Source organism: Macrosteles quadrilineatus, unplaced genomic scaffold, assembly GCF_028750875.1.
Source record: "Macrosteles quadrilineatus isolate MER2022 unplaced genomic scaffold, UCM_ALF_1.0 Scaffold_9__3_contigs__length_116548681, whole genome shotgun sequence".
NCBI lineage: Eukaryota > Metazoa > Arthropoda > Insecta > Hemiptera > Cicadellidae > Macrosteles > Macrosteles quadrilineatus.
Genome location: NW_026542602.1, coordinates 96899500 through 97187857, shown reverse-complemented (window position 1 = coordinate 97187857; position 288358 = coordinate 96899500). Strand labels below are relative to the sequence as shown.

The window sequence follows — 288358 nt, the reverse complement described above, 5'->3', positions numbered from 1 at the left end:
ATTTCAAGGACACATCTTATCACCCACCCCAACCCGTTATCTCGCGTCTCCCTACAGACTGTCACCCCCGTATAATTATTCTATTGCTGTTGTAATCAGTTTACATTGTAATAAGCCCGCGGTTTGCAGGGAAGGGAAGGGCGCCCTGGTGATTGTCTCTTCCAGGTTACCGCCTTTGTCACCGCGACAATCATTGCGCCGATTGTTTGTCGTCAGGTTACTCCGGTTGTCGATTGCGGGTGAAATTAATTGGAACAACTCCGAGTCTGTTAGCATACGAGGTGATGTGTTGTCAATTAGGTAGGAGTTGACTCGTAGATTTATGTTTGTATTTTTAAACTAGAATATTTATTTTGTTAGTGTCTACACCAGCGGGATTTTGAGTGTAACTAAAGTTTTCTTTGATATGTAATATGTATTAAAAATTGTTTTAACCAAAGGAAACGATCCAATAACAGGAGCAGAGGCTTAGCGAAGAAGCTTCGCGTCTGGGTTGATAATCAAATGTTAGAACATAAACATAAAATGGGACCTATAACATAAACAATAGACACATTCGGTAGACATCAGCGAGTTCAAAATTCACCAACATTACACAGGAATAGAAGTCTACTCGAACCAAACAATTTAATAGAAGTTTGAGAGAGAAAAATACAGATTGTAAAAAAATTGAAAGGATAATTTGACTTTTACTTTCAGATAATGTTCACCGCCAAAACAACATGGCGTCATGACAACAGGACGAAATCATTATCATTCGCAACAATATTAGTTGAACAACATTAGAACACATAACCTAGACAAATCTGACAACACGAATAACAAAGGCAATGTGACAAAATTGGCAGCATGAAAATATAAGCAACATGCCAACATTGACAGTATTGACCGCATGGACAACTTTGGCTACACTAAGAGTGCTTGAACAACATAATCAACATAATAACAAGGAAAAATTTAGCTACATTGAGAATATGAGCAACATGATAACATGGACAACTTTAGCTACAATGAGAATATGAGCAACATAACAACATGGACAACTTTAGATACATTGATAATATGAACAACATGACGAAATGGACAACTTTAGCTACTTTGAGAATATAAGCAACATGGCTACATGGACATCTTTAGCTACATCGAGAATATGAGCAACATGACAATATGGACAACTTTAGCTACATTGAGAATATAAGCAACATGGCTACATGGACATCTTTAGCTACATCGAGAATATGAGCAACATGACAATATGGACAACTTTAGCTACATTGAGAATATAAGCAACATGGCTACATGGACATCTTTAGCTACATCGAGAATATGAGCAACATGACAATATGGACAACTTAAGCTACATCGAGAATATGAGCAACATGACAATATGGACAACTTTAGCTACATTGAGAATATAAGCAACATGGCTACATGGACATCTTTAGCTACATCGAGAATATGAGCAACATGACAATATGGACAACTTAAGCTACATCGAGAATATGAGCAACATGACAATATGGACAACTTTAGCTACATTGAGAATATGAGCAACATGGCTACATGGACATCTTTAGCTACATTGAGAATATAAGCAACATGACATCATGGAAAACTTGAGCTACATTGCGAATATGAGCAACATGACAAAATAGTCAACTTTGGCCACATTGAGAATGTGAGCAACATAGCAACATGAGAACATCGACGGCGCCAGAACAATAATTGTCACTGTGATTGGTCAACAGCTGCTTCAATTATTGTCCAACTGGACTTAACTGGTTTCAATAGTCTTTCTGGTTTGTACTTGGTAAGATATGGTGTATTGAAAATATTAGCCAGAGAAACCCACGTCTTACTATGCTTATTGTCAAACAATATTTATTTTTCTCTATAATTTTATTACTACCTGTATCTGTATGTTTCACATTTATAAGCCAGAATTTTATTTGGCTAAATATTTGTATTTTAAAGAACAATGTTTTTGCTAAACCTTTTACAGAAAAATATTACAATTAATATTACTGATACATATTACAATAATTAACATACTATGCTGCACTGTGAGTCTTTTATATTTGTGTTAACTACAACATCAGAGATATAAAAAGGTGTTGGATCATATCATTATCGATGATGGATGCTGAAGTAAAAATCATATCTATGGACTTTGTGTAGCAAGTATTCTTTTCTAAAACATAGCATAATTGAATAGGACTCATGTAGTCTGTGAGGAAGTGAGGAAACATAGTGAACGAAGTTAAAACTTTAGAAAACATTTTACTTTGCTCACTTATTTTTCCCACTCCAGATGACAACTGAACAAATAAAAATTTAAGTTTAGTTTATTTTAATTTCATAAGTATACACATGCAAATGACTGTATAAATATTCATTTTCTACATGTACATGTTATTCTTTTGTTATAAGTTATATGTATAACAAAAATAATAAAAATTTTTATGCATAAAAAAACATCAAACTCGAAGTAATTATAAATTCGTTAGTCTCCATTCCTTGGCTAGAACCTGTGACTGGGGTTCGCTTAATGATGAAATGGTGTTGATGGTACTAATACTGGGTTTAAATGATGAGAAACGTAGTGATCGCATGTTGCTAGATCCCGAGATGAATTTAGACAAGGCCATTACAGTAATAAGACATGCAGATAACGTAAAGAAAGAGAAGGCAGATTTATGTGATGAGAAAAGAGTTCAAATTGAAGCAACTACGTCATCGAGTTCAAACCAAAATCAAGGATATAAGTTTCGTCAAAAGAAACAAGAATACCCAGCGCAATGCATCTGGTGTGGTTATAAACCATCCCATCCAAGAAGCACGTGTCCAGCAAAAAGCGCAACATGTAACTTATGCAAAAAGATTGGTCACTTTTCGAAGGTTTGCAGATCTAAAGAAGCACAGGAAGTAACTGACGAAAATGAAGTAAGTGAACTTGGACCTTCAAATAATAAAGTATTCATAGGTACACTTGGGGATGGGTCAAAATGTAAGCCCTGGAAACTAGAATTAGTATTTGAGGGAAAACCACAAACATTTAAAATTGATTCAGGGGCAGATGTAACAGTAATTCCCCCTGGCATAGTTGATCCAAGTAGGATCCAGCCGACTCTAGTTGAGTTGTTTGGGGCTGGTAGAACAAAATTAGAAACTGTAGGTTGTGTTAGAGCTAATATCCAATACAGAGATGTTTACACCATCAGCAAGCATCCTGTCCAATTCATATTTAACCTGTTTGTGGAGTGAGATAGCCACCCTCCTCGGTGACATAACAGCATAAGGTTTTGCATCTTCGTGCAGCCTAATCTTGTATGGATGATTCATTCTACCCATGCCCTCAAACACTTTTGGATATTGACTATGGAGTGATTCACCATCTACAAGATTAACGTTAAACGTAAGTAACTCCAGTTTCAACAATGCATTTCTACTCATTAGAGGTGTACTTTGGGACGGCAAGACATATATCAAAGGCAAACATATTCCTGAACGTATAGTTTTATACCCAGCTGAGTTTTACCCCCAGAACTATTAAGCGGTCAAGTGTTATACATTGTTGGGTGGGGGAGGAAAGGGTAATGGCGGGAACTGGATGAAGTATGACCACGATAACAGTCAGGGCAATTATTGAGCAGGCATTGCTCAAATACCTCAACTGCAACTATAACTGGTGGCACTGGACAAGTATTGAACACAACTCGCAATGCTAGGGATTAGTTTAAACAATATACAAGCATTTATTGTAGTAATTGTATTATCGTTTAGATTATGTTTCAATGAAATCAAAATCATGACATGACGATCAACCATTGTTTAATGTAAGAAACTACCACTTTTTTAGGCGTATGATTTATAAGCTATTGTTTATGCGTTGGTTTGAAGAGTACACACTGTTAAATTTACTTTCAAAAAAAGGGAGGTAAATACCTACGATTCTTTATTTCATCCATACAAAGGAAAATTACAAATAAGTAGGAACCATTGATTGTAAAATGAAGCTGGTTATTATGTGTATTTCATGTTGGTTTTAAGCATTGGTGCAAACATAATGTTCTCTTAATGGGTAGATTTTGTGTGTGTTTTTTTCTATACCATCAGGTAGACATGCGATTGCTTAGAAATAAACCAGTTTAATTTGCTTTTTTTAAGTTGGCTGAATAACAAATAAACTAGGCGAAAATTACGTTAACAGCATCCTTAGCTCAGGCTCAGCCATGGTAAATATAATGGTGTTTGTTAAATCTAAGGTTTAACCTATAATTGTATATTCCCATTAAAGAACTCCCCTTACTTTCATAGCGCCCTTCAACGTCATGATATCCCCTAATTAAATCTCTTAAAGAATTGACACCTCCTTCGAAATGGTCAAACACTTCTAAACAATTTCAACAGAAATCAAACTAAAAATAATCTTATTTGAAATCTTGAAGTGACATTTCGTAATTAATTTACTTTTCCACTCTCACTCGATGAATAAATATCGGTGAGCAAGAAGCAGATGGTTGATATTTTCGCTGTCAGACAAGTGAATGTCTGTCTGTCTGTCTGTATGTCGCTTGTCGCATGTTTGGCCGCGACAGAGACATACTTCCTTACCTCCCGTGTAAATCTACTTTACCATCTGACAGATTTTGACGATGTTTTATTTTTAGCACTTTGAAATTCTTTTCCCACGAAACGTGACTTGAAAATCGGTTGAGTTTTAAATAAATTAATTAAAATGGTGTACTTGTATAACAGTCTATTTTGAATGTCGTGTGAGTTACTGTACTGTTTATGAATATATTATGACAGTATTTGTTGTTGTAAGTTTCATAATTGAAGTAGTATACTTTTTTACTTTGCCAAACTAAAATATACAACTTACTGTAAATAACACTACCTTAAAGGTTTTTTGTGACAAATAAGATCGAAATCGAAATTTGACAGATGCATATACTGGAAAATAAGTCATTAATCTTGTGTTATTTTGTTATTTTAGTGGGGGGAAATGGTACAGCTTGATCATGTAGATGGGGTTACTGGGTGCCTACTATTTGCCCGGCAATTCACTTGGTCGTCAAGCTATTTGGCCGTAAGAGGCAAAAAAGTTTATCAGAATCAATGTGAAATTACTGTAAATTGGCCTGGCGACTAAGTAACTTGTCCGTCAAATAATTACCTACTAGGATGTATACTCTAGTTTGCTTATCTAAAAGTTTTATTATCATAACACCAAAATTAATTAGTAAGCTAATTGTCAAAAAATGTTTTCCCACGATTAAAAATTACTAGAGTCTAAACCGCAATAATTTGAAAAGCGCCGGTTTCCCACACAAGGACGTATATCACTCACGATACGAGCGCACGGTAGTGAGGAGTTGTCGGAAGTAGCGCACCTGCAGGTGGCGCTCTCACGCCAACACACAGCACCTGAGATAATGAGGTATTTGTAAACACACCTGTGACCTGTGATAAACTGATAACACTGGACACTGTGACTCACGTGTTGGACAAGTGTTCTACAAGACTGGACAATGTCTTCGTGCTGGAGGTGATGTACCTGTTAACACTCATGTAATTCATACATTGATGTGTAAGTAGTGTAGTATACAATACATAGTAGTTTATCTCCACTTTCCTACTGTATTAACTAATGTATCACGTTAAAATAATTGGAAAATGTTCTTATTTCAGAGGCGAAGTCAAGTCTAGCAAGTCCTCTCTACCACTTAGCCTACAAAACATAAATAAGCCATTCATTTTGATAAATATTATAAAAATTATAGAACACAAAGTGACATAAACCTATAAACATTATGAAATTAAATGGACTAACCCTAAATAGAATCATTTACACAAGCCGCCAACAACTCGTAATACCAGCGCCAGAAACTATGTATGCTGCTCATAATTTATGGAATTTAGCTCTGCCCCAAACCTTGCACGTTATTCTAGGGCTTTTATATGGTCAGGAAGAGAATTCCTCATTAGAATCGAAGATACCAATAACGATTTAATATAAGCTATTATAACTATTATAAAATGTCACATGATAGTTAAGCCACCAAGATATATGTGATCAATGGACTCTAAATCACATATCTATCATTATGTATGCATATCATTGACTATAATACAAGCATACTCAATGATACGCGTATACACTCAATGGTATGACTAATGTAACAAGGTACTGAAGTATCAAATAATGCACCAACAATGTCCTATTTTTGTGTCCATCTTTTATGTATGACTAAATAATATATCAAGTAATGACTTAAGTCTCCCGTAATGTACCTCCAATGACTATTTCAACGCTAATGTGTCAACAAAGGTACAACTAGTAATGATCCTTTGTTCTATGAATCACTTACTAAAACAGTATATCAACTTATGTACCTCTATGCATCTATTTTATCAAGCAAATGTAGAAGCAATGTAGTAGGCAATGTAATAGGCAAATGTATGACTACTTTACTAACTATGTATGCCTGATTTATCAACTGAGGTACAGTACAATTAATATGTCACCTGATGACTGATCTTCAGTGTTATTACACAGTTCTTTTAAAAGAGTAAAATATATCAACACTTCCTTTAAACATTGTTTAAAATAATATTTCCAACTTAACTTATATGTCAAAACAATCAACAAAAGTGCAAACTTTCAATGGAACTTTCTGCGAAGGATCACGACAAAGAATAAACTCTGGAAAATTCTCCGGTGAAGACATATCGCGGGCAAGACATAGAAAGACTCTCAATTGTGTACGTTTTCGCAAGTGCGTGATACTACGTGTTTGTGTGCACGTGTGCGTGTGTATGTGATGGGTCAGTGCTCATTCCTATTCCGGTGTCGTCTACCCTCCACCCCGCGGCATAACTTTATCCACACACTTTACATGGAATCTAAATAACTATGTTATTTTACCCGACGTTGGGGAAGGGTCGTGCACATATGTATACAAGAGCCTACGAGGCGAATATTGTATATGGGACCTGGTGAAAATGGTGGGATACATTTTTTGTGAGTTGGGAGATTTTTTCGTTTACAGGATTAATTTTTAAATGGGGAAGGTAGTATGCTTTAATGATTGTTTTAGGTGTGGCAGAGCATATACGGTTGAGGTAGAATTTCTATAGGTAGTAACATTTTTTAGGTATAAAAACAACAATTTAGTTTTAATAATCGATATTTTTATTAAAAAAGGAGGGATAACATTGTTCAGAAGATTTTTTTTAAGGCGTTTGGATAAAATTCAAAAGAGTGTCAAGCTACAGTAAAAAAGCTAAATGGTGTTTCGTCAAGTGATCCTTTGTTAATACTTCTTTAGCTCCATACTTCTGACAACTATTTAACAAAACATTTAGGAGCAAGGTAACTTAACATATTTAACTTACGCTCAGTGATCTGTAGGCTATTAAACAATGAAAGTAAAATATAAAAAAATAGATAGTGGGTGTAGGATTATCACCCAAACGTCATATTAGTTTCTGAATCTTCATCGGTATGTAATCTGAATGATTTCCCAGCCTCTCTAAGCCAATGTTAAAATGTTCAGTTGTACTTTTCTATAACTTCTGGTCCATGAACTTAATGTTATTTATATAAAAAGTATGTAAATTAAAAACAGAATCAGCAAACTGACAAATACTTTCTTCTATTAGTTTGACATTAAATTGTCATGGGTAAACGAGGGTAGCTTTCATCTTGTGTGGGAAAAATAAAAAAATTGCAAACACTTTTGAACTGCTATTTCTACAACTTTGGGGGTTGTGCCAATTTGTTCAAATTAAAAGGACTGTAACATACTGAGTTTCAATCAACATTTAAAGAGTCGTTTGTGTTAATCAGATTTTTTTTACTTTATGTGTTTTATGGGAAAATCATCATTAAAATTGTTTCTTATTTCAAAAGCCTCGTACAATAGATCAACGCCCACATAGCAGAGATAATCAAAATCGGACCACAGGTGTAATATGTAGCTCTCTCTATATACATTCACACACGCACATACATAATTTCGACATGCCATTTCGGGTCTATTACTAAAATCTATTTGTAATAATCACGCTCCAGCTCAAGTAGCTCGGCCGCTTAGAAAACGACCTGCGCGCTAATGCTAAACCAATGCTGGAGGAGGTCGTTTTCTAAGCGGCCGAACTATAGTTATCCCATAATCAAATCAAATCAAATGAAAATATCATTTATTTAGCAAAAAACAGACATAACATAATATTATGATCACTGTACAAAAGTATTTACAATATTATTTATTTTCCTAGGTTATATTTAATTTTCTATAAAAGCTTTTTAAATCAAGCGAAATTATCCCCCACAAAGGATAATTTAATCCTGTGAGTGGGAGAGAGTCGTTATATTATTAATAATTCATACATTAACTTTAGGGTTTAGCTATTTAAGTTCTAGATTATCAGGTTTAACCCCCATCAATCACCAATTTGTTATAGAAAGTTAAAGCTTATATAATGCTCCTAATGGCTATATGAGAACTCAGTTTTGAGCCCCGCTGCAGTGCTACCATCTACACAAACAAAGGGACATGTCTCTCAGAGAACTTTCTTTGTATTTGGTGAACTGTATCCAACCAAAGCCATAGATTATTATAACAAACATTTACATAGCGTTCAACCTACCTCAGCAAGTAGGTAAATTGCACCTGATTGCCCTGCTGATGAAAAATTACTCCATGCACTCAACATTCCCGCGAAATTGTAAGCGCAGTTAATAGTGGCGGCAACAGCGCTGTTGGGGATTTATAAATTCTCCACGAGTTGCATGTGTATGAATTCCGTTAAATTGCTAGTCTATTGAACTAGCTGGTTGGTAACTTCAAGCGTACCAGATTGTAATCATGTGAAACTGCACCATTTCATATTCTTATCGGTGATTTCTGGTATATTGACCGCACCAGGTTAGGTTCGATTATAAGTAAGCAAATATATTAAAATTAAAGTAAATGTATTGTTCATACACAAATAAACTAACCTGATTGGTGAGTCGGAGGCTCTCGGTAGCGACATGGACCTCGGGCCCAAGGTGGCGATGTCGTGGGTTCGGATCCTGGTCACTGCCGCAAACATTTTTATCAGTACAGCACAGAGAAGTTTATATTACTTCTCTGTGAGTACAGTTCACCGGTTCACCCCTTGCTTTGCTGGATACGTTCCACGCACATATCTGTATTCTACATGGACGGGCAAATGCAAGGTTAAAAGAGATCGCAACCTCTATAAAAAAAAATAATTGAATAATATAATATCATATACAACAATATACACAATATACACAATATAAACAATATACAACAATATATATATTATATATTATATAATATATAATAATATAATATAAAAATAAAATCTTAACCTAGCCTGGTGTAGTGGATGCAACAAAAAACCCTGGTGTTGTCAATATAACAGAAAAGTACCAATTTGTCGTACTTACGGGCCAGCTAAAAACAGTTTAAGGTTATGTTTATGTTCGGTATATCTATAATTGAATATGGATGCTGAAAACAATCATTCCCCTATCTTGAAATATAAATAAAACGTTTATGCGTTTAGTACACTATTATTACGCTGTGCGCTGATGTTGACTGAAGCCCGTTTCAATTGCCTTGGTTTGCCCATCTCGTCAGGTAGCTTGCTTCAACTTAAGATGCGAATATAAATCGTTCTCTTTTATCATAGAATAGATGTGTAAAGTGTAAAGTGATATTTTCATACTTTGAGGTTTTCTTCTTATTTCACCAACTTTAAAACTATTTCTACCTAACATTATATTTGCATACTATTGCTAAGTGGGTTGACAGCATAAAGGATATGTAGCCTATTGTTGTTATCGTATCAATAGAGCAAAAGACCTTAATTAACTTTCAAATTACACATATTTTTATTCCAGCTGCTGAAGTAATGCTTCCAGATACGTAGCAGTATTTTCGCAGTTGAAAAAGTACCAATTAATGACCCACTAATAGATCACCTCTTCAAACTTTCAATACTAATAATATAATTCATGCATAATTTAAACTTTGAACATGAAAATCAATAATTTTTCAATTAATTGTGTGAATAAGTTCAAGGCACCATGAAAAGTTAATACAATATTTGCATCGATTACTTTCCAGAATAATTTATTACAATTTAAATAATGTTTATATGTTTAATTATTATATTTTCCTCTCTTTACCCTCCAAAACCTTTCCTCGCAGCAAGGGCAAACCGCTGGTGACCGTGGCGAGGGCTGGGTTGTACTAATAACCAAAGAGCGCCAATTATGTGCCATTAATGTTTGCATTATTGATAACATATCAGCTTTGATAGATACATTAGTGGGGAGCTCAAACCGCCCCCCCCTCACCTCCCCCCCCACTGTGTTGTAGAGGGAGGGTAGCCTTTCATCATCAGGCCACAACACACTAAACATTATTTGGTACCAGTGACAAGTGCGATAGGGGTGGAAATGGTGATTGGGGATTGATATTGGTTATGATTGCTTAACAATTAAGATTCATTTTTATGTTAGGTTAGTGTATAATGTATTTTGTAAGGAGAGCATATAGTGTATAATGTATTTTGTAAGGAGTGCATATTTTCAAATCATTTATAAAATAATGTTATCGTATGAGCTTTTCTACTGATTTGTTTTTAAATTAACACTAGCAACCTGACTTCAATTGTTGATTTTGTATGTGTTTTGTTGTTTTGTTTAACTTGTATTAAAGCCTGTTCTATAATTTCGTTTGTTGAATCACCTTGAAGTCTTTTAAATAAAATACAGTGCTTATGATTTTGACCTTTTATGTGTTAAAAATATTGTCTTTTCTCGTACACAAGACACTTTCATGGACGAGTATTGTTAGATTCAGAAACATTTCACTATTCTTATAGTTTTTTGTAAGAGTAAAAGTTTGCACTTCTCTTCAAACTCCAATACTACGAACACAGAAATAAGATTCTCTTTACTGGTCATAAAAAATAAAACACAAACGTACCATCAAAGATGAATTCCAAACAAAGAGTCCTCCGACTTTCTCATGTGATGTAATGTCCGACGGACACATCACGGATTTACGATACGCGGGGACAATTCTCACGGAAACCAACGGTCACTTATAATCTGCGAGTGTCAAAATCGGTCGGACTGTATTGTACAGCCCCTCACCAAACAATCGGTTTTGGAAATCGCGGCCACAAAAGAACCCCAGATGCAAACTCTGATATCAAAAACAACTGGACCGGTTTGCCCCAAACTGTCCCCGTATTTTCCATATTTCCGGAATTATTTTTCCCATGGTCAGTGGCACTCTCCCCTCTAGGTGATCAGCCGTGACCAGCGTCTACCCGCGTCACTGCCGCAGGTCTTCGCCCCACTGGGTCCGGTACAATGAACATGCACCTAGGGTGTAAATCATCCTTGGACACCGGCCAAAACGATAAGTTATTACTCATAAGGGAGAATAACGTCTGGAGAGGTGCACTTGAGGGGATGATTTGGGTTGCTCAAAGGTTTGGTGGTTTTAGTAAGCATGTAGGTGATTTTGTTAAATTATTGGGAATTCGCGTGTGTTTTGCGTTTGAAATTCAATGAAAGTTAAAAAATTAAATTGTACAAACACAATTTAATGTTCTATCAACTTTTTCGTAAATGACGACAATGTACATTGGAACAAAATCACAAACAGCTGATCGTCATTAAAATACATTCGTTAATTATAAAGATTTACAGCGAACAACAGTGTAAACAGCTGATTATTTAATAAAGCATTTGAAAATTATATCAATATATAAAGTGTCTGTGCTACAAACTATTGACTACTATCTTTGATTACATTGGGAATTATTACAAGTTACTGCAATTTATTGGAAATTAATTAATTTATTGCAATTTATTGGAATTACTGCAATAATAAAGTATAACAATACAAACTAGAGATCAAACGTGAACAAAAATGTTTCAACTACTTCCAAACTAAACCTCTGCACTAGTTCTACTTAAGATTGGTCAAAATAAACTCTCTGGACATACGGTAATAAAAAATCTAAATTTTGTTTAAGCTGTCTACAACAACTGTGTACACGCCCTAACATATAAAAAGTTTGAAATATAGCAAACTAAATTTTGCTGTAAATTAATAATATCTAATCATTCGGTAATTAATTGCTTACCCTCACAGATATAATTGAATTTCCTAATAAGATTCTCTTACCTGTAAGGTCAAAAAATAGCTTCTTCAGATCAAACCCAACTTTAAGATGGGTTGAAAGGGCAAAACTCGTAAGCAATAGTCTCAATAATTTGCAAATAAATATTAGGACAATTATTGAAAGATTAAATTGGGGCGGCAAATAACCTCTGCTCAAGAAAGTGAAACCTAATTCGCCGTGTAATCGGTGCCGGTTCACAGTCAACACAGACATACTTTGATGAGCTAGGGTCGCAGGGAGTGCGGACTGTCATTCACTTATGTCAATATTATAATTGCGTGGCTAATTGTGTGCAAATACACCCGCCATCTTGAACTTGTCAACTTCTTGGGACTCCCTTCGTGTTACGTTGCGTCGTCTTCCAGATTGCTGGCGAGGTATGTGAGATTTGGCAGATTAATACACACTTTTTGTGGGTAAAGAAAATCAAAAGCTTTTTCTTTAAAGGATGTTTGCAAAATTTTGAAGTTATTTACAACTGAGAAATCTATAATTTTTTTACATAATCTAAAATTTTTCTATTATTAAAAAAATCGAATTCTATAATTATCAAAAAAGTTCATTTTTTGAAATGAAATGAAGTAAATCCAATATTTATCAAGAGTAAATTTCCAGACATAACCCCTTTAAAACCTAAGATAATGATTCAACATTTACTTTAAATGAAATTACTACGTACATTATTACAGTAATTCAGAAACTCTATTTTTATTTTATTTATCAATTAAGTTCCTACATTTAACCAAAATACTTTTTGTTTGATTGAAAATTGGTTTCTTCTCGACAGTAAAATTTAGAAATTTGGGTGTTTACAAATCCATTATGCGGATTAACCTGTAAAATATCACCAATATCCTTTAGGTTTTTGTTACATTTGTCTTACGTACGTAACAAGGAAAGTAACCAGAACCAAAGTTTTAACACAACACGGTTCACATGTCCAACATCATCTGTCCTCTGTCCTACCCCCGGACATTTGCGTGAGATGGATATCAAGGACCGTTCCAGGACAAGGGTCCCCAGGACCAGGACTTAGGCAAGGATCTTTGCCAAATCCCTTTTATTCAAAGAGAACCTAAGATCGTATCTTAAGCACCAAATAAATCGGCCGGTTCGTTTTTATCCTCTCTTATGAATAACTTAGGCCTGTGGGGTAGTTCGGGCTGGGCAATTTACTCTTACCATAGTTAGAAACATTATTGACAAAATGTCGGTTTGTAATTTTTTTATACTTATTAGAATGAAAACTACAGTATAACTAGAGGGTGTGGAGCTTCATCGGATAGATTTTACCAGATTATTCGGGAGGTAAAAACAAGCAAAAAATGAAATACAAAAATGAAGTTTGTCCCCAGTTGAAGCTGTATTTTATGAATATTTTATACCTTATTCGTCCTAAACGTTATGACTTCATTACTAAAAATAATTATAGTTCCGATAACTGTGTGTTTGGCGAATGCAAATCCTTAAGTTAGTTATTAACATCATTTTTTTTCTTAGCAACCCAAAATTTAACATTTCTACAAGATCAATTTCGATGTCAAAATTTCATTGTTACCTAGGTTATAAGCATAGGCAAATTTTACATATTTTTCCCATCCAAAGAAGTTTGTATCGACATTGAACTTATTAATTAAATGCTCAAATTCATGGCAAAACCCTATGGATGGGAAATTGTTTTCAACGCTCCAGTACTTATATCACCTCACTGATGAAGGATCAACTCCAAAATCGGTGCTATAGGAGTTATCAATTTAGGATTTCTGAGGTAAGACAATTTTAGTATTAGGATGTTTAAATGTTTAGACCCCTTACAGTTGTGGTAAATCAAGGCCACACTAAAAAACAAATGTAAAAAAAAGCTTACAACTAAATTAATAGTAGCATAAAACTAAATAAAAAAAACTTATAGACCTGTGACAGCTCACCCTAAAATTTATAACGTAGCTAATTCATGACACGTTGAATTTTATGAATTTTACCAACAGTTCTTTTGTAACAGTACAACACCGTTACACAAAAGACTAATTTTTAACGAACGCCATTGTTAGTCAAGTGAGCATTACGATATTCGCCTCCAGATTATCACAGTCTCAAAGTTAATTTGCCCGTACTCCACGGGACTGTGGCGATGGCTGATAGAACTGATGGATGGTCGGGGTGATTGACAGCACAATGAGTGCCATTGACGCCCGCGCCAACAGAATTAACACAACAAAACCTGAGAGACCGGTGTCGATAAATCTTCATTGAGCGTTGACCCCGACCGACCACCTGCGACCGGCTAATGGTACTGATTGACCACGAGAGTGATACCGGGGGAGTGATAGTAGAGGCAAGTGGGGAAATACCAGAGGAGAGATAGTGGGGAAGATAAAAACTAGAGGAGGAATAACTAAGGAGAGAAGATATATTCATAGGAGAGTAACTGGAAGAGATATACTAATGATGGGGAAGTAGAGAAGAGATCTCCGGAGGAGAAACTCCATAGGAGATCGATAAAAGGAGATAACTATCAACGGAAGGTGGTGGTGGAGAAGGGATACCCTAGGAGTATTTCCATTGAAGACCAACTGGGGGAGGTAAGATACCAGAGGAGATGAAGAGAGATTAGATACCCAGAGAATAAATTCCATTGGAGACCAATTAGGGGAGATATATACCAGAGGATAGATAGGAGATAAGATACTCGTATATAGAGGAGAAACTCTGTTGGTAAATAATTAGAGGAGATGTGTACCAGAGGATAGGTAGAAGATAAGAGATATCAAGAGGAGAACCTCCACTGGAGGGAAATTAGAGATGTACACCAGAGGAGGTAGCAGTGAAGAAAAGTCATATACATAAATGTCATTAGAAATAACAAGAGTAGTGGAATGAACTACCAAAGAGAAATTTAAAAAATCACATATTGAAAGTGTATTACAGAAAAAAAGTACCATGGCAAAATTACTAAAAGAAGTATTACAATATATATTAGAGTTGAGTTTATATCTTATAGCTAATATCTTACACTCAAAGCTAAACTTATTATATAAGTATCAACAATTGAAATATGGCTAAATCTATAGTACAAAGAAAGATACTTAACTATATAATGCAGACATTAGAATTTCACAGCAGTACATCTTTGAGAGAAAACAGCAATCCACCTCAATGTTATAGCAACAAATAATAACGGACTGAAGTTCTATGTGACGTGACATAACGATAGAAAAATTGAGAGCGGACTACATCACGTAGTACATTTTCAATAAATGCAGTTAAATAAATTAAATTACAATATAAATAAAACTGACCAGTGTAGATACAAATTAGCAATGTCACATTATAAGGAAAATAATAGTCCGACGAATGTTATTACATATCCAAATCCTAAGAACTTTTAACACTTTTGTCTGGAGGAAACATTTTTGAACTGAACTTCAACCAGTGGGGCACCACTGCCGGGTCAGTTTCGTCTAATGTCCCACAGTGCGAGGGGAGGTTACTGTTCCGTTCATTTCCATATGGGACACGGACGGTGCTTTACAGTAAACGTCTGGGATTTACCCTGAAACCTTCCCTTGATCCGGAACAGTTTCGCTTCTCTGCAGCATTAGAACATTTACATACGATCCTGCGTCAGTGACACGGTTACTTTCTATTGGGCGACAATGTGTACAATTTGCATAGATGAATTGGATGCAAATATTTGTGTTACAACATTTAGGTTGGGATTTATTAATTAGTTAAAGAATTGGTCTCTCTGTAAAATATTATTTTAATAAAATAAAAATTCCATCCTCCTAAAAAGTTGAACCCTGTTTTGGTGTTTGTTTCGTAGCTATTTCTTTTATGTCAGCAGTAAATCTAACGTTTCTTATACACTTTGATTAGGTATAATATCAGAGAAAAATCAATAGTTAAAAAATACCGATTTGTTTTGTTAAACTTGGCAATATACCAATCAATAAATGGTAAACTTCGAAACACTCGACAGACAAACATAACATAGGTCAGAAACATAACATAAAATCCGTCGTTATAGAGTAATAATTCAGTAAAATAAGTGTTTTAGGGTGATAGAAAGTTCTTCATAAATTTATGACTAGATGGATGATCTCGATATTATTATATAGTGGTCACTTTGGTGAATCAATCGTTGTTCATTAATTAAAAGGTGAAATTGAGAAGTAAACATTTTCTGCTAGTTTTGTACTGATTTGTCTGTCCAACGGTTAGTTTGCATCGAAATAAATTTAATTAACTCAAACTTAAACTGCGTAGACCTCCTTGAAGTGCATGATTTTTACTTGGTGCAAGTGGATTTTATGGTATCACTGGACAAAACTAACCATGCCCCACTAAGTGCAGAATATGAGATGTAGAGTGTAGACTATATAATATGCCCTGAATACTGGTTTTTATCTTCGGTAAAATAATGATTGCAATACCAGTTGTGCAACCAACAAACCGATAAATACACATTTTTCAAGTGGGAGAGACATTTTAATGATTTCATGGGTTTTTGTCCATCTTCCTACTTGTTATGCAGTGAACGTACTATTTAAGTTTGGTAGAAAATTATAATATTTTAAAAAAGATTTTGTATATAAAAAACTTGTATTGAATTAACTTAATCTAGACTTTGGACCTTTTAATCCATTACCCTTGTGTTACCACCTTAGAGAGTCCGACTTTTTTCACCTTAAATCCCCGCTGCTTTATTTTCGCCTCGCCCACAAATATTCACTCCTCGTCATACATATACAACAGAGCTCGGCCGCTTCATGGACACTCGGCGATAAATCCCCCCCCCCTCTAAGGGGCTCCCCTCCCCACCAGGATGTCTCCTTGTATTTACATAAACACTCGGCCACATACAGATTGGCCAATGGTTTAAGGGTCGTTTCTAACATACAGATTGACCAAAGGTCCTAATGAGCAGGGGCAAAAAATGGGGGAGGAGCTTACAGCAGCGATGTCCCGTGGGGGAGGAGCTTGTCTATTCAATCAAGTGTTTGTTAACTTTTTCTAATCTTACCAGTCACAGAGGTGGCCAAACTCAAGAGACGAATTTTACTTTTTAAAACACTAGTTTTATGTAAACTGTTAATCAGAATTCATTGTCCTACTTCTGGATATTGCTTTAACCTGAAGGCAAGTGAGCGCAGCGAACGAGCTCCAATCTAAAGGTGAGTGAGCGTAGCGAACGAATTTCAACCAGGACGTGATTGAGCCATGCGAACGAGCTCATCTTGAAAATGAACGAGCATTTGACACAAAACCACATTAGGACAGGACGACGTCTGTCGGGCCAGCTAGTAGGCTATAAAATCTAACTAATTGCTAATAAACTCACTATTAATTTTCTTTTTAAGTACACAAAGTACATTTTTTGGGAGGTCGAGTTGGCTACGAAATTGTTAGTTTGTTTGACCTAGTTATAGCAGTAAGGATAATGTTACCATTTAAAAGTCCTGAAGTGTTCTTTCAAGATCCAAGTATAAGCATTCTCGTTTTTATGTGTATACACATTGTTTGAAAATTACCTTGAATATCCACCCGTCTTAGTATTTCGCACACGATGTTCATTTTTAAGTTCACAAAACCAATCTAGCAATATTCATTATAGGAGTAGTATTTTAACAAAAGTTAAAAAAAGGAAAAATATATTCCATTGGAAGTGAAATAACCCGAATATAATGTTCTATCACAGAGTATAAAAATCTACTCACTTATTCAACATTTACGAAAACCAAAAATTAAAATTCTAAACTTCAAATAATTCTTAACATTTTGCCTTAAAATCCTGAAATAAATAATAATTTGTTATTAATATTCAGTCAGCTACATTTTCAGTTGCCGCTAAAAGAAAATAATAACTCCAAATTGGAGGTATTATTCCGTTTGTATGATATCCCGTGAAAGCATATAACCTCGTCATATTAGCTTTTAAAATTGCATAGTTTGTGCTGAATTCTGTTGTCAATAATCTGAACTTTTTCAAGTTTACAAAGAATTTTTGTTTACATCAAAACATATGTCCATGGTACAATTTTGTTTACATCCATACGAAAATTGGGTTATCTGTAAGTCGGTGATGATTAAGTTAAATAAAGAAAATGTTGTATTTTTTGTATAAAATGTAAAGAAGAAAATGGTTTACGTTAGATTTTGTGTTTTCATAGTATGTGTCATTAGTATTATTAATCTTTCTAAGTTGCCTTGAAGAGATCGCGCACGCAATGAAAATAATAGAGATATGATGAGACATCATGTTATCACCCTTAAAAACTACAATATATCGTAGTACTAATATTGTGAAATTTTGTGAATTTGTTCATTTGTTTGATATCCAATCACGCATTAACTACTGGTCGGATCGGGTTGAAATTTGGTATGAAGATAGCTCACATTCCCGATTAACATATCTAGACATATTCTTATCCCAAAAATCATTTCGGGCTCTGCCCCAATGGCTCCATAGTTTCCCATGTTAACCTTATGAGTATTCATATTTAAAATTAATTAAAAAATGTTGTCAGCTTTTTCAACTACACAAGTTGGTTCTACGATATTCAATAGCATTAAAGAGACCACCTCTGTATCTGGTAAGATTAGAAAACGTCAACAAACAGTTTACTTGAATAGACTAGCTCCTCCCCCACACACATCACTGCTGTAAGCTCCTCCCCCATTTTTTGCCCCTGCTCATTAGGACCTTTGGTCAATCTGTATGTTAGAAAAGACCCTCGAACCGTTGGCCAATCTGTACGCGCGCAAACACTCACACTACCCTCGATTGTTTAGCCCCTTTAAGGTGAACGGTTTTTCTTGTTTGCTCTTCGAATTTGTAGCCTCTTCTTGACATGTTTTGTGTTTTGATCTACGACGTTTTTTGGATCAGGGGTAAATGGCATTAGGATGTGGATATTGAAGATTTTATATGATATTGTCGTCGTTATGTCGTCACAGGTGATTTGATTGAATTTATAGTTAACTTGTAGGAATTTACTGTTTTCTGTAGAATGCAGATTCATAATAAACGTTGTTAGGGCATTTACAATATTTTTTAATGTCAATGTTGTATAATATTACAAACATTTTGTTTTTAATAATTTAGGATACGTTTTGTACATTGTAATATTCTTATTTGTTTGATGGAGTATTTATGCTGTCTATAACAGTTGTTAAATACATATTATTTTTCACACATAGTTTACTGGAAGTTCGCCGTTTGTGATGGTGAGCTTAAAATGTTTTTGTAAGGATCAGTAACGAAATTTGTTCAACACTAATCAGTAAAACCATTGATTAATTATTATAAAATTTAAACACACGTTTCATGTTGTTTTGGGATCTGGAATCTGGCCATGTCATCAGTTGGGATTTGGAAATGAATGAATTAGGAGATTAGTCAACAAATAGAAGTGATGAGAAACACATTAACCAAATACTACAAGAAATGCTAAACGCAATCAAATTTAAAAACAACTAAACGAATCCAAACAAATATGTTCTATGTTTATTCTAACCAAAAAATAGTCAGATCCTTCTAATTAAAGAGATAAATTATCCACACAATTCTACACTCACCTTTAGTGTGTACTGTACTAGCTACGGACAACACAGCAATACGGTAGTGATCTGGTCGTCTTTGAGGCCCCGGGTTCAAATCTTGTCAATCACCAAAGGCTTTATTAATAATGATATTAGTAATTTTAAGTATGTTATAAAATGTAAACGTCTTGGCCATCTTGACCTAGCGTGAACTAATGTGTGAAACTGTTCTAGCCTAGAGAATATGAGAGAAGTAGGTCTACAATTAACAAAATATAACATTTCCACAGTACTGTGCCGCACGTTGGCCATGGTTGCGCGTGTGCCCGCGTGTGTGCGGACGTGCTTTACCGTGCGGTCCTGAATGCGGTACAATTTGTCTCCAGACGCATGATTAACCACCGATCCATTGGTGGCGCTTTAAATTCCCGCTGATATTAAGTGTCATCTCGTAGCCCTGTGTTTTGTGTCTGTGGCCTCGCAAGTATTAGAACGATGTTAGAACCCGTCTCGCCCTCGAGAAGAAATTGTAGCTTGGTTACAATGCCTGCATGATGCCAGAAAGAAGTGAATTAAATGTTTTGGGGAAGAAAAATCTAGTTTTATTATTTGTGAATTTCCCATATAGACCAAAATCTTATTAGTCGTAAAATAAGGCTCAATAAGGTGCAACCGGACTAGCTTAGATTTATTTTACATTTTAAAATATTTCGTCTTCAGCAGCAATTTTTCATTGGATTTTTTTAATTAGTGTCAATCAAGAGTCAATTTTCAATGCTAGATTAAAGCTTTTCTGAAGTGTTTAATTAAGTCAGCCATTTTACACTTTATATAGCCGCAATAAAAAAAAATATATTTGTTGATTATTTTTTGCAAACAGTTTATTGCTATGTATTTTTGTCGAATACCAAATTTCATAAAGGAATGTTGAATAGTTTTAGAGATATAAAACTCATATACACATACAAAAAATGGCAGATATCTAGCTAGCGAGGCATTACAAAATGTTATATTCTTGTTATTCATTTGATTTTGACTCATAAAGCATTTCCCCGAGTTTACCTGTTTCCTTACGAGACACTGTGTATGATTCTAGTACATCAAAAGAAGATCAAGCGACGGATATTAAAACTGAAACGTATGGATCATAAACATAAACAACATAAAAACAAGACGTCATTGGCCCGAAAGTAAATATGTTTATATTTTTATTTAAATGTAGCTATCAAAAACGTCCAAACCAACTGTTTAAGTTATTACTATAAGTTTCGGGCCAGTGACATCATTTGTTTGCGATCTATACAGTTTCTGTTCTAATATTCGTGAATCAAGCTTGATACCAACCGTGCAGCTGATGTAATGTACGTGTACAATGTACATCAATCGTTACATTTCTCTGTACAGCTGGGTGTCAATTAAACACGAATATGTTTTAATTTCAACCAGAACGATGCGGGTGGAGGCTTGTCTAGTTGACTGTTTATTATGCGTGATATTTCGTCTCTGTCACTCTAATAAGCCACTGCAATAATGATTGATTCGAAGGATTGTGATAGTGATGGATAACTGTTGTTTAAATAACATTGATTGGTTATTTGACTTAGCTTGAAATCTAAATTGATTACAATTTACCTTCTTCGGTTACGTACAACTGTTAATAGATTCATGAAGTTTATTTGGGGGTTTATTTACTACAAGGTTTGGTTAGTAATTAGGGTATTTGAAAGAATATAATCGATTTATGTTGTAAATGTACTATTTTGTTTTTCTCATTCATGTTGTGTTGAAAATATGTTCCAACATAAGTGGTGAAGAAAAAAGAACTATAAAATAATCTTTTCTTGAATTTTGGTTTATTTTACAGTACTATGCAAGGAAACGTGGTTTGGTTAGTAAAATTAATTGATCAAATGTAATGTTCCAACTACAATTAATTGCTCTAAAATAAAAAATATTCAACATTATTCCACATTTTGGCGAAGAAAAAAAAGCAGCATTCCATCTTAATATGTTCCTAATAAATAAAATTAAAACATAGCACATTTTAAGACCACTGGCCATAATTAGCCTAAATCAGAATATAACACATTTATAATTTAAATTTAAATTAAAAATGCCTTCTTTCTCATATGTTTGTACATAATAACATTGGAACGTACTACATATTAATATCTCGGAAATTATATGACGTGATACCATGATAAAAAAATGTAACGCTTTGTAAATTCAACAAAAAGTTCTCTCTAAAGAACTCAGAAAGAACTGCAGTTATAATATACCAAATCGATCCTTAAAAAATTTAAAACATCAATGTTAAACACATTAAACAATATTAAATAAGCATTTTTGATTGTGTAAGCCCTTTAATAATTAAAAACATAATTATATTGAAATATTTAACCATTCAAATCCGCATATGAGAAAGGCAATTGTCCAAGTAATCATTACCTCTCCAGCTGAGAGTATGGTAAGCTCCATTGTCTAGGGTTATTAGCGTAAAAGGCAGAATAATAAACACAGGGTAAAGAGCCCCAGACACAAAAGATGACTGACCGGTGTCCATGTGGCTTAAGGGGAGGGGGGGGCTTTTCAAAATCTCTGGCTTTTACCATCATTGAGTCTGCGGGATGCTGTGTCTACGGGGATCATGCTGTGAAGGATTTTGGTCTCTGACCAAATGGGAAATGAATTAGTTTTGGGTGGTTTTCATGATTTGGGGATTTTTGAGTTTAATACGTGGTTCTTAGTGTGAATTTCTGTATTTGGAGGTCGTGGATTATTTTAAAGGGGGTTGGTGTTTATTTGATAATTTGAGGACATTTACTAAACTAAAATGTCCCTATGTTTGTCCTAGGGTCAACTATTGCCAAACACCAAGACAATTAGTTTCGTCATAACTTTACCTCTAACTCCACATAACCTCTACGAAAATGTATTTTAATAAAATAGTAAAAAGGTTTCACATGGGTTCACAGTGCTACATGGGGAAATTGTGTAGTTCTTAATCATAATTGCCTCAATTTTTGTCCTAAAGACGTCAGCATGTAGCTCCCTAGTAAGCAGTGGGCTCTATGTGAGTAGGTGTAATTCATTAAATGCATGTAGGACATTTGAATTTGAATTCAATCATGAGACTGATTAATAAACTATTGCCTTTTGCGAGCTCTACTTAGGGGTTGGTTCGACTCCATAACACACTTGAAGAAGCGTTAACGTGGCCTAAAGAGCTATATTTGACTTTGTAAATAATACAAATGTCTCTGCAAGTAGTGGTGGTTTGATTCTTTTGATTTGACTATTTATTATATTTTAAATATTTGACACTGAATACTTAATCACAGTTATTATGAATTAGTTACATTTATTTAATAGCTTATCTGATGTTTAATACATAATAGAGTATTTTAAGGCATGAATAAGTATTAGTTAATTTAGACAGAGAAATATATTTAACTTTTTAAGCAAAATGCCATCAATTAACTTTAATTTTGAAACAACATTGACTCTACTACTCTGTACAAAACAACCAACAAGAACCACTGGGCACTTGGGGCGCTGACCTTGTCTTAATTGAGAGAGTTTGTAATTATTTGGCCACAAGCGGAACTAATACGTTTTAGACGCACGTTCCAAGATCAAACTTTGTTTTCGCTGTGAACTTTTGCTTCATTTCTTCTCCTTTGTTACCTCTTAGATGTTGTCTAATCGTTGACATTTACCAAGAATTTTGTATTATTCTTAGGTGGCGTAATAATTTTGATGGGGAAATGTAAAAGTACATGTTACAATCCATATTGCATTTCATATTGCACTGATATACATTTTGGTTTTTTATAGTATGTATTTTTAAGGAGAGAGTTCCCTCATACACAGAAATTGCTCTGTTCCCATCCCATGAGGTATATGTATTGGTCTGGAGAGGGAAAACCCATAGATTGACGTGAGCTCAGAATCAACAGTTCAGGGCAGCACGTCGCTAAAATTAATTGGTGATTGACTGGAATTGATCCAGCGTTGTCTGAACAGAACCATTAGACCAGCCGAGTCCAAGTGCAAAGTCTAGAGGGGTTAAATTTCAAATATAGAATTCCCTAACTTTGTCACTGGCCAGCTGATAGGCAAACACAGATTTAAAAAATGCAAAGATCAAGTTCTTCAACTGCTAGGTTTTGTTTCAAAAAAAGTCTTCCAAACTTGTCTCAGGCTAAAGATATGACTTTGTCATGTTTGGGTTAAAATACGGACCTAGGTGGCGTCAATTTCTCGTTATGATAATGATAAAAAATTACGTAGGCAATTGCCATAATCACCTACTCATGAAGTCGGAATAGATGATTTTGACAAAATTATGATCGATCCTCTAGACCCAGCTGTATTAAGTCACTTTGCTTTAGTAAATATTTTAAATAAATAAACAGCTGATTTCAGTCAGTAACAAAGCTACACGGACCAACTCTACTTTACACTCACCTACTCACACTGCATTCATATTTAGTGTAAAACAAATATTAGAAGTGGTAGGGCGTAAAGTGATTACATGATAAATAGCAACCATGATAAATTACAAGAGCTAACTTGAACTTTCTAAATTTGTTTAGTTATCTTAACTCATACGAACAATATGTTAGTAATTTAATGTGTATCAATGTAAACCACAGCCTACAATTATTTTTTCATCCAGAATAATAAGTTTTTAATTTTGATTAATTCACAACGAATTTAAACAAATGACTTGACACAGCTTTTTGTAGAACAAATATTCCACACGCAACATTTTAATATTTGAGAAGCCCTTGCAAATTAGGGGTAGCTTTAACATCAAACCCATTAAAATCTTCCGCAATATTAAACGTAGGGAGAATGGTAATCTAAGAATTATTACAGTGACTCCAAGTTCGGCTCAAGACATGAAATACGAAGCCATTAGAATTCGTTCAGGAGACAAAAAGCTTCGCTCTGTCCCAGATGTCGTTAATTACTTTATAATCCGCCAAGCGTTGCCGCGACTTGGAAAAACTTTGTGCAACTTTGTTCCGTCTTAGATACTTAATTTGTAGTGCTTATAAAACACTGTAAGTTTCACAAGTCTTCTCTGTAAGTATCATTTTGTCGGAGACATCATGACGACTTTAATCTTGGACAAGAGCGTTTTTGAATTTGTAGTGCCTAATAATTGTTTTTTGTGTGTAAATAATTGTTTGGTTGAAATAAAGCTAATCAACCGATGATCAAGAAGTTATTTAAAATAAAACGACTACATTGAGTTACAGATTAACTAACTTAAACAAGTTTTACGCAACTCAAGTCACCATGCTCCCATGCCCAAATCCACTTTTCGAAATTTTTTAAATGAAAGGGTGTTTGTCTTTAAAAATTTAGTAACATATAACAGTTAATTCTGAGCATTCTATAAGTACAAAAACTATAATTATTGGTCAAATACTTGTGGATGATTTTAAATAGAGTATTTAGCCAGGATCAAAATAAATATAAAAATTAAATGATTAAGATTTAACAACATTATTATTTTGTTATTTAACTAAATAATAAGTAACTAAATCAAATAAATTATAAATTATGTTACGGAAATTCCATTAATTAAATACAAATCTTATGATGATTTTATATGATTTTTTTCCATCACACATTTATATCTACAATAATTTTACCACACAAACTGCGGATTAGACTAAATACACGTCCTTACGGGCTAGGTCATGGTCAAACCAATTTGAGGCGTTTTTCTGTCCAGTACCCTTGTTGTGGCTTACCACTTCACTAATAAATTTAATGTAGTAAAACATATTCTTGAAAAATAGATAAACACATTTGCGACGACAACGCTCTTACATGTGATTAGATGTGGAAAGCACATGAAAAGGTTTCAAAATGTACAAAAAACAGGCTTACTTACAAAATCGAAAGCAGTTAGTACATGGACTGGATACTATTCAATCCAGGATTTACACAAACAGAAAATTTTTGGTTATGTTTTCTGAAAAAAATATGCTTAAGATTTTTTGGTGAGAAGTCTACTTGCAGAATCGGAAGCCAACGTCACAACAACTTTGGACGCTATTCAACGCCAGATCACACATACAACATGATTTTTCACACATGTTTCCTGAACAGCCCAATAAGATCGTTTCAAGGCCTCTCTTGGTGATTAAAACTGAAAAGAAGCTCTTGTCTTGTTAGTTGCGTTCGGCGAGTTCAAAACATCGAGTCAGCGGCAATTATAGTGTTAATTGTAATTGAGTCGGACAGCCAGACAACGTATTGCAATTAGCACAACTGGTCAACTTCTGTCGGTAACTCGGGCGAGAAACTGGCAAAACACAACGACCGATGCAAAATGTGCGAATTATTTTCATTATTGTTACTTAGGTGTTTCAATTTCAAGGGGGAAATAATTCACTCGGTCTATTTTTCCCAAATCTTGCAATTTGCTATTTTTATGATTAAAGGTGTAGTTCTTCTTTTCCTGAAAGTATTCATTTAATTTGTTTTCTTTGACATATCACAATTGTGAAGTAGTATTTCCTAAATTATTGTGGCTTAAAATTTAGATTTCAATTTATAAAGGGAAAAATCTTCTGTTTTTCCTAAATCTTTCAGTATAGTCTTTTTCTGACCAAATATGTGACTCTTATTTTCCTAAATATTTCCTTCATTTGTTTATTTTAATGTTAAATAATTCCAATTGTGGGATGAGTGAAAAGGTATTTTCTTCTTTTCGTATTCAACTATATCCCTATTATAAGATTGTGATGCTACTAAGGGGCATTTCAAACTCTGAATCGAAGATGAGTGTAAGACGAGTAAGATGATTAGTTACAAATAACAAATCAATGGTAATAAAATAGCTATTGTAGCTTAACTCCTGAACTACCCGCTGTATGTAATATCCATACATAAACGACAAACTAACTCACCCACATAGATAAGATAAAACGGATCAGAGACCAAACAAAACAAACACCAAAGCCTTTTCAACCCTCGGATGCGGTCGCAGCAATCAATCCGAATCAAAAGGACTTCAGCCCTTTCACAGGAGTAAATGAATTTTGACTTGGGACTTCAAAAAGGAACCGCGGCTTATCCGCACTTGATTAAAAATTTAGCGGAATTGATGGGGAAAGGGTGGGCGAGGGGGTCGGATGACAGTATTGTAAGGGTGAACAAAAGCAGTCACCCTTGAAACCCGAGTAAACAGCGGCGCGCCGAGCACAGACCCTTGGATCATCTTCAAATGGTCCAAAGTCGTTTGGTCCACAGTTTATATTGCCGTTCGTTTGGTCCAAAATCGTTTGGTCCAACAGTTAAAAACTCGTTCGTTTGGTCCAAAATCGTTTTATCCAATTTCATTTGGTCCAAAGTCGTTTGGTCCACAGTTTATATTGCCGTTCGTTTGGTCCAAAATCGTTTGGTCCAACAGTTAAAAACTCGTTCGTTTGGTCCAAAATCGTTTGGTCCAACAGTTAAAAACACGTTCGTTTGGTCCAAAATCGTTTGGTCCAAAAGTACAGGCCAAACTAGAAGTAAAATGTTGCATTGTAGAGTAAACTTATGAAATATACTGTACGTTTATATTGCCGTTCATTTGGTCCAAAATCGTTTGGTCCAACAGTTGTAAAACAGTTCGTTTGGTCCAAAATCGTTCGTTCCAACACATTAATACGAGTTCGTTTGGTCCAAAGTATAAACTATTGCGTCCCTCACATTGAAGGCGTTCAAATATCCGCCGTCGTATACAATAATAATATTAATACAATTTTTGCTTTAAACATGTTGACTTTCTATGTTTTTAACGTTAAAGACGCCATGTTTTGTTGTATTCAAACCACTAAAGCGTACATAAACAAACTTAAAGCTCAATAGTGTATCATACGGTTGGAAATCTTATAAATTAACAGTTTTTATCACATTTGGCGACCTTCTAATATACAGAGTGTTCAGTGGACCAACGTGTTTTAAATGTTTATCATACACCTTAATTTGTATTGTTGTACCGGTACCTATTTACAATGGAGTGTTTACTATTGATCATGGTTGTCTATAATTTCATAATCAAAAGGTTAAAATAAAACATGAAAATTACATTAATTAGCCTACTCATATTTTCTGGACGTCCACAATTTCCTGGTAAAAATTTTGTCTTACAGAATTATATATAAGGATCTTATTTTCTTATTTTAAAATTGATGTTCTTCTGTATAATGTCATGTTTAGCAATATAACGTTCCATTACGAACAGTTATATAATCTTAATATTACAGTAACTCTTTCAATCATTTCTTATTGCATTATGTTATATCTATTGTACTGGTTGGTGTCTGCCTTTTTGACTACTTTTGCCGATATTTTGTCTTATTATTCTAGACTGACAGATCATCACGAGATTATTGTTATACATGTGTATTTAATCATTGGACAATTTCCCATTATGTAATACGATACAGAATAATAAAAGTGCAGATGGCTTTTACAGTCTATGAAAATGAATGTTAAATAGGCTACTTTTATTTATCATAGACATATCATTAAGGTACATCAATTATAGGTCTACTCTTTGTGATATGCATAATTGTCTGAGACAAACATTCAGGCACGTTGCCCATATATTTTTTTTAAATCATAGTGGTTTTCAGTTACTGGATTAAATTTTTAATAATTTTATGAATAAATGCATCATAAGTTATAGAAAGTTATTAATCCTAAATTACAGTTTATTACAGACTTTTAAAGAGTTTACTTTGATGTATTAATTCAGCTTAGTGAAAGAATACACAATAGAGCCAATGAATGTTATTCAACTAAAGAAGTGTTGTACATGTTTACTGGCGCTACTCAGCAACAAAAATCATTGATCTCTCTAAGTTACTTACCCAGATGGTGACATAAAACAGGCCCAAACTCCATACTATAAACAGTTTCTCAGGCCAGAGTCAATTTAAAGCGCTTGAATTGTGGCATTTATTAATTCGGCTTATATTTCTCGTAACCAACAGATTGTTCATCTGCAGAAGAAGTTCAGTGTGCTCTTATCGTGTCTAATGACATCCAAACACAGAAACCTTAAATTACAGTAGTACCTATATCTTGACAGATGTTTTGCAGTAGCATGTTACCTTTTGTACGATATTACGGACCGTGGCCCACTTGATTGGCCTTAAGTGGGAATTTTTTTAATAACACTACACCTTAACTGTAAAACAAATTTCACAAAGAGTGATCACCATTTTTTTACCATTTACTGTCATGACAGAAAGGTCATCCTCTTAAAGAAGAATTGAGCGTATCAATGATTAGCATTACACATAGTATAAATAAGTCAACCCTGAATATGTCTTTACATTTTTTTCAAATGCTGAATTTGTGACACAAAAGCTGAATGTTTACAGCTGTTATGTTAAGCAAATTATTTTATGCCAAAAGCTAGTTTAGAATCTTAGCGTCGGCTGCTAGACTTTTTAAAAATTAAAACTTAATTTCTAAAAAACTGGGACCCTAAACTAAAATTATGGCTTCGACATTCCCTAGTTCTCAAAATTATCTTTCTTGCAACACAAAAACCATGAAAATCCGTCGAGTGGTTGATTCAGAATCGTGAAATAAAAAAACACTGTTTCGTTTTAATATTATAGATGGATTAAATAAACCATCTGTTTAACATTAAATGCAAACTCAAAGCAAAGTCAATGTTTATCCACAAATCTAGGGAATTAAAACGCGTTGTTTTAAGATTGACTGGGGATAAAAAGTAAACATTACACAAACACATTATATATAAATAAATATATGTATATGTACGTGTATATAAATGCAAACATATCAATTATTTAGAAACGTAACACAAAACAACAAATAGGCCTCGGAAGGCAGGCGGTTGGGTTGACGACGTGACGGCGATTATTTGAACGCCTTCTATGTGAGGGACGCAATAGTTCATACTTTTGGACCAAACGAACTCGTATTAGAGTTTTGGATAAAACGACCCGATCGAATGGTCCACAGTGAAACGTACAGTCTATTTCATAAGTTTACTCCACAATACACAATTGTAATTCTGGTTTTGCCTGTACTTTTGGACCAAACGATTTTGGACCAAACGAACTGTTTTACAACTTGTGGACCAAACGATTTTGGACCAAACGAACTGTTTAACAACTTGTGGACCAAACGATTTTGGACCAAACGAACTGTTTTACAACTTGTGGACCAAACGATTTTGGACCAAATGAAATACTCCCTAACTGGATGATAAAACGATTTTGGACCAAACGAACTGTTTTACAAGTGTTGGACCAAACGATTTTGGACCAAACGAACTGTTTTACAACTTGTGGACCAAACGATTTTGGACCAAATGAAATACTCCCAGACCCTTGCGGTGTACCATTGTTAACAGCGCCCCTAGCGGCTGACCTGCTCATTAGCGCTGATACTGATACTGGCTGATACCTGTTACCTGCGCCAGCCTTACGTGACGAGGCGCTGACAGCTGTACAATTCAAAGACTCTGAAACAATAGGGATGAAAAGTCTCTTTTTTAAGGTATGAAAAGGACCACTGTCACAGTGGTGGGTGTGGTATCGAATAACATGGGTGATTGGGAGTGTTGTTGGTGTGCAAAGTTTGTGGGTGGCTCCACGTTTTGGTGAAATGTAAATTTAAGATAGGAAAAAACAGTTTAATGATTCAAAGGAATTATTAAATAGTAAACACCCATGTTGCAATAAGATTTCAACGCCAGTTATAAAAAAGTTGGCCAACCATGCATGTTCACAGCAAATGTTGAGGCCCCCTACTATACAAAATAAATCATCGATCCTTTTCTTTTATAACAAAATTGCATAATCAATTAAGATTAAGAGCATTCTACCAAAACCAAACCAGACTGTACCAAAACCTCTCATCAATATTATAACATCACAAAACTGAATTTTCTTAGAATTTACACCAGTAAATTCAATTATTGCAAACTTTATCAATTTAGGTAATAAACTTCATATTTATCACGTAAGCAATGCCGTTTGCATCCCAATTAAATTCAACAACAGGTACAACGGCAACGTTACACTCTAAATAAGCAATTTTGCAGGCACAAAAAGTGAAGGGATGAAATTACAAGGGAGATGCCACCCGGTGTCCAAAGTGAGCCTGGGGCAGCCAGCGTAACTCCATAAACCGGAGTGGAGTGAGTGAAGTAGAGTAAGTGGAGTGGAGTGGAGTGGGTGTGGAGAGGAGCAATTAGGGGATGGCACGTGAAGCAAGGGTGAGATAAGATTATGGTCACGTGGCGCAGCATCTGGTAGGTGACTAACCCTTACATAGGTGTTGGTAACGGAGGCTGTCCTACCCTCTTGCAACACTAGAGATCAGGTGGTTAGGGTGGTTAAATTTGTGCATGCTGTGATTATATAGCTTGGAGAAAAAAGGGAATTGTTTGCAATTGTTATTTTTTGTAAACCATATAGCCATTATAAAGGACCTATATTATGCTCCAATAATTTAGCTAATATTTAAGAGATAAAACTTGTATAACACTTCTGGTACTAGTTTTCTAATCATGACAGAAATCCTTCTATTGAAAGCTGTAGCAAGAACAAATTGCACTTCATTTCAGTGAAAATAAACAAAAAAAACTACTTTTTGAAACTTTTGTATCCGTACAAAAGTTAGGTTTAAATAAATATTCATTTTAATTTATTATATTTCTTTAAATATACATTCATATTTAGTTCAACAAATACACCATTATTGCATTATTTATTTCAAACTTGTACCCATTGCATATATTGTATTAATTTATAATACTCCTCAACCAATTTCGTAACGAATTGCAGCAGTTATTTCTGGAGACATTTGAAAAGGAAATCCGGACATCTATACAGTATAATACAATACAATAACACACGGTACTAATACAATTCAGAATTTCACTGTTACACCCCTTTTCACCCGTCCTACAAACCCGATTTTAAGATTGAGGTGTCGTTTAAAAGATTATGATCTACAAATATACTTACTTGTTCTTGTTACTGTACTTTTTTTTGTAGTAACTAAAAGCTAATTGCAGTTTGGACTTCACCTTCTTGCGTTTGATTATTGTAAAATTCAATTTAAAAGCTGCAGAGAATGTTCAAGGTTTGACATCTACTAAACTGCACAATTTGCGCAAGGGCCTCCTTGTTTTACTTATAGGTTTAACTTTTAAATACTTTTTAGCGAATTTCCCTATAGGGACGTAGGCTAGTTATTAATGTAGAAACATCATGTCGGAGGAAGATTCGCTGTAAACATTATAAGCTACTTTATTTCATATTTGCTCTTGATTAAAAATAATAACTATTCATGACTAAACATTGAGTTTGTTGTAATCAAAATATCTTGCTTCAATTGTAGACAGACGTCCTAATTTTCTCAATTAAGTTGTTTGTACACGAACAGTTTTATGTCTTGATAAATATATAATGTGGCTTTTTATGTGTATTATATTACATTATTATATTGTATCACATACCGTATATCTCTTGGTAAGTTCTAGACACGGGACCGATTACCTTTTTTTCATTTTGATGTGCCCAAAGGTCAAAATCATATTTTTATCGTTAAAACATAAAACCAAATTTAATTAAATCCTTTGTGTAGAATAGAAAGTTCTGTATTTTGAAGCATTGTTTTACAATTGGGGGTTACAGAGAAAATTCAAAAGTACGTTTAGAATGTCCATGTTATTCTTAGGGATGAAAAGAAAACACTTGTAGTTTGCTTCTTCAATGGATATATTTTGCCCAAATTTGGGAAATCTATTTATTCCATCCTATACTATTGACATTTGATCAAAAAACAAATAAAAAAATGATGGTGAAATTTGTTTCGCTTCCCCATAGCAGCAAAACTAACTACTTAATACATCTTATGTTATTTAAATGGACTTATTTTAATAATTTATTTTATCATAAACTATTAAAATAACTCCATTGCTAATGTCAAGTTTATTTTATGTTATTTAAATCGACATTTTAAAGGAAATATTGTTGTAAAAATATAATCAGACAAATTTAAATTAGCTTAGTCTGAAGGTTTGCTGCAGCGTGGGAATTTTTATCACACATGAACGTTGTGGCCGGTCGAAGCTCTTCCAGACTCTTCAAGTAACAAAACATTTTCGACCCCAGCTACTACAATGTCCTATCTGGGTCTTGAACTTCCCAAGTCACGGTCTTGTCCGTCACCTAATCAAATCAATGTCTCCCTCGCCTCAGAGCGGGTTATAACATAGTTTGTGAGTCATCCCGTCACCAATCACACTAATGTATGCGGGCGAGCCTTATTTAAATATGGCGAGGGGTGTAATTGGTGGTTTTATACGGGCACCCCGAATCTGGTGATTTCAATTGTGGGAATCTAATGCGGTTACAATTATTGGCCGACTTTTAAAAGTCGAACCCGTATGCTCAATATGTAAAGATTGGGCCATTGTCAACTCTTCTGGGATTCTAATGGGGTTTAAATGGTGTTTGATAGGGTTAATGGTGGGATAGAGTTTTGGATAACGTTTAGTGGTTGTGAATATAAAGTAATTGATAAAATGTCAGACCCAATAGTTGGGTACATAAATTTTAAATCAAATCTAATACATGCATTTTTGATTTCTCTTTGTTTTTAGATGTACAATAAAATACTTATCCATTTTAATTGTTTATCGAGAACTACTTAAAATCATTTTAAGCAAACTGCAAAATTACTGACAAAACTACTGAGCGAAGGAAGGAAGAGTTCTCAAATACAAATTAGTCAAGTCTCCTAGCCTAAGAGAATTACTTTTACTCCCACCCTATAAGTAGTGTATGGAGAAAGTATTGTTTTCGTACAAATTTCAAATTTGAATTTTGGTTGCAAATCTCTGTTTTGGGCCCCCAAACCCCCAAAAAAGTGTTTTTGGAAGTGATGTACCTATCGTTGTGTGTACAGTTACAGACTTCACCTATGGTCCAATGTGGTTGAAATTTTGTTTTTTTTGTACTAATTCATGCTATACACAGGCATTTTTAATGTTATTGAAGTTTTTATCTTTCTTGCTAATTTTATTAAAAAATAACAGGAGAAAGGGATTTTCATAAAAACAGCATCTATATAATTAATACGCTACATGAAACTTTGTCGGTTGAACTCCTCCGCCATTTTTAAACCGATTTTATCCATTGACGTCTCATTGGAAAGAGCGTGTCGCGTAGATTTGCAAACTGGCCTTACTTTTTTGAAAAAGTCCCTTGGGCTTTGCCCCAGTGGCTGTTAAAGTTCCCATGTTATCCTTATGAAGAACATAATTGTTTACATTTTGATCAGCTGTATAATTTAATTGCTGTTATTTATTTTTCAATCCTATGAAACGCATTGAGTACATTTATTTAATATTTGAGTTTGTGTAAACATAACCCCCAAGACGGATCGTGTTAGTATGGTTGTATCTTAAATTTGTGTATTTATCGTTGTTTTGTGTCGCTATGACGGATCGTGTTAGCATGATTGTTACTTAAATTTGTGCATTTATCGTTGTTTTGTGTAGCTATAATTTGTTTATTTGTTGTTTTTTTTCCTTTTAAATGCCTCCGACGTGACGACAACGAAACTAGACAGGAAGCGCAATCGTGATAACGACCGCAGCTACAGAACGGTGGCGCGTAATAGGTTTTCGTTTTAGGAGTCAGCACCTGACCCTGGACAATCTCAACTATTAGGTTAAAAATGCGCCGGCCCTAATACTACCCCAAAACGACTTTTCGTTCTCAATTGGCCCTCTATCAATGACCTGTGTTGCCTGTACAGCGAGGCATTTTGAGAAGGAGAAAACCGGCCGGAATGCTTTAGGTTTATCAATAACGAAGATAAACATAGTTTGAGTTACACACCGGTGATCTTTGAGTTGACTCTTTAAACTCATTGTAAATATGACTGTTATTCTTTATGAAATAACTCCTGTAATGCTTTAGAATTGCTCGGATTCGAGCAACATGTACACTAGTTAACAATTAATTTGGATTAGAATCTAGTAAGTTATGGTCCTTTTAACTTTTAATAAAGGTCTGTGTTAACCAAATGGTACAACTCTCAATGCTGTAAAAAATTATAGTACAAAATGTTTTTGACAACATTTATGATTTTCCTCAAAAAGTATCGTTGTTCCTCCCACTGTTTAACATGGTTGTAGGAGCCAGATTGTCAGATTGCTAGTACCATTAATTTTGTTTCTACATATATGGATAACAATTTAAAATTGGCTCCGAGCCACCAAGTTGCAGAGTTACCACATATCTAAAACTGATAATTCTCTTCCGTGACTATAGCCTACATCCAATGTTTTACGACGAAGGTCCACCTCACTAACCACTAGGACCATATTATACTCTACAACCCGCAACATTTACATGGGTTTAACAGGACTTGGATTTGTTTCACAATGATTCACGGATTGCAGCTGTTCCCTTGTATATTCATGGTTACAATGGGATGAGCGGGGTAATAATTCAGCCCTAAGTGACCCCACTTACCGTCACGACAAAGCTAGGAATTACGCAGTGACAGTTTCATATGACGGGCTTACCGACCGAGATCAACAACTTTGGCCTCCCACTTTCTATAATTCACCCTCAAAGTTAATTTGATTTATTCTGGTTTTGGCCAAGTATGGTAAGCTGGTTGAAGCGATGCTGGTTCGTAATCGGGGTTAAAGTATATTGTTGTAACGTGTCAAAAAGGAAGAGTGAAAGAAGGAATCGGGTCTATGGTTGTATGAGATTTAAATTTAGTAACTTGTAAGTTATTCTCACTTGTCGTTTGGCAAATATTAATCTTTAAGTCAGGCCAGCAGAGAGTCTTACGATATTGTTTGCATTTCCTCCAATTGCTTTTGTAAAGATCAGCTAACTATATAAAGTTAAAATTGATTACACAAGTGAGAGTGAGGCTAGTCTCAGGTGGATCATTGCTTTTTGGATACTGCAATTAGTATACATCTAAAAAATCTGAAACATGATGTGTTGTGGGTTTCATTTACGATTACATTAGAGTGCGTTGTAGCTAATTTAAGGTTTAATCTTAGGCTATTTTAATATTACAGTAGCCGTTTTACTCATCGGTAACAATACCAACTTCAGTATTAAATTCAAATTCAAATTATTTAAATTATTCAAATAACAAGAAATAAATAGTAAATATTATTTGTGTTTTTAACAACCGTTCTACAAAAAAAAAATCGAGGAAAACTTGAATTAAAATCGTCTTCAGGTGATCCAAAAGTGTAATGAATCTATAAAGGGACTATATGGAATCGTTGGTTGAACAAAAGACAAAAGTCAAGCAAAATAACAATATTGCACTAAAAAAATATCGCAATTCTTGTTTCAGTGTAACAAAAGAACCATAACACAATCACTCGCTCAAGAACTACAATATTAGTCTAAAAATCTAAATTCATATAATTTTTACTTTAACTTGTCCAATCTTATATTTTTACACATTAAATATTTTAACCCCTGTGTAATTTATTATTTAAATATCACGAATAGCATTTAAATAACCATAATTTCTTCTCCATCCCCTTTTACCACATCAGCCCAGTAACTGATCCGATTTTGATTTCTACTTGTGGGCCACCCCAGGGCAAAATTTAAAATCACATTCTATTGTGTTAGGCCGAGATTTGGACCTTGCCCTGAGGCCATGCTAATATCTGTGGGCAGATGGCAGCGGCTCGCATATGGATGAGCTATACCACTATACCACATCCCTCTTTTGACACCACATTACCAATCCCACCCTTACACTTGCACGCCCTTAACTACCGTCCTGTCAAAAACCTCATGAGACTATTGGTGAACTTGTTGAGGAATAATATTTACAAATTGATTGGTAGTATTTACTTTTATGTTTAAACAATTCTATAGATCTATTCTCAACTGTTCAGAAGGTAAAATCCCCTTGAAAATACCATATTATTTTATAATGTTACTGGTAGTCAATAGTTTTACTATGGATTTACAATTGTAAAAGACAGTAACTTGTCACTGTGTATAGATTTTTTAATTATTTTTTCCTTTTATAATTTAGAGCATTAAAATTTAGAGGGTACTGCTTTTGACAATTAGCCTTTAATTCAGGGTAGATTTTTGGAGTTACTATAGGGAAGACTTTACAACTTGTGCTTTATTGTTTGGGTGAAAACCAGAAGCCAAGTTATAGTTCTCGATCATAAAGTGTTATTTCGCTATTACTTCTAAAACAAGTTTAGTGAAAAGAAAAAAATATAAACAACAAAACACACATAAGTAACTTTAAAATTGCCTTCAGCTGAATAATAAGGATGATATTTCTGTTTATGAAGGGTATATTTAATGGAAGGAGTTATTATAGACTTGGTTAGCGATAAGCTTTTTTATTGTGCAGATTATTTTTGGGCTTTAACTGGGAAATTTCTTTTTACATATATATTTACTTCCACCTGTCCACTTAACTTCCTCCCAAAATCCTAAATTACAAGTTTCAGGTCACTAGTTCGGCTGTAATAAAGATGTACAATACCATTAGCTCCTACCTAAAAACTACTGTGAAATTCTTAATTTTTTTGTAAGAAACATTCCCCCACCGATCATCTTCATCTTTACAACCGGGTTTAAAACGTAAACAGTATATCTTGTTTAAATTGCTTGTTTAATACGAGATTTAGAGCGTTATCTTAATAATTAAGTTAATCTATTCATTTTGTAAGTTATGGAATGTATTGTATAATATATATAGTATCAGAATAGTGGATTCAATTTATAAAACCTAATTTCGTGATGAGCTGCAGTAGTTCTTAAACAATATCCAAGAAAAATGTCCACAGTGGTGCAGAGAGGCTGAGAAATTGGGTAAAATCTCTTGAGAAATTATGCTTAAAGGTTCGAATTCGTGCAGGAGGGGGGGGGGTAAGACAACTTGTGGACAACTTTTTTGTAATTTGTTATTAACCTTTTGTTTAAAAAATAGTAAATTAGGCCTACTTGAACTTCATTCATGATCATTCATGTTCATAAAAAAGTGTGGTGATACAACGTAAATGTATGTTACTCATGTTTTATGATTAATAAAATTGTACGTTCGTCAAAATAAAAAATTCACAATTACGAGTATTTATAGCAAAATACGAAAATTGTGTTTACATTAATGTAGGATTACTAAAATCTAATAAATATGAGAAAAAATATACTAATTAAAATGAAACTTCATAACTCAATATTAATTAATTTAATTACAATTAAACTTAAGTACACAAAAGAACCTTACTGTACTATAGGTTTAATGTATGCTTAAAATAAGGATGAAATATATTGTCCTTATGTCCTTTTTATAAAAATATGTGGTTTATATTAATTTAAACAAAGGATGGTACATATAAATTTAATTTAAAAGGAACTGTTAGTTGCATATTTAATAGTTATAGATTGTAAGCAATTTTCTAAACATTTAAAAACTAACACAAAAAGGTTTTAAAACAGTGCCTAAAATAATAGTGTACAAAATGTTAAAAATATTGTTTCTCGAAATGGTTAAAATTCTTTGAAAGTAATTTAAGTTGTACTGTATAGTTTTTATTCTGAATTTTTACCTTACATTTTAAAATGTTAAAATAAATATTAAACATTATTTTTATAATTAAAATTTAAAATAAATTTAATGTTTTATCCAGCATGTAACGTCTACTAGTTTCATAAAAAAGTTACAGTCCAAATATTAAACACCCACCTTTTTTTCTTTTCAAATCCGTATTACCTTAAACAACCGCAATTTTCCGCACCCACCCTAAGTCCTAATTCCAGACCGCATTTCGACCTCAAGGGATGTAGGGGGTAAGATGCAGGAGACAATAATTAGGGGTTATGACGGATAGCGAGGGTGAGCGATTGGCCAGAGCCCGGGGGAAATGCTGGATGACCCTGGGGCACTTGATCTTTTGTCCGGGAGGGGGAGTAGCGGGCAATCATTGATTAAACCACACATGAGATATGGTGATAAATGCTAATGTAGGTGACCAGCTGATGTGGTGTTGGGGTTTATTGGATCAGGAAATGATTCAACGTATTCAAATTGTATCTTAGGTAAGTTTTATATGAGCGTACGTAAAGAAAGTTGTCAATAATGAATATAGTGAAACAAATATTCAGAATAAAATCCCATGTACACGACACCATAGCTCTACAATAATTCTTAAGATAATTATAGGAATAGTTAATCAAGTTATTTAAAAATATTCAATCTCTAGTGAGAGTTAAATGTACTGTCGTATATACTTTTACACAAATAATAGTGAAGAAAACCAAATAACATGTTCCACAATATTAGTTAAAGTTCATTGTTTATGTTTGTAAATAAAGGTTCTTCTATATCTTTCTCTTTGCCTATATCTTTAGCTTTTCACAAATAGAGACTGGTTTACGGTAGACAGAATACTAAATTTAGGCGAGAAAGATTCATATTCACTGGAGCGTTCATGTAAAGTAGAGGTATAATTATTAGTTTGACAAAAAGATTAGTTGATTAAAAATGTATCATCAAATAGCTACCTCATGGTAAAAGGTTAAACGACTTCCTTCTAACAGCTATTTTCGCTGACGAGGGCGCTGGTTTAAGTCGTCTCTTTTTTTTTTGGTTGGACCCATTGAACATTATTACTACTACGATGATAATTCCCGTATGTTAACTACTGCTCGTCCACTTGTAATATGAATCAAGAACATGAATTAACTTACCCTATAGCATACGTGATGGACTACCTACGTAAGATTGATCCTTTTCCTATTTTATATAAAAGAAGCATAACTGTTACATAAATTGTAGACTGTTATCCTTTAAACTTGTCTGACAAAAAATTAATCGTTAGTGTTATTTCTTTTTTACTGACTAGCTAACACTGACACACTTTAAATATCAAAGTAAATTTGCAAAAATGTACTTATCTGGCACAAATTGCATAAGATAACTTATACACAAATTCACAATACCAACCTGAAATCCTGAAAACCACATTTAAACACTAAACAGTAAAATTATCAAATGAATCAGCATTTTAACCTCAGGGGTGAAACGACCTAGCCCACTAAAAATATTCACGGCCGAAAAAGCAACCTGTTACACATAAAAGAAGATTAATGGTGTTGTGAGGGATCCATTGTGTGTTAAGACGGCCAAAAAACGGCGCCTACAATTAACCGAGGGCAGAAGGTATTAAACAATTTTTCACACATTTCGTCTGGAGTCTGGACGCCGGGATGATGAATGGGGGTGAGGAATGCGTCACCCTCCCCCACACACGTGCATGTGATGTCTTGACCTCGACGATCACAGTGAAATATTGGAAGTGGTCTATGCAGAGCTTGTTCAAAGAGGGTGGTATGATGCGGTTTGCTTTTTGGGAAAACATTTCAAATTTGTTAACTCTGTTATGGATTGCTGAAGTTAAAACATAATAAGGTGTAGAAAAATCTGTGAGTTTGATGTTAAGCAACCCTAAAAGCGTTGGATGAGGAAGTGAAGAAATACATTGGAAAGACAGTTTGGATGCTGAGGTGAGCTCTTTTAAATTTGTAAACAATACCGTGAATATCCGAAGAGAATTTGTGACAATCAAGTGAGGGAAATCAAGACTTTGATTAGTTGTTTTGACTAGGAAGGATCTCAGTTGCTCGTCTTTCATTTAAACGACGAAGTGAAGAAAGATATAATATGGTGTGAATTGTGCATGAAAACGTTTTTAATACAGAGGATAAAATTATTTTACCGATTTGATATATAAGTTGGTGTTTATAATGTGAAATTTTGGAAATCATCCATTCAGAACTTGTTCCTTAAAGGGGGTGATACTATGTGGTTTGGGTCGGAAAAATAAATTAAATTGGTAAACTTCAAGTTAGATTTTCGACGTAAAAGCATGATTTCTAAGCTTTGGAAAGTAAATGATAGTCAGATCAAGCCTTAGGAAAACTTAGAAAGCAAAACCATTGAAGCCGTTGGGTGACAAAGTCAAGACAGCCCAGAGAAACAATTTAATTGTATGGAAAACATGATAATTTGCAAACCAAGATTGCTGAAGTATTAACATGATCAAAAAGGTGTGGAAGACCAGGGGGTCGATCTAGGTATTCATTGAAACAACGAAGTGAAGAAAAGCCTGAGAAAGATATTTTGGTTGTTGGGAAACATTTTACACTTGTGAACTGCAAGCCTTTAACTTCAAGCCAGATTTCTGAAGTGACAACATGAACAATGCAGTGCGACAAAACCGGGATTTCGATTACCAAGAAAATCCTGGATACGTTGGACGACAAATTGGTTAATTCAACTCAATTAAATTCAACAAGGTTCTTTTTTTAGCATAAAGCAAGAAAAATTCAAAAAAGTGTTGTATCTAAGGATAAAAAGTACATCGACACTGTCATTAACCTTGGCATTTCACAAATTGGGCAGCTGGGGAAAAATTTTCACCGAGCAAAGCTTGGCCACCAAGTACAGCCGTATTGCGAGTGACATTTCACACGGAAGCCAGCTGTGTGACAGGTGACTGTCTAATTACGCCGGAAGTATATTTTCCAAATCAAACGTCACATCCGGTGTTGACTTGGTGATTGTTTCGGCGTCCCGCAGGGATCCGTGTTGTCAGCCGCATCTTCCAGACACCATCGTATCGTATTCATCACCTCCAGTCCTGTTTAACATATTTATCTGTGTGCTCGGTGACAAATGTACCGTGGCATCTGCCTTAGGAAGTTCTGACCTTAAACGTTAAGGTTGAAAGTCGCCCTGTCGTAAACATTGTGAAATAATACCCGAAGTGAAGTGGACGTTTGTACAGGTGATGTTGGTGTGCCTAATAGTGGCTTGAGTGTTAATGTGACTCCAAGCTCAACGAAGTTTGAAATGTAAATATATTTTAAAAATGGGTGTTTATTTAGTACATGTACATGTTACTTAATTATACAATAGGAAAAGTTTTTTTCAACAAAAGTGTATTTTTATTCAGATCTGTTTTTATTTGTAACAATCCTAATACTAAGCTTGCATTTAGTAATTTTACTTTCGGTTCGTTGCATTCGGCTCATTTAGTCTTTATGTTTACTGAATTCATTTATGTTTCAGAAATTTTCAAGTATTTATTCATGAAATGTTTTTAGCGAATGTCTTATACAGGGAATGAGCTATTACTGGGGATCTCGTTGTAAGACCTAGACTCGGGACAGTTTTCTTTCCCTTTTAATGTCCCCAGACGCTATAAACTCCAACCTCAAATAATTAAATAAAGAAGGAAATAATTGAGTGAAAAGCCCATGAAAACTCCTGATTGGAAAGTCTATAGGTTTGATACGGTGGGGAATTTTTTTATTAATTGGTACTGAGTAATTTTTGGAACATACTTAAACATCACCCTCATTATTATACAATTAATATTTATTTTCAAATTTATATACAATTATTTTAGTTTGAGAATATGACATTACTAACACATACAAACACAACAAATGTTGTTAACATAAACGTATTTTGCCATATAATTTTAATATATACTTATAACACTTTTACACAAATTTTGATTTCAGGGTTCTTAATTTTAAAAACACCTGCTTTAAAAATTAAGGAATTTAAAATATTTACTCAAAACATAACATGGTTTATCTTGTTATTGAACATGGAACTGAAACTTAACCTAGATGTCAAGTCTATAAACAATTCCATAAACTTTTAAATAAATATGTATCACTTTAGCTGAGATACTGTATAAAACATAGAGAATGCAACTTCTATTTCTCTGTGACCGGTATACTAGACCTAGCCAAGGGTTTGGTCTGCCCGCGACGAATTCCCGCGGTTTTTGGCCCCACGAGGGAACAGCCTACATTGTGTTAGCGTAGCAAACACAGTCCCATCAAAATTTAATTAATTTCGAAAAGTTGTAAAGTCCGTGACATTTCGGGTCCGACTAATGGTAGGAATTTGTCGGATGGGCAACTATCGGTCAGTAGGGGCAAACAGCTAACATCTGGCTAATGATCGTGGGTCAGATTTGGGGCCCGCGACGAAATGTTTGGTCTTAAACAGAATCCGTGACCGTTACTTTTATAATAGAGATTATTGACTTAACGTCATAAAAGATGGTTGAAATAATTATGTATATGTATCAATTTTTAGTCGCGTGTTTCTATACAAACTTGTACACATATCACTTTCCAACACATTGAATTATATGTTTATAAAGGATTGATATCTTGATTGGAGTGTAGATAGTTGAACGGTTAGATCACTGGAAAGTAGTTTAAATTTACAAATTGAGACCTGGGCTTAAATTTCGCCAATATTTATCTTATAAGTGATAATGCCAATGGTTTGAGTTGTTTGGAGCCCATCATGAGTTGAATGACTAGCCATCAAAAGAAAGATTTTTTCTCCGAAACCATTATGAGACTTGTTGCCGTTGCAAGTTGGGTTTCAGCTTTGACTATTAATACAACGGTTTCAGTGCCTTAGAGACATGTTCTCTGTTACAGGTTGAGTTTCAGTGCATTAAAGACATGTTCTCTGTTACAGTTTGAGTGTCAGTGCAGTAGAGAAGTGTTCTACGTTACAAATTGAGTTTCAGTGCAGTAGAGACACGTTCTCTGTTACAGATTGAGTTTCAGTGCAGTAGAGAAGTGTTCTACGTTACAGTTTCAGTTTCAGTGCAGTACAGACATGTTCTCTGTTACAGGTTGAGTTTCACTGCATTAAAGACATGTTCTCTGTTACAGTTTGAGTTTCAGTGCAGTAGATAAGTGTTCTACGTTACAGTTTGAGTTTCAGTGCAGTACAGACATGTTCTCTGTTACAGATTGAGTTGTTGTGCAGTAGAGAAGTGTTCTACGTTACAGTTTGAGTTTCAGTGCAGTACAGACATGTTCTCTGTTACAGTTTGAGTTTCAGTGCAGTAAAGAAAAAGTCGTGCTCCCTAACACAGAGTTTGGGTTTAGTGCAGTTCCGAGGGCTGGCGGCGAGTTATCGTAGCGCTTAGATAGCCTTTCCAAGGTTCACCAATAAATAACCGTTCAAAGGCCGTAATCTTTATCGCGTTAGATAAGCCACACATGTTAAGCTAAATCCAAAACTGCTTCAAAACTAAACCTATAATAAGAAATTATTGCGTTTTAATAATAAGGAAATTACCTTGCAAGATTCAAATGAAAAAATGGCAGTATTGCCAAACACTTTTTATGGTTATTTATGTTTAAGTAATATTTTTCTTATTCACTGATAATTATGACAGAAAGTTGATTTATGAAACTTCACTGTAGGCCTACTATTCATTGTCTATCAGGATTAATATTCAACTGTAATTTCTCCTGTACGGAAATAATTAACTTTGAAAGAGTTTGGTCAAAACTACTCAATCTTGACTATACCACATGGTAAAAATATGAAAATAATACGTAACGAACTACATACAGATTAATCGTTACATTTTATATCTATATTAACTGATAATAGCTGTTAATTAAATAATAACTTCAAAACTGTCGCGAGTAACTGGCATTAGAGCAATTAAACGTAACCGGACATTTAATAGATTAAAACTTCCTATAGATTTTACAATTGGACAAGAAGTCAACTTGCATCATATACACAGTCAATGCTCACCACTATAAAGGTTTACAAAGCTGATTCAAACTTGTGTACAGATAATTAACATTTTACAATATAATAACTCCTTGGGGTATTCAAAGTTAATGTCACATACAACAACAGTGTGTAGTGTGTTACAACTTCAATAGTTGTTTTAAATATTATACATATATTACACAGGAAGTTTTGCAGATATTTGCAATTTTGATAAACCCTTTTGCGATTTTCGATCAGGGTGAGATGTCTAATTGCACCATCCAATTGTATTGATATTGTCCTTAAAGCAACATTTAATTGTTAATAGCATACAGATTTTACGTTTATAAAATCATTTAAACTATCATGGGTATTAAGTATTCAGATTTATTCAGTTATTTAATATTCAGACTATTCAGATTTTACTGTGGATAAATAAAAATGCCTTAAGTACAGTGATAACCTTAATATGAATAATACAAATTTACTAACTCATTACCCTTGCATTACTTTGATGCAGAGGCCAATCATGTAGTCATAAAACCTTACACCAATTTAAATAAACTCTACTCAACGACAAAGTTAACATTCCTTTCCCATAGAAATTCCTAATAAATTCCACCTCAATAATGACCAACTCGGATTATCCACCGGATCTTCCAGTAAACAAACCTGCCGACCCTTACCTGCGAGCCGTCATATTAATCACCTTCCGGTGACTTCCGGCCGCGTGAGAAACTAAGGGTCTTCCCTTTGTGGCCGTTGGAAGGACACTGGTCACCCTAGTGTCTGGCCTAGAGTAAAGAGGACGGGGCCTAGAGTAGCACCTTGCGGGGCACCAGTACCACACCTACCTAGGATTACCTGGCTTGACGTCCTTTGTGGATTAGGTTTATATGTTTGTTCCGAGTCTACAGACCTGCTTGGTACTTACTGTAGTCCGTTAAAACCCGAGGAATGGACTGGCAAAATAAACGATCTATTAGTTGTGAACTTAGGAAAGGGATTTCAAAATATTTGTTTATATTACGTACTAAATTCAAAATAATTTACATAAACGTTTGAAGAAGGTGTTTAACTTGGAGACTCCGTTGAAATTCGTCAGTTTCAACTACAGGAGAGCTCTGATAGAAAAAATTATATTGATATATTACATCCGGCATTGGCTATTTGAAATTAAAAAATTACGCTTGATAATTATTTTTGCATTACTTTTTAATCTATTCGAATACTTCATTGCACTTATTTTAGAGTATCCTAAAATATCTCTGCCCCCCAATGAATAGGATTGAAATCTAGAATGTGGGAACTTGTTGATGTTACCTTGTTCTGTGATGGAGTCAGGTTAAAATGCTTGTTAAAATACTTCAGGTTCTTGGCAGTTTTTAAAAAGTTGGAAAATATCGTAGATTTACTTGGTAACAATCACCGGTAACATCATACAAAATCTGTATTATAAGCTAGCAATACCATGCTTGTTAAGAGTACCTGTTTGATCATTTCCGGTTATTCGGTCATTCTTCAAAAAATAAAAAAGGGATTTACTGTACATTTTAGGTTTTAAAATATTTCTTAGACTAATAGTGCAAACGCTAATAATAATCGTGTATCTAAATATATAAAAGGCAAAGCCCTCACTGACACACTCACTCACTCACTCATCACTAATTCTCCCACTTCCCATTTACCTAGGAGGCTGAAATTCGGTACACCGATTCTTTGGGCATTAAATAGGAAAACTAAGTAGTTTTTATTCTGATCGGGCTTTCGGGCTCCGCCCCAGTGGCTCTGGAGTTTCCCATGTTAACCTTATAATTTGTCATATTAGAAAGGAATTAATGAATCTTACCAGCTGTTTCAATTAAACAAGTTGGTTCTGTTCGATGATGTTCAATAGCATTAAATTTACAAGGATTACCAACACTGCAGCACTATTTTTTTAATTTTTATTTATGACAACAGCTAATTTGCAACCAAAAGGTGTGTGAGTGTAGCGAACGAACTTCAACGTGGAGGCGAGTTAGCGTAGCGAACGAGGTAACCTGAAGGCAAGTGAGCGCAGCGAACGAGCTCCAACCTAAAGGTGAGTGAGCGTAGCGAACGAACTTCAACCAGGACGTGATTGAGCCATGCGAACGAACTTCAACCAGGACGTGATTGAGCCATGCGAACGAGCTCATCTTGAAAATTAAGAAGCTAAACAGGGCAAAGCCCGCGAGTACAGCTAGTTTAAAATACAATCGTTCTTAATATTCCTATTTTTTTAATGACCCTTCAACTGGCAGAGCTACTGTTTTATTAAGTCCTGTAGTATATTTCGTAATCAAATTTCAGAGCAACGTTCCTGTTATTTATCTTAAGAATGATGCACTGTATTAATAGTGTCGATAACAAATTGAATCGTAAAAAAACCTATAGTTTGTTTTTGTACCTTTAATTATATTTTTAATGTACAATAAACTCTATAAAACCTTCATCACAAAATGATTTGGAAAAAATAAAATAAATATTTAAATCGCTGAACCACCTTAAACAATCAAAGAATTCATAAAATAAAAATACCTTACGAATGGTAAATTAAGGGAAGTCATATTTAAATTCAAGTTAAAAACATGAAATACATTCAATTATATTTAAAATGAGAATACAATTATTAAATTTTAATGTAGCCCTCTTAATCTTTTTAAACATTCAACATCAAAAAAGGATTGATATGAATGTTTTTAACACCAGTTTTCAAAATGGGGTTTACAGGCCACAAATTAAATACACTTTTTTTAAATATTTAAAACAAGAAGCGATTTTTAAAGTTACATCCCAAACCTTTCAAATCATACAAATATGACAACAAACTATTTTTTTCAGTCTGGGCGAACGCGATAGCCACATTTCGCCGCCCTTTGCGAAAAAATCAAAGAGTCTGGAGGGAAAAGGGAGAAAAAAATCAAAACACATGTGGAGCCCGGAGCATCTGGTAATTCCGAGGTGACGCCGCTCGGGGGGTTTTAATCATGCGGATCCCAAAGAATTGTGACTGGCCGAGGGGGGGGGGGTGTTTGTCCTCAGTCAATATTGGGGCAAAAGGAGCCCGACACTTGGAAAAAGTGAATTAAACCCCGAACAAACACAACACACTCGCTTCGATATGTGAGCTTCATCGATTTGTCGATGAGAATGAGTTGACAAGTGTGTTACAATGTTTGATTTTAAAAAGATTAAAAATCTTAATTGGGTTTGTAAAATCTATTTGAGGAAGAAAATTTCATATTTTTAACACAATTCAATGCTGTTTTTTTAACTTGCAAAATTACACTGCAAAATATTCGCTATACCTTTTATGTGGTGTATAAACACATAGTTCAAGAGGGCTCAAAAGACTTTTAAACTTTCATTGGTCCTCATCAATCATTTCAATCTCATCTTTCACTCATTGAATAGAGGTAAAGTAAATAGTAAAGAACAGTAAAAATAAGGATGAGTACGAACGGAATAATTTTCCCACTAAAATGAAGGTTTAAGAAGTGGCCATTAATTCCTGAGTACGTATTGAACATCTTTTTCAGTCAGAAAGCGAGGGTGGCAAGTGGAAACGATCACAAATGCTAGCGTCCAATTGAATTAATCTCTTGGTCAACATTATCATTGGATTCTCAATTAAAATGACACTGATGTCACAAATACAGCTAGTCATGGTGTACGTCTACACAGATCATTTCACTCTATTCTTCACTTAACTTCCATTCATATCAAAAACTATCCATGGTGCCTTGCTGTCTCTAAAGAAGCGATAATTATAATTCAATGCAGCCATAAGTAGTCCATTACGTACTCAGGGAAAGTCAATTGTTGGCTAAATGATACAAAACTAAAGAATAGACCAGGTTTTAGACAGTTCTTTTAATAAAATCGGGTTATCATATGAAGCGTATTTAACATTGTATTTCAACCCTAATGAACTATGAGTCATCGTACGAACTCAATAGTACATGTATTACAATATAATCAGCTACTGCCAGTGTTGTGTTTGGTTGGCACGTTTCTATGGCACTTCCCCGGTGCCAATACCTGTGGCAGGTGCGGACTGCCAACTGATTCCAAACGAGTATATAGCTCAATGAGGAATCCGAATGTAAATAGCCTGAGGCCTCTCCACCTCTGGCCTTAGGCCGGTCTGGCCTCACCCCGGGCTTGACACGGCGGAAAGTAAAGGTTGTTTAACAGGTTTAATTGTTTGTTTAAATCATAAACATTACAAAGAATTTCTTTCAACATATAACAGAGTAAGGGTGTTGAACCACAGTATATTTTCTGTGGTTGAACGAATAAACATGTAGCTCAAATATTAACATAATTAATTAATATCATCATCATCCTTTTTATTGATTTTCCCTCAAGGGTTACATAAAAAAAATACATTTACAAAATACAATTACATGCAAAATAACCAAGGTTGGTAAGTTTTACTTTAATTAATGAATATATGGTTTTATAAAAGCAATCACGAAAACATAATAGTATATTTCATTACCAGTGCCCAAAATGGCTCTTTTCGATACGATCTCAAGTCAGACATAATGCCGAGGCTGAAAAATAGGAAAAACGAAAAAGATATTTTGGGCCTGCGCGATTTACAAGCCAACGACCACACATAACGCAAATGCTGTATATTGTTTACTTCTTAGTTACTTTCCAGAATTGGGTACTTTCTGTTTTGCTATCTACGCTAAGCAATACGGGGGTGCCCCTGTAATATTGTTATTGCTTTTGTACAGTTTTACAGCAATCTCCAAGATAATAATCTATATAATAAAACAAAATATAATGTAGTCGCTGTAGTAACTAAGGTCGGAACTTGGGTAATTTATTTATAAAATCTAAATACATTTAAAGCAATGAGTAAATACACTATTAATTTATAACAATAAATCAATTCCTATATAGAAAGTACTAATAGCAGTAATTTAATAAATAATTATTTAAAACTAACTAACATGTTTATATGATATGATGTTTATAGTTAATATAATGTATATAATTAATATTTTTTTATATTTAAATTGTGTTCAGGGGTGCCAATTGTTAAGGGGAAAGTAACAAATTTAATCGGCTTTTTTGTTTGTGTCGTTTCAAGAAAATTAAATATACCCCTTTACCTATATAATCGTAGATTTATATTAACTGAATTATAATTCATTAGAATGACTGATTATTGGCGTTTTAACTTTCTACAACCCATCAGTAAGTTGAACATTTTATTTACAATATAAGTTTTCAAATTTCTTACATAAATCCCGTTTCGAGCTTTTAGTTTATATTATAACTTCTTATAACTATTATTTCTGTAAAAATATACATTATGCAGTTGTCAAAACGTATTTTCCAAGAACTTAAAGTAAGCATCAAGTAAACCTTTTTTTTATACACTGTACTTATAAATTAACCTTACAACCACCTTTATTAGATATAAAAAAAAAAACAATTGAAATTTAAAATTCTTCTGTTCGATTATGGCTAAATTTACGCATAAACTTGTTGTGAATGTTTAGAGACAAGCCAGTAACTTGAGCTCTAGGTCAATATTATGAAGCCGTGGGAAAGTCACTTGAAGTAGCCGTTGTTGTAGAACGCATACCACACAATACTAAGAATATTTTCGTAACAAAATATAGTATTTGTATCTCATAACTTTATTTACGTTCCAATTTCCGTAATCATTTTACTTTTTAAAATTATTATTTCTTAAAAAAACGTAGGTTAGTCCATTTAATTCAGTATACTTCTGATTGTTTATAGCCTGCTTGTTGACATTATTGTGTAAAAAAATAAGATTACTGTATGTCTTTTTTGTCATTAACTCTCTGCCAAAATATGGTATCAACTGAATTACTTAAAAAAGGACCTGGTTACTTATAAAAATTATATTTCATACAAAACTATTTCTTGCTGTAATTTACTGTAATAACCTAAAGCGCCAGATTTACCTAGAAGGGCCAAGTAAGGGGTTATTACGTTTTCTTCAAAAGCTTAAAACAGACAAGATTACATTTGAAAGAGCTACACATTCCCAAATGTATTGACAGCTTATTCACCATTCAAAATAAAAATAATTCAAAAACAAGGAATGAATCTCCAGTTTTATCTCGGGTTATTCCCATCTTAAAAGATTTAAAAATCAGATCTGAGATATTTTTAATACGTCATAAAAAGGGTTAGTTTAGTTTTACACGTAGTAAAAAAAAACTATTAAATAAAATTCACAAAATTAAAATTAAAACAAAAATACATCCCCTAATTTTACCCTAAACTTGACCAAAACAAAATCTCGACTCAATAAATGTAGTTTTTAAAAATAACAAATAAGACATTAGCAATTATTTATTTTTCACATAAAATATTTTTGGTTAAATAAAAAAATTGACCCTCGAAACTCACAAAAAATAACACCCCCACAACTGGGTCAGCTAGCGCCGGGGATGGAGCCATAAAGTTGAGTTACGTAACACGCTGTACGTGTGTGACTGTAGTCGATAGCTGCCGCCCTCAGCGGCCTCCGAGCCCTATTGGCCCGCCGCCCCCAGCGTCTTAAGTTGGCGCCCTGCCCCCGCGACATCTCGCACTCTATTTATACTCTCCCCCAACCCCTAACCTAACCTCCCAACCTTCTACTTCTCATCTAAATGTTTGCCCGAATACAGTTTTGCTCGAGATATTTACGGGATGCATTCCATGTGTTAGTTTGAGATACTGTACTAGAATAAGTTTTTAAATTTTAAGTTGTCGAGTGATATTTATAGCACAATTTTATATTTGGAGAACTGATAAGGAATTTAATTTTTTTCTCAGTAAAATGGTTTTATCTAGAATAAATAATATTTGTATGTTTTTAAACATTAATACAAATTGTCATGTACCCCCATAAAAGTCTTTAATATAAGTTTCATAAAACAATCAATAATATATATTTATATATATCATTTTGAAATAGTTGAATTTTAAATTGAATTTAGGAGTGTTAGATATAAACGTCTAATAATTAGAACGCTAGAAAGAAGAATTTGTTATAATTTTAATAAGCAATATACATAAACTTTTTGGAGTTTCACATTTACCATAACTAACTTATTCATTGATTAATTTATCAATTTAATATTCTGACCGCCAAAGTTATATTTATTACATTTTCTAACTCTCATAAACGTGATACAATAAAAATTGAAATAGTGCTAAATTAAGAAAACATTAATGGGTGTTTGGTAATATTGACTTAAAAAATTTCTATTAACCATTTTAGTTTACGTATGCTGAAATTCTTGGCATATTAGTAGAATTGAAAGGCATAATTTTTACAGAGTGACAAAACCTTTTTCACTAACACTTAAATTACACTTCAGATGTTTTAAGGATTGGGCGATTTGTTACGTGACGTGAAATGTAAACTGTAAAATTTAAAAACACTACATTTTTTCAAAATAACAAAAAGGCAGCGATTTACCCATGGAACTATGCGTCTACTAATTAATCGTTGAATTAATCAATTTGGTCCGGTATATATTATTATTGGAAAACTATTTTTTTCACTATTGTATGGAAACTAAAAAAGTAAGTTAGCAAATAATTTTCCTACCGCAAAACAAGTAGAGACAGTGCTAGTACAAGGTAGTCAAAGTGCGTTGTTCTATGTATAAATAGCAGCTGGCGGCGGTCGCGGGGTGGACAGTATGTAGATAGATAGCCTATTGACACCTCTCACTATAGACATAAGTAGACATTATAGACTCTTGAACGCCCAATAGACAACAATCGCTCTATATATCACTTGTTTATTGTCAACCAATATAGCATCGAAACTATTAAGCGAACAGATTTATTTTTGATGCAGAAATGTTGTATTGGATGATTCAGGTTTTTTATAGATGATAAACAGAGGACAGTTTATTTTTATTTTATTTAAGTAATCCAATGGATTAATTTGTTTAAAAAATAGTATCAAATACCTATTCGAGTAGGACTGTAACGAATCAGAATTAAATTTTTATGCAGTCATGTTTTAGTAGATAAAAATAATTGGAAAGAAGTTGTAGTAAAATAAATCGTCTACAAATGTAACCGTCCGGATGGAAGCAATTGGACTTGTTTTGAATGCGCAAATGTTTGCTGGGCTAAAATAATGTTAAAGATTGACAGTTTTCATTTATTTTAATTGTATAAAAATTTATAGTTTTGTGCGATACTTTTTATCCAAAGGATTGATTTTTTAGCAAAATTGGTTTGGATCTAAGTAATCTTGATCAAATTATACCAGGTCCCAAAACATCCCTCGCTTTACTTAAAGCATTACACAATTTGAAACATCATCTATGAAACTGATCAAATCTTTTGAAGGGTCTACCTATTACCTAAGGAGCGTAGGCATATACATAATACATATGTACATTATTGATAAATTACACCCATTCTACACGAATATTAAAGATAATATTTTTCAATAAGCTGTCCAAACGAAATCAGAAAAGTTAAAACAAAATCATTCACAGACATCTAAAGAAATCATGTGAATATTGAAAACGTCGTTTAAAGTATTTCTTTGGTAGCTAGAAGAACTAATATTTTTAGTTTTAGGGAGTATTTACAATATTTACATTTGAACAATAAAAACAAACATCTTATTTCTTCCGAATACCAAACATAAATGAACTCTATTTTTAGGAAAGAATACGCGAACAAGCGTTAGTATTTAAATTACTAATCTACTAATCCAACCATTAAAAGTAAAATATACCAAGGTAGTTTAGGAACTATAAAGAAAAAATACTAAATTACGGGAAATGGAAATGTTCAAAATACAAGACGGTTGACATAAAATTAAACACATTTCCCTTCAAAGTCCTTTTCGTCTCAAAACAACAGTTGAACAACCCATTATTACGTAAACATTCACATTTGTGACAAAGAAGCTATAAACATGCTTACATTCATTAATTATTCACATTATCTACACATAATGAGGCCGCTTCATTTCTTGTTCTTGATTGTGTTGTTCTTTATGTTCGAGGTTATCTCACGACCGTTGGTCTCTGTTACAAGGGTCACCTTGATAATTCATCGATATTTTTGATTGTTATACTGTTTTGTTGTAAAAGCAAGATTGGTTGCAGTTTGAACAATCGTATGCTTTGCAACTGCGTATTTAAAGCAATTGTTTCTGCAAACTTCTCTACATTTTGCAAAAGGTAGACAAATTGTCAAACTGGACTAAACTGCTAATTTTAGCACATATTGGAATAGCTTTTTAGGGATGATGAAAGTATTGCACTTGCATTCAAACTTAAATAACTAGTCTAAGGTTGATGAGAATGTAACATAAAAAATAATACAACTTATTGAATGGCTTTAGGGAGTTCTCAAGTACAGATACAGTTTTTACTTTGACACCTTATTTACACACACCTTATTTATTTGTTTAGTTTTTACTTTGAGTTTTTATTTGTTTCTAGACACATTATGCAGGCCTACAGCCTAAAGATTCTTCAAATAAGCCGATAAAAGCCTTTTGGAATTCTCTGGATGTGAACCGTATCCCGTATCCCAATGTGACAATAGAGATAATTTAATATGTCTTTGTGCTATCAATTAGACAATGATTGATGACAATGACTATTAAGTCATTAGTGATTTCTAACATTATATTTACGCTATAAAGTTAAATGATGAAGGTGTTGGACTTTGCCCTAAAAATAAAATGCGATTGTAAAATACGAATATGTTTATACTCGAACTAGTTTTTACAGCATCTCAATCAATTAAAATATGAAAGTAAGCCCGGTATAACTTTTAATTAAAACGTAAGTTGAGCAAACAAACACATGCAATGCCATGTATTTTTTCATTGATTCAACATTTAAAGCGAAGGGGAATCCAAAGTGTTAAAGAAAATTGATGATCCATGTTGGAAACCGGATTCTGTTGGCAGTTTCTCCCAGTTTCTCCATGTTTTATAGATTTTGTCTTCTGTGGTCGGCTATCTTTTATTTCTAGACAGTAAACCCTCTGTTCAGCTGTTTATAGCCTTTTAATGTCCTGTATCGTGTAATTATACTTGGAGGCTGCCATAAAACGTTACACAGGTACTTTAAAACACGTATAGATGAATATTTCTTTTTTGGGTATTAAAGGGGTTTCAGTAGCTTTTCACTGTAGCTTTTATACGCATTATTTGAAGACATTGTTTTGAAATGTCGATTTATGTAAGTTTTATTCAAATATGTTTAAATTAAATATTGCGGACATTTTACATTATTGATTTGTAAAACACAAGTTTTAAAGTTTGTTGTCTTATCCGAACGAACTTATAACATAAGAAAATTAGATCATAAGCAGGACAGCGGCGTCTCTCACAATGTTTAATCAAATCAAATCAAAATCTGTTTTATTTCAAAAAATTGTTTGTTTAGAATATATACATACAAAATACGAAAAAATATACCCGCAGGCCGTACAAGACCTGTGCGCGGGACGAGCTCTTGTACAAATTTGAAATTAATATTAATTTTAAGACTAGCGTATTTAATTCTTCTGGCAAGATCACATTCCGGACCTCGGGAGTTATGAGTAATGTAAACATAATTAGACTACCAATTATCAATAAAAATGAAACTGCGCTACAACATTGAGAGGGACTAGAAAAAAAACACTTAAATAAATATGAAACCTTTTACTCTGTTTTAGCAAATTAATTTTATGAGCAAATATTAATATATTTAAAACCAAGTGAACTACTCAGAAGAAAATATGTTTATTGATTATATTTATTTATTTATTTATTATAAATAAATAATTTGATTTATTGAGCTAGATTTTGATCTAGTCAACAACTAAAAATCACCACAACTAGAAATATTACGAAAATTGTTAATGTCTTTTGATTGTTTATGGATTGTTAAAAATTGACTGGTAACTATAGTCGAGTGATTATAGTGCATTCAAATTTAAAAGTCGGCATCAATTAGTACATGTAATTAGGAGCAAGATCCTATGTTATTGATTGGCATCACGAATCACACAATACAATACATTACAAGAATACAATACACTTGAATAGGTTACAAACTATGTTTAGCATTATTGCGGGAAACATATTGAACGTAATTTTAGTAAGTAGGGTATACGTGTAATGAAATTTTCGAAGTCGTATAAAAGTGTGTTACTTCATTTTGATAACACGTTTCGTTGTTGATGAAGTAACAATTATGTATTTAGAACAACCGTTAGTACAACTTTAATTTCGTAAAATTTAGAATATATTCTGTAATTATATACAACTATTAATAGTTTTACAAAATATGTTCTTAGTTTTTCCCTCGAAGTGCAAATTAAACCATACAGCATTTTACAAACTACTACATGCAAATACAAGAGTTGAAAAATTAATTAAATTGTTTAGTAGATAAATAAATATTTATATATTTTCAGTACTGGTATAAAATTCTAATAAATACTTGGGATGGTTAAATGTACAAATGACACTATGCTATCTCTATTAGTCAGATCTCGCAAGATTACAGTTGTACACTTGTAATCTCAACACTAAACTACGAGTGACCAAAACTTAACTTGGACATAATTCACATTCAGCACACAATGCCCCGAAGCCCCCGTGGCATGATCCCATTAGAGGTTATGTAAAAACCCTTCAAACCGCTTAGGAGGTCGAGACGTCCTAATGAACAATTAGCGCGAACATAAAACTCCGCGGTTTCGGCGGCAACCGAGGTGGCGGGGTCCGGGCCAATGGGAGTCGCAGGCCAAGTCGTTGCTACGCGACGGGGCGGAGGGGGGGTCAGAGATCGAGACCCCAGTTCAGTCGATCGCGGACTGCCGACCCGACCGGTCAGGTTAGGTCGGAGGTTACTGTCTATTACGTACTTGTTATCTGTGATCGGGTTTACCTTATGGATTTGTATGTGTGAGTGTATTGGTAGTGTGACTTAAGGGATGATTTTCGACCTAGGACTCTAGGCAGTTTCGTTGTTTCCTCGGGAGGCGCACCTCCCTTCCTCCGCCACCATTATTCTTCCTCACAACGCCCTCACGGTCTGCAGGCCGGGGGTCCTCTGTCCCGGGCCAACCCCCGAGTCTCTGGACCTCGGCTTCCCCCGGAGCATGACCCTGGTGGCACCCCCGTGGCGGGAGCCTCCTCCCGTCCTTGGACATCACGTGGTCACCCCCGCAGTCCCGGACGACTCCCTGGTCCCGGGGTCCGGTCTGAGAGAACTCCAAGTGTCTACGACCCCTGGCACTAACTCTACCCAGAGTGGCGGGTCTTCCCAGGGGGTGGACAAGAACCAAAACATAGAGTGTGTCGTCTGCGGAGACAAGAGTAGTGGGAAACACTACGGACAGTTCACCTGTGAAGGTAAGTCAGGGGTGGGTGAGGGTAAGGGTCGAGTCAGAGGTTGAGGTTAGGTCGGGGCACCGCCCCCGTGGCCGACACAAATAAGTCAACAGGTTAAATTTTATCATCCTTGAAGTTGCCGCTACAAAGTCTGCGAGTGATTAACACGGTTCGTATTGTGGTTTTCCCTTTTTATAATTTTGTTTTTTGTAAAATATACATACTAATCAACCCTAAAGTATTTACTATGAATTACTGTACAATCAGAATGTACAGTACCAGTATAATACCAAAACTACGTAAAACTTTCTAAATGATTTTTTCCTTATCTATTTTTTTGTAGGTAAACCTTATTAGACAAACCCAGATTAACAAATTGGATTGAAATAGCTTACGCCAGTTTAAATTTTTGGTTGGAAAATATTTTGCGTATTTTCATTAGCGTATCAAAATTCAAAGATATTACATGTGAAACTAATTTGGTACCAAAGTAAATATATTATAATGTACAATATCTATAAATGTTTGCATATTTACGGTGAAAAATCCCTAATTTTATAAATTTTACATTAACAACTCCAATGTATGGAACAAAATTTAAAAATGAAAGTTCTGAAAATTCTCTTAACTTGACCAATCTAAATAGTTTCCACATTGAATGACGAAATAGTCCATTGTATCTGATAACGAAATTGACCAGATAAAGTAAATCACAAATTATACGCTGATGGGAAATAACTTTGATTTATATTCATCAATAGTGCTAGACGATATTTTTGTAAATATTTAGAGTGAACAGTGTTACAGAGGAAGCGAGAATTATTTCCGTATTTCAAGTTGGTATTTAATTTAATTGTCATCATAATAATCTGTTCTAAAATTACATTGTCATATCCTAAAAGACACTAACATACTATAGGCGTGCATATAAGTCAATTTGTAAACATTAGCAACACCAATAAATAAAAATTGTAGTAAAGTGTATTTAAAATAATGAAGTCTATAATTTAAGTTTAAAACGAAATGCAGTACATAATATCCAGATTTGTATGTGTTCAAATATTAAGCTACAACAACCTACAACTAAACAGGTTGTGGTTTTTGGTGAGTTACAACTTATATAGCAAGTAACACATTTTTAACAGCATCTTGAAATTTAAAATACACTTTTTGATTTCTATCGAATGTACAGCAGATTCCCAATAAAATATTTTCACTTGCTAATGTTACAATCTAGAAAACTTACAAGATAATATTTTACTTTTCCAAATATCCAGTTAAAATAATTTTAAATGGATAGTTTAAAATAGTCATATCGAGGACGATAAGCTTATTATTTAGTGCATAAAATAACTCAACTATCATATTTTTTGTGCTACTGTATTCTAATACGAGCATAGAAAGTTGAACAAAACGCGTTATATTTATTCTATGGATACAACTTTGAAAAAGTCAAGAAAAATGTTAATAATAAATGGATATTTCAAATCCATTTATATTTCTAGAAGACATAACTTACTATAGGCCTACAGAAGAAAAATAAAATTACATTTTGATCAGCATTTTACGTGTTGGTAGGCCTACTATAGTATTTGTAGTACTGTACATCTTTAACATTTAAACACAATTTATAATGAAGTGTTACAAAACTTATATTTAATCGGAGAAAAAAAACATCATATTTAGTTTTTTTATTCTGTGATTTAAATATCCATCGAGTCATGATATGTGTCTGTATGTCATCCGTGGCTTGCGACCACCCCTGCATTAGGGGTGTTTTTATTACAAGGGCGGCAAGTGGTTTCCTTATAGCACCCTAACCTCTTTACGGGGCCGTCATATTGTTCGATACAATATTTTATTTTATCATCACTTAAATGTCGAGTTAGAATAAAATTGAGCAATAAAAGTTGTGAACACAATTTAAAAATATAAATATACTCAACGTGTTTATCTACAGTTTCAGGAGTTTATAAAACGATTAAAAGTTTTGCGAGCTGTTGTACATTTTGTCGGAGTAATGTTTAAATTACAATTTGAAATCATATATGAAGTTGGGGCATTTAATTATTCTAATAGGCTAAATATATAGGCTACGTAGATTTTTAACTTGTAACTCAATTGTAGCAAATACGTTGATATAAGGTAGTTGTACGATTAATTAACGTTACCATAACTTTTTTAAGGGTCTAACAGTATAAAAATATAGCTACTAACAAGTTTATTATATTTTTATAAAATAAATTTTTTAAGTTTATTCTAAACTTTAAACATTATATAATATATTCAAAAAACGTTTAGCTTAAATATTATAATTAGTATTGTTATATTTCTAAAATTGGCACTATCATTTCACAAGAAAAATATAACATTGATGAATGAATAGCTTTGTATGCAATATAAATGGAAATAAAATGTGTAGACATAAAATACTGTTTATTAAGCTTATTATAAATAAATTCATAATAGTATCTTCTTACATATAAAATTGCTTCAGTTACTATTTAGATCATGAACAACTATTTCTCCAAATTAGCCTACTTAAAAACGCATTTATATGTTAATAATACTCCACCATACAATTCGTAAAACTATATAGGAACGTCAATTATAAGATACATTAAAGAAAATATTCCATTACTTACATCAGGTAAGCAAATTTAACAGGATTATTTATGTGAATATAATTTAAAAATATATTCTAACAGTTTACTTTGGAATAACCAAATTAAAAAGTACTCGAGGGTATTTGTATTTCTCCACAACGGTAGTTGCCGGTACTGAAATTTACCAATTCTTTCCATAAACGGGACAGTTGAAAAACACATTTATACAGGGTGAGTTTTAATTGTCCCCCCCCCCCAACTTTTTTCTACATTTTTTCAAATATCAATCCCAGACCACTTCCAAGCATTGTTGGGTAGTAAGTACTTCATTTTGACAAGGTGGTCATTTCCGGTCGCCATCTTGGATCCGCCATATTGGATGCAACATTTTTTTTTCAAATGTAAAGGTGGGGTTGTGACCCATTATTTCGAACTACATTTTTACCCTGATTACAATGCCGCAAACCTTTTTTAAAAATCTTGATTCATTCTAAAGTTACAAGGGCTTTTTAAAACTTTATTTTTAGCCCATTTTAACATTGTGTATTTACAAACTAAGACCATAATCCCAAAATAGTGCTAGATAATGATAAGTATACACTACTAGTAATTGTCCACCTATTTTCACTTGGTTATGACTGATGTATTTTTTTCGGCCGCCATCTTGGATCCGCCATTTTGAAATGTGATCAATAATTTTAAATATGAAGGGGGTGTTGTGACCCATCATTTTGAACTACTTTTTTAAGCTAAACTCAATGCCGCAATCCATTTTTTTTATCAAGTTTTATTTATGAAATATTGAAATTTTTTTGTTAAAAATGTCAATATTTCAAAATCAAAAAATGAAAATGAAAAACGGATTATGGAATTAAGTTCAGCTTTAAAAAGTAGTTCGAAATGATGGGTCACAACACCCCATTCATATTTAAAATAATTTATCACATTTCAAAATGGCGGATCCAAGATGGCGGCCGAAAAAAATACATCAGTCATAACCAAGTGAAAATAGGTGGACAATTACTGGTAGTGTATACTTATCATTATCTAGCACTATTTTGGGATTATGGTCTTAGTTTGTAAATGCACAATGTTAAAATGGGCTAAAAATAAAGTTTTAAAAAGCCATCGTAACTTTAGAATGAATCAAGATTTTTAAAAAAGGTTTGCGGCATTGGAATCAAGGTAAAAATGTAGTTCGAAATAATGGGTCACAACCCCACCTTTACATTTGAAAAAAAATTTTGCATCTAATATGGCGGATCCAAGATGGCGGCCGGAAATGACCACCTTGTCAAAATGAAGTACTTACTACCCAACAATGTTTGGAAGTGGTCTGGGATTGATATTTGAAAAAATGTAGAAAAAAGTTGGGGGGGGGGGACAATTAAAACTCACCCTGTAGAAGTAAAATCTAAGAAAATATTTATACAAAAATATTCGTTAATATAGCTTCAGTTAACAAAGCAATAACCCGCTGCACAGTCGTGAAAGACGTTTTCGAAAATATTGGCTGAACATTTTGAAACGATGCAAAAATAAAATTAAGTGCTTATCCCAGCGAGGGAGAACTGAGGTTTGTCACATTTTGTATTAGCATATTGAGCACTGAGCAGCCACATGGCATATCACCGAGCCTGCCGTGACGACCGAGCCCAGATTGAGGAAGGGACGTAAAAAATTAACCGCTTGGGGGCGGCCTGCACGGTGTAATGCGGTTTTAAAAATGTACCCGCGTCAAAGAAGCTTAACAACCCCTTTTACAAATTGTCGATGTCCCTTTTTTATTATCCTGTTTCACGCGTTTAATTTTTATGCTCACTTGGAGACCTTTTTAACAATCTAATTTTACTGGCACGGTGGACGTTTTTTGTTGTGGTGAATTTATGTTTTGTATGTACCGGTATTGTATTTGAACAATAAAAATAGTTTTAACAGTAGCATTGATTTAAGACGAATATGTTATTTATCGATTAACATTCAATAATAACTTAAAATTATACGTAAAATGATAATTTTATTTTCCCAAACTCTGGTTTACGATCAAAAATCAACTTTATCGTAGTACCTCACGTGTTGCAATTTTGCTATAAATATATTGTTAACTTTTTGCTCAATTACTAGTCTATAATTTTTTTGTTTTCTACCATACAAGTTTATATTTTTCACCAAATGTACGAATATTCCATATACTGTAGTACAATATTTACTAATGCAGATTCTCAGGAAATGTAGATAACGAAACTTTGAATAGGCATAGGAAAATCTTAGTTTTTACTAAACTTTCAGGGAAAACATCGATTTATAAATTGTAGCTTGAGTCGACTACTGTATTTAAGTTGTTCATCACATAGTGAAAATTGTGATTTTTTTGTGGTGTGTATCTAAAGTTAATGTAAAAATAATTTTATTTATTATGCCTAGCAGCTTAAAATGTTGTGCTATATTTAGTTTATAATGCGTGGTTTAAATAAATATTATAATGGTAGGCCTAGAAGATATTGTTCAATTTTCACATAGTCTAAATAGAATATAACTATTGTAGTTTAGAATGATACACTGAAGATTTGTTTATTCTGGCTTACATTAAACCAACTACGTTCATTCACTGTGATTGATTAATCTGATTAGATTGGCCGAAGTTCTCATGTATAAATTATGTCCACATATTTCTTGCAGATAAGTGCATTAGACTATAGTTTAGTAATATACTTGCGCAATTTCGCAGTGTATTAGTTACTGTGCGTCCTTTAAAAATTAACTTAACTTAAATTTGTTTACATTTTTTAAGTATATTATGCTTTACTAACCCGATTGAGAATCATACAACGAAATATGTACAATAATTAAACATGAAATAGTGCAACTAAAGTTCTCATCCTAAGATAGAAGTTATGTGCGTGTATGTGCGTTGCACGTTGGTCAAGATGGATAATTGATACTTTATTTCCAAATAGGATATATGATTCATAATTTGTGCTTTCATTTATGATGCCACCCAATAAACAGTGGTTTACAAAATAGATTGTTATGTTTATTTTAAATAGATTTTAATATGGTTAAATAAGAAGAAAAACAACAAATATCCTCTACCCGAAAACACCTAACCTTTGGCTGATGAATTTAGGCGATTGGAGGGATATTTAGTACTTTTCGTTGGAAGTAGTTAGTCATTGAGTTCACATACATACAAAACAGGTCCATAAATCATTTTTGTTTGAAAGTGAACATCGGTGGGCCCAATGCTCTACCCTGCGGTACGCCACGATCATTCTACTGTCCGCGCGGGGTTCAGATAGCGGCTCGCCACAGGAATGCGAGGCCGAGCCGCTCTTAAATCTCTCTGTAATTGATTTTATTTCTTGATTTGCCCGCGGGGACTGAGCTATTGGTTATTTGTCTTCCGTACTGCACATACATGTACACGGATGTTTCATTGGGCGTGGTTTAGGTTGTGTAATACGTGTCGCTAGGAGCGTCAATGTGCTTACTCACAATCTTTAATGGGTTAATGAAAAATATCTTTGGCGATATGCTCTCTTAAAGTTGACATCCTATTTGCATGTAAAAGTTGCAATCAGTTTTATAATGTAGGCAATGAAACATTGCTTAATTAATTCGAAACCAAAATGTTGACCTACACAGCAACTATCAGTTCTTGTTATTGTAGCGGAACAAAAAAAAAAAAAAACAAATTACTTCACTGCAATTGTCATAGCACCGTTTGCTGAGTTGAGAAATTACAAATTTTCTTGCGATGCTTATTGATTATTTTGATATCGTCAAACAACATGTTTAAGATTTCCAAATAATGAAAAAAGGCAAGTTCAAGAGCACAAAATTATTTTAACAATATTTCAAGAAATTAAAATAATTATAATAGTTATTGAGGGTACAGTAACTTTATATTGAAGTAAAAACCCGTAGAACCCAGAATATTTACACCACTATTTTTTTTAAAACAAAGTATAAAACATTTCCAAGTACTTGACTTCCTGTTAACATAGATGCACGCGGTAAGGGTAACCAGGTGACAACTATTACTGATAACAATCGGACCACAAACAATAGCCAGTCTACAGCTGATTAATATTGATAAGGGAAACTACTCAAGGTCACGTTGTTAACCGGTGATAACCTCAACTGATATGACTACCACCGCCATGGCGGCAAATTTGAAAACGCGTCCCTTTAGTACATTCACCTACATATGATAAACTTATTTGATAATAATACTGGAAATCCTAAAAGCAGGCTTAATCATGATAGGCGAATAGATTAGTGTTTTACTAGCATGGTTAATAACTTAAAATGTCGCAATTAGGCATGAGTGTAACGGGTTCGATGCCCTGCATTTCAAAACATTGAGAGTTTCCACAGCTGAACCGTAAAAGAGACACATTCTTAGTTCTTTCATGTAACATGCCTTGTCTAATACCTATAATTTGTTGTACCGGTACTATAAAAAGTATAAGTAGTAGAACTCTAATAAGTAGTAGTAAGTAAGTAGAATTAGCATTAGTATGAACAAACTAAAGGTACAATAGTCGAAAATTTTGTTAATAATTTTATAATCCAGGATTTGGAATTGCACACCCAATTATATAGCTAGCCTATATATATTTCATTTTTATGACAAAATATTAGTATCTCGGTAAATACCAAGCAGGGGGCTTTTACTTAGGAGAAACCTACTTTCTAGTATAAACAAATTGCATTACATATTGTTCTTCGAATTATTAGTTGATTGTCATTTAAGCATTCTGATTTTCTTTGCACCACGTAAAACCACGTGTAAATTTGGACATTGCTGGTTCTATAGCGATTTCTTGCGCTCTCTTATTACAGCGTTCACCAGTGGTTTGCGATGATTTGACCTTGTGGTCAATACATATAAACAAATGATTGTCCTTTAATAGTATAGCTCTTTCTAGTGGGTTGCAAATAGTGCTTTGGATTTGACTTTATAACGGGGAGATCCGTTATCTTAGATTTCCTTAGATAAATTAATGGATTTTATTTGATAATTAAGATTCATGCCATAGATCATGTTAATAATCCCTACAGCAAGTTGAGAAATCAAAAAGATACATGCAATCAACCTACAACAAAAAAGGTTTACATGCAAAACGCATTGAGTATAAATTAGGTTACATTGCTTAAATAATACAGGCAAGCTTACTTAATTATACATTCACTAGAAATTACAGTATAAAATAAGTTTAATCACAGTATGTGGCAAATTTGAATAAATAATACAGGCTAGCTTATAGGACGAGCCATTGGACTGTAATTTTTATTCAGTTTGTTACCTTTTCGGCCGAAGAAGCCGTACGATATACCTGACTAGACAATTTAACATAGGATACATCCAAGCTGTGATTGTAACATCGGAAGACTTTATAGTCAGACACAACCCCTCGGCTCACGTCATCCCTTTGTTATTTTAATAACATATCCTGCGGAGAAGGGCAAGGACGATGTGTTGATACTTCACCCTTTCGCGCCTCGCCCGTGACCAGACCACCCTTGAAACATTAGGGTAAGTGTAGTCCGGTTTGGTAAACAAACGAAGCGTTTGACGAGGTTTGGACATGTGACGATAGAGAATCAGCTGTTTATATTGTTGCATTGTTTATCATGTGTTTAGGTTGTAAATTTTCTCGCTGTAAGAAAGGTTGAACCTGAATTTTGAAATCGTTTGAGCCTAGATTTTTTAATTGTTGGTAGATTTAAAAAAACAACAAAGGGTTTAAGTATTATTTTTACGATTATTATTTAGCTAAATTTATGGCAGTACAATAAAATCATCGATTAGCAACACAGAAGTGTCGCTGGGAAATCTCTACTGGGTTATAAAAGCATAGATAAAAGGAGTATAGGTAATAGGCTACTTAAAATGTTAATTGTAAACGTATTTATTTTGGTTCAGTGCTTCAGTGCTAATATTAGGTTAAGTGTGGTATCGTAATCTTGCCTTACGTTAATCTACAATTCACCTATGAAAGTAGTTTCTTGTATTACAATCTTACCAAAGTTTTAAAATTCATTATTAGCCGCATCACAAAACGAATACGAAATAAACAGTTGCAGAATTCATTTGTACATATTTTTCACGAAGCGAAAATCAAAATATGTTTTACACTGTTAAAATCGTAAAAAGTTACTATTATTTATTTCTAAAACCACATTAAAATTTCAATTGAAAACACAAATTATAATTTAAATTAAACATTATAACCAACACAATGACCAATTCTACACACATCCCAGCCGTCACCAACTAACTAACTTCTGCATATTTCACATCCATAAACATTTCTATCGGACCAACAAAACATTCCGAAATAACTTTTGCCAACACCGCAATTAATATGACAGGATGCGCAGTTGTAAATTTTCACCCCCCCCCCCCCGCGGGCCCGAAATCGACAGTCCGGTTAACGGGATTAGTCAAAACTGTGATGCCTGTGTACAAACGAACGCGATGGTGTCAATGCTCGGATGGGTGGTTTTATTTAAACACTCCATGTTTTTGCCACTGTTCGTTAGAGCCGAATATTCATGTATGGAAATGCCCGACCCCTGACACCCTCGTGGACTTATCAGGGCAAAGTTAGCCCCTTTGATGTTGTTATCAGGCGACACCTTGTTTAATGGCTTTTTCGTAGGGAGTTTAAGGGGATTTCTTTCAAGTTGCATGGTAGTAAGTTTGTAGTAGTTTTGTCCATGATTCGCAACATGTATCCATAGAATAGAAAAGGTTAGTTGTTTGTAGAAAAAGTTGCAGTATCAATACTAATTAGAACACATCGTAGTTACTATCAGTAATCTGACACATGACACGTATAAACGCACTTTGTATACTTCCATAGATGCAAACACATTTGGATTATTTGATACATTATTTAATTAGAACACATCGTAGTTACTATCAGTAATCTGACACATGACACGTATAAACGCACTTTGTATACTTCCATAGATGCAAACACATTTGGATTATTTGATACATTATTTATTAATCCAATGAAATAAAGAAAGAAATTAAATATTATCTAAAATTAGAAAAAAAACATTTACTCTTTAAGCATTTTAAGGTCTTTGGCCTAGGGATACTCCAAATACTGTATAAACAAATAGATTTAGTATGAATTGCTAAACTAGAACTTTTACCCACCAAAAAAACCACTATGGCTAAAAGAAGTAAAAGCATAGATGAACGATTACATTAGTTCATCTATGGTATTTAAACTTTAGTAGAAGTTTCGTGAGGACTCTATTATTTATAGGCTAAAAACATGGTCAAACATTTGAACAACTAAACAGCTGATCACACATTATTGAAAATAATCTTATTGAATTTATTTCATTTATCTTATTATCTAATTTATTTTATCATAATATTACCTTTACATGAGGAAAAAATCAACGTATCGTATACCTCCTTATCGAATTGAAAGGTGAACTAACAATACCGTGCACTTTTAAAAACATAATATTGGTTGATTATTGTTAATTCAAGGACAGTTTTGACCTTGTAGTCCACACAGCACTGCAGTTATCAATAAGTGGAGTTTGATAACATCTATGTCCTTTCCAGGGCCAAGCCTGGGTGCACGAAATTGTTGAAACCAACAATGAAAAACGTGACACAAAGTAAAATACCCCTTTTGCAGCAAACCCACATAGCGAATGTCCAGTAATCCATTGAATTTTTGTTCTAACAGGTATTTAATGAATGTTATCCGTGGACATAAGTTTGGTATTATTAACAAAATGTTCAATGTGTACTTAACTTAGGTTTGGTGCAGTGAGGAACGATAATAGTTTTTTTTATTACGTTTTTAAACGTTTACCATGTCACCAAGAAATTGGTTTACCCCGATGCAGCACCTCTGCATATTAATGAAATTTCAATTCGTTTGGGGTTTCCCCCCAGAGAGGTTTGTTATAAACATGTACAATAGACCTACGTTTAATAAATAATTATGTTATGTTATATTTTTATTAGATTTAGCAGAAAGAGGAAAGCGGATGATAATTTGTCTGGTTACATTTTAAAAGCCTACCATAATAATTAGTTTTCAACAAAATGATTTGGTTTTTTCCTGTTAGGCTACTTTGAATTCTTCGGTAACGTGAGTGAATTACTAACTAAACTAACGTTATAGCTTTAATTTATTTATTGAATTAATAAAACATTTTTTAAATTTGAAATGTGTTGGTAAAGAACCAAACACACAGTTAGCTATGGTCATGTTTTTTTCTTTCAAAAGAGTTCTGGAATTCAGTCCAGTAGCAACGAGCTTCAAACAACATTTTGATTTGATACAGAATTCCTTATCAGCATCGTTGAACTTCAGCGTGTAATGATTAGCATAATGACTATGTTACGTTATCAAGATACCAGAGCCATCTCGTCTCCGTGTCTTAGCTTGCGGTGACTTTGCTTTCTTAAAGTTCAAAATGTAGAAGATTTACTGTACAATAAGTGACTTCACAAAACAAGCTGAGGTCAAAGAACGCTGCTATGTAGTACAAGTAAATGAATACTTTTAAATACATATAAAAACATTAAATAATAAATCTTAACAACTTGATTTCGAACGTACATTTGGAAATTGTTGTGAACTGCTCGTATTCTTTTTCGTTTTACTAGTTGAAATATGCACCAAAACAGTTATCATTTAGCAGTTATTACATACAATTTTCAAGCTTATGCATGGATCAGCTGGTTTCTGTGGGATTTTTGTAGGACGTATTTGCATGCTTACTATTTATTTCTTATCGATTCACGAACATAACAACGGCTATTTAATTTGAACCTAAGGAACAACTACTTTATCAAGTTTAACTATTTATTTAACATTACAACTACGTTACATTGCATCAAGTGTATACCTTTTAAGCAGCTGGTTCATAAAACACTACAGTATAAATCCAATATATAATCATTCAAATTTAAATAAATCTTTTTCACTATGTAACAGAAGCATGGCATCTACAAGCTTACACAACTTGTCGGCGAGGCCCAACCGATTTTTGTAAACACTTTAAATTTTTTTTTGTAAAAAAAAGTTTAAATTTGAACATTAAAGTAGTGAACTAAGGTGGTTGGTGCTGTTAGTGGCAAGAACTTATCATAAAACCAAGTAATAATAACAAAACTCCATAAATACGTAAACTGCAGTAAATAATTCTTAAAACGTTTTCAAAATTCACTCTCACCCATGAACGTGAAGGCGTGAGAACCTGAAATAAAAACAGAGGCAGTAATAACAAGGGGCTATAAAGAGTAGCAGAAACCACCTGTTTGGGGCAAAAACTCGGCCCGGGGCGACTCGTATTTCATTGGGCTTTAAACTGACCCTCGTAGTGTTTGGGCTCACCAATTAGCTCAGATCTTATCAATGGGCAAACACAGTGATTGTAGGGTAACATTGATACACGTGGTAAATAATCTGCTGCGAATTTGGAGGCCGTTGAATGTTTTGTTGGTCTCTGGAACACTGGGAAAGTCGTGGGACAAGCGTTTGTCGTATGGATGTTTTTGGAAGGATTTTGTAATACAGAGGATGTTATATTTTTCTTTCCTGTATATCTATCTAGAGAACGAAATCTAATAAAAAGTTACCTCAAGTCTTGGGCTATACCGACTTATACAGATCGCTTAACACTATCTTTACTTTGTAGTAATCACTTGTTTAAGTACTATACTGTCAGACTACCACATACAATCAATCCGGGACGGGCAGTTGAAGTTTCATCCATAATAAACCGATTTTTTTTTATCCTAGCAGACCAGCTTAAGACAGTTTACGGTTTGTTAATGTCAATCTTGAGTGCATTTTGATATTCAACAACTGTATAACCTATTTTACCTAATAAAATAGTCAATTAACATAGGATGCTAACATAAGATAGAATTTATTATGACCTCTATTAGTGACATAGATATAATAAGAAATGTTATCCTAAAGAGGAAAATATATACTCAGCATAATCAAACTTCCGAAACTTGCAATAGTTGAACAATGTAATTGTTGTTTTCTAGCATCGTGATGGAAAATGTCCGCAATAAACCTTTGAACAACAGTGTAATTGAAGTATACAATCTAAAGGTACCGCTGATTATGATATATTCCTAGATCGCAAAAATGTTTATTAATTGTTCCAAACACGTTAAACCATAACGAAAAGTAGTTGATGGTCTAAAGGTTGCAACAATGACAGTTGTAAAAGTGTTACAGTTGTATAGTTTGAAATGCTTTAACTTACTCAACATCTCTAGTAGTCCTAAACCTGGATTATATATACTGTAGCACGACAATTTAAAACTCTAAAATATTCTCCTTATTACGAATTTTATCAACTACGAATACCCAATGTCTGACAACAATTTCCAGACACACTATTAAGTTTACGACCCCACCGTGTTTATAGTTGTTAATTATAGTTGACCAAACTGTCGAAGACTTCTGGGAAGCTGAGACCAACGTTACGACAGTCTGTGACAGATTTAGAGTCACCAGTCTAATGAATCGTTCAGGGAACTGCACAGCTTCATGGCACAACCACGAGCCTGGCGCGCCGCGCCGCTGTGTCTTCATTATGACGAATTGATATCGATTGAACCAATCAAATCGTTTATAATTCCACTTGTCTGTGCAGCTGGCATTCCACTGGTAAACATCGAGTGACGTCTTCAAATCAGCTGGATAAAGGGATTGAATTGTTTAATCCACGGACTGATGAGCTCGTTATTCACATGATTGAATGTCTTGGATTTTTTCTTCTGGTTTGTACTGTTTATATAATCTACAGATTGTTAAGGTAATAATACGTTAGCAAGTTACGTTAGTAAGTGCGTTAGCCTTTAACAAGTTTAAAATCCATGTAAGTTCAGATTGAGTTAGGTTAGTTAAATAATTTTTTGAATAGTTAACATAAAAAAAACATAACCTCACCCTACTTTTTTAAGGATTTTAGACAGCAAACTCATTACTATCCTACTTCATTCTTACCTTTTGGAAGGGACTAGTAAAAAAATCAACATAAATTATAAACAAATAATCTTATCCATAAACCTCAAAATTCTTTTAGTTAGACAGAAACAACAATTGACCAAAATTCAAATAATCAAAAGGTGCTATGAAAATGATATGTCCACAAAAAACCAAATCGATTACCTAGAGCAGAAAACACTTTATTCAGAAAAAAATTTTTGATGCAGTACAATTAAAATTCGTTGAGTAACACAGCACTTAAAGAAAAATTCTTGGGATTCATTAGGATTTATTAATATGCCTATTAAAATATCTATAGTTGATTCCAACGCATTTCCCCCCAAAATAGACAAACATATTAAATCAAATAGAAAGGACCTTATGAAGATAAAAAAGGTTATAAACAAATAATAAATTGATCTCAATTTATAGTTACCTTTACTGATTGGTGCACTCAAATCACATAGTTTATGGAATAACCGTTACACAGCTATTTACAAAAAATCCAAACTCAATCCAAACCAATTAACTTTTACCTTCAAACCACCTCTTTTCAAGACTAGAAAAACGCTACAGAACTGTTTATCTTCGGTAATTACATATCGGAGCCGGAGGGGTTACTCTATCCGGTGAATTAATATCGCGGGATTTAGTGAGGGAGGTTTTTGTGAGCAGGTAGGCGGTTCAATCAAAGTGGCTAACATATTAGAGCCCACGTGGTCCAACAAATCTCCCATGGAGGGGTGAAGTGGGGGGGGGGGGGGGGTCTGTAATAGGATCATCTTGTAGTGACTTGCAGTGTTGGGAGTAGAGGATTGTGGCGAAAAATATAAAATCTTTACTTTGATATGGGTAAAAAAATAAAAACGTTAAATTCCAATTAAAACCGTTTTAAAAGCTAAGAAAACATATGCTAGACCAATCTAGCAGTCTATGATAATTATTTCGTCCTCCTTTTGGACTACACTGGAGACATAGTACTGAATTAAACAATTTATATATCTTCAGAACCAATAGGCTGAAATATGTACGACTGCTTCCTGATATCTCTCATTATCTATATCAGCCAACTGAACACAGATCGTACCGTAGGATGGTCAGTGTAGGCACCGTGGGACCCAAGCTGTTATCTTCCTGATTAGTTATCTGTATCAGCCAAAATGAACACAGAACCTGTGTTCTGCAGACTTGTATACTGGATACTGGACAGTGTAGGCACAGTTGTTATCTTCCTGATATCTTGTTATCTATATCAGCCAACTGAACACAAAACGGACTGTATACCGGAAAGTGTTGGCACAGTTTTTATCTTCCTGATATCTTGTTATCTATATCAACCAACTGAACACAGTAGGACTGTAGTTTGGCCAGTGCAGTCACCGTGTGACCGGGTATGTTCTTATCTTCCTGATATCTCGTTATCTATATCAGCCAACCGATCACAGAACGTACTGTAGTACGGCCAGTGTATGCACCGTGTATGTTGTTATCTTCCTGATATCTTGTTATCTATATCAGCCAACTGAACACACAACGGACTGTATACTGGACAGTGTAGGCACAATTGTTATATTCATGATATCTTGTTACCTATATCAGCCAACTGAACACAGTACTACTGCAGTATGGCCAGTGTATACACCGTGTGACCGGGTATGTTCTTATATTCCTGATATCTCGTTATCTATATCAGACAACCGATCACAGAACGTACTGTAGTACGGCCAGTGTAGGCACCGTGTGACCCGAGTGGCCCTAATTAGACACACTAGCGCCAATTAGAGGAGCAGGCGTGCGTGGCGCCGCGTGCGTAGCAACGTACCCTCACCTGACCACGACCACGACCACGACCGTGGACCATGGGTGCGAGGCTATGGGTCTACAGAACAGATCTTAGTTTGGAGTACTCATACTGCACCATTGGCACGACTTGATCGTAGATTGTATAAGTCCATATTCATAGACATATAGGTACTTTTAGATTCCACAAAATTCTACATTCCGGTTTCTAAGAAGATTTGAATTTTTTCTGTTATAAACATTTTTAATTATATTTTTGGCAAAATTGGTTGAAAATTTCATAAATATTGACTCTTTCATGTAGAAGATGGAGTCAACGACGCTTCTACGCAAATTAGAACAGTTGTAGGCCTACAGTGGATACAACCACCATAGATTAGAAGTAGTAAGATATTTGTATTTCGTTTGAAAAGCAATATGAATAGTTTCTCAGCATAGTTCAGTCTTACGACCCTGGATTTGTTTCAATCTGTGGTTTCAATTTAAAAACGGATTACTGTAAGCTATTCCGATTAAATAGTCCACTTGGTAAATTTCTTTAACACAACAATTTCTTAACTATTAATTTATTCCACTAATTCGCATACTTTTGAACATTCATAATATAACATTTAAACATATATAACATATAAGTACTCTTATTGATCACATACAATTATAAAATTATATTGACTACTTAATCCTAATTTAATCATGTAGTAAATTATGACTTAAATTAAAATAGTATCAAATTTTCTCTTAATACATCCAAAGATTTTACACCAAACCGTAATATAGATAATCCCGCGTCTTACATTGTACAGCGTTCAGGAATAGCAGGGGACCCTCGTGCAGATAGTAAACGTGATTTCCATTATTCATTACTAAACGCAAGTCAGTGATTCATTGGGAACCGGTTGTTGGAAGTCCTGCTGACCGGGCGACACATTCTGCCTTCGCGGCGCAATACCGCTTCAGGATCTCCCTTCGCCGCCACGCCGCGCCGCTCGTCAGGCGCTACATGGTGTATAGAAATAGACATAAAAAATATATTTTTTATACAAATAGATTTTGGTGATTGGACATATATTAAATAAAGGACTTTGAAGCAGAAGCCTACTTAGTTAGGGTGAATGGTATTTCTCAACAACTGTTGAATGGCGATAAATGTTACTTTGGCAATTACATACCCATCGGTGTACTATTAAAATTTTCAAAAGTGTCACGTAAACAGTCGAAAGGTGATAAATGTGTTTTGGAAAATACAGAACCATCAAATTACCATAGTTTCATAAGCCAATATTCGTCCAACTGTTCATATAAGTTATCAAAACCTACTTTAAAATACATTTTTAAATTGCGATAACATACAGCTCTCCAATCTGCACTCCAAATAATGTAAGGAGTTTGATTTCTAAAAGATACTTTGTGTCTAAAAACACTGTGCTTGTACATAAGGTCAATAATGTGGAGAATGTTAAAAACTATACTTAAATCTGCCGGAACACTTACCTCTATCTACTCAACAATATTTTATTCGTTATTCTGAATTTTTTGCTCGGGTATCAAAGGAAATTATAAGTGTCAAAATTTGTCTTAATGATCGCAATCAGATCTCATTAACCGGATGATCGAACCGGTTTAAGATGTCCGGACGCGGCTCACTTCCAATAGCTTCCGGACGTACTCCGCTTCCCGTCCGAGCTTTCCAGGATACGGTAATTGTGTGGTGTAATCACTGGCGCATGTCAACGGCTGTTAATTACTGTCCGGTGAAGACCTTCGGCCACTGTGAATGGAGGAGTGATCTTCCAGCATTCACAGGTCTTGAGATATTCAAAGCTTTCGGGTTCTTTGAGTCAATTTACGCCGTAGGGCAGAAATTCGCAATTATTAAGTTTTCGTGGTTTGCTTTGTGAAATGAAAGTAAATTTTCTGTTAAAAATACTAGGTATTGCAAGTTAGAGGTTATTGATCTGAGAAACGTCATAACAACGTCATAATAACACCGTAGCTTCTTTCAACTAACGTCGGACGATTTTAACGGAGGAGATATTACAGGCCTAGAGGTCCAGAGCTTTCGGCTACATTGAACATACATTTACGTTTTGGTAGCGGAATTGAAAAGTGTTTGGAGTCTTTGGGGATTGTTTTACAAAAGAAAGAGGGTATTTAGAGTACCCTGCTAAGAAAATGCTGGGTGTGCAATTCAATGGTCATTGTTCTAAAGGACAAGTTTCATTACAAGTACCTTATTTCGACCGACGTGTACATGAACGAAAACCTGACCGACCACATGGGGCCAGAATGACTTTGACACATGAGATGGTGTAAACACCGCTATTGGATCCGATTCCCAGGATTCTCCAGATTCCCCCGCCGCATTCCCCACGTTCTTTCGGGACGTCCACTCACAATTACCCGCTAATCGTCGCGGGTCGTGTTCCCCCGCCACCCACGACTCTACCTGCCTCTACTTTCTCCAACGCCGTCCGTCCGTCCGCCATTTTAATTGATCCCACTCTTACTCCCGACCGTATCCTATTATTAGCAATAATTGCCTTTCTCCACGGAACAATGCCAACTTGTCGAAGATTATAGGAATCCGGCGAAGATGGTCAGATAGCTCCTCGTGGTTAACTCCTCCTAGTCACGTGGGACGTCCTCGCGCGGCGCCGCGGGAAAAGCCGCTAAGAAACTGGCGGGTGCGACGACGGCCACCCGCTGCATGGCGAAAGTCATGAAACAAATCGAATATGAAATTGGATGCTCGTGGTGAATGTTGATTGGTACAACTCGCCAAGCAATGATTCAAAAGTGTTAAGGGCAACTGTCGGGGTTCAATATAGAAATGTCAGCTTGAACGAAAAATAACAGGTACTTCATTTAATATTTAATCAAATCAATGATTGACTGTGCTTTAGAAAATTGTTGATAACTTTTTTTCAAAGTCCTAACCTTACCAATACTTATAACCCAGAGGCTATAGTTGGATTCTCGTTGCGAGGCTCATTGATTCGATCCTCGACATATCCACAAGACTTTGAGAAGTTTGGACCACTAAGGAGGTAGTGAGCCGCGTCCGGTGAAGTAGAGTGGTCCGGGTAATGAGATATGAGATAAAAGAAACACGATGTGATGTGAGACTGCGATGATCGAAACCAATGTTGACACCTATAACTCCCTTTGGGCCATAATAATACTCAGAATCGCGAAGAGTTATTTTTGGGAGGTACAGGTACAATCAATCAAATGTATATTTATTTGCACTTAGGTACATACTTCCCTATAACATGTGTGTATAACTATAAAGTAGTAAAAACAACTAAAAATACCAACCAATAAATGTGATAATTTGATTACAAAATACGTCCTCTTAGTAAACCCACATTAAACGCCAGAGTCAGTAAACGAAGTCACAAGAGTTGAGTCACACTGCGACGGCATAAATTAACACCTGCACGGCCAATAAAAACTAAACAAAAGCGGCCCGAGAACGGAGCCTTGAGGCACGCCGCATCCATTATCGAGTTATGAGCCCTTGAGACAAAAGGGCGCGTGCCTGACAAAAGGACACAAAACCCTTCATAAACACGAGCCATGCTGATACGGCGGTCCTAAACCCTTTAAGGACTTGTGTCGGTAAACAATGCAGCGTCAAGCGTGACATCGTCCTGTCAAAGCTCTCTACTACAGTTTCCTCTAGTGATACTTCCTCCTCGTCCTGCGTGTTTAAGGATAATTAACCTGGGTTTTGGAATATCGATGTTTCATTAGAAACTGTCATTTGTTTCGTTAAAAGTTGTTGTATGTTTTATTTCAAAAGCATCCTTATTGGTTTTTAAAATAACTTTTCTTTTTATGAATTACGATTTTTCTAACAAAAACTCTTATCATACATGAAGCAAAAATGAAGCTATACTTTTGTGTTTGTATTTTAGATCTTTATACATTCAGCTTTACGCTTACAATTTTGTTTGTATAGGATACGTTTTTTTTTGTTTTAAGGAGTAAACAATAAAAAAAAAGATTTGTCTAAAGGGAACTACATGACGTTTTACTGTATAACTATTAGGTATTCTCACGTAATTTTACCTTAATCATTAATTAAATGAGAGATACACAAAATTGATACATATAGTGTTGCATCATTTTATAAAACATATAGATGAATAATAGTATATAGAAAGGTTTTTTTAATGAAAGTAGACAAAATATACGTCACATTATCAAAGATACTACAATTCTTACACTCCCTTCAAGACCAATATGGCACCAACATTTTGATATAGTTCTCTCAACAAATGTTTCCTTAATTATTGAGAAATACACAGACTTTATGTAGTACTTGTAGTATATTATTATATACCGTGTATGTACTAAGTTGTTTATACCAAACAAAAGCAAATTTTAATAGACATTCTTAAAAGGCCAGAGTAAAACCAAATCTTTGACCTAGTTCCCACAAACAAGTGAGGCCCCAACCAAGACCCTTGTGGAGCTCCAGAGCGTGGCGTGCCGACTTGTCGCGTGTCGCCACCACCCGCTTCAACACGAGAGTAAAAACTGGACCAACCGTGGCAACCGGTTCGGTATTAATACCACTAATGGGTGTCGATTTAAAACGCGTGTAAACCCGATCGTATTACGATCTAATAACCCGCGCGATAATTCGGCCCACTGACCGGTGCCGAATTAATTAAATTTAACCGCGGTGGTTCCGTTGTTTTAATTACCGGCGTAATTAATCGGTCGCGAAACCGGATCTGACCTTTCGGACGACCTTTCGGAATCAATCGGCCCGGACCTGTTCTGTTTGGAAGTTATCGGTAATAAATTGGAATTTCTCTCGGATCGCAGCCACTTTTCTTCGGGTTTATTGCGCCGTCGTTGGTGGCGAGCTCGCCGAGCTTTTTATTGGAGAAGAGTCGATCGCCGAGGAGAATTTCCACGCAAAACACCCCGGTGCTATTCACCTTTGCATTGTGAAAGGCTGTAAAAGCTAAACTGGTTATCGGGTTGGACGTGGCAGAAACCGAAGATTGAAACTGTGATAGGCAATAAAAGTAGCGGCGAAAATGTATTATATTCCTATTACCATTTATGTACTGTACCGGTGATTCTCGCATCGTTACTACAAGATCGGAGGAATAGTTATGGTGTAGCGTTAATCGAAAAACTTCTAATATGTGTATGACTCCTCTAATCTCCAACTACTGTAGATACTCCAAATACAAAAGATATGGTGCGCTGATGGAGAAGAACCATGAGAACCAGTGAACTATAACAAGTCTAGGAATCCTGACGAAGTCATGTACTCACACGTATACCCGACAGAGCTTGAGGAAAACAAGGCTAACCGTCTTACAGTACCATTAAGTCTTTGACTTGAAACGAAGGAAAGTCAGGAATGTCGTGAAGAAGGACAGCAGATCCGATCTTCTCAGCCAATGACACAGAACTCCCACTTTCCTCAGCACGCTAGCAGTTCTTGTCCGCAGTTTCTCCCATCGTCCAGTCGTAAACCGGCAGTCACGGCATCTTCCCTCTCTCTCACTCCCGCGGCAGATGGCTATCTTCCTCTCTCTCCCTCTCATTACACGATGGCAATCAGAGACCACGAGTTTTATTGATTTGTAGTCAGTCGCTAGCGGCAAGGTCTCGGATCTGCTCCAGTGACTCGCATCTCTTCTTTCACTTCCGCGCTTCGACTGGTCAATAAAGGGTCAAGGGGCTCACCTGGGCGGTGCTTGTTTCATCAACATAGTATTTCCAATCTATGAAACCAAAAGTTATAAATCTTGAATATTTTCTATCCACAGTTGACAAAAGAGAGAGATTGTGTTTTGACATAGAAATCATTGAGGATTTTCAAACATCAATGCCACTTCTTAGAATTTTAAGATTTATAAAGTGGAGTTACAATTAGTTAAACTTTGAGAATCCGATACTTAAACAATGAGGTGATTGATGTGGGTAACATTCTAATCTATCACGTGAAGAAAGTTAAGACATTTAAAGTTGTACACCTGGAAGAAGAAATGCCAGAAGCTATCAACACAAGAAATGGGTATTACCATTTATATTACAATCACGGTTGACCTTTAACCTTTGAACCTTTATGCTATCTTCGGACCAATTAAAACCACACAATTAACAATAACCCTTGGACAAACCTATAATTGCAACACTACGATGCAATGGAAAACGGTGTAATATTTAAACATTCAAATTTCGGCATGATCTCGATACATACCCAGAACTCCCTTAACATCATATCACTCGTATAACGAGCACCTGATGTAGCTAGAGACGCGATCACAGACGACACAACTGTTGCTGTACGTACATTCCCGATGTGCATCGCGTTTACATACAAATGTTGCTGCGTAATTGATGATAATGTCCCACTGGCATTCAGCCAACCATCTGCTTTCTTCCTTCAATCTCCGGTGTAATTTAATCCTTTGTATGTTTCACCGATTTGTTTATCGATCAGGAAGAACTCTACCTCTTTCACTGTAAATGCAAATCGATTTAATGCACAGTTTAGGCAGCATGACAAGTTCTGAATAAAAGTGTAAATATTGACCAATGTTTTGCAAGAGGATATATTAAGGGTCTTCCGTGAATGGCCTTTTTGTTTTTTTAAAGAACTCAATAATTGAACTTCATGCGGAGGTGAGGTACAATCTGTCCACAAGATGAGCCGAACTGTATCGTGCTGACATTCCCTCACGTTCGTCGACAATTTGCTGTAAGTGGCCTGGGGCGTTAGACTCGCGAACTACGTCTGGGACATGGCACGAAGATAGCTGAGGAATCATGATGCACCTCCAGGGCTTGACGTAGGTACTACACAACTCTAGGTTCTTGCAGTCGTTGCTTTGCAAGAGAACGACTAGATGTCTTTTCGCTCAAAGTAAAAACCCATCTACTATGCACTGCGAATGTGTCCAGGTTGGGTAAAATCGTACCAACCTAAATCACAGAAAACATACTATAGTAGTATGTTTTCTGTACCTAAATCCAGCTACGAGTTTAGGTTTGGAATTGTGATAAGCACCGATTGACTATTCATATTACGGCCTGTTTATACACGGTTGATTTTACTTCTCGTCGTCCAATACTCTTTTTGTGAATCTTACTTCGATAAAAACAAATTATTTTGAGAAATATTCCTTAATTCATAAGTTTTTTAACCTCAGCTTAGCCACTGAAGACGCTTTTCTACAATTAGGATGACCTTTCTGACAGTAAATACTGTTTGGAATCGTGGTTGACGTAAAAAGGATCGATGGATTCATTTCCGATATTGCTGAAAACTCGGATCAAACGTCTAACTTCTAGCAGAGATTTGATCCAATAACGCAGTTGGCACCAAAAAAGTCAATGGATTAATTTACAATAAAGCAAAAAACGTTCGAAACTTAGAAGCTCTAAGACTTTTATCTAATCTGACTTACTTTTCTAATTTATTCTTGCGACAAGTTGAGTTTCATACGAATTTCTGTATTTTAATTAAATGAGTAACCCCTAACGTTTTTTTTTAGAAATAAATTTGACACGAGCTTTGTTTAGAAGATAGTAATAAAATAACAAACTCGTATTTTAACAAGACGCTAGATTCTTGCGTGGCCCAACAGCGTATTGTTGTCAAGCAAGATTGTCACTCAGAGACAGCAAGTACGTGTTTAGATGAACGTGGTCGTTAACAACAATCACTTGTCTTGAACACCAACCTTTCCGAGGATGAACTTTTGAAACACATCATGAGAACACACACGTGATGTAAACAACATCTTTGCCTTTTTTATGTTTTCTTATGTATCGCCTATTCATAGGTCCTTACTGAATCTTTTGCTGCATTCTTCTAGACCTCTTATTTACCCTTCTTTCTTTTTCAGGCTGCAAGAGCTTCTTCAAGCGCAGTGTCAGGAGAAACCTCACCTACTCGTGTCGGGGCAGTAGAAATTGCCCCATAGACCAACACCATAGAAACCAGTGCCAGTTTTGCCGGCTGAAAAAGTGCCTCAAGATGGGCATGCGGAGAGAAGGTAAGATTGCAATTTTGTGTTGGATGTTAGATAAGATAACCTTCACCTACTGCTGATAATGAAACATATTTTTTCCATTGACCTCTTTTCGCTAGTCCTCCTTAATTGTGGCGAAATGCTGGATTATCCTTTTAAATAAATAAATTGTTTAAAGTCTCTAAAGGCTTAAACATTATTTTAACGTCAGTGGTAGTATATTTGTCTGAAAAGACTGCCTCTTTGTAGAAAAATACGAGTCAATACTAACAACTGCAATTGGTACAGTAATAATATTCTTCAATGTAACAAAGCAAATCTTTAAATTTCATCATACGCAGCCCAAAGGCCACTTATCCTATCACGTTTCCCATGTTTGAAAAAGCTTATGCCTATTTCATTGAGATTGCGGATTGTTATATAGATTATCTCGACTTTTCTGACAATACAGTACATATCTCTACCTGCCCTAAACGTTACTGGAGGAGAATGAAATTTGCACTAGCCAACTTGCAGTGCTGTGAAGGCCCCGTCATCCAGCGGATTCCCGCGTAACCGCGAACTCTCAGCTGTTACTGTGGTCGGCGGCTTGTAAGATGAGTAGAGGATTCTGATTGGTCGGCGACCTGGAGGCGGGAACCATCCGTCATGTGTACATGTGACGTGTGGTATATTGATCATGAGCATTAGCCTCGCCACTTCACTGAGTCGCTGCCTTCTTGATATCGCTGAGGAATAGTTCACGCTTCGTTTATACTATATAAAATCATATTTATGATTGTGAATTTTGCATTTGTGGTTTTAATGGGTTGTAATCGTAATATAGCTTCTCATCCATTCTAATAAAAGTACTAGGTTATTCCGTTTTAAAAGCTTGAATTTATCACCATTAAAATACGCCTTGGATACCAAACCAGCACTTGCAAGATATCATTTTGGTGGTTCGAAAAATGAATTGGTTTCGAGCCAGTGATAGAAACAAAAGGTGGAAATGCGCTCCTTTCACCTCTATATGCATTTAACTTTTTCATTTGTCCTATTAACCTAGTAAAAATCTATGCGTGTTGATGTATGTCCAAATAGCTAGTAGATCTTCGATTTGAATGTTAGTCGTTAAAGTACTTAAACAAATTAGGACGAAGCTATCATACATCACCCTTTTGAGGATTGTATGTTTTAAAGGTCTGTAAACGCATAATTACATTTCTCTTTCCATCTCAACCCACAACCAACTTTGTAAACAGCTACCAAAATTATATTATTCATCCTCTCACTTAACACTCAGACAATTACTGAGTTGAGTCAACTAAATCCTAAACATCAAACTTACACAAAACATAGGATATACGCAAAACTTTCCACGAATATCGTCAGACCATTCTAGCATTTGACCAGTAATGTTTTTGGAACGAATAGTACTCACGGCCGAGCGCCCAAGATCCCATATTATGACGATGAAGAATGAAACAAGAAGAAGACGCGTCTCACGGACCATAATGCCCCACGCCGCCAAGCAACAATTAACTTCCAATTCCGTAACCTTTGTTCCCTTGAAGCATTAACACTCAATTCTCCACGCTGTTTATTAAGCGTTCCTTTATATGAGGGTAAACACCTGTGATTTTACACTAAACCGTAACGTTATGTTACATGGGTGTTTAAGTTTTGTGTCCATGTGTGTCTTCTTTTCCCTAACTTCTGTGTGATCTCACCATCTCACTATTACAGAATTAAAATGAAAAGATTTTAGACTTGTGTTCTATAGTGACGCATAGTACTAAGGTTAGTAAAAGCACCACGGTACCAAGTTAGTAAAGTAGTGACCTCATAGAAAACTCACTGAAAATTCTGGGGTGTCCAACTCATTTCTTATGAAGACTATTTACATGAAAACTAGGGTTAAACGCTGGTTCGGACAGTTACCTTACAACGTAAAAATACCATACAGTTGTGTCAACAAAACACACCACAATCTCGAGATTGAAATGTTTAAGTAAATTTAATTTTCAGTTACATTCAAGATGTTCATATTCTTCAGGAAATATTCAGAGACAGTCTTTGTACATATTTCTAACCCCGCAAACGTTGGCTTCTGCTCGTGATCTCTTCCTCCCTATGCAAGAACGCACATATACATACATTATCCTATGCACAGTTTCATTCTCAGTTCATTATAGTTAATTGCGAGTTGCTGTTGCGCTTTCCTGACTTTTGCTGACTAATTCCGCGTTATTACTCTTCGAAGTGCGTATATTATGTTGTTATGCAAATCAGTGCTGTAGTGGTGCTGTAAAATCCTTGAACGGTAAATAATTAGTAATGGTTGATTGGTTTGCCAGGATTAAACTATAAAAATTAAATATTCGGTTATCTTTCGGTACTATCGTTGACTTTGTATACTGAACATAGAGTTATCATACAGTTGTAAATATAATGTTTGTTTTCATGCGTGTTTCACGTTTGGTAGCGTTTGAGAGCGTTAAAATCGACTAATAGCTGGGTAGTTTAACTTTAACTTTTTGGGTTGAAGTGCTCACAAAACAAGAGGTCGGTTGGATCCTAAGACGTGTTAGTAGCTTTTGATGACTTAAAACTAGAACCAGCAGTCCTTTATAATTGGTGTATTAGTAAGTAGACCCTAATCCTGAAAAAATATTAAAGTGGGTAATATATAGTAACAAATCTACACGGATAATCTAGCCACATTATTTACAATCAGCTAACAATCAAACTCTGTTCAATCATGAATGAGAAAATCACTGCGTTGTCTTGGTAAAGTTGTAAATGATAACTAAATAACTGAATGTTTGATCTTTTTAGGGGTAGTTTCAAAATATTCTATCTATACGAGAGTGCATCCGGTATCTAGCTTTTATTATTAGATCGTTCTACTGTTGTAATTTGATGAAATAACAATGGTATAATTGTTAACATGATAACGGTATCAACATAACCATACAGAAACCTAACTTTTTGTCAGGATATCTAAATGACTGACAAATCTTTGAGGAGCTGTACTCTTCTTTGTATCTTTGAGACAATTAGCTTGGTTAGCTTGGATTAAGCTTAATAGAAGAGTATACATATTTGTGTTCTTTAACTGTTTGAAACACAGTTTAATTCTATTTAAATAAACCCATGTAATTACTAATTATGGTTCGTTGAATTTTCTTTATTTATAAAACCAAGAGTACCAATAAAACTTTTTCGTAAAATCCATCACAATGAAACATTTCAAAATGTTAGTTAAAAATCGCATTAAGTACGTTCCACTTTGGAAAAATCTGTTACCCAACTATCCGGTTACCGATTTCACTATCCACTAAACCTTTCCCATGACCTCACCCAAAGATTGTTTTAGGAACTGGTCCTGTCCCGCGAAACGAGTTGAAAAATCGGTGCGGCCCGCGACCGCCGGGCGACGTCCCGTATGGGAATATCGAAACTTGATTGGAACAGGATTAGAACAAAACACTCTACTGGAGCCGTGGGTCCCAAAACTGGATTGCTATGAGTTGTCACAGGTGAACCCCGCGGACCGGTCACTCAAGAAATGTTTCGGTATGAAAAGATAGTTAAGGTTAACTGCTACAATAGGCAGTAAAGATAAATGGGCATAATCTCGTTTGGGAGCCGTTTGTTGGGAGTGTAAAATTTCTATGGCCATTCTCTAGAATGGAAATAACAATATTAGTTCCCATGTTATGTTGATGTAATTTAAACAAATCAGAGTCGCAGGTGAACTTATTCGTTAAAACCTCGTGGTCTTACTGGTGTTTGGGTATGGGACCTAAGGCCCCGGCCACACGAGGCGGTTTAACCGCGCGAAGTTAAGCCGCGCGAAGTTAAGGGCTTCGACAACACATTGGATTAAATGAGAGTGGCCACACGAGGCGAAGTTTAGCCGCATGTGCGGTTGAGCCGCAACATGTCGTCCCTGGACCGCGCGAAGTTAAGCCGCGTTGGAGGGGATGACACATGCAGTCTTATGAGAGTGGCCACACGATACGGTTCGACCGCGCGGCAGCCGCGCTTATTGGAGATATTCTTCGGACATTTCCAGTGGTTTTTGAGTTTGTTTTGTGTGTTTTTACCGGTTGTGTGGTGTTCAAACAATGTTTGATACATATGAACTCCGAACTATGGTTTCGCATGTGCTCGTAAAAGGTTTGGAACACAAAAAATTGTTTTTCCGTTACGAAGGGATGGACCCAATGATTTATGTTAACGTTCCAGATCACGACACGCTTTTAATGCACAAACTAACATAAGTGTTTCGCCCATGACTAAAAAGAGTGAACTGGAACTGAACTATGTTTTATAGAGTACTGATACTGGGAAAACCCAACAGGAAGCGGTTCATCCGCCCCGTGTGGCCACGCACTTCGCGCGGCTTAACTTCGCGCGAAGATAAGCCGCGCGGCTTAAATTCGTCTCGTGTGGCCGGGGCCTAAGAGAAGTGTTTTGTATGAAAATACTGTTAACTGCTACAGCAGCCAGTAAAAATAGATGGTTTGAATATTATTATAGACAAGGGAATACTTATTTCCTTTTTTGTAATACTATCTTGTTTGGAGCCGGTGGTTGGGAGGGGCATATCCCAACTCCGCGCAGTGGTCAGAAATCTGTCAAAACCGACTGTCCAACTCCGCGCAGTGGTCACTTCGGATCCCTCGCGGCACATGTCCAACTCCGCGCAGTGGTAAATTTTGGCTCTCTCAGCCCTGACGGCTGAGAGTTGGTGTTGAACTTTGAAATTGTGTTACACCTTATATTATGCTTATAATTTATGGGAAAGTAAAGAGATAAGATATACCTAAAACAGGAGATGAAGCTTAAAAACCACTAATATGAGAAGTTTTAAAAAGTCCGTGAGAAAGAGTGACTGTGAATTCATACGTTCCAAATTCTACAATACTCACTCATTCATATTACTGGGCTTATGAGCTCTCTGAACTTTAGTACCAAGTTCAAAAATATTAGTTTTGTATACAACCGCAGATTGCTATAACAAATTAGCTATAATCTCTGTTTCATACAACAGTTAGCTTCACACCTCAAATTGCAAAAAAAGAGATTACAGCAAATTTGCAGTATATTGCTGTATAAAAAGGTAAAATCCGTGATCGCAGCACACAAGTGTAACGTAAAGCTCATGAAATCATTAATAAAATGTATTAGCATATTAAATAATTGTGAACTGTGAATTTCAGAAACTTTCATACGTATCCACTCTTCGCACGGACTTTTTGAACTTCTTACATAGTGGTTTTTAAGTTTCACCTCCAGTTGTGAATCTATAATTTTGCTTGTATAATAAGCTAAAATATTTCTTTTACGTCTTATTAAATGGCGAATTTGACGTCTATGAAAAGGATTTTCATTGAAGCCAGACCCAGACCAACGTTTTAGCGAATTTCCCATATAGGGAATAAGTTATTACCGTAGGTATTATGGTAAGACCTGGACCCACTGATTTAATTTTTCGTTTTTATGTCCCAAAGGCCGAAAACACCATCCGTTAGAATTCATATAAATATGTATATGTCCGTTAGCACGATAATTCGAGCAAAAATGATCCAATTTTGATTAAATTTTAAATGAACGTTAAACCTACATTTATTCGAACGAGTTCACGAACCAGCACGATCACCATGGAAACTGGGGTTTATGGGGAAAAATCGAATTTCCCAATTTTGACCTTAAAAGCGTACATTTTTGCAATTTCTTTTGAAAGCAATTTGTAGAGCTTAAAGACAAATAATTTAGTATATCGAAGTGTTATTATGCGCCATAATGGTTACAGAAAAAATGCCAACAAATTTTAATTTTATAATTCCCATGTTATTCTTATGGAGAATAAGTAAATTGTTGTAATTTCCTGTAAAAGGAGCGTATTTTGATTAGATTTGGATATTAGGAGTGACTTGACACTAAAAGTGCCCACCGCGCGGAGTTGGGCTGAACCCTTCGGGGGCCATAAAACTTTTCCTCGGATTAAAATTGACCACTGCGCGGAGTTGGGCAATCCCCGTTGGGAGTGTAAAATGTCTATGGCAATTTTCCAGTATGAAACGATCAATTTCCAAGATTGTTAATATTATTGTGATTAAAAACATCAAAAGGTTTACTAGTTTAAAAATTTACCGAAGAGGCCCTTGACTGATATCGAGGAAGGAACGACCTAAAGGAATCCTTGGTACTAGAACATTTGCTAAAAACCTATGCTAATTTTGTCCAGTGCATCCAATATATATTTTTATTGAAAAAATATGGATAGACACCTTAATGACTATTAGTCTTTATTGTAGATTAATTAAATATTACATTTGTTTTCATGGACGCTTAAGTAGCAGGTAGTAGTTGGCAGTTTTGATATCCTAAAGCAATTCTGGGCACTTAAATCTTAGTGCACATCTCTAGTTAACTTGGTCTTTGAGTGATTGAAATACATGCGAAAAGACAAAGACAGCTAGGTTAGTTATAAATGTAGTGCTTGGCTTCAAATCGAAATACCACCGGTTCAGTTCCAAAAGAGATTGATTCTGGTCTCAGTTCTCTTATTTCATCGGTCTTTTAATTAATGATGCTACCTAACAAAATATTATGAAAAAAACACTTTTGCAGTGACATATTCATCAAACATCAAAATCGATTTCAATGATTCTCTGAAAGGAGGCGGCAGTAAAGTCCTCACTGGCGTATTCAGTGCGGTACGTAAGCACGTATCTCCATCTAAATTGAATCTGCCCCCGGAGAGCTTGGGATGCGGCAATTATTTACAGCTACAATTAATGTCTGCATATCACCTAGATAACATCTGGTCTAATTGTGGCCACGGTCCGTAAACGCATTGTACGTTACACTCAGTACTTAGGTCTGGGCTACCTTTCTGCTGACGGAGAAATTTGTCTGCGAGCTTTCATATATCACTTATCAGTAGTTGTTTATAGTAGATAAAAACATGCATAGGGATGCAAAATAGGGACCACTCCAATAAAATGGCTTTTAAGTTAAATTTAAGTAACGAATTATTAATTAGAAACCTGTAAATACGTACTTTCTATCCGGGCATTAATTTGACAATAGTTTGTGAAAATTATCAACTGGTAAACTAGGGAAGAGCTGCAGATGGTGAAATTCTTCTGCAAACTTTCAGTGATGGCTTAAGAAATTCAGGGATTCAAAAGTAGGTCTGTAAACCCTAATTAATCTGAATCCCTTAAATAAAGACTCAGATACTATCCGGATATACATCAGTTTGTAGAAGTTACAAGTTTTATTAAAATTAAGAATTTTTTTTTTAGTGGAAGTTCACTTAAAATTATTCAGTTTAGTCGCACAGATTGCAATGATTCAGTGGTTTATTATTTTGAAATGAGGAATACACGGATCTATTTGCTTATTCAGCAAAACAATTTCATATGCACGAATGGTTGGTAACTCGAAGGTCTTAAATTTTACTTTACCTTGAGTTTACTGTGTACAGTTTTTGGTTGGCACTGATTACATTTTTACTTATTTTTTTTTTTGCTGCACTTGAAGAAAATAGTGTAGTGTTTTTGTTATCATAAGTTTCATTAGGCAATTTTTAATGGATTTTCATTTCTAAAGAAGTTTTGTTATGTTCTACTCTAAAATTGTTAAAAGCTGCTATTTTTAATATATTTTCCTAATCTAAACTAATCTTTTCAAATATATTTTCCTAGTGTAAAATAATCTTAGGTCGATCTACAATCACCGTAATTACTCCAAAGTGCAAAAAAGGTGGTTTAAACATATTTAGTTTTTCACCAAAAAACTTTTTAATCAGAATGCGATCAGCAAACAAATGTCACTGATTCTCAGATCAACTTCTAAATCTTATAATCACTTCTTTTGTCGGATATACTTGCTCAAATCAAAGATTTCATTAAGCCTTACTCCAATAAATCAAAATGTTTTTCGTAAATATTTCAGCTAATTACACATCAGTCTCTTATCGTTATAATGTATATCATTAGTAAACTAACTAGACGTCATCTCTTCTCGACCAACCCCTAAGTCTGTCCCTTCTAAGGTGGAAGGGGTTCAAATAAAGCCATTAAACCTTAGACAAAGCCTGGCAGTTTCATGCTCTAGTTTATGGTCTGATAAGGCGCCTCCTCAACCCTTCCAGTCAGATAAATTACAAAGCAGAAACACATAAACTGATAATGTCTACGTGTATACTGTAGGACAGTTCATGGTTTGACAAAAATTTATTTTATTAAATTAATTTTAGCATCCTGTCATTGCTTGTCTCATGTTTACGGTTGTAAAAAGCACCACAATACTTGACTTACAATATTGACCACACTATTGAAGGTTTAATTATGATATTTTAAAGTTTTCCAACTACATCAAGGGAACATGGCTTGTGAATATATGAACAGTTTTTTCTTTTTAAGTAGGCTAATATATGACATCAAGGAGACTTATATAGATTATTAGATGTACTACAGTCAAATAGTCACTCCTATTTTTATGTTTTAGAAAAATAACTGTATAATTTATTAAAATTAATAACAATATAAATAAGTGAAACTAAGCCACAGATAATTTGGCAATCAGCACACCCAATCGGAGGTTGGTTCAATACGTTAATTTTAATTCTAAACCTGGCTACAACCTAACATGGAAATGCAATATCCAGTTTTATCAATAGATAACGCAACATTCAGAAATATCGACGACCGTTCGATTGAACTATTTCAGGTCCTACGGTTCGCTATTTACAAACGGACACAAACATCCTGATTTCCCATCTTCGACCAAGATCCACAATCCCTGTGCTCCAAGTAATCAGAAGGATGCGGTCGAAAGTATAGGGCGGGCAAATTGGTTGGTGTTTACCGTTGAGGAATTCTCGAAATCGTTCCCGAACAATAGAAAAAACGTCATCAAACCCTTTGGTTTAGTGGCCGAAATTAATCGTGACGGTGGTGTGCGATTACAAGTCGTGAGAACGTTAGGATCCTCCCCCTTCCTCCTCCAGGATGGGCTGGGTAGCTGGGTGTTGTGGGATGATATTGGGACGTAGAAGGTCATAGATCAAAAGTGTTAGTTATAAACATAAACAACCAAACATATACATGCATAGGTTAAATTGTTGTACATACATAGGTAAATTGTTTTAGGTTAATTGTAGTTTATTAACGCAGAATAAAGATTATGTCCATCACTGATGGAAGTAGAGGCAATATGGCAAAGAGACATCACTTCCGGCATTTTTTGGCCCATTTTTAGAGGGTATGGAGACGTTTATAGGGGCACTGGAGACGTTTTAGAGGCTATATGTTGGCATTTTTGCATTTTTTTACGAGAAAAATTGAGGATCATTTTTTGGCCACTAAAACCAAAAATCCTGATCTTTGCCTAAATATCCCTATATAATTGTCAAACCTTATTTCTTACTTATTCCCCATAAATATATTCGATATTAAGCTAAAAAAGCTATTTCTTATATTTATTGACCCTTACAAGTGTAAATGTAGAGTAGTGGTGAACCCAGAATATGACCCCACTTTCGGCGTTTTAGAGGCACTTTTAGGGCACTTTTTATAGGGGAAAAATGAGAAAAAAATGGAAGAGCTTTTTTTGGCCACTTTTTTTAAAGACCCAGCTCTCGACCTATACACCCCTATATAAATTGTCTACTTTTTTAATACTGAAAAACATGTCTGGAAATGGTGAGCTTTTTTTAGCCACTAATTCCAAAAATCCTGCTCTCGACCAATACAAGCCTATATTAATGTTCAATACCATTGTACAACTACATTACTATTTCAAACCCACATCCATTCGCATGTATATTCACAAAATCATCAACTTAACAGTGTGAGGTTTGTACGCGAAATCGGCTCATGGCATGCTCCCGGTCATGCTCCCGACCTATGGTCAGGCTTCTCGCTCCCGACTCATGGTCAGTTTTCTCGTCTCTAGTGGTAGCTCTTGATTAAGCCTTGGGTGGGTGACCTCCTGTTGAAGTAATTTCTAGTTAAATTGTTTAAATTTTTTAAATTTCTAGCTAAAAATTTTGAAAATTTCACAATTTCTGGTTAAAATTTTTTTAAATTTTCGAAAAATCTATAAATAGAAGTGACATTCGGGTGATATTTCATTCTGGACCATGAGGCCCACCTGTCAACACTGCTCCGTGTCGCTCTCCACCAAAAGTAACCTCATTCGCCACTACAAGGTAATTCATCAAATGAAGGTGAAACTGTGTAAAGTTTGCAATTTAATCTGTGATAATAACGTGGCTTTAAAATCACATATATTACAAAATCACAAGACTTGTAATTTCTGTAAAACGAATGTTGTTGGACATTTTAAAAGACACGCCAATTCTTGTATCAAATGTCCATATACAATGATTAAATTTGTCGGTGAATCGATTAGAGCTGACCTTAAAAATACTCTTCAGTCTTGTCCTCTGCCGATAAAATGGACTTTAGTAAGGAGAATCAAATTTATAAAATATTCAATGGATCAAAATGGACAATTAGTCAATGAAAAAGAATGTATTGCAGATTTTAGAAGCCTTACTACCTTAACTATTGAGAAGAGAGATTTAAAGCCTCAAATTGAAAATGCACTTTTAAAGATTGACGCTTCCATGCACAAATATCAAGCGGAAGGTAGTGGATGGATATATGACCATACTAAATATTGGCAGTTACATGTTTACAAGTATAAGCCCCTAACTCCAAAGTCATATATACCTACACCAGAGAGTATTAAATCGAAACATGCAGTTTTAAATATAAAAAATGATGATAATAAATGCTTTCTTTGGTCGGTATTAGCAGCTTTATATCCAAGGAACTCTAATGAAAATGCTAATAGAGTCTCCAATTATGTACCACATGAAAGTCAGCTGAATATGTCAAACATAAAGTATCCTGTGAAATTAGCTGATATAGATAAATTTGAAAAACAAAATAATATAAGTGTTAATGTATTTGGGGTTGAAGATGATACATGTATATATCCATTAAAAACAACTAAACTGAATAGTAATACTCATGTAGATTTATTATTATTACAAGAAGGTCGTAAATCACATTATTGTTTAATTCGTGATTTTAATAGGTTAATGCTGCGGTCTACAAAACACGACCATAAGAAGCATTTTTGTAAGCTGTGTTTACAACATTTTTACACTAATGATAAATTGGAGCGTCATATAACATATTGTAAAAACTTTGATGCCCAACGAGTGGAAATGTCTAAACAAGATACATTACAATTTAAAAACTATAAATATCAACTTAAAGCCCCATTTGTGATTTATGCAGATTTTGAATGTTTTATAAACTCAAACAATCATACTCCATCTGGATTTGCATTTGTTGTAGTGAGAGATTCTAAGATTATTTCTGAAGAGTTATACAGTGGCGAAAATGTTATGGACGTGTTTTTCAAAAGGTTGTTTGAGACTTATGACTTCATTAAAAGTCAAATGGCGATATATATTCCTCTTGTAATGACTCCTGAGCAAGAGGCATCTTTCCAAAACTCAACACATTGTCATATTTGTGAAAAGCCTCTATATTTTGATAGGGTACGTGATCATTGTCATTCATCTGGCCGATACCGTGGAGCTGCCCATAATGATTGTAATTTAAACTATAAAATAACAAAGAAAATACCAGTATTCTTCCATAACTTGAAAAATTATGATGGACATTTAATAATGCAACACTTGGGAAAGTTTAATCGTAAATTAAATTGCATAGCCAAGGATATGGAAAAGTACATTTCATTTTCAGTTGATGATTTAGTATTTTTGGATTCCTATAACTTTCTGCCCCTTCCATTATACAAATTAGCTTCAAATTTAAATACATTTAGATTCATAGACAATCCACTACTACAACGTAAAGGCGTATTTCCCTATGAATACATGACGGGACCAGATAAGTTTGCAGAGTCTCTACCTCCAATTGAAAAATTTTACAGTACTCTAACTAAAGAACATATCTCTCCCATTGAATATGAACATGCTAAAAATGTCTGGACCCATTTTAATATAAATAATTTACAAGAATATCATGATTTATATCTTAAAACAGATGTATTGCTACTGGCTGATGTCTTTGAGACTTTTAGAGACCTATGCTTAAAAGATTATAAACTGGACCCCGTACATATGTATTCACTTCCAGGACTAACATGGGAAGCCTGTCTTAGAATGACTGGTATAAAATTACAATTATTTCAAGATATTGACATGCATTTGTTCATAGAAAGTGCGATTAGAGGAGGAGTCAGTATGATTTCTACACGTTACGCTAAAGCCAATAATAGATATATGGGCGAACACTATGATCCCAATCAAGAAAGTGTGTATTTAATATATTTAGATTGTAACTCGCTATACTCTACAGCTATGTGTGAGACACTACCCGTGGATGGATTTCGTTGGACGAATGAGATAGACTACAAATACAATCAAAATGATGAGTTTGGATACATTTTAGAAGTTGATTTAAAATATGATAAAAACTTACATGATTTACATAATGACTATCCATTAGCACCTGAGAAAATGAATGGCAAATTAATACCTAATTTAAATGACAAAACTAAATATATTTTACATTATAAAGCATTACAAAAATATGAGGAATTGGGTTTGGTTGCTACAAAATACTATAGAATTTTAAAATTTAGACAATCAAAATGGCTTGCACCCTATATTAATTTTAATATTGAAAAACGCAAATGTGCTAAAAATGATTTTGAAAAAGACTTTTACAAATTGTTAAATAATAGTCTCTTTGGTCGAACAATTATGAACCAACGCAAGTTTCGTGATATATATCTCAAGGATGAGTCACTATTAACAAAATATGTCACTAATCCAAGGTTTGACTGTAGCAAAAAGTTCGATAACAATTTACATGCTATACATTTAAATAAATTAGTTGTAAAGTTTAATAAACCTATATATTTAGGAATGACCATTTTGGATATTAGTAAAGTAATAATGTATGATTTCCACTATAATTATATGTCAAAATTTAAGAACAAAAGATTTCTTATGACTGATACAGATTCTTTAATGTATTCTATAGTTACAGAGGACTTTTACAAGGAAATAGAAAGTGACTTGCACTATTTTGATACCTCTGGATATAGTAAAGACCATTTCTTATACTCTGATAAAAATAAAAAAGTCACAGGCAAGTTCAAAGACGAATTAGATGGTCATATTATGTATGAATATTGTGGTTTAAGACCAAAGTTATATTCTTATATTCCTCTAAAATGGTTATATGAAGAAGACAAGCAAGCTTTAGAGGTGAAGAAAGCTAAAGGAGCTGATGGTGCTACAGTTAAACATCTCCTTAGACATCAACATTATTTGAACTGTCTTGCAACTGGGCAAGATTACTATGAGAATGTGACAAGAATTAAATCTACAAATCATCATCTTCAAACCTTAACCATGAACAAGAAAGTACTATCGTTTGACGATGACAAGAGGTTTATTCTGGAAGATGGCATCAATACTCTTGCGCTTGGTCACTATAAAATTGATCAAACATAGCCAGGACTGCCAAGACATAGAACCCAGGATTAATTGTATATATAAACCTGTAGAATATAGAATAATGAATAAATGTAAATGTTAAAACTTCAGTCTTTTATTTATTTACCCTTACCACCCTTTTAGTCGTTATAAAATTGATCAAAAATAAATCAATATCTATATTATATACAGCTATATTTCGTTTTATCCCTGCATTGGTGACAGCGATTGTTTTAAATTGGTCAAATGACAAGTCATTACCAACATGATTGTTATACATGTTTTAAATTTAAATCGCTCTGTTTGGATATTATTCGGAAATTTATGTTATCATGATACAATCACAGTTCAGTCTCAATTGCACCCGTAACTTATCAATCAACCTGCAAATCAATTGGTTGCAGTCAGTTTTCCAACTCTTTATTTACTGATGTTACATTTAATTTTTTTAATTAAAAAGGAAAATTCTATCAAATGTTCGTCGTCCATTTTTGTTGATTATATACAAACACTCACGTTGTCATCAAGCAGGTGTTTAAGAAATCCAAAAATATCGTTGAAAAGAAACCAGCTGTTGTATTTGACAACATAAAAGTCGATTCACACATAACACATCACAGTTCAATCACATCAGTCACGACACAGTGTATACAACAACTGACTGTGACTGTGATGTGAATTTCTGTGTACTTCTTCACACAGATTTTACACAAATTTCACACAATTTTCACACATTTCACACAAATATGATATTTGTGTGAAATGTGTGAAAATTGTGTGAAATTTGTGTAAAATCTGTGTGAAGAAGTACACAGAAATTCACATCACAGTCACAGTCAGTTGTTGTATACACTGTGTCGTGACTGATGTGATTGAACTGTGATGTGTTATGTGTGAATCGACTTTTATGTTGTCAAATACAACAGCTGGTTTCTTTTCAACGATATTTTTGGATTTCTTAAACACCTGCTTGATGACAACGTGAGTGTTTGTATATAATCAACAAAAATGGACGACGAACATTTGATAGAATTTTCCTTTTTAATTAAAAAAATTAAATGTAACATCAGTAAATAAAGAGTTGGAAAACTGACTGCAACCAATTGATTTGCAGGTTGATTGATAAGTTACGGGTGCAATTGAGACTGAACTGTGATTGTATCATGATAACATAAATTTCCGAATAATATCCAAACAGAGCGATTTAAATTTAAAACATGTATAACAATCATGTTGGTAATGACTTGTCATTTGACCAATTTAAAACAATCGCTGTCACCAATGCAGGGATAAAACGAAATATAGCTGTATATAATATAGATATTGATTTATTTTTGATCAATTTTATAACGACTAAAAGGGTGGTAAGGGTAAATAAATAAAAGACTGAAGTTTTAACATTTACATTTATTCATTATTCTATATTCTACAGGTTTATATATACAATTAATCCTGGGTTCTATGTCTTGGCAGTCCTGGCTATGTTTGATCAATTTTATAGTGACCAAGCGCAAGAGTATTGATGCCATCTTCCAGAATAAACCTCTTGTCATCGTCAAACGATAGTACTTTCTTGTTCATGGTTAAGGTTTGAAGATGATGATTTGTAGATTTAATTCTTGTCACATTCTCATAGTAATCTTGCCCAGTTGCAAGACAGTTCAAATAATGTTGATGTCTAAGGAGATGTTTAACTGTAGCACCATCAGCTCCTTTAGCTTTCTTCACCTCTAAAGCTTGCTTGTCTTCTTCATATAACCATTTTAGAGGAATATAAGAATATAACTTTGGTCTTAAACCACAATATTCATACATAATATGACCATCTAATTCGTCTTTGAACTTGCCTGTGACTTTTTTATTTTTATCAGAGTATAAGAAATGGTCTTTACTATATCCAGAGGTATCAAAATAGTGCAAGTCACTTTCTATTTCCTTGTAAAAGTCCTCTGTAACTATAGAATACATTAAAGAATCTGTATCAGTCATAAGAAATCTTTTGTTCTTAAATTTTGACATATAATTATAGTGGAAATCATACATTATTACTTTACTAATATCCAAAATGGTCATTCCTAAATATATAGGTTTATTAAACTTTACAACTAATTTATTTAAATGTATAGCATGTAAATTGTTATCGAACTTTTTGCTACAGTCAAACCTTGGATTAGTGACATATTTTGTTAATAGTGACTCATCCTTGAGATATATATCACGAAACTTGCGTTGGTTCATAATTGTTCGACCAAAGAGACTATTATTTAACAATTTGTAAAAGTCTTTTTCAAAATCATTTTTAGCACATTTGCGTTTTTCAATATTAAAATTAATATAGGGTGCAAGCCATTTTGATTGTCTAAATTTTAAAATTCTATAGTATTTTGTAGCAACCAAACCTAATTCCTCATATTTTTGTAATGCTTTATAATGTAAAATATATTTAGTTTTGTCATTTAAATTAGGTATTAATTTGCCATTCATTTTCTCAGGTGCTAATGGATAGTCATTATGTAAATCATGTAAGCTTTTATCATATTTTAAATCAACTTCTAAAATGTATCCAAACTTATCATTTTGATTGTATTTGTAGTCTATCTCATTAGTCCAACGAAATCCATCCACAGGCAGTGTCTCACACATTGCTGTAGAGTATAGTGAGTTACAGTCTAAATATATTAAATACACACTCTCTTGATTGGGGTCATAGTGTTCACCCATATATCTATTATTGGCTTTAGCGTAACGTGTGGAAATCATACTGACTCCTCCTCTAATCGCACTTTCTATGAACAAATGCATGTCAATATCTTGAAATAATTGTAATTTTATACCAGTCATTCTAAGACAGGCTTCCCATGTTAGTCCTGGAAGTGAATACATATGTACGGGGTCCAGTTTATAATCTTTTAAGCATAGGTCTCTAAAAGTCTCAAAGACATCAGCCAGTAGCAATACATCTGTTTTAAGATATAAATCATGATATTCTTGTAAATTATTTATATTAAAATGGGTCCAGACATTTTTAGCATGTTCATATTCAATGGGAGAGATATGTTCTTTAGTTAGAGTACTGTAAAATTTTTCAATTGGAGGTAGAGACTCTGCAAACTTATCTGGTCCCGTCATGTATTCATAGGGAAATACGCCTTTACGTTGTAGTAGTGGATTGTCTATGAATCTAAATGTATTTAAATTTGAAGCTAATTTGTATAATGGAAGGGGCAGAAAGTTATAGGAATCCAAAAATACTAAATCATCAACTGAAAATGAAATGTACTTTTCCATATCCTTGGCTATGCAATTTAATTTACGATTAAACTTTCCCAAGTGTTGCATTATTAAATGTCCATCATAATTTTTCAAGTTATGGAAGAATACTGGTATTTTCTTTGTTATTTTATAGTTTAAATTACAATCATTATGGGCAGCTCCACGGTATCGGCCAGATGAATGACAATGATCACGTACCCTATCAAAATATAGAGGCTTTTCACAAATATGACAATGTGTTGAGTTTTGGAAAGATGCCTCTTGCTCAGGAGTCATTACAAGAGGAATATATATCGCCATTTGACTTTTAATGAAGTCATAAGTCTCAAACAACCTTTTGAAAAACACGTCCATAACATTTTCGCCACTGTATAACTCTTCAGAAATAATCTTAGAATCTCTCACTACAACAAATGCAAATCCAGATGGAGTATGATTGTTTGAGTTTATAAAACATTCAAAATCTGCATAAATCACAAATGGGGCTTTAAGTTGATATTTATAGTTTTTAAATTGTAATGTATCTTGTTTAGACATTTCCACTCGTTGGGCATCAAAGTTTTTACAATATGTTATATGACGCTCCAATTTATCATTAGTGTAAAAATGTTGTAAACACAGCTTACAAAAATGCTTCTTATGGTCGTGTTTTGTAGACCGCAGCATTAACCTATTAAAATCACGAATTAAACAATAATGTGATTTACGACCTTCTTGTAATAATAATAAATCTACATGAGTATTACTATTCAGTTTAGTTGTTTTTAATGGATATATACATGTATCATCTTCAACCCCAAATACATTAACACTTATATTATTTTGTTTTTCAAATTTATCTATATCAGCTAATTTCACAGGATACTTTATGTTTGACATATTCAGCTGACTTTCATGTGGTACATAATTGGAGACTCTATTAGCATTTTCATTAGAGTTCCTTGGATATAAAGCTGCTAATACCGACCAAAGAAAGCATTTATTATCATCATTTTTTATATTTAAAACTGCATGTTTCGATTTAATACTCTCTGGTGTAGGTATATATGACTTTGGAGTTAGGGGCTTATACTTGTAAACATGTAACTGCCAATATTTAGTATGGTCATATATCCATCCACTACCTTCCGCTTGATATTTGTGCATGGAAGCGTCAATCTTTAAAAGTGCATTTTCAATTTGAGGCTTTAAATCTCTCTTCTCAATAGTTAAGGTAGTAAGGCTTCTAAAATCTGCAATACATTCTTTTTCATTGACTAATTGTCCATTTTGATCCATTGAATATTTTATAAATTTGATTCTCCTTACTAAAGTCCATTTTATCGGCAGAGGACAAGACTGAAGAGTATTTTTAAGGTCAGCTCTAATCGATTCACCGACAAATTTAATCATTGTATATGGACATTTGATACAAGAATTGGCGTGTCTTTTAAAATGTCCAACAACATTCGTTTTACAGAAATTACAAGTCTTGTGATTTTGTAATATATGTGATTTTAAAGCCACGTTATTATCACAGATTAAATTGCAAACTTTACACAGTTTCACCTTCATTTGATGAATTACCTTGTAGTGGCGAATGAGGTTACTTTTGGTGGAGAGCGACACGGAGCAGTGTTGACAGGTGGGCCTCATGGTCCAGAATGAAATATCACCCGAATGTCACTTCTATTTATAGATTTTTCGAAAATTTAAAAAAATTTTAACCAGAAATTGTGAAATTTTCAAAATTTTTAGCTAGAAATTTAAAAAATTTAAACAATTTAACTAGAAATTACTTCAACAGGAGGTCACCCACCCAAGGCTTAATCAAGAGCTACCACTAGAGACGAGAAAACTGACCATGAGTCGGGAGCGAGAAGCCTGACCATAGGTCGGGAGCATGACCGGGAGCATGCCATGAGCCGATTTCGCGTACAAACCTCACACTGTTAAGTTGATGATTTTGTGAATATACATGCGAATGGATGTGGGTTTGAAATAGTAATGTAGTTGTACAATGGTATTGAACATTAATATAGGCTTGTATTGGTCGAGAGCAGGATTTTTGGAATTAGTGGCTAAAAAAAGCTCACCATTTCCAGACATGTTTTTCAGTATTAAAAAAGTAGACAATTTATATAGGGGTGTATAGGTCGAGAGCTGGGTCTTTAAAAAAAGTGGCCAAAAAAAACTCTTCCATTTTTTTCTCATTTTTCCCCTATAAAAAGTGCCCTAAAAGTGCCTCTAAAACGCCGAAAGTGGGGTCATATTCTGGGTTCACCACTACTCTACATTTACACTTGTAAGGGTCAATAAATATAAGAAATAGCTTTTTTAGCTTAATATCGAATATATTTATGGGGAATAAGTAAGAAATAAGGTTTGACAATTATATAGGGATATTTAGGCAAAGATCAGGATTTTTGGTTTTAGTGGCCAAAAAATGATCCTCAATTTTTCTCGTAAAAAAATGCAAAAATGCCAACATATAGCCTCTAAAACGTCTCCAGTGCCCCTATAAACATCTCCATACCCTCTAAAAATGGGCCAAAAAATGCCGGAAGTGATGTCTCTTTGCCATATTGCCTCTACTGATGGACTTTGGTACTGAAGTAATCATAACATCTGAATGAACCGTCAATTATGCATGAAAGAAATCACGTATGGACCTTCTCTTTGTCATCTAGGTATATCGTGTTTGATTATCTTATCCATCTATCTATCAACCTAAATTTTCGTCATCATCAAACACGTCTAATTTACATTCACTCACTATTCAAAAACATCCCAACTATGGAACTCAAATTTCTGATCAAAACACACAATTTGTATTGACATCTAGTATAATTAAATATTCTCTTTTTTGCCAAAGATATTTCTTTTGTATGAACCTTTTCTTTTCCATTAGGGACATACAATTCATATGGAATTTAGCCCTTTTCATAATTTATTTACGTAGACCTTCTCTTCTTCATTAATTATATCCCATCAAAATGAATATTATTGTTTTCATTAAAGCCATCCCATACAGGCTATTGAAATGATTCTCCTCTTTCCTATCAAAGACATCCTATCTATATGAGAAGAATCCCGACCTTTCTTACTAATCAAAGGCATATGATTAGTAACGCTCTTTCGTATCAAAGACATCCCATCTATATGCACCTTTCCTTTCCCCAAGACCTTTCTTATCTATATGAATATTCTTTTCCTCATTAATAAAAATCATATTGTTGATAGTGAATCTCCTCTTTCGTATCAAAGGCATCCGATATATAAATTTTCTTTCTCAATAAATCTTTTTGACCCATCCAAAGTAAGAGAATTCATAAATATTTCCAAATTTAGGACCAATTTAATCGTTGCAATCCAGTTGTCATTTAGTTCTAATACAACATAATTTTGATGCTAATGTTTTAACTAGCTTTATAGTTGGATGAAACCAGCGACCACAGAATTAGAATTTTAGTTCTGTGGTCGCTGGATGAAACGTGTTTTAAGTGCTATTGATACCTCAAAAGTAAGATAGTTTTAAATCGATACAGTACAGAACCACAAATTTTCTTCAGTGTTTCCTCTTGTTTGATTGCTAATTAATATGCTTTGGTTCTTTTTCCCTTATGTTTTGCATGAAAAGAAGAAAGATCATCCAAATCTTCCAAGGAATAGAAGGTAATTACAAATTATAAGTGTAATTTACTTAAGATATTATCAGTTTATTATTGTTTGCGGTTCGAAGCAGTCAACCCCATGTAAATGTTACCAATATATTGGAACCAAATATACAACAGTTAAAAACATTTACGACGAAACAAAAATTAAAACATTCTATTCCTCTCAAAACGGCCATTTACATCTCGCACCATATTTCGTGTTGCTCTCATAACAATACGAGTTCCGAAGGACCCGTCGGTTGACCTATTGTCCTGGGACCTTGCGGCAAGGATTTGGCAGGATTCTAACCCGAAGGTGATCCACATTCCGCCTATGATCGAATGTAATGTCGACCGGTGCCGTGTAAGATATGTATCGCGCGCATTAACTCCAACGACGCACTAATTTGCGCACGCGCAGTTATAACGCAGGTCCTAAACTCCGTTAACTTTCACCGGCCCTGAGTCGATCCCGAGAGTTATAGAACTCTTTGTGAACTTCCTAGTCGTTCGTTAGTGAAATTTAAATTTTATAGTTCCTATCAATATTCTTGAATATTAATACTCGGAGTTATGGTTGTGGTACGTTGCGACGTAGAGCGGATATTGTGTAAAGTTTAATTTTGGAGCAATACTGAAGTTTTTTATTGTTTCGATTTGACATTTAAAAACTCAATGTTTACAGCATCCTTCAGGTTGATCTGAATTGGCTTTATGTGTCTGGCTTAGTTCTATTATCAATGATAAAATGTAGGGGGGATGATTTTGACTCACTGAGTGTACTCTAAAAACGACTTATTTACTTGCAACAAGCTTCAGCTTAGATTCTATGCTAAACACATACAAACGCCTGGTTAATAATTACATTTTTGGGTAATCTACAATATAGTCATCTCCCGTAAATAACTCTTGAAGTTCTCGAGAATTTTTAGGTTAGTTCATTCATTGGTTGACTTCTAAACATTTTCTGAAATTCTCAAATCAATATTATCTACATTCACATCACTGTGTTACCCGCGTACCTCTTTGATTCTAATTACAAGCCTCATTATTATTTCAGTTTTTTAGGTTAGCTGGTACACTGATCAACCCTCATAAACAGATATTGAAAAAAGTTTGCATCAACTTGGTTATATACTTACAAACCTCATCATCATTCTATTTTTAGGATGGATAGCAGGTCGGATGTATCTTATTGACACCCATTACAACACTGTCTTCCGAAACTCTTAGGTTCTTTACTGAACAACCGACAGTTTTTTTGACATTAACATTTTTAGGTTAGCTAGTTCAGTACATTGACCATCTCCTGTAAAATATATCTCGAAATGTACGTGTATCAAACTAATTAACTTCTATCACTTCGCGTGTTATCTTCTTCTTCACTCCCTCACAAGTCTGTCTTTCTTTACTCAGGTACAAGCACAAAACGTATTACATCCAATTACACACGGTACGAAGGTCAGAGGTGGGGATGACAGAAGGAATGCTGGACTGGACCACGGTACAGTTCCAGCGACCCGATGTTTTGAGAACGGGTAATGGAGAGGTCACGACGGCAGTAGCGGGGTCGCCATGTTTGTAGGACGGGTAGTACAGGGGTCACGAGTGCCCAGGGCTTGTGGGCGGTGGATGGCCAAGGTCAAATCATATCCACCTGTTGACTTCCTAAACCTATACATACAATTCATTCACACCTTGTTATCCCAAAAGTTAACCTACAACTGGATAAGTGAGTGTAGAATTAGTTTTCGTCAAAAAGTTGTTCACTTTTTCATAGCACTTGTAACCTGTTAACCCGCGTTTTGCACCAGAGTTTACAGACAAATGTTTAAGGTGTTGTGGAACCCGGTTTAAACGTGGCTTATTAAACCTTGGACAATTTACAAGAGGCCCTATGCCCAGAGGACAGCTGTGTCCAGTTTTGAATAATCAAAATCCTATGGTCTTTTCTCAGGATCAAACCAGCGTCCTCTATTTTTTTAGCAAACACTATAACTACTCACCAACATTTGCTCTTTGGCTGCAATACTACAGGGCAAGAGTTAGTATACAAATACATCTTTGGTGAAAATTTTGTTCAAAGGTAAATAAAGCACTTGAGTAAAAACTAAATCATTAAAATTATGAAGTTTTATCGTCTTATCGTTTTTACCTTGTAGTAATTGTACCTTTGATAAAATATACTATTTAAATTAGAGTATGTATATTTGATTGATGATAGAATTTAGCAGGAAAGCTCCTCGTATCGACAATATACATAAGACAATATACCTTACGTCATCAATTCTAAAATTAGTCATGAGCCCAAGGGTAAATTTATTATTGATTACGGGTATGTACCTAAAGGTACTATGTATTAAGATATGTACCTATTTATACTGTCAAAAATCCATTCTCGAGACAATGATGAGTAAATACTCGTATCGATTCCTTGTTGGATACAAAGTGAATTTTAAAGATCGCAAAGGACCAGTACCAAAAGATTTAATCGTGTTCAAATCACGAAGTCGGATAAATCAATAACGCATCTCATTGCAGATTCCTCATTACTACACTGTCTTAAGGAGAAAACATCCCATGAATAATCTCACAGACGATACATCACTTTGAAAAGTAAATTAATGGAGACTGGACAACTGGTTGCCAAGCTTGCTTTCTCCAGAGATAAGTGCGTATACAAATCGCGTATTCATCCAACGTATAGCGGATGGCGTATGGGCAGCTAATGTGCCATTCACTAAACGTGGTCCATATGCCAACCCACTTAATGGGGACCTCCTGGATCTGTATGGTGTTTACTGCTTGATTGTTGTACACATGCCTTATTTGAAGAAACTATATTATCAGGATATAATGGTCTTGAGCAAATAAAAAGCTGGTACTAGTAAGATAGATAGGTAATCTCACTCCATTCTACTATTTGTATCTATTTTTATATTTATTTTTAGTATTAAAATACGAGTAGTAAGTAAATTATTGTTTCGATAATGTGATTAAGTAAAACCCTGCCACCAAGAGAATAAGTTCGTGTATTTCAAACTATTATCCAAATACAGCACATTTTTTATAACAACGAAGCAGAAATTTCAGAAATTAAGTTCTGAAGTTCTAAGTTAACTGATCCTAAATTAAATACCTGCACTCAAGCGCTTTGTTGGTCTATTTCAACCAAGTGTGTATGAGAGCAAAGTGATGTATCTCTGGTTTACGCAAAGTTTTTGAAACGAAAGCGAAAAGTGAATCTTTGTACATTAGTATTTTCCAAATTAATAATACGTCTTCAAGGTAAAATAAATACTGCACTGCTAATTACAGTTTTTGCCATTAATGTAAAGCTTAAAAGCCCTATATTGAAGAACTTCTACTCATTGGTTCTTCCCAAATTACAAACTTGCCGAAAACCCTCTTAGGTATAGTATTTTGGCCATCGATTTATAAACTTAAGGGGCTAAAAACAAGCCACATTATATTTCTTCACACATTATAAATCCTAATTTATAGCAAAAATAAACAATGTTTTCCTACTTTTAGAACTATGTTTGAGGAAGAATAATAAGGAGAAATAATAATAATACTATAGTAAAGTAGGAAATGTTCATGCAAATTCAAACACATAAAGTGTTTCAAAATTACAAACCCGCCTTTAAACGATTCAAAAGAATCCTAAAAAATAAGGAAAAAGAAGGACTTCAACACATTTCTTCTTCCTAAACCCACTCACAAGCTAAAAAAGAAACCGTTTCAGCATACAGTATTTCAAACTACTGTTGTATTTACCTCCAAAAAATGAAGAGGAACTTCCGCCTACTTCTTCCTACGTTACAACGACACCCTAATGATCTAATGTCTCAATTTCTGCGACCTCCGCTGTAGTTGGTTGATGGTCTAGTGAGGCCTGAGGTATGTGGTCCGAACCGAGGTTGAACTTGGGGCGAAGGTAAGGTCACACCCAAGGCTGGGGATTGTTAAACGATGTTTTCAGCACCTAGAGGGTCTATTAATAGTGAAGCTGTTGTCGAAGCTTCCTGATCCTTTATTGATATAATTGATAAATCTGTCTTAAAACCGGGTCAATTTTGCCGGCTTGTTAGTTTATTGAAGAGATAATGGAGTTTTTGTGTGGGCGTAAGATTAAAGTTTGTTTACCATCACATAAATTAAAAATATATGTTAGCCTAGAGAAAATAAAAATAGTTGAATAAAGCAATTCATACGTTTCCAAATTTAAATTCTGTACTGTATTTCGACTGTTGTATTCCATTATTAGTGCGTAGCCTACTGGAAGATTAGTACTGTGGTCATATTTTTAGTTTTATTACAAAGTAACTGAAGGTAAATGTATGCATATATTTCCCAACGTTAAAACTGTAAATTATATTGATCGTTGGAATAATGTTGATAATATTTATAAAATATCTAAATGTTATAACAGTTATACAACTGGCATAACTATAGTCAATTTTCTTATTGTTTGATGCGAGAGACTTGAACGAGTGGTTTGACCGAAGCGCGGAGTATATAGGAAAGTTTATTTTGCGTAGACTGCTGGATAAATACAATGACAAACTTTGGGATATAAATAGAAAATCGTGGGATGATGTGAAATGTGACAGTAAACTCTGAGGTAACTGACACATAAATGGTGAAGTGTATGTTATAAATTGTAAACAATGCTATTATGTGGGACTCAAATTATAAAGAGTTGTATACAAATCGTAAACTGTTGGATTGAGTGGGATATAATAGATATACCATGGAGATTTACCGGGGGGTTTTAGTATTATAGGAGGTTTAGTCTCGTTGATATAAACAATTGTGCAGTAGCTGAGACGTACCCTTGACTACAGACTCATCATTGCCAAGGTCCCCTCGAGGTTAGTTGGGATCCTGGGCTACTGAGCGTGTGCTATCCTCGGGTACTTTGGCTGTCGGTGTCGTGACATGGTAACAGCTACATGACCAATAAATTTTACATTGATGCAGTCATTCGGAACTCCGTTTGATTTCTTTGGGATGGTAACAGCTACATGACCAATAAATGTTACATTGATGCAGTCATTCGGAACTCCGTTTGATTTATTTGGGATGGTAACAGCTACATGACCAATAAATTTTACATCGATGCAGTCATTCGGAACTCCGTTTAATTTCTTTCAAACAGAATAAACATTCCATTGATTAGTTGAATTTACGTGTTTTGTCTTAAACGATAAAAAAATGTTAAGTTTTCTAATGGGGTATCACAATCTGAGCATATAGGAAAAAGTGCATATTTTTTCATCATTATGTATCCTTAAACGACCGATGCGTTGTATTAAGCGATGAAATCTGAATTCTGCTTTCACTGCGTTACCATTTAAAATATTATATCATTCATCTTCCTATTATTACAAATTTATAATCCATATAGACTCAAAATGTTACAGATTATGTAAATTCCAAAACGTTTGGTCAAATAGTTTCACTGAGAATCGCGGCTAGTAAAGTATTTACAGAGCGAGACTTCTGTACTGAACTCCTGGGTTCGAATCTCGTTATTCACCAATGACTTGTTATAATATCATGACCCAGTGGTTCAAAGCCCATCTTAAACTCAACTACCTACAAAAACAAACTCGGGTTGGTCTCTAAGGTGAAAAGGACATTCTCCTTACTGAACTCTGTCTCCTAAAAGCCATACGATTATCAGTTATTGTAATTAGTTTCACGGGATTGACGACTACACTAGGTACTGTGTTGTGATTGTGGTGACAATATTGTATATACATTACAGAAGTCGTGGCTCTGTTTCAGAGTCTGGCCGGTCCTCCTTCTCTTTTGACCGTCCTTCCATGCAAAGTAAGCGCTATATTTACTAGGATCGTGGTAGAAATAAAATTTATCTTTTGACCATAAGATTTCCCCAAACTGCCATTGGTTTTGAAAATTGTGTATCCATATGTGTCATAGCTGTCACGATTTATATGGTAGGTTTCCACATACTCAAACGACTTTTGAGAAAATCGCTTCTTGTCATGAATTGCTAACCTACAATAAATTGTAAAAAAACCTCTCTATTTATTCTGATATAATTGTAAATTTACAGATAACTATTTGTGAGGCGTGCTTATGTCTCTTGTATCGTATTTTATTTAGGATAATCAGTAACTACCTACCAACCAACTGGGTTGTAAACATTAGTATCCACAACTTATGCTATTGCAGTTATGCCCCAGTGGACCATGCTTGCGCCTCTTATGGCTCAGTTGCGAACATTAGCATGTCACCAGCCAACTGTTTGGGTTGCAAACAGTAGTAGCCACAATGCTATTGCGGTTATGCCCCAGTGGGGTCACCAGCCAACTATTTGAGACGCACACAGTATTGTCCACAAGCTAATGTCGTATGCCCCAGTTGGCCATGCTTGCGTCTCTTATCGCTCAGTTGCTTAAGAACATCAGCATGTCTGAGATAATCCTGATGTTCTTAGCCAACTGTTTGAGTAGCACTCAGTAGTAACCACATCTTATGCTAATGTTGTATGCCCCAGTTGGCCATGCTTGCGTCTCTTATCGCTCAGTTGCAGTCGCTTGACGATGAAGCTATTTAATAAACCTTATCTCCAGCCGTCCGTTACAGACACGCGGAGCGCTTCCTACTCCCTAATTGCTTGTATAAAGCGAATGATTCACACGGATTATTGATTAGAACGCTGACCAAAAAGGCAACCAGTAAGCAAGGCCTAGAGTTTCGCTGTGAGGAAGCTAACTCATGTTCATTACAAGATTTTGTTTATAACTGTAATTAACTTTTATTTAGTTCTTATCTCGTATTTAGCTTTAAATGCACACTATTGCGTCGCCATCCCAATGAAATGATAAACGATAAAAAATATGATCTATACTGTACTCCCAATAGTATTTAAATTCTCAGGTCGTCTCAGTGGATATGTAGACTTTCTCCAGTTAACCCTGTTCAGGTAGATTTATTCTCTAGCCTGTGTTGTAGTTTGCTGGAGAGCGCTTTACCGCGAAGACGGTACGGTACAACAACGACCCCCAGTTACCTTACCTTACCTATAATTACGGACCGCCCAACCCAATTACGCTGGCTAGCTGACGTGAGAACTCGGCACCAATCACAACCTCTGCCGCCAAATTATAATCAGCTGTTGCGTATTCCGTACTGACCGCGGAAAGCTCGTGCTTGTGGCCGAGCGGAGGATCATAATCCGAAAACCTGCACCCAAATCAGCTGATTTCCCCAAGATCTTGTAATTCAAGGTATTGTTTTCATGTGGGTCAGAATTAAGAATATTTTAATTTCGAGTTGGATATATAGTTCTACTTCAGACACTCTATAATCAAAGGAACTTTATAAAATAAACACCAATATGGTTTCTGAAGGAAGTAAACAAAATTATATTTAAATGTCGTATTCGACTAAATTACTTCTTTTATAGCCGTCTGTCTGGATGTTTCACAAATGTTTTAATATCTCTCCAGAAGTTATTGACTTGTCTTATCGAAACTATACCTTTTAAGTATTTGTATATAATATCTTATATAATTAATTTAAGTGGGTGAACGCAATGTAATCTAACAAATACACTACTGTGACAAAACAAGACATATTATCTAGGTTTATTCATATCAAGAACAATTCATTTTCATAGAAAAATGCAAACGACCGTTTCATTATCCGAAATAAGCGGGTTATACAATTTAATTTTTACAATTGTGCAGTCACAAGTCTGTAAGATATGTCTGTGTTATATATAGCTATGAGACAACCATTTCACCTCATATCATTATGACATCATGTGATAATAAAATCTTTACGACAATTTAAGACACAACCGGTCCCGTACATGCCAGATTTCTCCCCAATTCGAGAAATGCCGAAATAGTCGCACAATATACACGTCAGCCGGACCAACTTAATGGCTTGTAAGTTCTACAAAAACACGAATGTGTTTCCATTTCAGGGACGGCATGTAAGGTAATATACCCCGGGTACAAAACTCGTAGTCGCTCTCTAGAATAAGTCAGTGGAACAATGGGAAGATATTTAATACGGAGGCATATCGCGGTACGATAAAGAGAAGAGGTCCCAGTGTGAACCCCTGAGGGACACCAAGTCCTCGGCTTGATAAATTCTGTGAATGATGCCGACACAACTGAATGAATATTTTAATGTGAAGATGAATGAGTGTAAAAAGAATGAGTGTTGCATGCAAACATAGTTTTTACTTATTAAAAATAACTGGTTCTTTAATCAGGATTATTTATTAAGCTTACCATTTTTCTCAAGATCGTCTTGGCTACTTTAGATTGCTAGGTGAGCACTATGCCCACTCAACTTAGCTATATTATACGGAGGCATATCGTATGATAAAGAAAATGGGTGCCAGTATGGAACCCTGAGGGACGCCAAGTGTTGTTGATACATTTCGTGAACAGCAGATGTAAAACTTAAACCGTGTAAGCATTCAAGACAAATAGCCACGAGTGGAGAGGAGTGCAGAGTCATGTAGTTCTCCAGATAGCTTCACAATAACCTGCCCCATAAAACTTTACTGGTCAGAGGCGAATGGCGCGTGCGCATTTTCCAAATGAGCGCCGCTCTCGTTTGCCCACTTTGCATGCCGCGAAATCTGGAGCTATTTGTTAAGTTGAGAATTAACCAGCGAATCACGACACTTCTCTTGTTTGTTTGTAATTTTTGATGTTCTATTAAGCTTTAAAGTACTGTACAGCTAACTTTTTATAAGGTTACTTTAGTTACACTTTCTCTTTAGTATTGAATTGTGTTGTCCTCACAGATGGTAATTACTGTAGATTACATGCAAATATGAGAGTTTTGATTTATTTAGTAACTTCCTGAGTGCAATTTTCTTGTTAATGTCTTTAAGACATGGTTTGAATACTATTACAGATGGACTATTGGAGTCGAGCACAAATTATTTTATGCAGGTATTTTCAAAATTCTTTGTATAGGCCTACACATTATTTATACGGTTTTTGGTTCTTCATACGGTCAATCCAGAGGCTTTTCCTATAAAAAAATTGACATAATTACATAAGTTAATTTTACTTTTGAAACTGGGATTCATCTTATTTCGATGCGGTTGTGTTTGAAACGTTAAATCCAATCTTCTGATTTCAGTGTAATGTTCAAGTGATAGTGTGGTAATAATCGTATGTAAAACGTTTTTTTAAACTACAGCTAAATGGACTGTGTTGATTGAAACTTGTTATTTAGTACTAATATAGGAGTAATAACACAAATTAATATTTTTAAGTGGTTTCAACTCTCTCTATTCGTAATTATAGTTTTACTATCAGTAACTTATTTTTACACAGCAGTTTAGCGTTAGAAAGTATCAACGTTTTCAAATAGTTAGGGCCTACTGTGTATCATTTAGTAAGTTAATACTGTAGCATTGACTATATATACCTACAGGTATATATCGTCAATGATTGTAGTAAAAACCAAAGTGAGCATCACTCGAAGATACAGTACCCGTCTTCGCTAAGGGCCAGATTAGAGGGGCGGGCTAGAACGTTTGATCATCTAATCACCTGATTGGCTCAACAGCTGGTCTATTATTAAATCAGCAGGTCCTTTATTAATCAGCTGATTCAGAATTTATCATGTGTTTGTCATCGGTTTTCTTGCCCTTGTGAGTGCTGATGGTTGTAAGTTCAACATTTTTTATTACTGTATTTTGGTTTTGTCATGCTATAGCTACGTAACTGTGACAATATTTTCCCTTACTGGATTAATACATTAACATTTCAGAGCCAAAATTATTACTTTAACGTGTAATTTTTAAATTCCTACTGGTGTTTTATTACAAAAAATCAAGTCGTTAAGCAAAGTGAATTATTGTCGTGTGATATCTGTCACATTAAACCTATAATTCGGCACCAGTTCATTGGACATCTGAAATTTCAATCATTTTACTTGAAACAAATTTTTCTGAGAAAAAAATTACCATTAGTATATTAAATATTTAAATTAACCTCAAGAGCTTAAAATTCATAAGCTATATTGATTTGCAAACGCATTTGAAATCTTAATACCTACTGCAATCATCGTAAAAGAATGATTGCCGGTGGTAAACGTAATTCAACGACAGGAAGAATAAAAACCAAGGGCTTAATGTCATCAATTTCTTTAATGCATCAAGGCTGGATTCAATCAGCGGGTTTAGCCAAATTAGAAGCATGAAGGTTGTTTGAGGAGAAAGCGGAGCCGATTAATAGATTTAGGGAATTAAAAGTAAGCGAAGTCTCAACGGAAGCGAGCGATTGCTCGTTTGGTAGCAATCACTTGCGGAAATCTGTTAAAGAGTTGCTTGCTGATTACCGTGCAATCAGAGAATCTGCAATATTCCGTTTGAATCTGCGATATTGGTTTTGTGGCCCTGGAACTGAATCTTAGTTGATTGAGATAAGCAAGTCAATGTTGTAGATTAGGATTATAATTCTTAAAGATGTTTGATTGATAAATTAATGGACAGATAGGTTAATTCGATTTTATTCCATCTTGTTTTACCTAATGGATGACACCCTGAACACTTGGAACAGTTTTTTTTTTACTCCATAAAATATGATAAAATAATTCAATCAAATTCATGTATTACATTTTATATCATAATACTAAGTGCAAGACACAACCTACCCATTTGTTGTCAAACCGTTGCGTCATACCGTTTGCAAACATAACCTGTGGCAAAATATTTTTACTTTTAGACATTTTCTGATTTAATCCTTTTAAGGTTTTTACTAAAAGTTACCTACATAAACATATTTTCCGACTCTGTTGTTTTGCGAAGCTACATCGTGGGCAGGTAAATACAGTGGTATGCTACAAGGAAAATATGGATGCGGAAATCGTCGTATTGTTCGATGACGTATATAAAACCTAATTTTGTCCACAGTACACTTCTTGGTGAAGTATGAGTGAAACCAGATAGTAATTCTCTCGTTCCATTTTTGGCGTGAAAAAAATCCTCCATGTTCTGGTTGCAAAATGATATTTATATCTTTCGCGCTATTATAATTGTTACACTTTATAGATCTTTTCTAAGGACCTGATAATTCAATTTAGCAACACGAATATTATATTAGCAAGTATCAAACAATTATGTTTCACTTTTTACATTGCTTTTCATATTTAGTCCATACTCGTTTGAAACCTGTGCATTCAAACATTTTATATTTTCCTATCTCCAATCATTGAGGATAACGATATTAGCCCATACATCAGATTATAATGGTTACATCGTAGACTGTCGTGCATGATTGGTAGTAAAAACAGATGATTATAGTGATGCAGTAATACCAACCTTGATGAACAGTTGTCACACAACCTCGACTTCAAGTTGGTACTCCTGCTAAGCTTACGTCATGATTTGGTAAGGCCGAGAGAATTGCAGCCAACCAAATATTTATAAAATATTGTTTATATGTTCATACGTGTACATTAATTTTACAAATATATGACACAAAATTGTAACAGTCAAAAAATTTTTCAAGAAGGATTTGATAACAATTTATCAACCTTGTAAAATACATTGTTACTGTAGTATATTTTATGTACAAATTAGCTCATATAACTTTTGTTAAATGTGAACACATTACGCGCTTGTCTGGCAGATGAAAGTTGATAAGACAATAGTCTCGTTACTGACTAAAATCGGGTGTTCATTGAGCTAATGACTTTTCTCAAAATCGAATCGGCGACGTTTTGATTTATCAACGAGCACTTTAATCACTGTTGCAACTTTGATTATAAACTACCCAACTCGAACCTTTAACGTTGTGATGGTTAACCAATAAATCCACTCAACCCAACTATAATTTGATAATTATCAAACGCTTATTCCGCGTATAACTATGTTAGTTGACATTTTATATTAATTTTCTTCTCCGTTGCTGCCAGAGGTTGCGTCGTCTGCAACGGCTGCATCTGTCTGCGGCTGCGCTGTGTCTGCGCATGCGTTCACTCTGCGGCTGCGCTCTGTCTGAGTATGCCCTCTCTACGCCAGTGACTGCGCTACACGGAAGCTATTTGACCTTCGCTGCCGTCATGATTGTCGTCGCCCACTATTATATACTCATTTATATACATACAGCCACTGATGAGGCACCGGCTAGTCATTTGTTAAATACGCAAAAACTATTAAAGCGTAGCGGATTCATGATTATGTCGGCCTCTCATTTCCTGACTCAATCCCGGTGTCTCCTCTTTTTGCACAGCTTACTCGTAATTTGCTGCTCTCCATGAGATTTCAATTCCAGCCACTTCTTTTGTTGGTTATGTTTTGTTGTGGCCATTTGAGCTGACCGCATCAGTTGAGTTGAGTAGTGGAGGAAAATAAACTTACAACACTAATGTTATATTGGGTCAAGAATTGTAATAACATAATTTACTTCGTTCGGCGTAAAAATGGTGTATTAGTAGAATTACCAACAAACTACCCACTAAGTATCTTAGATTTTTAACTACTTTAGAAAGCAATCTATATAATTTGTTACTGTTGAATATGCATTCCATATTTATACCACTTTCATATATGTTCCGTTGAAATTTTTTTACTGTTATTCGTGTGTTTTTCAGTGGTACCATACCGTTCTTATTTTGATTTGAATACAAAACAACAAAAGTACTACTCTAATTTGTACAACAGAAGAAACTAATTGTTGATTCAAGACTCCCCCTTTGACTCAACAGGGAACGTAGACGCTATACTGTGATTCTGTGCTTCATCGATGATAAACTCGCGTAATTGTGACAGTGGTAATATACAAAATTACTTTATGGTTGGACAATATTCAACCACTGATCTTCAATCTTCTGAACCATCACGTTTGTTTCATACTTTCATCGTCTCTATCCATGCAACAACAACTTTAAAGTCATCAACCGACAATCACAGCAACAATGACAATTCCAAGTGAAGGCGTCGATCTATCAAAGATGGAATCAGCATCGCCGATTAATTAACAATGGGCCGCTGCGATGCAAAGTGGGAACCGACTAAAAAGATAACAAACGAGCGGCCAAGCAATTTTAGCGGGAGGCTGCATGCTGAGCCCATTATGTGAGGGTTGATTGATTGATTGATCGGCAACCATTGTTCCTTGATCACTTCTATGTGGCAACGCTTGACCTCTGGCTCGGCGATGGCAAATAAGGCCTTTCCCTGACGTGTATCGGTTGTCACCGTGTACCTCGGCGACGTTCTGGTCAATGTTGATTTCAAATGGAGTTTTGCCTAGGCAAAATCCATGTTTTGTTCATAAATTGATAGAAGACTGTGGAAGATACCTTTCCAGGAAAAGCTGAATTTGCAGAAGTGTACAACGGTTTAGTTACCATCTTCAGACACAAAACGTAAAAGATAGCCTATTAGAAACGGAGAAAATCACGAATACAACTCGATAAACCCTACTTAATACAGTATTAAGAATTAAAGTTAGACTTGACAGGTAAGCATTGATGTAGCCCGAGAAGCTACCTGACTAAAGATGTTACGTCCGTTGGTCCGTCCATTAAAATTGTAAGCCGTTTTAATTATTTTTGCTATCTACGTGTTTTAATTTAGTCATATGACATATCTTCTTGTACGAGTCCATTGTTTCTGGGGAAGAGTTTTTTCTCTCAATGTAACAGAATTATATCGACACTGGTAGCAGATATTGTTTTTTTTTTTATCAGAAGATTACATGTTCTTGGTGATATAGGAGTAGAATGCTTCCAGAAATATACTAGCTGTTGAACCCTGTCAAAAGTATTTTTTCTTTAGGTGTTGAAGGTAAAGCCAGGTTACTAACCTATTCCTTTATATCGTCAGAGCCAAGTCTGTAGGCACCACAAATCCCTATCAAATGCGATGTCAAATATTGTAATGCAATTCCACACTACGTGGTCTTCCTCAAACGTGGCTGCTTAACAAACCAGCATCGCAAACGGTTTCGGTCCACGAGCGTTTCCGTGATCACAGAGCTCAGCGCATTTACATCGATCCAGGCGTAGTAATCTCGAGCGCTCACGGCGTGAAGAAAATTGCCGATATTATTCAAGATGACATCTTGTTCCACAGGTGTAGCCAGCTAGAGGGCCATCCAACGAGCTCGCGGGCTGTAAAGTAAATTAAGTGACGTTTTAGGAGAGATTTTCACCAATTAAACCCATTGGAAGGTGCGGGGTCAGGCGGTGGTCAGCGGGGTTATGTCTTCGGGCGACTCTAAGGAAACCGGATCCGCAAAGACGAAGGTCACTATCGGGTGAGTGGGTCAACCCCCCCCCCCCTTGGAGCCCCCTGCTGAGATAAACCCTGCGGCGTCATTTCTCTCGATTGGGGAATTCTCACGTTGGCTACCTCCCACGTTTGTGTTTTTAAATGTAATTGGGTGACGTCAGGCGTGGGAGTGGCCCATCAGTCATTTTCGGTGATTACCTAGGATGGTAATGAGTTGGTTTTAGCAGAGTTATAAGAATGATTGGTTTTTGGTGCGATATTTTTGTTTGTAATACAAATTGGAGTAGCTAGTTACTTTATGTTGATATTTCATGACAATAAGAATTTAATAATAGTTTAACGATGATTGATGGAAAGTGATTTCCCTATATAGTAATTTATTTGTTTTTGTATACTTTCCAGAATTGGAACTAATTTTTAGATCAGCACAAGCTATACTGTCTGTGCTGCACTTCGGGCCTTTAATGCTAAATATATTTTGAATTTAATTCAACAATGGCTTGAAGTCTTTGGTTGAAATATTCTGTGGATTTTTACAGCCATTTTATGGCACGAACAACTTATTTATGATCAATAGTTTTCTTAGTCTGTGGTGTTACTGATTTGTCTGATTTTGTATTCACTGTTTAAAGGTCACAAAATATTCTACATATTCTAATCGTGCACCTAAAGACGAATTCAAATCCCCAAACATTGGATCAAAATTGAAATCTGTATACGTATTTATGTGTTGAGAAAACTAGCTAAAATGTTTTCCACTCGTCTCTAAAATTTTCGCATAGTTGTCAATCCCTTTTTCAAAACCAACTACTTTCCACGATGGGACTTAAATATAAAGAAGTAAAATTTGCAGGAACAAACTGTCAGTTGAAGCATATGTTTCGCAAATGTCACCATATTCCAACAAGGTTCACGCGCGGTCGCGCAGACTCGCACACTCAATGCCGCCTAATACGGCATTCAGAAAGCATAGAGTAGATTCTCGTTAAAAGCGAGTAACGAGGAACGATAGGATCTCGTCGTTAGATCATGACTTTCTCCCGCCATTTCTCCGGTTTACGCGCCAGCCCGCGCTTCTACGTTGCGAGAGGTTCTAATCCTAACGTCCACCCTCACAATCGTTGAAATTCTTCTGCTCAATGATTTGAGAACTGGAACAAGACGTTAGGTAGTAGCTAAAGAAATTGTAAGCTTGTGTTGTTGTTATACATGATACGTTAAGTTGTCTAGAAGGACATTGAAATGTATTTCAAGCACTATATTAGATTTGAGTGAACACCAACCGATAAAAAGGGAACATTTACGTTCCCGCCAAGAAGTTCCATTATACTCGTACTACACCAAAAATTAATTTTCATTCAAAGATGCACCAATTTAAGTTGTAAGATTCTCCAGGTTATTGGTTTATCAAAGATTAATCTACTTTATCAAACCTAAACTGACCACAGCTTAGACAGCAAGTTACGAATGAGTAGAGGTGATGTAGAATGGAGTGGATGGAACGGAAATGTGTATGCTGTACTGACCGAGACCAGCTGTTTTATCTATGACCATTTATTAAGATCCCAATGATCACGAAGAGCTGCTGCTAGGTCAGATTTTACCAAGCTAATCTACTTGCTCAAATACCCTTACACAATTGATGCACCATCAAATCCTTTGTACCTGGGTGGAAAAACGTGACCGACAAAATTACAAACATAATCACACAACAAAAGTACGCTGGACAACCGTTACCCGCATGATGACAGCCGGGGGATCTGCATTTGCTGTCTCCGCTGCAGAGTTGGAGATTGCAGTGATCCAAAGTGTCCCCGTAATTGCGGTCCCTGAGGTTCTGAAGGTGTGTTTTGTTGCAGCGGTGCAGAGAGAGCGAGTCCCTGCGGCGGCTCTTCCTTGGTACCCTGGCGGTCAGTTCTCCTCCCTCACCAATGGCGAGCTTGACGAAGGTATTGTCTAGAATAACTCTAACATTAGCAGCTTAAGTGCTTCCACTTCCCGTGATTCCCTAGAGTGCCGTCGTGCACATGGATTGGTTTCGGGTTGCCGGATTTTCTGAATACCAAAGATGGGTGGGGGTGTAAACTGTCAACCGATTCATGATTGGTACCTGGTACACTTCTCTAGTGTTCCTTTTTCACTACCGGAGGGCAACCAAACATGTGGACTAATGAAGATTTTCCAGAGTCCATAGTCAAAAAACTAGTTTCCAAACAAATCTTGAGGCATTTTCATAATGAACAATTCAGCAGTATTACCATTTAACAAAAACAAATCCTAACACGACTGATCAATCGCGACTATAACGTTATATCCCATGATACAACTAAGGAATCACGGCAAGTGGTCAAATATCTAACAAACTGTTGCTTTATCAAGTGAATCCATGTGCACGCCGCGGTTCGTCACGGGGAGTTGATAAACTGCGGTTGCTAATAGGGTTTATACTAGGCAACACCTTAAGTATTTTTTTGAGATTTTAATGAAAATTGAAGAAAGAACATTATCGTGGTATACATAATCGACTATAGAATTTTACAAAGTTATGTCTCTCATAGTCCTTTTTTAGACAAGCCAACACAAATTTCCATTCAAACTCTGCCCTCCATCACTAACTTCAAAGGTCACCTTATAGGTTATGCGCACACACATCAAAATGAATACAGTTCGAATCCGATAACGGTTGTCACTGGCTGGTATTTGATTATCTGTGTCAATAACAACACCATGAAGTTGTCCAAGTTGCAGCCAAGTGCAGATAGTCAAGGCTGGTGGATTTATTGTCAATGACCCTGCTTGCCGATGCAAATGCTCCTAGGCCTCAGGCTTACTTATGATTGACCTCCTGCATCAGTCATCTCGGCTTTCACTGGCGAACGTCCAATGCTTGTAACTTTCGGTTAAGCGAAGATATCAAATTTTAATGATCACTTGCAAGAACGTGCCTAGAATGCTTTTCAGTTTTAATGGCTTTGGTAGCTTTCTGGGTCGTTTGTCACTAGTTGCTTAGCGCTGGCGTTTTTAATAATTTTTCAGGATGAAGTTACCGTTGAAGTTTAGATCGTCAATAACAAAGGAGTTATGATGTTACAGGAGGAATTATTTAATTGGAATCTCTTCGGTAAAACTAGGCTATGTAACATCTTCTTAGCAGAAGTTACATAACCTTTAGCCAACTTAATAACACTTATGTCATGGTCGGATTTGGTAACCGAGGGTCGTAACCGGGATAGTATACAATAAATAATTATAGCGTGAGAGGTAAACAATTATAATATTTTAAAATATTAAAACTAATAAAACACAATGAATCTGAGTAAAATGGTTATCATATACAATGAATGTATATGCTTAATAAAATGATTAATTCCTTCCACTATATAATATGTAAATTAAATTTAAACTACGCACAAGGTCCTATCACTCAATTACTGTAATGAAATCAAACTCTCCAGGAAGCTGTAATCTAGTACTCCAAAAAATGATAATTTAATACCACTTTCATATCTTTTCCTTCAATTTGCATAATAGTATAAGGGCTTCATTTACATTATTTCTCTTGCTGTTGTTGAGTAAACAATACTAAGCAAGTTCTTCGGTTTCAGCTGTCCAGAGAGGGCGAGTACCACCCTCCCAAGCCCCCGGTTTGCCCGGGCAGTTCTCGCTGACCAACGGCGAGTCCGCTGCTGCCGCTGCCGCCGCGGCTGCTGCTGCTGGTCTCAACGGACATTCCTACCTCAGCAGTTACATCAGCCTGTTACTGCGTGCTGAGCCCTACCCAACATCACGGTACGGCCAGTGTATGCAGCCTAACAACATCATGGGCATCGACAACATCTGTGAACTCGCTGCCAGGCTGCTCTTCTCGGCTGTGGAGTGGGCTCGAAACATACCTTTCTTTCCGGACCTCCAAGTAAGTTTTGTATCTCCTATGGCACCTTAAATACTTAGGGTTATTTCACTTCGGTAAGAGTTTAAGATATCATTATAGAATCATCCTTGTAAACTAGACGATTGATTTAATTGCATCTTTTCAAGTCAAAAATGAATATGGGTATCATGACACTTAGGCTTGAAGCTTTAGTCAGCTACTTAGACTGAACCAGGGCGCGCAAAAGATAGTGTTTAGAGGATGAGCCTAGATGTTGTATTGATTTTGAAATAAACCAGAATTACTATGACTTACATCAGGTAATGTACACAAGTAAATACATAACATCTTTGCTGAAGAAACTAGAAGAAGCTAGATCTTACTGGGTATTTCAAAGTCTCTTGTCAACTAAAACTCCTTTTATCCAACTTGTATTTAGAATGTTTTGCAACATTTTCACACCATATACCAATCTTGATTCAGCTGTTGAATTGATTATTTAAATGATTCATTCTATTTCTCGAAGTTTTGGGAGCATTATCCGAGTTGAACATCGATCAGTTTACTAGAGGTGTTTAGAAAGTTTAACTACTATTTAGAATTAACATAAGCTGTATATGTAAGATGCTGTACATGCAGGATCGCTTACCGTTGGACATCATCCTGTCATGCAAATGTTGTGCAATTTACGACGACTTGTTGGTGGCATCTAGCCAACCGTGTGTCGGTCTCTGTGCTTTCTTCCTAGAGCCTTCACTTCGTTGTCTTATGTATATGTCCAACCCGTTCACACGTTTGTCAATAATCAGTAATCAAATCACCACCAAACCATGCCCTATCATCAACGGCATTCATTGATGATTTCTACCTCCACGCATTCTTATGCGGACGTTGTGTACTATAATAGTTGTTGTCCTAGTTGTGACTACCTTGCCAGCCCTAATCTCAAGCGTTGCTAAAAATTCTCTAAGTTGTTCTTCTAGTGTATGCATTAAATACAAGTGTTTTAACCTAGTTCTATGCATGTGGTTTAGCATTATCTTTGCTTCTTGGTTTCGCAAGTAAATATTCACCAGAAAATTCAATTGTTGTTCCCTACTGGCCCTCCTTTGCTTTGGTTTGCTGGATACGTTCCACAGGCCTGATGTTCATGTATGCTGGCAAATCAAAGCAAAAGAAGACCAAAATCTTTAAAAATTATATTAGGTTGGCAATAGTAAGACTATTTAAGAGATGTAATCTGCTTCTGTGGCACTGGCATTTCATCTGAGCTTTGAATCATATGTTTCAGATTCGCCATATTCTTTCTAGGATGCATTACCCCAGCTGCTTGTTAATTTACACATTTTCCTCTTTGCAGGTGACGGACCAAGTGGCCTTGCTGAGACTGGTGTGGAGCGAGCTCTTCGTACTCAACGCCTCGCAGTGTTCCATGCCTCTACATGTCGCCCCGTTGCTGGCTGCCGCGGGTCTTCATGCCTCCCCGATGGCAGCGGACCGTGTCGTAGCCTTCATGGACCACATACGGATATTCCAGGAACAAGTGGAGAAGCTGAAGGCGTTACATGTCGACTCGGCGGAATACAGCTGTCTCAAAGCAATCGTCCTCTTTACCACAGGTATGTTGAGTTTAGAACGTATAAAAAATTCTTCTGACGAACACGTACGTGAACGTGTGTTACAAACGGTGATAAATTGTCTGTTGGTCACTTTAGGTGAGTAGATTGTAAAGACGGACAGTGGGGGAAATGCCAAAGATTAATTTACCTAAAAGCCTTCTCTTCTTGACAGAAAAATCACGTGGTATCATTCTAAGCTTACCAAGACATCTCTTTCTTTATCTTTTACAATATAATTGGTCGCAAGTATTCCGGCGTCATAAACTTATTCCTCCTTCATAGAACGTATGATCCCCCACGGTCCAGCGGCCCAGCACCCCCATAACTTCCCACCGCTCCCTCGGTGACAGCCCTACAACGGCTACCGTGATATTATCCTCTAGCGTACTGCCGACCGGCCCTATAAACCAAGCGGCTGTTGTTTTCGTGGAGGTAGCTTATGGGGCACGGATTTGCACACAATGGCCAGCGATGTTCACCTTATCAGCTGCGCGCATCTCCAGATCGCACTGAGCACGTCGCATGAATAACTTTATAATATATAGCCGCGCGCACGGCGACTTTATGGGATGCGCCAGTCGCAATTACTCCCGGCAATAATTGAGTCCCTTCACGAGTGTTCTTGTTACTCACGATAGCATCGCGCCTGCGAAATTCCACCCACGTATCGTCAATGTTCGCGGGGTTTCCCTTGTCTAGCCGACAAAGAAGTGGGCTACTGAATTTGCATGCAGAGGATAGAGGTTGGTAAAAAAGTAAAACGCTTCGTGAGTCTTGACCATGGATAAGACAAGAAACCTTGGTCATTTGCAAATAGTAGGGTCCATGACCCTTGAAGGATTTGACTGGTTGACACTTTGGGGGATTGGAACAGTTAACTTAATTATTTTTTCATTATTACAGACATTAAGGTATAATTATCCGGAGATTATAGGTAATTTAACCATTGGCTTTAGCTTGACAGGAATCTTTTTTCAGGTAAAAAAAAAACATTAGTGTTTGTGAAAAAGGAATGCAAGGTTCTCTTGCCCAACAATTGTTTTGGTGGTTGCAATTTTCGGTTTGACCAATTCATTACAGGGAATATATAAGGACCTTGTTATGTTAACCATCTCTGCTACAGTACTAAAGCTTTTTAAAGAACCCCCACAAGGGAATACATCAAGAAAGATACATAAATACAACTCACCAAAGAAACAAGTTTCCAGTATATTTTAGCACACAAATCATTCTCAAACTTATAATTACCTGGAAGTCCTTTCTTAAACAAATCAAGCTTATATCTGTCCCTTCTTACTTCAGCTTAATGTATCACACCAACTTTATTTTTCTTTCAGTTTTTTTGTAATTTTTTTTTAATAACCTAAATTAGAGCAGAGCTCATGTATAAAAACGAAAAGTATTAAACTCAATGGATGGAAGGAAAAGGGGTTGGCGGAGTTGAAAGACGAAAGTGACATCTTGCTCTCTGCGGTATTCATGATATTCGGTGACAAGAATCAGCAAACAAGATGTCCGGCAGTGGACAGTAGCTTACAATCTGCCGGACACGTCTTTCAACGCTATCTCCCCACACTGCAGTAACTCTTAACTCTAACTCCCCATTACTGGGCGTGCCTCATTACTTGTCTTGGCTTCTGTCTTTGTCACTGTCTGCGGCACCGACAGCCAAACCTACTTACCCTACCTGTTCCTTGTTCTATTTATTTACTTCAGATGTTAGCACTTAAAAACATTGGATTTTTAATAGTCTGCTGCTTTTGGATGATCCTGAACGACGCTTTGTGACAATCCACGTTTTTTGAAAGCAAAAAAACTATTGATAGAAGAAAACTAACGTTCCATCGTGTTTTGTGTTTTTCTGCGCCATTGGAAGTTTTGACACATTTTGAGAGGGGACGATCTAATTCTGGTTTTGTTAACATCTAAAGATGTCTTTTTGTTGGTTTGCGCCATTAATTGTTCAACATATAGCCAAATGATGGCATTAGGATCCATCAATTCCGTAGAATGAATCCACCAATCTTCAGATTTTAAGGTGAGCACTTCCAATCGGTGACCCAGACCAGTGGTAGCTGTTACCTCTGTTGGTTTCTAAATTATATGTTTTTTGTTGTTGTTTTTTCGGGGGGGGGGGGGACAAGTAAGATAATGCGTTGTCAGACCGAAAACTAAAGTATGGGAATACAGTAGGGTATTTAGTTCTTTATGCTCATTAGGTAGAAATACCTGAACCGAAGTAAATGTAGTCTTCTCATCTTTTGATTCTTCAACTGCACGATATGTCATTGCGTTATCTTTCAAGTAGGAGCTTTAAATACCTGTCATAGATAACCATAGATAAACACCTGATTTATAATGCTACAGACACCCAGTAAGTAAAAAATAGCACAGCTGGATCATAGCCTTAGCGATTCATATCTGGCCGATGATTAAATTTCTCACGGCAAATGTTTGATTTACACCGTCAGAAGGATCTAGTTAGGCAAGTTTCCCAACCTGTAAAAGTAAATCGTGAAACATCGCCCATCGGGGGTATAATTTCACCGAATCTACCGGTAATGGCCGAAGCGGACTCTACAATCTACAAATTCCAGATAATTTTACGGTTTCCTCAAAACTCTGATTGTTATTGGGTGATTTGTGCTCAGTACTAAACAGCGGACCACCGATCGACCCTTCGATCATTTTCTACCGAGTACGATTACCATAAATCGCGAGCTTGGAGGCTAACAAGACCAACGGTATCCGATCGAAAATTGAATTTCGCAGTGCGAATGAGTTTGTGATTCCACGAGTCTGAAAAACAACCGGTCACGAGGCGAGAAGTTAAACCGGGTCAACGATTCGACCAAACAAACCGAGTGATTAATATCTCCACACAAACACACACACGTAGAAACACACACTAGTGGGTGGGTAGGGTAGTTGCCACACACTGAAGCTTTATCAGATAGGCCTAGCGAGTAGATTACCCAACAGTGATCTGGTTCCGCTATTGTCCGCGTGCAATATGGCGCCTCAGGCTGTAGGCTACGGAGGCTAAACGACAAGTTGTTGGGAAACATAGACTTTTCTTGTTATGGGAGGGTTAGTTTAGAGTCTAGAAGTTCTGTAACATTTTCTGGGTCAGAACCCGTTAGATGGCTCCAATTGGGTCGTGTTAGGTTAATTCATTTGTATGGTATATGGTCTGGGCCTATGTATTTGGGATACGAGACATATTATCTATTGTGCATGATGCAATTGTAATAACAGTCCTAAACTAAGCTTAACATTTAACTGATGTGGGTACAGCTAGCGGATTGTGAATACAGATATTGTCTAGTGGTTGATCACAAAAATGTATATTATTCAGCCATGCTTCCATGTGAACCTTGATGAAAGGAAGATCGAATTGTCTTCTAAATTTGCTCTAGAACTAAATTTAAGTTTCAAAATAGGATTGGCTGCAATACCTATTGATTGTATATAAAGGCAGACAAATCATCTATGCCAATCAAACATCCATCACAATCTGTTTTCAGTAGCAAATCTTTAGAATTACATATTTTGTGTCCAATCTCTAACCTACTTTACTTACTACAGCATCTACGTATTTCTCAGATCCATATCAGGCTCCAAGCAGGATTTAATTCCAAATTAATTTCTCGCTGGAATATTTTAACATTTTCTTTCAAATAGAATTGCAGAGTGGCCATATTAGTGCTTCCAAAAGGAACAATCTAAAAGATGAAGAATAACCTTAGAGAAAATACTTTCCAAGTAGGGCCTAGTAATAGTGAAAATTGAATTATCTTGGTGGCAACAATCAGAAACACCACTATTTCTTTTACCCAAACATCATAGTCAGGATGACACTTGAAGTTTGTTAAAATATTTAAAATATGTAAACAATTTGCAATATCTTATAAATTTCAATTTATTTCTTACAAACTTGTCTGTAATCAGTACAATGCCTACTCGACGATTACTATTTGTATTGAAGTTCATGGGTCTTTCTGCATATCTAGCAATACTTGCTTCATCGAAGGAACCAATTTTCTTCAAGAAAGCTCCCAGCCAAAGCATGGAGAACGTGCGAGTGACATCAGTATATAGAGGGGGGAGGGGGTCACGACTTGTCTTGGAGTGGTGCCCATTGTGTTACTCATACATCCACTTTATTAATGGCTCCCCCTTTAATTTGTTATTTATCACAGCCTTTTATTTCCTCGAGTTATTTATGCGCCATCTCTCTCTTGGACATTCTGACATTCCTTAAATGTTCTTGTAGAACTCCATGTGTTTGTACATTCCTGGTAATGTCACATGATCTCGCAGTTTGTTGTAGGTTAGGTTCTGCTATATAGGTCATGGTTCGCGTGGTAACCGTTATCCATATGTCTCTTTCTGTCATAGCAATGATTTGCAATAGATTTTTCAACTTTTGATGTATGGTTATTGAGTTTAATCCTGTTAGTCTCTTCCGTGTTCGTGATGTAAGATGGGGCGCGGCCAGTCTAGTGGTTTTAGAGTGAAACTTCAGTCCTGGAGTCACATGTTCAAATCCCGCCAATTACATTGAGCTTTATGATAATCAAGTGATAAAGTACTGTGATTCTAGCTCACTTTTTGATCAATTATCAATTATCAATTAGTTAAGATAGGGACGCCACTATGTGCGTATTTGAACCCAAATATGAGTGAAGGATGAGTGTAGGATGAGTGGCGCGATCTTGTAGTCTTGTTAGTGACTAAGGCCGACATGTTCCTTAGACACAGCTGTTAATTAATAGCCCATACAGCTAATGGCAACTAAGGGACCTACAGTTTATAGTGGAATCCGAACCACATTTTTCCTTGTAATTTACGAATTGGTCTAATTATCAGGATAGTACTGCGGATAGTCGTAGTACTCACTAGTGCGGACGTTAATCCACACCAGGGAGCATCGCATCCACAGTGCATCCCTATAAATATCCACAATGATTATGTATCATTACCCAGGACATAATAGAGGATTCAGAAAATGGGAATATATGAAAACCTCGTTTAGAGTGGAAAATGGTAGGAGGCCTTCCACGGAAAACCTATACAAAATTGACAGGCATAGCAATAAAAACACAGCAGTACAATCCCTTCTCACTTACCCATTATAACAACAGGCTATTTATGTTTTCATTATTCATATCTGAAAAATAAGACCACCTGAGTAGAGGAAACTATTTTCAAAATTTTCGTGATCCAGGGCGGTTTAGTGCCCCGAATGCCGTGACATTTGCAGTACACCTGACTGCAAATGTCACAACAATCTGCAACTTAATGATATAAGTCTTTAAACCCGTATAGTGCGGTAACCTTGTAAGATAATACCTTATAAGATGACCTTATAAGATGTAAGATTTCTTTAACAACCCACATGCCATTTGTCAATGATACAACAAGATTGTTCGGATCTTTCCTCTATAAAACCTCAAGAAATCCAAATTATGTAGATTGTTGAACACCTCTTCAGAACCTCTTAAAAACCATGATAATAATTTTTTTATGAAGTTATGACATTTTTCAATTTTTTTGCACGGGTGATGTTTTTCAAATAATTACATCATAAATCACATAACACAGCCAATGTTTGCAGTCTGGCTAGTAGCACGCATTAGCCATTAGTGGCAGCCATTTCCAGTGATCCACGACATAATTTATCCCGTCAGATAATCTCGGTTGTCATCGTAGGCGACTGGATCACACTTTTTTACCCTCCTGAGTTCTGAATACATCAGATCCGATCTGACCTTAGCTGCCGCTGCCGAGAGGGCTTCCTTTCCGATATATCGGTTTCATTTCCTTTCGACCCATCGCATCTTGACACTTCCGAATGTTTGAATACAAATGTTACGTCAATTTCGAGTCTCGAGGGGTAAAATATTGTTGCGGCTTAGTAACGGTATTTGATTTTTAAGTCTGTGAACATTTTTGAGAAGAATGATTATTTGTATCACACCAACTTTTCTAGTGTTTTGTTTGTCCGTAATATGTTGATATACTTTGTTTGAAGGTTAACTGTCTGAAAGGATTACGAGGTTCTAATCACTTCAGTTAGGAAGAATTTCAATTCATTTACTTTTTTCCTTTAAATAAGTCTTACAGTACTTAATACAAGCTTAAAAAAATCAAATTTAACATTTAAAATTAAAGTTAAGAGACCACTTACAGTATATTCTAATCATAAAATTTGCAAAATTAAGTGTATGAAGTAATCATTTATGATCTTCACTTCGTCGTAAACTTGCAACAGAAGATTTGTTTATATAGGCTATATTTTTATTTCTTTTAAATTAAGAATTAGAAGCCTTGTTTCAGTTATTACGAAACTCGTACAGTAATCCTTTACACAAGCAATTTTTAATAATCAAAAATCGTACCAAACAGAGCGGTATAGATATTTAAACATACTGAATATTAATTACTGAGTTTTCAATAAAAAAACGAGAAAATATAAATAAATTGTATTAGTTTAATTTAATATACACATTTAAAATGTTCGCCTATTATAGGAAGCAATTTATGGTTCTTTTCTTCGTCTAAAAATCTAGGTAGTTTAGCCAACTTGTTTGATTTAAAAGCCATATGCCCTAATTACAAACTACAACATCTACTAAACATCTTGCGCATCGCCTATTCTAAATTAACACATTTCTTAAATCATTCCCAAACCATAGAGCAATAAAGATTTCAACCTTATTTATTACTCCGTGACGCAAACAAACAGAGACCAATAAAGAACAAGGCAATCAGCTGACTGGAACAGCTGATCGACGGTTTATTATAGGTTATGTTTCCCATTGTGGCGCGCGTACAATCGACCATTGTTGTTGACCAGGTATACCAACACAAGAACAACTATTACACTAACAAGCTGCTCCTTGCTCTTCTAGACTCCAGTCTTAATTAAAACCACTTTAACTCTTAATTGTGGCCACAATTAGAGATGATAAAGACGAGGCAGAGCTGATATGGGTCACTTGCGTTCTCCCTCCGTTCTTCACACTAGCTATTTTTTCTTAGAAGGGAGCGAAATTCACCCCATCAACCAGTTAGGCTTGTTAAGCGTTGTTGTGGTGAACTTTTTACACTCATTTGCCTTCTGATGATTACAGTTGTTATGGTTTTTTTATCTTTTCCTTAGTAATTATTAGTAACAATAATAACTTAATAGTAACAATCGCACAAGGGCTTCTTGTGCACGTCCATACCAAGAGGCATTTAATTCCATTCTCAACTCATTCCTCAATCATATTTGGTTTAAAATAAGAAACGATGGTTCTGACCGATCGTATAATACACCCAGGCTAAGGGGTTACAGACTTGTGGATGTCACAAGATGACATCACAGTTGCAGTTGCAGTTGTCGTATAATTAAAAAAAAAATTAATTATCTAGAAGTAACACTGAAACTTTATATATAAACCTTAGCTTACTCCCGTAAACGGTGAGAATTCATAATCACCTTTACAATTACCGCACGATCGTTTCTTTCACAAAGATAATCGAACTTATTCTGCAACCTTGTACGCCCCCGAGACACCCACAACACTATATAAGTGCAACACAGTAAGCCAAGCTGCAGTAGTCGTAGTCAATTATCCGATTGCCCCACGTGGCCCTGAACCTCCGCGCTACAGTTGCTGTCCAGGTGATAAGTCAGCTTCGACACCTAGGCAGAACTACAACACATTGCCAAGTCAGATAAACGGTCAACTAACGGCTAAGTGACATTTCTACAGGTCAGCCTTGATTATTTAATCTCGGTGACGTCATCGGAGTATAAGTTTACCGGTGTTTATTACCACAGTGTTGGGATAGGCTATGTTGATGTGTAAAGGCGACTTGTTAGTGGATTAAGTAGATTGAAAAGAAATTGAGTAAGTAAATAGAAGCAAATAAGAAAACAGGGAAACAAACATCAATACAAATTAATCTTTGTTTATTAAACCTTCTACTTTAAGTTAATTTAAGTTATCCACTTTCAGATATTTTATCCTCACTAATAGTGAAATTTTTATGAACGCCAACCCAAATCAATAAGATATATAAATTCAATTTACATTAGTAACTGTTGGTTAAAAAACGTTACAATACAAAATGAAAAATAATAACATACAAAATCAAAATTCATACCAAATGCATCAACGTTTATAGCTCTGAGTAGGTAATGAGTATGTTTTATCTATGTAGGCTAATAACTATTTTGAACACATAATCTTTGACACATTCTTCCTTTTGAGAACAAACGTCTCACAAGCTTATTTTCTGCCATTAATATTCATAATTCTTATTGATGATTCAAAAACATTTTAAGGGATGTGCCTGTTGGTCATATATTTTATATATCTTTACTTACTTCTAGATAATTAACTAGTTTTTTTTAAATTTTTCAAAAAGCCATCGATATACTATTGATTGTCCTATTATTATAACGTAATTGTAACACTGAAAGACTAGATTTACTCCAAACTAAGCGAAAACATTAAGTTTTGTTTTAATCGTACTGAAAAACCTCTTGCAGTATCGTAGTCAAGAGATTCAGGTAAAATACGCCTTAATTTCATACGTGTATTAAATATCGATTCAAAATCAATCTAAAATTAAAACCAAATCCAAGGACGTACACACGATTTTGTTCAATAAAAACCTTCAGCGACAAAAGATCGGACCTTGACTCGCCGGACTATTTATAAGTGCGGTTCTAAGAGGTGTAAATAGAGTGATTTGTCGCATTCCGATGAGATTGTTGCGACCGATCGAGCCGTAACTCGTGGAGAAGCGACGCGAGACGACGCGACTGGACGCAGATTTACACCGACCTAAATCCGACGATCCGGCCCCATTGTATTGTCTTGTAGAACTGTTTCATTTTTGTAAACTTTTATGATTGCCTTTGATCTTTGTGTTATATGGCAATAGCATACCTTTTCGGTAAACTCAATAGAGTGAAGGAATTGTACTAATACATTTATTCGTCAAGGTGCCCTAAATCTGACGATCCTGCGCGAAGGACCATTTTTTTGTCTTGTAGAACATTTTTATTTAATTCAACCTATGTACCTTTGATCTTTATTTTATATGGCATTAGCCTACCTTTTCGGTAAAATCGATAGAGTGAAGGAATTATACAAATACATTTATTCGTCAAGGTGGCCTAAATCTGACGATCCGTCACGAAGGACCATTGTATTGTCTTGTAAAGAAGTTTCAAGTGGCAGTAGCCTTTCATATGGTTTATTCTATGTATCTCTGGTATCCAAGTGTTCTACACATCGTTTGAATGCTAAGAATATACAAATAAATCGATACGTCAAAGTGATCTTTTGTCATTCAATTTCAATAAATTTACGTAGCATCCACACGTTTGTTTTCTCTTTGCAATAAATGTATTTCTATTTCAATCCTAACCCTGAACTTTGCCTCCATAATGCACCAGTCAACAGCTACACTAAAGTGCAGTTGTCTGTAATCCTTGTATTATTGCTTAACCAGTGGTTTTAATTTCTCAGTAACACGCAAAGCGAATAGTTAATGGCATTTAATATCTTGGCTGTGTACTTACAGAAAGGGTATGCGACTTTATTTGTAAAGTTTTATATAAGTGAATATTGAACTGGCTCGATTAAAATATCCAATCAGTATGTTAAAACATTAGTCAAATGTATTTTTTTTTTAAGAAATTATTTTAGCACCGAACAAATCTTTCAAATATTTGCTATCTATACTAATTTTACATTTATAAATTGTTCTTACAAGGTCTAATGCATGGCTAAAGTATCCGTATTGTAGGATTACAATGGTAATCCTAAACATTTTTGCTTGAGTGTAGGAGTCCCGGCCACTGGTCCTAAATTCAGGGGCCATATTTATATAATCTAACTTAACATAACCTAACCAAACTGCTATATGCGGATTAGGACCAGAGGTGGCCGGTTCGACGTTTCCCCTTTGCTTCTAACAAAAATTAATTTACAAGCTTGCAAACCAATAACCGAACCATAGCCAATCAAACTGTTTTATACATTCTCCGTGGCATTATTGCTCTGTGGTCAACTGACGAACGGTACTTTTCCCGCCACAGCCACTTCTTCTTCTCTGCATATTCCCGCGTTCCCACGGGGAAAGCGGAAGCGGACTGGTGGAAAGTGTCGCGCCTTCGGGCTCCCATATCACAGGTTCCCGCGCTTATCAAAGTGTCTCCCGCCATGGTCCGAATTAGCGATTCAGGATCGCGCGGAACTGTTATGCATACTGATTGTGTTTCTTGTACGACAATATGCGATATGCTTCCCGGTTTGTTTGCGCTTGTCCTAGAGTTTCTCCTGTTGAAAATTCATTTCTGAACCCATACGATTCGATTTTTATGGGTAAATAGTAATTGAATGCTAAGTCGTCTATGAGTGTCCTTTTTTAAAGTTGTACTAGTGAATTTTACTTTTTACGTAGTTTAAAACTTGTTGATATTATTTTTCTCTCTCAAACTCATGTACTAAAAATATGATATTAAATTTAATATAATCTATAGCCTGAAGAAGTCGGTTATTGTTATATCAGTCAAAAGGAATCGTATAAAATTTAAAACCCAAATTTTATGGGGGGATTCATCCAATTATAGAAAGTCTCTTAAGAATAGTCTTTTACTTGAAAAACCGTGAATTACATTTTGGATGATAGGCCTACGGCATAAGTTACTTCAAAAAAATCCTGTCAAGACTTTTCTTAACTGATAAAACCATCCAATTGTGGGATTTGAACCCAGACCTTCAAGCCCGAGAGTCGCTCTTACTGAGCCAGCAGCGCTCCCATAGCAAAGAAAATTAAACCTTAAAAATGTTGTGAATAAAAAAGGGAAGTATCTTGCAAACACACTTCTAGTCCATGAACTGGTCTTGTGTCAAATTCTCTTTGTGTAACTTAAAAAACATGTTTACAACAATCTAACTCTAAATTTTAAATTAGCTTGGCAACAAGCTGTATCGGTTATTTGTGTTAAGCATTTTTTCCACCTTTTATTCAGCTCACGCCTCACATGTTGTAAGATTTTGATCCATATCGCTCAATAGACATGTCTAATGAAGCAGAACGGAATGCGAGTATATTAATTAGTATTACAAGTAATTGGCTTAGGTGATTTAAATGGAAGTAATCAATATTAGATAGGATCTTGTAATTAATGTGGAAAACTGGAAATATTGGTTGGATAATCGCACAGGTTACAATATTTTGCTTTATTGGCTATTAGACATATTGTAATGGATTTGGTAAAAACGTAGACCCCTAGTTATACACAAACAAGAAAGAAGTTTTGTTTATCAATTGAGTCGCTCCACATTCAGTTGATAATTTAGATCGTGTCATATTCGCGTGATGACGTGATCAACAATTCAATACAACTCATGAAACATACACAAATGCCACAATGTAATGTCACGTCATCATGAACCAATAAATGTTGACCTGTTGTTCACTTCGATCGAGCCAGAAGACCAATCGTGCTCAACATTTCCAAAAGTTGGCACTCTTTTCCAGAAGCTCTACTGATAAATAATAATTGGTATATTTCCAATATCTACTTCGTCTAGTTCAGTGTTAACTTTAGGACTGTTTCTTTTCGGAAGAACGTTGGTAAAAATATTATAAAATATACAGAAACAGTACCTATAGTTGTTTGTTTAGAACAAGTTTTTTTTCTAATTACATTGCTAACGGTAAACCTTTGTTGTTAATTTAGTTGAATAACGATTTTATTTGCTTTGACCTGGACGAAAGGGTTAAAATCTTACCAAAAACCAATGGCTATTTTCACCTTGTGAAAATGCCGTGAGGTGGTTCCGAGTCCACGTTAGCTCTATGTTCATCCATTTAGAAAACAAAAGAATATAGGTTTCTCAATGAGGAAAGATTTATGTTTAGAATTACCTGCAAAATGCTGGTTGTTGTCACGGCATTTAGAACGTCCCTTTGGGGTAGGGACTGTAGTATAAACAGTTTGCGTAAGTTAAGTTGAGTGGTGCTAAAGATAAATCAACTTTAAATAAATCCCTACCCACTTAACTGAAAATATGTATGGCAAAAACAAAAAAACCTAACCTGTTGTAAAATACCAAATCCTATTCAAATATTAGAATTATGTTCAAATTTACGCCCTATATTTTTGAGAAATTTATAAATCATTCAACTTTATCCAAATCCGATTCAAAAGACCGCGTCGGGTTTCAAAGCAATTTTTTACTCTCCTAACCGTTGTGAAACGCATCCCACCTCCTCTGGTGTAATTTTCTAAACAAAAGAGTATAAATTAGCTCTCAATTTGAGCGTAGGCGTATTACCTTAAATCATCGCTGACTGGAGCTTTGTAATGATAAGGCGATAGCAGGTTCAATTAAGATGGCTGATAACGGTGGAGGGCGAACCACCCACCGTTATCAGCCGATCTTGCGGACGCGCCGTTGCTGATAACATCGATAACGCTGTAACTTCGCGAACGGCGCTAAACGTGAATAATTAGTCGTATTGGGATTTGCTGTTGCAGAAAGGCTACGTGTAGTGAATTCTTCGGGTGCTGAAGATATAAGAGAGAAGGTTAGGAGGAAGGTTGGGTTGTTCTGTAAGTATGTGGGAATGCAGCATACCTTTTAAACACCTTGGACCAAGAACACTTTTATATTGGTAAATACAATGAAATTAGGGTATCAATATGGGGTTGTGGGTCTCTGAAACATGAGGCTAATCAAAGAATATGCCGGGAAGTGAGCATGGAGCGTAGTGAGTAAGTTGTTCCCCTGAATCAAAATTATTACACCAGTTACAAGGTAACTAAATAAAAGATTTGGCTAAATTGTCTTTCTCAAATTTAAGTTTTTCACACCCTCGTCGAATGGCTTTCCTTGCCATAAAACATTCTTCGTTGACAACACTCTTGGATGTCAACTGTGGTATTTGTTTTACTATTTTTATATGAAAATAAGGGATTTCAACGATTCCTATTTTCTTTTTTCAAAGACTTTGTGTTTTTTTTTGACGAAAACGTTTTGTTTTGATTAAACGACCCACATTAGAGGAAAGCAAATAGAAATCAAATCCAATACAAACCTTATAGCCATCTTCTTATCAATCATCGAAGTGGGGCGAGAATAACTCAACAAAGAAATTAACAAACTTTACGGTGCGAAGGTGGGGCTTGATGGTGTTTTAATGTTCCGATCCGGTCAAGATACGTGGCCCAGCTGGCCGTTGCATAAGATAACGAGCTTCAGTTGATCGGTATATCACATCAGCTGATCAGCCCGCGGCACATAACCTCACTTTCCTCCAAATTGGCGGGTACGATCAACAGCCGCAACAAATACTTGACAGTCGCTAATGCTTGTAATTATGAAAAACCAGATTGGACATTACACGAAATGAACGGGTATCGTCAGTAATGGTGTAATAACCGTGTAATGTAATATGTATCAGTGATGTTATAGGCTAATGAACGAGTTTTGAGATGGTTGTAAAAACGTAACATGTAGCACACGGAATTGGCGGGTATTAAATTATGTGGACGTTGTTAAAGCAAGGCTTCAGGTGGATGAGGGGATCGGTGGTTTTGTCCTCGATGTATGAAATCGATGGAGACCAAATTTTACAGAATGAAATATCTACGTAAAAATAAATACTCTTGGACGACAATCTCCTAAGTTATCCAATCAAACAAAATACGACCAGACCACATAGCTCAATGTGGGTTAGTCAACATCGACCTAATTCATGAAATGCACATTAATGTGGTGTGTTGTGGACTAAAACTGAATTCATCTTCAACCACATACTGCAACTACAGGATCAATTAATTGCAAAAATTTTATTTAAGAAATGATTGTGGACATTTGTTATTTAAAAAGAACAATGTTCACTAGGTTTTGGTATCTGGAATCTGATCCCATCCTCAAGTAAAAAAATGTGTACACAATTCCAGCCAAAGCTGAAAAATCACAATATAAATCCACACATAGAACTGTACAGTAATAAAAATCTGTTGTATAAACAAGAAAAACTGCTTCTTATTTTAACCACAAACATAATATGATTAATCATCTGCCACCAAAAACTTCACTCAAAGCATTACTCCATCACAAATTAATCACACACTTTAGCAAATACACTTCAACACTTGTCACACAACAGCGTTAAAAACCGTAAAATCGGGTCTGACATCAAAAACTAACCACAAACATGCATTGTTGCCGGAGTCAATGGTGAATCTCCCCTCCGATTGTCTAAAGATTGGCTTTGATAAGGGAAGCTAAAAAAATTCATCCCCAGTAATAACGGGGGTGATAGTCATGGAGGGTATGACTCAGACCCACCCTTGTCTAGTTATTATCAATCTGTGGCGTTGAATGTTGAATGCTGAATGCTGAATGCCCCCTGACCGCCACCGCACTGTCGACGCGAAATGTCACAACCCTTCTTAGACCGCCGCGGGTCAAAGCGGCTCTAATTTCCCTCTTTTTTGCCCCTTCTTTAATTCTGACTCAGCTGCTTTGGTGGTTTTCATTATCACGCGCTCTGATTTGTCTGACGTCAAAGCCCTTTCGCTGAATCAGTTCATGTTATTTTGTTGAAGAGAGCATGAATTTTGTATGTTTTAGGATTAGTATAACGTTTTAGTGTTATTTTGTTGCTGTTTATTAATCATAAATATTTGTTTATTAACGATTTATTGTTTGTTTGCAGGTAAGAATCCTTCAGGTGTACGTACATTGTAAGTAATGCACACTAATTAACAGTTTTAATTTACTGCAGAATTGTGTAAAACAGTATTGGTGTTTTGTTAACATGACTTCTGAACTAACATATTAAAATTAACTGCTGGTTAAATAATTGTACCGGTTTATTCAATTGTTTCACGAATTCCCGTTTATGTCGACTATAAGCCTATTACAGTGCACATATATATAGGGGGAATTCCTTCTGGACAACTAAAAATGTCTTAATTCGCCCTGTAGAGTCATGGATTGAAATTTCCCCAAGGTGAAAATTATTTTGTAGACCTATGCTAAACAAATAGGTTACTTACACCTACTAATTGACTTTACAACAAAAATACTTATTGCTACATTTTCGGCAAGCTGCTGAGAAAGAAGTTATGATCAAGTTTTGGAAAGTTATCACATCACACGTGGATATGGATGTACGTACGACCATCGTATAAATGTTGTAGGATTTAATTAGAGGTCTTTGATGTTCATTTATTAAAATTTCACTAGGGTTAACACAAAGAAAACAGTTAAACGAGCTAGTTTATTGGTAGAGCGTGTGGTTTTGGTTCCCCAGGTACCGGGTATCGAGTTCAAGTCCAGTCAATCACAATTGTGACCCTTTAGGTCTAGCCCGAAGTAAGGTTTTTTCTGAGCTACAACCTAGCATTCAAAAATGAGAAGGAAGTTCAAGAAAATATGCACAAAATACAAAGAAGACTATTCTAAATCCGAACACCGCATCAAGCCAGCTGCCTCTATCATTTCTCTAGTACCTATGCACTGTATCTGCCTGCTGTGCTAATGGTACTCATCTGAAGGGTCCTTGGCTGAACACCCGATGCCCTGATGGGTGATATACCACTTGCTGCCTACTACGAGCGGGAACAGTTTGTTCAGCCGGTGAAATGGAAGGAAGAAGGGAGATTTTGCGTGAGAAGGCATTGCGAACTATCGCAATTCAGTGTGTAAAGGTGTAAAATATTTTTGTGAATGTTGCTGCCAAGAGATGTATTGACATAACTGTAAACATTTTAAACACATAAATTAAACACACTTCGAGTAGAAAAGTGTGGTAGCAGTTTGTTAGTTCTTAGAGCGTTGCATCTCTTTGCTTGGGGTTCTGGTTAAAATCCTGAAAATCCCCAATGGATGGCTTGTAGCTATGTGTGTAGTGTTTCTTGCAATTCTTTAACCCTATGGGTTAATGCAGGTCCAAAAAAGGTATGTGTTTGGATTATGAAAAGCTTTCTTGTATTGTAGAATCTGTACTAAAAGTCATACGAAATTATAACAATAATAGTACCTAGCTAAATAATCTCCTACCTTCCATCCAATGTCTTGATTTGCGGACTCTGTCCAGTACACAGGCCAGCCCCTTTAATGTTTATCGTAGGCAGCGTGCCAAACACACATTTACTTAACGCTGAGTTCACCTACGTATAAAACAAAAAAGATTCCTTAAGTTCCTTAAACAATGATAATTTTTTTTATATTAGAGTACTCCCTCTAAAACCATTCGATATTTATTATAAATTTAAATAAATCGTTACAATTGATAATACATGATTTTGCAAGTTACAGACAGGAAATGAGTCTCTTTATTGTTGTCATTCATTATAAGGAGAATTTATAAAGAAAATAAAACTAATTTTACTATAAGAAGACAAACGAAAATCGCAAGGTTTAAGTGTTGATATCGTATTTCTTTCAAAATTAACCTATCAATTAATAATTAACTAAAATAAATGACACACTCAGCTGCATGGTTTGTGTGAGCCTATTGTAATATTTTGTTCGAGTAAATTCACGGGTGACTTTAGGGTTGAAAGGGTTGGGGTTATCTTTCCACCCTGGCGACTTTGGGGCGGACTTGCCCTTGTTTGGGTCATCTCTACGTTCAACTGATCCTTGTAATGCCATTCAAATCCAAACCCTTGAAACCGATATCGCTTACCCAGTTAAACTAGCTTTTAAACATTTAAATCTCACTTAAACACACTTAAATCTCTTGACAGACAAGATCATGGCCATGCATCTAACCTCTCCACTGTGTCTTTGTAAATATTTATGTATAATCAGTGTTCATATTTGTAAATATTCTATTCAACCGACAATATCTCAAGTAAGAGATGAAACACAAAAAGTTTAGCTTAGCCTAGGACTGACGATAACGCTCCGGCGTAGAAACCTAGGTCTCCACAATAAATTAATTGGATCGTAAGGTAAGCCTTAGATTATAATAATTTAAATCTCACCAAATTTCGGATGTATATCTCATTGAAAATTGTCTGTATTTGTAAATAGTTTTTGTTCTGTAATAAAGTTACGTTATACATCAGTTGTACCCGGTACATTTATATGATTTATATTCCATTTTAATACTTAAACCTTAAAAAAAACCATTAGGAGTAAAACTTAACGAAGTGTATTCACATAAACGATGAATTTATTTAAGATGAAAGAACGTGATATTTTATGAGTTTTTTTTACTTGAATTTAAACCCTATTTTTTATTGAAATGAAGTCGATATCGTAGATATTTTGAATTCCTAGGAGTAGTAAACACTAAGTACTAAACAAGTTTCGTATGAACAAGTTTATTATCTTAAAAAGTTTAAATATATGTGTAAAATGAAAATGCATTATCTCAAACGAGATCTAGATTACTTTCTGTGAGTTTTTATAAAAGTTCCCTCGGCTGAAACCTTCATAGTTCGACTCATTCATAGTTATATGTAATATAATGATTTTCTAAGGGAACTGGTTATTTTTCTAAGGGGCTGATTAAATCAATTTGCATTACCATATTATCCACCCCGCAAGAATACACAAATTCTATAATAACTAAAAATACAACAGAAATCAGCAGTTTTCAATATATCCATTCATGATTTGGGTGTTTATAACGACAAAACTCACAATACAAATATCTGTATCAGACTTTCATTTCGTAACTGAAACAGTATATCACGATTCAAAAGCGTAATACAGAAGTATAAAGCATACCGCCCAGCCTAGTATAGAGGGGGGGAGGGGATAAATTTAAATACCCAGACTCTAATACCGCCACAAACCCATATGTAACGTAACCGGCTGTAAGATCGTGACCGAATTCGGCGCAGCAATCGTATTAAATTACAGTCGGAAACGCAACCGAAATAATTACGATATCGTATATTGGCCGGACAACCGCACAATAAGTATTGCGCTCCGAAACACCACATAAAGTAAGCGCGCCCTAATGGCCCTTGCCAACACCGATTAGATCTCGAACGATGCCGAAACTCGACGGGGAAAGCCGAACTCCTACGCGGGGTCCCTCAGGGTTCTGTGATAGGACCGCCACTATTTTATTTAGTAGAGCTTCATTAGATATTAGCCGTGGGTGCAATATGGAAGTGAAATATGGACCGGAGTAAATTAAATCGACGCAAATATTTTATTAGGTAGTAAATCAATGAAACTTTGCTCTTGCAACGTTCGCCAAACAATGGCTCTTATCTAAGTTGATAACAGCTGTTGTAACCGAATTTAAGGCGTACATTGTCTAAAGGGCGTTTCAAGGTTGTCGCTGATGGTATCGCTTAATTGAAACGTTTTAATTTCGAAACAAGATGAAATCGTTATTCAAATGCCAATTCACGATTTGACTTGAACCAATGTGATGATGCTATTGACTTTCAATACTTACACTTATACTGTAAAAACATAATACGATAAATATGTACTACTAGTAACTTAGTAACTGAATGACTCTAGTGCTCGCCTATGGTTAGAATTTGATGATATCATGACAGAAGCTGTATGTATGATAGTTCAAAATTTGATTATTGATCTTTAAAAAAAAACGCACTGGTTACAGAAACAACGATCTTAGTTGGTGACAATGATGTCACTTCATTATTTATTCATTCTTTACTTATTTGGTTACCCCATCTTAAATTTTAACACGATATCATTATTAATAAAATGAATAACGTAATCGAATTAGATACTTAAATCCCAGATCTTTCAGACTCAACAGATAAATTCCAAATTAAAATCCGAGAAAATATCAACTCATCAAACAATTGAAGTCTAATTGTGACGGCGACTTGATGAATTACAATTACTCGACAATTAAGAGAGGCGAAAACGAATATCCAAATTCGATTGTGGCCGAGATATTGCGGGGATAACGTGGTAACGTGATTTCAGGGGTTGGCTAACGAGGGGGTCGCAGGTTTGCTGACCTGGCTCCTTATCTGGGATATTTACATGGGTAGACGAGACATTCAGACGGTGTTTACAGAGGTAAACTCCCTTAGTGACCGTTAATGTTAACGTGCTACTGTATAACACCTTACTGTCTCAGCCTGTGTATTAGTTGTGTCTGTTTGATTTAGTTTATGTCGTTATGGTAATCGTGTGATTTGTGGATGTGTGTAAAAGATTTTATGGTTAAGCCTATACAATTTTGAAATTCTTAAAATTTACAATACGTTTTTTTAGTTTGAGAATATTTTACATTTAGTGGTATAAGTTTGATTTTTTACTTAATTTTGTATGGAAATAAGTCTTATACATACATTTCTTTGCGCAATAGATTTATCAATCATTTTAACAGATTTTTCCGGATTGATAAAAAGAAAATTAAATAAATCAGTAATTGAAAATAATGTAAAGTAATGTCTCAGTAAATAGAAAAAATTAAACTTTGACACCAACCAAAATAATCTGCCAGACGGCGATAGGGAGTGAGTTCACATACAAATTAATTTTCAACTTTATTCCATCAACAAAATTAATAATAAATAAAAACATTCATACATAGCACGAAAACGAGTGTATTTGTAGATGACAAATAATGTAGATAATTGATGGGTTTGTTTCAGATTGATACGTTGCGTTTTAAATCTGGATCTAAAAATGTTATAGTACTATCTATAAATCTTAACTTCTAAGTTGTAAATTCTGTTTTAATTTATCTTTTGGGCAATGGTGACATAAATGACAAATTACAACGTTGTAACACGACCAAGTGTTAAGATGATGATGATGTATGATAATGATTTAGGAAGTTTGTTAATTCGAGTCAAGGACTATGGTAATAATAAAATATACGACCCCCAAAATGTACGTAAAAAATCATATGGTTTTTTCTGCTTTCCCCTATAATACTGATCGTACCGAGAAATTATTGTACCGGTAGCAGGTCCCTTAACTCACTCCACTACAGACCACAAGTTTCCAAGTCTAATGGTTTAGTTATCTCAGTTCGCTCCGTTTGGATCTAATACATTCTTGTTTCGACTCCAGTTAAGATAACACTATCACCACGACAGCCATCTTGTTCAATCGATCTTTGTTTGATTATAAGTGAGAGCGTTCACAACCAATCCTTTCATCAAAATGTTGGATAGAAGTCTATGTAGTCATGCAATCGGCAATATGTGGTTAATACTTGGCAAAGAAAATATGGAAAATGTTTTAGCTGGCTTTAATATTTTTCAGGTATTTTGGAGGTCTATTGACATCATTTTATAGGTTATTGTATAGGTTCCATGAACGAATAGTTTAGTTAGGTTATTCGAGGCTTTGTTATAAGGGGATGGCCATGTTGCTTTTGTAGACATTGCGAGATGCAATTGGTAAAATAAGCTGTGAAACACTTTTTAAGTAGTTGCAGGTATTGACTTTAAATAGTGTAAGTTGTCTTATCATTCTATTGCGAAAATTTGAAGCTTGTCTTGACGTGTACAACTTTATTAACGTTGTAACGTTTGAGTGTAGTATTGTTAACTAAATAACTCTTACTTATTCGACGGCAAATTTTTCAATTCGTGTTTTTCTATTTGGTTACGACACCAGAGGGTTGAGACTAGTTTACAAATGTATTGTTTTATTTAGTTTTACATTTGGTGTGGATAGCAATAAGAATAAATAATAAGCATTATACAAAAATGTCCTTTTGGCCAGAGATTTGAACACATTTTATATGATCAATGAAAAAGGTAAGAGTGGAAATAAAAATTCCAAAACAATTTTTAAGAAAGGATCCAACTGTGGTTGGTAAAACTATGCACCAGGAAATTATTCCTAAAAAATGTATGGTCCCATCCAAAATAAACAAACTAAAAATGCGGACGATTTTTTATAAAAGTTAAATTCCTATACAATCCAACAGCAGCTGATCAATCTTCTCCAGAAATGTTTTCATCATAATCGTAATTTTTTCCCAATCCAAAGTAAACTAAACAAGAAAAAACTGAAAATGTGTTTAACAATAAGGATCGCATAAAATGTGTTCTAGCACAGGCATACTATTAATCCCATCACATGTAATTTATCTTCATAATTTATTAAGACAAATTATTTCTACATTCAGTCGCCAGAGAATGATCGCCAACAATTAAACAAGGAATTATGACGCCATTTCGTACCCGACTGGGGAAGAAACTTGTTTTATATCTGGACAAGAATAAATTGCCGCGGCTCAGAGCTTGTAAATCTGTTAACACCAAATTTGGCGGGCTGGACACAGTCTTGGCGGGTGTTTTGGGGTTTAGTAAGATTGATTTGGGAAATCATCATTTAGCTACAGCCAACTAACTTTAAGGTGATTGAGCTAACTGTGTTTTATGTTGAATTTAATTTAACTACCTTTTCTTAATTTATATTCACATGTTTTTTCTGTAAGCTCTTGTTACTGCCTTTAATGTATTTATTGTTCCACTCTCCCTTATTTTCTTGTAATTTCTAGTTGTTGTTTTATTTTAATTTTAGCTTTTGTTATCATTCATATTTGTTTTGCACTATACAAAACAAATACGATCGTATTTGATTTATTTACTGTACAATATCATTCTTCTGTAATTTCTTGAATCTTTTATATTCTAAATCATACTAAACTGATTTAAAATTAAAAAAATATAGGATAACTCATCATCTCAACACCTTTTATAATTGTAGAAATCTACTGTTAATCTCACCAAACCCACTCACAGCAGTAAAACTTGGCCATAAAATGAAGCACGATGTAAGTGTTAAATGCACGTGAATGTGAAGACAGTAAATGGTACTACAACTGACCATCCACTAATAATGAATTCCGCAGCGCAAATTTCTACTTTCTACCCAGATCCGGTCCTCGCCAACCGGTCGTTAATGCTTAGATTTTCAAAGAGAGGACTTAATTATACTTTTCTCCAAGTTTTGACATTCTTGTTCCGACCTTTGACTCTGGTTTTTGACCAAATTTGAATTAGAAGTGTAGGCTTTGATAAAGAGAGATTCGACCACTTTAGGGAATTTATGACAACAGGTTTTTCAAGTCTAGATCCTGAAATGGACTAATGAATTTTGGTTTTGTGTTTTGATTATAACTTCTTCCAGTGTTTTATAATGTATTCGCGCATTGTTATGCATTCCAAAACAGTTTCTTTCAATTCCGTTCCTTATTTAGTTCTAGTTTACAACAAATTGCTTAGTTTTTGTTGGACAGAGCCCTTTTGTGTTTTTTTAAATAAATCTGGCTTGATTTCACTATTTATCAATGCCTATGAATATATTAATAATATGTCTCTCTCTAGTTTCATTCTTTATTACTTATTCCTTACAGTAGTTTGAATGATTTTAATTTTAAAAACTCTACTACAATTGTTTCATCTATGAACATAGAAGTACAAAAGTAGGAATAGAAATGAGGAATAGGAATTAAATACGAAGATTTGTACACCTCTGTATTATACAATTTTTATATTAAATTTATCTCTTATGAAACGTATCAAAGATTTTTATAGCCGCAATTACAAAAAAAACTTTGTTGCACACAAATTAAAAAAAAAAATAACTGAAAAAGTTTATTAAAATTCTAAAATGGATTTTTTTATTAAATACGAACGAAATAGTACAACAAATATTGTAGAAAATTAATTTTAAAAACTGGACTAAACATGTGCACAGTATTGTATCCGAAATTAAAACAATTAACCTCCTGAAACATTCTCATATCAAAGCAGTACTACCAACCCCACTTTAAATGTTCTCATATCCATGCAGGGTCGCCAACCCCTACCCTATGTCAACCCCTGGTTTTTACCTTAGGTCCCCATTTACATACTAATCTGATACTCCTTGCGAACACTGAATATTAACAGTGTCGTGAACATTTACGTTTTCATGAAGATTTTATCAAGGGGAAAATTAGTCGTTTTTATTTGTTGAATTAATTTAAAGGGGGGTTTCAAAGTATTTAATTTCCTAGAATGGTTGTTTTTGTTTGTTTTTTTAGTGTGGAGTATAAGTTGTTTTCACTTTTTAATAATTGCACAGTCAAATGTTTTATTTTATTTCAAATTATACTTTGTTTGACTGTGTATGTTGAAAAAAATTAGTTGTTTGCTGTTGAAAGAATTCACTGTTGAGTATTTTATACTTACATCAATATTTAATATTTAACGTTCTTCGATTGTAAACTAAAAGAATACATATGCAGCATGTGATTGTGGGCAAGAATAGTTCTAATCGTTTATCAAAATGGCTTTATAAAACCTTAACATCATAACAGTTTTATTAAGTTTTGTATCGCACGGCTGTTTTATTTTATTATCTTTGATGATTTACGATCATATGGTCTATTGCCAGAGGTGAGCAATTGGTGTTTATTGCTAGATACGTAGGACTTACGGTTATAGACGGATTCCAAACCCCTCTGTTGCGTCTAAACAGTTCTAAATGCCATTAGAGATTAGCTCAATTTGAACCTTTACCTAAATCGCCAGGACAGAGTACAACGATTGTAACCACAAGGTCATACACAACATTATTCGATCGGTTATTACGCTAGTTTTTCCACCATACTACATAGACAATTCAATTAGCCAGTTCCGATTTTCCCTCATAACAGCTGTTGAGTCACTCACATAACTGACCAATCATAGCTAGGTTGTCATAGCAACGACACAACATTTGTGCGTGCGTGTCTCAAAATGGCGGCGGGTCATCAGCTGATTAGTGAGGTTATCCATGATTTCTGTTATAATGACGTCCCTTATCTCCCTCTTTGTCTGACCAATCAGCGCACTCTCGCACAAACATATGTTACGCAAGGAGTAAGGACTTTAGTAGAAAAGACTGTTGTAGGTGCAACGACTGACTAATATCAATACACAGTACTAACCAACACAGACGTATCATCTCATTATACATTTTAAAGCTAGTTTTCCGTGTCTTGTGCTGTGATACCGATCGCTAGTGTTGACGAAATTTTGTTTCTATTATTTAAATTATATTTATTTCATTAAGTAAAAACGTAAATAACAATACGTTAGTTCTAAAACTTATATAATTCTCAAACAGGTTCATCGAATTAGGATTAAATACCAAACAGAAAGATGGAATGATAACAAAAATGGATAATTCACTTTGTCCCTTGACAATGTGTGGCCTGGGAGCCTTTTCCCGCCATAATTATCCTGTTATCACTGATAACGCGTCGTCGCCGAATAAATGGCGGGAAATGAGTGTTATCTGGACAAAGATAACCTGTTTTACCGCAAACTGATGTTCTTTAGACCCCCGGGGCCGGCTGGGTGAATGTTTGGGGAGAATAAGGTTATTATTTCTTGAAACAGAGGGAAATGAGATTCACCTTCCGTGTTTTGTTATCTTGTGTCGCTTGAGTAAACATAAATTCTTTCGGCTTAAGCATTTTATTCATAAAATATTTTGTGTTAGGAACTATTTAAAATAAACTGTTTAAAAAAGTAACAGTATTAGGATTTTTACCTATACTGCTGGTAATAACATACCTACGTTCTTTTGAAAATACAAGAACATTAAACGAGAACATCATCTTTGTGTAGAAACATTTTAATTAATAAGGATTAATTTAAAGATTATTTTGATGTAATGAAAGTTAGAATCTGTGTTCACATTTAATTTATTTCCGAAGTACTGTAGGCTACAGTAGTTATGTCATTTTTAATAGTTAAAAGACATTTTCACCAATCAAGTCATCGATATCTATCAAATAAGAGTTTACTGTAGTATTATTTACTAAGGTCACTGTAAGTAAATTTCTCATGATATTGTAAAATCAAAAGCTTGTTTTATGTATTTCAGTCTAGTATGTTAACCGATGCTGTCAACACAATATTTCTCTTTCATTTTATTGTACATTTCAGAATCGTGCTTTAAGGTTTAATTATAATTCCAAGAACACACTATTGCTTATAACGATATTCTTGTAAATGGCAAACAACTTTTGAGAACTGATGGAATTAACCTTAAAAATAACCAAGCTGGACCATATAACAGTTTTTTTTAGATATAAATTAAAGAAATAAAGATAAGATAATTAATAAAGATAAGATAATAAAGATAAGAATTAAAGAGCTATAAATTAATCAGTATGCTTAACCATTGGCCAACCTCTGAACCACAATAGGTATGGACTTCGTCGTGTATGAACATTACAAAATTGTGAACCCCATTTAGCGGATCCCAGTCCGATATTTAATAACACCACCGCCATTGTCCGTAATGCTATGTAATGTAGATGGTCGGTGGCCGATTACTCGACCAATTGTTCCTAGTTCCCTCGCTATCTGGCCATTGAGACCAAACAATTATAACGACCAAACGACCTCCCTTGTTATGTTATTGATCTCCCAGATTTATTATGTAAAACTTCAGAAATGATGTAAATAAGGAGAATCTCTTAAAACTTTGGGAGAAAAGCTTACTATTATTTCAGACCCTCAAAGTACAAAGACCAGTCAACTTTGCATTCAGCATAACTTAAGAATAAATAAACATAGAAAATGTGCTAAAATAACCTTTCATATGTATCTAGGAATCGCTAGCTATAAGTACTGTAATTGAATTTTTATATTTTTATTTTTCTATTGCTAAAAATTACCTATTTATTCATCTAAGGTTACAAAAATTCAAAATGCTTTAGAAAGGTTTTGAGGATTATAGCGATTACTTATATATTATTCTCAATCAATAATGAATTATAAAATTATAATAATAAATTGTATTTCCTATTAAAACTCTTTAGAAAATGTTTCATCCTCTAAGGATTTTCTAATATAATATAACCTGAGTCTTTCGCGTAAAATAGTTACTCAATCCATTATATTGTACAATTACTTAGTAATTTTTTATCTCGAAGAACGCCTCTTAAGCTAATCCATTTGTGTCCCAAGTAAATCTTCTTTCTTTGAAAGGTGTGACCGTTAGACCAGGTGACTCCATGTCCAGGGGTTCTAGGGGTGTTTTTGTGTTTACTTTGGCTTGTTTAGTCGCTAATGCGCCCAAAACACGACCAACACCTTGTTCACAGTCCATTGGCTCCTTTCTCATCCGATGTCTTCTGTTGGACACATGTTTGGACACTGTTTACCCAACAATGTGTGAATTAGTGTTTTGAAATGTTTACAAGCTTTGGTAGTGAACTTTAGATTTATCGTAGATTCCGTTGAGTGTTGTGTTTGTATATATTATGTTTTGGGGTCTTATTTTAACTAATGACGTTGTGCTTTTTACAGGTAATACACCGGAAATGTTAGTGTCATATCGTGAGTAAATAGTTGTTTTTTTAGTTTGTTTACTTATAAAATTATTATATTTTAGGTTTTGGTACATAACGGATAGTTATTCTAGTACATTGTTATGTATTTAGTACGTTTTGGCTTACACTTTATATCTGTATTTTTCTATTCTATAAAATAAACGGTACTTCTTCTTTCAACGAATGCAATTCAAATAAAGTTTTATTTCTTAAAATCTTGTATACACACTGCATTATTGCTGTCATATCAATACTGTATTTCCATTGGTATTAGTATTTTATCAAATAAAACTTTGGCAACATTCTGTTTATCTTTATGTTTGTGTTGGTGTCGTAGAATGGAAAAATCATATTCAGGATTTTACGCAAAATACTATATTACACTCTACTTTATCATATTGAGGCTGCATAATAGCATCAGCCTGTCTGCCTGTTAGACATTCTCATACACATAAAGTAATCTAGATTCCTGCCTGACCCCTACACAAAATCTATAGACTCCTACCTACATACACAAAACTACACAGGCCTGTCTACACAGGTCTGGAGGTACACATCACCTATATCAACCAGCCTATACAGTACACACATCTAGACGCCTGCATATAGAACAAACTATCTATGCCTGCCTATACACACAACCTATAGACCTGCCTACAGCAGCCAGCACGGTGGCAGTCCAAGCGAAATGACCTTTCCATCTGATGACCTTTCCCTCACAAAGACTATTGATTTCTCTGCTTTGTTACACATTCGTTTCAGCTTGCGACATTAATATCTGCCTTCCACAAAACCGCGGGAAAACGAAGGCGACCTTTCCTTAACTTGCCTAACGTGGAAATGTGTTTTATTAGCTCCCTCTTGCGCGTTTTGTGGACCTTTAGTTAAATGCTAGGCCTAAATGGAAAGTCTCTTATACAAGTAAAAGAGTGAGTTAGAGCCTACAGCATCAAGTAAACACTATATAAAATTTATATTTAGATAATTAGTTTTAAAGTTAACTTTTGCATATTTCTAATTAATCTTACGATACTATAGTATACATGTTAATCCGGTGTATATGGATTTTTATTGCGTTGGGCCCTGATTAAAATAAAGTGTAAAATTTTGAGTGGATAACTAAAGAAAACATTTCAATTCAGTATAGAGGAAATATTTGGTGATGGAAAAATACAATAATGACCACCATACTTAGTCTACTACTCTTCAGAGATTCCAAGCAAAAAAGAACAGAAACTTAACTGACTCCAGTCACAGAAAACGTACTACTATAACCCAGAATGCCAACCGCATGGTAAAAAGCATTAAGCGGTTTGAGAGAGCTTTGCCTGTCAATCCGTAGGCAGCGCCACCAGCGTTGCCATGCAATAGCATAGCAACGCTGGTGGCGCTGCCTACGGATTGACAGGCAAAGCTCTCTCAAACCGCTTAATGCTTTTTACCATGCGGTTGGCATTCTGGGTTATAGTAGTACGTTTTCTGTGCTCCAGTTGACCTATACAATACGATACTTCTGACACATCTATAAGAGCGTGTTATCAATTCATAATGGAATATTCAACCAAATACACACTTATACAAAAATGACAAAACTAAATTTATTCCCGATTGTTTATACCAAAATAATACGCTTGGAGGATGGGTGAAGAAATTTATTTGCTAGATGTGGGTCAAGATAGTCGCGGATCGTGCTGTATTAATTACTCACACACACGTGCACGAGTACACCTTCACACGCACACACACAAACACACGTGTAACACTTATACCTTGCTTGTAACCTGTACCTATCTGAATAACAGACGCGCATTAATTGTTAGACTCCCGCTGGTCTGTTTTGCCGTTCATTCATTTCTATAAACTCAACTTGAATATGATAATTCTTCCTTGTCAGCGTGGCATGGAAAATAATAAAGTTAATTTTGAATCTATGCATAAATTGCGAAAGAAAGTATCTTGTAAGGATCCGATTTGCATGCATTAAATATGAATTTCCACAAATACATGAGAGTTAAATTTGATGGTGTTATTAATAGAGTTTTGCCTTTTTTTTGCTATTGCTTAAGTTTTACAGCGTAATTCCATTAAAATAAGATTCCATATTAGAGAATTAACACAGTTTGAAAAATAAATCGTTCTAGGTCGCAATCGCCTAATTTAGGTGTAATAACTAAAGATAAATTAAAAATATTATCAGGGACTCTAATTACCTACAGCATGATATTTTTTAAAAGCTGATCCCTATATAGTGTCGACAAATCCTACTGTTTCTAAATGTTTTTTCCAATTTTTAAATGTTATACTTTTTAAAGATACATTTTCTATACATTATCACCAGGAGACCTAAATAGATATACAGTATGTTTATACGAGCCCAAGCCTCGCCCCCCAAAATTTTACCCTGTTCTGCAATAATTACAAAAGGGGCAAACAATGAACACCTTACTTTTGATTTTTTATCTAAGTATTTTTTTTCTTATTTCATTGTGCTCGAGAAAATTAATTTTATTTAAATTTTAACTGTGCTCTTCCAATATACAACGAATTGAAACTAATAGTACTTTCTCCTCGCTTAAACATTTTCAAAACAATTTTACTTACCCTTGAACATATCCAACGCGACTCACGATTAACCATTTCGATTGTTTGGCATTAAACAATCTTAAACCGGTTTACAAGTGGAACAAGGTGCATTGTTGCCGAAGACACACGAACAAATCCGAAGGCCTCCGAAGACGGTCGAAGATTGCCGAAGGACTGAACGTTTTCGTAGCGCACCGCGATGATGGCAATTACGATTGCGTGGGTGTGCGTGTGTGTGCGTGTTCACGCGTGCGGGCGTGTGAGAACCACATTCTTGTTCGCTGACGCCACTTATATAGTTCCCATGCATGTGAGGTGTCTAAGAGTATACCGGTTCGTCAGCTTTTCCATGAAGCATGGCATCAGCCGATGCACTGACTTTCTAAAGGCGATTTCATCAGGGAAATTACAAGTAATCTTTCAATTGGCAAGGCAAATTGGTGTGAAAAGTCATTATTCGCCTAATTTTGGAAGATAAATCTGTATGATATCAGTATAGTAATACCAGCTGATATGTTGAATGCGTTTTTCACTGCATAATTATATAATAATTGTGAATGGTAATGGCTTCAGGAACACGAAGAAAAGATGAATTTTTAACTTAACACAATAACTGATGGGGAATTTATGTTGTAAACAAATTATATAATTAAAATATATAATTGCTTATTTTTGTTATGCTTGATCGATTAAAGAGCAATTGGATAATTTTGGTGAAAAATTTAGCAATTGCTAATGAAAGTTAAAAATCTACCTCTGAGTCTATATTATGACGTATTGTAGGCGTGTGCTCCCGCTATCTCCGCGTACCGAAATCTCCGAGCCCAAATCTGTCCCGCTATCTCCGAATTCTTGAGTGACCCTTATAATCCCCTGTCACTGCCTGCGTTGGTAGCTGTCATTGCATCCACGGCTGCGAAGCCCCGCCTCCTTATTACCTCCCCTCCCCCCTTGAAAAATGATAATTCCGTGTGCGGCTCAATAAGTACCACAAGCTTTGTCTGCGACTCCTGGTAATAAAAAAAACAAAGTTATAATAGCTTTAAACCGTAATATTTACAGCAATGGGGGTTACACTATTATGTTTACAATAATATGGACGATAAAAGCTGATTTTAATCAGAACAAGCCTTTTTGACAAATCCTATTTTCTGTTGTTTTAAGTTACAATCACTTTTCAACGGTAATTTTATAGCAATGAGAGTTGTACCCATTTTATTCAGAATTCAAAGGAATACGACCTGTTGGCCCCTCCTAATCGAGTAGTCCACTAAAACTGTATATAGTTTATCAATATTTCTATTCCTAATCCAAGCAAATAGTTTAAGCAGTTCAAAATGTATTGTAAAGAAAACGCTTTCAAGACAATATGGTAACGGAGAAAATTAAAGAAATTGTAAATTTAAAATTCCCATGTTATTCTTATGGAGAATATTGTAAAATGTTGTAGTTTGCTTGTTTATGGATTTATTTTGATAAAACTTGGCAATTTTATTTACTTTTTACTAAGCTATCAATAATTTTCTAAAAAACACACTTTATTAGTTTCCTTGTAGCAGCAAACCTAGGTACTCGTTAAACCTAATGTTGTTTAAATATATTTAATTGAAAATCAATTCAGACAAATGGAAAGTCGCTTAGTCGGCAGGTTTGCTGCGGTGGGGGTATTTATCCAAATGCTGAATATGTGTAAAAAACGCTGAATGTTTACAGCTGCTACGTTAAGCAAATGGTATTATAGCAAAAGCTTTAGTCTAGAATGTTAGCGTCGGCTGCTTAAAAAAATTAAAACTTAATTTGTAAAAAACAAACTAACATTATTGCTTCGACATTCCCTAGTTCTCAAAATGATCTTTCTTTCAACACAAAACTCGTGAAAATCCGTTGTGGTTATTCAGAATCATGAAATAAAAAATTTAAAAAAACCCTGTCACGTTTTAATATATATGATGTTATACTAAATTTCTATTACAATCGTTCTGTGAATAACCTTAACGTCTATTCTTAGGAAATACTTTTGGAATAAAGTTGAAATGGATTCATACTGGCAATCTATATTTTTTCATTAAGTAATTACTATGATGAGTTCGAATTGGCGGAAAAATATTATTGTTTGGAGGAGATTTCAACCAGTTACTATCTGGTAATCCAAGGAAAAATGGTTCAAATAATATCTAACATGCATAGTTTGGATAGTAAAGGGTAAAGGGTGCATCCACTTAATAATACTCTAGAGGTAGCTTACGTTTAGCGAACTATATATGACGATATAAAATAACTGTAATATTATTTTTATAGTTTATTCATTTGTGAGTTATATCATTTACCCATTGCCCATATCCTATAACCAACGACACAAAAGAGGGTGGCATTGGAATATTAGATCTTTTGGTTTTTCTCAATATATGTAAATGCAATTTTTTGTTTGTTTGTTTTATTATGATTTTTTCCCTTTGTACTGGTGTTATTTTAGACATATTTGAATATTATTACACTTTCGATTTAAATAAAAAAAGATACCAAACTAAAAGGTTCATTTTTACGTTTTAAAATATTAGAGTACTAGTTGTTCTAAAGAATGATTTAGAGAATATGTGGGTCTCGAAATCTATTCTAAAAACAGTTACACACACTTACCATGCGAATTATACAGGCAGATCTCAATCGTACTTATTGATTTTTATGAAAACTCTTCTATAGCCTATTTGCTATAAATTATTTGGCAGGATCAAAATATAAACTCAGAGAAAAAGTAAACAAACTATAAATTAAAACTTAAGTTATTTCAAAATCTCTGACATTGGTTATCACGAAATCGATGGTGTATAAACCTACTCCATACACGAAAATACAGTGATCAAACTTTTCTGGTATATTATACCATAGTTAAACAATTGTAATCAAACCAAAATGATAAATGAATGTGCATTGAGCATTTAGTAATAAGATTCAATATGTTGCTACAGAGTTGTGTTTACAAACCTTATAAGTCTTTTAGTAATGAAAATTATTGTTATGAAATTCTATATGTATATCTAGCGTCTCAGTTTTTACTGCCTAACAATATACAAACAAGCCGACTCCTCTTTTTACTTATAAAAATACCAATATTGGGTTAACGAATTGACTATACACTTCTTAAATGTTTAACCATAGACTAACCAATACAAGTATACTTCCCATCTCATTGTAAATTTTGAAGCTCGTTTTTCGTGTCTAGTTCATGTAATGCGACACTGGTGGCTAGTGTCGACGAAATTGTGTTTCTATTATTTTAGAGTGAATTTCATGGTTTGTGCTTTACTGTTTGGCCATATACCAGAGTATGAGTTATTGTTAAACGGGGTTTTAAATGACTAAAATAACAAGAAACAAATTGTAAACAAAACACAACATCTACATTACACCGGACAGAACTAACGTTAACATTGTCTTCAGCTGTTCCACAAGGATGGGAAATCTACTAAGGGAGTATGTTTTATCCATGGTTTAACTTATGAATGAAGGGGTGTATGACAATGGTATCAGGTAGTGGCTAAGAAGGGGTGGTGGTGGGCGGGGTTTAAGGGAGTCGGGGCTTCGCCCTCGCGGAAAGTCTTAACGCAGGTAGTGACCGAGGATTATAAAGGGTCACTCTGAAATTCGGAGATGACGGGACACGGAGATATCGGTACGCGGAGATAGCGGGAGGTAACCATTGTAGGTTAGGCCGGTTTACCAGTTTCCTACTTATTTGCAATGATATGAGCAGTAACTAGAGGGATGCCAATGCTGACTTCGTGGAGCACACAACATTTGCCACAGTGGTCTGATGGTAGTTCAGAGCTGTAGATTTAACCATTTTATTTAAAACAATGTTTCTTACCCTTGGAGAAACGGTAATGTAGGAATATAAACCACGGAAATCAATTTTATTTTTAGTTGACGGTCCGAATCCTGGTCTTGTTATAATCTAACGCCGAATAAGCATATTCATACAAGCTACTGTAAATTCTCTAACATTTCCATATTGAATCCCAAAGACCTTAAATGCGAAGGAACAATTCAGTAGCTCATCGACGTAAGGGTCTAATTGTCAAGCCACGAGGGGGAGGGGGGGGTTGACATTTTGGCTGACATTTCACATTTCACCCCGACTCTGACACCGATGCCAAGTGCCAACTCACCTGCTACCTGCTAACTGCCTGGCTTCTGCATTACATACTCCACATACTGTCCCTACCCAAGATTAAACCTACACAGTCTGTTGGGACTTATAGGTCTTGCAAATAAAGTTAAAATATAATTTGTAGATTGAAACTTAAGGAAATTTTCTAATTGGTTCATGATTTACATTTAATTATTATTACTTAACTATTCTTAAAAGTACATACAGTATTGTAAATCATGATATAGAATATGTTATGAAATATATTGGGGTCGATAAAATTTACTACAATCTACAATGATCTACCACCATAGACAATGGTACTGTAGAACGCAACTAAAATACACTCAAGAGAAACAATCATTCATTAGAGGACTTTTTCCAAATTTACCGAATTCGATATGTAACCTTGGTATAATATTCTCATAATTAACTCCAGTTTCCTCTAGTCAATTGGTTAGAACAATATACTTCAGTTCAGAGGGTGCAGGTTCAAATGACGTCAGCCACAAATAGCTCTAACATGTGATCGTGCCGGGACTCAGTGGTTTAGAAAACATTACCTATGAAGAAAAATAGATTTTTCAAGAGAGGTCTCTGTAAACACATTTTTCCAATAAAATTATATGCAAATTATAATCAATTTACAACTCTTTTAAAATGTTAAGGTTACACATTTATTTGCCTATATTTTTAGCTTCAAGACGTTACAATTTAACAAATTCAAAATCACACTCGTAACAATTACAAAAAAAATTAATAAAACTATTTTTAAACGGGACAAATATACATCGTAATCACCTCGCAACTTTGTATCCGTTCTCTCTTGCAGCGGGTGTCTATCGCCTCATTAAATAGTTAACTTGCAAATGTACGTGTACCCGCGGTCTACGATACTGTAGTCGTAGAGTTTGTGCGTGTGAGTGTCGGTGCGTGTGTAGGCGCGTGTAGACGTCGTGAGAAACAGAAAGTGTGCTAGACTAGACTTTATGGCTAGTGCGTCTGCGCGCGCCGTCGAGATGTTCACATACGCAACGCGCAACGGTTAGATATAACGGTTATTAACGGGTTTGTGCCATTGAACTTATAATAAAATGTTTAAAAAAAATATTGATATTGATATTGCGGGAAATAATCAGTAAAACTCCTACTATGAGCGTTTGCAGCTAAAAAATGCCAGTCAGCGCTCGTGACCAAAAACTCCATTTTCTACCTTTTTTTTGTTGCTGGCCAAGTTGATGTGTCATAACAGTTGCTATAGCTCACAATAAGTCATTCCATTAGTTTGAATTCATAAAAAAGATTGTGTGTTCGACAGAAATCAGTAATTTCGATCAGCGCAATCTGTCGGTGGCTCACATCAACTACGATGATTTTGGTAAAAAAAAAGAAAACTGGATAATAATTTTACATGGGGATGGAATGTCTATTCGTATTAATAGTCAAAGATATTACTTAATTATTTTGGTAATAAGCCTTAAACCCGCATAAGATGATTCAGGAAAAACTGTAAGATATCTCTCTGATTTTTTTTTTAGATTAGGTTACGTTTCTTATATTGGCTTCTGTTTGGAGAAATTCTAGCGACCGTGGCACTATATTCGCCCGAAAACCCGACATACGAGTAGTTCTGACCCTATGCGTTAACCGGTGTAAGGTTTAACATGCAATCCCCTCTGTTACTCATGTACTAACAAATTCAAACTTATCAAGCCAATTTAGTGAAATACTGTACTGTCTTATTCCACTTAGTCAGGGACTCATTGGAATTTTTATTTCGTTGGGATCGGATTGAAATTTTTCTTATAAACATAGCATAGGAAATTATTTATTTAATTACGAGTCGAATTCCTTACAAGCATTTACTGGTAAAACATTCTTGGTGACCCAATAAAAGCATCATATACCTGGTGTATGATGGTGCTTGGTGCTTGGTGCCCCTGGTGCCCGGTGACCTGGGCGACCTCAGGACGCTGACCTCTGACCTCCTGCTAAATACTCTCCTCTGCCTCAACCTAGACCTTCATCTTGCTTTATCCGGATCTGCAGACGATCACTGTGAAATATTATAAGAATACTGTTTTGAATATATTACAACTAACCATCTTTGTGGTTATTCTTTGCTACACAGTTTTGCAATAATTAATCTGTATTAATTTTTAACATAAACATAAAATATTATTCAAATCTGGTTGAAAACTGAAAATTCGAGTTGAAAACGCAAGATTAAAATTAGGATCCGAGTTCAAGGATAACTATAAAACTACTATAGTACGTAAATATTTTATGAATTACCAAAAACCATTTAAATTAAAAATCTCTCTCTAAACTGTTGCATAACCAATACTTTTGTATGACTTAAATTTGCATCATGCATTACATTTTATGTTAGAATTACCTTATACTTCAACAATCTAAAATTTGTTTTTAAATTAGTAAAATATATACTTATAAGATACATTTTAGTGAGGAAAATATATCTTTGTCCTGAGGGCGTCAGATCAAATCTTGCCAGTACCAATCAATTAGCTACGTAATAATTATGCAACCCATTTGTCGGAAGCCCATTTTAAGCTGTGGGTTTATATATTTAGAAACAAAGATATAACTTTTCGTGAGGATATTTATTTTTTATTTGAAAATTTTCACTTTCAAAAGTCAAAAATTACAAGGAATACTTTTACCCCTGTTATTATATAATTTACAACATAACCCCTTGTCATTAACAACTACCATTCAAGTTTTATTTCCGATTTATGTAAAACACAATATTTAGACAATATCCGTTGAAAGTGTTATTTTGGAAAAACCTCGACAAAACACTCATCCAAACGGCGCTTAACACTTTGCGTCCCAAATTGTGTTGAATTTTTAATCCCACGGACGAACGGTTTCCCTAATTTATTGTGTTATCGCCCTTTGTCGTGTATATTTTTTAAAACGCCATCAGGATTTTGTCGATGTGCAGGAAGCAAACAAAAGCATCGATGGCTTTGCTTTTGAAAGAAGTGAAAACTTCAAAAAGTGTAACACCGTCCAGTACTAATAGTAGTTATAGGTGTTGGTTAAAACTCATACATTTGTGAAAACATTTTGTTGAGACTGAATACGTATAGTGTATTAAATAAGTTGAAGGCACAGCTGGTTAGTGTTTGGATAGTGAAACTTCTCTTATGAATCCATGGTTCAAATCCAGCCAATCGCCAATAGTTTTTTTTGGCGACGTGATAATGTCGTGGTACCCAATGGTTTAATTTCTCTATATAAAAAAATCTTAATCTAAAATCCACTCAACATTTATTTATTGTAAACTTCACAATTATAAGGAATTCCACGAAAATCTTGCCTAAAACAGATTAACATATCAATTGTAAACCCCAAACAGCAAATTTTAGTATAACTTTAATGACAATCACATTAAAATTTTCTTTATGAAAACGAAACCAAAATTAATTTTGGCAGTACAAAAAGCCCTTCTAACATGACACACTGTAAGGACGCCACAAGTGTAGACTAAAGCCAAATCCCTCAAAGTCCAGGGCAGATGACCACCTGGGTAGGATTACTTTAATCTACGACGGCGCAGGCATTTTAATTAGCATGGAGCCTTTGGGTTACAATCGATATGTCCATGTAGTACACCTTTTGCAGCACGCTCTTGGCGGTCTCTGCCAAAATTATATCTCTGAGATTGTTCTAAATATCTAAATTCCCCTCAACAAAATTTATAAAATATTTACCCCACAATACGGTGTATTGTATCAACTAAATAATTTGCTCAGAACAATTTTGACAAATATTTATTCCATGATTTGTTTTATTCCAATCAATGTCAAAAGATACATAAAAATATGATAGTGTCCTACAATTTGTCTTAATCAATCTTATAAAAAAACTTTAAATCAAGAACAGTTTTTCTTGAATGTCTCAATAACCTCAAAACAATTATCGGTATAAAAATATGTATGTATCCTACGGTTTGTCGAGAACATCTAAATATATCTCACAACACAGGCATTCAAATATGAATATGAAATTTGAATCTCTTTATCGTAAGAGTATCACACAGCAAAGCTTAACGTATGAATTTGTCCGACCGTTTCCGTTAAAAGTCAATACATATCGCATCGGAAGTTATTTCTGGAACGACAAATTCCCACAATTGGAACAAAAAATCCCATATCAAAAGAAAACCCGGCTTTCTCCTTTACCGCACTCCACATTTTCATATACCAAGACTCGCGCCCTTAACTGATTCAGTTTTTCTCCCCTTTCATTTTTTATAAAGAACGTGTTTATTGCCCATTTACCCTCCCCCCTTACCCACTTACCCTGTTGCTCTCGAATGTTTATGTATAAGCCTTTTTAAATCGCTTTTATAAATTTCTAAACGTGTAAAGGGTGTTTTATTATTAAGGATGTTTTACGCGGGGTCTTCCTTATTTAGCTTGTTCAATTATTTAAAATAAAATATTGGCCTTAACTTAGTTAAACTTTATTACTTCAGTATTCAGTTGTCAGTACATTCGAAATGTTATCAGGCGTAAAACAAAATCTTTGACGGAAAATAACTATAATTAATGAATAATCATTACAATATTGAAAAACTGAGGAATATAAATACACGTAAAAAGATAATTGATTTTAAAATTATGACCGAAGTTAACCTCATTTACGCTGCCATACTTTAATACCTAAGGTACTTTTTAAGCTGCTGAAGTTTAGTAATCCACAATGAAATATTTGCTTACCTTATTCGATGCAGTTCTACTGTATTTGGAATTCCTACTAGAAGTAAATTCTTAGATGTTTTCCTCCAAACTTAATTTTTCCAATTCATCACTAGGGGAAAATGAAAAATCGCCACGAAGATTAGGAAGTTATCAAACACTTTGAAAAATTTCTTAGGTTACGATGGATATTGATGTGGATAAATTTACATAAATATTATTGCCAGGCACTTCACTGCATTCACTTAATTGCATTCATTGCTAAAACCGAATTTTATAGATGAATCTAGCAGTTTGAGTTTAAATATTTTATCCAAATCCCGCCAATCACCAATTTTGGTATAAAAACTTCAACCTGGTGGTTCGAGCCCATATACTTGTTCACATGTCAAGTAAAAGTTAGCGGTTTATTACAAACCGTTTTTCCCGGATTCAAGACTTACTTCCATAAGCCATACGATAATATTGATGGTAACTGCCAAATAATTTCCGAACCCTCTCTCCTCTCTCATCCCCAATGTCTTGAAGCGGACTCTGTCCAGTCCAGTACACGGGTCAGCCCCTTCAATGTTTCTCGTAGGCAATGCTCCAAACACGCCTATCTGCCATTAACATCTCACTAACTGCAGGCGCTGGACTACGAGAACAATGAATGTACGCTCTGTGTTTACTTTCATTTAAATTTTGTTTATAACTTGTTTATAGTGTCCCACTACAGTGACTAAAAAATGAATCAGTTAATATTGGTGGTGCTCTTAAATACATGCCTCTTAGAGATTTGTCATCCTTATGGTTATCTGAAGACATTTTTTAGTTTTTTTTTACATTCGTGATTTGTTGTTATTTTACTTGCCTTAAACTAACTATTACCATATACTACCAAGTACATATTTATCGTAGGAACTGTGCTGTTTTTACGTATGTGTTTTGACTGTATGTAAGGTGGGCTGGACACGAATCTGCTTGTCAAAACACACTGCAAAATTTTATTAAAAAACTTAGTTGTTAAAGAACATGAAACAATCGTTAAACTATTCCCTCGACTTTTAATGATAAGTTGTATACTTATATTGTTTAAAGCCAACTATTTTAATTTTGTCAAGGTAGGAAAACATATGAACAAAATAATTACATTCATATAAGTAAGTTTGACAATTAATGACGTATGTATGAGAATGGTACGAAACAATTTCAACGCGAAACAAAATTATTCATAGGACAAATAACTTGTGTTGGTAAATTTTAAAAAATCGTAAAATAAATCATGTGATTTACAAATGTATTATTGGAATATTCCACCTAATTAAGGCAAATTGTGATTTTATGATTTTAGACATGCCCTAATGCTTAACCCATTTTTAAATATTCGCTGTTTAAACAACATTACAGTGAAAAGGGACCGTAAGAAACATTTAAATTGAAAGAATCCCATAAGTTTTTCCGAAAGTCAAGTAGAATCAAATAAATTACAGTACCCTACACAAACAGCTGTTTCTATTAGAGTTGCAAATATTTCCCAGGCTCCCCGGACACTGTGATGAATAGACCGGAATTTTCAACTAGGCACAGACTAAGAGAAAACTTTTACCGGGGAAAGTCGATACGACACTAATGCGGTTAATATATAATAATGTGAAGTAGGCGGAATGAAGACGAATGCTGCTCTGTGGAACACCCTGTAATGTGTAATGTATCTACTAGTGCGATAGAGATATACCGCCTCTGACCTCTCTATTTTTCTCTCTCTCTATCTCTCTCTAGCTAGTTTGTGTAATGGCGTTATAGTTGTATTCCAAGAAGTAGGTACAATTGTTAAGTAAGTTAAGTATGATAACTTAATTGTTAAGTATGAGCATAGATCAATAATACATTATTTTCTCTTATGGGTCAGCTAAATACAATTTTAAGGATGGTATCCGTCTGTGAAGATATCGTTGTGATGTTTTAAATTTAATTATTTTTGTTACTGTTATTTAAACGATTTCCACCAATTAAAAACGTCATCTTTTTTCATTTTCACTTTCACTTTTATTAAAATCAATCCTCAAATCATAAAATAACATGTAATCGATATAAACTCCACATTATCTACTTATTCTCTCTCCAAAAATTCAATTGTATGGTTACCTTTATAAAATTACAAGCCAAAATAGTATATGAAATCAAAAGAAATCTGCTGAAGGACCATTTTAGTCGCAAATACGTAATAAAACTTTTGTCTACTTCTTCACCCGAAATACATTATATTGTTTCCTAAACTTTATGATTTTACAAGTAACAATTTTTTTTTAGCTGTAGCTAAGCTCAACTGTGAAATGAACTCTAGAACTTACTAAACAACATTATTTGAACCCAAAGCTGTCGAAGAATATTTCGGGTGCGAACACGCTTGAAACTTTTGAGTGATAAGAATAAAATTGGATTGTGGGCGCCCTAGTGTTGATTGTATGCGCGTGTGTAAGTTAAGGGTAGCACCCTCCGTGACACATCGCCCCCCTCTCAAAAAACGTATCATTGTAAGTATAGAAACTTTTACACACTCGTCACTTATGATCGTCTCACATTGTACATTCCAAGACTCTCGGCGCCTGACAGAAATGACACTGGTTAAGCAAACAGCTGATTTACATCGTCATTAAACATTTGATTCGACGATCAGCTGAGTACCATTGTTGTCTTCCCGATTGTCTTCGCGTTATGACTTATTCATCTTTTCCTGTCGCCATGGAATTAAGTGATCTGGCCACTCATAGAAATCAGCTGTTAATTGGATAATCAGCTGTACACATCAATCTCTGTCATTTCGGAGCAGCTGGTTTTTCAAATTTTGGCATTTAATAATATGTTTCATGAATACTAAACATCTTTAAATTTAGATAGTGAATACTAAATGCTGAGTATTCTGTTCTAAACGTCTAAACAGTTTCTGATTCGTTGTGTAGCAAAACGTTGGATTATGATAAGGAATATTTAAAAACTGGATGAGTTCCTTACCTCCCGAAACGTATGTACGTAGTAAAACACTTAGGAATAGGAAAAGTCCACGTGTTTACCTTAATATTGAAACACTCATTCTTCCCAATAAAGAACATAAAAGCAGAAATCTAAATCCTAGCATATTTTCCTAAATAAACTCGAAACTATAACTTCTTCATTTACCCCGCCCATTCTAGGATCAAAGAATATCAATTCGATTACAATATATAACACATTGTTTCATTACACAATACTTACACGGAAACATCAGTTATCCAACAAGCTTATTAAGGTTATGTTTGGGCCGTGCCATTTCGGCACAATCAGCAACACCTATCTGTTCTATCAGCTGTTCCATGTTCGATCAGCTGTTTGGCAACTTCGTCAGCTGATTAGGTTGAGCAGCTGATAAGCCACCTCCCGCCGCGAACAGACGTAAATAAAGGCGGGAGTGAGCGAATGGCATTTAGAGGCCCAATCATACAGCTTTCTCTAGACGATTGGTTGATTTAAGCCCCAAATTGCCAAATCTTCCTGTAACCATGAACCACGGGGACAAATTGGAAGTAAACATGGGGAAAGTTTCTTTTTGTTATCTCATTGTAATGTTTGAGAATTGATTGAGGGTTTTACGCGTTGAAACAGTGTAATGCACCCACGAAGGTAATTTGGTATACTGACTGTGTATGATATAGGGAGAGTTGGTTTAAACGAACGTTGAGATTTGTATTTCGTAAAAAAAGCTTGATCTTTGTTGGTTGTGTCAATTATAAAAATCAAAAAGGAATGTATTCAATTAAGTTTTCCAGCACGCAAGTGAATGGGTTCGTAGTATACATATTCACAGACCACAGCCAAAACTCAACAAGAATTGCGTGTAAGAACTTTCCACGACAGGAGTATTTACAATCAACTCTCCATTATGCACTGTAAGCTTTTAGAGAATTAAGAAACATTGTGTTGTTATGTCTGCTAAAGAAATGGTTGTAGGTAAACATTGCAAACTTAAGTAGGTAAACTAGTAGTGTAAACGGACGAAAGACAAAAATGATAGCTTATGAACAATTGAAAGATAAAATCTAACCAACTATTTAAAAAAATCAAAGGGATAATTAGCTATATTACAATCTCCAGTAGATACCATCTTACAAAATAAAGTAAATAAACTAATGATGATCCAAGAAATAGTCTACAGCATCACAAACTGAAGGAGTAAAACTAGTAATCTGATTAAGATCAAGGGAATAGTTTGCTTCATTACCATTTATAACTCAAGAGAATGAACTGATGAAGATCCAACAGAATTATTTTGCGTATAAATATGACAGAACCATAAGACAGATCTGCACTCCTCTCAACTAATAAGGGGTTGTCACGATGCTGATGTAATTATTTTTGGGCCCATGTGGCCAAAATGAGCGGGGCTGAAACCTGGGGTAGGAACTGGGGCGTTTGGATTACTCAGAAAATAATTACTTAGATGACCAAAACGTGAAAATGTTATCCGAATCGTAGCATTGATTGTGGAATACACTGCCACACGTCAATATACACAATTTTCATGTGTGTCTTTCCATTGAACAAAAACACTTTTGATCCAATTATTTGACATTTTGCACAAAGTTAATGTACTGAAGATATATTTATTTTCTCCACACAATATTTTTACACTTCCAACGCTTAGTTATACACTTAGTTAGTAATAGAACACTATGGAGTTATCTTTGTCATAGGCGATACCATCAATTAAAGAGACTTATATAAGTTTACTGTTTCTTTGTTTTTTTAGGATCATTGGAGAAATTATTTTTACAGTTGTGAACCATGGTTGAAGCTACATGTAATAAAAAAAAGCTTTTTTCACCCAAACGCAGTAAAATCCAATAACAAATAATCAGTCATTCTCAAATTACAAATCTTCTTCTTGACTTTCGTTTCTTGCTATCTGAGTTGTTTAAAATCCGAACCCTACAGATATTAATCTACTTAGAGGGTCTTGAAAGGGATTTTATAAAAGAATAGAAGGGTTAGAGAATCGATGTAAGAGTGACACTGGGTCTGCGAGGGCTCAAAATCGGCTTGAGAGATCAATCGAAGAAGAGGAAATCGATGGAAGGTTAAAGAGAACGATTGCGTTTCAAAAATACTACAGTGGGACTTTGTCATTCAGGAAATCGTTATACTAAGCTGGTAAATTGGTTGAAAATGTAGAAAATTAGCTTGAAAATTTTTTCTCCAATAGAAAGAAAGTTCTCAGTTAGATAGGTTGGTATTATATTGTAGCTAAATAACGACTAGATCAGGCATTCTCAGGTCAAAATAGTTATATTATTGATGGTAAGCTGTAGACTTGATTTAAATGAACCTTTATGATACTTATAAAGAGGAATTAATTTGTAGTCAATTCGTAATTTGTTTACTCAAAACTGAAAATGTTGCTCAATTAATTGCATAGAGTTCGCATAATTCTTTGCGCGCAATTGGATTATTCTAAATATCTATACTTGTTTCAATATAAAATTAATCTAAACCTAATTGTAACTAAAATAGAGAAATTATTTCAGTAAAAATAAAAAAAGTTATTGAATTGGAGTTCATCACAATAGAAGGTTCAATTTCTTAATTGAATGCATCCAAAATTTAGTTGAGATTTTTACATGGGCTCTCATGACTAAATAAACAATTTTAACGAAACTTCACGTGGACTTTCCAAAATCATACATCAATGAATCTATTTTAATTTCTTTTTAACGCAACTTTAGTAGCATACTTACGGAATTGCCAATAAAGCGTGCCACTTTATGTTTTCGGCGCAAATCATAATCGCATCCAAGTCAAGATTTCACTTAGCGTCCATAGCATTATGTAGCCGATTTTACGACAAGTGTTTGCGTTTGTATGAAGGCTCCAAAAAGCAGACCCTTGTTAGTGAAAGTGTCAAAACACAGGATATCGCCTAAAACAACCTCCAAAAGTGAGCATCAATTGCCTAAACATTTATGTCCGTTCGTTTTAAAGATTACATAGCCAAGGTTTACGATTTTATGCTTTTATCATTCTCTTGTCTGCGTTTCGTCTTAACTTTTGATGCATTTTCGTTTTGAAAAAAGTGCAGTGGCTTACATAACTGGCTTCGGTATCGGGAGGATGCAATTCAAACAGGTTTTCTCGACAGGCGCTTTTCGTTTTTTCCTCAAAGGTGAACATTTATGCTTGACGTGGGCTCCGAACCACCGGGTTATGGAATTATTTGCGTGACTAAAACCATTGGGGAATAGTAGGATTTGAACCAGAAGTCCTGTGATAGACTAGGAAAATGATGGATCACAAAAGGTTGCAAAATGTCTGGTAGGTCATCAAATGCAATGAATCCAAGGTTATGTTAAGACCTTCTTCTTAAGAAGGTAGTTCAGAAATTCTTATTATTATAAGTTGCGATAGATTACGACGTAATCTATTTGCATTTTATAAATCCTAACATTTATTCAAACTAAACTTTAAAATTGGACCTAAACTATATGTAAACCTAACATAGCTTAACCTTTACTCTAAACGATAGAACCTCACTAGCAAGTATTCACGGGGCTTATTAAATAAAACTTGTTATCAAGGTTGACTTCTTATCGAGGTTTGCAATAATTTTTGATGAGGGCAACTTATTCTTTGTATCAAGAGTGCATGCTATTGAGGGCATTTTGTTATAATTAAGGTTAAAACCCAACCTAAATGAACCTAACATTTATTCCTACGAGAATAAACACGACGCAAGCAAGATCATGAGGTTTTTATTGTTCTCTTCCCAACAATTGACCCGCAAGTAACTTCATGCCATTGTTTGTCCCTTGTTTGAGAAGCCCTTCCAGAGTCAATGAGCCCTGAGATAAGACTTTGTATTACCTTCCTCCAGGGCTTCCTAGATCCGCTTCCGCTCTGGCACTTGTACAGATTGTCTTGGATCTTCTTGACCAATGATTTGTGTTGCATAATTGTCGATCAAATGGAACTCCTAGAGCTTGAAAGATATATAAAAGGAAAAATCACCTTTGGTGATTGAGCGTCTGACAAAGATGTCAGAAACGAAATCATGAAACGAACTTATCGATGACTTAATTTAGATAGAAGAGAGTATTGAGGAATAAACGAAGGAACCCATTACGCATGTTTACTTATTGAACCATCAGGAATGCCTTTGAAAATAATTAACTTTATTATATCATTGTAATTTGAGCTATTATTGTGGAAATTTTGCTTTTCAACAATACCTTATTCTGTCCCCAAGTAATAAAAAGCCTAAACATTACAACATTTGTATTTAATCTCGGATTGGGTTCCAGATCCCGACCCGTCGTGAAAACCTGTTTACTACTAATCGTAAAAAGAAGATTGCAACAAGCTCTCAAATAATACCATCACTAAAACACATTTCAAACAAGAAATTATAGGACTACTAGCAGAGTACCCGTCCTTCGTACGGGCATAGATGAAGTAATATGATGGCGTTTATTTATACTATGGTATAAAGTTAGATCATGCTTCCCTCGATAATTCACAAAAGTAAACAATGACCTATAAAACGTATGATAAATGTTAGGATAGGTTAGGTAAGATGAAGGTAGGTTGAGCCTAACGAAATTAAACCATAGCCTATTTACGATGACAAGGGGAGAAGCAGAATGATAAATCTTATTTGTTTCCAAAGAGAAGTCCTTGCAACTAAAAATTTCAATTTCCAAACAACAGTTCCACTCCCAACATCACACATACAGCTTATTCATAATACGACCCTACCCAGTGGCACCGCTAATACAATTTGCGACTTCCCCCAAAAACATCCCTTCTCCTCTCCCCTCCCAGACGCGATTCATTTCCTGATGTTTTATCTCCCTCGATTTGTGGTCTTCCTCACCGCACGACGACAATAAACAGATTTAACAAGCTCTTCTTTTTATTTTCGCTCCGCGCTCCTTTTTTCAAAGGTGACAGTCTGCAGATTTGTTTGTTAAACAGTTCAAGATGTTCAGATGTTGACTTGTTTTGTTTGTCTGGGATCAGGTTATTTGACAACGAATGGAAATATCTCATGCTTGGTGTTGAACTTTGAGGTGGCACTTTGGGTTGTGACGAAAATAAAATAAAACTATTTGATTGAAAGGATTCACCTTTTAATTTGTTTCTTTGCTTCACCAACCACTCTTGACATTAAACTTAGAATCTAAGAACTGACCTTTATCAAACTCCCTGCTTTTAGGTCATTTTTTTTTTAATTTGTTTATGTATTTTGATCTTGGGCTTGGGGGGGGGCTTGTGATTTTACGTGTATCATGTCAAGAAAAGCAATGGATTATCCGATACCATTTAAAATTAGTACGTTTTATCCTTACGTGTGCTTACTCAATCACCTGAAATCATGGGAGAGAAAATAAACTCAAGTGGAACAGATGGATGTCAATTTAGCATTTTTCTAATCAATCAGATTTTTACAAATTTTAATTTTCGCTCAAAGAAGTTTCAAGAATTGCATATGTATTTTTATGACTATACCACGTATATCATGCATACTATACAAACATTAAGTTTATTTAGTCAATGGAATTATGCTGAACAGAGAACTGTTTCACGGCTATTTTAATGAGGTTATGTTAGGGTTATATAAATTACTTGGTTAACAAATAAATTAGCCTGCAGAATTAAATGACTAACTTTAGTGGAATAGTAATTAGTATCTCACTCTATATTCTGTGCTTACACAGCCGAAAATATGATGCTAATTTAATTTGTCAAGTATCTACTCGTCCAATACAGCATCCTCGTGAGTCATTGCCCGGGTGTTGGCACCTCCGATTACACCCCCGGCGGGCCCGGAACAATCCCGCCAAAAGTTCGCCCCGGGTCACGTGATCTCTGGGAAATATGATTGCGCGGGAAAGTAATTTTCCCGCCGAGGCGCTGCCATTGGGCCAATCTGCATCACATTTGCGATTCGCGACGCCGATAAGCGACGAATCGCCTGTTTCGCGACAGACTCCATCTTCGCGCGACATCCGAGGTGAAACAAGGCTGTAATTTGGCTATACTGGGCTATAACTTGAGTGTATTGGGTAGTAGATTGGGTATACTGGGCTGTAATTGGGATATACTGGGTTGTTAATTGGGTATGAAGGGCTGCAAGTAGGATATACTGGGTTGTAAATTGGATATAATGGATTGTAAGCTGCTTAAACTGGGTTGTTAATGGGGTATACTGTGTTGTAAGTTTATGCGAAACCGAATTCTAATGGATTTCCAGAAGAGCTTAACTTAACATAACATTTTAACGTACAGTATCATATTAATAAATGGTCATGGCTAAAGAGTAAAGAATTAGCTGACGTTAGGCAGTAACGAAGCTACGCTACACAGATCATCAAACTTCCATACTTTCTGCATTCATATTTTGTCTGCGTCATTGTCTCACGGTAATGGCAATCTTCCAACAAGCGTTTGTAAAGCAAGGTTTTAAAAACTGAAAACTGCCTACATATCTCACAACCAATACACATAAATACTCAACAAGTTCGCCACCGAATTTCAAATCCAAACGAACTCATCACTCGGTTATCATTTTCAATTTGACAATGCAACAACAATCGTCACACTCGTTTCCACCGATTTTGAGAGTTGAATTGGAATTGCGGAAAACCGAGGTGAAACCCCGCAAAAAGCGACGAGCAAATGTAGATCACAAAAATGCAATCGGTCAGGTGATTGGACCGGAGGGCTAATAAAGCCCAGTTTTGCAACAATTTGACGCCTCCCCCCACGCTCTGCTTTGCCCTCTTTATTATTAAAAACCACAGCTTGCGTTGATTTATAACAGCGACATGTCTTTTGTCGGGCATGTGACCTTTATTAGGGGTGGAAATTAATTATAAGGGAGGGTCGTGATAATTAGGATGAGGGAGGCTAGTTTTTGACGGAGTTCGGATCTTGTTGCCAATATGGTTTATGTTTCTTGTTCTGTACTTATTTGTATATTTAGTACCTTTTGGATTAATTTTTGATACTTAAAGATACGTATGACCAGTCTTCACTCAAGTATAACGTCAATCTAGTTGAATAAACATTTCATAGAGTGTGTTGTTGAAATGCTATACACTTTTGGGTAGCCAGTAGTGTGTTTTATTAAAGTTTTCAATATTTTAAACTAAATTATTCAACAACATTAACTTACTTACATGTTATAATTATTACTGTTGTTATTTATAGAGGTTATGGTATCGTACAGAGTTCAACGGGAAATAGAAATATACTCGTTTTGTAGTTACGATGGGCAATATAAGTCAATACCGGCTCATAGTAGGCCTAGTGTCCAAGAGACAGATTTAAAAGAACGGAAACATGATGTAATTTGTTTTGTAGATTTTCCAATCGGTGTTATCAATGTTATCTCTAGAGTTCAAGCTCTATTCGAACCATCCTTCCCTTTTATTATAAAAAAGCTTAGTCGTTGTACTTTCAGCGAAAACGAATATAAATAAAACCTCTACGTCATATTATCTTGGTAAATTGTTAACTGTAATGTTTTTGCGTTAAAATTGCACGTGTTATATGTATGAATATTCTTGCCTTCTGTTTCATTTAGCTAATCGATGTGTGCATTAGTTTTTGCATTTGTTACAAATTACCATACATAAAAGCGTAGTTAGTCCATTTCCACGTAAACATAACACATAGCTAATATATTCTGTCAGTTTCTATTAGGGGTGACCAGTGAATTTTAACCCAGTGCATACCCTAACTCTTTTTTTGCTGTCGTATACATGTACAAAAACCACCAAAGTGATTATAGGCGTAATCACTTAAGATTAAAGGTGGATTTTAGAAGAATAGATTAAAGGTGTAATCAAACTTTACTATCCAAGTAACTTTTCCTCTTGTTTGCTAATTACAAAACTTTCCACTCTTTGGTGGTTTTTTTGCAACAATGACAAATTATATAGACAGCTGATTAAAGAAGCGAAATGTTTAATTCAACAATCAAACTTTACCTGAGACAAATGAATTCACAAAAACATCGCGGATTGTGGAAAGGGTTTTGAGATTATTAAAATAATAAGTCTTGATCGAGTTTTGAGCGAGAGTTGAGTAAGAACTTTGTTGAGACTGATTTGGTTTGTTGATTCTCAAGTCTTTGTAATTTTGTAACTTGGTGGAAATTACTTTTAAAAGTAATGAGGGTACAAATTTTGTTTGGTCTGGGATTCAAGTGTACATTTTTAATATGCATGACTCTTCTTAGGTTTGGTGCTCGAAGCGTTAGTTTGAGAAAAGATCTTGTTTAAAAATTTTCACCTAAAAGTTTGATTTGTATTTATGTTTCATCGATTGTGTTTGCAATTAAATTTTTTAAACTAAAATCAGTTACAGTATGGTGGATTTGTTTGAGTGTGGACATCTTTGTCTGTAGTGTGACTAACATCAGTTTAAATATTATCATAGGGGTCGTTCTTTCAATTTATATTCAACCACAGTTCCTAAAATAATCCATGGAGCATGGAGTATTCGTACCAAGCTTTGCAATGTGTTGGTCTAATTTTTACTTTAAAATTGAATCAGTCTTTAAAGTATTTTCAAATTTATATTGCACACTGTAAAATTTAATCAAAGAGAAACATTTAACTAGCCATTAGCACAATCGATCGTAACAGAACTTGCAAAATAGAAGAATCATTCAAATACAAATAAAGCTTATAAGATAGATAAAAATGTTTTTAACCAACATTGCCTATTGGATGTCATTGGAAACCCCTATTTACATTACTTTACTGATACATCCTCGGACATGAGTATTCCATTGAATGTAACCATAGTCAAATCTATAACCCTTACTATGCATACACTACTGTTTGACATGAGCACGAATAGTAAACATATTATTTATCACCAAAGACACTCTTACAGTATTACATACTCGTAGCCTACTCTAACATTTAAAGAGTATACATATCAATGCACACCCATACACCGAACAAGCTTCAGATTTTATAATGCGAGTACTTGTATCCAAATTCAATGGTTCTTCATCTGCATGCGATCTCATTACAAATTACATTTCACGCCAGATGCATTGTGGGTCACTGATGCGCCCAGACGCCAGAGGAACGTCGCCGTCGTGACGAGGACCTTGGGGGCGGAGGTCGCTCAAGATGCACATTCGGTTTTTACAGCATTCCAGCAATAATATCTAGTGAGGCTCGACAGAGCATGAACTATTGTCACGGACCGAGCAGAATCTGTTGAAAATGCTAAAGATTCCCAATCGGATTCCTCAGTAATGGCTGATCGCGAGGAATGCCACAAGGTTGTTGGTTCGCTCCGCTGCTCTTTCGGTTAGTTTTGTCAAGTGCGAGGTCTCGGGTTACATTCTAATTTTGGTGTTACAGTACTTTGTTTTAGCATTCTTCTTCTAAAAGTAGAAATTTACTCATATGCGTAAACTGAATTATGTCAATTCAGCAATGTCTCATTGGGCTTACTCTACTTTAGACTAAGATGTTTTTAACATACATAAATTGGACTTCGTTCAAAATAGACCCAAGTATTTTACCAACTAATGGGAACCATTTTTTTTTTTTTACTGTAGGATCTGTTTAAGGTGGTTTTAACTGTTAGAAAGAATGTTACGATAAAATAATCCTAAACATAAAGGATAGGATTTGTGAAGTAAATCCAAAATGCACAACCCTTCATTATATCGTGGCAATTAAATCATACAATTGTTTAAAGAAATTAAATGCAAATATTTATTTATCTAGACAAACTTAGAAAAGCTTTGCATTTTCTTACAGTTGATCTCTACACAATTCGAATAAAACATTTTCGACTTATCTAACAAAGCTTGTACATATAACAAGTGTCCTCCATCCTACCTCTCGTACGTCTTAGCATTTACTACGTACAGTATACTAGTCAAAAATACTAGTACTTGTACATTAGTTGAGTTGTGACAACTATTATTGCAAACTAGACAGTTACAATTATTTTTCGAAACATACAACTTTATTTGGGTTTAAAGCATTACAAGTGGCTTTTATCATTATCATTATCCGATGGGACGCAACGTTGGTGCGTATTTTAACCCAAATATAAGTGTAGAATGTCGTGAGATGACCTGTGTAGCTTTGTTACCGACTAAGAACAGCTGTTTTATCTGTCAGGATCATTTATTTTAAGCCCAATGATGACTTCCAATCTCAGGCCCAGGAAGTTCCTGGGTATAAATCGGTCCAACCCGAATCCAAGGGATGTTAAGCGTGGTGCGTTTTTCAACTTTGTTTACGATATTACTTTGTTCCTTCGGCGACTCGAGGAGTAACATCGGGCCTCGGTTGTGAAAGCTGACGGCGTAATTATCGATTCGAAGGTATATCGTCGGAATATTCATATCTCACCGATTGGAAAGCCTCCGGCACGAAGCCGCAACTTTCTATTTGAATTTGCTGCCTCCGCCGTTCCTCTCCGGCCGAAGGCACCTGTGCGGCAGACGAAAATTACCTTCCTTGATCCACAATGTAGCTTGGACGATATAATGATTAGTTCATACGTCCTTAGTGATGTTTCGTTTACTATAACTCAGTTAAAGATTATTTGAGCTAAAATTATCTTTAGTAGATTGTTGGCTTCTTTCAAAATTCCATTGGCCTTTGCATACTTAAGAATCAAGTAAAACATACATGCAGTATAAGAATGTACTCTATTTAAAACGTTAAGTTAAAAGGGGTGGGATCTGGATGCGAATTTCATGACTGCCTCTGTTTTACAGTTATTTGTGCTATCAACTGAGCCACTCACCTAAATTGTTTTCATTTCAATCAATAATACACTATGTAAATAACTACTTCAACGAACCAACAACGATTTATTTGCCTTATATATTTTTGTTATACGTCACCCAATTTCAGTTAGCGAATAACTATTGTTTTGTAATTGAATATTTTGTGACTCCAAATTATATTTCTAAAATATACTTATATGATACCAAATTGATAAAGGGTTCATAACTTGTAGGTTGGTGATTTCGAGTTGCCAAATATTTAAAGTCTCACATGGTCCATATTATAGATTTTTAATTGTTTAAGCTCCGTCCAAATAAACTTACTCGTGTAGTGGCTTTATTTGCTACCTCTTTAAATAGTGGCATATTTTATGTGACACCTTATTTGTGAATACTAATAAATGAATAATATAGAACCATATACTGCGAGTATTCTTATGTCTACAACTAGTACCTCTGGACCTTTGAGAGTTTAAACACGTTCCTCAACATCGGACGACTCCCATCAATTCATACGAAATTTCAACATACAGCACTTTTACACCTACTACAAAAATTCCCTCTTGTTCCAGATGCTTGCGGTCTCTCGGACGTCTCGCACATAGAAAGCCTTCAGGAGAAGTCCCAGTGCGCCCTGGAAGAATACTGTAGGACACAGTACCCCAACCAGCCCATCAGGTTCGGAAAACTGCTGTTGCGCCTGCCTTCGCTGCGGACAGTCAGCAGCCAGGTGATCGAACAGCTGTTCTTCGTGCGACTAGTCGGAAAAACGCCTATAGAGACGCTGATACGAGACATGCTCTTAAGTGGTAGCAGCTTCAGCTGGCCTTACATGAACTCGATGTGACACAACTTCTGGCGCCAGCTCGCCACCACTTGATAGACTGAGACTTTCGATCGGAAGGACAGTTGACCGCCAGGGCAGTTGTCCGATTGGACAGTTGATCGAAAGTCCAGTTGTCCAAATGTCAGTTGATCGCTCGACACTTCAACGCACTGTTTTGTGCGGGTTGTTGAGACTAACGTTCAACTTGAGATCCACACTCGGCTTCCACAGTACTTATCTCGTACTTAATGAACGGGTATGACATTGTTATTAATGTATAACATTGTTGCTTCAATAAAGTATACAATAAACTACCTAATTTCATAATGATAAACAGTCTAATAATTCGATGTACATTACGATCTATTTTAACTGATTGAATACACAATATTACTACTGTATTTAAGTTTGATTTGAAAATTTACGATGTGGATTTTCGGAAGCCGAATTTTATACCAACGTTTTGTTGAGATCCGATGTAGGTAATGTTTTAACAGATGTGATAGTTTTAGACGATAACTAGGCCTAAGTGTCTGTCTACCATGTACATAGCACTGTATATATGTACTTTAGAGGCAGTGTACGCTAGACCGAATCTGCATTTTCTTTAGTTACTTGTTTAGTTTACAAGTTCTTCTTCTCTGTGCTCTATTTGTTTTCTTTTTGTAGCTTTGTTTTTTCCAAATTTTTGAATTTTTGTGTTAAGAACTCATGTTAGTGCTTACTTGCGTTTGAATAAAATTTAATTTAATATTCATCAATAAAGTCTGATCTGCCAAGAAGTTAAATTTTGGGATAAACATTACATTTAAAATACTTTTGATTCAGAATTAAATTACAGCAGTTTAATACAAAGTTTATATTTGCATTGAAACATGACCACTGCACAATGTTAAGTGACAAAGTTGAGAACATAGATATTATTGTTTGTCGACGTTTGTAATTAAAAAAAAAAAAAAATTGCAAAGACCAGAGCTACAATCAGAGTTCGTATAAAATCGAACTGTTTTGTACATTGCATTATATCTTTGGCTTTATTGTAGTTGTTATTTTTTATTTATTGCTCAACTATTGTGAATAGCAATAATATTAAGTCCACTGTCTGACAGATTCCAAAGCAGTTTTTCTCAATGTGGCGTTTGATATGTGTTTATACTTTTTTTACAGGGGACTTTACTCCTAGACATGAAATTAGCTATGAATTTGAATTATCTAATGCAATAATGTATAATTGTTATTATTCAATGATTTAAATATTTATTATATTAGTATTTTTATAAAAACACAAAAGCAGTGCTGTTTTACTTATTACTCTTGTGGAAGCATAAGTACGTTTAAATTTTTATGGCAGATACTTTGGATTTTAGTCGAAATGATTTATACAATGCCTTAAATTATTCAAGTTTATTTACCAAACGAATGCATTATGAAATAATATGAAAAACATACACTATGTAATAGTTTATTATTTTTGTAATGTAGTTCAGTCTGAAAATATTGTAGCAAAAGTTCAAGCTTTCATAATAGGTTAATAGTATTTGTATCACTGTGTTTTAACAGTCCCTCGTTTAGAGAATTTGTACAATTAAACTGCTCGTTAAAGCAAGCAGGTAAATACAACGAAATAGTTTTGTTACGGTTATCGACCAATGCTGTTTATATTTTAACTAAATATAAAGTCTTGAGTTTATAATTTTGTTTTCAAATGACCACATTGATTGAACAAAGTTGTTGTATAATTGTGAAATCTTAGTGTATAGAGTATTATATACTGTATATTGTATAGTTAAAATTTCTTTTATAAACCACCGAATTTTCTTTGACGAAATATGTTTGTAAATTCGACAAATGTATTTCCTATGTACAGATCATTGAATCGAAAACTGTGTAAAATAATTTCTATGAAAGCCATTCGTTTTATTCATTGTGTCACCCAAATTCTTTCTAGTATATAAGGTATTTTTATTCAAACTAGAGGTCGTCCAGTGGTCGAAAACTTGGCCTAAAATGTGTAATGTACATACTTCTCTATTTTCACCCCACGCTGTAAATAAAACATGGAATTTCTTCGATTTGTTTTGATTTTCTGTTTATATTTTGTTGTTTTTGTCATCATCATGGTGACTCCCTAAGGCCCAGGTAAATCTTTTAAAATTTCAAATTCGTTTTTCGTGATTATTTTTTAGTTTATTTTAATTTATAAAGGGATTCTGCACACCTAAAGGAAAATATCTATCTAACAAACAGTATGCGTAGATTTTCCCTGCTATGCACACGAGCTGAGGAAAAAGGTTTTAAAGAATCCTGTTTGCCTATTAATATATAGACTAGAGGTCGTCCAGTGGTCGACCAAAACTCGAGGTCAAAACTCGACCAAACATTTTTAATGTACAGACTTCTCTATTTTCACCCTGCACTGTAAATGAAATAAGTAATTGGAATTTCTTCCATTTGTTTTGGTTTTCTGTTTACATTGAGTTGTTATTTCGTCACCAGCATGGCAACCCATAAGGGCCATGTTAATTTTTTAAAGTTTAAATTAATTTTTCATCACTCCATAACAAAAGTAACTATTTTCGAAAACAGCTGACATCAATGAAAGTAGTCGTTTCACAAGCTCTAATTTAGGGCGAGGGAAAATCGATCAGCTGATTTTCCCTCGCTCTAAATTTAATTTCCCTCGCTCTCGATTAGTTCTTCCTAATATTTAATTATAATAAATATTTAATTTTTGGAACGTTTATTTTTGAAATTTCATAATTTTTGGTAATGCCTTTCTTCGTGCCCTCCAAGTCAAGGGCCCATCTATCTAGGACAAGAATATGAAGAGGGGTGGAAACGCAACGGATCAACCCACAAACAAATATTCTTCCTGTGGTCAATAAATTAGTTGATTAGAGAATCTGAATAAACAAGAGAACAGCTCTGAACAAACGTAGATCACTCAAATCTGAGTTGTCATTGGAACAAGCCAATCATCTCAGATATGGAAAGCAAACAGGTCTTCATTTGCTAATTCAGTCAACAGAGTTTTCAAAAGTATTTCTGATCGTATCGAAGGTTTACTAGATTTAAATTCTACAGTCACAGGTTTAGATTTAAAGGTGAACAAAATATCATCCGGCGATTCTTGATTTTGTGACGGACCAATGGTTTTGAATGAAAAGGTATATTTCCAGTTTTGTACCAAATAGAGTTACAATTGGTGCCTTTACAGGTTGGTCATATCGTCAAAAATATACATGTAACATCACAAGAAGACTAGAACACGAAAACATTTAACACACATTTTTGGTTAATTAATACTAAGATGACAGACAAGTGGTGTGATCGGCAAATAGTGAGTTGTAACGGAAATTGTATCCATCATAGATAGCTTAGTAGTTACAGCACTCTCATAGTATGTAGTCAGAAGTCGTCAATTCAACCTTGAGAAAAATGAGTAGATTTTTGATGGTTTGTTGTACCTGGCCCTTGTTCAATATGCCTCAGTTATTTGAGAAACCGCATAAGTATTTTTTTTTGTTACTTTGCATTAGCATTGTTTTTGGATTCGTTCCAGGTTACGACATTGTGATGATGTGGTGTAGTATGTGTGTAAATGAAGATACCTGGGCCCTATATATCTTCCTCTAACCACCGCCAAATGCCATCTCGTACAAAAAGTCATGTACTGATTTATTCCTACGGAAATTCCCTCAATACAATCAACAGTATTTAATACAACCATAATGTAGATGTTAAAAAAAACAATTTTGTATATTGAATTGTTGGAATGTTGTAAAATTAAACGTTACGGACTAAAAAAAACACATAAGATTCTCATGATATTCTTATGGAGAAAAAGAAAACTGTTGTTTGCTTGCATATGGATGTGAGTTGATTAAACTTGGCAAATTTACTTATTTCATTTTATACTATTACCATTTGGACAAACCCCCACTTTTTAACTTCCCTGAAGCAGCAAACCTAGGTATTTATTAAATATAATGTTATTTAAATGGGGAATAAACATGTATTGTTTATGGAAATGTTTTAGTAGAAATCCAATCAGACGGATTGCAATTCGCTTAGTCTGCAGGTTTGCTGCAGCGGGAAATGTATAAAGCCGAATGAGACGCTCAAAGATTGTGCTTCAGTCTAAAATTACATTTTAAACCGTAGTTTTTGCTACTGATATAGCGAGATGTGGCATAAAAGATGCTGTAGTTGGTAGTTCACAGTCCATATAGTATGCTGTAATCGTCCATTCACTTTTAATTAGTTCAATACAAAAAACCTGGAAACTGTATTTTTAACTGAAAGACAATATGTTTGAATTATTTGTTGAAGTTAACAATTGGTGGTGTTACGCATATGTTATCATTACAGAAATTTTCCGTAAGGATTTGTAAAAATAAAGTTTGTAAGACGTTTCGGGATAAGGAATTTTATCCCGTCCTCGAGTAAAACAACAGGTAAGAAAGTAAAACATGACGAGATTATGAAATAAAATATGAAAAGAAAGACCTACAAAGATATATAACTGTACATTAGCCAAGACAAGAAACAAAAATCTTGAAAGAAAACTATGATTAGTACAAGTAGTTGAGATGTTAATACTGTAGTTGTAATGGGTTTCTTTGGAATAATACTACTGTAGTTCTTGAAACAACTTTTAAATTTTAACTTACTGCATGCACAAACTTCCGATTCAAAGCTAACATGTCATATTTAGAAATTCACTAACCTTTCCGTGCGATTCGCACTGAGTACTTCTAAAATTCCACTTATTGAGGTACAAAACATACATATAGTTAATTATGCGTAGTAAGTACATCGTTGATTTAAGTATGGGTCCCTAATTCAGAAATATTTTCGGGAATGTTGTGGTTCTACATTTTAGATAGTTAAACTTACTATTGCGTAGTATAACAGTTTGACCGGAGTCTGCCAACTTCGCTTTCATAGTGCCCTAAGTGAACTACAACCAATGTTGGATAATGCTTAGGTTTCTCATCAACATGATGATAAGAGTTCTTTAGCACGGGTTTATGAAGTAACTAACCTAAAGGGTTTAGGGAAACACGAATGCATACAACAGAGCGTTGTATAAACCAGTTGGTTTTGTTTCTTGTCGGTAACAAAATCAACACAACAAAAACCAATTCATTGAAACCGTAAAGAAAATATAAGACGTGATATTTGAGGATAGCATTTTTAAATATACATAGAACGGTTGGTAGGTATGTCAAAATGAAGGCCATGACGCAAATAAAGAAATAAAATCTAAAGAATGCGGTACTTACTTTTGACTTGTTCTTGTTTAGACTTATTTAATGTGAATAATATGATTTCATCTACGGAGTTATTGATCGTAGAAGACACACACCAAATATGTTGGTCACCATTGATGCAGTAAAAACAATTCAATCGGATTTGAGAAGTAAATATTCGTTTGTGTTGATTAATTTCATTCATAATAGTTTCAGCTGATCGAATAACGCAAATAAACATTTCAACTTTAAATTACTTGCAGAATGATATCTATACTATTACAGTATATAAAAATCTAATGGTGTCTGTCTGTATGTGTGTTACTAATAGGTGCAAAAACTACTGAACCAACTGGGCTTAAATTTTACAAAAATATAGCTACCATACCAAGGACCATTATAGGACTATTCACATTTCGATACTGACCGTAGGCTTTGCCCCTTTGGCTTTAAAAGTTCTAAGGTGAACATTTTAAAAGTAAATATTGATTGGTCTCCAAGGCTGCGATGAGAACACTAACAATGTTTATTTACATTTTCTTTGACATTTAAATGTAAACAAGAAGAACTGCTAAACTGCATATTTCACAATTTCAGACAGCTGATACAAAGAAATTAAATATAATCTTTTCCATAACTATGAAGTAGCTTTATTTTAATCTAACCTTTTATCATGGATTATTTATTCTAAAACTATGTCAATGATTATAGAAAAAAAAGATTCTATAACCGTTGCTGTATCAAATCCGGCTCTGCTTTGGATTTTTTAAAGCATCTAAGTTATGAAAATAATGTTATTGATATGTTTTCATGGAAACGGTATGAAAATTACAATGTATACATGTTTTGTATGAATTTGGAGGCTACTTTAAATAAATTCTAACTGCTCAACATGTGTTTGATTAACTTAACATAACTTGCAAATCACATTGTTTTTTATATGTATATTTAAATATATTAAGTTATTGTGTTTTGCTAAACCTATGCTTAAATTAAACTAAAGAATATCACCAATAACTAAATTGAACGTCGTTGATTTTTGTTTTCTAAAATCTGATGTATATGTGTAAACTATATTTAATTATCAAATGGTAATACAAAATACTCTTATTTTATCTTAACATAGCTTTCAGTTCACATTTACTTTATTTGATAACATACATTTATTATTTGTGTTTTGCCACATCACTGATTAAATTAAACCAAGGAAAATATAATAAAACTAAGCAACACACAGTGTTCTTTTGTTTCTAAAATCATTGAAATATCTGTTACTATGTTTACTTAATGGTAAGTGTGAAAATGTAAAGGCAATGGACGATAGAACTGATTAAACGAACTGGTTTGTATATTGAGTTGTTTGTTGATATTTTTGTAGAGTAGAATCAGAGATTCAATTAAACATATACTGTATTTGCTATTACATATTTTAGTCCTTGATGCTTTGATAATCATATTAGTTTTGTCTGCTGTCTTTAATGCTAAATTATTTGTAAAAAATTTTTTACAGCAATATTAAAGAAACTATATATATTTCTTTAATATTTCAAAAGACTGTATTGATAAGGCACAGCAATATTTCTAAAGTTTATAACAGCTGACTTAGTTTTGCTAATGATTTATTGTGAGTGAAGAAATTGAAGATGGAAGGATTTGTGATGTAATATAAAGAAGAGTGAAATAATAAAAATGTTCATTTAAGTTTAATAATAATTAGTATTTTTGCAACTTCAAAATTGAAATTTTAAAGGTCAATAATACATGAAAAGATATGTAACTAAGGGAGATGAAGGTAAATAATGTATCTCAAAGTTTTATTCGAAGATTTGGTCAGTTTTTCTCATATCAGCCTACAGAAGATTTAAAATTAATCAAAACCAAAATGGTGGTATCCACTACTTACCAGATTTAAAAGTCATAACTTAAACGTTTCTATTAAGGCTATAAAAGTTGAATTTTGTTTCTGAAAGCGATTGCGGATGTGTAACTATTATATGCAACAGATGTAAAGATTAAAATGTTTCTATTTTGTGTCCTCTTGCCGTTGCAAAGCACAACACAACAGGTAGTAATAGATAGTTTTTACGAAAAACTACTGAAAAATGAGTGATTTTTATATTTTCCCCGGGTGAGTAAAAGACATGGTGGAAGGACTTCCACCATGAGTAAAAGAAGCTTTAAAACGACACCTTATTTATGAAAATTAGTGAATAAATTAAGGAGGTCATGGTGTACCGAAAAAAAAAAATACTTACGAATTTATAATATTATTTATAGATTAGTTATATAAGTTTTATACATTCCTTAAAAAACCAATTTTTGGATGCGAAACTAACCTTTAATCGTGTTCTAAAGGTTTAAACCACAAAACCGCTATATTCCAGCTGTTGAGAAGACTTATTTAATGCGGACCGTAGTAAATAGCGTTTCTAGATGGACCAGAAACCGAGCACAGACCCCGCGGTGACCAGGTTAACTCAAATTGAAAACGCTTCGTTTAATGCGACCCCATTAGTGTGTATTCTATTACTCTGGATGAACGAAACAGCTTAGTATTCAGGAAAATACTGTCCCTTTAAGTTCTAATGGTAGGTATTTTAAAACAGAGGGAATAAATTTGTAAAACCACATATTCAATTTTTAGTCTGAGTTACCTTGTTTGAATTTTTTAATCTTGTATGAGTACTATGTCAATTTATTTATGTACAATTCGTACAAAACAAATCTCTTCGAAGCCCCGGTTTCTTTTATATAGTTTCAGTTTTCGTAAGTTAATTCAGAAATGATTTCTGGGTTATGTTCCTCACTACTGTAACACTTAAAGCACAGACATTATACTAAAAGCATTTTAAATTTTTAAATGTTGACTAGCCTATAACCATTAAAAAAAACTACAAAAGAATAAAATATATCTAGGCCTAGTTTAAATATAAAATTCTCATCAAGCTAAACATTTAAAGACCCCAATTCGAGTTTTTCCAAACAAAGGATTGTTACTTTTATGTTTGTATACATCAACAAAATGCTACAAAAATATAACTTTAAAATACGACAAGTTCTCGTTCCGCGATCCACACGATTGGCCAAGTGGCAAGTAAATGTCTAAAACACGTCGATTATTGTCGAATGTAAAGGTTTTAGCCGAGAGAAGATTGCGAGTGACAATGGCTCTAATGGGATGAGCGGCGGATCCAAGTTGTAGCCGTAAACAGCTCTTGTACACCCTTTGGAGTGGAATGGAGCGAGAAGTACAATGCTGCCAACCCACTGCGTGAGAGGTTCTTAACTCTTCCTTGTCTAACAATAAAAGTACAACACCCCAGTCCAGATCGTTATAGGCATAAAATGAGTATGTTGTATAGTAAAAATGAAAATTTATTATTGAATTACCAGAGCAACGGTACAGTATGCATACAGTAATATATACCATTTAATTTTAATTTTTTGTCCAAATACTTTTAGCGAATTTCCCTATAGGGAAGTAGCTATTACCGTAGGTCTCATGGTAAGACTTAGGCCCGGGACCGATTCACTTTTTCATTTTAATGTCCCCAGAGGCCAAAAACACCATTCGTTCAAATTTTTATATATGTATATATATATATATATATATAGGTATATATATATATATATAGATTTATATATATATATATGTGTCCGTGAACACGATAACTTGAGTAATTTTTATCCGATTTTGATGAAATTTGGTTTGAAGGTGTAAGGCGGGATAAACTTGAATGAGTTCGCGATCCAGCATGATCGGACCATGGGAACAGGGTTTTATGGGGGGTTTTATGGGGTAAAAATTGGTTTTTCTCACTTTTTACCCTCAAAACACAAAATTTCCCAATTTTTCTCTAAACCTTCTTAAAGAGCTTAAAAAAACAAACAATTCAGTATATCAAAGTGTTTTTGTACGGTTATTGGTTACGGAGAAAACTAAAAAAATGGGAAATTTAAAATTCCCATGTTATTTTTATGGAGAATATTGTAAAATGTTGTAGTTTGCTTGTTTATGGATGTATTTTGATCAAACTTGGCAAATTTATTTATTGTATAGTAAGCTATCAATATTTTACTAAAAACACACTACTTTATTAGTTTCCTTGTAGCAGCAAACCTAGGTACTCGTTAAACCTAATAATGTTATTTAAATAGATCAATTGAAAATCAATTCGGCCAACTGGAAATTCGCTTAGACGGCAGGTTTGCTGCGGCGGGGGTATTTTTTCTATAGTATATTTGTAGCTTTTGATGTAATTCATTTCACTGCACACATGGAAACCTGACTAAATGGAAAGCAATTTCATCGTTAACGTTTTCTATCAATCACGCACATGACAACTTAACCTAACATGGCAACTTTTCTGTAAATGACAATTTCATCGTAAACTGTTACTGGACAGTACATATTATTACTGCACTTGTCCATTTCTGGCAGATGTTTCACCCCCCAAACCGCAGGGGTTGTGGTCGAGTATAGGGGTAATCAGAGTCGGTATCTTGACTTCAACTTGCGGCTTGCATACGAAACCAGCACCTCACATCTCAATAGCTCGACCATAGGGGCAGTATTGACGAGTGGATATGGTAGGCCTACTTTGATTTGTACTTTTAGCTTTTGTTACACGAAATAGTTTTAAGTGGTAAGAAATCCAGCTTAGCTTGTTCGATAAAAAATCTATAACTTTTTATTACTTTTGTGAAAGTAACGTACTATTGACTTTGGCGTACTGGAGTGTAGACGATAGACGTCCCATCTATGTGGACACTTCATACCTTCTAAATAACCAGAATGTCGCTGGGTCAATCCTGATAAAGCTCTACTCTGTATTGATTGTCTAGTCGGTAAATACAGTAAATTGTTAAATGTTGTAAATTACTATAAGAACCTTTAGGAGGATTAAAAGACATTTACTATTCGAATATAAAAGGGTAAGTAAAGCAATATCTTTCAAAAGCAAGGAATTGGTTGATTTATACAGTCAGTGGTTTCAAATCTATTTATTTGTGCCTGAATTCATAAAGAGGTAATTTGATGGGCTGAACATTTCAACAACTTATCAAATAATAACTTGTATTTCAACCAAATAAAATAAATTGTCTGTAAATTGTTGCTTCTTATAGTCAAGAGTAGATTGTGCCCTGTAAAACAACGTGACCAAATAAATAAGAAACAAATAATATTCGACGTGGACACTCGCACAAAACCAGTTATGGAATACATAACAAAACCTACTTCAAATTTTACAATAGAACAAAACCGTATATTTTATTTTCCAAAATCAACGATTAAACATAATATGTAAAAGAAAGACAATATAATGTTATGGATTACAGTACAAATAATAAACCAATGTTTGCCAATACGGATCACATTCATTCTATTGAAGGAACAATGTTTCGTACAGTGTAGCAGGTACTTATTGAGTAGTACTGAACCGAAATAATGTTATGGATTACAGTACAAATAATAAACCAAACCAATGTTTGCCAATACAGATCACATTCATGGCCAATTCATTCTATTGAAGGAACAATGTTTCGTACAATGTACCAGGTACCATAGATTAAACATACCCCCTTAGGGAGTATGTTTAATCTATGCAGGTACTTATTGAGTAGCACCGGTACCTTAATAGCGTGGTACTACCATTGTACTACGCTGTTTTTAATTTGTCCTAGTTCTCTCTTTCTCCGCAAAGCGCTCGCGTGCAGACCACGAGGATGCAAGTCGTGTTGGAAAAGCAGTTTGCAAGCTGTGTCGATAACGCAGTTTGCAAGTAGTGTCAATAACGCAGTTAGCAAGTAGTGTCGATAACGCAGTTTGCAAGTAGGGTCGGTATAGTTGATTGTATTAACTTGAAAAAGTACCAAGAATGGAAATTTGAATAACCCAATTATAATTTACTTTAAATTTCAAGACTTTTTTATGTTTATGTAGGTAAAAAAGTTAGCCTTATAAGAATTTGCTGAAAAACTATTATAGTTTTCAATAAATAGAATTATTTAAACTAGTGGTCGAAAACTGACCAAAAATATATGTAATGTACAGGCTTCTCTATTTTCACCCCTTACTACAAATAAAACATGTGATTGTAATTTCTTCCATTTGTTTTGATTTTCTGTTTATTTTTGTTGTAATTTTGTCACCCCATAAGGCCCATATGTTACTTTTTTTAAATTTCAAATTCATTTTTTGTGTTTATTTTTTAGCCTATATTTTTTGTAGCCTATTTTAAGTTATAAAGGGACTGCATATCTACAGGAAATCATCTTTCTAACAGTATACATAGATTTTACCTGTCATGCACACAAGCTGAGAAAAAATGTTAGAAAGAACATGCTTGCCTATTAATATACAGTGCGTAAAAACAAATCTGTATTTTTAAAACCGAAATAGAAGATAGAAATATTCTGTTTGTGGCAATAATTGTTAACAGAGGTTTTGCAATTTTTTACACCAAAAATATTTTTTACCCCCCCTAACAGCGTAGGGGGTGACTTATTTTTTTCAAATAGCAACCCCTATTGAGTGACCACTCATTTTGAAGGGTTTGTCTAAAGAAACACAATGAGTTGAATATCTCACCCTAGCCAAAATGGTGGGTATTCCGAAATGGGTGCTTTTTCACATAAATTAAATTTTGGAAAACCTGCCATTTAGGCTAGGGATGAAATATCCACCACGGGTTTGCGTCATTGTTTTTATTTTAACAAACCCTTCAAAATGAGGGGTTACTCAATAGGGGTTTTAAGTCACCCCCATCCCCTACCCTGTTAAAAGGGTTGAAAAAATATTGTTGATGTAAACAATTGTGGAATCTATGTTAACAATCAATTCTACAAACAGAATATTTCTATCTATGTCGGTTTCAAAAATACAGATTTGTTTCCATTATTTGTGAAATTGGTGCTTTTTCACATACAGATACAGTAAATCAAATTTTGGAATACCTACCATTTTGGCTAGGGGTGAGATATCCACCTCTCGGGTATACTTCATTGTGTTTCTTTTGACAAATCCTTCAAAATGAGGGGTCACTCAATAGAAGTTCCTATTTGAAAAAAAATAATTCACTCCCTACCCCCTCCCCTGTTAGGGGGGGGGGGGGTAAAAATATTTTTGATGTAAAAAATTGTGGGAACCTTTGTTAACAATTATTGCCACAAACAGAATATTTCTATCTATTTAGGTTTTAAAAATACAGATTTGTTTCAAAACTTAATTTACACACTGTATATATTTTCCATACTGCACATTTTTACTTTCTCCCCCTATACCATAGTATATGGAGAAAGTATTGTTTTCATCAAAATTTTCGAGTTTGAGTTTTGAGTGGATATATTTGTTTTGGGTCCCCCTGGACCCAAAAAAGTGGTTTTCGAAGTGATGTCTGTGTGTGTGGGTGTGTGTGTGTGTGTGTGTCTGTGTGTCTGGATGTGTACAGAGCTAGAGACCACACCTGTGGTCCGATTTCGATGAAATTTGGTATGTAGGTTCTAATCCATGGTATCTCCAGGCGTTTTTTTCATTTTTTTGAAATTTTTATTTTTAATGGGGATTTTCCCATAAAAACCCATAAAAAACCGGAAAAATCGGATTTTCTCGAAAATGGCCCGAACGATTTTAATAAAAATTTAGTATGTTGTAGCCCTTTAAATTCGGAATAAAATGGTACAAATCCCATATCTGTAAAAATTACGGTTCAAAAGTTATGGTCAAATATGTTATTTTCCCATAAAACCCCATAAAATAACAAAAAATAGGATTTTTGAAAAAAATCCGGTTTTGATTTAACATAGTATGTATTTATGTATTTACAGTTTTGATAGTTTTTTTTAATTTTTTAGAAATTTTTATTTTTAATGGGGATTTTCCCATAAAACCTCATAAAATAACGGAAAAATATGATTTTCCCAAAAATGGCCCAAACGATTTTGATAAAAAATTAGTATGTTATAGTCCTTTATATTCTGAACAAAATGGTACAAATCCCATTTCTGTAAAAGCTACGGTTCAAAAGTTATTGTAAATTATGTAATTTCCCCATAAAATAACAGAAAAATCAGATTTTCCAAAAAATGGCCCAACGATTTTGATAAAAATTTAGCATGTTATAGTCCTTTAAATTGTGAACAAAATTGTACAAATCCCATTTGCGTATATTTACTCTCACCACTTACATATGATAAAGGTTTTTGACAAACTTATGGGAGAAAGTATGTGTCAGAATGCTGATACCGTTTATTACTACTGTATAAGGAATTAGTTGAATTGACTTCTGAGTGTGTCATCTATTATGGAGAATACATTTTCAGGTACCTGTAGTATGATGTTGTTTTATTTGGATGGAAGGGAAATAACGCTTAATTTATATTAAACCTAATAAGAGTCCTTGTTGACTTAGAGCTGGCCTCAAATTTAAGGATTGTTGGTTCTATCTGCAGAGTATTAATTTAAAGGCTGATTTTTTGTTTTGCCCTCTAGCACTGGGGTTAGACATTAGAAACAGTAAGAAAACTAGAATATTAAAAATGAAATAAATTAAATAGTGGACAAGCATCTTGTTTGTGAAATCTTAGAGAAATTCAACTAGCGCGCAGGTCGTTTTCTAAGCGGCCGAACTATAGTAGATATTTAATGCAAGAGGAATTGGAAACATTTAAAAGAAAATTAGCTAAAAGTGAGGTGAGCAATGTAATGGAAGGAAAGAAGTAATTTGGAATTCATCAAACCAAAAGTTTCGTATTTAGAAACATTCAGAAGTAAAGCCTACAGTGGTATTTTCTTCACTAACATCTGAATGAAAATGGGGGATGAAAGACATTAAAGTAAATACTAATTTACTTTGGCAACAAGTAAACAAGCAAATAGTTTGGTTTAAAAAATGTTCGATGTTACTTATTTTAATCAGCTTTATATAGTCAATGGTATAATTAACAGAAAATGAGAAATAATAGGCCTAAACAAATCTAAGTAAACATTATTAATTTTCTTTTTGTCGTCAGAGAAACTAATCTATATTGAAAATGTAAAAAATTATCTCATAATTAAAAACAAGAGTGAAAATATTGTAATTTTCATCCATTCCTATGAAAACCAATCAATAACAATATGAGCCTAACTAAGTAACTTTAACATCATAATTGCGGGTCGACATGAAACATTAAACATGGAAGCTGCATTTATTTCAATGTTGTTATTCCCTGTCATATCAACACTCAAACGAGCAATTCTGTGTTCAAAGATCATAATGAGACAGAAACAGCACCATATTGGTGTGGAACTATAATATTCCTCTAAGTTGCATTGCTGGTCCATGAACCATGAAGAATAAAGATAAATGTACAAACATACGATTAAGTTCATATATTAAAATTGAAACAACTCGATATAATGTTTCAGTGGGATTAATTTGCAATATTTATCTAGCACTTGAGCTCTCCACCAATATAATATTCTTGTTTGTTTATCATACACTCAATATACTGACATAGGAGTTTGAAATAAACTGAATCGATATTAAAAGTAGACTATGTTATTAAATACCAGTACATCAGATAATGAACGTGTTTTTATTGTACAAGTTTAAAAAAAACTCTCAGCAGTCTTGTTTTCAAGAATACTAACATTCATTGTAATTGGATTGAACACTCAATAGCACCTTATTTTGTGAGTTTTGGACGTCTCAATTGTTGTTGGTGTTTAAGTTGTGTTCATTCAAAGCATTTTTTGTCAGCGAATACTTCCGAGGGTCACTTGGTTCAACACTAAAACAAGAATGTAGCTTGTTGGTTATTCCGTTATTCAAAACTAGATATAGATGTCCTTGATAGTTTGGATCCTGACTAAAGACACATCTCTTGACAAAGCTACAAGAACCATCTCTCTCTTAATCACCCTGCATTCAATTTTTTTTTTAATATTTACTCTAAGTGTGTCGCTAGCTGTGATAAGTGATCAATGAACAGTTTTTATTCAACCAATGTTATGTAATACAGTAGGTTGTTGTGTAGGTTGTACAGGTAGTTTACTTGGTTTGAGATATTACTTTATTTTTCAAAATGAAAGAAAATTAACTAGAATAAGGAAGAGCATCAAGTGAGGAATTGAAGATAAGGAGTAAACAGTAGAAGAGAAATAGATTGGATTGGAAGTGTATGCTAGAACTGCAGTACACATTTTCACTCCTATTAAGGAGGATAGAGTAAAAAAAGAGATTAAAAATGGAATCGATACAAGTCTTAATGATTCCAGTATCCAAAGCAATAAGGTAAATTGCCTGAATTATTTAGTGCATCTTTCTTTGCTAGATAGCAACTACAAGTTCAAACCAATAATTTACTAGACCAATCCAGGATAGTGTTATTCACCAACAAACATGATACCCTTCACATCCTTTGTCACGGTATTAGACAATCTACCCATTTCTGTCACGAAAATCGGAGGGGGTTCTAAAAGCAAATTTGAGAAATGGTTTTTCAAATTATGTCTTACTTGTTCTGCAATAGCCTTGTTCGAGTCTTATCTGGTGTTGGACATAATCTCCTTTGTGAGTATGGTTTCAAGTATTATCGGGATGTTAGCAAGGTTATGTTCCTTGAAGTATGTCTCAAAAGAGGAAAATCGTGTGACCCTAATAGACATTGGTCGGATTGATGAAATGTTTTTGGGTTTCCAACCTAAAACCGACTACAAAGCTTTTATTTCTGCAATGTTTTACATGTGGTTGGCACTGCAGAATTTCTTCATTTGCTTCTTCATCATCGGATTTGAGGTAAAAGTTGTAGAAGATTGTTTTTGTACAGTTCTAGCTTACAGTCTAATCTACCAACTGGCAGTGCTAAAATGCTTTGTGGCTAAAAGACTTGATTGTGTTAAAATCAAAGCGAGTTCAGAGTCGATTAACATCTCCTATTTTCATAGGTTGCTCGAAATAAATGAAAAAATGGACAATTTCTACTCTTTGATCGTAACAGTGGTGATGATTAAAAACTTCATTGATGTTTCAAAGTTCATGGCTCATATCTGGCAGGACTTGGGACTCCGATCAAACATGTTCAGATCTGGCCTAGAAATCTGCATTATGCTTCATGTCGCGATAGAAAACATGGGTTTCCTTTGGGTAGTGCACTGTTGTTCGTCTGTGAACGAGAAAATGGAATATATAAAGACTGAACTTGATCGAGAGATAAGTTGTTCACGCTTACCACTATCACAGAAACAACAAATGCAGGTCTTTATGCAGGAATTAGACCTCATGCCACAAACCTTTGACTGTTATGGATTATTTGACTTTGACTGTAGTTCGGTAACTGAGATGTTTGTTTTGTTTGTAACAGTTGGAATGGTATTCATCCAGTTTATGCGATTTAACGCCAGTGTGTTAAGTGATATATTGGAACCTCAATAACAATGCCCTTAATGATAGTCATTATCAAAAATCCTGGATTTAATATAACTCTTAATTACATGTTATTGTAACCCCTCATAGAAAGTCAACCTTATAGCAAGTATTACATTTTGATAATCCCCATGAGAGAATTGTTATTAAAGTTGCGCTGTATAAGACATTAAATCTGTTTAGTGGAAAAGATAAAAATTTTAACATGTTTTTAAAACTTGTCTGTATATATAAGAGGATTTAAAAATGAAGCCTAGTCCTCTATCAGACACAAACTGAATCCTACAGTGAAGAGTTAGCGTTGAAGGCAGAGTTCTATAGGTAGGGATAGAGTTGGAGATAGAGATAAGGGTTAGAGTTGGAGGGAGAGATAGGGGAAGAGTTGGAGGAGGTAGAAGTAAGGGTTAAAGTTGAAGGTAGAGTTTGAGGTAGGGATAGGGGTAGAGGTAAAGGTTAGCATTGGAGGTAGGGATAGAGGTAGATGTATGTGTATAATGCTTATAAAAACTGAGTAAGATGAACCAGGAGTACAAATAAATAAAACATAGGGTTTTAGAAAACATATTTATATACATGTTGAAAACAAAATTTGCTTACATAAAATAATGGACTCAAGAAACAGGGAAGTCCCTAAGGATACAAAATTATTATTTCTTGATTTCTTGTAAAAATTTGACATTGACTCCTAGCTTTGCTAATAAAATATTTCAAGCCCCAACTTAAATCATAAATAATATGTTTGATAAAAAACTAAACTTTGCTGGAGTTTCAAAATCAATATAATTAGGAAAAGATACTAGGCAATAATGGTAATAAAAAATAATTTAAGATAAGATAAAAAATTTAAATTTCATGGTATGCTATGGAGAGATATCAACTTATTGGCTCTATTAAAATGAGTTCATGAAAGTATTAATTTAACTACTCCCTGATGATATTTTGGAGTTTGTTTGAAACTTTATTTAGAATTTTGTTTGTTTATGGATTTACTTCAAATGCAGCAGGGACTATTATACCTTGTTAATTAACCCCCATATAAATCAATTTCCGGCTTAACAATGTAGTTCATTTGGTTTATATGTAATCATTTTCCTCAATAGCAATAAAGTTGATAGAAAGTTCAAGAACTTCTTTCAATCGGTAATTAATTTGTATAAGTTAAAATTGGTCCGTACACATCAATCTAAATAAAACACAGAGAAATAAGATACAGAGGAAACATTCAATGGTACAATAAGGTGGTGTCTAGCGCTAGTGCTCGTATCTAAGGCCTCATGACCTCATGAACTCCCTCTATCCCCCTTGCCATCATGTACTAAATGCTCACGATGGAGGAAGACCCTGTGTCCTGTGTGATAGGCATTTCTGCAAAGTGCTCACCGTTCAGGCTCTTCCTTGATTGTCACAAGTATATTTCCGCCCCAACATATCATAGCTGAAAGCGCACAGTTATACCATTAGCTTGCATCGTCTGAACCTTTTTTCTCTGTGATGAATACTAATTTCTATTTTATATAAATGCAAATCTCCCATCTAACATAAATTTTAGAACAGTAAAAACAACTTAGTTTGGAGCCAACTAGTTCTTCATCTTTTTATCTGGATAAGACTTTTGATTCCATTACTTGTTAAAAAGGAAAAAAAGTTAAGTTTCTTATTTACAAAAACCGCCAAGTTTCTTGAACAAAGAAGATAATTTCATCAAAGGTGAACCGCTACAGTATTCACTCTGGCATTCATCATGTTCTTCTCTTGGCGTTTCTTTTCTTCCTTGAATGCGCTACTGTTGATCTTTCTTTCTATTCTTCGCTCCTGTGAACAATGAAAACAGTTTTGAAAGATTGTAAATTATTAAGAACAAGTAGTCCCTGTGTTTTGTAACAGAGCATAAGCCTAGAAGTTCTTTTACCAATAGTAGATTCCAGCATACATTCTTTAGAGCTAATGTAATCATAAAACATATTAACGTAGGGCTTGAGACCACAAAAGATCTTACTATTCAGTTTTGGGCCAAAATGAGACTCATTTTGGTAAAGTGGAGTAGTTTTACAAGATACAAGTGTAATTTTAACAAATTGATACAATAACTACACGAGCTGAGAAAAAAGGTTTAAAAGAAACATGCTTGCCTATTAGTAGATGTTCCTGACAAATGATTAACAGCTGATCTTAATCTGTAACAAAGCTACACAGTTCATCTCACACCATTGTACATCACCTTGCATTGATGTTCAGCATAAAACACTCAATCTAGTGTGGGTTGCTGTCTCAAATAATTGTTAGTTGTTTTACCGTACTGTCCAATATTCACTGCAGACACTGACCTTTCGGTACTGTTTAAGCGCAGTTTTCCTCTGTTTCTTCTCCTCTGGAGTCTCGTCCTTGTTGCGTATGGAGAGTGTAGACAGTGCCGAGATGACAGACCCCGGACCACTTTTACCCCCCTCTCCCCCCAGTCTGGCTAGGTTCTTGGCTGTCAGTCTGTCGTCTGCTACAGGCATCCCTGTGCGGCTGCTGATCTTTATTTTACTAACCTGAAAGAAAATTGGAAAGTTAATGCTTACCATCAATTTTCCAATCTAGAACAAGAAAATTCATCCCAATGACAAACTTGTATTTGGTTTAAGAATAAAAACTTTTAGTTAAATTCAACTGCCAACAGAGTGTGCTGATGTCATTCATTTGACTGATTTCTGTTAATTACGGGAACTGCTTAACCAAGTTAACTGACAGGAAACTTGTTGATAAATTTAACTTTTTTTGTCACATATAAACTCCACTTGTTTGATCTTTTAGTAAGGGGTGGACATCTTATGGATGGTTTGGTATGTTTATCACAGTTAGTATAAAAAAGGAGTTAAAAGTGAATCTTCTTAAACAGAAGCGCACTCTGTAAATGGCTCACTCAAATTCAAATATGTCCTTTTTAAATAATAAAATTGGTTACGCCTACAATTTAGAAGGGATGTCTGATTCAGTATTTAAAAGTAAATGGTTCATCAGAAATAAGCATTGTGCCTAATGACGAATAAGCAAAAACATTATGCCACACCCATGTCTTTCTAATGTAACGTCTCAAACAGCAAACAGCAAAAAAATTGTAAGCCTATTTTAATGATGGATCCAATCTAAATCTCGATTCTCAACTCCACCATATCTAGAGAAAAGATTCAAGTTTAAGATTTAATGGATTTTGATGGGAATCACTGCAATAGCGGTAAGAAATGTGGTTGTCGCAATGGCATGAGATGATCAAAACATTGCTAGGGTTATACTTCAAGATTTAAAATTGATTCAAAATGAAGTATAAATAGCAGAGACAGAAACCTACAAGGAAATTTTGACCATATCATATAAAAATTGTACTTGAATTAGAGATTCAAGACAAAATTGTTAAGATTTCGGTTTTGACATAGTATTCTTGAATCATACTACCACTAAAGCTTATGAATGAACGTACTCACTTTAGGCTCAGTAATGAGTTTAGGATGATTATAGATGTTTGAGTATGTTGAGAGGATTGACTCACAGTCCCATTTCTCTTTCTCTTCTATCAGAACGAATCTTTCATCCTCTAGGCTAGACGTATCTGAATCTGACAAGAGTACGTTGTTACCTTCTGGATCTGGTACCTGAAATGAACAATGACAAGACATTCTGTTAAGTAAAATCATAGCAAATAAATTTTATTGGAGAGTACACCATTATGGTCTATTTAACACCTTGGGTCAAAATATCATTTGTAAAACTATAGTTCGTGTCAATCAGGATAGAAAGTGGGAAGGACGAGAGAAAGGCTCTTCACAACAAGAGAGTCACAACACTGCTCACTGCTGTAGTTGACACAATCTTTAACCAATGGTAATCCCCCTAACTCAGTGGTAAGATCAAATACTTGACATACAGTCGGGACCACGTAAGTTTGTAGTTGATGGAGGAGCCTATTTACCATATGGTTTTGGATGAACCAATGAGAACCGTGCGGTGTTGCCAAATCTAATAATACCAGCTGATTTGAAAATATTGCTTAGTATATTTTAATTAGTGTTGTCAACGGGCGATGTGGCAACGTCGCACTAGCCTTGCCTTGTGATTGGCTGCCACCAACTGCAAACTTACGTGGTCCCGACTTTAGGTCCAACCTTCAATCTTTAATAGGATTTCAATTCCCATCCTAAGCCAAGGCACAATATCCAAGGAATGTACAATAAAAATGAGGGTTGTCTGTAAATTAAGGTTTGCATCAAACTCTCGTTGCAACTAAGCAAGCTGGTTCAAATCCAACCACTGCATGCTGTGTGACGCTGTGGGACCCAGTCCCACCTCCCCTTGTCGAACAGTTAATCTCTTCATAGTAGTCTAGTGAGGGAAACAAAACCACGATTCCATCAAGTGTGAATCATCTTCTGTGATTAGGTCTCAGTGGGAAGGGTCTACTTACGGATAATAATAATTGCCAGTAATCATACATATTTTAGAAAGTCGTAAACATTGTACGAGGATGGTGTGGTAGCGAATGTTCATTCATTTTAGTATTTGGTGTCTGCGAGCCAGTACTTTTTGCTTCAGGTCAGGTGGGGGTCAGGTTTAAATAAAAATTCAGCTAATATAATTAACTTTTTTAGTAGGGCTCACCATAAATTTAAAATTGTATTAGGTAACTTTTATTACTTTTTATAAGAAATTATTTGTGGTATTACAATTGATCTTGAAACAATATTGCATCCCCTATATCGCAATAGACTTGAATGTCTTTGAAGGTCACAACGAATTCGAGAACATCTTCTATAACATTGGCAAAATCGTGAACGTCTAACATAATTATGACAAATCGTAAACCATTTTGACTCCTAGAAGTGGTCCATAAAAATCAGTTTTCGTAACATCGTTTACGTGGATGTTAAACTTTAACCAGGTAATTGGACCTATATATTTAGTTTTAAGTGTATACGGTAACTATATTACCATATTAAAGTTTAGATCTTTCTGAAGAGATTGGTTTTTATTTTAATGTTCTATGATTAGTAGGTATTTAATATAATGCACAGCTCTGAAATAGCTGAATACGGGCATTCGACTAACAAAAAAATGGCCGCCATACAGTAGAAAAATAAAATAATTATGTTTTTGTACTTCTAATAATGTGTACTTTCAACTCAAGGAAAAAAATATCAAAAAATTTTAAAGTCTTGAAGCAACCATCTTTAGACCACTTGAAATGGATTGACCCTTGGAGGAACTTGTGGTCACGGTGAATCTGAGAACATCTTCTACGTTCACAGCAAGATCGTAAACATCTTCTGCAGTCATCCATAAAGTAAGAACATATTCACGGTAGAACTATTAAAATTTGTTGCAGTCACTATGAAAAAAAAAACCGAGAACATCTTCTAGTCTCGGCAAAATATTCTGCAGTTAGAGTGAAATGAAGAACATCCAAGGGGCCAATTGTAAATAAATCTGTGAGATTACGGCAACATAATTTTTTTTTTACTCCCATGAACATGACAAACCAGTGAACATCACCCACAATCAGGACAAAATCATAATTTTATATCGCACATCTTTGCAGACGCTTTCTCTGAGGCAAAAATATAAACTTGACTTTATTGACCTAACCTAACCTTGGCCAGACAATATTTTCCATCCCGAACTGAAGCCTCACCTGAAACAAAAATATCAGGGACCCACAGACCCTTAATAGTGATTTAAAACTTTGCTTGCTAACCAAAAAGTGTAAGGGGTTTTAGTTTTACAGTCCTCGATAGTCTTAGCGACGTCTCTTTGTCAGTTATCTCTTCCTCAGTCACACCAAAGCCCGCACAAAAAAAACTATTTATTGTCACTGACTCAATTAAATCTGAAGTATAGTCGCAGCTTATATATACACTGTGCTAGACATTCTAAGAATATTTACAATTAGGCCTACCTCCTAACTCTCCATCCACCCATTAGCCACATTAACTACGTTCACAAATATGTCTCTATTCATGTTCCTCAACTGGAAATGGATTTCAATAGGGATTGATGCCTTGGACCATAGAAATATCAGTGATGGCAACATACTTCGTGTTGGACGGTGCATTCATATTCTCTCACATTGTTATTGGCTACTATTTTATACTATTCGTTGGCAAAGGGGTCGGGTCTGCTTAGAATAGTAGAGGGAGAGGTAAAAACAACGGCTCTGGTGTCAAGATTTGAAATAGCTCACATGAGTGTGGCTGGAAGTCATTGGATACCTCAATTTATGCACAGCCTTCATAGTAACAGTTCAAGTCTCCTTGCTTGGGTTGACCTTATAAGCCATGTGTGACTAGAAGTAGTAGATTACTTGAAGAAATTAGGTTAAATTTGGGAATTTAGCAAATTTCCCTATAGTGATGAAGCTATTATTACTGTGGTTACAGTAAAACCTACAACTCACAAAGTCTGTTGGAACAGGTTTGCTGCAACAGGGTTATTATGATAAGGTATTGATTGAACACTGCATTGATCTTACTTTAGAACGTGTGTCAAACTCTTCTTCAGCCAGCCGCAGCACCATGTCATCAGCTGGATTTATTTCACCTTCGATCTCTTCACAGTCCAAAGCTCCTATCTCATTTTCATCATACTCAGCAAACATCTGAAACATTTTAACTCATTAGTTGTTATGTCAGTTTTAGTCTTGCTACATCTACTGTACTGCAATTTTTTTCTTATGATTAAAAATACAAGAATAAACTTTGTTGGGGAAAAGATTTTTAAACAGAGTGGTGGCATTAAAAATAACATGGGGTTTCAAAATTATGTTTATGGTTTGGAATGGTATAGCATTTTTTTTTGTGAGGGGATCAGAGGCAAAAACCCCATGGTTTTTTTTTATTAATAAGGCATCCAAAATATAGCCTACAATTAGTTGTAGGCCTACATGAGTAGTTGTTATTTATTTGCCAATTTGTAACACCCTCTCTGACCAGTGACAGGAATTCTGTATATCCTTCTTCTGGAGCGTAAATATGTGTAGATTTATTATTTTGGGAACGATTGCTGAGATAAGGTTTAAGGTGAGAAAACAATCACACATTACTGTCACTCAACCACTTACACATTTTTTATATTTTTCTGTGAAAGGAGCTAGACCAAGTCTTACTGGCATACACATTTCATGCAATGTTGTCAGTATGATTTAGGTTTTCATCTATGTGTAGCCCTAAAAACTTCAAATTTGTTTACAGGACACAACAACAACAATTTGTCAATCTAAACGTCCTATTGTTTAGAGCAGTATTCCACCATTATTCCTGATATAGCCTACAACACCACAAGAAAAACATAATTATTTTTTTTATACGGTACCACTTTGTCACTATTAAGTAGAATTTGAAAAAAAATATTATGAAGGTCATATGCTATTTTGTTAACTCTGGTATTAACAAAGAATTCAGAAACTTGAATATAATTAGATATAAATATGCTTATAATCATGTACGAGCCTTGATAATTTCTGAAAAATGGCAGCAAGCTTTCCTTGGAGGGATATTTATTCAATTTAGCACCAGATGCAAGACTTTTTTGCTCATCTATACTTATTTAATACGCAAGCAGGTTTTTTGTGACAATTACTCCTCCGAAACTACTGAACCGATTGAGATGTTTTTGGTGTCATTGGAAAGAGCGTAACGTGAAGTTGTGCAGGAAACTTTCTTTTTAGGGAAATAATTAGAGAGTGAGGCCCTGGAGCCCTTTAAAGTTTTGTATTTCTCCATAAGATTAACATGGGAACCACAATTGTTATGAAACTCCAGCTGTTGTCAGAAATTAAAAGTGAGAAGAAGAACATATGTTAATTGTACACAGTCAATAAGTTTGCTAATTTAACAGTTATTTGCTTCAAACATTTACTTGGTTGAAATTAAATAGTTACTATTTGAATTAGGGATGGACGGGTCCCGAAATTTCGGGAATTTTTCGGGAAAAAAATATTCCCGATTATCGGGACGGGATTACATTTGATTCGGGAATTTTTCGGGACGGGATTTGGTCCGATCGTCGGCGATTTTACCGCTTCGCGAGTGCCGATGACGCCGCTATTGCGAGCGATAGGTCCGCGAACGCAGGAGACGAAGTCATTTCGACAATCGCGCCGTGACCACGGAGTCCTACCGACGATCGCGCCGTGACCACGAGTCATACCGACGATCGCGCCGTGACCGCGAGTCATACCGACGATCACGCCATGACCGCGAGTCATCCCGACGATCGTGCCGTGACCGCGGAGTCCTACCGACGATCGCGCCATGACCGCGGAGTCCTACCGACGATCGCGCCGTGACCGCGGAGTCATGCCAACGATCGCACCGTGACCGTGAGTCATACTGTCGATCATGCCGTGACTGCGAGTCATACCGACGATCGCGCCGTGACAGCGGAGTCATGCCGACGATCGCGCCGTGACCGTGGAGTCATGCCGACGATCGCGCCGTGACCGAGGAGTCATGCCGACGATCGCGCCGTGACCACGAGTCATACCGACGATCGCGCCGTGACCGCGAGTCATACCGACGATCACGCCATGACCGCGAGTCATCCCGACGATCGTGCCGTGACCGCGGAGTCCTACCGACGATCGCGCCATGACCGCGGAGTCCTACCGACGATCGCGCCGTGACCGCGGAGTCATGCCAACGATCGCACCGTGACCGTGAGTCATACTGTCGATCATGCCGTGACTGCGAGTCATACCGACGATCGCGCCGTGACAGCGGAGTCATGCCGACGATCGCGCCGTGACCGTGGAGTCATGCCGACGATCGCGCCGTGACCGAGGAGTCATGCCGACGATCGCGCCGTGACCGTGGAGTCATGCCGACGATCGCGCCGTGACCGAGGAGTCATGCCGACGATCGCACCGTGACCGTGGAGTCATGCCGACGATCGCACCGTGACCGTGGAGTCATGCCGACGATCGCGCCGTGACCGCGGAGTCATGCCGACGATCGCGCCGTGACCGCGGAGTCATGCCGACGATCGCGCCGTGACCGCGAGTCATACTGTCGATCATGCCGTGACCGCGAGTCATACCGACGATCATCCCGTGACCGCGAGTCATACCGACGATCGCACCGTGACCGTGAGTCACAAGTTTCTATAGGTACCTGTATATTGTTACCCATTTTTTTGGTTTTTTATAGATCAGTACCACAAACGGTAAAAATTGATTTTGTATGTCTTTTTTTGGTAACTGCAATACTCAAGACTTTCTTTTTATGCACAGAAAAAATCCCGTCCCGTCCCGTCCCGAAAATCGGGAAGGAAATAAAAATCCCGTCCCGTCCCGTCCCGAACTAAAAATTCAATCCCGTCCATCTCTAATTTGAATTTGGGTTGGCGTAAATATTACAATGGAAAAAAAACGAGATAGCCTGGATAAATTATATTTTAAAAGATATTTACAAGAAATTTTGATTATATCGGTCTGTTATACATCTTCAGTATTTCCATAATATTTGAGTCGAATCTTATAAAGTCATAAGAAATTATGACTGTTATTCGTTTTAAAATAACTACTTAGCAATTGCTCGAATTCGAGCAACATGGACACTAGTATAAATTTAAAGTGCTAAGTAAGTTACTATGTTAAACTAATGAAATTACTTTTTCTTCGATCATGCGTCTTTATTATTTTACACAGTTGTCATTAACTATTACAACCAAACAATCCTAAAATGTAATACTCATACTTATGTCGTCATCATGTACCACCACAATGGTTTAAGCATACTACAGGTTGGGAAACATTGGCTTAGAGGAAGAAGATTAGTTCAGGTCAACCAACCTTCTCGAACCGATCGTCCAGCAGTGTAAGTTGGTCGTTACGAGGCACGACTGAACTGGACATAGAAAACTCGGTAAACCTTGACTTGGTCTCTTCTTGGCGGAAGGAGCCGAGAGTATCGTCCGACTCTTTACTGCGACCTCCCACCGTACTGACGCTACCTTCATCTTCACTGAGGTCGTCGGAGTCTATGTACTCATCATCATCTCCTTCATCCTCAGAACTGAAAAAAGTGTGCGAGTTAAATAACACTTAATTATAATCAGTAAAAAGAAGGAGTAACTATGGGGTTTTATGGGGCTAATCCCAAAAACATGCATAGCTGTTGAACTGGAATTTTTACAGCACTGTGGATTGTGCCATGTTGTTCGGAGTTAAAAGTACAACAACATAATAAGTTTTCATTAAAAAGTTTAAGAGGTCTTTGTAAAAATATGTTTTTTGGGGTTTTTATTAAGCGATCCACATAAAAAAATTAAAAATTTCATGTTTTTGGCCTCTGGACAAAAATTGATTTAACATTAACATACCTTCATCAAACACAATTAAAATTGCACAATTTTTGGCTTATATGTTTTGTTGCAAAGACAACATTTTCAAAGCTTGCAACTTGTCCAAACAAAATTAAAAGGAACACAAGATGAATATAAAAACGGTATGAATACACAAACATTTTGATAGCGCTGTCACTGAATCGCTCGGCGCAGGGTTGGTAGCAGACTGGAGGACATCATATTGTCATCTCCTCTCCATCCCTTATCATTGATGTTATCACAGCTTCGGTCAGCTGATTTTAATATAGAATTGTATTGAAGATCGAGGGAGAACGGAACGGTAGCTTTTTTTTTTGTTGATGGTGTGGGGCTTACTCTATTCATCATTGTAAATTTTATAAATCCCAAACACCTCAAGGCGTGTGAGCTAGCTATCTTTCCAATAGACGTGTAAAATTTCTTAACTATCGTCTATTGTGGTAGCTCATTGACTGATTTAAGTGAACCAGGTTAAGGCAATGGCTGATTCCCGATTAGAAATTTTTGGAGTTGGTCTATGTTTCATGTAACGGGTTTCAAATGCCCGGCCTTTCGGCCTATATATTTGCGTGGACAATCTAGACAATTAAAAATCTTGCAAACACCAGTCTTGTTTATTTTATTTTTGGTTCCTCTATTGTTAGTTGTGCAAAATATTTCTAGTGTGGTTGGTTGTTCGGAACGTAAAATTTATGCCTTAGTTATTTAATTCTTTTATTTTAATCCGAGTTGCAAGCTTTGAAAATTTTGTCTTCGCAACAAACATATAAGCTATTAAGCAATTCTAATTGTTGGACTATTAATTAGATGGAGGAACGTAAAACATATATTTAACTAGACTAGTGATCGTCCTGTGGTCGAAACTCGACCAAAAATATAATGTACAGACTTCTCTATTTTCTCCCCACACTGTAAATAAAACATGTGATTGGAATTTCTTCCATTTGTTTTGATTTTCTGTTTACATTTTGTTGTTATTTCGTCACCATCATGGCAACCCATATGGTCCATGTTAATTTTTTGAAGTTTTCAAATTAATTTTTTGTGCTTATTTGTTAGCCTACTTTAACTTTTAAAGGCATTCTGCACATATACAGGAAAATATCTTTCCAACAGTATGCGTAGATTTTCCCTGCGATGCACACGAGCTGAGAAAAAAGGTTTTAAAGAAACATGCTTGCCTATTAATATATAGATAGATAAGAATACTAAAAAAAATATTAAAAAAGGAGGCCTGGAGGTATTTGTTTAGTTCCTACTTAGTTACCAAATTTCATCAAAACGGATCACAAGTGTAGCCTGTAGTTTTGTACACATCCATACACATATATCACTTAAAACAAATAAGGGTTAGGGCAGGGCGGCCCAAAACAAAATTTTTTCACCTAAAACTGCAACTAAAAAAATGTTGACAAAAACAATACTTTCTCCATATATACTATGTATAGGCGGAGAAAGTAAAAATTTATACTGAATTTGGACCGGAGTGTCTGTCAAGCAATTTACACTTGGCCTAAATGAATATTCCTGTTCATCCAGCACTGTACAGATGCTGTACAAATTTATTGTTCAGTATGAAACAATAATTAAATAGTTTTCCACTTCACTTGGAACAAGTTTTATAGTAACATATTCATTAGTTTTAGTAGGCTATAAACTTTTGACTGTTTGTGCATTTTTATAACCTGGACAAGAGTCCAATCATAGGGGTGTCTTTAAAGAGAGGAGCCTATGGTAATAAAAATCAAATTATATAAAAAAATAATTAAATACCTATTACAAATTGTTTTACTTTTTAGTTACCATATTTTACTGAAAAATTTCTATGGGGACAATTTAAGATTAAATGACTATAGGCCTACATTTATCAAGTTTTAGGGAAAAGGACTTAGGCCTAGTTACTTTTTTATGTCATCAAAACATACACAAAGTGTGTAAAAACTTAAAAGAAAAATTTGTAATCCTTAATTAAAACTTACTACTCATCTCCAGAGGCATTTGCTTTTAAAATAAAGTCATCTTCCAGTTGGTTTTCAGGGTCCTCAAAGTCAAAATCTTCGTCCATTGCAGCAACTATGTCGGGGTCTAAATCCAAACGGAGTCCTGAAAACGTTTTGAGTCAATTAAGAATGAAGGGCTACGATTAGCCTATTTCTTTGCCCAGAAACATTTATCAAGAGCTCAATAACAGCTGGGTCCAGTTTTGAACCGTGAAGCCCTAACAAACTTTCCAAAACTATCAACCTTCTGTTTATCACGTAAGCATTAAGTATCAATCAGCATAAAGTAAATCACTCAGTTACATTCATAAACAATAAAAAGGGTTTTTTATTAATTTACGCCAAGACAAAGATATGTTAAATTGATTACCTGATTGAGGTGCTGCTTTGTTTAGTAGTCCTACATCTTCTTGTACCTCGGAAGCAAAAACTGATGATGGCAATTTGATTTTGTTTTCCTGAAATGAGTGAGAAATCAATCGCTATGAGTGACTGTAAAAGAACGTTGAGATTTTGATAATCTACACACACAAAAATCCAATTTGATCTTTGCACCTTATGTCTAACACTTGAGCCCCAGGAGTGATTCAATGATTGGTACAGTAGGACCTCAATAACTTGAACCTTGATACAGTAAAACCCCTTATCCGGCCTACATGGGACTAAGCCCCTGGCTGGATAAAATTTTAGCTGGATTAACCAACCTATTATTAAAACAATAATTTGTATCTAATGACAACTTGTGATCGGTTAAAAGTAGTGTTTGAGTCTCTTTTAGCGAATTTCCCATATAGGGAATAAGCTATTACCATAGTACTCATGGTAAGACCTGGACGCGGGACCGATTTTTTTTTTCGTTTTGAGGTCCCAAGAGGCCAAAAACACCATCCGTTAAAATTCATATATATATATATTTATATATTTATACATATATATATATTATATATATATATGTGTGTCCGTTAGCACGATAACTCGAGCAAAAATGATCCGATTTTGATGAAATTTGGTACAAACGTGTAAACGTACGTTTATTAGAACGAGTTCGCGATCCAGCATGATCGGACCATGGGAACGGGGGTTTACGGGGGGTTTTATGGGGTAAAAATAGGTTTTTCCCATTTTTGACCCAAAAAACATAAAATTTAGCAATTTCTTTCCAAATCATTTTGTAGAGCTTAAAAAAACAAATAATTTAGTATATTCAAGCGTTATTATACGCCTAATGATTACGGAGAAAATTCCAAAAAATTGTAAATTTAAAATTCCAATGTTATTCTTATGGAGAATAAGTAAACTGCTGTAGTTTGCTTGTTTATGAACATATTTTGATCAAATTTGGAAAATGTTTTTATTTCTTACTAACTATTAACATTTTACAAAAAAAAAAACAGTTTTACCCTCCCTGATGCAGCAAACCTAAGTACTTGTTAAACTAATTCTATTTAAATAGGGAATAAATGTTATATTTTTAAGTAGACATTTCAGTGTAAATCTAATCAGTCAAATGGAAATTCGCTTAGTCTGCAGGTTTGCTGCGGCGGGGGTATTTTAAATCTACTAGCTCAACTGAGTAGTGAACCCGCTAAAAATGTATATTAACAGGAAACAGATAAACTGTGAGAACGTTCAAATCATGAAGACTACGTGTACAGCAGTGGGAAATATATTTGGCATTGATTCCGGGAAGTGGCTGGATAAACCGAGGATCAGAAATTCGAGGGCCGGTTGTTAGGGGTTCTAGGATCTCGAATTCCTTGATATCTCAAATTGTTCACACCTTGACATCCCCATTAATCACAATGTAAAAAGTACCTCTATAAGTTGAAGGTTTTAAATGTTGAAACCCAAAAAGTAGAATTTTTACGGAATGAACCTCTATAACTCGACGATGTTCCATTATAAGTCAATGTTCACAGGATGTGCCTCAATAGCTTGAAGTTTTGCCGTACAGTGCAAGTCAGCTGTGTTTTGATTCCTGGCAAGACATGAAAATCCAAATTCATTTGTTTGTTTGGCAATGACTTTTGGCTAGTAATGAAGTCTACCAGTCAAAAGAAGAAATGTAATTATAGTGGACAATGGTTTAACGTAAAAAGGTTAAATCACCAGGGAATTTGAAATTCCACTAACACTTTATTGATGATTTTGAAAAACTGGGGAAAGCAAGAGGATGAAGCTGGATTGATCAATATGAAAAGATATGTAAGAACGGTGAGTTTAAAGATGTGGACATGTTTAACGTGGTTTTATAATTGTCGATAACAACATTCCGAAGTCAAAGCTGACTTAGCAAGAGAAGGTAATTCAGCACCGGTATGCCATTTGTGTGCATGATAATTTTATTTAGCTATAGCTTGAGCTCGATTTATTAAGGTTATGAGGCTTGAAACAGAAAAGATAGGCGCAATGTATGGAACAACTAACTCACAGAAAATCCACCCAGTTAACTTAAACTTATGTTCAATTTAAGGTAATAAACCGTTAAGCCATCATTTTAGGTACGGTAGGTTTTTTGTATTGAGCAAACCCCTTAAGAGTTACCACCAAACCTAATCCAGACAAGATTCTAACTCTTGATACACGGTGCTGTCAACTAAATGTGTGTGTGTTGAGGCTAGGGAGTCATCACCACAGACCAAGCCATTTTTAGACACAATGATCCGCGATAACAATAGGCCAAGGCATCTACAGATAAACACAAAGCACAATTGTGGTATCGAGATTTCCAGCCGTGTTTGTTGGGTTAGCCCAACTTACTCATATAATATAGGCCTAGGTAGCCTACTGGCAGATTTTTGTAAATGTTTGGTCAGATCTATGAACGATATAGCAGTCTTTGGGGCTTCAAGGATTAAAAACTCTGTTTTACATCTCATTAAAAAAATGCAAAAAGAATGGAAGTAAAAATATATTCAAAACAATCAAGCCTAGATTATTTTGGTCTTAGGTGGGCCTATATTTTTATTTGACATCATTCCAGGAAACAGGAATTGCTCTTTCCGATATGATTTTTTTATGAGCACTTTCAAGCTTTTATGGTCCAGCCTATAAAAGCCTAATTGTAATTAAATTGCTCCTGGCCAAATCAAAAAACAACAATTTTAGGCTTTTAATCAATTAAAGGGATCTTATAAAATAGGAAAAAGAAGTTAATTTAATTGGATTTCAGCCTCCTGGTCATATTTTAGTTGATACCTTCTAGTTTGCCTTATGCATAAAAAAATATTCATACAGATTTTTAGAAGGATAGGGCTAAAAGGTATGTTGTTTAATGGTCTTACCTTTTGTGGCTTTTCTCTTTCTGGTGTTTCTTCCCAATGTGCAACCATTGAGTCGTTCTCCCGCAAGTGTTGGAGGTAGTCATAATCATCGTCAAAATAGATTCCATACTTCATCTCTTCCTCTTTTTGTTTTTTCGATTTACTCTAAAATCAAAATTGTTTGTAATGAAAACTTTAGTTAGTTAAAAAAAATTTGTTAAGTAAAAATGCAACAATTTTAATGTTTATCAACTGAAAAGATAAGTCCCAATTAAGCTAGCATTTCTAAAATTTAAGAGTGGAAATGGCCTCACAAAGTCATATTAAGCTATTGTTTCATGGATAAAAATAGCTAAAAAATTTTCCATCATAATAGTTTAAGGGAGAAATGATCACAAAAGAATATACAGAAAATGGCCTGATGCTAAAAAAATGACAACAACAACAAGAAGAGAAAAAATGTTTTAGTGCACAACATCCCTGAGAAAATGCGTCCTGATAAAGAATCAAGAATTTCTCATCACAAGGACTTGGGGAGAAAACTTATTTAGACAGTACCTAACTGGACATTGAAAGCAATTAATGATATTGTCTTCCCTATAGCCTTTGTGGTATTAAGCTTCTAAGGCTGGGCAAACCAAACAAAACCAGGCTGTGACCTATTATTAAAGTCATAGGCTACTCTGCACGCAATATCCTAACTAATGAAACAGCTGCAGGCCCGTTTTTGACTCTGCCACTGCCAGCTCCCTAGGCACAACTAATAGTAGCACCCTTTTGCAATATATAACAGGGTGTCCACCAACCGGGAAAACCAGGAGCTATGTGTAAGTTTTTAACACGTTGACTGCGCGCGCCGACAAAAGTCGGCACCAGACCAACAGAAATATATTGAGTCAGTGTGAGCTTAACCTCAGACGTTATAATCGTTGCCAGCCTGCCAGCTTAGAATGCGAGCTTTACTTTGGTGTAGGTTGGTACTAAAATTTCCCGTAAAAGCCTGTCTGGCAATGCTTTTGTCCCGGTTTCGGGGATTTTTTCTCTTCAACTTTATACTTTATACTTTCTTATGAAATGGCGACCATACAATGTAGGTATTTTAAGCCAAGTATGAATGGAGATGAGTGTAAGATGAGTGGCGCGATCTTGTAGTCTTGTTAGTGACTATGGCCGACATTCCTTAGACACAGCTCACATTACAAAGACACTGGATACGGATCCGTGCAGTGCTGCTACCTTTGGGTGTTTCAGTGAACTACATCCACTCTCGGGGTAACGCAGAACAGTCACCACTGCTCTTTTGTGATTCGTCAGACTGAAATATTTGAATGCCAATTGCGTTCGCTGATTCAGTTGCGCGCCGGGGCTTCGCCCACCACTGGGGAGCGCCTGTATAGTCGGCGCGCGCAGTCAACATGTTAAACTGGGAAATATTGGTGAATTTTGTATGTCTGCCTAGAATTTTCAATTTACCGCGATCTCGCATGACAACAGTGACGTTTCCATGACCACAGGAGACGATAATACACTTGAGTCCTGCTAATCCAAACGTCCGCTTAATCCTAACACAAAAAGTGTTTGTGATACTTAAGCTTCAGCCTCATATTTGGGTTAAAATACACACCTAGACCTAGGGGGCGTCTCCGTCTCAATAATTGATGGTTGAATTGCTTAAATTCACTGAGCCATTTTCTTCTAAGTTAAGTTAGTCGTCAATGCTGACATTGCATTCAAAGATGACAACAGAAGGTAAAGGGAAAGGACTCCCTATGCGATCTGGAAGGGTCTCAATGGTCGTACCAAGAAGGGCAAGAAGAATCTTACTAAACTTACAACATATTGAAATAATGCTGTAAAATATCCCAGGCTAGAACCTATGGCATCCTAAAATGTGAGAGGTAACTAAGGATGTTTTATAAAATTGCGAATCCCCTACTGGCTTTTTATTCTGACACTATCTACATTTGGAAAAATTAGAGACCCGCTGATACCTGTTCTAGCCACAACCTTGTTATTGTAGCCTACATAATAAGCCATATTTTTTCACTCTCATAACTTACCTGAGAGGAAGGTGCAGCCAAAAGTACTCTTTGAGGTGCACTGTCATCAGCAGCCAACGGATCTTGTTGACTGCGGTGAACCAGGTGAAACGTAACAGCATTCTTCTTGTCAATCCACTTCTTCTTGGTTTTCGGCTGTGGAAAATATGTTAAGTTTCATTAATTCTAATGGACGATAATTGGGCAAAAGCCTAAACTTTTTAGTAAGTTAGGCTACTATGCATGGTGGAATAGTTAACTTCAACATGATATTTAAGTTAGATAAACTTTTTTCTGCAAACAATTTAAGATCAAGTTAATGCAACAATTAGTAGGCTATGCCTAGAATTGGACAGTATATGCATTGGCATTACTTATTTGGTAATATCAAACTATTTTTTTTAATAACTTCATGATGGCAAAATAAAAAGTAAACTCATATTATTATTCCCTATTTTTGATTGCAGTCCTAACCTCAAACTAAACGTGGTTGTTGTAGCCCACTAATCTATACTTTTATTTCTAGCTCCATCATGTACGTTAACCAATAACTATAATAATACAGAATTACTGACCATTGTACTTGAAGTGATATATAAAAAATTAAGACGAAATAAACTGAGTCAGGCACGAGAAAAGGAGGGATAGAGTAGAGAATAAGGGAAGAGGGATTCACTTGGACTTCTCGACTTCTGACTTGACACTTGGACTTGACTTTTGTTTTGACTTGACTGACTGCTGAGTGCTGACACTGACTCCAGTCCACTTCTCCACTACTGACAGTCGTTCGTAGTTATACTTCTTTTCTTTCTTTATCGAAAAAAAAACATTCGTTCACCGTTCAGTGCTCTTCGCAGTGATTACGACCGGGCCCATCTATATAAATAAAATTAGAGTTTTGTCTGTACATTGCTCAGAATTATATATTTTTAGGTTATTTTTACGTCTTATACATTAAATAAGCAGAAACGAGTCTTATCTCAATTTCTGTCTGTCTGTCTGTCTGTCTATCTGTCTGTCTTTCCCTTTGTCTGTAACACTCAAGATGGCATTTTACGCTATCTTCTCCTGGAAAACGAGAGTACCTATCAAGATCCAAGTCATTTTAATGTATTCACTGGATTTTCGAGATTGCCTTTAGCCCTTAAAATATGGCCTCACTACTTTGTAAATAATATTACGAACGTTCAAAAATGTAGTTTTGTGCGATTTATGTCAAGTTTTCGTCCAATTTTTATTGCATAATCATCTATGAAATAACGAACAGCTGTTCGGATCAAGATTATTTTTCCTAGCTGTCACTGATATGTTTACAAATGTTGTTTACAAATACCGCAACCTTTTTCAATCACGTTTTGAATGTAAATCCCAAGTGATTAAAAACGTTTTTCTTACATAACGGATTTAATTAATCGAAAGTGCAATAATATAGTGTAATAGTGTAACCGTGTAAATGAAATTAAATAACTAGGCATCATCCAGTTCAGGAACCAGAGATTCTTTGTGTATAAATTGTTCTTGAGTTTTGATAACCAGAAAGAAGACCTTGAATCAGTGTTGTATACGGCTGGGAAACTTTAAATTTAATAATGATCGTCGCCAATGGCTTAGAAATATGGTTTCCACTCATTGACACGGCGCTTCAATGGCGGTTGTGTAAAGTGGTAAGTAAAAAATCACAACTGCAGTGGTTGATTGTAACAGAGGTTTACGGATGATGCTAAACTCGCTTTTCTAATGTGTTATTTTCTGTTCCTACCATTGACTATATATATATATAGTCAATAGTACCTACTCACCGTGTGATGCAATCGCTGGACCATACAGCCATGCTCTTGGGTACGTACGCCTACCCAATTATTCATAACGATAACAAACTGTTCGACGACGATCCTTGATACCGGTACTTTTCCCTAGAATACACGGCCTACCTACTTAAGAAATAAAATTACAAACGTCCAAAAACCCAACGTTGTGTGATTTTTGTCACATTTCCTTCTAAGATAGCCTTTACCAATCATTTTTTAGAAAATAGGTACGTAGGGCCTAATCTATTAAATAACAAAAAGTTGTTTGTAGGCCTATGAGGTTGTTTTTTTTTTTAAACTGACACCGATAAGTTTACATTAAAAGTTGTTTACAAATAAAGCAATTATTGGGAAATAACTTTGATTGCCGTTTTAAAACGTTTTACGAGAAAATCAAAAACCAAGAGATCAATAACCTCGGGACTTGATTAACTCATATAATTGGTCGGCTGTGAACGTTGGTTTTTGGTACCGGTTCTATTCCTTAGAACCGTTGGTACTGTTGGTAGTAGCAAGAATCATTTTTAAGTACCAACACATCACTGTACTTTACAAATTAGTTATCGTTGGTGTTGCACCTTATTTATTATTACAGGCGTATTCAATTTAATTGATGTCTTAACTGTACAATTTTTGCTTTTTCTTTCTTGATTCCAAAATGTTAGTTTATGCTAAGAAAACGATAACGCACTTTAGTAAAACATTTATTCAGCTAACCATAATGAATTGTTTAAACGTTTTACGTTGTTTCTGTATCAATAGTTCGTGGCCTATTTTGGTAATATTTACTATAAATTACCAATCGTCTATACCAGGGTGGCTGGACCACCCTGGACCAGTCGTCTTCATTTCATATAGTAAGCCGTCATTTCGGGTCATCATCGGTCCAAGCAAATATACATTGTTATGATAAAATTTGATGACATTAACAAAATATTTTAGATACTAATTTTACAAGTACTTTGTTATGCTTAAATAAGCGTAGCAAACCCCCCCAATTAAGTTCTGTATTTTTGTGTGTATATCTGTTAGTAAAGCATTAATGTCCTTATTTCTCAGTGTTTCATGGAAAGGACAAAAGTACCTTTATAATGAAAATGTCAACACGAATAAAGTGTTAAATTGGGAGGTTGAAGTAGTACCTTAAATACTTTTAACCATTGTGGAAGGTAACTTTCAATTATAGGCCTACATTAGGGCTATGCCTCATAGATCTATAAAGCATTTTTTAGTTTAATCATTGGATTTAACATATGGACCAACACGACCCAGGTTACATTTAATTTCGAAGCATTTGTTTTGGCTTGAAACTGTCAGATACTGTATTTGCGAAGGTTTATATACTGTATAATAGTTTTGCCAGCATATCTGAAAATATGCAAACCAAATTCTGTTCTTAATAAAAAGGTTTCAATAACTGACTACAATTTAAGATCCCCGTGCGTAGAACGGGCACACAGCTAGTTTCATAATAAACTACAAGTTACAACTTGTAACTTGTAATTTCCATTAGATTTGCATTGGGCAATCAGCTGATTTACTAATAATATTAGTTTGTACTTTATTATGAAATGGGCCCCATCTCGCCCAGTAATAAATCCTATTTCTTTTTGAACTGCAAATTTTGCGTAAAGTGTTGCTCTGTGGAACAGATTGGATGGAACCGTTCCTGATAAAAAAAAAACGAACTGTGTTGATTCCCAGGGGCACTGGATCAAGAGCAGTCTTTACAAGGAGATACCAGCCGACTATTAACCACGGCATCTCTAGACTCCTGAGAACCAGCGACGTGTCTTCTCGTCTTGACTTCTTCGGGCCATCACCACTCACCAGCTTCATTCAAGCGTGACGTCCGGAGGCTACTCCACTAAAGTGACCTCGCTACAGTGTTCTGGGGCCCTATTTTTGAAATGGTTGACTGTTGAGTTGAGTGTCGAGTCATTCTATTTCCAATCGTTTCGTATTTTTGAAACGGTTGACGGTGGACTTATACAACCAAAACTACTCAACACCTATCGAGCTGTTGAGTGGAGGTTGACTGCACTTTCTTCTTCCTCTCTTTCGGCAAAAAATTACTCTTTTTGAGACGACGCCATATTGTTTTGTTATTGCTTTAATTTACTAATTGCGATTTAGAGGTTATGTATTTGTTGTCAATGTATTAGCACCCAATTATGCAATTGTTTTCTGTAGAATAATCGCATTTTAATTTTATTTACTGTGTCAATACTAGACTATTTAATCAAGGGTTTTATTCTTGTTGGAATGTTTGAAATAGACTAGGCATACTAATTGAACTTATTATAAGATAATTATTGTTATTAGACCTATGATTTAAGGTATTAAAGATTGTGGTAGAGAGAAACAATATCATAGTTTGTTTCAATACCATTCACCTAATAAAGGGATCGAATTGATTTAAGTTACGATATGCTTCCAGTGCAATGGCAAATAGCCGCTTTAACCTAAATAAAAACCAATTAAAAATAACATAAAACAAACCGACGAAGGAAACTAAAATAAGGTGATGTGTTCCGAAATAGAGACGAAGAAAGCAAATAATAATGTATTTAGGATGAGTGTAGGACCTAAAGTAAAGTGCAGCCTATGCCTAAACTTATAATTAGCTACACCCTAAAACAAACATCCATAGTAAATTTTATTTTTTATACTTAAGTTTATTAGGCTACTTTATTTAGTTTACTTTAGTTTATTACTTAAGTTAAGGTACTTTGCAATCACTAAGATTAAGCAAGACATAACCTCAATCTCAATTCAATCTCTCAAGAACGGAGTTGACAGTTTACCTCAGTGTCTCGAAATATGGCAGATTGAGATTTAGCTGCCAGATTTTAGAATAAGAATTAAGAGGTTAAATCGAAGTCCGCAAGAACTCTGCATTGTGATTGGTTCAAAATGACGTCATCTGAATTTTTGACGGTCGTATGCTCTACATTTCCACCACGAGTCTCTCAACTAGTGATTCCCAACTCGCTTCCCAACTGTTGGGTTTCAAAAATACCAAATCATGTTGTTGGTTGAGTTGAGTGCTGACGATTGACTCAACTGTCAACCATTTCAAAAATAGGGCCCCTGGTCATGAAACAGTGTTGTGTTTTGTTATTGGTGGCGCCTCTAAAGGGTCACAACCACATTGTGGGGCGGGGGGGTTGTTTCGATTTATCTGCTGTTTGCATCAAAGTCTAACTTTTGTTATCTTTTTTATAAATTGTATCACTGTTGCCTACTTCATTCATCATCACTTTTATCTATTTCTAGTCTGTTATTGTTATCACTATTACTCATTTCCGTATTGCATGTATCACCACTGTCAGTATTGTTGCCAATTATTATTGTTAACTAGTTATAGATTATTTATCGCCAAGCATGTTATATATTTTATTTGTTATTGTTACCTATAGTCATATTCTGTTATTCGCTGAGCATGTTACTTAATTATTATGATTACCTAGTTAATTCAACTTTCACTCTTCAATTGTTATCACAACTGCATGTCATTTTCATTGAACATGTTTTTCATCTTTTCATTTTAATCTTTGCATGTATCACTGATGTATCTGTACAACATTTATCAGCATAAGCATCTTGTCACATGTATCACAATGTAAAACGATTGTAAAAATGGTGTTTGCCGTAAAAATGTTTGACGACTGGGACGGGTGGTGTCGTCCTGTAATCCAGCTACTAGGAGGTCACGAATTGTGGATAATTATAGGGATGCACTGTGGATGCGATGCTACCTGGTGTGGATTAACGTCCGCACTAGTGAGTACTACGACTATCCGCAGTACTATCCTAATAATTAGACCAATTCGTCAATTACGAGGAAAAAATGTGGTTCGGATTCCACAATAAACTGTAGTGCATATTTTTTGACTACTACCCTCTGTAGTGTATTCCAACTTAGGTTGGGCGTTTGTGTATTGTTAGTTGTAATGTGTTAGTTAAGTTTTTTTCACCTGAGGACGGGATCAGATTCCAGATCCCGAAACGTTGTGTATTGTTTTAGCGAATTTCCCTATAGGGAAGTAGCTATTACCGTAGGTCTCATGGTAAGACCTAGGCCCGGGACCGATTTACTTTTTCATTTTTATGTCCCCAGAGACCAAAAACACCATTCGTTCAAATTTTTATATAGCTATATATATATATATATATGTGTGTGTGTGTGTGTGTGTGTGTGTGTCCATCCGCACGATAACTTGAGTATTCTTTTCCGATTTTGATAAAATTTGGTTTGAAGGTGTAAGGCGGGATAAACTTGAATGAGTTCGCGAACCAGCATGATCGAACTATGGGAACGGGGGTTTATGGGAGGTTTTTATGGGGTAAAAATAGGTTTTTCCCATTTTTGACCCTAAAAACACAAAATGTCACAATTTTTTTCTAAACCATTTTGTAGAGCTTAAAAAAACAAATAATTTAGTATATTAGTATATTGGAGCGCTGTTGTATGCCTAACGGTCACGGAGAAAATGCAAAAATAGTGTAATTTAAAATTACCATGTTATTCTTGTGGAGAAAATGAAAACTGTTGTAGTTTGCTTGTTTATGAGCATATTTTAATCAAATTTGGAAAATGCATTTATTTCATACTAAACTATTACATTTAAAAAAAAAAAATACCTTTTTAACCTCCCTGTTGCAGCAAACCTAAGTACTCGTTAAACTAATTCTGTTTAAATAGGGAACAAATGTGATATTTTTAAGGAGACATTTTAGTGTAAATCAGGCAAATGGAAATTCGCTAAGTCTGCAGGTTTGCTGCGGCGGGGGTATTTTACATTCGTGATGGAAAATGTCCGCAATAAACCTTTGAACAAACAAACAGTAGTAGTAGTTTAACAAGACAAGGGCCGTATTGTATTACGACTAAAGAATGCTTCTTGTTGTAACTGTTACATTTATTCAGTTCCTTTTGACTAGAATGAGAGAGTAGTAGCACGGCCTCCTGGCAGTAGTCTGTTAGAGACCCTAGGAACATGTTCCTTAAAAGTAGGATTTATTTCTACTACTAAGCGGTCGTTCTCCATCAATCGCCATACATCCATTCGTTATTATGAGCCTCCGTAGAGGCTGCCAAAAATTGCCGATGTGGGCTATATTTCAAGCCCCCATGGCGGGGTATTGGTAAAAGTTTTCAATTAGCAATAATCGCACCTCAGTTAAACTTCATTGGTTACGATATTGCCACTGCGCAAAGTTGTCTAAATGGGGAAATTCAAGGTACCCAACCAAACATGGATGCTGTTTTCAAAGCGAGAGCCAATCGGTAAATTACAATATTGTTGTCTTAAACAAATTACTATTACTTTAAAAGTTATTTAAACCTATTTAATACATATTACTAGCCCCTTTCTGAGGATAGTATTTATCGAAAAGTGTCTGTAATTCTTTTAATTTATTAGGAAACACAACTTTCGTTTGTTGAAATCGCTGAATCGCTCTAGCGGCTACACACTCTGTACTATTTCTGCTGCTGTACGTAGTTTCGTTTTGCACCGCTAGAGTGCTGTTAGTAAAACAGCTAGCGCTTCGAACTAGGAAGTAGGAAGTTGCCGCATTCAGTTTCAGTTAGCGCTGCTAGGATCGCTAGCTGCAAACGGGTAAGGTACCGGGTGATTGATTATAAATGAATATCGGGGTTTTAACAGTTTATAACTTTTATACTATTAAATTTACCGCTATAAATAACGCATCAGATGGAAAAGCAACTCAAAGAGTTTATGCCCTACAACCAAAAAGACATATCATTTAACAAAATCGATCCAGTATTAGAACTGTAGATTTAATTGTACAAGTAAAAAGAAATCTCTAACTTTTTTCACCAGTATATGTTCGGAGTTTGTTTAATGTTTTTGCAAATAGCTTTTAAATTGTGAGGAAATCGACCAAAGTAATAATCCGAAAGAATAACATTTCCTACAATTTTATTAAGCATTTCTTGAAAATACTCAATAAAGGTAGCCAAATATTGCCTTAAAATGAAAAAAAAAAAAAAAACGGAAATCCCCGTCTGTAAGGTGGACAATAGAAATAGCAAACATTAAATTTCATAAAGTAGGTATAGGGGGAGAAAGTAAAATTAACTTTTTTACTGGGCCCAGCTGTCCTTGATCATTGGGCTATTGATCCTGGCTAAACCATCTGGTCTTAAATAACAAAGATGTCACTCATCCAACAATCATCGTCCATTAATTTTCGAATTTAAATACGCAACCTTTTCAGAGTCATACAAATCTACCTAATCTAGCCTATAAAAGTGAGTAAATTAATTGTCATTGCATTTTATTTTCAGAGACCTTTCACAGTAAAATAATAACCACGAAAAAATCAACCGCACCTTAGTTTAAAAACATAAAAAACCTTTTTCTATTTCAATGGGTTATAATGTTGAGAATTGTATTACTGTGTTTTCCACAGTGAGAAAGAAAGACATTTTAGTCCAAGAAAACTACAGTTAATACATCTTTTCCCGTGGAAAAATTACAACAGAAGCTTTTTAGTGTGTAGCCTATTTTACTGACAAATTACTGCTTTATAACATCCAAAATCAGACAAAATCCGCCCTCCAATTGGTAGTTTTTTTAGTCTATCAGAGAGGTCGACAGCTGTTTTTAACCATGCAAATGCGAAGTTAACTTTACTATAAGCTTCCGGAAGTATAACCCTAATAGATTATTAGTATAATCGTTGTATTAATAGTCAAAGGTATAAAGGATTACCGGGAGTAACAATATTAAAATAAAAACAATACATAGTGTGAAAAATCCTGAAATGCAGTATTTAAGTTGCTATCCACAACATTTAGCTTCCATACACACGGTTATTAAGTTAATATAAGGTACATAATCTAACTAACTAAGGTCATGGTGGAACTATTGTAGGACAACCATAGATTAAACATACTATGTTTAATCTATGGTACAACCTAGATTTCCTATAGTCATGGAACAGCTGAAGCCAATTTTATCGTTGGTTCTATCCGGTGCACTGTAGAGGTCGTGTTTTGTTTACAATTTGTTTCTTGTTATTTTAGTAATTTAAAACCCCGTTTAACCAAATAAAACTATTTAATTATAAACAATAACTCATATACTAGTTATACAACCAAACAGTACAGCACAAATCATGAAATTAACTCTTAAATAATAGAAACAAAATTTCGTCGACACTAGCAACCAGGGTCACCGGAGATGAACTAGACACGAAAAGCGAGATTCAAAATTTACAATGGGATGGGAAGTCTACTTGTGTTAGTCTATGGTACAGCGAACAACTAATCTATGGTTTAACATAATTCAAACCCAATGCATCTTTGGATATCTGATCTGACGAAAGTATTATTTTATTTTTCTACAATTTAAATTGTTAAAATGTTAAATATATTCCTATTTCAGCCTAGAGATAAAATAAATTTATGCTTTTGTATATTTTACCTGCAAATTTTCTGAATGTTCATACCGATTTTCCTTCTCCTGCGAATATTTTTTTTGTAATCTAATAGGTTAGCATTTTTTATGTCGTACATATTTATTTGTATGCACTGGACGTTTCAATTTTGGCTTAAAAACAGGACCACTAAGGAGGCTCTAAAAACGAAGGTGTAGGATATGTGCTGCTCCATATAACTTGTGGAGATATCTCTGTCCATCAAGAATACTCCCAAGCCCAAAAATAATAAAATCAGCGATTGAAACACAAACGCTATGGTCACATTTTAAAGCTGATTGGTAAAATAATATTTTACGTTCTTAGAAAAGTAGAAACATAAACTACATATTATGTACAGTGTCAACAGAGTGTGGCTCCGCTGTTCAGGGTAAACGCATAGATGAAGTAATATAATATCCATGTATTAGGAGTTCTAGACATTTCTCAAAACTAAACCGTAGATATAATTCGATCGAATGCCATAAACATTAAAATAGATTTATTACTTATGGACTCACAGGGCAATGTTGTATTTAAATAACTGTAAGTACATCACTGGTTAAAAATAACGCCACCTTTGCCGATGAATAGCACCATAGATTAACACTATTCGTGCTATCGACATGTTTGAACATAAAAGTTGCATTTATTTCAATGTTAAGCAATTGCGGGAATTCCCGTCATCAGCACCCAACGTGTTAAAGGAGTGTATATACTGTATAGCACTGAACACAGCTATAAACCAGGGTCAAAGGGAATTTTTCAATCGCACGCCACATTTATTTCGAAAATGTCAAAAGGAAAACACTTTATGTCCTCTCTGGGTCACACGCTGAAGGTGTCAAACCATATTTCATTCTGTCGCAGTCACAAACTGTCAAGACAAAAACACTGTCACAAGTTAAAAAGCTACATGCATTTCTAGAGGAGCAACAAATTAAATCATTTAATGTTATACCCCATTTATATCAGCTTGATTATAAATGGTCTTTTAAATCTTAACACTAATTGGTTGGTTGGTTATTGGTGCAGTAAAATAATTAATCATTACAAATATTGAAATATCCTCACAACAAGGATGTTATTTTTGACGAGTAAATACATATTTTCCTCAATATAATACAGGTACATTACTCATATTATCTGGGGTTTGGTAGGACACACGTTGCTTTAACTTTCTCTCGTATTTCCCTTGGGGGTTGTTGTGTGTCTTCTGCCTTGTAGAGCCGAGTCCAATAATACGTCACTCAGGTTTTTGCGACCTTTTTCCATTTCTATCATTACTGATAGGATAAAGATTTATTGCAGTAATTGAAGGGAAAACACTCAACCAGATTTGTAAAAAAATTGCTTATTTGGGTGAAATTCTATATTAAAGAATATCTTCTCCTCGTCCATGAGGCTAATACTTTTTGTTTTCTAGATATATGGATTCCAATCCTCCGGGTCTCATTATTATCAGGTTGTAAATATCCATTGATGCTAATAGGGTATGTGAGCAGAGGGGCCTCCAAGGCAATCCCGATTCCCAGTGTTAGTTCCAGGGGGGGGGGGGCAATAGAGGCTAAAGCCCCCCATTTGACCCTGGAAATACATAGTGTACATAATGTCCCGCACTAGGGTCTTCTTTCAAAAGACCTTTCATTTGATGTGCAACCTATGCTTATATTTAAGAATTCTTCCTGACTCCTTCTGGGACGACCCATGATATGACAGAAAACTGATAGTTCCATAAAAGTGTATTTTTAGGTGTCATGTTGATGTACCAAATCGTATTAATTTATCTTTTATCGTTTACATATCGAACCCGTGCAGGATTTTATGTATACCCTGTAAAAATTTAAACAGAAATTTTGTAATAAAAATGTTACGGAGGTTTTTGACCGACACAGTTCTAAACGTTAAACATGCTTAAAGAAAAATCACCAAACCACTTCAAAAGCGGCATTTTTTCCGCGGGGTGGACCCTAATACCTACTTAAATATACCTACTTAATACCTACTTAAATATTAAATAATATTTAACAGCTTGGGTGACGTTTATTGAGTGTTTATTTTACAAAAGATGTATTAAAACCCATATTTACAACATTTAAAAGGTAGTGGCACTGTAAGGAAAACAAAGTATAAAAATGTTTGTGCCTATAAAAGCTGGTTTTAAATAGCTAATGAATTCAAATTTAGTTTGTTTATTTGCCCTTAGAATCCTGGCAATATCTCAACTTACAACCTCATGAATCATAAATAAAAATGTGTTTTAAGTAGTCAAGTACAGTAAACCTAAAAACGAATAACTATGCATGTTACTAACGTTCAATATTTCTAACGTATCTTATTAAAAGAAGTTTCAGGATTTTTGTGTGCAGCAAATCGACCACTAAATATTTATATTTATAGGCATATTCGGTATCAATTTAAAGCTTTTATCCTCTAGATGTGCCTTTTGCAGGTTTGGATGATATCCCGTGAAAGCCCTTCGTCCGATGGGCCTTTAAAATTGTATAGTTTGTGCTGAGTTCTGTTGTCATTTATCTAAACTTTTTCAAGTTTACATCAAAACAGATGACCATGATTCAGTTTTGTTAACATGAATAGGTGCGAAAATGGGGTTATATGTAGTTGGTGATGTTTCAGTGAATTCAAGTAAAATATTGTAATGTTATTTGTATAAAATGTAAAGAAGAAAATTACCTGCGTTAGATTTTCTACTTTCATTGCATGTTTCATTGGTATTTATAATTTTTCTAAGATGCCTCAAAGAGATCGCGCACGCAATGAAAATAATAGGACTCGCAATGCAAGTAATAGGGATATGATGAGACATAATATTTTTCACCCTTATCAACTATATATAAAACATTTCGCGGATTTTAAAGTCACGAAGTGACGCAGGCTTTTATTTTTTTATTTATCTATATTTTTGAAACATTGTATAAACTCAAACAATAATGATGATTGGGTTTGTTAGTAGTAGCCTAGTGGTTAGGACTTCGGTGTGGGAAGCACGGGTTCGATTCCTCTGGCACATCCACAAAGCTATAATGCGTTTTGGACCACTTACCATTAAAGCCTTTGAAATACCTTTATCTTTACTTATCACCCAATTTTTAAATGTAGGCCTACGAATTCGTGCAATAATTATTAATCCCAATAGTTGTATTATTGATTGAAAATATATTAACCAAATACATAATTTTCTCCTGGATGTTTGATACTTAGGAATAGTTTTTATACGTAAACTCCCTTACTTGTGAACTGTGAGTTTAGGGTTGAGTTCAGTTCTGGGTTTCATCGCATATTCATTGCCTTGTTAACATCTTTAAACCTTTGTCAATGCATCTCTGAGTATCTGTCAAGAACAGAATTGTCTATTTCAATCCCAGTAGAACTTTTAGGTGTTTTGGATTTGAAAGTAAATTAAGTCGATTCTTTTCTTTTAAACTTAGTTTAACGGAAATGAAAAGACATAAATTCAAAGTTAGAGTTCCATGACCCTTTCTGCGCTTAACCTGTGGTTCAAAAATAATTTCAAATGTTCTGTATGCAAATATGACAGTATAATGATATAACATCAACATAATACATTATATGCATAAAGAAAATAGATTGAGTTTGTAAAAATAGTTGAATAGGTCTACGTTGTATATAACTGTTTTATATAACAACATTACAAATAATTTGAACGACATATTTTTTTATACAATTAATGTTAGAGTAAAAATGTGTGCGTTTTAATAGAATAAATTATGGTGCTAAAATAGGTAGACCTGTTAGAATTAGTATAATGTTATTATATAATAAAATAAAACAATCACAAACAACCAATCTTCTCTGAACCTAAGAATACGAGTATGTTTATCGGTTGTTTAAATTAAACAAAACATATTCCCATTGCGATGTATGTACAAAGGTTATTCAGATCACTGACGATTACCTTAAAACAATCTCCCTAAAATAACAATGAACAACAATTTCCAGTATAACAATTTACTTAAATCGAGGTTTCATCGATTAAAAAAATGTCATGCAGTATTCTATTGCTATCTTTACTGTTGGTATTGCTGCTTAAGTTTCGATTTTGGCCTCGTTTCGTCCGTTAAACTTATATTTAAAAAAAATCACAAAGTTTTAATAATTTTCGTAAGGAGTTTTAATGTTTGTTTTTCTTACGAAAACAAACCGTTCTCTTCTCTTGATGTATTAAAAGCTTATCAACCATTTTGAATGTTTTTTACAAAACGTCCATTTTGTTTATTACGTTTTAAAAATTTAAATATTCTTTTGTCTAATGTTTATTGATGGTTATTTCTACACTCAAATATCCGCTGTTCTCCATCACAACCAGTTGTGACAGGTTGTGTTGAAGTAGGTTAGGTACCTCTTACATCCATCACTCCAGTCCACCTGTCACCAACAATACAGGGTGTTCTAGAGGGGTTACTGAGAGGTTCGTTGTGTCATTGAGTACATTAGGATTTAGAGAGGCTTGATGCATAAACAAGCTATTGAGATTTCATAGAATACTTTTAAGTTTTCGCTGTTTTACGTGTAATATTAGTGATATAAATAAGGGTAGATTAGTGTTTATAGTGGTCGCCTGGTGATTTCCATTCGATAGGGCTATTATGAAAAGGGTAGCTTTTTAATGGTTATAATCTGGGCCTGGATGTCCAAGGTCATTGGGTTCTTAAAAATTAATCCTCACTAATACCTAGGTCAGTAACAAAGCTAAAAAAGGCATGTAACTCAATTTAATACTCACTATTTGTTCATATTGGGCAAAGATACTCCTGGCTGTTTCCTCATCTTGAATTATTGTCAGCCTAATAATGACATTTCAAAATAATGCTAACTGGAACTCTTGAATTTTGGCACTTCATGTAGACTTATCATCACATTGAAAAAAACCCCCGCAGCAGCAAACCTTCCGTCTAAGCGAATTTCCATTTGCCTGAAATGATTTTCACCAAATTTTATTTATTATTATTTTTTTTATTAATCCATTTAAATAACATTAGGTTTAACGAGTACCTAGGTTTGCTGCTACAAGGAAACTAATAAAGTGTGTTTTTAAGTAGAATAGTTATAGCTTAGTATAAAATCAATAAATTTGCCTAGTTTGATCAAAATATATCCATAAACAAGCAAACTACAACATTTTACAATATTCTCCATAAGAATACCATGGGAATCTTTCATTTACAATGTTTTTAGTTTCCTCCATAACCCATTACCGTTCAAAAACAGATTTATATACTGAATTATTTGTTGTTTAAGCTCTTTAAGATGGTTTAGAGAGAAATTGGGAAATTTTATCTTATGAGGGTCAAAAATGGGAAAAATAAAATTTTGCCTCATATAACCCCCTTTAATACCCGTTCCCATGGTCCGATCATGCTGGTTCGCGAACTCATTCGGTTTATCCCGCCTTACACCTTCAAACCAAATTTCATCAACATCGGACAAAAATTACTCAAGTTATCGCGTTCACGGACATATATATATACAAATTTGAACGAATAGTGTTTTTGGCCTCTGGGGACATTAAAATGAAAAAAGTAAATCGGCCCCGGGCCTAATCTTACCGTGCCACCTACGGTAAAAGCTACTTCCCTATAGGGAAATTCCCTAAAAGTTTTATCTTGGTCTAGATAATCACCAAAAATATACGTTCCATTTGATTATAACGTCAGAGGCCAAGAAATAATATATATATTTATTTGTTTAAATTATTTTTAAGTGAAATATGTAGACATAAATAAACGTAAAAACTCTCTCTACTTATAACAGGCATTACAAATTATAAACTAATTTCAGCTGATCTATAAGGAGGATAAATTTTCAAAGGAGTATGGTTTTTTATGATAAAATAAATTCTCATATAAACCATATGATTATACAAAGCTATTGTGTTTAAATTTGTTTGACAAATAAATCAAACTTTGTGGAGTACCTGTTCACGTCTAAAGCAAGGGGTAATTAAACAAGGTAATTAAATTACTTTCTACTCAGTCATTACCTTTCAATAATAGACTGGCAATAGTGGTTAGCACCTTCCATTTACCCCAATCTATACATCAATGGGTTTTAAATCAAATTATCCACCTAGTCTGTGTCCCATTTAACTCTCATCATGGTTAGTGCTTAGGGTACAAGCATTCTCTGTCGTAAAGGAAACGTTGGTTGTTAGAAATTAGCTGATTATATTGTTGTACTTTGTATGTGACTATGACATGAGAATATTTTTACTTTAACCATACTATTTACCCTTAACCGCGCGCGCGGGGGGTATGACACAATACATATTTTTGGTCGAGTTTTTGACCACGGAGCTACCACCGGGTATTGATAAATACTTCGTCGCTTATTTCATTTGGTTTAAAATGTTGTTATTTGAACCAGTTCGTAAATATCTGTATTCCTCTTCATATCTTTTCCGTGATTTATTTGTTGGAAAGTGTTTTTGTCTCTGAAGCTTTTTCATCAAATCATCACAGCTGCCAAAACACAGCAAAACAAACTAATGCCTGTTTCTGTATATATTTAGATTATGCAACAATGAAAACAGCTTATTTAAATAAAAAAACCGTAATAAAACACTAGCTTGCGTAGTGGAAAAATATATAAGTAATTGAGAGCGAGGGTAAATAAATGTAGAGCATGAGAAAATCTGTTGATAGTTATTCCCTCGCTCTAAATTAGAGCTTAGGAAACAACTACTTTCTTTTATATCAGCTGTTATCGAAAATATTTACTCTCGGTACGGAGTAATGAAAATACACTTTTTGTCTGTGCGATGAACTATATTTTTCGTTTCGTCATATTTCACCATTATTTGAACAAACTACGTTACAAAACTATAATAGTTTTTATTTAAAGATAACCTCTCAAAACTACTTCTTACTTGTTTTCAACTAAATTTGCTGATTAACCAACTAGATAAAAATATTCACTAAACCAATCAAGTTTTTTTACCAGTTGTCTTCTTTATGGAAATATTTTAGGAAGCGTAATACCACTATGTACATCCCAGAAGTTCGACCTATAAAATACCTGTAGGACGTGAGCCAGGTAAGCTAAAGCAACTTTGCATATTGTATTATTCTAGGTCGAACACCCGTTAATCTTCTTATGGCTTTCTTATAAGATGCTTATCCCTTCTCGGGATATGTTAAACTTTGTTGCTACGTGTCAAGAAACTTACTTAAAATCTTCCAAAGGTGCTTAGCTTTTCTTATGGAACTCAATAAAACTCTTTGTCCAAGTTGTTTGAAGTTTGATCCAAGATCAATGTTTTCAACTTCTGATACCCTCAATGTGATTTAAAATAATCAATTTGATCTAATTCATGAACTTTGATTTGTAATGAATGAAGTTGAAGAGAAAATCTTATGTCCAAGAGAAAGATTTACTGGAAAAAATTAGCATGAGTTTGTTTAAATGATAAATTATGAAGATATATGAGTGCATGAATGATGAATATATATTGTGTAAATTTAATCGTTTTGTAAAAAGTTTTTAACCATTTTTCCGTATAAGACTACAAAAGCAATTTATCGGCCCCCTTAAGTAATGCAGCAAATTTATTACTTAGACCTGTATACTATATACTATTTATGCAAGAATAACTCAATAATATCCCCCCCACAGCCAACCTGCAACCTAAGCGAAATTCCATTTGCCTGATTTGATTTTCAATTAACTCTATTTCAATAATCTTGGGTTTAACGAGTACCTAGGTTTGCTGTTATAGGGAGGGTAATAAAGTGGGGGTTTTAGTAAAATATTAATAGCTTAGTATAAAATAAATACATTAGTCAAGTTTGATCAAAATACATCCATAAACAAGAAAACTTAAACCGTTTACTTATTCTCCATAAAATAACAGGGGAATTTAAAATATAAAATTGTTTGAATTTTCTACGTAACCAATAACCATACAAAAACACTTCAATCTACTAAGTTATTTGTATTTTTCAGGCTCTTCAAAATGGTTTGAAGAGAAGTTGGGAAATGTTATGTTTTGAGGGTCAAAAATGAGAAAACCCTATTTTTACCTCATAAATACCCCATAAACCCTGCCCCCCTCTGGGGACATCAAAACGAATAAGTAGATCGGTCCCGGGGCCAGGTCTTACCATGAGACCTACGGTAATAGCTCATTCCCTAATGGGAAATTTGCTAAAACGGTTAGAAACTTTACTTTGCATGTTTTTTAGGCAAAAACAACTCTATGCTACTTAGATCTACAGGATGTGGGTCTACTACAACTTAAAGAAATTGATATTCCTTCGTAAAATGAGGGAAAATGCTCAGTTGTATATAAGACATAATTCACGTGGTTTTAAGGGTTATTTAAAAAAAAAAACAAATATTTAAAATAAAAGCAATGGCTAAACAATAACTTAACGATTATTAGTGATAGCCATCTACTCATTTTCTTAAGTGAATCCCCTTACTGTTTTAACTTCGCAAATACTGGATACAGAATCTTACGTTTACTTCAGAATCTTACGATGGAAACAATATCCATCCTAACAAAAGAAGAACAAAGGAAATTGTGATTGGTTACTCGGATGCCTTACAACTTTTCGTTTACAAGAGAACAAAATACTAGGCCTAATAATATTTACTCAGTTCACTGATTAATACACGTCGAAACACACATTCTTATTCATTAAAACATATTTTCTAGCTAGATTAGTACTTAATATTGTCAGAATACTGTTCAGAAATACTGTAAGCTCTAAAAATAATTAAGACCTGTGGAATGAACTAACTCAATGTCATCCACAATTGTTATTTTTATACGTGTTTTATTTATTGATCGTTAATTATTTACACTCTGAATCCTCCAACTGAATCAAATATAATTTTTTTGTGTGAATTTTTACTTTGTTGTACATAAGCACAAAATGCGAAACACATAATGCGAGGTCTCACTCTCCTCATCAATCAGTCTCTACCATCAAACACAGAATCACACAGCTCACAGCTTTGACAGTCAGAATCAGTTTGGCTTGAACACGTTGTTTTATAAAACTTAGACTTATCTAAATAAAAAATACTTCATAAATAATACGTTTTGCAATCACCAGCTAAAATAAGATTCAAGTTTTAAACAAACTAAAGTATAAAGATGTAAATATACCTAGTAACGTGGGAAGACACAATTTATTTTATTCGCATTAACTTCTGTGAAGAAAAGATAAATTTATAAGATATAAATTGAACAAATAAACATGAGGAACGTGAATTGTTGCAATTGATAACCTGGAAGAATTCATAAAATCAACTACTTCCGGTTTTAGATACCGGAAGTTTTATCAAATATATCGGCGGAAGTATACAGTAAGTAACCTAGTTTTATAAACTAGGTTTTATTTACTCCTTCAAAATTTATAACTTGAGTGTAATTTGTGTTTAGGTTGTGTTTTTCATTGAAAATCGTTATTAAATGGAAATTTACTATACATTGTTTTATTAAAGTATTCTTATAATTTTGTGTATACAAGCTTAGTTGTTACTTGAAGGATGATGCCATGAGGAAGAACGAACAAATTTAAAATATTTAGTATGTTTGCTTCTTTCCTAGTGCAAAAGTATTTGTAATGTTATGAGATTATGGAAAAGTTAATGATCAAAATTATATTTGTATTGGAATTCCAATGTATAAAATCTCTACTAATGTTTCTTCGCAGAAAAATAAACATGTCAAATGTAAAAAAGATAGCACATTAATATGCAATATAGATAGAAAACTGCAGTAGAAAACATATAAATAATTTAATTCAAAAATAAGTAAAGTAATCCCTTTATTACAATTGATTTGCTTATTGTTAAACATAAATAAACACCAGTAACATTGTTGACTGCAAGGTGGGAGCTTTTTTTCGTGTTAACCTTACATATCCTTTGTATATAACCTTGATACAGTAACACAGTTGTTTTTATTTAACCTTCTTTTAGAGAACCTTCTAATTCAGTTTCCTTCTCCCTTTGCTGAACTAGAGCTGAATACAAAAACTTTAATTTTGAGATTCTGTTATCAACCTTTGCAGTTTCCGGGCGTTCCTTTACTTAAAAATGATTGGAAAACGAATTATGTGTTAGGAACGCTTCAATATCCTAAGCTAAGCGGGGGTTTTTTAATGCGATATCATTTTGAGTGAGCAATGGATTTTCTTAAAAATGGAGATAAATATATCTTTCAAATGTCGTTTTGATAGCAAAATTGTAGAGCCGACTAGCATACACATAATTAAAATTGTAACAATTAATGTTTTCATTCTGTGGTCGCTGGAACCGATAACGATATAGTTACACATTCTGTTACGTAAGGTACGTTAGTAAAATAATTTTCATAATAATTTTGGAAAAAAAGATTTGATCAAATAATTGAAATGAATGAATATAATCACATTGAGTTAGATCATTTCAAATTTATCAACAAGAGGATATTGTTTATGTGACCTAAACATATTGGTTGTTATCTCTATAGAAAGGTGAGGGGGATGGACTCCAAGATTTATGAGGTTATAAATCCATAGGAAGATCTAATCGTTGAGGTTTATGTTCTACAACATTTCGTCTGTTTACAAAATTATAGACACATTGAATTAGTTTGAATTAAATCGATTACATAGCCCAGACACTAATAAATCTAATTTATTTGAGTAATACTATGATAATTGTATTGTACACCAGTTTAAATCAATCCAGCTGTACACAAATATTATGGCCAATATATTTGATCGTGTCAACTATTACAACGTAAAAACATTATGCCTGTACTTCAAGATGATTGATTTTATCATAAAACCTTATGATTTTGAACAGCAAATGCATTTTAGAATTTAAAAGTTTAAATAGTTAAATGGTATAATAATTGGGAAGGGAGCTGTTATAGTGGTTAGAGCGCGGGACTTCGGTCTCTGAGGTCCGGGGTTTAAGTCTCACCAAATCACCAATGGATTTGATCTAAGTGATAATGCCAAATCCCATAGGTCTAGCCTGAAGTAATGTGAAAAACAATCCCGGGCTTGTGCCTAGTATCTTAGGGGAAAAAATCACAAAAAACACACAAAAAAACAAACAATGGTATGATAATTTTTATGAGGTAATAAAATTTATCTTTGTGGCTGACCTTACTTGGAAACAAATATTTCATCGACTAGTCCTTCCTCGTGGGTGCTTATTACAGCAATAGTATTCATTAAATAATACTTTGTAAAGGAAAAGTCCTGCCATGGCACACAGTATAGATAAGAATAATGTAATTCAATAATTATAATACTCACACTAATCATTTTTAAACATTAATTCATAATTTGTTCATTCATTTGGTAACATATCTCTTGTCTAAGTAATGATCTTTTAATTTAATTACATTAATGTAATTTAATCTTTTAACTATACGGAAATCTTTAAATTTACTAGTAGACGCTTAAATAAATGTATTGTGATATTTTTTAGTACAATTCCAATACAATACCCATTACACAATACAATAAGCACAATACAATGTTGAAGGCGATGAAATTGTTGAGGTCGGATTGAGCTTTGCTGTATCCAATTTTCCAGATCATTCCTGGAATTACAGACGTGGACTAGAATATAAAATGCACCATTTGGAGTACTATGGTGTTTTTTCATGTTATTTTACACCATTCGTATATATATCGATGTTTTAAACTAACCTTTCTACCATACAAATTGAGTTGTAGACTGCAGTTTACTTATAACATAGTTAATGTAAAAGAGTGATCCCTTATGTTAGAATAACTGTCGTCAATGTGTGATTTTGCATAAAAAGAAACATGCTATCTAATTACTTGCGTTGAAATATTTTGTCTAGTGAATTATTTAGATTGACGTCGTCAATGTAATTCAAATACTACTAAGTTACATACTAATGGAAAAAAAACCTTAAAATTCCACATATACTCTTATAAAACTTTGTTGCGTATGTGTCCATGTTTTCTAACTACGCAATAACCAACGGACCAAATCAGCAGAAACGACGACGACAATAATAAATCAACCTCCTCTACTCAAAATTACAATCGGAATATTCACGTACCATTATAGTCGTACAATTATCAACTTTAAATGCCATTCTGCATATGTATCGTAATTGAACAGGAACAGAAACGCTCGAGGAAATAACATCGATATTCACTCAAGGGTGTTTAGTTAAGGTTGCATCAATTGAATCTTTTATACAGATTACATTTTCTATTCTAGAGGATACAGCGGGCAAACTAAAATTAAATTTGTTTCGAAACGTTTGGTATAATATAAAATCATTCCCCAACATGAGTAGATGTTATCAATATTGTACATGAGTACAGTATTAATGTGAAGGTATTGCTTTTATCAGTAGTATATGTATAGATTAATCTAAACCTCCAGACGTGTCTAATACAGTCTACTGGAGATGAAAGATACAAACAACCCCGAGGGTATACGTGATCCTCCCCAGACCCTTCTCATGAGGGATGATATGACAGTTTTGCAATTACTTTTATATTTTGTTTATAAGTTAATTTATGTGAGCATTACCCAGTCAATTCTTTGAAATATTTGGAGACACCTAGGCCCGGTGTCCCCAAAATGGTGTAAACTACGTTTATAATAAACTAGTTTTTTTTTTAACTCCGTTTAAAATGTGTGTTCGGTTTCTCAAACATTTTACTGGCTTCGTTTAAGATAAGAAACGGCAATTTGAGCGGCAACCAATAAGGCCAATGTTATATTTTAATGTTCAAATGGGTTGTGTAGCGAAATACGAATTTTCTTGAAATATAATCAGTTGCCAATCACGTTTATGCTGCAATGGCATAATAAAAAAAATAGTCAAAATCCTTCGGCTGGATTTCAAGATATATATTACAGACAGATAGCCGGAAAAATAGATATAGCTCGTATTAGAGTATAGGATTATTCCACAAATATGAATGAATTCGGCAATGGTTGTATTAAATGGACTTATTGTCACAAAAACAAAACTTTACTGGATTTTCTGATATGCATAAACGGATATACGAGGAAATAACATTATAAAATACACAGAACATTCACGGTAGGAATGTTCTGTGCAATAGTTTGTTAGTGTACGGATTTGTAAACACCTGTTATTCACGGTGGACGACAAATATAATATAATCAGTATAAACAGACAATGGCATGAATGGAGTGGATAGGTATTTATTTATATTTGTTAATATTGTTGTTTATATTTATATTTGTTAACAATTAAACAACTAACAGCTGTTGTCCTAAATGTTGTAGCGTACACTAGATTATCTACTTACAACAGATGTTGCCAAACATTACAAAATTAACTACAGTATCAAATAATATCTATCTATATATTAATAGGCAAGCATGTTACTTTGAAACCTTTTTTCTCAGCTCGTGTGCATCGCTGGGAAAATCTACGCATACTGTTGGAAATATATTTTTCTGTAGATGTGCAGAATGCTTTTAAAAATTAAAATAGGCTAACAAATAAGAACAAAAAGTGATTTTGAAAACTTCAAAAAATTAACATGGACCATATGGGTTGCCATGATGGTGACGAAATAACAACAAAATGTAAACAGAAAATCAAAACAAATGGAAGAAATTCCAATCACATGTTTTTTTACAGTGTGGGGAGAAAATAGAGAAGTCTGTACTTTAATTATTTTTGGTCGAGTTTTGACCACAGGACGACCACTAGTCTATCTATATACTTATTTAATACGCAAGCAGGTTTTTTGTGACAATTACTCCTCAGAAACTACTGAACCGATTGACATGTTTTTGGTGTCGTTGGAAAAAGCGTAACGTGAAGTTGTGCAGGAAACTTTCACTTTAGGGAAATAATTAGAGAGTGAGGCCCTGGGGCCCTTTAAAGTTTTGTATTTCTCCATAAGATTAGCAAGGGAAACAAAAATTATTATAAAACTCCAGCTGTTGTTAGAAATTAAAAGTGAGAAGAAGAACATATGTAAATTGTAAACAGTCAATAAGTTTGCTAATTTAACAGTTTACTACAAACATTTACTGACTTGGTAGAAATGAAATATTCACTATTTGAATTTGGGTTGGCGTAAATATTACAATAGAAGGAAGCTAGAGAGCCTGGATGAATTGATATACTAAAAAGAAAACTCAATTAACACTGTGCTGCATTTCTTAGTAATCATTGAAAGAGCCGATTTGCAAACTATGGTAACATAGGAAAGTCATAGAACACCACCAAGAAGAAGAAATGGAAATCATGTTTTTTTAGAATTTATAATCGTTATTATGGACAACCTAATGTGGCTAAGAGTAAGGCTATTTGTAGAAAACACTAAAAAACAAGATCAGCTTTTGAAAAATGATAATATATTTGCAAGAAATGTTGATTATATCGATCTGTTAGGTACATCTTGAGTATTTCCATAATCTTTGAGTCGAATCTTTTAAAGTCATCAGACATTATGACTGTTATTCGTTTTAAAATAACTAACGCCTGTAATACTTAGCAATTGCTCGAATTCGAGCAACAGGGACACTAGTTACTTATTTAATACGCAAACAGGTTTTTTGTGACAATTACTCCTCCGAAACTACTGAACCGATTGACATGTTTTTGGTATCATTGGAAAGAGCGTAACGTGAAGTTGTGCAGGAAACTTTCTTTTTATGGAAATAATTAGAGAGTGAGGCCCTGGGGCCCTTTAAAGTTTCGTATTTCTCCATAAGATTAACATGGGAAACAAAAATTGTTATGAAACTCCAGCTGTTGACAGAAATTAAAAGTGAGAAGAACATATGTTAATTGAAAAACAGTCAATAAGTTTGCTACAAACATTTGCTGACTTGGTTGAAATGAAATATTATTGAATTTGGGTTGGCGTAAATATTACAATGGAAAAAAGCGAGAGAGCCTAGATAAAGTGATATAATCTGTTATGTACATCTTGAGTATTTCCATAATCTTTGAGTGGAATCTTTTTAAGTCATCAGAAATTATGACTGTTATTCGTTTTAAAATAACACCTGTAGTACTTAGCAATTGCTCGAAATCGAGCAACAGGGACACTAGTACTTATTTAATACGCAAGCAGGATTTTTGTGACAATTACTCCTCCGAAACTACTGAACCGATTGACATGTTCTTGGTGTCATTGGAAAGAGCGTAACGTTAAGTTGTGCAGGAAACTTTCTTTTTAGGTAAATAATTAGAGAGTGAGGCCCTGGGGCCCTTTAAAGTTTCGTATTTCTCCATAAGATTAACATGGGAAACAAACATTGTTTTGAAACTCCAGCCGTTCTCAGAAATTAAATGTTAATAATTAATAATTGGTCTCCATGGAAGCATGAGAAAATTCACAATGTTTACATTTGCTTTGCCATTTAAATGTAAACAACCAGAACTGTCAAATGTCTATTTCACAATTTCAGACAGCTGATCCAAAAAAATAAAAACTACGTGATAGGTTTGGTTTATTTAATCTTAATCTTTATGGTCGATTATTTATTATAAATCTATTTCAATGATTATGAAACCGATTTTTCCCGTTACGAAGCAAAAATTAATAGTTAGAAAAAGAACATACCTATGTTAATTGTAAACAGTCAATGTGTAAATTATCTATGTTGTATTGAAAATGTGTATAGTTTTGGATGTTGGTTTGTGTTAATAAGTTATTAGTTATTGAATTTTTATTTTAAGGATTTGGTATGAGTAAGCCTATGATAAATAACACTATTTCAGGGTTCTGCCAGTTTTGGCCTAACTCTGTTCTGTAGAGTTTAAAGTAGCCTACACGTTATTGTCTACAAATTGGCTAAATAACTTAGGTACGATACTTTATAAAAGCTGACAGCCTTTTTTCGTTGACTTAAATTTTAAGCTTACCTTTTCCCGTCCATGGGCAGTTTGATTGTTAAAAATTAACCCTTTAAACTGGAATAGGACTGTTATGTAAATTGTGAGTATTTCCATTAGTTAATAATCTTTTAGTTGACTCTTTTAAAATCATCGGAAATTATGACTGTTATTAGTTTTTAAACACGTTATTTGTTTATAAATAACTCATTTACTTCTTTGCAATTGCTCGATTTCGAACAACATGTACACTAGTACTTATTTAATACGCAAGCAGGTTTTTTGTGACAATTTCTCCTCCGAAACTACTGAACAGATTGACATGTTTTTGGTGTAATTGGAAAGAGCGTAACGTGAAGTTGTGCAGGAAACTTTCTTTTCACGAAAATAATTAGAGAGTGAGGCCCTGGGGCCCTTTAAAGTTTCGTATTTCACCATAAGATTAACATGGGAAACAAATATTGTTATGAAACTCCAGCTGTTGTCAGAAATTAAAAGTGAGAAGAAGAAAATGTAAAATTGTGACAGAGAGGTTATGCAGAAAATCAGGTAGTTAATGGTTATTTGGTGCTATTAAAAAAGACTGAAATTTGTAAACGTACTGGCGATAATGGGTGATACCATGCAGACAACATTATCGTTGACAAAGAACAACATGGACAACCTATTGCGGCTATAAGTGAGGAACATTTCTACAATACACTAAAAGCCAGATCAGCGTTTGAAAAAGGTTAAATTTTTTACAAGAAATTTTGATTATATTGTTGGCCCTAAGTAAGTACTGTACATTGTTAAGTACAATGTTAAGTATATTGTGAGTATTATCATTTGTTAGGTTTTTTTTTAATCTTTGAGTTGACTCTTTTAAACTCATTGGAATCCATGACTTTTATTTGTTCTTAAATAAGTTATTTGTTTTAAAATAACTCCTTTACTTCTTTGCGATTGCTCGATTTCGAGCAACATGTACACTAGTTAAACATTACTCGCCTTGCAGAAGTGTCTCTTGGCTATTAAATTAATTAATTATTGATTCAAAGAACCAATTCTCTTCCCTTGTCTATGGGGTTGTTATGAGGGAGAATTGGTTTTACTACCTAAGGATAATGTTTGGCATAAAATTGATACAGTGAACAAATATATACATATAATTGTGTTTTATCCTTTTTTTGCTCTATCACAAGCAAGTTGCTAAACACAAAGGATAACAAATAACAATTTAGATTTAACCAAAGAAAGAAAAAACTAAATACAATTACACAATAATAAGTTTAGTATGAAATTCGTTTTAAATGTAAAGTTTTTTAACGATTCTAGGCCTATACTGAATATGTTTAATAATTATGTAGTTACTCTATGAATGCTGCTGATGATGAGCTGTAACGACTCGAAACATGTTCAGCCTAAACAATGACTTCGTTTTACACCTGGCATAACTACGTAAATGTTCATCAATAATTGTATACATGTCAAGGCTGTTCACTCTCTGCCAGTTCTAATAAATAACTTATGAGTATTTTTACCTTTTTGGTAGCCTAAGGTGTCCAAAATTCTTATCTCCTGCGAGACGCGTTTCGCATTAATTACAATGCATCTTCAGTCGCTGTCATTGTCAGGTCTCAACATTGCCCACACAAGTGGTTGTCACAATTTACAAAACATATAACACAGTTCACGAAACACATGACAATGACAGCGACTGAAGATGCATTGTAATTAATGCGAAACGCGTCTCGCAGGAGATAAGGATTTTGGACACCTTAGGCTACCAAAAAGGTAAAAATACTCATAATAGATAGGTGTCTAGGCTAATATCTACAAACATAAATAACTGTTTTCTAAACTACTGTACACTGTTACCTTTATTGATTAGAATATAAATATAAGCTGTTCGTATGATTTGAAAATCAAAAAGTAAAGAGATATCTAAAATTATTTACCAAGAGTAGAATAACCTTTTAGTTTAAACAACCTCATTCCAAACAGACCTCACTTATCATAAACATAAAATATAAAACCTTTCAGGGCACAATATCGTCTATACGTGTTGGGAAATGGGACCACCAATATATTGTAATAAAATGTTTCTATTGACTTTTTCTTGCGAAGACTGAACATCTTTCTTTAGTTTATTTTGCTTGGAACTTAATAAGTCATTAGTCACCTTCTTAAACCATGTGAGTGTTTAAGTTTTTTTCCCCTAAATCTTTGAAAGCCATAGTAAAATTATGTGTACACATATTATATAACGACAAATACCGAACATTTGTTAAAAGGGAATAATAAACCACAATGCTTTGGTTTTAATAGTATATTTAAGCCCTACACAGTGATAGCGATTCCCGATATAAGTAAATACCAAACATTAGTAACTTACACGGTATTTTTCTAGTATTCGTGGTAACTTCTGCACTGAACACCTAGCACCACTGCCTCCGATATCCTTTTCAAATGTAGGCTGTATTTCACAAAGAAGATAAGGTAGTGTTGAGCTTTAGGTATATGAAGCTATGAATCATAGTAAAGTTATGTAGAAGATCGTTACAGAATACAAGGACTTATGTATTTTGTTTTTGCATTTTGCATCATGGTAATTGTTTATATGTCAAAAGAGTGTAAAGACAATTTCATATTGCAAATTATTGACCGTCTTCCAAAACGTTATTAAACATCTTGAAACTGGCCCACTATCTAAGGAAAGTATTTCCATGATTAAAACCCTATTTTATATTTGCACGTGAAATCGTGGAAAAATTGCCAATTGTTATAAAATAATGCTTAAAATTCATATTAAGTTGGATTTACTTCTTCCTCTTCTCATAAACCACTTCCTACCCAGCACAACTCTCTAAATAATCTATTAAATTTGACTATATTAATTGACGGTATTCTCCTTTAGGTTTTCGATGACATGTTTGACAACACCACTGATAATTCTGAATATTTCATAGTCTGAATAAAACACTGCCTTTAATAATACTGTAAATACCTCTCACCTCAACAAACCTGCAAACTAAGAGAATAAAAAATACCCTCGATCCAGCAAACCTACAGACTATTCGAATTTCCGTTTGCCTGATTGTATTTTCAATTAAATCTATTTGAATAGCATTAGTTTTAACAAGCACATACGTTTTCTGCAACAGAAAGAGCAATGAAGTTTATTTTTGGTAAAATAATAATACCTTAGTATAAAATAAATAAATTTACTAAGCTTGATAAATATATATCCATAAACAGCCCAATTTCAACAGTTTACCTATTCTCCACAAAAATAGCATGGGTATTTTTAATTTAAATTTTTTTCCGTTACCTTCCGTCTGTACACTTCATTATACAGTACTAAATTATTTGTTTATTGATAACTTTAAAATGGTTGAAGAAAGTTGAGGAGTTTTATGTTTTGAGGATCGAAAATTAGAAAAACTAATTTTTACCCCATAAAACCCCGTTCCCATATTCCAATCGTGTAGGTTCGTGAACTCATTCAAGTTTATCTCGCCCCACATTTCGACCCAAATTTTATCAAAATCAGAAAAAAATTACTCAAGTTATCGCGTTTACGGACGTATATACACAAATTTTAACGAATAGTATTTTTGTCTTCTAGGACATTAAAATGAAAAATATATATATATATATCGGTCCCGGATCTAGGGTTTACCGTGCCACCTACGAACGAACGAAAGGTAAGAGGGTGCAGGAAGATTAGCTAGCACAACACTAAAATGGTTAATTGTGGAAACATAAGCCTTGTTTCATTGAATGTCCGTGTATAACCACATACAATAGACCATTTAATTGGTTCTACAGTCTGTGGTCTAACCAGCTTGTTAGGAAATTTCAGTTTGATCCATGCTTTCTGACGGATCAAGCCCGACTCGCAAACTCTAACTGCTTTATGCGGATGAATCGGAAGGAATTAGAATATGGTCAAACTCTTGAGGTGAATTGTATTGTACATTTATAAAATGTTCGCTTTGCAAAGTAGGTATTATTCACTTTCGTGGAGTATGATTTTCATTAGAGCCTGTTACATCCAAATTACTGTTGTAGTTGGCCCAAAAAACTACAAACAAAACAATATACTGATGTTACAGTCCTCAGGGAAATTTGTTATAAAAACGTGGCTTTTCTTCGCTAAATACAAAGAATTTCAAATTATGTCGTCTAACATTATGTTTAGTGAATTTCCAGTCTACAGTGCAGTATATTGATTTGTCTTTATTCTCCATGTTGACTAACTCTCTATGTTATTCTTATGGAGAATAAGTAAAATGTTTCTTGTTTATAAAACTCATTTTGATCAAATCTGGAAAACTTTATTATTTCATAATCAACTTCATAAATATTACATTACTACTTTTTACATTTTTTTTAACACTTTAATACCTTTTCTGTAGCAGCAAACATAAGTAATCGTTGAACTAATGCTATTTAAATATCGAATAAATATGACATTTTTAGGTAGATATTGTAGTGAAAATCTAATCAGGCAAATGGGAATTTCCTTAGTCTTCAGGTTTGCTGCGGTGGAAGTATTATTTATATTTTATATATCTAACTTATTTTTATGTTAAAACTCTTATTATGTTTACTAGTTGAGTTGTTTGTGATGAAATACAACACTATGAATTTTCATTGTATATTTTAGAGGGTTAATTTAAATGTAAAATAGTATTCAAATACATTATATACCACGGTTAGAATTATTTTATACCAATCGTTGGATTTATAAAACCAAAATAAGCTATTTTAGTATAATTCAGCCCTTGAAAATAAGTTGTACAGCAATAATGTAGATTTTAAACAGTCAACGTTTGTGTTAGTTTTCTAGAATATTGGGAAATATGAAGTGCAAGATCCACATAGCTGGCCACTGTGGTTTCGAAGGGCTAGAACAAATAATATGCTCCATGTTACACTGGTTCCAACTTTTATATTCAAACAGCTGAAATGTTTGGTTTGTTTTACGAACATGTAATAAAGAAGACATTTGGAGCACATTACAAGCTTACTCTTGTACACGTATGATTTTTAATAATTTGAATATGTATGGCAAGTTTGACAAATTAGGCCTTTGTAAGACGATTTATTTTTTTAAGAATGCAAAAAAAAATAAACCAGTTCTTTAGGAGTGGATGTACACTTTGGTGTAAAGTTCCCAGAGACCGAGCTTTTATCGTCAGCATACACGATCACTTTCATAGTCTAGTGTGCAGTTTTCTAGTCTGCATTGCCTTTTCATTAGTTCCCACTGTCTAGTCTTCTAGTCTGCATTGTCTAGTCTTCTAGTCTCCATTGTCTAGTCTTCTAGTCTCCATTGTCTAGTCTTCTAGTTTCCATTGTCTAGTCTTCTAGTCTCCATTGTCTAGTCTTCTAGTTTCCATTGTCTAGTCTTCTAGTCTCCATTGTCTAGTCTTCTAGTCTCCATTGTCTATTCTTTTAGTTTCTATTGCCTAGTCTTCTAGTCTCCATTGTCTGGTCTTCTAGTCTCCATTGTCTATTCTTCTAGTTCCCATTGTCTATTCTTCTAGTCTCCATTGTCTAGTCTTATAGTCTCCATTGTATATTCTTCTAGTTTCCATTGTCTTGACTTCTAGTCTCCATTGACTAGTCTTCTAGTCTCCATTGTCTAGTCTTATAGTCTCCATTGTCTATTCTTCTAGTTCCCATTGTCTAGTCTTCTAGTCTCCATTGTCTAGTCTTTTAGTCTTCCGATGTGTCTTTTTAGAATGATTAGTTTCAAATTTTTGATTTGTTAGCGGTAAATCTGTACTATGTACTTATCTGAATACAAAATTGTAAAACAATACTTATTCGTATTTTTTTTATTTGGTGAATCGAAGGCTCAGTAGGTAGAAGAATGGCAGAGATAACTTATAAGTACAGTTTATTTTCGTATTGTTCCCGTGTTGTTCCCGTATTGTGTTTGTATTGTTGTATCTGATATTGTTCAAATTAGCTAGCAAGCTCAAACCCACATCCAATATTGTGTATTTTTTTAAAATTTAAATTAAACTAAAACTTCCTTCTTCAACTTTTTCAGCTCCAATGAGACCTGACAAGTAAGGCTCACTCATACGTCATAATCAGTCATATGTCAACTACACGTCCGCGTCAGGTTGTCATGGAAACACAACGATACGTCTTGTAACGAAACTGTAGGGTCGTTGTAAAATACATGTTTCGAACAAAATGGCATGGAGTGACTTTTTTAACGGTGGGCTAGCTAGGTTACTTACAGTTAACTTCTGGTAAATGATGTGACATATTTCTGGCCTAACATTCAAACAATTGTAATTGACCCATGATTTGAAATACAGATCATCGTAACAGTCGGTAAAGGGCGAGTGAAATCATACCACACCCATCGGTTTATTAGTATTTGTGTGATTATATCGTTTAAAATTTCTCAAATTGAAAGACAGTAATGTTGTATGGTTTATTTATTCTAAATCTTTGACATAGATTATTTATTCTAAAACTATGTAATTGATTATGGGAATAAAAGAAAACATGCTATAACCGTTGCTGTATCAACCCAGGTTCTGCTGTTCATTTATTAAAGTGTCTAAATTAATGTTATTGATATATTTTCTTGTAAACAGTTGGACGATTACAATGTAGATGTTACTTTTTGTATAAATTTTGTGGATTTGTGTTTATAAATTTGAACTACTTAACAAGTATTCAGATTAGGCGGTATAGTACATCTTCCCGTTGAGAAGCACGGGTAAAACAGCTAGTATTTTAAAATATCGTTATATATTTGTGTTGCATTACACAGTCACCATGACTAAACGATTAAAGTTCTTAAAAACCTACGAAGGTAAATTTGTTGGATTAATTAGGTTAGATAGATTCGGTTGGCAGATGGCAGATGTATTTCTTTTCTGTTCCATTTGTTCTACTAATCTGTCAGGAGATGCTGTATGTGACAGAAGAGAGACTGATGAGTAGAGAGCAAGAGAAACTGAAACTTTATAAATCATTCAAAGAAGAAGATTCTTTACTTGACATTCGCTGCTGCTTTCAATTCAAAATAATGAAAATGCTTACACATTCTGTGTGGTAATGCTTAAAGTGCATGGTTGAAATAAGGTTATCAACATTAAGGGCACTCTGACCTGAAATTTTTAATTGTTTTAATTTTTTTTTATTGATGATTATTATTCTAAATTAAATCCTCTTTCTAACGATATAATACATAAGGTATGGAAAAAAACATTTCCATCTGTAAAAAAATTAAAATGATTCACATTACTTGGAGGAACGAGTTCCTTTTTACATGTACTACGCTTAGTTGCCTGGCATTTCGGCCGTCCCCCGAAAATTGTTAATTTTTAACTTATATTACACTTTACTCAAAAACTATTACACATATCTCAACCAAATTTTTACCACATGTTTATAGTAACAATATCTAGTTCCTTACACAAGACTTTAAAATTACCTCTAAAAATAACAATAATAAAAAATATTCAAATAAATATTTTTAAAACAATTTTTATATATAAAAAAAAAAATAAAAATTCTCGGCAAATCCTTGTTATTTTTTAAAACCCTTGCATAAGGAACTAAAACAAGGACAAATTTACACTAGAAACAAAAATTAGATCTCTAGTCCTTATTAAACTTTATTAATGTGTATTATAGCTACCATTGAGTTTAAATAGGAATCGGAGTGCTTTTAAGTATTACATTAAGTAACTACATTATTTCAGTCCTTTTAGTTTTTTTTACACACATCCTACAGAACAGATAAGGCAGGGGTATCTATTACTGTAGTGTGTGTTCAACTATATCACTGTACGAAATATAGTAGAGTCTATGAAAATACTATGAAAAGTCTCTGAATATTTCCCTGGCCATAGAGGAACTAATCGAAGAAATTTATACCTCTGAGCCCTTTCCTGGCCAGGACTATATAGGAAATAATTGAATTCACTGAGTCTCGTCTTATAGATAGGTTGTGTGCAAGTACAACTACAAGCTACTTGTAGTAAACAATGAGCGTTGTAACAGATGTGCAGTAGTGATTCAGCCTCTATTCTTCGCACTTACTTCCTTTGTCAGGTCGGAAACAATTGTCAGTAAGCGTTGTCACATGTGTTCTATCTTGCTTCTTGGCAACGTTTCATCAGTCAATATTGTTGAAAAAGTTCATAATAAAGTGTAGTTCGTAATCCTTTTAGTGATCAAGAAAATATCAAAACATGTCATGGAAATTTTATTAAAGCGCATTTCACAATTTACACTATACAGTATTTATAACTATTTATAACTATATATAACTACTTAATAATAGTAGAACGATACTAGTAGTACTAAATTTGCAGTGGATTTACCCTGCCTGTTATGGATTCCCGTTTTGCTTCACTATTTAATGAATAAATTCAGAATTCATTCATTTTCATTCATTTTTTTCAGAATTCTGAATGAATTTTTCAGTGGTTAAAATTGACATGTTTTATAGACATTAAACACTGATTAGTTTTCTAAAAAAAATTGAAACTACCAAAGTAGAAATATTAAAAAACGTCAAGGTTAATTAATTTTCATGACTATCAAACTACTTAGTACAAAGGGAAGGGGTTTCTCTGTTTCATATTTTCCAACCGTCCTACTTAACCGATTTTTACGATAAAGATATCATATTAAGGCTCGTCTAAAACTATTTAAATGTGATGATGATCTCCTTTGGATGATTTAAGAAGTTATGCAGGCTTATGACCTAGTATTTTGCTTATGCAAAGTTGTTTTATTCAACCTAGTTCACGTCCTGCTGATGTTTTATAGGACAAACTTTGAACTCTAAGCTAATCAGAAATCGCTTAGCCGTCTTAATATGACTAATTAAAAAACCCTTTTTTTATTGTTAGTTTTTTATTTTTACTCATTATGTATGTAACTCTTACCATCGAGTATATACGTATTTACTCAATGATCTTACACTGTAATCTAAAATAAATAATCGTTGATTTTGTGGTAGGTCACAATGATGAAACGATACAATTTTCATTTGTAACCTATGTATATTTTTCAAAGACTATGGGCACAATGGGTCTGCTGTTAGTTTGTGCTAAACTAAGTTAAGAAGATTTTATTTATTTACTTTTTAAACCCTCCTTTAATTAATATGACTATTGCTTTGTACAAAAGTAGTGAAAATAGTTGACGTAAAGCCAATCAAACTCTACATGTCATGAAGGTAATGAAACAATTAACCCATAAAAATTAGATGTATTGAATACATACTGTGACTGGCCGGTAGTTAATAAGTGACAGAGAGGATTTAAACTTGCAAAAACACAGAAATAATTAATGTAAACAAGAGCTCCAGAAAGTGAAAACTCATCAGTTAGTATTTAAACCTTATCCTAGTAATCTAATAGTTTTAAAACTAGTTAGAACAAAATTGAACGAAAATGCAACATGCTGATGCCTAAATTATTATACATTAGGTCTCGGTAAACATAATGTAAACATACATTCTATGAATGAAAATAGTACCCGAATGATTCGACTGGAATGAAAATAGGACTGGACAGTTTTTAAATATAATGTTTAAATATATTGTATAATGTATAACATTCGAACTTTGATATGTTAATAGTTCTCGGAAGTAAACTACAGTACCATGTCATAAGAATATTCTACGCACATGCATCTTACATAAGCAACGCATGTAAATAATCATTTATTTAGAATTAAACAAGAAAGTTAACGTTTTAAATCTTTATTCAAACACACATGTCATCGCGATTAGAACAACAACAACGAAACTAAACAATACCTATTTGGTTAATATTTGGTCTAAGTCCAAACTAATATTTCAAACTAAAAGAAATTAATTCGGATTGAAATTATAATCGTTTGAAATCCACTAAATAAAATAGGTGGTTTAAAATAAGTACAATTAAATCATTAGGGCCTAAAGAGTTTTTTTTCTATATGAACTCAACTTAAATTAGCAAGGCGAAACCTTTGTTGGAAAACAATCGAGCGATAAAATTACTCCTTGTCCTTAGTCCATGTTGTGAACAATATTTTTGACACACTGGAATTATTCTTTAAGGTAAATAACTAAGTAACGTAAATTTAGTACATTCTTTACCTTTAAAATTTAGGACAAAAAGTATACTTCTAGGTTTTTCTCTAATAGAAACTTATTTTACTAATGTGAAATATATGTACTAACATATATGGCTAATGGTTATACGTTACAATGCAGCTTTAATTTTTACTTTTTTATATTTTCCTAATTTTTATACTTATATTTTTTGAATAGAAATAACTGGAACAATTCTCAAGATTTATTTTGATAACTACAGGCATTATTTTAGAAACAGTATTCAATAAACAAATTATTATAACTATTATTTTATATATTAGAGAATTCTGTAAGATATAAATTAATAATATGATTATACTGAATAGACAAATTAGGAAAATACTACATTCTGGGACTAATATAAAGCAAGTATAGGTTATAGGGTATAGGTTATACATTTTCTGATCAATAAACTTATTCAAAACTTTATAATATTTTGCTTGGATCACACAAACATTTCATATTTTAGAATTCGGCTTGACTTGATATCAACTTGGCTGCTTTATAAAGATACAAGTTGACCTATCCATAAACCCATAAATATCCTCAATACAGGGTGTTCAAAAAAGGTGGGGACATATTTTACCTAGTGATTCCTTGGGCCAAAATAAAGAGAAAATCAAGTAAATAAACATTTTTCCAAAATCGCTTCGTTAACCAGATATCCGCCATCTTGTATTTTTTACATAAACATTTTTATCTTTGGAATTTTTCAACATATCTTTATAAAACTTGGTACGTATGTTAAGATAAAAGACACCCATGTTAGAAAAAAACTCATCTTGATTCAACTTAAAATTTCAAAATGGCAGCCATTTTAATTTTTTAAGCTTAAACTACTAAAAAAAACGGCTGATTTTATGAACAAACGTATAGATACTTTTATTTAGCATTTGTAATTCCCTATCATTCTATACCAAGTTCAAAAAGATCGAATAAGAAATAGCTGAAATATTACGATTTTTAGTTGTAAAATGTGACAAACCTGACTAGTATCTGCCTTATTCTACCCCGTTTTACAACTAAAAATCGTAATATTTCCGCGATGTCTTATTCGATCTTTTTGAAATAGATATCGTTTGATAGGGAATTAAAAGTGCTAAATAAAAGTAGTCCTGACGTTTGTTTATAAAATCAGCAGTTTTTGAGTAATTTAAGTTAAAAAAATTAAAATTGCCGTCATTTTGAAATTTTAGGCCTAAGATGAATCAAGATGCATTTTTTTCTAACACGGGCCTCTTTTATATTAACATATATCCAGTTATGTTATATAAAGCCAATTTTTACAAAGATCAGTTAAAATGTTCAAAGATCAAAATGTTAATGTAAAAAATACAAAATGTCGGATATCTGGTTAACGAAGCGATTCTGGAAATATTGTCATACTTGATTTTCTCTTTATTTCGGCCCAAGAAATCACTAGGTAAAATATGTCCCCACTTTTTTTTAACACCCTGTATACGATCCCTACACAAAGCCATTCCTATGTACAATGTTTGCTTAAGTAGGTTAATTCCATAATATCGGTTTATATTTATCCCCTGGATTGTGTTTTTGTCAAATTTAAAATAATAATGAAACTTAATTATATTCTTAGGCCTATATTAAACTCAAGATTAAATTAAAAATTTCCATCAAACGAGATTTGGCATCGTTTTAATTTCTTTTTTAATCTCTGTAGTTGAGATTAAAGTAATTTATAGAAAAAAGTTATCTATACTTATAGTGCAACTTACGGTTGATTACTATATATGTTATATATTTAAGGTATGTATGGTAAGCATGCATACTAAAAATAATTTGTATAGTAATCATACAATAAATAAACACCGGTTTTTTCACCAACTATCTTTTGTGCAAGGGTATTAAACATCTAATAACATAGTTAAAAGTGATGTCTACAAAATGTTGATCTGAATAATAGGAACTGGTAAAAACAACCTTCCGAACAGTTTCTGTTTTTGCTAGACTCGGTTCAACTAGAAAATTCAATCATTTAGAAAGCTCAAAAGTTTACGTGAGATCATAACATAATCTAACTGCCAGAGCAGTGCTGACATTGCTGGTGTGTTACCGACATTGTGTATTGTTACTGTGTATTGTATGTTTGCGTTAATGTGTATTGTATGGTTGCCGTTATTGTGCATTGTATTGTTACAGTGTGGCATACATTGTGCACTGTGTGGTGCAGACGTCGTTGTGGTTGAGGTACGAGCATGCTTCGATCTAGTGACAATTTAACCTAGTGGAAAGTTTATTGTCGATGGTCTTTAAGGTTGTGTGAACTATGTATATTCGTTCGCCAGTGACGTATGTTATATTTCTTAGTAACGATATGGTTCAAACCCTATTCTTGAGAATACATAAATTCAACCCGACGTTATTGTAAGAAATCATTAATAATTTTAAACATAAACACGATGAATTTATTTATCTATATAGAAACATGATATATTTTTGTAAACATACACAAATTAGTAAGTTTGAAATAAATATTTATATTTTTAATATATTGACACGTCGACATTAAGATTTTTAATCTAAGAAAATCTATTACACTAAAAAATATGAGTAACAATGTGCATCAGTTAATAACATAAAATTATTTTCTTAGTATTATCGACTTTTAGCTAGTACAAGAGGAAAAATACTCGTGCAAATGTACATGACATATATTGAATCTTGTTAAAAACTCGGAATTAGTTTTTAGCTCTATTACTTATTTCTAGCAGCTTGGCGGAGTCCAATTTCTTATGATTACAATCAAAATATAAACTGTGAAAACAGTGAAGTTAGTGAATGTAACAAAACAATAGTATCTATCTATCAGCTCTAACATAACCATAACATTTAAATATATAAATGACATTTTAAATCTAATACAAAAGTATTTATTTTATTTTGGCATTCAATTTGACGCTTATAACAACACTATACGTATAAAGACCAAGTAGTTAAATGCAAGCAAGACATAAACTTTTGTTTAAGTACACTACCATTTACAATAAGCATTTCGATATTAGATTTTTGCTTTTATATTCCTTTTTACAAAACATTTTTGTTTTATGCAATAAATTGTTTTAATAGGTATTAATATTCTAATCGTGTATAATACTCTGATTGAAACTAATACCGGAGTAAGCGAAACAATTAAATGTTAGCTTGTCCTTTAGTGGAATATAATATGTAGATAATTGTTTTAGTAATGATCAATATTGAGAAATTCATATAGGGCAGTTATGTCCTCTCACGTTTAATATATGCTAATGGTTTTAAAATTGCAGTTCAGTATTTCATTTAGTTCCATAAAACACATTTTAATTAATGGTTTAGTATTATTTGTGATAACTTTTTTTTCTTTTTTTTATCCTAGGACGCTAGGCACGAGCCATGAATTGTTTTTCACATTACTTCAGGCTAGACCTAGGGGTTACGGCATTATCACTTAGGAAAAATCCATTGGTGATTTGGTGGGATTTGAACCCGGGACCCCAGGAACCGGAGTCCCACGCTCTAACCACTAGCACTAGACCAGCTCGCTCCCCTGCGATAACTTTGGACGGATGTTAAATTAAAAACTGAGGAATCAGTACAAAAATAATTCAATATTTTTATGGACAGCTTGGAATGCAAGATGTATCCTACATAAGTTTTTTGATAATCGTAGTACAAAATAGAACGATATTTATCCTAATAAAACTAATGTATGTAAGATCGACTATTCTGTAAAAGACAACTCAATTTTATGTGTGGCTAAATCCTACTACCTATAAATAACAAAACGTAATTTATTTTCCAAAATATAAACAGGAAACATAATTATATCATAAACGTAGCACAAAAAATATTTAATGTCTCATAACAAATGGTGGAACTATTCCAATTCAAAAATACCTAAGCAAATAAAGAGTTTTATTAAAAAAATGGTATTCCATAATGAAATGACTCTGTAAATAGTAAGTAAAATTAATGTAAACTATAGATACACGTTTGCTCAAAGATATTATTTTGACAAATGAATAGTAAAGTAATAAAATATATGCATTATTGGAATTTAAACACACTAGGATTTGTTAGTTTACGGCTTAAAAATATTTTTTCTTTACAAACAGTGTTTCAAACAATATTAATCCTGGGATTTGTATTTACTGATGAATGTGAAATTCTATTGTTGTCTTCACGGCTTGATTCAGATATATTGTCAATTCCCTGTCTCAGTATATTGTAATGTAATATATCATTGTCTACAGAATACATTCAATATTGGATATTGTCAATCAAATGGATTGTTTACATAGAAGTTCTTCTCTTCTAAAATAAATATCTACAAAACATTCTAAATTTGAACACAAGTTGTTAGCTAATAAATTGCTTGTCTTAAAAATAAGATTTTTTAAAGCATTGTCATGTTGTATTATTTACCGACTTTGATGATATAGTACAATGTCAAACATTTTAATTCACTGTCTATCAAATTCAAATGCATTTTCTACAGAATGGGTCTTATGAGTTTGTCCAGCATATTAATTTATTACTGACCTATGATTGTGTTCAAAGTGTTCACTAGTTATTTGGTGGTTTGTCTTCAATTCCAAAGAGTATTTAAATGGTTACCTAAATAGAGATTTCGTATTCCTTTACATTTACTTCTGTCTTTATATTTATTTTAATACACGATTGGTATCAATTTAATTTAGTTTCACAGTACAGTAGCTACGACTTAAGTTTTTTTTTTCTACTCCACGTTATCGAACCAATATACATGTATTATTTTACATAGCATACATTAGCGTAAACATTATTCCAGATTTTTTTAATGATAAGAATATTGAAAATGAAATCAAATGAAAAATTCTTTATTTTACCAGACAAAGTTAGGGCTACATGGCCCTCTCTTACACTTAACCTGACAAACTTAAATATAAATAAATAAAAATACAATGAAATTTCTCAATGAAATACAATGAAATATTGTAGTAATATGTAAACTTATCCATTATCTTTTTGTAAAATATACAGTGTTCTTTCCACTAAAAACATGGTCAGTAAAATCCATCTCATAACCCTGATACAAATTTATTATTTAATAATATCCAGAAAAAATACAGAATGTCTTATCGGGGTTTTTGTTAGGCAGTTCTTTTAACACTACATCGAAAGATTTTAGACGTTTGAGCAACTTTACCTTTAAAATATATTCCTAATACATTCTTTTTCTTAAATTTCTTAACAAATTCTGAATAAATATTAAAAAAATAATAAATAAATGAATAAAAAATGGAACCTACACTAATGAAGGCAGAATAAATCAAGTTTTCTTTGATATATTTAGAACAAATAACAAAAAGATGGTGTATCGTTTTGAGATAGAAGGTATAAAGCCACAACTCGTGACAAGACTGCTCCGGCAAGTTTCAGGTCACTTCCCTGATATTTTATTTGTTGAACCTTTCCCTGATATGGCCAGTGAACCAGTAAAACACGTCATGGGTCTCAGACAGTTTTGTCTATTTAGTTTCATGAACCATTATGGAATTGCATAAGTTTTTATTTATTTATGATGACAGATAATTATAACAACGTATTTATGAATACCAATTAAGTAATTCTTTTAATTCATCAACTTATCTTTGACGGAAAAAGTCAATGATTACGGTTTTTCATAAGTAATTTTAATTTATTACTTTAAACAATGCCCTATATTCAGAAACGCCAAGGTTTTTTTTCAGTTTTATAATAAACATTTAGAAAATTTTATTTCCTGGAAACTATGTAATACATATTAACACTTTACTTATTTTAAAGGGGGGAATTGACATATTGCCTAAAGAATTTTCATTTTTTTGTTAAATTGCAGTATAAAACATACACGATTAATTCTTAAATGAGAAAATTGACATTTTCAAAGCTATCGAATAGTTTAGTTTTTTTTCCTTTTTTTGTTAAACAACAAATGCTTATATATTGTATAACACTTAGCATAGTTAATTGCTGTTAATTTGTTCATACTTTATTGGTTATACTGTAAAATGTGTTTACATTTCATTAATAAGCTTTTAAAAACAGAAAGCATAATTTAATAATACACATTTACCATAAACCTACTTCTTAAACCCCAACACACGAAATTTAAGGGTTTGGAGTAAAGTCCATAGAGGAAAAAAAACTATTTAAATACAAGCAGAAAAAAATAGTTATACATACTAGTGGATCGGTTTTATCATACGAACAACGGGGTGCAATTACTTTTAAGCATAAGCATTGTAGGACATCAGTAGAACCAGGCAAATTCTAATCAATTTAATAAGCATTGTAGGACATCAGTAGAACCAGGCAAATTCTAATCAATTTAATAAGAAAACATCTATCAATTGACTTTCATGTGTCATAAGCGTTAATAAAAGACTAAATGGAAAATTAAACTAATAGAAAGTAAGTTTAGATAACATTTTTATTCAATGTTATTTGGTACGAATTAATGTATATTGATCGAGCTCTTAAAGACAATATTTTATTTAAAAAACATAGGTATCGACAGAATTTCTGATTTTGAGGTACTAGTAACAAATACTATCACTAGTGTCATGAAATTAAACACAATAGTATGACAACAAAAAAATCGTTATGAATCTCTAGGGATATATGTAGACTACTCACTTATCTTTCAACGATATTGCGTTATTTGGACACCTAAAATACAACTTAAAAATAAAAAAACATACCTAGATAAAGATCACAAATTAGTCACACAAATTAAATAAATGGAAGAAAATATCAAACATAAAAATGAATCTGGAATGATTCAATTTCGCCAATCGTAGCTCTATAGCGCTATGGTAACATCACCTTTGCAAAGTATTTGCTAAATATCCCAACCTGTCGCAATGGACACCAAACAGTAACATTAATTTTACTGTTTAACCGTAGTGATTATGTGGCAATTTGTTGTGTTTTCGTGTGTAAATAATCAAGAAGCGATTATTTCCAGTGGTAGATTAGGTCCTTCAATCATTCCAAAGTCCCAGGTTAAAATTCCTCCGATCACAAATTCATCTCAGTGATAATGTTGCCACCCTCTATGCCTAGACTGAAGTTATATTAAATAGTGGATCCGGACACTATAGGCGTGAAGAGGGGGAATAAAAAAAGTTTATCCATAAAATACAATCACATCATTGTACGTTGAGCTGCAACTTTTTTGAAGAGTGCCTACTTTACAATTTGTTTAAAGAACAAACATAATGTTTGTTCTTTAACAATAACATATCATATTTACAGTTATCAAAGCACCAAACTATTCCAAAGTAAGTCACTTAACTCCAAGTCAAGCTGATAAACTATTAAGGCTAAGTTGAGAGGACTACGGTTCTTTGAATGGGGTATTGGTAACTTCAGGTAATACAAGAAGTTACCAGAGCTGACTGTGTTTCGTTCAACACCAAAGAAAACAAAGACTTAACTTTATAAGTCTCTTAATCTATAATTTCGTGTTTTACATTACGAAGTTACCTAAAGACTCCAACTCTAAAATCTCCTTTTTATGAGCATTAAAAAAACTTTCAACTAACATAAAATGTTGTTGGATGTTTTTCCTTTCATTATTGAAAATTATTTTGAGTGTAAGTACATTTTTAAGGTTCAACTTTTAATCTTGACTTCAACAGCACTAGTTGAGAAATTGTATAATTTAAAATTAAATTTTCTTAATTAACGGAAATATTGGATGGGGGTAACTGAAATAATAAGGGGTCATACAACTCGGAATATTACTAAGTACACACAATTACTTAGGGATTTAGAAATTTTAAATTCTTTTTAAGGTACATAATTCAAAGTTCATTCCATTAAGATCATTTAATGTTTTTTATAATATAGATTGGAAAAGAGTCAGGATTTCTTGGGAAATAGCCCCTACTTGATAATGCAAAGGTTTACACTATCCCGTCATAAGTTCCAATATTGACGCTCTAAATTGGTTTCTCTAAAGCCTAACTGGTGGGGGTTCAAACTACGGCATTTTTATACGGTTATATGTCTGTATATATTTGTTTACTGTGTAATACGGGTTTTGATGAAATGCCCCAGTATTGAATCAACGACTTAAGCGTCACGTCGGTTCAATCTTCGTGCGACAGTTTTTATAGAAGTTTTTGACTCAACAGTGACAGGGCGATTGACCTTGATGGCCAGCCATATTTATTTTATTGGTTGACCTCCATATCTAAACATCATGGTACGTAATATTGTTGTTACCGCACTTTTTAAATTAGTGGATTTACGTAAGGGGTTGTGAGAATTTATTAATTTATCCCTAGCCAGATTATAAGGCTGTGCGATTTTAATAAATTTTTGGTAATAATAGTGCATGATATCAATCCTTCTTGTATCTATTTTTGCAGGTGTCCTACTGGACCAGCTCTCCGGATCTGAGAAACAAACAATAGTTCACCAGGACATCACCAAACCAAGGCTATGGTGGAGATTGTGAAGAGGAACTATGTGGTCATCACTCACCGTACACTCATCATTCACTTATATTTGGGTTAAAATACGCACACATTGTGGCATCCCCATCTTAAATAATTGATTGATCTATGAGAAATCCAACTACGGTTTACAATCTAAAAGTTTACAATCAAGGTAAACTGTTAGGGCTTTCTAATAACAGACAGGAACGACTGAAAACTGGTATGCAGACACACTAATATATCACATCAAAATGGAAACGTTACAGTCATCAAATGTTTGAAACCAAGGGACAGCCATATCGTAATCTCATCAACTTCTTCGTTAAATAAAGGCTTACTTAGTTATTGAATATTGTTATGCCTTGAACCCGATTTTAAAGCATGCTGTTAAAACATTAAAATACCAATATTGAGTAATGCGGTAAAAATAATCACGAAATAAAAGTTATTTAAATTTAAACTTAGTAATACTTTCAAGAATGTTCAACGCACTCAAATGTGGACACGACATTATTTTATAGGTTTTTTAATTCCTAACAACTTTGTAATTTACACTTACTTCGCATCTCTTTTAGTTTTTGCGTAAATAACAAAAAACCTAATTTTCCTATATCAAATCCATGTAATTTGGTTGTGACGTGGTTTAACACTTCATCAAATTGGGCCTTTAGTGTTAAACCCAAATAACATGCATTTGATGTAAAAAACCTATAAAATGATGTGCCAATTGACATATGTTGCTATTTGAAATTTTTGAAAAATGAATATTTGCAAATTTTTAAAAATAAATTTTTTTTGAATTTTTATAATTTCAAAAACCCGTTACTTGTAGCATATCAAAGTAAAGCTAATTTCATAACGAGTAAGAAAATTCAACCGGAGAAGGGATAAATACATTGGTATAGGAAACACAGAGTATTAAAAAAAATATAGATTTTTTTCCAAAAAAACTGCCGCCATTTTGAAACGGAAAAAGATAACTTATTTCTGTTTTCACCATAATGTTTGTCTATTAAATACCTTTAAAATGATGTATAACATGACATATGTTTACATTTGAAAATTCCGAGATTCGAACTAGTGACCCTCAGTTTTTGGCACACCCTGTATTGGGAAAAAGTTAAAAATATTTTTACGTTATTCCTTGGGGTCGATTTAGCGGGAAATAATTTGATTTCATCCTTTTACGTTAAGCCGTTTTTCCGTAATCAATTTGAGACACCTCTCGTGAGACACCCTGTATATCATTTCTGATCAACTATCATAGTATTAAAAGGAATTGAGTGAAACAAAATTTAAATAGCAGCACGATTTGATTTAATCCCACAAATTTTGCTCTTGGTTTACAAAAATAATCCACCAAGACACCAAGCCGAATATAATTTATAATTTAGCATACAAAAACATCAGTAATTTTCCGGTACGTGATAAAATAGACAAATGTTTCATCTAAAAGAAATACATTAACTAACAACCGAAACAATTAATATCGTATCAAAAAACGTTCTTTGCTCATCACTAATCTCATACACGATATCTTGTCGTCTCAACATAAGCGGATTCTAATGTTAATATAACGATCACAGCGTAAACGCTTAAATGAGCTTTACATTTATTTAACCAAATGTTTTTAACGTTATTTACGTGTTTTTTTTTACATTAAGAGATATTTTTTTAAATAACTAAATAAATAAAATTGTGACGATATGGTTGTAAGAAAGGTGTACATGTAATTTATTTAATTCTGTTCATACTTGTAAGCATTTACTATTACGTTGGGTCAGTAAAACTTAATTAAAATAAAATGTTCTAAACAGTTTTCTTAGAATCTTTAATTAAAACTGTTTAAATGACATTTGATCTAATACCGTAAAGTAAAAGACTTGAATTAATGAGAACTTCTTTGAGTAACTGGAATTCATCAAATCTCTCATTTATGACGATTATTTTCCCAGCAAACATTAAACAAAATGTAATTAAGAAATTTATTAGTTTTAATATTACTGAGGTCGTTTATTCCGTTTATGTGTATTTTTGCATCGTGATGTAAAGTATCGTTCATAGCTCGTACCGAAAGTGATTTTCCGGCACTTGCTCCATTATTCCCGTCTCCGTACGTGAAATTTGTGAAAACTTGAGCACGCACCGGAAAATGCTATTTTCAAAACTAGTAATGAAATACACTACCCATTCACGCTGCAAAAAAATGGGTATATCGGCTCGTTTAAAAAACGCTAAAACTCTTAAAGAGATTGAATCAGGTAATTGATCTACTATGGTTACAAACCCATAGTACTCTATTACCCTATTGGACATTCATTTAATCAGTATGTCATTATAGTTTAGTATAAGCGGTTTTGATGGTTTAGTAACAGTATAAGTCTTCATTGTGGTGTGAGTAGCCTCCGGATTGCGAATAATAACTATAACTATATAACTAATAACTATGATATGATTGTTGTGAAGACAACAATCGGATTGCAAGAATAATGTATTTAAACCACTATCATAGTATAAGTCTGTTATTTATACACGAAAGTATGATGAGTTACTTTCGAATAACAGAACTAGGGCAAACATATTATGATGGTTTCAACTGCGTTGACCCAATTCTTCTAAAAAAGTGTATTTTACCATTCCACTGAATCCAAAAAGTTCTGGTATCCATTTTTTATAAGGGTGGTTTAAGGAAAACCAATTTAAAAATAGTTTTGCTCTTAAGGTAGCCACTGTATTTAGCGAATCGATTATTTGTGAGAAAATCATCTTGTCTCACAACAAACTAATCAATGATGTTAGGGTAAAGGACAATATAAATCATTACCAGTCATACTCGGTTACTAGTACGACACTAAAAAAGTTTATACAGGGTGGTAAAAAAGTCCCTGGACAGTTAAATATTTTAAAAAATAATGCAGATAGAGCTACAATACTTGGTACAAAGTTACAGGGCATAAAACTCTATTTTAACACATATTCAGTGATCCAATAACTCTTCAGGAAGACGGCCTACAAGGAGTCGGAAGAAAATCTTAAATGTAAGCATAGGTCAATATGCACATCAAAGGTCTTTTTTAGTAAAATACAATGCCGCAAACCGCACTTCAAAAGGTTGATCCTGCGCAAAATGGCAGTTGTTTAAAGATTCTTTTAATTTACATTGCTGGGGCACAGCCCTAGGAATCGGAAGAAAATTGTTAACGTAAGCATAGGTCGATATGCACATCAAATTAAAGGTCTTCACTAGTAGATTACGATGCCGTAAATTCAAGCTCAAAAGAATGCCTGAGTAAAAAATGGCAGTCGTTCAAAGATTCAAAATGGCGGATTCAAGAAATCTTTGAACATCTGCCATTTTGCGCAGGATCAACCTTTTGAAGTGCGGTTTGCGGCATTGTATTTTACTAAAAAAGACCTTTAATTTGATGTGCATATTGACCTATGCTTACATTTAAGATTTTCTTCCGACTCCTTGTGGGCCGTCCCCCTGAAGATTTATTGGACCACTGAATATGTGTTAAAATAGAGTTTAATGCCCTGTAACTTTGTACCAAGTATTGTAGCTCTATCTGCATTATTTTTTAAAATATTTAACTGTCCAGGGACTTTTTTACCACCCTGTATAGGTTCACATTAATATTGATTGTTCTCGTTAAATCCATTAGTTATGTTAGTTCTAGTTTTACGAATGATTACATAAAACATTCCTCACTTCCCGTTTTGAATGAATACTAAAACTCTCTTTCTTAAGAAAGTCCTCAGTAAAAAACATAAAATGAGTTGAATTAAATTTCCAAATAAAACTTATAGAAAAAAATAAATAATTTGTCCTTTTAAATTCTTTGACCAAATAAGATAAACAAGCTTTGAGGAAGCTTAGTTCAATAAATCTTATATTTTATTTTTACATAAATTGCCATCCTTTAAAACGTTTAAATAAAAGTTAAAATATAGCGACGCCATGTTGAATAAATGCTACATTTGACAGTTATACAGTTGCAGTACATGGCAACTGTTTTTCTACTGCAGTAACCATTACCGTTAGAAACGGTTGGTGGTGTTCAAGTAGGTAGTCTGAATGCATCTCTACCTCTTAACGACAGACAATTTCTTTAGCAATTGCTACCAGACACCATGTTTATGAAAGTTAATAGTTTTAAATTACATTTTTAGATAGACGAAAAAACTATTTTGATTTACTTTCACGATTTTTGAGTTTGACAGATTGTCTAAATGTATAGATGTATTAGTTTTTTACTGTCCTTGCAATCCAGATGTGGCAGTCATTCGCCAGTGTAAACTGTGTACGTAGATAAATTGCAAATCTTTTTGTATATCATCCAGTGGTATACAGTTTTGCTTGTCAGTAATTTGTCCCAACATTGATTGTTTTTGTGTTGTTATTGACTGGACTGATCAGCAAAAATCGATTTCCATTCTACCTGTAACGAGTTATTTTTCCTAGGGGGGTAATTATTTGCTATTTGGCCGCGCACCGATTGTTGAGGTAAGCAAGTGGCGGCGGCGAACCTGGCTAGCGCCCTTTGACCCGGCTTATCAGTTCGGATAAGCTTGGGTATCCCGGGACTACTGGATGGCCGAGAAGGACATTCTAATGGTGGATCTCTTAGAGTGAGGAGGCGAGTGTTTGTGTCTAGTGAGACGTCCAGTGGTGTACGTGACAGTGGTGTCGGAGTATGCTGGTGGTGTGATCGCGCCGAGTGTTGGTGTAAGTTGGGTACTGACCCACTTGTGGTGAGTGAACGACTTGATATTATTCGTTTGATAATATTAATATCTGGTTTTATTGCGAGAGTTAGAGTTGTAACCGTGCTGGTCAAAGCCTGACGGTAGTTAGGATTTATATTAGTCAGGAATAATATTAAAGTGTAGTCCTGACGGTTCTGGGCAGGTGCTAGAGCGCAAATAATATAATTTAATTGACTGTAGTGGGTATTATTTTGCGTTGTACCTAGAGTTAGTTATATTACTAATAACTCTGAGGCCCGACAAACCTAGGCTGCACGATTTAGCGTGCGTAGTTGGAAACACGTGGCCAGTAGGCTAGTAGCTAATATTATTAGCCTATTAACAGAAGCCCAGCTAAGTAACATAAAGTTTGTAGTAGCAGTAGCAGTAGTAGGGTTGTTATTGTTTATTCATTTGATTATTTTAATTTAACCTGAACAGCTTGTTTGGTAGTCCAACACGTTATCTTGGTAGCTTGGATAGCGGAGTACCGGCTATCAGATAATATATTTATCTAGTGTTTGGAACGTATTTAATATTTATTTATCTGCTACTAAGTAGCTCAATATTTTAATAGTGCAATTGCCATTTAGTTTTGCCTGTCTGGCTTGGTACTTATTGAGACCAGCTATTAGTGGCGTAGTCACTCTACCTATAGTGTACTTGTATATTATTATGTGGTACGATTATTGAGTGAACTGTTTGATTCTTAGCTTGGGCATTAGAGTTGTGTATTGGATTATAGTGGCCTAGTAGACCCCGCCTGGTGATAACACGCGTTGTGGTTTTTATTAGCAAGTCGTCGTGTAACTCACCGTGTTTTAGGCACTCTGGGCTTAACTATTGGATAGTTAGGACGAAGCCCGAGTTGCGTAGTCAGCAACGACCCCCTAGGAGTGTGGAGAATCGGCGTAGGCCTGGTAGTGATTATTGCACGTTTGTTTTGGTGACTTGTTTTTGACTTGTTCACAGTGCCCGTGTATGAGCCAGTCCTATACCGGTTAGACCCGGCTTTTGGCCTAGTGGTTTCCCTGACCTTATCGCAGACCCTGGAATTTTACCCAGCCATTGTAGGCTGAGCTATCCCCGGCAAACGGTTGCGACTGCATTTTTAATATATTTTTTCCCAGTGCAGAAAATCTCGTCGCATACCCCATTCTATGAGATTATGATAATAAGAAACATATAAAAGTGACCTGGATTAAGCTGCCACTTTGGTTCAAATTAGGTTAGGATAAGTTATGCCAATATTAGTTTGATTTAATTTGAGTTCGTATATTTATACTGTTGGTTCGTATTAAATCAAGATAGGAACTTTATTCAATTTTAAACTAACTTCCCGATGGGATAGAAACTTGAAAGATAGATCACAAATGCAATATTATATCATTTAATTTTCATAATTCCCTTGGGCTAAGCCCCGTGGGCTTCCAAATTTTCGAAACGGCACACGGAAGATTTCTCAGGTGCCGTTTGACGTCACTAACTGCTGATGTCACTTTGAGGGAACACCAATACCGCAACGATACGATATGGCCATCGGCCTCGGTGGTGTAGTGGATAGCGTGTCGGACTGAAAATCCTATTTTACCGGGTTCGAATCCCGCTGGTAGCATTGACTTTTTGACAACAATTTTTTCATATCAGCAAGTTTGGTTAGTTTGGTTAGATTATGACGGTTTAATTTTATAATTAAAAAATTATAAAATTCAATTTTAGGCATTTATAATTTCATTTTATGAACAAAACTATTTTTTAGATTAGTAAACCTTTATTCGATTTTTCTATTATCGGCACGTTTGGTTAGTTTGGTTAGGTTATGACAGTTTAATTTAATAATAGAAAAATTATAAAATTGTCTGTTTCTTCAGATGCAGCAGTTAGTGACGTCAGCAGTTAGTGACGTCAGCAGTTAGTGACGTCAAACGTGTCATATGTTTGTTGTTCTTTAATATTTATTTAGTTATTATTAAGATCATCTGGAGATTGTTTTTGTATTGTATTTACAAATAATTCAGTTGGTAACATTTTATTCCTAAGATAAAAATTGTTAATCAATATAAAACTTCTTTATTTGACATGGTGGCAGCGGTTTAGTTTTTTTTTAAAAATGCCAAAAAACAATAGATTATCAATCAGAGGAAACAAATCAAATCAATCATCAGAAACACATAATGTTCTAGAACCAAGACAGCAGCAAAATAGGACTACATCAGTCATGTTTCAACCTCCTGAACCTTTTGATTCAAAATATCCAGAATTATGGGAAAAGTGGTTTAAGAGATTTGAAAGGTATAGAATTGCATCAGGACTGGACAATGAACCTCAAGTAAAACAAGTAAGCTGCTTGATTTACTGTATGGGGCCTGATTCTGAGGATATCTTATCAACAGCACACCTCTCAGAAGATGACAAAGCCTCATATGAATCGGTAACAGAAGCCTTTGACAACATATTTACTGGCAAAAGAAATGTCATATACGAACGAGCCAAGTTTAATTCAAGATCACAACAACCAGATGAATTATTTGATACATTTCTGGCAGACATAAGCTCAATGGCCGAACACTGTTCATTCAAGAACCTTAAAGCAGAACTAATACGTGATAGAATTGTAGTGGGTATAACTGATAAACGTTTATCGGCCCAATTACAAGAAGATTCAAATCTTACATTGGAAAAAGCAGTTCAAAAATGCAAACAAAAAGAGTCTATCAGCAAACAAGCAGCTGAACTAGAAATGATATGCCAAGGAAAACATGCAGAAGTTGACCGAATCAAATCAGACCAAAAACAAAGTGCAAGATTTAACAAAACCCATGATTTAAAGACAGCTAGGAAAGAATGTTGTTGGAACTGTGGAGGTCCAATGCACCCCAGGCACTTATGCCCTGCTAAAGATTTAGCATGCCATTACTGCCAAAAAATCGGTCACTTTGCCAAACATTGCAGAAGCAGATTATTAGAGACTAAAACAACGGACAACACGAAGAGACTCAACGAAATAAGACGTTTGGACAAGCCTGACAACACTGAAGCTTCAGTAGCATATTTAGGACCTGTGAATGCTTCATGCTATGACTCCAGTTCTTGGTATGTAGAAATATTTATCAATAACCAGTAAAGCGAAACTTGATTCAGGCGCAGAAGTTACAGCCATTCCTTCAAATGTAATTCATGCAAAACTTATTAAATCTGACCGTATACTTAGGAATGCTGATCAGAGGGAACTAGATGTAAGAGGTATGTTTATAGCAGACATAGCTTACGATGGGAAAATGGTAAAAGAAAAGGTGTATGTTGTTGCAGGATTAAATGAACCTTTACTTGGAATTCCTGCGATTAAATCTTTAAATCTCATAACCCTCAGAAAACCTGATACTGCAGGACTTAATTCAATTACCTTAGACTCTGTATTAACTAGCCACCCTGAGCTTTTCATTGGTCTGGGTAGCATTCCAGGAGAATATAAGATTGAATTGAACGAAAACGCTCAACCGCACTCGGTTCGAGCTCCAAGAAACATATCAATTCCTTTACGTTCAAAAGTGGAGACAGAATTGAACAGAATGTTGGACTTAGGAGTGATAGAAAAAGTAGAGTCTCCAACTGACTGGTGTGCACCAATAGTACCAGTACTCAAGCCCAATGGTAGTCTACGTTTGTGTGTTGATTACACTGAACTTAATAGGAATGTTAAACGGCCAAAGATAATACTACCAGATGTAGAAGAAACACTAGGGCAAATTGGGCGCTCTAAAATATTTTCAAAACTAGATGCCCAGTCAGGGTTTTGGCAGATAAAAATATCACCTGACACAGCTAAACTAACTTCTTTTATTACACCATTCGGAAGATTTTATTTCAAGAGATTACCCTTTGGCATTACAAGCGCACCAGAGTTTTTCACTACACAGATGTTTAAACTTTTAAATGGTATCGATGGGGTATTATGTCACATGGATAACATACTTATACATGGCCGAACACAAGAGGAGCATGATTACCGTCTCGCTCAAGTATTAGATCGCTTAAAAAAAGCAAAGGTTGTACTGAACAAAGAAAAATGTTCTATTTCCCAAACATCTGTGAAGTTTCTTGGAAACCTGATCGACTGTGATGGTATCAAGGTCGATCCTGATCGTATACGAGCACTCGAGGAACTTCCCCCTCCTAAAGATATTGCGGGAGTTCGACGATTAAATGGTATGTTGAATCAACTGAACAAGTTCATTCCAAACTTAGCTGATAAAACTGAATCATTCCGTGAGCTTACTAGAAAGAATAGACAATTTTGTTGGACAAGTCAACATCAAGAAGCCCTTTCAGACATTATACAGACCGTCAATGAATCAATATCTTTAACTAAGTATGATGTAAATGCTGAAGCTATTGTTATAGCCGATTCATCAGCATATGGATTGGGTGCAATGTTACTTCAGGTTGAAGATAAATCTCCCAAAGTAGTGATGTTTGCTTCAAGGACCTTACAGGACTGTGAAAGACGATATGCCCAGATAGAAAAGGAAGCTCTTGCATGTGCATGGGCCGCAGAAAAGTTTTCTAAGTTTTTAGTCGGGAAAAAATTTAGAATCCTAACAGACCACAAACCATTAGTTTCGCTCCTTGGAAGCAAAGACCTAGACACAATACCAGCTAGGATTCAGAGATTCAAAATGCGATTGATGAAATTTGACTACTCCATCGAACACATTCCCGGAAAAGAAATGTTTACAGCAGACACATTAAGCCGAGCGCCGATCCCAGATTCTACAGATGAGTTCACAAAAGAGGTAGAGGCACACATTAAGGTAATATCTTTAAACTTTCCAGCAACACAGTCAAGATTGGAACAAATAAAGAATGCCCAGATCCTGTGTGAAGAATGTCAGATGTTGGTGAAATACACAGAAAATGGATGGCCTAAATATAAGAAGGATGTGCCAGAGAGTATGAGAAAGTGGTATACCTTTAAAGACGACCTATCTATAATAGAAGACTTGATATGTTATAAAGAAAGAATTATTATCCCATTTGAACTTAGAAAAGATATCATTAATAAACTGCACGATGGTCATTTCGGGTCTACACGCACAGTCCTCCGAGCGAAACAATCTGTGTTTTGGCCAGGAATTACAACAGAGATACATAACTTGATTGAAAATTGTGACACTTGTGCTAAACACCAAAACCAAAAGTCAGAAAAAATGATTCAATCAGACACTCCTGACTATCCATGGCAAAGAATAGCAGTTGATTACTTTGACTTTGTGACAGGCAAATACTTGGCTGTTGTGGACTATTATTCACGGTACTTGGAAATGATAAATGTGTCCACAATGACTGTAGATGAACTAATCAAGAAGATGAAAGCCTGTTTTGCTCGACATGGGATCCCTGAAATCGTAATTTCTGATTCTGGCTCACAGTTTACAAGCTCAGAATGGAGAGCCTTTGCAGCCGATTTTGGGTTTAAAACTATTTGTTGTAGTCCCTTACACCATCAGGCAAACGGTGAAGCTGAAAGAGCAGTCCAAACGCTTAAAAAGATGCTTACAAAGAACAAAAACCCCACTCTTGCATTACTGGAGTACAGGTCAACACCAGGTCCATCAGGGTACAGCCCTTCGGAATTGTTGATGGGAAGAAGACTAAGAACCCGACTACCGTCATTGACGAAAGATCTCAAGCCTAAAATGGTAGATCACAAGACATTTAGAGAATTGGACAAACTATATAGAGCAACTCAAGCAGATTACTTCAATAAACGGCATGGAGTGAGAGATGAAAAGCAATTCACTATTGGATGCAACGTGTATATTCCTGATAGGAGAGAAGATGGGAAGATAGTTAATAAGGTAGCTCCAAGATCATACACAGTTAAGACAAACGAAGCCATGTTACGTCGCAACGGGGTAATGCTAAGACAACTACAACCCAAAACATCTGATGACCCTGGAACTGAGCCTAATTGTTTTTCCTCATTTGGTAGACAAATAAATCCACCAAGAAGAACATGTCTTTAAAAAAAGGGAAGAGAAGATGTCATATGTTTGTTGTTCTTTAATATTTATTTAGTTATTATTAAGATCATCTGGAGATTGTTTTTGTATTGTATTTACAAATAATTCAGTTGGTAACATTTTATTCCTAAGATAAAAATTGTTAATCAATATAAAACTTCTTTATTTGACAAAACGGCACCTGAGAAATCTTCCGTGTGCCCCACCGCCAAATTTTCCATGTTTACATTTTGGAAGAATGTAAATATATCAATTGAAGTCAGCTGTAAATACTTAAATTTGACAGTTTGAAAAGCAGAGGTTGAGAGGTACAGGTTCTGCTCACGAGAGATTCTAAATACAAAACAAGCATTTCAAAGTAAATATAAAACATCTGTTTACATAATATAATAATATTTTGGTTATGTATTAACAGTCCATATAAAATATATCTACACATCTAAGACTAAAAGTAGAAAATATAGAAAATAATTGTAAATAAAAAAAAGAATTTTTAAAAATGCCATGTTTATTAACGCACTAAAAAGTAGAAAATAATTTATAAATATGTGGAGAGTATAAATACTTGTAAGATTTTAAACGAACAATAAAAACGTGGAGCGCATGCAATAGATAATAATAGTTCAACAGGTGAAGACACTGGTAAATTAGCATGCGTCCCACATTTTTCGTTTTAAATCTTACAATTATATATTCTCTTCACATATTTATAAATTATTTTCTACTTTTTAGTGCGTTATAAATGTGGAATTTTTTAAAGTATTTTTATTTATAACTTTACTACATACAAACACAATTATTCACATCACAGACAACAGCTGGTGCTACACAAGACCTGGTGAGGGAGGTTAGTGTGATTGGCGCCAATTTACTAAACCGCACAGATCGGACGACAACATTTGGAGAACTGCCATACTGAACCTTACCTCTCAGCTGACAATTACTACTAATTTGAGTGGAACAGAGTTTTTCTCCATTCAAACCATCCCTACAGTTTTAAACCACTTTAATGGACGAAAACAATTAACTTTTTGCACATTTACAAGATTAACCATTACTCATACCATTTACAAAGGGCATGACTCCATAACTTCTGTGTACTTTTTGTCCAATTGTCATCCTGGTAATATAGTGAGTGCTATTACTGTACTACATACTATTCTTAATAAAATGATGTTAATATCGTGAAGGGAATATCAAATTAATGAAATTGAAATTAATTCAATTTTTATACAGAACCAAATGCATTATCGTATAAATTATTTATGCTGCTGATGCGTGAATTTACACTAAAGAGCTGAAAAGATTTCCACCATAGTTGGAAAGCGTCTTTACAAAATTTATCATTTGAATTTGTTATCTGTGAAGTTTTGAGGGAATAGAAATGTTATAAAAGTCTCAGAAATGTCTCGGTTGAGCATCTCAAGTCGGTCTGCTTTATTTGAGTTTTACTGACAAACACGAACACGTAAGATCTTTTTGTAAAATATATTATTTTAGTTGTGTGTATTTTGTGTCAAAAAGGAAATCTAGGGGCATACATAATTTTTATTTAATTTGCATTTAAGTAACTGTGGTTAGAACGTGCATTGTTTTAGAACTTAACCACTATTCGTTATGAGCATTGAATGACGAATAATTGAATTTTTTGATGACTGTATTTTTATATTATTGAAACATATAATTTTTTTCACCATTGTTAACAACTTCAAATGTTTCTTATGGTTTTATCAACTGTTTCAATTTTCAACAACTAAATTAAATATTATCATTAAATTGAAGGCATAACCTAAAAAATTCTATGTGTTTTGTAATGAAGAATGTCAAATATATATACTGTTTTGTTGTAAGTATTCTTATATTAATTTTTAATTTTAATGCACTCTAATAATATGTATATAATATGTAACTGATTTCACCACAATCTCCATTTAAATACCATTTCAAATAGTTAAATGTTTTCCTCATAGAGTGCATCAGTATCTTCAAATCAAAATGGTTTCAAGACTAGCTCTCTGATTGGTCACTGATATGTATCACATGACCAACTCCTTCCTTCTGTAGAGTAGTGTCACTCTTGGGCAAGTCCTGTTGCTATGAGGACTTAACATGCTTCTCCTACATCTTTTCTCCTACATTTTTTAATATCATAAACCTCTATACCAACATAAATATTTACTGCTGGCTTATAACTTATTATAAAGACAATTTAAGTGCCTTTTAACATCATATAGTGAGAAAAAGTGAACTTATCAACATTATAGCATTTCAGGATTCATCAAAGGGGGCCCCCAGTCTACGCATCAGTTTAATAACAAAAGGTTAGTGTGTCCAATTTCAAAATAACTATAATACAGTCCACATTGCTTTCTAATTAACACAAATTCCCCACAGAAGAAAATAATTATTCTTTGTAGTGTAGCGAAAAGTAATGTTCAAAACTCGAGTGAAAGTGGGTCTATACATATTTTAGACCATTTAAAGTGATTGTTAAATCTCGCACTTCAAACATGGTCTAAAATATGTAATGATTCACTTTCTACTCTTGTTATGATATATCCTAGACCAAAACTGTAATTTAATCAATAACTAACTACTTGTTTGTGATTTATTTTAAGTGAGGTTTCAGACATACAAGGTAATAGTAAAAAAATTCTTAAATATTGGATTAATAGGCACTAAAAATAATTTTGTGTTGTGTAAAAAGGTCTAGTTTCTTTAACCTTTCATCATAGATGAAACCATTTATTTAAATACATGTTTCCATGAAAGAATAAAACTCTTTTTCTCTTTGTAGTGGGGGATCTACAATTTTGAAACTGTTCAAAACAAATTCAGCATTCTTGTAGGTATCAAGATTAGGCTGGGTTTCTAACAATATAGCTTCATTATTATCATATGCCTGTGAAACAGTATCTTTCGAGATATGAGCTCAAGCCTATATGGTTGCTGGCGCTCAAACCATTGGAGTAGAATTTTTTCAGTTAAGTTTTAAGTTATTTGCTATCTGAGGTTTCTCAAAGATTAAGTTAAATTATTAGTTAAACCCAATCAAGTCCTAAAAACAAAAAAACTTCTTTAGTAAATTCTTTGTTACATAAATGTATACTGTACATTTCTAGGGTGACACAGTGAGGATTAGATCGACAACATCAGATAAAGCTGTGTTGAGTGAAATATTACCATGCTTGTTCCACCAAAGGCCCTGCAGTGTTATGTTATATTGTATTGCATAAAAGCATTTCTGGTTAGGTTCTTCTTCTTTGAGTGTAAGACTAACATTAAAATTATTGATTGAAGTGAGACAATTCTCGAACATCACGTACTGGTTAAAAAAATAGTTATTTGTGCAACTAGTGAGAAAAGTGAGCAATTGACTCACTCGAGAGAAATCCTTACTCACGAGCCGTAGGCGAGTGAGGAATGGTTTCTCGAGTGAGGCAATTGTACTTTGAACTCGAGTTGCACATTATACTTTTCCTACAGTTACCATAAAACAAATAAATTGGTGAAGAAACATAACCTATTTTTACACAGAAGTGAACTTTTAATATAACATTTTATGTGAAGTGACAAATACAACAGTACAACAGCTGACCAGCTGATTTACAGCCAGTGCTGCCAACGTATTTCGCGCGCATACGACGTTGCCTGCATGTTACGCGCTCACTATTTCGTGCCTTCACGTTGCAAATCTGGAGTGAGACAAAGTAATTAGAGTGAGACAATGTTAACATTGTCTCACTGATGAGCGAATTGGCCACTTTGCTTTCTCAAATCAGTGAGAGAACATGTACATTGTTAGGTAACTGTAGGAAAAAAAATATACCTAGGCTATTACGTATAAAATAGGTAGCTTTCAGAATCATCAGATTTTTCTCTTTCGATAATCTTTAAAAATTTTGTACATGGACAGACATTTCGCATTTTACACAGCAAAGTCATTTTAGTACACGGAAACAGCAAAGGTTTTTGAACCTCTACTACTCAAAAAGTATCCTCAATTTATTCAAACATTTTTAGATACATTTTTTATATAAAGTAGTAGCTGTGCTTGGTTTTGAGTAAAATACTTAGGTATAATACACATTTTAGGATACAGAATTTATATATCTTTTCATTTAACCTTACTCATCTTTTATATGTTAAACAAGACCTACAGCGAACAGAAATTTGGAGAGCATTTAGCGCTAACATTAAATATTTATTTCAAAACCATCCGACATTTCAAGGTCGATTCTTGCCATTGTATCCCAATTTATGACTGGTTATTGCGTGATAATGTGGAGACCTATAAAGTAGCAAATAAATGTTGAGGAAAATTTGTTAATTTAATTGGTGTATCACACCCTAACTGATCCAACAACATGTTCTAGAACAGGCTATCAAATTTGACAACAGTTTTATTATGTAACTTCCCTCCGTGGGAAATTATTTTCAAAGCGGAGGTTGCTAAGTATTTAATTGAATTGTAGCTCTTGACCGCTTGCTTGCTTTAGTTTGACAGCTTTGTCGATAACTGTGAATATTTTATATGCTGTAAAAATACTTTCTTTTCAATACTGTAAGAAATACTGTGTGATAAGGTATAGTTAAAAGATATTTGTGTCTTAGTCCAAAAAATCCTTGATGGAACCTGTTTGAGACGTTGAAACGTATTGAGTTTGGCCATACATTTATAAAATGGGGTTAAGTATATTTACGGAAAGGGTTTTAATGAAAATAGCTACTTTTGAAGTAAAAGCAAATATTAAAGTTTTTGAAAAAGATATTTGTGTTCAGTTGTTGGCAGTTTTTCGAGCTACAATATTGGTTAGTGGTGCAGCTATACTCATGTACGTAAATTTCACGTCTAAGGTGGAAGGCTTGTACGGTTTCTTTCAAGCGTTAACCTTTGTTTTATTGAGTATCATGTACCTGATCGATATATTATCAACATGCTTTGCACCTTCCATGAGGAAAATGTACGAAACCAGACTGAGCCTTCAAGGAGGGAACGGTTCACAAAACTGTGACAAAGTCTTGACCTTGCTCATTGCGATAGAATACACCACCCTTGTAGTTGTATCTCTGATATCCTACTCGGAGAGAAACAGTTTCATCAAATATCTTGTCACCCTCGCTATGGTGCTAAATACTCTTCACATGGAGAACCTTGCGATTTTAAAATATCTGATTACGAAACGGCTGAGATGCATCAGAGAGTTGGCAGAATCAGCCGAATGTCTGGACGAAATGGCGACAAAAATCAGAGACATTCTGAAGTTCAACTCCGAGTTCAACAAGAATGTTCAATCTCTGGCTGCATCACACATGGTGACTTGGATTTCAAGATATCTGTTGCATTTATACTCATTTTGGATCTATATTGGGCTGCGTAAAGATGTCGAAATGGTTGAAGATCATCCTATCTCCACTACTCTGTACCACGGAATCATGTTTCTTTCGCCATTGTTACTGGTCTTAGCCAGTTCATCAGTCTCAGATGAGGTGTGTAATTTTTAAAATATTTTAAAATATTTGGAGGCCCCTTTTACCCCTTTTTAAATTCCATTCTTTTTTAAGTTTCGTTGTATGTGTGGAACATATCAATCAAAGCAAGGGGTTAACCGTTATAATATAAGAATGTACTTTATATGGGTAAACTAATTTAAGTGGTTGCACCTTGATACTATTCTACGACATCACTGCCTTCAGCCCGTCACCCTACCAAATCTCTTAAGCTACCAATCTAGCGTGTATAGATAAACAAACACAAGATTGATGTGTTAATTTATTATAACTTGGAATTTATTGGCAGCTACTAGCCTACTTATGAGAGCCAAGTTCAAGGTTTTGATATATTTAAACACTGTTTTAATTACTTCTTACTGACAGTTTTAGAGGCTACCCACTAAACATAACATTGCAAAACTCTTTGCACCTCTTTGCTTAATGGAAAGAATTCCACTGAATGTATAGGAGCAAGATCATCAATATGACACCGTACTTGAACACATTTATGTTCAACTATATCGGTCACCCAACTATATTGGTCACCCAATCGGATTGAAAGTTAGCATGATCTACCGGTAGTTGATTTGCCCGTGTATCGCTACGGGGTGAGAATACAGAGGGGGATAATGGGCTTTTAAATCCTACTATAATAGTTACAACACACTTTTCAGGAAAGCTCAATAGTTCTTGTTGCTTATTACTTATTTAAGAAGATCTCTTTTGTATTTTAAATAAGCTGTATGGCAGAATCAAAACTAATATTTTTTCATAATGTAAACCAAGACAATTTAAAGGATAAAAAAGGTCAACTAAGGGGAAAAGTAAACAAACTAATATAAATCAATTCAAATGTAACTGCTGACTTATTTTAAATGTGATAACAAATAACTCTTTAATAAGTACATTAAAAGTTAAAAAAATGAATATGTCCTTAGTAGAGCTGTTTGTCTTGGGAGAAGATTTATCGAAAAAACTTAAAAATTTCAGGGAAGTTTTACATCAAGGCCATCCAAACAAGTATGCAGTTGATAGGTTCATACGGGTTTCTTCATAAATTAAATATCATGGCATACGGGTTTTCAAAAGTTCGTCATCTTTATTATCTATTATATATATCTAAAAAAAACTTGTAAAAAATTAATGAATGAATTTGAGAATACTATTAATTAAGAGCTAAATAAAAGCAGTTTTTACCTTCCTTTTTGGTTTTTAAATTCCAAAGTAAGTTCGGCTGTAAAATTATCATGTCCTTTATGTTATTACGAATTTCTTAAATTTTTGTTTAATGAATATCATTGAGAATGGTCAATCTATCTGGCTGCGAAACAATCTTGTGATCAATTGTAGCCTATGTATAAGGAGTTAAGGATAAAAAACTTTGTAGCACAGTTAACTAACAGATTTTGTTACACTTTGGTTATACTAAAAACCGCTTCATATATGTTTTCAGATTGAAGAAATCCAGCATGAACTAGATGTAACACTGACTGCGAGACCTTGCACCAAAAAGCAGCAGACAATGGTAGGGTATAATATTAAAGTCGCCATTTCAAAGTAAAGTATTAAAGTAAATATCTTTTCATGTAGTAGGAAATAAAAATGTAAGATCAAATTTAAAAATCTGAAGACTATTTAGAGGGTGTACATACTTACTTGAATAAAAAAAAATAATTGAATAAAATTCACATATTGTTCTAGATCGCCTGTTTACTTCTGGAGATGTATCATAAGCCAGTAGAGTTGACAGTTCTGGACCTGTTCGCCGTGAACCGACCAACTCTGGCTGCGGTGGGTTTTTATTATTAAAGGCTTATTTTAATAACCATGTTTACGAAGATTTCACGTCTCTAAAATGTGCACCTACCAGAATGGAGTTTGAGAAGTAATATTTTTGTATCATTGATGCAATGGTGAGGGCGTAATTCTTTCCGTTCAATCATACATACATTCTAATTGATTTTTTTTATTGGTTTGTAAAATTGGGAAGACTGATCAATATATTTATATATTTTATCGCTAATAAAACACTGATTTAACACACAAAAACAAATTATGGTTGATATATTTGAAGGGGCTACAATATTAATAGTTAGTTTTAAACATTTATTCGTAGGGTTAGTAGGGTTCTGGGATAGCTTGAAATTTTGAAATGAAAAGTATAACTTAGTTGACATTCATATAATGTACAATTATTGATTAAGCTAGAACATTTACGTAAAGAAAATTAAAATCAGACCACTAATAACAAAATTGCAACAACAATTTTTTGTATAACCCGTTTTAAGCAGCTTTGTATTGGGGTGGTAAAATAGTATATTTTGTACCTAGGGCCGAAAATGGCGTTTTGCTGGCTCAAGATTGTTTTTAAGTTCGAGCCGAAGTCGAGATGCTTGATGTACGAACGCTATTTTTCGCCACACTATACCCCATTACCACTATTCACCACAATAATTATGCGCACTAACAGTCAACACAACTACAACTTTAAGGTTATGTGAAGGAATAATTTGAGGAATCAGCAAAAATAATAATTAATGGTTACTAGGCAGTGGTGACAATAAATAAAGTCTATTGCAATGCTATGGATACTGATTATGTATTTAATATGCATTAATGTTAAGAAAATAATTAATTAAGAAATATGCAAACAGCTGATTTTTCGGCCCTAGGGATATAAAAACCTGCTTGGTTCCCAAATTACGATGACAGCAGCTGGCATAGACACCAATACGTAGCTTTCGGCCTCCAATAAACGTTTGTAAAACGGCTAAAAACATCGTAATGTGGTGAAAAATATACCATAGATGAATTCAAATTTATTGAGGCAACATTTTTTTCTAGTTCAGATATTTGCTATGAACATCTGCGTGGTTGGCAAACATTGCCTGGGAAAATGCCAACTCCCCATAATTGCTGTAGAATCTCTATCCGCTTTAGGCGAAACATTTAGGGTGTCATTTTGTTATAAGTAGTCCAATTTTTTTATTTATGTCAACTGTTAATTTTTTCCATATGGAGACTTGTAAAATTATATGGAGGTCTACTTACCTACCATTCGAAAATTTTGAGCCACTCCCTACTACCCCTAAGGGAAAATTGTTTACAAATAATCATCATTATTGTAACATATCATAAGAAGGTTGTCCAAAACTGATTTCAAATGTCTCAACACATTAAAAAGTCAAAGGGGTTGCAAGTTACTTCTCAGCCACGCTGTATAAACTTTACTCTATGGTGTTATTATTAGTTTTTAATAAAATATAACTATTCATATTCTTTATAACGTTTATTATATTTTGAAACAATGTACGTATTTGTGTGACTACATGAATAACATCAATGTAGCGTTGATTTAGCCACTGCAATTTAGTTTTGGTGATAATGATGATAATCATAAATAGTAAAACAATTAAAATGAAAGATTTTTGTGAAAAGAAAAACATCAACGAATAAAAGTGTGTTAAAATGTATTCATGATATATTAAGTAGTATTATCCATGCAAAATTGAAAAACTTGCCCATTTCAACAGTATTGTTAACAAAAATGACTCATTGATTTACATATGATAATATATTTAAACATTTGAACTTGGTAAAACCACCATTTTTATTTTACAGGCGACTGCTGCTATCATCTCCTACTTGGTAGTGTTCGTGCAGTTCTCTTAGGCTAAAAACACTCACATGTCTTGTGTATATTGTTCAACTAAAGACTGGAAAGATAATTTTCAATGCCTAAATGTGCGAGAATCACTGATTACACAATTACTGATTGAATGTAAAAATATTACTTATTTCAATAGTTTGTTCAGGTCAGCCCAGAATTTCTAAATGTTAAATGTATCGTGTGGAACTGCATTTATGTGTGTAGTGAACTATATGTGAAACTGCAACGACTAGTGTTTAACAGTAAATTAATTAAGACAAAAGATTTGACAATGGGGCAGCATCCCTCGAAACCCTGAAGAATGACTATGATTGATGACGTGAAAAGGCATTTAACATATTTATTAGTAATCTATATAAATCAATCCAGGAGGCAAAAACATGGATAAAAAAGTAAAAATATATGTAAAACTGCAGTTTGTCAAAACTAAATATATTTATGTATTACAACTGTTTTAAATATGTGATTCCGTGTATGAAGAATCGCTGGTCTTTTAAAACAGACAACAAAAAACAAAAGGTTGACAACAAAAACGGTAAAATAAATTACTTTAAAATCGTAAAACGTAGAAGTACCACACAAAATTCTGAGGATAGCATTTTAGATTACATTATAATGAATCACGTAAAGAGTGTTTACACCACACGTAGATATATCCAAACAAAAATTACGGGTGTCGTAAAGACAAACTATACAAGTTGCTTACACTACTTTACCTAAAACCGATAGTAAACTATTTACACACATTCAGTATTGCTAAGAAACATTAATTGTTTGTAGACTTGTACCTGAATCAGTACTTATGGTTAGAATTCTGATATCAGTACCTAATCCTTGAAAAAGTAACAACAAGTATAGGTATAGTCAACGAAGTTATAAACGTATTTCACAAACGAGCGTATGTTAAATAGTGTAAGCGATTCGCGTAATTAATCTTTACGCGATGGTTGCGTAAACTACTATTAAAGCTATAGCCCCTTTACAAGCAATAATCGTAAACTAGTTAATTCCTGTGCAATCCACAAAACATAGAAACAGCCCTCATGGGGTTGGTTGTTTTCGTTGTTGGTTCTTATCTTTTACTTTTTATGGCTGTTTGAAGTTAAACTTTTAAAGTTTTGGAACAGCTGGTTTACAAGCATGCTGAGCTCTCAACGGTGTAGAAGGTAACTACAGTACATATTATTTTTCAAATTACAAATGGATGTATAATATTGTGTGCCATGGTTTGATGTATAAAATCGTCTGCATATTTTAGTGGATGAATAAAATTGTCTCAATTTGTCAATACTTAGTTAAATTATTGTGAAAATAAATCAATTATGCCAAGTAAACTAAGCAGTAAATTAAGATGTAAAGTGTTGTTTCCAAGGATCGAACTGGCAAAATTAAATGCAACGACTACTCAGCAATTTAAATTTGAAATGGATAGCAGTTTGGTTTGCAATTATATATAGTATATTTTATTGGTAAAATGTACATGCAATTAATTATTGTAATACCAAATGTGCACTTTTCCCATTAAAAACACTTCAGCCATATAAATTGTGTCATCCTCTGTTCCCGAATTTAAACTGCATACATTTAGTTAATTTAACTCCAAATGTCACATGATGAAGTTTAATACTGTACTTAATGCAAACAATTTAGATTTTCCATAAGACAAATTTGATTATGACAAATACTGTAATAATTCAGTTAAACTAATAAAATTAACGTCCACATCAGTAGTTTAAAACACCGAAAGACAAATAAATAGATTAGCAGAAATAAAAAATTTGACCTAGTTTTAAAACCTGGTCATTCCACCAATTAATAGTGTGGTTGGAACTTGGTCGGCGATAACGCATAAGGAAGCAGAAATATATTTTTTCAAATCCACAGTGATCTAAATCATTAGTAATTAAAAATATCAGTTAAAAAATCTAAATCTGTAATGTTACAGGCATTTGTGCATATTAAAAATGGCAAAGTCACTTAAACGAAAAAAGTAACAAAATAAAGTAACCTTAGCTCTTGCATTATATATTTTTCAATGTATAGGTATAATTCCAATAACATTTATACGCAAAGCACTATTACATTAATTTCATTAATAGTTTAATGTCAAAATTCAACTTTTTACAGTTAATTGTCGATTTTATAAAAAAGGTACATTACTCATACAAAATTAGACAACGTATAGTATATTTCAACAGAAAATGTATACATATATACATTCATTTGTATATATAAAACTTAAACACATATACATTAAAACTTAACTATATACATATATATTTCAAATATACTATATATAGTTGGCAGATTGTTTATACGAGTATTCCACCATACCTTTGAAGTAAAACGTCGTTTACATACAGAGAATTCGCAAAGTATTCCTCTCAACTTCTATTTGCTCGTACAGGAACTCACTGAATACAAACATCTTAATTTTGAGATTAGGTTTTACCAACCTTTGCTACTTGAGGTTACTTTAGTTTTACACAAAAGTTACTTATATTTTAAAGAAATGTTACAAATAATTATAAATATAATATGTGTGATAAAACCTTGCAAAACCGGTTTATGTTTTACGAGTCAATGCAGGAAGTTAGTAGGTTTTTTTTAGTTTGAAACCCCCACTGACCTCGACGATTCTTTGGAGTAAGTAATAATAATAGGTTCTGCTTGAAAAAATTGCTTATCTTAGTCGGGAAAGGTTGACCGAACTAGTCTATGCCTAAAATACCCCCGCCGCAGCAAACCAGCGGTCTAAGCGAATTTTCTTTTGCATATTGGCTTTTCACTACAATATTTCCTCAATAATCACAGATTTATCCCCTTTCTAAGTAATAAAATTATTAGGTGTAAGGATTACTTACTACTTAGGGTTACTGCTACAGAGAGGGCAATAAAGTGGGAGTTTTAGTAAAATGTTAATAGCTTAGGATATATCAAATATGCAAAGTTTGATAAAAAATATCCACAAACGAGAAAACCTCCAAAATTGAGAACGTTCGATTTCTACTCCATTAAACTCCGTTTAACAGTCCAATCATACTGGTCCGCGAACTGTTCGAATAAACGTAGGTTTACACGTTAGAACTAATTTTTGCTCGAGTGGTCGTACAATTTTGTTTTAGATGGTGTTTTTGGCCTATGGGGTCACTCTTATCTAAACGAAAAAGTAAATTGGTCCTGGGTCCAGGTCTGACCATGAGACTTAAGGTATTAGGTCATTACCTATTGAGGGAACTTTGCTAAAACTAACTCTGATGTGTTGGCTAGTTTACGTTTTAATTAAAACGTAAACTTGAACCTTGATCTTGAACTTGACACTTTGCGTCCAGAGTACGTAAGAGTGTTATTGTGTAGTTAGATTTGATGAGAACACATAAATTGTCTGTTCTAGGCTAAGTAACCTTTTAAATTCTGGACAAACAAAAAAACAATAGATAAACAATAGATATTAATAAATTAATTCATATAACTTGACACTTTGCATCCAGAGTAAGTAAGAGTGTTATTGTGTAGTTAGGTTTGACAAGAATACACAAATTGTCTGTTCTAAGTAACCTTTAAGTTATGAACAACAAAAAACAATAGATAAACAATAGATATTAAATTAATTCAATTGACTTGACACGAGGATGAAAACACATTGTTTGTTATATCAATAGAAACACGAGTGAAATGTGTTCCAAGATTTAAGTGGTAATAAATCAATATGAGGGTCAACATAAACGTCATAGATGTTTTCTATTGTAGTCGACCTATTCTATTTCCTTCTTTTGGCAAACTGAGGACAGATAAATTAACTGTGCCCCCTCCATACTCAACGATAAAATTGTAATACATAATTTAAAATCATTATTATTATTTTTTAAATCAATAATAAAGTTTGTATATTTGTAAAATGCGTTGTATTATTAATGTATCAAGATAAAACAAAACTATTACCTATTCCGGAAAATAGTGTTACCAATAAGAAAAGGTTTATTGAACAAAATTTGTTATTTATTTTCTATAAGTGTCAACCTCTGTGTACATTGGAGCTAGATTCTGAAAAAGCTTTCTCAACAGAAAATATTAAAGAAATGTTATTCAAGTGCATGCTATTTTCCTTTTAATTAACAAAATGCCATGCCTATTATCATTACTATAATAAAACAATAATATCCTACCTCTAACAAAGATCTTCAAAAAGTACTATTGCCGATTTAAGCGGTTACTTTTTTGGGCGATTATCAAAATCACTCCTGAAAGGGGATTAATAAGTTACTCATTGAAAACGTGAGGAGAACATCTGTTGGTTAGTTTCACACTGGGGCTTTCCAAGTTTTTGGACGTGTTCATTTTCCAATAACAGTTTATCCATTTCCCTCTTTATTTTATACTATGGCTTTGCAATTGCAGAAAGAAATAACCGACTTGTAAGTATAAGTAAGTGGTTACTGATTCTTGCCTCTTAAAATACTCATATTCTATCAAGAATATTGATTCAATTTTATTTTTGGTCCCTATTAGTATTTTTGTGCGTAACATTTTATTGGATGGAATCGCTAGTAGATATCTCAGTGAAATGTTATTTGGGTCCTGATTTCCACCCCGTGGGATTGAGCCAACGGCATAACTGCTCGGATACCTTGGCAATCTATGCATCAAACTTATATTTTTTTCAAAACATCGCATGTATTGATATTTCATATTCTGCAGGTAATATTTAACAAAAACATTCCCTTTCACGTTGGAAACCCCCTACCTCATAACCTAGACGGATAGTGATATGTATATTCAATCGTTTTCTCTCAGAATGATTTTGCTTTGTTGCTTTCTCATGCTTTATCACCCGATTATGTAAATCTTATCAACATCTCTTGAGCGCTTTTTAAACGCGCAATGATTATACCCTTTACATATCAATATTCTTTACATCATCAAGAGTGTCAAAACCTTTGAAAATTACAGCTCAAAGTAATACGTAAATTTAATGAATGCTTAAAAAACGATGCTGTGAGTACCGTAACGCATTTATAACACGTCCAAAAAATGTCCTCTTAAAATATTTCACATGTTTCATTTTTATTAAAATTTCAGAAATATTAATGTACAAGATACATTATTGAACTCATATAATATTTTGTAAATCTTATAATTTATAAGTTCAAAACTTCAATTTAACGGTAAACGCTTATAATATAATTTTAAAACTAACATCAATTTATGAATCATCAAAATTTTTATTACAAACCTTTCATGGCAATCGGCCCTTTTTACTGATCAATCGCTTTAAAAAAATAGTACCTCTAAATAAAAGCACGAATGACTGTACAAAACACATGACAGGAACGTTAGGCCTACTGCTTGGTATTTAAATAACAATATAGGCTTGATTATTAGGGATAGTAAAACACGTTTAACTAGGAGGAATAGGCCTAGATTTTAAAAACCCTATTTCAAAATTGATTACATAGAATTAAACATAATGGACTAAGATCCTAGAATGAGATCCTTGACAGCTAACGAATCATTTGACGTGTTGTTCAGTTGTGGAACGATTGAATTGGAAAATGTCAGATGGATTGTTTTACTTTGTTCTTCCAATCCGTCAGGAGATCCTGAATGTGACAGAAGAGAGACAGATGAGTCTGAAGAAGGAACGAGAAATTACAGATTCTATGAATCTTTCTCAAAAGATAATTCTTCACTTTACATTTTGAAGTTGCCTGCACAAATATTGTCAATGCCATATATTTTCACTGCCAGTGTATTTCATTGCCAGTGTATATTTTCACTGGTTTAAGAACCAGTGAAAATATACAAAACTGAATTCCTAAAGGTGTTTGATATTTTTAAACTGAGTGGACCAAATGAAGTGGATATTGGAGTTGCCATTATCTGTAGTGTTCGATTCAAGACGATCTGCAATATTTGTTCAGTCTATTGTTGTAATGTGTATACAAACAGTAAAATGTCGAAAAATGATGGTAAGTAAAATAATAGGTTAATTTAATGCAGTAGAGCCTACTGGTATATTTAGAAATGTAAAAGTGCCTAAGCTCATAGATAGGATCTATTCTTGAATATTTAAGTCACCGAGTAATTCTTTGGCCCCATATTGCTGTTGTAAAAATATCCTTTACATCATACTACACAGAAACAGGTACTTTTCCGTCCGTATTGATACTATTTTACATTGTATTGTATATTATTTTACAAAAAATATTGAAACATTAAGAAGAAAATAATAATATACCTTTTTAATTCGGGAAAATAAATATAATTAATTTATGCTGGAAAGTTGCCCTTTGCCGTTCCTACACATGGTAAAGTAACGTAATGTACTGTTACCGTGCACTTAGTTAGATGATGAATAAAACAGCTAATTGCATGGCCTATTTTATTTTCTGAAATATAAAAATATTGTAATTTATGTTATGTCCTAAATAAATTGTGTTATGAGTTAAAAATGTACTAACTTTTCTGTGTAGTATAATGTAGAGTATCGTACGTTCCTCTCCTCGCCCGGTAAGCTTTACCGTACTCGCACGACAGTTCCCGCACTCGGGACGCCTCTCGCGGGAACTGTCGTGCTCGTACGGTAACACACTACTTACCGGGCTAGTAACGTAATATCGTTGACTAACGTTTCCCTGACCAGAGAGAGATTTTTATAATTTTTTAAGCCCTTGAGCACTTCCCTGGCCTTGAGAGAGAGATAGCTTTATTCGAACAATTTTATGTGCATAAGCTCATTGCCAGCTATAGCTGCCGCAACAATGTGTAGTCTATGTTCCTGTATACTGAGCCGTATACTGAAGATAGGTTGAAATAAGTACAACTACAATGCTACAAGTAGTAACCACGAGGGTTGAAAGGGAAGTGCAGCAGTGATTTAGCCTTCTTTCTTTGTACCCACTTCCTTTGACATGACGGAAACAATTGACAGTAAATGTTGGTCCCTTTGTTCAATCAAGTCGGTCTTACCGATAGAATCGTAAAACCGATTGTATTACTTTGGACTTTTTTATTTATTTTTGTAATGAGAAAAGTCAAGTCAGAAATCTGTTACAAAAGTGCGTAACTTCTTTAACGTATAGTTCAAAACATATATATTTTTATATTAACATAATATCGAATACGGATATCCTGATCAAAATATCTGTAGAATGTACTCTATGGTGCAAAGAGAATTTCCTCCATCCCACCAAAGTCCAGGATTTACTTCTCATACTTCATTATTGGATGGCCATTTGGTACATGAGTATATACATTGGAGCTTTAGATGAAAAACGATAACATTTAACTTGTTTTGTAATATTAAAATGTATATTTTATACAAATAAATAGTCTACACGCCACAGAAGACTAAAATGAAGACAAACAATTCAATATAAAAAGAATAAAAAAATTGTATGTTTCTTGAATATAAACATCAATCTGTGATAATAAATGTTATAATAATAAAAAAATAATATGCCTTTATTTAGCAAGCACTCCTCAGTACATACTGCTTTACAGGATAACTCTTGTCAATTTAATTACTAATACTAATACATAAATGTGAAGCTATCCATACGTTTTTGAGACTCTTCATGGAAGTATTGAGAAGACGACTCGGTTTATGGCTTAGTATAATACTTATTATGCAAAATCGCTTCATCCTAAGTGGTTTCCTCCTGCGAAATTGTATTGGACAAACTTGGAACGCTAAGCTGTATAGGTTTATCATAGGGTTTAAATTGCCTTAAAAGTTAATTTTTCAGTTTTATGAGGTATATTGTTTTCTACCTACTGTTGTGGAAAACGTATACTAAAAGTTAACTAAAACTCAATTGTTGGTTTTAAACTTCAATGTAAGTTATTAGTGGTTCATCACTAAAAGATAACAGCGTATGAAAAAGTCCCTCTTAGAGAAACATATTAATAAAACATAAAACATCTTCACATTGTATAAGATTGATTTTACACATTCGAGCTTTGATATGTTGATGGTTCATAGATATAAACCTCATTACAAAGTCATGAGAATATTTCAAGAACATGCCTCCTACATAAGCAACACATGTAAAGTAGTTTGGTATTTCAAAGAAACTTGTATATTCCATGTATTGGGTTTGTATTAGTAAAGTTAAATAAAAAAATTGTATCATATAAGAATATACTGTATCGTATAATGTCCTAGGAATTGTACAAACAATGGTCAACGACGCGTCAACGTGCCATCAATAACCTTATATAAATAGACTATAATAACATTTTTGCAAGCAAGCAAATTTAGAAAGTGATAAAATAAAGATATTAAATGAAAACAGTTACTTTGCCCATTAAATTACTATTGAAAATCTACATTTCGTTTATAAAAATCATAAATATTTTATCTAGATACCTTTCTCTTGTAAATTGCTTATCATACCACTTCTTGTTTGCCAGCTAAACGTCTCAAGAAAACATTGACAATTTAGTTAATTGGTAAAAAAACCCAACGTATTTTATGTCATCAGTAGGGATAGAATCTCATACAAAAAGGTCAAACGGAGTAGAGATCAAATTCAGTTTATAGCCAAAGGACAGAATGTTTGACCGTCTTAAAATATGTGCATTTTATTATTTTATAAACTCGGCTGAATACTAAGAGAGTATTGTGTATTATTCTTAAAGGTTTCTTATTAGTATTTGTAGATATTACACTTTCCTATAGGCACTAAAAAACTTCTGGTTCAACTTAATATTCATTAGGAATTTTGTAAGCTAACAATCTCCATGCACAACTTGAGGTGAGGTTTGAATTCGGCAGGAGTTTCTCCTATTTCCGGCCATAATTATTGTATTTAAAACCTTCCGGAGGACTGGCATATATTAGCTTCAAAAAAATCTAGTGAACCTAATTAGAAATTATACTTAACTAGCTGCTTTACCCGTGCTTCGCAACTGAAAAAAACTCAGTTTCATAATAATTAGGCATAACATAGATTTAGAATAAATAATCTATGATAAAGTTTTATATTAAAAATGATCCTACCACAAAGTTGTGTAATAGCTATTTACATTACAAGTGTAGTAAGAGCGTTTTTACTTCACGCAGGCGAATGTTGTGCAACGAGCGGAAGCGAGTTGCATAATTCACCTAAGTGATGTAAACACGCTCTTGCGTAACGTGTAACGTACAAGATTTTACCTGACCCGACAATATACATGGGTTTACGTACAATATTTTTCATAATCCATTTCACTCGTCTTCTATCAGTAACTTTCTTTTACTAACAAAAGCTAGGTTAGGTAGGAAAATACTTTAAAGCATAACAATAACATTCAAGCGCACAGCTGATTTCAAGCGTTGAACGTTGTTGGCTCCATAGAGTTATATTTTTGAAGATAAGCACTCAATGTTATTTAAATGGGTTTCTTTACATCACCGAGTGAGTTTTTGATACTTTACATCACTCGAGAAGTAAGAAAGTTGTATACATCACGCTTGGGATAGGGAAGTTTAACATGGCGGGTTAGGTAAAATATATTTACCTACGACCGTTTTTTAAAGTAGCCATTTCAGTCCAGTTCTTAGAATTGAAAAGTTTCACTTTACAGCTGTTTACTTTCATATCCGCATAGTTTCATTTCATATCCGCATAGTTTTCTCATATCCACACAGGTAACGGACCAATGAGATTCAAGTATTGAGAGAAAAGAATTAAAATTGTAATGCTTCGAACGTCAACTAATCAGCTGATCAGCTGATCAGTTGACCAATTTAATTGTTGATCCGACTTGTTCATGTTGATACTCGCGTATTCTTAATTAAGTTGGTGGAAGTCCAAAAATAAATTAAATATTTGCCGAATTGTACCTGATACAATATTATTTATAGTAAGAATGCTGCTAGCAATGTAATATTTAACGAAGTTTAACAAACACGTAATTACAGGAAATCAGCTGATTATACAACAAGTCGTTGCATCACTTTCAGTGGCAATGACAATACACGAAAACATAACCTCTCTAAAAAGTTATCATTAGTGATTGTTAGTAATTAAATCCAGATTGATAGTAATTAAAAAACTGTCGTAGGTAAAGTAGTGTACGCAACTCGCGTTAATAGTCTTTACGACACTTGTAGAAGTTTTTAAGGCACTCGCCAAGGCTCGTGCCTTAAATTTTCTACTCGTGTCGTAAAGACTCACTTAACGCAATCGTTGCGTAAACTACTATTACCTAACCCGCCATGTTAAACTTCCCTATCCCAAGCGTGATGTGTACAACTTCCTTACTTCTCGAGTGATGTAAAGTATCAAAAACTCACTCGGTGATGTAAAGAAACCCATTTAAATAACATTGAGTGCTTAACTTAAAAAATATAACTCTATGGAGCCAACGACGTTCAACGCTAGAAATCAGCTGTGCGCTTGAATGTTATTGTTATGCTTTAAAGTATTTTCCTACCTAACCTAGCTTTTGTTAGTAAAAGAACGTTACTGATAGAAGATGAGTGAAATGGATAATGAAAAATATTGTACGTAAACCCATGTATATTGTCGGGTCAGGTAAAATCTTGTACGTTACACGTTACGCAAGAGCGTGTTTACATCACTTAGGTGAATTATGCAACTCGCTTCCGCTCGTTGCACAACATTCGCCTGCGTGAAGTAAAAACGCTCTTACTACACTTGTAATGTAAATAGCTATTAATTTCTTTGGGTCAGCTGTCTGAAATTATGAAATGAGTTTTTTGCAGTTCTTCTTGTTTACATTGAAATGTCAAAGCAAATATAAACATCTAATTCTGCCATGGAGACCAATCAATATTCCTCAAAACTTTGGACATTACCAAAACTCAAGGAAGTGAATATGCCTATGACGATCCTAGATACATAGACCATCTGTGTGGTTATTTTGACTATACTGGATCAGTATTTTAGTCGTGACAACCACCCAGACAGACAGACACCACCTCAATAATATAGATTTTTCATAATTAATGTGTTTGATTTTTGGTTAAACTTGTTTGGTGTATTCATAGGTACAGAACACATTACTGTATAAAAGTTCAAATGAAAACATTAGCAATATAAATGAATTTGTAACTTAATTTAATATTGGTGATTTTTTTATTTCGTCCTTTATACAACCCAATATTACTAGTTCTTCTCGAACATTACTGAAGTTTCATTTTGGTCATTGATAATTATTGGAATAAAATTTGAACAGTTAACAGACAATCTTAAGCACCAGAGGTATCAAATTCATGGTAGCAAATGAAACTATTTTAATTCCATCAATCTTAAACATCTAGAAACATAAACCCAAAAACCATAAGCTCATGAAACATTGTTGTGGTACCTGCATATAGTACCTGAGAGTATAACTGCAATATTAAATTTCCAGTCCGGCGCTGCAATTCTGGAAATGTTCTAGAAAATAGGATATAGCGATGCACACCCAACGTCAACAATTTCATCAACTCAATTTCTATTGTGTGTATCTAATACATTGCATCGTTCTATAAATTAAGATTGATTTATTTGTTCAATTCCTTTTTATTTGTTATTCTTGAACGCTGATTGAATTGGCAGCTATAAAATCTTGCTGTATGTATTATTTCACTGATAAGAAAAAGTCACGTCACCGAACAATGTAAAAATATGTTGGCTATATTAGAGCTAAGAACCTTATTTTATAGCGGATTTCATTAAATAACAGTTATTATCAAAATACTTTAATATTAAAATCTTTATCGATATCAAAAATTAACTTAATTACTGTTTATAGGCATTTAAAAAGTACGAGGATATTAAGAGTACAAACATTGAATGGTTTTATTTTAGATTATAAATTATTCTTTAATTAATCATTGATGAAATTGAAACCTCATTCTAATAATTTTGTTCCAGTAAAAGTTTTATTGAACACAACCGTTAAAAAATATTTAGTTTTGGTCCATGCATCTGTAAAAAAACCTCTTTGCCTGATGTTATTTTTAAACAGTTAGGTTGAAGGAAATTAAAGAAAAATAATTTTAAATTAATGAAAAATTCATTGTTGTAGCCCTGGTACTTTCATCTATTAATTATTTATTACCTTTTAATAACTGATACTGATAAAAAGTAATGCAAACCCAATTTAAAAAAAATTAAATTAAAATGTTATGGTTTATTGAAACCTATTATGTTGGGAATTATGTTGCGTGCTGCCACCATATTTGAAATAGTTGTCATGGATATGAGATTTTCTTTGATAACTAACTAAAAACAATATAATTGAAGAAAAAAATCTAGATGCGGTGAGCTGCTATTTAATATTTCTTATCAAATCTTAATAACCATTAACAACAAAGAAAAATTTGCAAAATCACTATTGAAGAAGATAAAAAGACGTTAGGATACGCTTTGATAAATCACCCTTCAAAAAATAAAATTACAATAATAACTTTTCCTTGTTGAAACCATAGTAGAACAGTAAACTTTTAATAAATGTACTGTATTGATATGATTGCATACTATACTAGATTTTATCGCCTAAATGTGGGAGAAAATGAGTAAAGCGTATGTTTGAAAATTATAAATATTCTCTGTCCTTCATAGTTTTAAAATCTGTATCCATTATGGTGTATGTAAACCCTTTAATTATAATTGTACAAATGTTGGAAATATCATCTTTAATATCCTACATTAAGACCAACTATGTAATAGTATATTCTTACTTTAATACAAACAGTTTCTCCATGTTATTTTTCATCCTAATGAGTCAATATATATTACGATTTTGTTTTATACTGTTCTGATAATAGATATTTTATTTTACTGCATATTAATTCCGCACATAATTCAAAATGACAATTACAAAAATTACTTGTACACTTTTATTTATAACCTTAGTAATAGATTGTTGTAGTATATATACATACCTGAAATTTTGTTTATATCTTAATACGAAATAAATGTCCTTAAGTGGATAGAAATATATTACATGGTCAGAATCCTACGGTACAGTTAAGGGATGGAAATATTACTAACAATAATATTGTACATCTATCGAGAAATATATATTTTTTTATTCAACACAAGGTGAGTTTTTAAACAATTAATGCATTTTATTCCTTGTGATACAGAATTTTAGATTTATGTCACGTGACCTAGCTGATTATGTTCACTTTTGAACTAAAAATATTTAGGAAAGAGTTTAATAATAAAAGAGAATGTTTATCTTAACCACTTACAAAAGACATCATCATATTTGACTGCTTATTGTAAGCTAAATATGATTGCAGCGTGTGTGACAGGAAAAATCATTAATAACTTTTAAGGGCGACTTCCTCTACAATTTATAACCAGATAAATCTTGGAACACTCTCACCTTTATATAGAGAATGTTTTTGAAAGCGAAGTATTTAAAGAACGCCGTGAAGAAAGTTATTTCAACAACTTCCTTTTAAAGGAAGATTATTGCCTATTTCCGTTTTAGGGTATTATGGTCTTAGAGCAGGTGAGTAAATTCTTTCTCTGTTCTTATATTCTTTTTGATACTGTTATAAATATTTGACATTCGTAATTTTAATGTTAGAATCTAAAAGATATGTTACCCATTTCGAGTGAAAATACCCATTGTCAAATACAATGCTCTATGTCTATTTCAAGTATTTATTAAGTCTTATTTGAAAAAAAATGCTTTTCAAAAGCACTCTAAAGGAATTTGTCGATTTAAAGAATTAACATTATAAATTAAATGTGTCTCTAATTTCATTATGTCTCACGCATTTAAGAGTCCTTTGAGGCCAGCGGCCATCTTGTATAATTTCAACCGCCGAAGAGTTATTTATAAAAAAATATTTTTTCAAACAAAAGATTGATGGTAATTTAAAGGAAAATAATAATAAGGAAAATCTCAGAATGCATTCTCAAAACTGCCTGATATCAGTAGAAAATTAAGACAAGCAATAAACGCCCAAAACGCACGAACAACTACTTTTGGCAAGTTTTGAGATAGTTGAAAGTAGAACACTTGCTTGAAAACAATGTTGTTCATTATGTTAAATGTAAAAAAATAAGAAAACAAACCTAATAAGGTATGGTGAAAACTTTTTGTACTATTCCCTCAAGGCAGGCAAGTCTTTAAAAAATTACATCTGCTAATCGTATGGATCCATGCAGGATTATTTCTGCCTGAATTGCAAAACCTGACCAAGATTGAGAAAATGTCGATTGGTTTAGTTTCAAGGTCTGGTTCAACCAGAACTGTAGGTTCGCCAGATGACATTAGCAAGCAAACACAGGAAAAATACCGATTCAAAGTTTATGTAAGTGATGTCCACATCTTTACTTGTGATTATTGTTATAGATGTTGAATGTTCTGAGCGAAACTGATAAGTTGAATTGATGAAATGGTCATATTTTGTATTATATCTATATACATTTATTTATTTATTGCTTTATTGAAAACCATGAAACGTGATCGCTCCGCTCAACCACAGAAAACGGGTTATAGTAGTACGTTTTCTGTGGCTCAACTGGATTTCACTGCTTTAAAAGCCATCCTAGAAAATTATGTCATTGACTTAGCCTCTATTAATACAGGAGTGCGCGTGAAGCACGGCCACTTTAATTGCAGGTAAATAACCTTCAGCTACGCTCTAGGCTCACCGCTCCACCACATTTTCACTCTAAAGGTATTTCGTTTTGTCAGATAAAATTCTTAGTAAGGTCCCGAAGCAAAAAGAGCTTTTGAGATTGAGAACCTAACATTCAGGACAGAAAGTCCAGTGTTTCAATCAGATCAGACAATGAAAACCTAATTGCTATAAACATCAATTATGTGTCCATTGTTGACATTAATTTATTCTGAAAATTAATAACAATTCCGCTTGTACTATATACACAGGGTGTTTCCAAATTGTCTGAACATATTTTGTAGACTTGTTCCTTGGACTAAGAAAAAACATAAAATGCCATATAAGTATGAGTCTAAAATGCCTAAATTTTTGTTTGTTGGTCTGTTTGTGATTTTTAATAATTGTTTTCTATCTTGGGCATTTTTCAAGATATAAATTTCAAGATTCTCTATCTTTTTGATCTGAAAAACAATTTTCTTAATAATTACGGGTTTCATGAAATTTGGAATTAAAGTCTTTAAATGGCCGCCATATTAAAACGGCTTGAGATATTGAAACGAAACTTTGTAAACTCTTTTTACTTACTAAAATACACATTTATATCAATTTTTAAAATTTCTATCTTGAAAAATGCCTAAGATATAAAATTATTCATACAAATCAAAAACAGACCGACAAATAGAAATCTAGGCATTTTAGACCCATACTTATATGGCATGTTATGTTTGTCTTAGCCCAAGAAACAGGTTCACAAAATATGTCCAGACAATATGGAAAACCCCTTTATATTGTGCAATGTTATGGCTGAGCATTAATAAAGTAGATTGGATACTCCATTCAATAGTAAAGTGTTATTACCTATTATATTGATTGTTCAATCACTTGGTTTGAAACACCGGATAGTATTTTTAATTACATTTTACTATTTAAATTTGGAAATTGAGAATTGCATAGTCATCAATTAACGTATAGAATCAATCAAAAACAGTTAAGATTTCTGTTTAGAATTGTAATGATGGTTTCCTTACTGCATTGTCCCAAAAGACAATAGCAGTTGACATTAACCAAGGTAATGATAACTTTTTAGAAACTGGCACTTACTACTCTGTATCTCAAGTGTATACAAAATAAAATTACACTACCACTCTATTGGAAGTGTCACTTCGAATTTTAACTTCTTAGAATGCATCTTACGTTCATGCATCTTATCAATTTACCTAATGAAAACAGATTTTTTCTTTGCTTAATACAATTCTTCGCAATTTCTCTTGACAAATTTACAACGGATTATTTTGAAAACACAATAAAAAATATCTTTAATCAAGAAAAATAGATTTACCAGAAACACAAACAAAGCGGTATTTTTTGTTTGGAGTCGAAAAACGTTTCCTTGGTGCGATTAAATTAGTATGAAAGCACTAGATTGCAAATCATTATATAGATTCTTAAAATACACAAATTTATATATGGACTGTTAGAACAATAAATTGTACAAGAACCACTTTTCATTCATTACTCTCAAAGAATTTATTCTAATAACATTTTCTTTATATATTAACAATACGTAACGATATTATTTAAAAACATTCTGAAACCGAAATACTAGATAAAATTGTAATACAGTATGCTAACAGATTGAAATTATTATTATAAAATATTATTTACAAGGGCTACGAAGGGTAACAGTTATTAAGCAGGGTTATCAAACATTTAATCAGATTAGCAGGAAATATGAATATGTTTATGTTATCACTTAATAGAGTGAATAAAGACCCCTAAATAACAAGTGATCCTTTATAACAAGTGTCATTTTCAAAACCCCTTGGTTTTATACTACCTTTGGTAAAATATTACTGCAAACCATAATAAGGAGTCAAACTTGATAACAAGTCATATTTTACAATCCCCAGAAGAGAAGTTTTAGCAAGGTTCCACTGTAACTGTGTTTACTCTTATGATAATTATATTGGGAAATTAAATGTTAACCAAATATATTTTTTTTACTATGATTAATGTGGCTATTGCTTGGATTATACCACTCTTCATCCAATGTCAATTCAATTATATTTTTAGTAATGGATTTTATAGCGTGTTTAAATCTTCTAAAATGGTTGTACGATAAATTAAAGTCAGTTTTACAACATTTCTGTGATTTAGTTGCTGAAAGATTGGGTCATAAGTGGGTGTATTGGGTAGTGGGTGATTTCTCCTCACCCCCACCACATTCGCAAACAGCTGATCAGCAACAATGAGTCTGTAATCTGTTCAAGATCTATCCAGTCTACGCGCAACCTTCGTTGTGGGCGGTTCATGGCAAATCTTTCCTTACGATTACGATACGAATACACATTGTTTTATTTGAATTGGTTGTTTTGGAAATACTAAATACAGGTAAATTATTAGTTTTATAAGTGTTAACAGCTATTTGCCCATTATTATATTACAGATTATTAAATTAATTGTGACGAATTAGATGAAAATTATATAGTATAAAAAATAATTTTGTTTTATATGTACACTTGTTTTTTGTTGCAAGATATATTTTATGAAACTATTTTGGAGTAGTTATTTAAAATACCTTTGACAAGTTAAAGATATCATTGACAAATATAACGAAAAGCTTACATACCCTTCCGATTTTTCAATCTAATAGTATACCTTTACGGATTCATTTTATTGTTAGGATCGTTCAACCTAACTGGTAGAATAAAACACGTAATATGGTTCATCTACAAATTTGACTTCAAATTAATATTTTCATACCAGTAACTGAAGCAAAGAGTTTATTAAATGTATCAATAATTATAATTAATACTAATAATATTTCAGCTATTTCTTATTAAATTTTTTTGAACTTCGTATCGTTTGATAGGGAATTTAAAAAAAAACTCTAAATAAAAGTATTCTGGGCATCGTTTCATAA

General features: G+C 34.2%; 2 protein-coding genes and 1 non-coding gene across 5 annotated transcripts; 1 reads left to right on the top strand and 2 right to left on the bottom strand.

The window, feature by feature from the left end:
* The first annotated feature begins 56290 nt into the window (after positions 1-56290).
* On the top strand, positions 56291-174793 carry LOC129003843 (steroid receptor seven-up, isoforms B/C-like). Of its 3 annotated transcripts, XM_054432165.1 has the most exons (7): positions 56291-56851; positions 80132-80281; positions 106523-106567; positions 116843-116932; positions 118589-118896; positions 120215-120473; positions 172629-174793. In XM_054432165.1, exons 1-7 carry the CDS (start codon positions 56599-56601, stop codon positions 172901-172903), a joined length of 1380 nt encoding a protein of 459 aa, XP_054288140.1. In that variant the 5' UTR covers positions 56291-56598; the 3' UTR covers positions 172904-174793. The 3 variants fall into 3 exon arrangements, with proteins under 3 accessions (XP_054288140.1, XP_054288141.1, XP_054288142.1); XM_054432166.1 differs by lacking the exon at positions 106523-106567; XM_054432167.1 differs by lacking the exons at positions 106523-106567; positions 116843-116932.
* A 15323-nt stretch (positions 174794-190116) lies between these two features.
* LOC129004366 (protein LTV1 homolog) lies at positions 190117-207890 on the bottom strand. Its single transcript, XM_054432933.1, has 10 exons — positions 207776-207890; positions 207222-207356; positions 205183-205326; positions 202269-202356; positions 201878-202001; positions 199366-199588; positions 196048-196173; positions 193010-193177; positions 191870-192079; positions 190117-191357 (listed from the first exon to the last, which is right to left on the bottom strand). The coding sequence occupies exons 1-10, from the start codon at positions 207776-207778 to the stop codon at positions 191247-191249; spliced, it is 1332 nt and encodes a 443-aa protein (XP_054288908.1). The 5' UTR covers positions 207779-207890; the 3' UTR covers positions 190117-191246.
* A 6203-nt stretch (positions 207891-214093) lies between these two features.
* LOC129004523 (U4 spliceosomal RNA) lies at positions 214094-214234 on the bottom strand. The gene has a single exon (XR_008491727.1). It is a non-coding gene; the product is annotated as a U4 spliceosomal RNA (small nuclear RNA).
* Positions 214235-288358: the final 74124 nt, after the last annotated feature.

Coding starts and splice junctions, on each gene's coding strand:
- LOC129003843 (XM_054432165.1), top strand. CDS start 56,599: ATGACCCTGGTGGCACCCCCGTGGCGGGAGCCTCCTCCCGTCCTTGGA. Junction 116,933..118,588: donor CAATGGCGAGCTTGACGAAG/GTATTGTCTAGA, acceptor CTTCGGTTTCAG/CTGTCCAGAGAGGGCGAGTA. Junction 118,897..120,214: donor CTTTCTTTCCGGACCTCCAA/GTAAGTTTTGTA, acceptor TCCTCTTTGCAG/GTGACGGACCAAGTGGCCTT.
- LOC129004366 (XM_054432933.1), bottom strand. Junction 202,357..205,182: donor AAAGAGAAAAGCCACAAAAG/GTAAGACCATTA, acceptor CACTCATTTCAG/GAAAACAAAATCAAATTGCC. Junction 191,358..191,869: donor CGCTTAAACAGTACCGAAAG/GTCAGTGTCTGC, acceptor CATTGTTCACAG/GAGCGAAGAATAGAAAGAAA.